The sequence below is a fragment of the Hyaena hyaena genome, unplaced genomic scaffold (assembly GCF_003009895.1).
Source record: "Hyaena hyaena isolate Hyena2069 unplaced genomic scaffold, ASM300989v1 scaffold_433, whole genome shotgun sequence".
Taxonomy (NCBI): domain Eukaryota; kingdom Metazoa; phylum Chordata; class Mammalia; order Carnivora; family Hyaenidae; genus Hyaena; species Hyaena hyaena.
In genome coordinates, this window is record NW_024081066.1 from 522,894 (window position 1) to 811,251 (window position 288,358).

A 288,358-nucleotide genomic window follows, 5' to 3' on the forward strand; every position below is an offset into this window, starting at 1 on the left:
AGGGCCAATTTCTTTCATCTTGCTTATTTTAAAGCATTTAATAAAAATTTAAAAAAATTTAATTAACATACAATTTTACAGTGTTATTTGACACTAGACATAGTTCTAAGATTTTTACAAATATTCATTCCTTCAGTCTTCACACCACCTCAGTGAGGAGGTACAGTTAGTCTCTCTTTTTACAAAGGAGGTAACAGAAGTGTAAAGAGCTTATGTAATTTCTCCAAGATGAGATATCTAGAAAATGGTGGAACCAAGGCTGTCTATATCTCTGTTTATTTATTTACCATATTTTCACCATGCTATTATATGTTTACTTATTTGTCATATCTCTACTATGCTGTCTATTTTATCTGTTTACTTATTTATGATCTCTCTCCCCCTACTAAAACACAAGCACCTTGAGAGGAGAAATTTTGTTTTCGTTAGTATTGTATCAACAGCACCTAGAACAGAGCCCCATACAGAGAAATATTTATGGAACAAGTAGAAACAGAGATACTTTATCATCAGAGAGTGTATGAGTAATAATCATGCTACTTAGGAGCATGAAAATTGTTCAGAGGTATCCACTGCTTCCATTGAGTTTTCCAAGCCTCCAAGACTTTGGGTTAGGAACCACTGAATTGCACAAATGCAAACTATTTTATTTGCTATGAATAGAGTTAGTATAATGTTCACCAGATTAGAACAAGTCTACTTTTTATCTAGCCCCAGCTCTGATACCTACTAGCTTTCTGACCTTGGGCCAGTTACCTAATCACCCTGTACTATCTACAAATTTGTAATTGAAGATAATGATAATAACTTACCTTACAAGCCATTGAGAAAAGCTGTGGGTTTATTCACCTAAAGAACTTAGCAAATAATGCCAAGTATCTGGAAAATAAAGAGCACTCAGTAATGGTACATACATGAGTATATACATGTGTGTGTATTAAATATGCCTGAAGGATCAGTGTTGTTTTCCTACATTATTTACTTCAGACCATACACAAAAATCAACTCAAGATTCATTATAGATCTAACAGTAATCTTAAAATGAAATATAGTCTTGAGGCACCTGGATGGCTCAGTCAGTCAAGCATCTGACTGACTCAGATGGCTCAGGTCATGATCTCGCAGTTTGTGGGTTTGAGGCGCTGCACGGACAGTGTCAGATTCTGTGTCTCCCTCTCTCTCTGCCTCTCTCCTAATCACATTCTGTCTCTGTCTCTCAAAAATAAACAAACATTCAAAATAATTTAAAAATATGTAGTTTCCAAATGTACTGTACAAAACTGTCTTCCTGTTATTAGAGCAGATTATTTATTATTTTACTTTATATTTTCATTTAAAGTGTTTTAAATTCAAGAATATTTAGGTCCCATTGAGAAAAGACTTGCTGAGGAGTGTCTTCAAAAATGAAGAGGGAGCCAACAGTTGAGAACAAATTTCAATGATGCCCCCAGAGGAGGAATGAGAATGAAAGTTGACAAAGGAAAGAAAACATTGTAGAGAATTTAGGAGGTAATTTGAAACAAGTCTGAGAACTGACTGAAGATAAGAAAGTGAGGCAGAGACAGGAATTCATTAAGAATGATTCCTAGGTCTTGAATGTATGGCTGGACAGTAATTATTAATTGCTAGAAATATTAAAAATAGATTATTGTTATGTGCTGGCCTGAATACAAAGAACTAGACACACAAATTCAATAATCCTACATGTTACTTGTAAACTGTTGAAACTGAGCTACAGGCTGAAGTCATGAGAATAGAATTCCTAAACCAGAAATACGGTATAGACTGGACTCCAGTAAACTAAAGGAATCGTACCATTATTGTAGAAAGACATTCCAATGCAGCTTGCAATGTGGGTCTTATCAATAATCAAGTTTCTTTACAGTATAAATAAAAAGAGAACACAAAAAGAGTAAAAATGATTCTTCTTGGAAGCAATCGTGTTTAATTAGCTCTTTATAAGTGGTGTTAATAATTGGCAGCATTCAAATTGCTGACAGCTTCTCTTTCTCACTTCTTTCTTTTACTCCCTTCCTTTTTTTCTCTTGCTTCTTTTAAAGGAAGATCAAAGCCTTTATAGCCTTTATAGCTGAGTGAATGCTAATGGTGCATACATTTATTTGAAAAGCTTTAAGCCCTTGAAAATCTGCACATAACGTTTTTTATTCCCAAATGTCTGTCTGTAAGTGTATTCGATACTATTAGAGGAATTATCTCTCCTTTTTTCCCCCCGTCCTTTTAAAAGGAAAACAAGTCTACTTTAACATCTTGGAAATGTTGATTAAAATTAGAGTTACATAACCTTTTTTGACCTCCACAAAATAGATACTTTGAACTACAGACTTGCCATAGAGTTAATGAGTCTCTTCCTCATGCATATGTACTTCCTTCCACATTGTACATGGGTGGGGAGGGGCCTGAGCCCACCACACAAGCTTGGGAAAATGATTAAACTCTCTTGTTGGTGTATATATAACTCTGACAGGTGGGAGGTGTTGCTGCTGCAGTTTGTGAAGAGAGAATGGAATATTTTCAGTTGAACAAAAACATTTTCCGGATTCTTACAAGAGCAAAAATGCCTTTCCACGTTTCTTGAAATAGTAAGAATTATTCATGGCAACTTTGCAAGACTGGCTCAGAGTTCCTTCAGAAAATGGAAGCTGATAAATACTAGTGCTCACAGGATGGTTTTAGAGGAATCGGTTTTCTGAAATATGTATAATGTTTAATTTTGGGTTTATGGATATGGATATACCTTATAATAGGATGCTTAGTTTTGTTAACTATCACACTTAGTCAAATTTCAAGGGATACTATGTGTATTTGGTTACTTTGTCTGAGTCACAAATATTCTTAAGTTACTAGTTGCTATTCCTTTTCCTTCAGTTAATGAAGGAGAGGGGAGGGGTGGAAAACATGGAGGATATAAAAAAAACTATAGCACTCTGTGACTTAGGGAAGCTGTATTAACGTTGCTGGTAACATTTCACATTTTTGGTAATCTCACAGAGTGAAGAGTGGCCGCACTGCATTAACTGGCACTTTACTAATTACAAAATGCACAAACAAAAGTTAGTATGGCTAACTTAAAATTCCAGTTATTCAAAACCTGGAAAAGCCTTAAAATACCTGGTCCCTCAGGTGCCTGGGTGGCTCAGTTGGTTAAGAGTCTAATTCTTGATTTCGGCTCAGGTCTTGATCTCAGGATTTATGAGTCGGGCCCTGCATGGAGCTCTACACTGACAGTGTGGAGCCTGTTTGGGATTCTCTTTCTCCCTCTCTCTCTGCCCCTCCTCCACTTAATACACAGGCATGCATTTGTTCTCTCTGTCTCTCTCAAAGTAAATAAATAAAACTTAAAAAAAAAAAAAAGTAACTGGTTATTGTCCTATCAAAGAATATACCGCACAACATACCAGTTTACACAACAGAGTATTAAAAAGGAAAAAAAAAATATTTCAACCAAGTCCTCACGGTATTAAACACCAACTTCTCCCAAAAGCTAATATGAGATTGAAGAACACTGGTTCAGGACAAGCAAAGGAAGGGGGTAAACTCCTTTATGACTCTTAACACCTTCACTTTTTAAGACTACAACAGAGATGAAATAGGGTTGGAACAATGAGAATTTGGAGGATCTCTTCAGAATAAAATTATTGTACATCTTTGACACTCCCTCCCTCAAACACACACAACACAAACACACACGCAAAGCTAGCAGAGACCAGGAGATTTTCCTCTGAAAGGAGCGCAGAATTTGGCCAGTTTTATAGTACTGAGTATGTTAGCAACAACAACAAAAGTATACTATGACTTGAGACCAGTAGGGGGATTAAAGTCACAAAAAGTACTTTATTACCTGAGAATACCCAGAAATATCTCTCAATTGTATTCAAAAACATTAATTCAGAAATTTAAGCAGGAGAATCTCGTCTTCAATTCTATTCTTGTTGAGCAATGTTTGTTATTTAATATATGAATATTTCTATGGGTCTCTATGGTAACAAAGAAATGTTTTGGCAGTGATTGGAGTGGTTCAGATGATTGAAAGGGTGATAAGAATTATTATTTTTAAAAATTCCAGGCCCCCTGCCAATATTTTAAAAACCTGTCCTTCTCCAAGCTTAGGATTGTATTTAACCGCACATTTTTAAAAAGGAAGAACTCATTCAGTGGAGAAGCCTACATTATAATGAGGACAATTCTAAAGCATTTTGCAATATGTTGGCAAAGAATTAAAGTGTTTATTCTTTGTTAAGGTTAAATTGGCAACTGATTAATAAACAGTATAAGAATTAATTCTCACTAAGTCCTTAAAATGTGTCAGAGCTCAGCTCTTTAGATGGATTTTTTCATACACTCACAACAAAAATGCCCAGTGGCTCCCCTTCCCATTATCACCTTCTTCACTTAATTCAGTAAAGTCGAGAGTAAAAGGTTAGGTGAATTCCTTAAGGTCATACAGAATTAGAATTTTATTTAATCTAACTGAAGACCCTATGTTTTTTATTATTTTGCTGTCACTCTCTCTCATGTTTCAATGTTCCAAACATAGCCTGGTTGGAGCATCCAGGAATTCTAATAAAATAAATGTGTGCTCGTTCTGTAAATCTGTGCACATGTGGTGTGTGTTTGGGTGGAGTGTGTGTATGTGTGTGCGTGTTTCCATAAACCTACAGTTTTCTACCCATCTGAATTAATCCTTCCTGTCAAGACCAGGTAGGATCACTTTTCTTCTTTATGAGTTTATCCAGAGCAAAAGTAGACATCTCAAAAACCTATCTCTTAAATGTGAAGCTTATTACTCCTGTATAAAAGGCTAATTATTACAGAGTACTGCATAGAATAAGGTCAAGTCACAGCCTGTGCTGTCTCAGAAAACTAGTTTTTTTGAGCTCCTTTCTTTTCTTGCCATTGTTACACAGTTCTTGTCCGTCCTTCTGGCCTTTAGCATCTGTCTGCTCAAGTGTGCTGCTGAATGGGTCTGATGTCTGTATGTGGCTGGCCTGGGCCAGGTGGGATATATATTTGGTTTGAGGCTCCATCCCTCACAGCAGGGGCACCTACTATTAGCAAATCTAATAATCTAATCTAAAGCATGAGTCTTCCGGTTCCTTCCACGTCTACCAGCATCCTGTGAAGCACCTGTAGACAAATTAGGAAAAGGTCATCCTTCCTCTGCTAAGCAAAACCCTACATCCTAATATAGCCAGAAGTAGGGAACACAGGTCAGATTCCATCACCGGCTGTGTCCCAGTGCAGTGAAGACCTCGCACGAATATATGCAGCAGCTACATACGCAGACTAAAGCAGCTAAAAAAATGAGAACCTCATGTCTCAGATGCTTTATATTTCTGGTTACCAACACAATCAACAGGAATACCTCATAGTTAGAAGAGCCCTGTGTGGAAAATATGAAACCCAGCTGGCTGATGGAAATATTTGGGGAAAAATAGAATTTGCTTCCTTCCATTCCTCCTGCCCATTTCTGGTAAGGGCATTCCATTTTCAGATCTTATATCCTTCCTCTAGCTTAAGGGTTCTCAACTCTAGCTCGATATCAGAATCACTGGGAGAACTTGGAAAACAACTGATCTTCAAGCTCAACCACAGAGCAGTTAGATCAGAAACTCGAAGGGTAGGACCTACACACGTATAGTTTTGTAAGTGCTTCAGGTGATTCCAATGAGCAAAGTTGAGAATCACTGATGATATAAATAAATAATTGAACTCTGAAGTAGTGTAAGGACAAAACCATACAATCTGCTCCTTTCCTTCAACCCATACCTCACTGTAATGAGTTTGTATGACTTACATTATTTAAAACATAAAAGGTTCACTGTATTATTTCAAAAAATTTAACTATGGAATTTAACTCAAGTCAATGATTATCTTCCTACAACGAGATTATGAAAATGGTTAAATCAAAGTTATTGCTAATTAATCAAACAATGTATTTTAGCTATTACAATTTTTTTCTAGAAAGTTCTAGCAGGGTAGCAGCAAATGAGCATTACCTGGGTAACAAGAGCAGCTTTTCACTACATTTAAGTTCCTGAAGAAATTATTAGCCCTAGAACAGCTTCTTTAAAAAATTTTTTTAATTATAATAATTACTAAAAAGAAAAAAGGAAGCTTGGTATCAAATTAATAAGTAGTTCCCTTTGAAAAATAACTTTTTAATAATTCATAAGTGATCCATCTGCAGAAGATATAATGGTACAAATAACAATGCCACCACTAGGCCTCAGTAGTATCACGGTATATCAGCAAACCACACTTAACAGAGCAAATATTTTTGGCTATAGAGAGGTAGGCTCTCCAAACACAAATTAATCTCCTTAATGGATTTTCCTTACCTTCATGAAAAATGCATTATGGGCTCTTAAGTCACACTCAACACATTGTTAGGGTTTTATATGATGTGGGGTTGGCACGAAGATGATTTTTCTTTCACACTGTGGGTAAAAAAAACAATGAGCTGGGTGGTTTGGAGCCAGACTATTTAATCACGAGGCAAAGCCTGGTTACTAAGAGAAGCTGTATTATTCTTAAGTTCCCTCTTTCTGTAAAACCTCCTCAAAGTTTGTTGAGAGGTTAAAAGAAATTGTATTAATGGGCTTAACATTTGTGAAATTTTAAAAGTGTCCCAAAACTTGTCCCAGTTGACCTCTTTATTAATTGTTCTAATTTTTTAAAAAAGCTGAATGAAGGAAAGTTATCCCAACACAACTGCTTCTGTTCATGCGCAGCCTTTCTTTGAAAATTTTCACTATTTCTGGGTACCATTTTCTATGCATGTGTTTACTGGCAAAGATGTAATATGTAGATGCACATTTATTCTGGACTGAATGTCCACAATTACCAGGTCACATGCAGTAAGTAACTAAGTTTATCCTGCCTCAGATACATCAGGTTGTGCAAGGAAACTTCACTGCCATCCTCCTTATAGAGTGTGAACTGGACCCATGGCCACAAAAGTTGGGTAAGAATATTGAGAGGTTAGACATGTGGCACTCAAGAAGCCTAAGGCCACATTTGAGTTTTATGGCACACTGCCTTGTCTTTAGTTTTTGTTTCAGTGTGTAAAACTGTTTCCAAACTACTGAGTTTTAGTTTCTTTTAAGAAGAGTTCAACAATCAGCCTTCACATGGTTCAGATTAGTCAACATAGATCAGAGCTGAACCCATGCCCTGGAAGTGAACATAACTTTTCCTGGGCGAAATCACCTGATGGGCAGAACCTTGAGGTGAGAGCATTGTTACAGCTGTGCAGAGCATGCCTCTTTGAAATGATGTTCAGGAGCAAAGGGAGCGTGCAGCTTGAGGTCTTTCAATAACCATTGCTACTGCCTGGCAGTACAGTTTCTAATGATCTGGATTTAAATATCATTGACGGCCATGTCAAGGATTCATAGGATCCATGAATTTTAAGCAGTGTGCTTTCCAAATGTTATCATACAAAGAAGTGACATTACCTAGATATTTGGGGCTGTCAACCTGTAATATGACTCTATTTCATCACAAAACTAGGTGAAGTAGAGTTAAGAAAGTTAAGAAGGTCTTTCCAAAAAAATTTTTTATGTTTATTCATTTTTGAGAGACACAGAGAGACAGAGTATGAGTGAGGGAAGGGGCAGAGAGAGAAGGAGACACAGAATCTGAAGCAAGCTCCAGGCTCTGAGCTGCCAGCACAGAGACCCAAGCAGGGCTCAAACCCACGGACCCTGAGTTCATGACCTGAGCTGAAGTCAGACACCGGAACCACGTGAGCCACCCAGGCGCCCCTAGAGGGCCTCTCAAAACTTTTATGAGCATCAACTAAGTAACAGAATGAGAACAATCGAGTTCCAATTAAAGAGGTAATTTCAATGACGGTGAACTGCGGGGACCAGGGCTCTGAGAGTCACTGTTTTAGTGTCATCATGCCGGAACTCATTTTTCCAGTTCACTGTGTGCAACCACCCACACATTTTCTTAGAGTTTATTGCTGAACTCTTGACTCAGGCAAAATCTAATGTGTGGTAGGGCCTTAATTTCCCAAATTTCACAGTTAATAACTTTTCCAGCTCAGAGGCTAAACGTCTCTGCTCCTTTTTACAGTGAACTAAGTTAGTAAAGTAAAGTATTTTATCTCACAAACACCTGCCTAGTTGTTACTGGTTTCATTTTTGAAATGAATATCTGAAAATACAGAAATGAAGTAAGGCTTTATTTTTATTCCTGCTCCGCTCCAATCCATTGTTCCCTAGAAGAGGTGACATAAATTAGGCCATGGAAATTTCTTGCTTGCAAAAAAAAGGAAAAATTCAAGAACTCCTCATGGTGTTAATAATAAATCCAAACTTTGTACCAAAGCCTAAACAATTTAGAAGAGCTGACCTCTGTGTCACAGTCAACTTCTGCTTGTGCCTCTGTTCACTCCTCAAGCTCAGATCATTGGCTGGATAATGCTCCCCGCAAATGTCATCCACATCCTAATCCCAGGGATTTGGGAGTATATCAGCTGACGCGTAAAAGGAAGTTTGAAAATGTGATAAAATTAAGGATCTTGAGATGGATGGTTATCCTGGATTATAATCACAGTTGCGCACAATATAATCACGTATTTCTAGAGAGGGAGACAAGAGATCAGAATTGGAGAGGGCTGTAAGGATGGAAGCAGATTTCAGCAAGGAGAGAAGATGATGTGATGCTGGCTTTGAAGGCAGAGGACGGGGCCTAAAGCCAAGGATTACGAGAGTCCTCTAAAAGCTGCGAAAGGCAAGGAAATGAGTTTTCCCTTAAACACTCTAGAAGGAATTCACGCCAGCTGACACCTTGATGCTAGCCCAGTGAAACTGATTTGGGATTTTTGACCTCCAAAAATGTGCGCCAATAAGCTAACGGTGTGTTAAGCCCCTATTCGTGTGGTAATTTGTTACAGCAGTAACAGGAAATGAATGCAGCCATGTTGCCTTCTTTCATTTGAAACAAACACAAAACCTCACTGACTCAGAGGTTTGCAGTTTCTCTAGATTCTAAAAAGTATCAAGGAGAGTTTCTATCTCTCTTTACCTTTGTCTCCTGAATAAACAAGGCACTGAAGAAATATTTGTTAACTAAATGAATGATTGGACGAGAATGTCAGAAGGTAAGTATACTGACTTGGAAATGTTTCTAAGTGTGTTTTTTTCTTGTTCCACACAGGACTGATTAGAAAAGTGTAGGCAAGGAACTACCGAGTACCCAGGGTATAGGAATAACTAGATGCCTTTCAAGCTTTTATTCACCCTTTGTTTCTGTACAGAATATTCTTTACTAAAGACAGAGAGGAAAGCAGAAGCAATGGGATATCAATCATCCATCTTCCTCCAAATGTGCTAATTCACTTCCTGATTACTACAAACACAAGCAACCCACCCATGCTACTAACCAGGATATCACCAACTGCTGAGTTCTCAGAGGATTAGAGTGGTCATTATTCTATCAGATATATCTTTGACAAGGGAAAATGTTACAAGGAGGAATTATTTCATGCCTCTCAGAAATGATGCAGATAGATCCCAATTGGTTTAATGACCAATTGACCAACTTGTGCCAAGGGTTTTCTCTTATACCTACTCTTACAATCTTATTATATTTGATAAATAACTTCATATTGTTCAATTAGTTCCATCCAAAACATATTGGCTTTTTACTATTTTTTCATACAAAATTCTTTGTAAAAAATTTGCTAGCATATGCTATCAATATTGGAAGGTGATGAATTTGAACTTGTGTCAGTTTACAAATGATATTTTAACATATCCAAGGAATATGAATATAAAGGAATGCATATGCTATTCCTTTCTATATATTAGGAAGAGGCAAACTTTTGGATCTTGAATACTTTTTTAAGTTTATCTTGAGAGAGAGAGAGAGAGAGAGTGGGGGGGGGGGGAGAAAGCATGGGAGGGGCAGAGAGAGAGAAGGGTGAGATCACGACCTTAGCCAAAATCAAGAGTTGAATGCTCTGACTAAGCCACCCAGGTTTCTCATATCTTGGAATATTTTTTTATTAAATACCTTGAAATACAACTTTCCTTTGCTATTGCTTTTAAACTATGATGTTAACACTCATTTATTTTTTAAAAGGTGAACTATATTTGTGCAAAGAAAGAATTTTAATATTTAAATATATTTTTGAAAAATGTATGACTGGTGAAGCCACATCGTTTTATTTGATGAGTAGTTCTTATGCCAGACTTAAAAGTGTAGAATTTTGGGGGCGTCTGTGTGGCTCAGTCGGTTGGGCATCCAACTCTTGGTTTTGGCTCAGATCATGATCTCACAGTTTGTGGGATGAAGTCCCGCATCAGACTCTGCACTGACAGTGCATGGAATTCTCTTTCTTTCCCTCTCTCTGTACCCCTCCTGATTTCTCTTTTTCTCTCTCTGTACCTCAAAACAAATAAATAAGCTTAAACAATTTTTTTAAGTGTAGAATTATTTTCTTTGGCAATTACATCTATTTTTGGAAAAAAATGCTTATATCAAATTAAATTTTTATGAAAAAATACTATTTGTTTTTATCTAGCTTGAAAACCTTTTATATTTATTAAAGTTATACTATATTATTTCCTACTAACAAACTAAAAGCTAGGACTCACTGTCATAAGATTATTATAAAACTCCAGAACCTCTTTTTGCTTGATCTAGTTTTACAAAATAATGTCCTTACAGAGATTCCCCATTTAAAAATAAGATGTTGTAGGAGCGCCTGGGTGGCTGAGTGGGTTAAGCACCCAACTTCTTCTCAGGTCATGATCGTGCGGTTCATGGGTTTCAGCTTCCTGTCAGGCTCTGTGCTGACAGCTCAGAGTCAGGAGCCTGCTTCAGATTCTGTGTCTCCCTCTCTCTCTGCCACCTCTCCCACTCATGCTCTCTGTCTCTCTCTCTCTCAAAAATAAAATAAAATATTAAAACATTAAAAATAAAAATAAGATACTGTAACCTTTTTAGATAAATTCTATTAAGATATTGTGGATATTTCATATTGATTTTTTGATGAGAAAATAACTATAATAGCAAAACACAAAAATAAACAACAAAAACCTCAAATCTAGACTTTTCTACCTATGGAGGGTAATGACAAAGGACAGTGAACTAGTGTTTTCTTTGAGTAGCTTTATGAGAGTCATAGGAGCACTGTTAAGAAAAACATACTCCTTCCCCCTAAAATTGTAATGGAAAAATTTTTGCCAAGCCTTCAAGATCACCAATGGTTATCCCTGGAATACAAAACACTTAATAGATTTTCAATTCTGTTCTAAGCTTTTTTCTTTGATGTTTATTTTTGAAAGAAGAGAGACAGAGAGACAGTGGGAGCAGGGAGGGGAGTTGGGGAGGGACACAATCCAAAGCAGGCTCCAGCTTCAGAGCTGTCAGCACAGGGCCTGAGGTGGGGCTCGGACTCATGAACTGTGAGATCAACACCTAAGCCAGAGTCAGATGAAGTCAGACACTCAATTGACTGAGCTACCCAGGTGCTCCCTAAATGTTTTTTCTATGCTCCATCACTGTTGAGAAAAATGTTAGGTTTCCTTCACCTTTATTTTCTTTTCCCTTAGAAATTATTGGAACTTTGTAAATTGTTCAGAAGAAGATTTTACATGTCTCTACAAGAAGTCCAGTTTAGTTGAAGATACTTGAATCCAAACCTGCAAACAATGTACTAAATGCACACAATGCATTTAAGAATCATCCAGTTAAGCTATACAACTTCAGCTGACTCAAATTCTCTCCATGCCTTGGAAATAAAATAGGAGATTCATTTGCCTCTAAATGAAGGACAAAGAAAGATCAGTTGGCACCGGTATTAACTTGTATCTTTTCTCCCAAGTTTTTAAAAAATGGGCAGAGACCAGTTAATCAAAATATTTTGAAGTCACTCTTTTTTTAATTTTTTTTTTTTTTTTTTTTTTGACAGAGAGAGAGGCAGCTCAAGCTGGGAGGGGGAGCAGAGAGCAAGACAGAGGATTGGATCGGAAGCAGGCTCTCAGTGCAGAGCTCTGTGCTGAGAGCAGAGACCCTAACTTAGGGCTCAAACTCATGGTGAGGTAAGATGGTGACCTGAACTGAAGTCAGACACATAACTGACTGAGCCACTCAGGCGCTGGGAAGTCACTCTTTTGGAGAAGTTTTGTTTTGGGGCTTTTTTGGTGCCTGAATGTCTCTGACCTTCTAAATAACAAAATTAATTAACAAACTTAAATTCTATTTGGCTGAAACCACAATTACCTACTATCAGACTTTCTGGAACATTACTGATTGTTCCACCCTTCAGTGAGAGTCACTGGGGAAATTTATATCTCAGGAAAAGAAAATTCTGTAATTTTGATTCTGTTATTGATTAGAAAACTGAGCAACATGAGAATTAGGAGAACACAGAAATGTCTACAGGGAACCGTAAGTCACTTGGTTTGTCTGAATTAACTGTTACCTTCAGACAAGCACTTTGTTTTGCTTCATCTTGAGTTTACTTACTAAATTTAGTAGTTTCAAGCATTATTACTGTATACAACATAGACAGCTAATTACCCTCTGTTGAATATTTTAATATGTTTCTCTGTAATACAGTTTTTAATGATAGAGAATAAATTAAACTTGTATTACAGGAAGAAGGAGAATCCACAAACTAGTACTTCTTAATTGTTACCAAAGGAAAAGTAACAACAACGCATGAATTCAGAGGGAGTATTAATAATTCAATCAACAGATGGCTAAGTGTACCTCTGAAAAACACAGACAAATTAATTCTCACTTGCTCTCATCTATTGGGAGACAGAGCAGAATTATGACTTTCTATCTTAAAATATTTATATAACTCTATGCCAAAATATTCTGGTGAAATAATCTGATACAAGCAATAAGAGACTATAATGGATTTTCTGCAATTTCTACAACAATTAATATCTTCATTGCAATTTGCTTCCAAGAACATTTCACACTATTAAACTTGAAGGTCTCAGTTATTCAAGTCTTTGTTTCATGAGCTTCTCTGTATCAGTCAGCTTTCAGTAGTCTATGCTATGGTAACAAATCACCCCGTATTTCAATGGATTATGACCAGAAAGGTTTATTTTTCACTCACATTAATGTCTGTTGCAGCCCTGCTTCACATGCTCAGCATTCCAGTACCCAGCTGGAAGGGGAAGCCTCTATCTCCTATGCGCCTCTTGTAAAACATTTGCCTAGAGGGATCACATATTACATATTTGCCTTTAATTGGCAAAGGGAATTTACATGGCAAAGCTTGATGTCAGTGAGATGAAAAATAAAATTTTCCTTCAGAGGTAGTCCCTGCAAGAAGACACAGCAAGAATGTTGTTGCTAATCCTATCAACCCCATAATTGTTTTTCTAAAATCAATTTATAAAACTCATTTGTAAATTTATAAAACAGTCCCCAAACCAAGTTCTTAAGACTTGCAGAAAGACTGTGAGAAGACATGACAAGAAAATGAGGAACTATTACGACTAATTATAAAATATGCTGTAACATGGGGCGCCTGGGTGGCTTAGTTGGTTAGGCATCCGACTTTCGCTTAGGTCATGATCTCGCGGTTCGTGGGTTCAAGCCCCGCGTTGGGCTCTGTGCTGACTGCCAGCTCGGAGCCTGGAGCCTGTTTCAGAGTCTGTATCTCCCTCTCTCTCTGACCCTCCCCTGCTCACGCTGTCTCTCTCTCTCTCTCTCCTAGAAATAAATAAAACATTAAAAAATTAAAAAAAAAATAAAATAAAATATGCTGTAACATATTTACTTATTTCTTAATCTGGCTAAAAGTCAGAACAGCCTGATATCACTCAAATATCTTTCATGAAAGGATAGATATTTTTATTAGATTATTCTTCTGCTTATAGTCTGATCTAAGACTCAGGTGGCTAGATCAAAATATTATAAAGAGAATCAATGCATATTCTATTCTGAAATTTTAATCAATAACATGAATAAATGCACTGATAAATGCATCAGTGCATTTATGTATCATGTATCAATGGGTTGGAAAGTTTTGGAAATGGGATCAATAATATGGCTGGCCATTATTGCACAAAAATAGATAGTGATAAGAAATTTGTACATTAAACCTATATTTTAATCCTGGGAGTGGGCTTCTTTAGAATTATTGGCAATAGTTTCAGGACAGCTCACAGTTTACTAAATACCAAAGCAATGTTAGAGCAGAAAGACAGTGCTCCAACTATGAAGTCATCCATAGAGCTTACCTATTCATCACCCAAAGCAATCAAGCCAAATTCTGGGGTTGGCAACTGATGGTTGCTTAAGTCAGAATATGACCCCAGAAGCTAACTCCCAATGCCGGAGAGAAATGTTTTCTGAATCTTTAAGCTCACAAGAAGAAGAATAAAATTTATTGGTGTTTTAGCTGATATCACATCATATACAGCAAAATCATTTCAACATCCTAGGAAGTCTTGTTCTCCATATTATATCCGATCTCCATCTGCTTTGTTTCTTGTTTGAGGATCCAAGACCTCAGTCATCTCTATACTCTAGTCAAAAGCAGAAAGAAAGGAAAATACAGTAACTACACCTTAGAACCACGTATTATGTAAACTGAAAGGTAGAATTCACTAAGAATTCCATGCTGACAGTGCAGAGACTGCTTGGGATTCTCTCTCTCTTCCTCTCTCTCTCCTCCTCCCTCTCTCCCAAATAAATGAACCTAAAACAATGACATTTCCACTATCACTCAAGTTGTCTGAATGACAATGTCTTCAATCCCCCCCCTCCACCAATGATTGAAAGATTTTATTAAATGGAATATAAGAAACTACATATGTAGAGTGTAATGCAAAATACAAATATGTTCCTTGATAGGAAGGAGTCTATATAATGTAATTCACAGAACTCCCAGAAACAAGAAGAAAATCTTGTAAACAATATTAGTCAGCTAATGCTATTTTAGTATTTGATCTCAGCAATCCTGTATAAAGCAGCTACTGAAGAGGAGGTCCTAACGTGGCTTCATACTGTAATTTAGTATTACTTAAGTGGGAACCAAGTCAAAATAAGTGCTTTTAAACAAAGTATAAAAAATGTTTAACTCTTATTAATTTTATTTGTGACTTGCCTGAAAATGCTCCTTATCTTTCTTCAGCACATTTCTATTCTTTAGAACTTGTTTGTAAAATCTGAAATATTGTAAGAGGGAAATCATTTTAGAAAATGAAAATGAACATTTCCAAGGCATTGTTATTTACCTAATTATTGTAAAGAACTTCAGGAAGACTTTCTGTCTTTCAGAGTGCCACTGCCTTGTTTTCATATTGTATTCTTATAGCAACATCTATTCAAAATCTGCATTCTTAAGTTTTAAAGGTAAAATTAAAAGCTAGATTTTAAATTGATGACCATGTTCATATAAAATACCTCAAGGGAAAGACAAAGCATTATAAATTTATGAGTGATTAGTTATTTTATAATTTTTACTGCTTAGAAAAGCCTTATAAACCATTTGGGACTTTGCATTTCAGAGAAGATTCATTTGCAAGTTTTTGTTTATTGTATGTAGGCATTATATTATTTCTTTTTTCCCCCAATTTTACTGAAATATAATGGATATATAGCATTGTATTAGCTTAAGTTGTACAACATAATGGTTTGGTGTATGTATATATTGTAAAATGATTACCACAATAAGTTTAGTTAACATCCATCACCTCACATATTTACAAATTTGTTTCCTTGAGTTGAGAACTTTTAAGATCTCTCTTAGCAACTTTCAAATATACACAGTATCTGTAACTCTAATTGCCATACTGTACATTATATCTCCAGGATCAATTTACCTTAGAATTGGAAGTTTGTAAATTTTGATCCCCTTCACTCATTTCTCCCACCCCATGGCCCCAGCCTCTGGCAAACACCACTCTCCTCTGTTTCTATGAGTTCATTTTTTTTCTTTCCATCCCACATGTAAATGAGATCATGCAATATTTGTCTTTCTCTGACTAATTTCACTAGATGCTTTTAAAGTATTCTATTATTTCACAATAATAATTGATGAGCAATAATCTTATATATGCACAGTTCCCTTTCACAAGAGCAATGATTCACCCAGAGACCGTATGATGATTTATAACTCTGATACTTGAGAAAGATACTAAATTGGCTGCTCTAGAAATCGTTGTGTCTCATTTATGCCTCGACTGCAACTTTCCTGACTGCAAACTGCAAGGAAAAAATCAACTCATTTCAATGTAAAAGAAATTTTTGATTTAGAAAGGTAAAACAATGTACCCACAATGGCTTTCTGAAGAGAATATACTTTGACAAGAAATATTTAAAAGTTTGAACTTGGGGCGCCTGGATGGCTGAGTCTGTTGAGGTCAGGCTCACCATTTTGGCTCAGGTCATGATCGCAGGGTCATGGGATCCACCCTCACTTTGGGCTCCATGCTGAGTGTGGAGCCTGCCTAAGATTCTCTTTCTCCGCCCCCCTCTATCCCTGTCCCCCACTGGCATGCTCTCTCTCTCTCTCTCTCTCTCTAAAATGAAATAAGTTAATAAATAAAAACTAAAACTTTGAATTCATTACCTCAAGTCTAATGAAGAGTACTGACAGTAACATATCATACTTACCCATTTTGCATTCTAGATTACAAACCCTTAAGATTGTCCATGTAGAACCCTGTCCTTCAAGGGTCTTAATGATATTAGAAAGGTCTTTCGAATTTGTTTGCCTCTTCTGTGGAGTAAAAACCTTACACTTTAATACAAAAATATTAAAGGATTAGTTTGATATCTTTTCTCCTCATTTGAGTAGAGACCAGATTAGATTCTACTAGTATAACAGTAGAAACACCAGCCTCAGGATTAAAATCATTATGGATGCTCACTAAAAGTTTGCAGAAAAATGATCTGCTACATCTCCATTATTGATGGACTTCTGATTATGTGTGGGCACTTTTTGTTCTAAGCACTTTATGTAAATGAATCCATTTACTACTCTTCATACCATAGTTGGGATTAATATCATCCTGATACACATAAAGGGATAGCAAAGAAGTAATAACAGAAGCACATTGGTTCAGGATCAGGATCTCAAGCAAAAAGATAGAACGGAAAAGATCCAGATGTGTAAGTCATGTTATAGGAAAACATGGCAAGGACACACCGTGTTAAGAACTGTGGGTAAAAGTTAAGGCTTAGGAGAGGACTTTGACTAACATCCAATTTATTGGCATATTTAGTAGTTAAGCTGACTTGTAACCCGAGTTTAAATTCTAGTTTTACTCTCCATCAGTTACATGACTTTGTACAACACCCTATCCCTCAATTTCTGCATGTGCAAATCAGGTAATAAAATTATGGTAGTTGTGAGACAAATGAAATCAACTAATTAAATTAAATAATGTACATTAAGTACCTTAGCACATTTTAATGAACTTCTCTATACATTGATCTATTTTAGCTTGTTGATGCCATATTTTCTTTCTTGCTTCTTTAATATCAGTTCCTAATTTTCAGTAATATTCACTACTGCCAAATGTGAATTCCAAACATCATTATTTTTAACATGACAATTCCTGGCTCAGTATAGTTTAATGCCAAAGATGATACACTGGCATTTCACCCTTTCTATATTTTACCATAATAAACTGGAAGAAAACATTTCAATTGGAGCTAGTAAGTCTATTTAGCACTCACTCCACCAATTATTAACTGTGACTTTGTCTCTTTGTCTTTATTTTCCTCTCAATAAAATGCAACAATCATTCTTAATCAACCTCACAGGTGTGATATAATGTTCAAATTACATAACTCGTTTGAAGAGTCTTTGAAAGCTGAAAAGGCTTATCCACATATTAGGGAGTAGGAGGAAAAGAGTGAGCTTTGAAATCCAGTTCAGATTCAGTTCAAGTCCTAGGTCTTCACCTTATCAACTTATGGCAGTTAGGGGTCATTTAACCATTTTGATCCACAGTATTTATAAGTAAAACTTGGGAGGGGGCTGCCAGGGTGGCTCAGTCGGTTAAGCGGCTGACTTCGGCTCAGGTCATGATCTCAGGGCTCATGAGTTTGAGCCCCACATCGGGCTCTGTGTATACAGCTCAGAGCCTGGAGCCTGCTTTGGATCCTGTGTCTCCCCATCTCTCTTCCCCTCCCCTGCTCATGCTCTGTCTCTCTGTCTCTCAAAAATAAATAATAAAAATTTTTTTAAAAATAAGTAAAATTTGGGAAGAATAAAAACTCACTTCAAAGGACTAAATCTGATTGCCAAATATATTTTCATTTTTAAGTTTGACAGAAGTGTATCTTATCTATAAATCAGGCTGTCCCTAGGACTGGGACGTTGTTTTGTGGCTCCCTGCTCCACAAATGCTCCACGCTCCGCTATGAACAGCACAAGCCAACACATAGTAAAAAACACAAGCAAACAAAACAAAATAAATAAAGGTAGAATAGTCACCACTATTCTCCATACTTTTTGTCAATACCTACCTTGATTTTAATAAGTTCCTAATGTTGAAGGAAGGAAATTCATTGGAGTATGAAAATCAAAATGAAAGGGAGATTCTTTTGTAGTCCATGACGATTTAATTTAGTAGCACAATTATGAAAAATGAAAATGTGTTTACCATGGCACAATTTCACTGCATTACAGTTGTGTAGAGAATGGATGACAGCAAGGTCTAGACAGCTGTCATGAGCCCTGATGAAACGGGTGGGTTGCCAGCAGTGAGGGCAAGCATCACACACTGGCTTTGCCACGGACTTTCGAGAAATAAAAAGAGCTGACAAGCCTGCCTGGTTTGAAGCAGGAAGGCATTAGTTCACCACTTTAAACAAAGGATCCGAAATGATGCTGAATATAAAAGGCAGGGTCACAAATGACGACAATAATGACAGTAATATGACAGATTGAAGAATAATGGCTTACAATTGCATAGTAGAGAAACATCGAAGGGTAAATTGTGTGAGAATGTTACTTATATAACTATCACATTGATGCATCTTCTGCCATTACTGGGAAGAGATTTATCTCAACTATTGAACAAACTAAATTGATATTAAATATAATTTCCTAGGTAGGCTTGAATTTCATGCATCTTGGACATTTTGCAATAGGAATCGAGTGTTGGATAATAAGTTCTCATTAAGGCTGTGAAGTTTGATAGTGCTGTCACTTATATAAATAAAGCCCTTAATAAATAAAAGTGTGTGGAAGAAACATGGTTTTGGTGAGAGTTCCCAGTGCTCATTCCTCAAAAAAGATATACATCAATAGCTCATTCATGAATTGCCTGCTTGTCACATTTCTTATAAGCTTAATACCATAAATCTGTTTTATCGAAAATTTTCACGTATTTTTCAAGAATAAAAAAAAGTTACTTTGAGCAACTAAAGTTAAAGTTGGGGTTAAATGTTCTGTTTTGTCAACATTTAACATAGCTTAGAGAGGGGGCACCTGGGGTGGCTCAGTCAGTTAAGCATCAGACTTTGGCTCAGGTCTCACAGTTTGTGAGTTCGAACCTTGCATCAGGCTCTGTGCTGACTGACAGCTTGGAGCCTGGAGCCTGCTTTGGTTTCTGTAACTCCCTCTATCTCTGCCCCTCCTTGTTCATACTCTGTCTCTCTCTCTCTCTCTGAGAAATAAATAATAAAAACATTAGAAGAATTATAAAATAGTTTAGAGAGGCAACCCATGAGCATCACCACAAGCCCTTAGGATATTGAATGCCACTTCTCTTCTTTCCTCTTTGGAGCCCCTCTCAGTGTCTTGCCACAATGCACGCACCCTGGCCTTTCCAGCTCCCAGACATGGTGAGGGCTTTATTCCTTTGTCTGCCTCTGTGAGAGGTGAGTCGCTGCTTCGGTGGTCACTCTAGAGAGGCATTTTTCAACTAACCCATCAGCGACTTCCTATTCACATCACAGCCTCTTGGAACTAAGAGAACATTCAACATGCTAACTGCTAAGTCATTCTCTTTAAATCCTTATTTCCAGAAAATTAGAATATTTCCTCAGGACTCAATGGTATCAAATTATCAAAAAAAATCAAGAAGACTCAATTTTGAAAAAGGTCACAGTTTGCTTCATTTAAGTATGTATAAATTTGTGTTTGTATGTGCTATTAGAGAGTTGTAGTCAAAAGATATTGTATTTAGATTGTTAGGTTTACTGCTTATATTTCCTTTTTAAACTAATCTTGTTCATAAACTGATCTTGTAACAATTTTAGTATTAAGGGAATTATTAAAGTGGTCATCTTAGGTTAATGGATGCTGAAATTAATATTTTCATATTTACCTTTGAATTTGCCTCAAAATTCTCAATTCTCTCAAAAGTTTTACTAGGTCATATTGGGAAAACCAACATTTTAAACACTGATTTTTTTTTCAATGTTTGATATTATAGGAAAAATGTTTTCCTACCTCAGGTGGCTCTGGGGCACCCCATTCATTATTCTGTGTGTTGTCTTTATTATGGTGTGTTATTAATAAAACTATTATAGCATTATACTTTGTTATTGGCCTTTGCTACTTATTAACAAAGTATAACTAAGATTGGTAGAGCCACAAAACGAAACTGAATTCTCTAATTAATACTTTTAAACTGCAGCAATCGGTTATTCTAAAATGCATTTATGGTAGAATTCAATATTTAAGATATATTTCATTTGCTTTGTAACATTAATGATAATAATAACATTTATACTCTGATGGTATTAAATGGTATTTTTTTATTATCTCATATGATAATTAAGTCTACAAAAAATGTTTGCTAGTTATTAAATGCGGTACCTTTTAAGGAATATATAACTTGCTTCAATGAAAACCTTGAACTATAATATGAAATATTGAATGCTCTAGAGAAAATTTACAGGACACATAGAGTTATTTTATGCAGTTTTGCCAGAATACTTAGGAAAAAAGTTATGGTTTAAAATGCAAAAATGTCAAGAAAAACATGAATCATTTGGTTACTCTTTTTCCTCACAGTTTTGACTATTTTCTTCCTACAGAACATAGCCATAAGTGGATCCTATGACAAACTGAATGGGGCCAGAAAAATTAAAATGGAAAATTAAAAGGCTGGAATTGGAAAGCAAGGGAACTTTGAGATAGCTCAACAACTTGTCAGAAGTAATTTACTCAGTAATTTTACCCAAATTATACTTTAGTCCTATTACCACAAACTGAGAAAAACATGCTGTGTGCAGATAAGCTCACATGCTTCTTACTGAGGATGACCCCAAATTTTGTGGAAAAGGTATAATTCAAAAAACAAATGAACTAGTTTCAAAATAAATAGTAGAAGAGAGAACAAACTTGATAATACTTCAGGGCAATAGCTTTCAAACACCAGAGATATTAACTAAGTCTAAACTAAATAGGCCATGTAGGGAACTACTGAGAAATACTGGTAACTTGTCTAAAATTTTCTTTAAAAGTCACTAAACCTATTATTTTGTTCTTTTTGAAGATGCAGTAGGTTGTCAAAGTTCAGGAAGCTATTGATGATATTGAATGTCCAGAAGGCTGTGTGTGGAACACACATTAGTACAGAAAGGAATTTCTTTGAAAATACTGAAATTATTCTCTGAAAGTAGATCTACACAGGTGTTTAAGTGATTTTGGAAAAGGGACAGTCTAGTCACCAAAAACAAGTTTCTCAAAGACAAAAATCACCTTGTTTATTTAGTTCTTCCCAGTGCTGGACACACAGTGCTGAGCAAATTATAAACTGCATGTGTCACCAAGACTCACTTACAGAATATTTTTCTAGGGAGGAGTTATGCTTTTAAGTCTATGTTCCACAAGTGTCTATTTATAAGTGCATTCAATGCAGAATGGCTAGGGATTGGGCCTTAATTTGGACAGAGGGCTGTCTATAAATGATAGATAATTGATTTTGCCACTTTAAAATCTGTTGAGCATTTCTTGGACTCATTCTGTTCTTGATTTGAAGCTGTATAAATTAAGAAGATTTCAAATGCAAATGTACTTTTTTTCTATGTTATAATACTGACAGCCCGAGCCATCCTCTATCAGAGAGCACTATTGTACACTCACTGTCCAAAAACATAAAAGAACAAAAAATTATGGTTTTGATTTGCCCTCGAGATCCAGGTGTCCCTGGATGGAGCATCTGCTACCATAAGCTTTTTGCATGGGTCAGAAGAAATGTTTTTAAGACATTAATGGTTTCTGGTTATATAGCAGATGACCGACAACCAAAGTTTCTTGATGACAGTTCTGCCAAATTAAAAGACGGCAGGCATGTTGTTTCTTGTTTGTTTTTGGTTTGGTTTTCCATATTCTATTTATCCAAATCTATTTCCCAAATTTATCAGTTTCTTATGAAGAGTCCATTTCATCATCTGACTTTCTGACTAGAATTACCCCAGTTTCAGGACACAATATCTTTATTTCCTTCAGACTCATATGTGTAGAAGAATTAAGTCTTGTGTAGGTTATGCTGCATTCATTGTCGTATTCATATTGTGTTTCTAAAGAGATTATTTCCCTATATGTATCACTTTAGTCTTCAAAATCTAGTATCAATAGCTCTTGTTTTTGGCAGCATTCTGGCCTAAGACCGTGTGAAAAAAGGAAGAGAAGGATGACCAAAGTGAGCAGACAACTCGAGCAAAATGGAATCTTATTTTGATTAACGTCTGCACCATACATGATATGGTTTCAATTTGAAATAAGGAACTCAGTGACATTGTCAAAGGACTTAGTACATTGCTGGTTATTTTATTTGTGCTAAAATGGTACACAGATTAAGATCCTACCTTTCTGCCAGAATACCATTATGACTGTACTTTATACATTGCAACCTCATTTAAGAGTTTGGTAAATTGATTCATAAACTAATAAAATTAGAAGCATGAACAAAATGAGCCACCTGGAAATTATCTACTTTTATGCAGTACATATCTACAAAAGGATCTGTAGATCCTTTTGTTTTAATTATATATCTCAGATATGGAGACTCACAAATGTTTTCAGTATATCTATCTTGAATATATCACACATTGCAAGAGGGCTTGAAGAGTCTGTCATTCCTCAACATATTCAATCATTATGGGCAAAGAGTCATTAGCTTACCTCTATGATGTTAGTTACACATTTGTCAGAATTGCCTACATGAATCCTGATGTAATTATGAGTTTGCATATGCATACTCATCAGTACATGAAAAGACTTCCTCCAAGAGTTTTTATGGTAAATGCCATAAGTATGTCATTAAATCTCAATCCTAGTGTACCACACTTCATTTGAATTTGAAAAAGTTTTATTTGTGCTGCAAAAATGAAGGTTAACTTTACTTATAACAACAACTCAGTAAGAGTCATTTGAACAAGCCTTAGTTACCTTGAAATCAGACATAGATTTATCATTGTGTCTTAGAGATATTTTATTTGCCATCACACCTCTCACCAATATAAATCTTGTTATATTTGAAAAATATTCTTGCAAATGATTTACTTCATATTAATAGGAGTGAATTTTTAAAATACAATTTTCTGTAGTTCTACTCAGTAGATATCTAATGTTTTGGATATGTTAAAGTCTCAGCAATAAGGAAACAGACTTCCTTTTTTTCATACATCTAAATATGCTTCCTGTGAATATGCCTACAGGTTTGGCTCGGTCATTGAGGATAGCATGACGATCAATGTTAGCATAGACGTTTATCTCAATTGTACATGTCTCTCCTTTTGTCTTCTGTATCTTAGACACCAGTGCAGAATGAAGACATATCCACTTTCTCAGGATCTACTTTGCATTTAGAGAAACTCCTGTTTTACAAGATAATACACATATATGAAGATTTGATTCAATGATAATTCTTTCTGGGCTTGTTCTGAATTATTTTTCTTACTTTTGAGTATTCATCCCTAAGATTTTTGTGATGTAGTCCTTGTTGATGTGTAGTCAAAGATCTGGCCCTTGACTCTGTGGCTGCTCCTCTAACATGGAATGTTCTCCTATTCTGGGCTTCCCCATGACACTCCCCCTATCTACAGCAGCAATATCCATTAGAGTCCATGGCTTACTCTTCTGCCTCATTCAACTTTCTGTTCAGATGTCATCTTTCCAGAAAGGTTTTCCTTGATCAACCAGTCTAAAATACCATACACATTCCCAAGTCAATATCCAGCCCTCCCCCTGCTTTAGTTGACTTGCTAACACTTGTTTGCACTAGATATCACACTACATAATCATTACTGCATTTATATATTGTCTCTCCTTTACTAGAATGTAAGTTCCATTGAGGAAGATGCTTCATCTGTTGTCTTCACTCTTTTATCCCATAATTTAGAAGAGTGCCTGGCATACAAGGGGCACTACTTGTGATTAAATAGATGTACCCAGCACACTGACTTTTTATATCTCAATTTATTTCTCTGTTGAGGGAGAATATTGTACTTCCTGGCCATTAAGCCAGAATATATTCATTTGCAATGATTATCATCAATACATAGATTATGTTAAGAATGAATTACTGGTATTTATTCATACACACCAAAATTTATTAGAACCTAATGCCTTTTCCCTTATTAATAATAAATGAAAATTTTAGGGGTGCCAGGGTGGCTCAGTCTGATACGCATCTGATTCTTTTTTTTAAATTTCTTTTTTAATGTTTAGTTATTTTTGAGAGAGACAGAGTGTGAGTGGGGGAGGGGCAGAGAGTGAGGAAGACACAGAATCTGAAGTAGGCTCCAGGCTATGAGTTTAACACAGAGTCCAATACAGGGCTGGAACCCATGGACCATGAGATCATGACCTGAGCAGACAAACGCTTAATGGACTGAGCTACCCAGGAGCTCCGAAAGCTTCTGACTCTTGATTCTGACTCAGTCATGATCTTACGGTTTGTGAGTTGGAGCCCTGCATCAGGCTCTGCTCTGACAGCTGTGGAGCCTGCTTAGGATTCTCTGTCTCCCTCTCTCTTTGCCCTTCTACACTCTCACTACCTCTCTTTCTCAAAATAAATAAATAAACTTAAATTCTTTTAATTAAAAAAATAAATGGAAATATTGAATTCATGTATAACACCGGCATATAATTCTGGGGCTGATAAACTGTTAAAACTACTGGCTTGGCTCGGTAGTAATAACCATATGTGTGATTAAGGATGTGACATTTCACACAAAGCATCTCTAAGGAGTATTTACTAAATTAATTATAACCTTTAATATTTTATTTCACACTGAAGCTCTAATAAATGCATGCTAAAATATATTTTATCTTTAGTCTTATTTTTCCTAGGAGAAGGTAAATTCAGTCATCTCGAAATGTTAGCCCATTTAAATTAAATCTATAACATAGAATAAAGTAAGGAAAAAGTGTATTTATTGCTGTATTATCGATTCAAAATTTTGAAGTCATTTTCACTTTTTACGGATTAATTTTACCATAATGTTGAATTCAGAAAAACTTTAAATAAGCATTTTCATGAAAATAGTGTTTTGTTCTTCGATGGAATGTTAAAATCGCATTGATGATATATTTTATGTTTCATTATAAACAAAATATTTAAAAGAGGCATAACCTTCAGTGGTTTAGGCCAGTAATATTTTTCATCAACCTTGATGTTGGTAAACATGATAGCGGCGTGTAAGAGAGAAGCTGTGTTCCAGGCCTTTTTGACCTTTAATTTCCTTAACGTGATTTTAATTGATCTGATAGACTATTGAAGGTATCAGGCAATTTAGAAATTTCCAGAAACAGCCTTGAAAACAATAGCAACAGCAAGAGCTAAGTGATCAGAGACATGGGCCGTAAACCTATGGGTCTTGTGGGGGCGTGGTCACCGCTTCTCCAGACAAGGTGCTGACCAAGGCGTTTCCAGTGTGCGTTTCAGCACTGAAAGAAAGTGCTGTTCTTCACAACACAGATGCAGGAAGAGCCCCAATAGAAAGACTGTATCCCAGGTCATCTAGTAAACCATTGCAAGGGCTGAATAAAATTCTGAGGTCATGATTTTATACGTGAACATGCAGCTCTCTACTCACCATTAATTTTGGAGAGTGGCACCTTGTCAATTTGCCCATAACCCCTCCCCACGTCCACCATAGTGGATGTTCTGTCACTACTCTATTTCAGTAAAGTTAAGTATGAAACTCTATTTCAAGTGAGACTTTCATTCCATTCATTTCTGATTTGTTTTGCTCCCAGTATTGTTCTTGCTTCAATGGAAAAGATTTCCAAGAGGAACCAAAGAATAGAAGTTTTCCTATAAAATCCTATCTTATTCCTAAACTGAGATTGATTAATCAAGGGGATAATTCTCTATCTCACAAAGAACTCTTAGAGAATTAGAATACAGGATCTTGGCATCAGGTACAGACCCTTAACCCTTAGCTACAATGATGGTTATCATTTTTGCTTTTAGCTCTGTTCTCAATTATAGCATGTATTTCCTTGAGGACATCTTAAGCTGCTTCAGAGTCTCTTGAAAAAATAGTATTCTGTTTTGAGTTATGCAAAGCAATCAGCATATTCCCATATTTGGCACATATTTGGTTCATAATACTAAAATTCACAGAAAAATACTAAAACATGTTGGCTCATCACAGGTGACAAAAAAAAAAAGAAGAAAAATTAGATTAGCGTGTTACACTCAGTCTCTAAACTACACTGTAGGAATGTTACGATTTCGATTAAACCCACATTTTATTTCCTATTCAAAAACAAAACAAAACAAAACCCTCATAATTGTTAAATGACAAAATAATTCTGGCATGTATCTCAGTCTGTTGGTATTAATGTATTATGGTATTAATATACTTACTAAATCATTTACATATTTCATGCACTAAAATCTTTTACATATTGTTAAAATGCTCAAAATGGCACAGCCAACATTAGAGGATAATATTCTGAACAAATATTCATGATGGGGCAGACATTTAATTGCAAAAAGTTCTGAGATTGTGGGGCACTTTGCAGAAATCCTATTATTTCAGATGCAACTCTTTATACACAAATGAATCTTGTTCTGGATTAGTCTCCTCTGAATAGTTTCAGTCTCAGTGACTATTTAAAACTAGAGGTTTGTCTTGGCCAGGATAGCATGTAAAAATGTGTTTAGAATTTATGCAGCAGAGTGATCAATAAATTAAAGACAGGTATGTGTAGCAGAGATATCAGTGTCATTTTTCCTACCCACCATCCGACTTAGAAAATTTGGGATTTGGTCCTTGGAGAAAATGAGAGCCAGACCTTTTTCCATAATTAGCTTTAATTCATTGCTGTTCCTATACCTCTAAGCCTGGTCTAAAGCTAGCCCTCAGGGAGCGGACTCTGCGGGGGACTTCCAAACATTTATTGCCTGAAGGCTTAAACTAGGTTCATAACAAACCTGATCCCCAAAGACCCAACCTCTTCTAGACTCATTAGGCTCTAGGGAACTTCAAGAACTCTGACAGGTAGGAATGTACTAAAGTGACCTTAAAATATCTGCTCTGGCAATTATCCATACTCGGGTTTTTGAAAAGAAAATGATGCTTCTCGTTCATAGTTCAACTTGCGATACCCCTGTTGACAAGTAGAGATTATTCAGGTTGGGTGTAAAAGAATATAGAAAGATGAAAATACACTTATGAATGCAAAGTATTTTAAATAAATATTTTAATTCTATTGTTGGCATTTACAAGTAGAAAGCATACAGTATGTTACAAATATCAAAATGTGAAAAATATGAACGTTACATAAGTAACAAATGTAAAAAAAGTATTTTCTTACCTTCCCTGAAAGTAAGAAAACTTTTCAGCATAGGAAAATATCAGTATCAAAAACACAGCTTGGGTGTAAAAAAAAGTTTTTACACGGTATTAAAAAATGATCTACAAAATGACAGAAAGAAAAAAGAGTTGAAATTTGACTTTATATAAATTATAAAAACTGGGTACTTGGGGTAAACATCAAATGGCTGCAAAGTAAGTCCAATCATAGGCTTTCTTTAGGTCAATTCTTTAAAATTTTAAAAGCATAGAACATTTTTCAATAAATAACTTCTAAAAGTGTCTCTGAGAAGCGCTGCTGAGAACATCATTCCGCGGTAGGCAGGGAGCAGTGTTCTAAGGATAATACGCAGTCATTTTGTTCCCAGTGGAAGCCTGATGAAAGTCAGAAGACCATTATTGTTCACAAAAACAAACAAAAAAAAAGATTCAGAAGTTTTAACACAATTTTGTAAGAAAATTCTAAAGTGCTGAACAAAATGACTTAATTTTAGTACCCACTGTCATGTAAAACCTACTCAAATATCAGACATTTCTGAGCAACATCACATATGCAATCTATAGTTCTGGAAAGTGTTAATACTTAGTCTTTCATTCAAGGAGAGGAAGGCTCTTTCTACACTTTACAAGGATTGGTTAAACCCCAAGGATCTTGCAATGCAAAACATAAGGATGATAACACAATGGAAACAATACACATACCCCACTGTGAAAGCACAAATTCATTTCTGCAATGGCAACAGTATTCATTTTAAAAATCACAAATCAAACATTGGTAAATAAGAAGAAATCTTTCCAAACGCTGCATGCCACGTGACTAGTTACAAAATACGATGCATGCAGAAAAAAGAAATTCAACCAAGCATATTTAAATTAAAGACTTATTTGGAGTCTGTTTCAGCAGCATTGTGGTTATTATTTTTTAAAGTTTCCCTCCAACACCAGTCCATACTGGCCTCTTTTGCAAATGGAACACACCTTAGTCGGCAACCTTACAACGGTTAGAGTGCTCCTTGTTTTTCTGTTTTTATACTGCCAGTACATAAAGTTCACACATACTGCTCTGCTTCCCCATCTTTGGGGACGGGCTTAGCTGTCCCATTCTTGCCTTCTTCGTTTGCTGCTGCTTTTTCTGGGAGAGACGCCAAATCTTTAAAAACATCTACATAATGGCCAAAGCCAGGGCCCCAGTTCAAAAGGTTGTCCCAGTTGAAATTCCCTGCTTGCTGCCCAAGTTTCAAGGGCAGTGTGTTGTCAGCAACCCCTGGTGCTGCTGCCTGTGTGCCCCCAGGTCCTCCCTCAGCCCTTCGGCCGTGGTATCTTCTAGGCTTCAATCTGGCTCCATAATTATCTTCATCGTCTGCATCAGATTCATTGACTTGAGATAATTTGGGCATCCTGGAAGTATATACCATTGGTTTTTCCCTGTCATACTCCATCTCTGAGCAAGTGAAAGACTCATGTGAGTCACTGTCAGAAGAAGATTCTGGAGCTGGAATGCCATCTGCTGGGTTCCTTGTTCTGGACAATGGCCTTCTGCAATCCTCTTCTGAAGACGACCTTCCATGATCTGCACTGCAGATACTTGGGTTTCTAGGGCGAGGGGTATTTAGCCTCTCCACCTCTTCAATTGAGAGTCCTACCGGAGGGGAAGATTCCAGAGGAATCTGCCCAATTGGCTGCTTTAAGCGACTCCCTGGTCTAGAACCATGAGAGGTCATGGCCTGAGGACTCTTACTTCTCCTTCCCAGCCTCGTGGCATAGTTGAAAATGCCAGGTTGGCAGGCATCACCATGCATTTCCAAGGTATTCCCATCTCTTATAGGAAGATGCAATTCCCTGGCGGGGCTGATCCTATAGAAAGTAGAGGACTTTGAGAAAGGGGCTGGGCTATGTCGAGACAGGGGGTTGGGCGTTGGGCAAGCTGAATGGCTCAGGGAGCTGGTTCTCAAACCCTGACTGTATGAAGGCTGGTAAGTCAAACTGCTTGCTCCTAAGGGCATGGGGGATTGCCTTGCAAAGCCTAGGGGACTGTGCCTCTGGATAGAAAATTTAGGTGTGTGGCTGCGGAACTGCTTGTAGTGTTGGATGATGTCTGCATCTGAAGGGGCGATGCTGCTGGCATTGTCGATGTCGTAATGCTCTATCTCTTGCTCTGGCGAAGCCAAAGGGGCACTGGGGATGGTTTCTGAGCTGTGAGGAATATCGGTCTCATCATAGATGAGGTAGGGGTTTTCCCGCTCAATGATATCTGGCTTAGGGTTCCCCTCAGGCTGCTTCCTCACAGTCATATCATCCCCATAGGGAGGGATATTGTCTGGGTCATCAAAAGCAACGTTCTCGCTTCCCTTCTTCTTCTTCTCCTTTGGTTTCTTCTCCTCTTTGGGGTCTTTGGTCTTCTTCCCCCTGCACTGGTTACACAGAATCAGACTCAGGACGAGGAGGGCCAGGACTGTTGCACAGCTGCCCACGATGGCAGGCACAGCCCACAGAGGCAGGGAGATCTCATCGGGACCCTGACTCAGAACACAGACATGCCCTCCTGGGCTTCCGGCTTTGCACACTCTCCCCTGAGGACAGAGGACACCAAGACAGGCCACCACCGTCTCACAGGTCCTCCCTGTGTGGGACTCCGGGCAGCTACATGTGAAGCCAGAGTGTAGGCCTGGCTCGCAGCTGCCCCCATTCTGGCATGGGTGGGAGGTACAGTCTCCAGGAGGAACACACTTGTAGGCGTACCACTGATTAATGCACAGTAAGTCGCCCCAGCAGGGGTTGCTGGCACAGATGTTCGGGCCACGACAGCCAATCTTCACTGAGGGGTCCGTCTTAGAGATGGAGGCCAAGCTATGCTTCCCACTGAAAGGAAGACTTTCTCCACCATACAGCATAGAGGCGATGCAGCCATCAAAACCTGTAGTGGGGAGAAGGAGCAGTAAGGCACTTTAGAGAAAATGCTCCATTTAAAACACCGCACCAGTGCACTCTGGTAAAAAGAAGCCTCACAATCACATCACAAGAGCTTAGAAACCACAGTCTCAGAGCCATCACCCAGTCCGAAGTCAATGACTCTGTGTGACTTACTATATAACTTACTTGTATAAGATGTATAAGATTTCCACGACAAAAGTATGAGGAGTATTGCTCAGATATTGCTGTTTCTGAACATTTTTAAATGACTCAGATGGACTAGATTTTCTTTCTTCTTCCTGTTTGTATTTAATTATCAATTTGTCTTATGTTTATAGTCTATGCATCAAGAATTGCATACAAAGAAATAAAATTTATTTTAAAAACCTTAGAACAAATAGAACAAAAATAGGCTAATAGCCCTTTTCTTAATTTTTTAAAATTTATTTTTTTTTTATTTTTAAAGAGAAAGAGAGATAGTACAAGTGGAGGAGGGGAGGGAGAGAGAGAGAGAGAGAGAGAGAGAGAGAGAGAGAATCCCAACAGGCTCTAGGTCCAATGCAGAGCCTGACACATAGCTCAATCCCATGACCCTGAGATCACGACCCGAGCCAAAATGAAGAGTCAGATGCTCAACCCACTGAGCTGCCCAGGTGCCCCCAGGCTAATCTTGTTATAATTGTTGTAACTTTTGTAACTAGTTGTAATCTTTATATGGTACATTCTCAGTGGAGGTGATATTGCTCCTAAGGAGTTGAACATAGGTTCCTGAAAAGCAAAGGGAAAATCTTAGGTATCAAAGTGGTTTCTGGTTCTCTAGAGGGCAGCTATAGAGTATAACTGTGGCATGAACGCTTCATGAGGTGGGACTGGCAGAGTCAGAAAAACATATCTTAAATGGCTCCTTAGAGGGTAGTAATTATTATTATTTTTTAAAGTTGAGAAACTCTTTGGTGAACTTGAGTGTGTTAATATTGTTAATGCCCCTGTCCCAGAGCCCAAGAATTGATTTTGACATGAAGAAAAGGGTAAGATCTACTTTGGCTTGTTTCTTAAAGCATCCACATGAATTATCATCTACATTCTAAAATAAGCTTAGTATATAAAGGCAACTTGTGACCTGAACTTTTACTTTTGTGCTGTAAGTCCATTCCCCTCCCCTACATTTTCAAATTTTCTTCATATTTGATGTATCCCTCCACCTTAGTGATATTTCCATCCGATACACTCTTTTTCCATGAGCTTCTGTAACATCTGCTTTTGTTTCTTCTCTCCAGATTGTCTTTCTATGACTTAGTCTCTTTCATGTTTCATTTTCCTCCAATCAACCACTGACTCCTAGAGTTTCTCAAGCTAAGGCTCCAGGTTTTCTATTTACTCTATGCCTTCATGTTAGGTTATAACATCGATGCCCAGTACATCAGTTACTTGCTTGACTCTGCTTAATATGTATTTCCAGCTGGTGTCTGCTCCTGATTATAGCCCATCTATACAAAAGTCTTTCTCAAAGGTGGTCCAAACCCCAAGTGTCCCAAACCACCATCCTGATATTTCCCATAGCAGGTGTCTCTCTACACGGCTCTGCAGTTTTCCCTTTCAGTGGCGCTGCCCTTCTTCTAGTTGACAGGTCAGAAACCTTCCTAAATTTCACCAGGATCATCAGCAGTTTGGTTTACTTTAATTCTTTTTTTAAAAAAATATTTTTATTTGTTTCTAGGAGAGAGAGAGACAGCGAGAGCAGGGGAGGGTCAGAGAGAGAGGGAGACACAGACTCTGAAATAGGCTCCAGGCACTGAGCTGGCAGTCAGCACAGAGCCGGACGCAGGGCTCGAACCCACCAACCACGAGATCATGACCTAAGCGAAAGTCGGACGCTTAACCGACTAAGCCACCCAGGCGCCCCTGGTTTACTTTAATTCTTAAAAATAAAATCTTCCCCATCCACTTCTCTCTAAACTCCTCTGCCACCACACTAGTCAACACTCACACAATACCTTGCCTGGATCACTGCAGTATCACCCCAACTAATTTATGCAAGTCCACTCCTGTCCTCCACTAATACATGTTGTAACCTGAAAGATCTTTAATATCACTACCTATCTAATCTTGACACCCCTAACATAAATTTTTTAGTGACTTCCCATTTTCCTGAGAGTAAACCCCAAAATACAATATGGTCTATGCAGGAGGTCCTGCTTCATTCTTTATTTCATCCACTACTTGTTGACATCAGTCTCCAATGTGCCAATAGGCCAGGTTCTGTGATCTTTATCTATTTTCTGTTAAGTTCCTATCAATGCAAATTAATCTTTCATACTCTCCCATCTTCATCTTCATAGTTCAGATTTAAGTATCAATAGTCAATTTCCCATGGAAGTTTCCTTTTCTCCTTTTTTTGGAAATCTCTTAGAATTCTATATTCCTCCTTCACGTTCTTTATCATATTCTAAAATAATGCATTTACTTGTATAATAGTTTGATCAATGCTGTCTTTCTTACTTGGCCATGTGTTATATGAGGAGAGTAGTTATTTAGCTTATTTAGTTATTTAGTTATTTAGCCCACCATTGTACTTCCAAAGCCAAGTACAGGGCTCAGTAATATCTGTCATGTCAATGGGCACATGAATGAATGGATAAATAAATGTTTGGTGGACAAGGGAAGCACCATGGGGTGGATTATGAACTTGGTAGAACAAATGTAAATGACGAAAGTAAAGTAAAGTAAGTGATGGCCAATAGTTTACTAGAGATTTCTTAAAGATAGTTATGAGAGACTTAGAATAGTCATAATGGATATTATCAGAAGTCCAACTACTTTTATAGGAATAATCTTTCTTTCCTTTGTTCAATGCAAGCATTTACCTGTGTGAGAATCTCGATGAGCTTGATTGGGTGGAATTCCTCCAAGAGACATAGTGAGTACATCGAGGCCACCGAAATCCTGGGTAGGATGGATGATGTCTCTGTTATATATTCTGTCGATGGACAGTACTGTGGCTGTTCCATTTTTTCCAATTAGAAAAGTATGCCAGTGGCCATCCGCAACATACACTTCGGGGATATTTCTCTCCACTTTCCCAGCAATTCCTGCATCTGATGTAAAATGCACTTTGCCATTTTTAATCTGTAAAACATATTAAAATAATGTGCAATTAAGCTATGATGTGCTTGAATAAAAATAGAATAAAAATGAAATAAAACCTAAAAATAATGATCAATTTAAAGCCAACAGGCTAGCTGAAGAGTCTGACTACATCCGAGTATACTTACCCAAACTGCCTCTACAAATTTAGGCAACATATACCTGCACATTAAATAGTGTTCAAGTTGTTATTATATTTACACCTAATTCTTCAAGATGCCTAAAATTATTTTCTGGAATACAATTGAGATAATATGGTGTGAAAGCCCATTTCAAGATAAGTAAAGTATACTCTTTTGAAAGTATTTATAATTTAATCACAGTGGCAAGTGGAAAGAATCAGTCAGTTTTGTAAATGGTCCACGGTGATAAAAAAAATGTTAAAACTACTTGAAAAAAAAAAGAAGCATCAATGCTTAGGCAAAAATGAAGCATCGTTGGAAAAGTAGACAAAAAGAAATGCTTTTATCTATCATCTATTACACACTGGAATTTTAGAGGAAAGCATGCCTATTGTTTCTATCATTTATTGAGATGAAAATTACGAGTGAATTCTTCATAATGAGGTGTTTGGGCAAGTCTTCACTTTGGCTGCCTTTTATAATTTATCTAAGGGATATTTGCTTTCTTTGACTTTGCCCAGTAGAACATTGGGTAACAGGATGCTCCTACTCCAATTTCCATCTACCAAGTTTCCAGTATTCTGAGAAGACACTTTAGAAAACGAAATAATTTATGAGGCAACGTGAACATTTGGTTCAGAGAGCATAATCCCATCACGCTGCCAGACGGAGCTGGTGCCTGGGCCAGGGGATGAAGTGGCACTGTGTATCAAATGACAGGAATGAATGGATGGATCAGTGATTTTTGTCACTCGGATCAAATGCTATTTCTACAGGCAACAAACACATCTGGTAGAACTAAAAATCAGTTCCCTTTTACTTTTTGGAAAATATGCCTAATGCATTTACATACGTTACTCATATTGTAAAGTTTTATTAAAAGAGTCTCTCTAGATGGTAATATATTTCAGTACCAAACTCAGATCAGAAAAGAAAAGAGACTTGTGGTTAAATGACAATAACATTTCATCAAGTGGACATCTCATGAAACACACATTGAAAACAGCAACCCGTCACTGGTGATACCCAGAGTCCCTTTGGAAAGGAGCCTTGAAAAAATCCTTCTCCTCACACTGTGTTTCCCTCCTACCTGATCAAACCATGGTATCCTTTTATTTGGCTAGACATGATGAGAGTCTTTAGAATACACCATGGAGTAGAATGAACAAGAACCAAAGTGCCCATTGTAACATTCTTGATGCTTTGCTTTGCCCCAATATAGTCTACTCAGTTCTTCTATCCTTCCTAGCTTTCAAAACATCATGCTCATTTTTATGCTCATTTTTTCTTGGTTTTATTTATCCACATATTTATTTGTTTATTTACTTACTTTTAATCTGGATCTCCAAATTCCTCACCAACCCTGTACAATACATCTAGCCCCACTTAAACACAAAAAGCTATACATCAAAACAATAGGATTTGGAACAGAAAGAGTCCACAATCTGACATTATTACAAAACTCCAAATATGGGAGATACATAATAAAACAAGGGAGATTTTGAAACACTTAAGTACACTGTCAACAAAGTTAGACACAAGTATGCTTCCTTCTATTTTTCTATCTAATATTCTCTCTGCCTATTTTTTTTTTTTTTGTTTCTCTGAACAGGCTCTATCTCTTCTACATATTCTCCTCTCTCTTCACATTGCTATTGCTACTCACTCTTGACACTCTCTTCCCAAACCATTGGAAATTTCATTTACCCAACTCTCTTTTCTGTGTTCACAAATATCATCTAGCTGCCTTGTGTGTGTGTGTGTGTGTGTATGTGTGTGTGTGAGAGAGAGAGAGAGAGAGAGAGAGAGAGAGAAAGAAGGAAAGAAGGAAAGAAGGAAAGAAGGAAAGAAAGAAAGAAAGAAAGAAAGAAAGAAAGAAAGAAAGAAAGAAAGAAAGAGCCAGAAAGTGAGCCAAAAGAAAGGAAAAAATCAGGGGCCTTAGTCACCGATAGGCTAAATGAAAAGTAAGAGCCCCTTCTGACTAGCTTCCTAGACTGTGCAAGTAGATCGTATTCCTGTCTTCCAAATAACTTGCCTGCTCACTTAGAACAGCCATTCTCTTCCTGTCTATTTTGTTCTCCTTATTCACTGGTTTTTTAATCTACTTACTTTACCTGCCAAGCTCCTTAATCTCTGAAAAGCTGTTTTTCAAAATATTCATACAAAAGAAATGTGCATTTTGGTCTGCATTAGTCATTATTTTTATTCATTAGCATTTACTTTTCCTTCAGGAAAAAAAAATCTCTTTCTAAGTGCTTGCTACCAACGTAAGAATATCTGGAGAAGTTTCATGCTGCTGTCTTGTTGGAAATGCAAGATTTTATGGCGACAAAAATGGATCCTGACATTCAGCTTCTTCCTTAAGGGAAGAAAAAAATATTCTGTCTCTGATTTCTTCAACCACATTGTATTTTGTATCTCTTGGCTTAAAGAGATAATGTACAGAAATATTTCATATGTCATTTAAATGGCATGAGGACTTGGAAGCAGCTTAACAGATAATGCACAGACCTCAATGTCAAAGCCTCTCAACGCATAAAAAAAAAAAAAAAAAAGCCTCTCAACGCATACATATAGACGTTGAAGCTTTACTTCTTTCTGTACTTCTATTTTCTTTGGTTCTGATACACTTTACAGTACAAATTATAAACACCAAATAAAATCATAATATAATGACATATGTGCTCTGTTTTGCATTAGCTTTATTAATTCTGAAATGGGCCCCTTGTTTCAATATGGTGCTAAACTTGTAGCCTGAAGATGTTCTTTTGTACTAGATTAGAGTGGGGTTTTTCAGCTCCACTATTGCACTATTGACATTTTGGACTAGATCATTATTTGTTTTGTGGTGCTGCATTGTGCAATGTAGGATGTTTAGTGACATACCTGACATCTACCTACTAGATGCTAGTAACACCCCCCTCCCCGTCGTGACAATAAAAAAATGCCTCGATACATTGTCCGATGTCTCCTGTGGGGGGCGGGGGTAAAAATCATCTGCAGTTGGGAATGACTGGAATAAGGACTGTGAGAATTTTAAAAAGACTTTTTGTACTACTTATTAAAGATATGTACATGCAACATAACAACCAGAGTTGACTTGGAGGGAGAGAAATTTTAAGAAAAAGAGGCTGAAGTGTAGAGTTGAATGTTTCTTTTGTTTTTAAATATTATATATAAATTAAACCTAGTAATTCTCTATGTATATTGTTTTCTTTTCTTCATGAACTAAGCTTTTATTAATTTTTTAAAAAGATTAACTTACAAGTGAAAATAATACAGGATGTCTGGGGGTTTTTTTCTTTAGAATTCACCAAAATTCATATAAAATTCTGAGTAGAATTATAATATCAAAATGATATTAATCAAAATCAGTCAAGATAACTAAACCAAAGACTGATGATTTAAAAGATGAAGTCTTATTTGTGGGAAAGAAAGAAAGCAAACTAATAATCTTAGAAATTAAGGAGCTAAAAGCTGAAGGAAAATGCATAGCCTAGGAAATTATTAACTTGTTTGCTAAACATTTATAGTTTAAAATACTATGTAAAAGTCTAACGATAAATCAATATGTTGTTCTTATAATACAGAATCTTTAAAATAATGTTTTTAGAAATTATTTGTAGAAGTCAAATAGAATTTAAGTTACAATAATTCCAAAGATACTTAACTTCACAGGGTTTACCTAGGTAGTTAAATGACTATGCTCCAGAATAAAGCCAGATAATTTAAAAATGTTTTTTCTTATTCTAGTCCCACCAATTAATATAAACAAATCAGTGTTTGGAATAATGTTTAGAGTATTTTTCTTATTTCAAAAACACATCATCTTTTTGTTTTACTTTGTTTAAATGTAGAGAAAGAAAAGCAATATAAATTTTTATTTGGCAAAATAGATTGCAACAAATTCTTTCTATGCTGACCTACCTAGCAGTGGTCTTTACTTTAAACCATGACAAAAGTGTTTAGAAAGCAAACCATTCAGATCTTTGTTACTCTGGCCAATGCCTGGGGAATAGTTAAGATAGATGATATTGGAATAGTGCCCAGCATTAGTCGGAACTCTAATGGGTTGTAAAGAAAAGAACAGAAATTATGGGTGAAGTGATTTAAACCATGACACAGCAGGCGGTCTAATCAAATGAAGTCACCATTAGCTTTTATCTTACCTTCACAGTAGTGTAATTGCTGCTTTCTTGGATATGGATTAAAATGCCATTCTCGCTTCTTGTTCTGAATTTTATTTCCAGACTGTTCACACCAAAAGGCTCCAACATGGCACCTCGTATGCTCTGTCTTAACAAATATTCCCGCTTCTCATTCTGACTCATGTGGTAATCCAAGCGCCCTTTGCCTTCTAATGATAATGCAGTGTCAGGAGTAATAGCTGAAAGCCAATGAAGAAAGGGAAAAATGAATGCATCTATTGGGCTTCTTACGAAGTTTTTATAAGTGAGAAAAATTATAAAAAAGGAAAACAAAATATCAGGTTTTTGGAATCAATGTTCCCCAATCCTTCTCTTGAAAAAAATTGTTTCCATTTGTGAATTACTGTAAGAGATAATTTCAAATATTTAAATCTAAACCAGAATCATTAATCATTTGGGGAATATTCATTAAAATATTTGATATATGATATATATCATGAATACTTATACACATACCACCTGTTAAAAATATGGAATTGAAAATGTGTTTATAATAAGTTTTACTTTATTTCCAAAATTCAAAAGTGAATACATGTTTTCATACTTAAATGATTTATAATCAAACATCTCTACCATGTTAGAAATTTGGACAAAAAAGTGAACAATCAAATATTTATAGTTGTACTAATTTTGTTATTAGCAGTCATCACATAATCATGTCAAATTTAATTTATCATTATGTGTAACTGTGATGTATAATTATAATTTATCATAGTCTGGTACAATGTTCACACTACTTACTGAACTTTAGAAGTTTGTTATAGTAACAGTTAATATAGCTAAAGAAAGGACATAAAGCAAATGATCTCAAAAGGGTTTCAGCCCTGAGCAGTATACTTTATAAAACTAAATTTTATAGTATGTGAATTATATGCCAATTTAAAAAAAAGAACCTCAGACATCTCTCCAATCGATGACTCATTTCATATTCCTGGCATAACTGGGTTCCTATTTATAAAATATTCATTACTTAAAACAAAAAACAAACAAACAAAAAAAACATTATCTGACATCATACTTTTTGTTTTGATTTTATCCTAAATAATTAAATACAATTATACCATCTACTTGTAATATCTTTTCGGCTGCAGTATATACTTAATGTGATCATGAATTTCAATTCCTTCTTATAATAAAATCAAAACTCCTTGACAAGTGGTCAAATAGCTGCAATGGTTTAATTTGTAACCAGATATTTGAAAATAAAGCAAATTTTATAGAAGAAACTCCGTTAGGGTTAGTTTGTGGGATGTGCAGCTTGAAATTAGAGAATGTCATGTTCTAGTCATGGCTTGAACACCTCTAATGTCTTATCAAAAATAGTATTAGGGTTTTCAAAAATAGTATTAGGGTTTAAAAAACAAATTTAAAAAGAGATTTAAAAAGTAAGACTCAAAACCAATTCCAGGGGTGCCTGGATGGCTCAGTCGGTTGGGCAGCCAACTTCGGCTCCGGGCATGATTTCACGGTTCGTGGGTTTGAGCCTCGTGTCGGGATCTGTGCTGACAGCTAGCGTAGAGCCTGGAGCCTGCTTCAGATTCTGTGTCTCCCTCTCTCTGACCCTCCCCTTCTCATGCTGTCTCTCTCTCTCAGAAATAAATAAAAAACATTGAAAAATAAAAAAACCCAATTCCAATAATTGTAAATTAAAATGCAAGTATCACCCTTAATTGTATAGATCATGCTGCTATTGTATAATGTTTTGAACTCAGTGTTCAGTCATTTGTTATTTATATTTTTCTACCACATACAAAATATTTACTGGAGAAATATTCCCTGAAGGCAAATAATATTAAGCTGAAACATGAATATAGCCCTTGGCCTTTAATTGTATAGAATTCCTATAAATTAGCTTCACTAAATTCGTGAATTCTTAAAATGGAAATAAACAACTGAGTAAATGATTCTGAAACAATATCACTCTTCCTCAGGTTAAAAAAACAAATAGAAAATGTCACTATATTTCACCAATTATTACCCATTTATTACTTTCAACATTTAGAATGAAAAAAAATTTGAATACAATTACATATCTAAGTGCATATATTTATACTTTTCAGGATTACTATAGTTTCCAGTGGAAGATAAAACAGCATGCATACATTTTTCACAGTATTTCCCAGTTAGTCCTTCTTTGCAATGACACTGCTGCCATGACCAGTAATCCGTACATGTGCCACCGTGTTGGCAGGGGCTGTGAGTACAAGCACCTTCTAGTCTAGGACATCTAAAATGAAATCATAATAAAGAGTCATAAGGCACAAAATAAAGTGTTGGGGAGTTTTGTTAAAATTTTATATAAGCTTTTATTAACTTGCTTAGTTTCACGCAGTCACTTCTTAGAACTCAGGTTGCAACTACATTTGGGGCTTCTAGTCAAACTGAGAGCTGTCCTGCCTCATTCAAAAAGGAGAAAATTAAACCAGATAACATCTTACACAATAAAGAAAAAGAGGTGAGAATTTCTTCTTGAAATTAATTCTTATTTGAGCAGGACATCTTTGGTTAATGTAATCTAAGGGCCCTATTTTTATTTGCTTATATGTCATCAACTGACGTCTTTTGAATGCCTGCCACATGTCAATTACATGCATACCACTCTAAGCAGGGGGGTAAAGTGTTGAAAACCCACATGTTCACAGAGTATTTATTTTTCCTTGTGGAGGAGGCAGTCAAAAAACAAAACAAAACAAAAATTAGGAAATGCATAATATGTTAGAACAAAGAAAGTTCTTTGGAAATTTAAGATAAACAAAGGGTATTGAGAGATTTTTTTTTTTTTTTTTAGGGTGGAGAGTATTGATGAATCTCTAGATTCATCAGTGAAGGAAGGAACAATTTTTGTAAAGACCTAGACAAATTGAGAGATTGAAGAATATTTGGTAGAAGATAACTCTGGGCAGAAGAAACAGCAAGTAAGAAAGTCATGAAGTTAAAGTATACCTAGTATGTTTGAGGAACACCAATGGGCCCAGTATGGTTGGAGCAGAGTGAACAAGAAAAAGAAGCATATGTAAATACAGTGAGAAAATGGAGAGAGAGGCTAAATCATGAAAGCCTTTTAAGTCAGGATTAGAAGGAACATGTCTTTAAATGTCATTCTGGTTGTCGGTAGACTGGATATGAGGTATGTCAGAAAAAGAAGAGTCAAAGGTAAGTCTAAAAGTTTTGGCTGAACAGTTTTGGCTGATAGAGTTATCATTATCTAAGACAAGGAAAACTGTGGAAGGAATAGATTTGGAAGGAATTGGGAAGAAAGGACAGGAGTTCAGTTTTAAAATTAAGTCTGAGATATTTGTTAGAAAGTCACATAGGGTATTGGGTGGGCAGTTGGATAGAAAGGTCTGAAGTGCAGAGGAAAGGCCAAGTTGAAGATAACCATTTAAGAGTCATCAGTTTTAGAGTTAGTACTTAAAACCAAAGGCTATAAAACATGATTTAAAGAATGAATATATACATATATAAAAGAGAAGAGGTCAAGCAGATGAGAAAAAGAATCAGAGTAGAAAACCAGGATTGTACAATATAGTGACAGACAAACAAATAAAGTAATTTTAGGGAGTGGAAGTCACAAACAGAATTCAAAGAAGATGAGAACTGACCATTGATTTTGGCAATACAAAGGTTATTGATCACTTTGACAAAGATAGAACAAATTTTCAAAGAGAGGATGGTAATTACAGAGGAAACTGGCATTAATAAAGATTTTACAAAAATAAAATGGGAGAAATAACAGCATGGATTTAAATGAGGAAAGATACACCAATGAGACAGCTGGACTATTGTTTTTAGAATGTTACAGGGGATTGAGTCTATTACATAAAAAGGGGTTGGTCTTTATAGAAATGGAAGCAGTTCATCCATAGTAATAGGATACAATGTAGACCATCGGATGCACACATGCATGGGCAAATGTAGAGGAACAAGCTTTTGGGAGTTTTCTTTTGATTGCTTCAATTTTCTGAGCAAGTTAGTAAGCAAATTCATTAGCTAGGAAAGACGGTACACGAATGATGTCTGAGGTCTGTGAAAAGGGGAGGCAGGAAAGTCATTGAGAAAAATGGGGAAATGATTAAACTAGAGAATAGAATATGTTGCCACACAAAAGCATGGCTGCATTAAAGATTAGTAATCACGAATTTGAAGAGACAATGAACTCCTCCAGAGCAAGATCTGCGGTGTCTACTTATTTGTAACTAACCACCGTCCAAGGTCCTAGTTCAAGATTTAGCTTTGTTATTCACCAACTCTTTGACGTTGAGCAAGTTTTTAAACCTCTGAGTAGTTCAGAAAATAATATTATCTATCTCATAAAATGGTTGTAAAGGTTAAAGTAGTAAATTAATTAATATAAATACATTCTGTGTTAACTGTAAAAATTAACTGTAGATAATTAAATAAATAATGAAATGAAATGAACATTTAAAATTCAAAACAATGTAAAACATTTGATACTTTCAGAACTGTGGGCACAATGATATCAGCTTTCAGTACTCAATTATCATAAATTTTGTTTTTTTTTTAATTTAAAATAGTAAGAAGTAAAATTCTCATACTGATCTAGGATGCCTTGTGCTGCCAAAGCTTGGCTGGGTTCCAGAGGCCTTCCATTGACTGCAAACTCCATTATACACCCAACAAAATCATGGCTTTCCACGTGTCCTCTCCTCTGAAGGATCGGATCTAGCGATCTGATACCTCCAGCTGTGACTCGATTTGGCTGAACGTCAAGAGTCCTACATGAGAAAGCAAAGATATTAGTTCCAACATGATAGATTTCAGTATAATGCTAGGTGTAAAAAGAATGAATAGAGCTTTCTAGCATGTGTTATAGTGTGTGAAATTGAATGGAAAATATTACTTATTTTTGCATATCCTCTTACAGATTTCTGCAGGATTATTAGGTTTTCAAGGTATGAAAAAAAATAAAAACTTATGGAAGTGACATTTTCAGTTAGCCAAATGGGATGTATAAAACAATGCTGAATTAGCAAGAAGAGGCATACCATCAGAATGAAGATAAAGTGCAGCAGAAATAGTGACAACTCTAATATTAATATTAGATTACACATTTCCTTCCCTACAAGATGATAATAATGCCAATATATTAGTTAATACCATAGAGGGCGTGTTGATATTTATTTTTCTCTGTTGCTATTTCTATTAAAATAGCTTAGGTTTTAGATGGCATAATTCTGTGTCTCATCCTGAGGTGCCACGGAAAATTATCTGTGGATAATCACGGTTGCTATACAACTTTCAAGGGAGGTAAAGAGTGGGATCTTTAGTGTAGCCTTCCAGGACCCAGGTCATAGGCAATAATTTCATAATCTACTCAAAGAGTATAGGCTATGGTGGTCTTTCCTTCCTCTATTTGTCCTTAGCTTTCCCATCTCATGTCACACCCTTTTTACAAATTTTATAACACTTAGCACAATAAAATTATTTGTAAATGAATAATTTCCTTTTTAAGGTCAAGTAATAAGATCAAACTAATAATTTTACTTACCAGTCATCTGACACCGCCACATTACTGACAGTGCAATACCCTGGTTCTTGGTTCTCAGAACAAGAGTCCACAGTTAAGGAAGCTGCCTATAAAGTAGGAGAAGGAAACATTCATCTTGGGCTCTGATGACCCAATTGTCCTTTTCAGCCAACACTTTCCAGTACTTGTTTCTACATGGACATGATTTTGAAGTTATGATAACATTTTGGCTTAGTATATTATGACATAATTTACCTATAATATCAAATTTGGGGGATATATTTCTTTTACATATCTCAAACATGTGTAAAAGTTATTATACATAAGAAATGGGAAGGTACTTTGAAAAATCTTTACCAGGCCCCTTGTTTATAAATGAAAAACTACAGGGCACCTGGGTGGCTCAGTTAGTTGACAGTCCAGCTCTTGATTCTGCTCAGGTCATGATCTCACAGTTTGTGAGTTCGAGCCCCATGTCGGGCTCCATGCTGATGGTGCAGAGTTGGCTTGGGGTTCTCTGTCATCTAGTTGATAATTTCAACTAGAGAATATAACATAGATATTTATGAATGCCTCAACTAAGAAAAAAACACCTTAGATAATGGCATAACATTTCGATCAATCTATTTACATTTTTCTGATTTTCTAAAAGATTCATGATACAGCACAAAGAAAGAAGGTTTGAGAAGAAGTTTTATTTGAATAACAGCCTGTGCAATTTAATCTTCAGAGTTAGATGTGACTTCTCTTACTGTTAAATTTTTCTACCAGTAATGCTGTAAATTGAGATGTTTCTATCCTGTCTATTCAGTGGTTCAAAGCTGAGAAGTTAATGATTCTGCCAGTTTCTAACAAAATCCCTTTGAACTGTAGAAAATGACAAATTCAAAATCCAGTAGGGGCCTTATTTTGGATATTTTCTAAATTATGAAGTTTTTTCCCTCTCTGACTGAAGTATTAATGACAAAGGTATTTTTTTTTCCACATTTGGTATTATTTAAAACTTGATGGCCACACGTTACAAATGAACTGGAAGAACTTTTTCTCTATCCTTTTTGGCATACACATAATACCTCTTTTTTTTTTTTTTTTCTCTCCCTCATGCTCCCAAGCCCTAAATTTCGATAGAATTAAATCTTAATCAAATTTAAAGGGGCCTTGGAACTCATCAAATAAAATCACCTATTCTACATCAAAGTCTGTTGACAACATCTTAGCAATATGGTGATCTCACATATGCTTGGTGAGTGAGGGTGAACTGCTTGCTACCTGCTATGCTTCATTGGGGTACTGGCATTATTAAGAAATCATTATGGCTTACATAAGCCCCAATTTACAATATCCATACCAGACCCCATATGCTTGTTCTAATTTTGTTTCAATAATTCCAGAGCAAATGGATAATCAGCAGTATTGGACTTTTCTAAATCTGTATTCTCCTAAAGGTCTTCCTCTGAGCATACTGGTTTGGTATTAGGCTGGTTTAAAAAAAGCTTAGGCAGGAATGTGCATACTAACTTATTACTAATCTAAAAAAGTATTATTTCCAAGATTTGCTTGTTATACCTCTATTAGAATTCATTGAAGTCAGTGTGGTTTTTTAGGCACTACTCATAATTAAAACTTTATTGAGATTAAAACATTAAAATTTTTTTTTTATGTTTTATTTATTTCTGAGAGAGAGAGACAACATGAGGAGGGGAGGGTCAGAGAGAGAGGGAGACACAGAATCTCAAACAGGCTCCAGGTTCTGAGCTAGCTGTCAGCACAGAGCCCAATGCGGGGCTCGAACCCACAAACTGTGAGATCATGACCTGAGCCACCCAGGCTCCCCGAGATTAAAACATTTTTTCTAACCTCAAAAGGGTATATGGAGCCAGGTTTTGGAAAACTCAAGATGACTAACATTCATCAAGAACCTATTTAATAACAAATATATAAAAATATATAAAATATATAAATTTTATAAAGAAAACTAAATACAAAATATATTAAAATATATCAAATTTTATATATAATTTATATTAATCTTTGCAATAATACCAAAATGTGGAGATATTCCCATTTATAGGACAAATTTTGATATTCTGCCCAACCTCTTTTCAAAACACAAAGCCATCTTGAATTATTATCAAATCCAGTCTTCAAATGAGTACTTTTCAAGTAGATTTTTAAAATAAATTATTTTTAGAATATCAATGCTCTAAATTACCGTTACTAAGGGCACATGGGTGGCTCAGTCAGTTTAGCTCCTGACTTCAGCTCAGGTCATGATCTTGGGTTTGTGTGTCTGAGCTCTGAATCAGGCTCTATGCTGACAGCTCAGAGGCTGGAGCCTGCTTCAGATTCTTTGCTTCAGATTCTATATCTCCCTCTCTGATCCTCTCCTGCTTATGCTGTCTTTCAAAAATAAATAAATACACATTAAAAAAGTAAATTACTGTTACTAAATTTTAATCTTGTTTTGATCTCATTTTCAGAACATTGGGGGCAATTTTTTAAGTAACCTTTTTATAAATTAAATATATTAGAAAAATTATAGTTACAGAATATTAATACCAAGTTCATAAGAAAATGGAGGACAATGTCTAAGACAATATATTATTTAAATGATTTATAAATTTTCACTAATACTTTTTTGTTTTCTCATTTATATTTTAATAAACTACAACTAATAACCTGTAGGACTCTGAATGTAACACAATGGATACGGAGATATCAGTGGATGAATACCTGAACATCTAACCTTGATGATGTGGATAAAATCATCTGGTCATATTTAGAAACCACTATTTTTTTTGTCTTTTATGAAAATGTTTCTGTATTTAAAAAATTGCTTACAATCTTCTTTCCTAAATTATATTAGAGTGAAGGAGAGAAAAGTCATTGTATCTGATGCCATTAAAACAACAAAAAATCCTCAAAACAAACAAAAAAAATATCAAAACAAAACAACAACAATAACAAAAAAGAAAACAAAATCTGGCTTCAAAGTACTCCTAAGAACAAATGGAGAATTTTGTCCTTTGATAATGACTGTTATTTATATTTGTCAGAAAAAAATCAATAATAATAAGATTCCTTCTGTCTTAAGCCTTCATGAAATTTGTAATTATAAAGGGCACAAAAGTTTTTCTTTTCAAACGGTGAATCACAGAAAACAATAGCAAAACCATGGTAAAAATATTTTCTATGTTCTTTCTACAAGTTGCTTATATGCAGTCCAACAATAATAAGTGGTCCCAAAATTTAATGTCAAATAATTTCCATTATCACACAAATATATGATTCATTTGATCAGTTTCAAAACTATATAACTCACTATATTTTTATAGTTTTCTAGATTGTCACAGAGAGATAAAACTATAATCATTTGGATCCCAACTTTCTTCATTTAAAAAATGATTTCAGAGCATTTATTTTGCTCTTTTGGCTAATTTTTAAATATATGTTTTTTAATGTTTATTCATTTTTGAGACACAGAGACAGAGCGTGAGGAGGGGAGGGGCAGAGAGAGAGAGAGATACAGAATCTGAAGCAGGCTCCAGGCTCTAAGCTGTCAGCACAGAGCCCAATGTGGGGCTTGAAACCATGAACCATGAGATCATGACCTAAGCCAAAGTCAGATGCTTAACCTACTGAGCCACCCAGGCACCCCATCTTTTGGCTAGTTTCTATTTTAAATGTTTATTTATTTTTGAGAGAGAGAGCCTAAGTACAGAAGGGGCAGAGAGAGTGGGAACAGAGGATCCAAAGCAGGTTCCCCACTAGACAGCAGTGAGCCCAATGTGGGGCTCCAACTTACAAACTACTAGATTATGACTTGTATGAAGTCAGATGCTTAACCTACTGAGTCACCCAAGTGCCCCTATTTTTTATCTTAATGCATGACTTAAGCCTTTAATTCTATTTCTTTGCAAGGTAGATTGTAAATTTTAAAGAGTAGTTATCACTTTAGAAGTATGATGATAAAATCCAAAAATATTTTAAAATAGTTTTTGTTAGCATTTACGTTTTTCAAAAACCCTTGATAGTTGTTGAAAGTTGGGGGGTCGGGAACCATGAAGAGATAGCTGGGAAGCAAATAAATGATTACATATATGTGACTTTCCATTCCAGATATACTGCTCTATATCAAATGGTTTCAAACACTTACAGGGAAAGTAAATCATGCATTTTTCTTTATAAATAAAAAAAAATTCTTGTTTAATGAACACAAGCACTAAATAAATGCATACCTCTTACTGTAACATAAGAGACATATAATTAAATGGAATATAATATGGAAATCTTGAATATTATTGAGTTTGTAATTCTGAGAATACTTTAGTCAAGCAAACAGAACTTCATTTGACTACTGTCTCATGTCACAGAACTCACAGACAACAGCATATTGAGGAGCTAAGTGTAGTAAGGATTTTTCATGACTGTTTTGGAATATGTGTTAGCACCATCTTTTATCAAAAATTATTTGTAGAAAAGTTTTTTTCATTTGTTTTTAAACTGTTTCTTCAGTTAGAACAAGGATACTTACAAAAGTAGCCATTTGTGAGTACAGTTCTGACATGTCCATAAACATATATGGGAAATGTAGAAAATGGAATATTTATGAACCAGGAGGTTTTCTTTACTTTGCCTCCTTTTATTGTTTTTGAGGCAAGTTGTTTTTTGTGACAGGTATAGTTGTCATGAGCAAAAGAAAGATATTACCTATTTGCTGCTGTAGTTCATACCAAAACTGGTTAAATTTGCACCTTAATTCATGATGTAACTTGAAAGCCTGAATGACTGGCCAACAAGAAAACAAGTTTTAAGGTAGAATGAGGTGTCTTACCATTCCTGCTCTCCGGGCAATCACAGTGTGAAAATGTCCATCTGACACTTTCTTCATGGTGGTGAGCTTATAGGTACCACTGCCTAAATTATAAGAGAATCTTAACCTCTCTTCAGCAATTTCAAGGGCCAAAAACTCAGCCCGGTCCCCTGTCTGGTTGTCATAGTTGTAAAGCAGTAAAGCATGACTTTTAATAGTTGCAAATTTGACATAAATATAGTTGTTATTGGGGTCCAAGCTGGGAAATTCCATGTATGACAGCTCCTCAAATCCATAACTGTTCAACTCACAGTGTTTTCCAAAGACACCTGTAGATGAAAAAATTGACAAATTGACACATCAAATTCCAGTGAAGTTGTAGTAAATGACTTTGGTTAACATATTTTTAAGTTGCAATAATGAGTCATGCTTTTAACAGTCTTGTTTTGTACTATTCTCCAAAGAATACTATCTAAGTTAAATTAAAAGAGAACAAATCAATAATCTTCAAAGCATACAGGAGGTGATAAACTACTGTACTTGCTCCTCTTTAGCCAACTCAAGATCGTACCTAAATATGTCCCATTTCCAAAAGTTAGAATTAGTAGAATGGAGTATGTCTGAAGCTATTTCTTTCCTGGAAAACTTTCAAAATTAGTTTATCAACTTTTTTAAAGACTTAATATGCTGTAATTTTTAGCCAAGATACTTCCTTTAGACTACATAATTCTTAAAAAAAGCAATTTTAATTCAATTGAGGATGGTAAATTTTGTTTTGACCTTAAAAAAATTAATTCCTATGCTCATGGTATTTTCAAGAGCCACAAGATTAGGGTATCACTATTTATAGGAAAGGAAATAATGCCTTAAGTTTTTATCTCTTCCTTGTTTTATAAGTTCTTTGGGTATGACTTACAACAGGCTACTTTAAAATAGCTTTCTGCTTTTTTCTGAAATCCAACATCCCCACTTGTTTGCACTAGTTCTTTTTCAATTTGAAAAATGAGGTTTTATTGATGCTATACTGCTACGCCAAAATTCTTTTCCCACAAATATTAGTAGACTGTAGCAAATGATTGGAAAATTAACCCACGCCAATACATCATGGTTCTTATTAACTTGCAAAGGTTCCATTCCTTAATTTTGGCTGTACATCTCTTGTAAATGCATTAAATTTAGAGTCGGGGAATTGTTCAGCTAGAAGAAACTAATGCCATCATTTTACAGAATATTTAAAACTTGCCTGAAGTCACAGAACCATGGGAGACAGAGTCAGAATTTGAAGCCAGATCTACTGATTGTCTAGTTGTTTTGACTACACCATATTTTATATCCAAATAATCTTTAAATTAAAATGGCCTAGAAGCTGCTATAAAAGCTTGTGTTGTTTATCTTTTTCTTCTCCATCAAGGCTGAGGTAATAATCATAAATGTGTAGGAAATATGAATATGAGTTATTTTTAAACATTAACTCAGGTTAAAGAAAAAGCAAACATATAATAAAAATTATGTATATTATATACATCATACTTCATACATTTGTTTACATGTCATTAATATATGATATGTATCATATGTTATTATATAATTTATACTTTATATATATGCATATCACATATATACACAAATTTTAAATTTTTTATATTAAATGTACTCTTACTATATTATAGATACCTAACTTATATATACAGGAAGAGTAACCAAAGTTTAAAGAAAAAGTAGAGATGGAGCATAGAAATGAAATAGATTATTGACTAAAAAATTGTACTCTGTGTTCTTCAGAACTCTTCTAATTAATTTTTAATAAAAATATGAACACGTGCTGAAAATTGAATATAAGTTTATGCAGAAAGAATATACATGCTGGACAGATGTCCTACATTTTTATTCAGATAGGTACTAGACACAAATCGATTCATGAAAATACTTGTTTATGGAATATTTTTCCTTGAGAAAGGTAGATTCTTGTTTTTAAACTAAAATAAATTTTAATGAAGATTTTAACACAGCTCTCCAAATGGAATGCCATTTTATAAATCTACATAAAGATCAAAAGAAATGATTAAAATTACTCTAATAAAAATATTTTGTGTGTGGATAGTTATTCATATATATGCATACATAGGAAGTAATAATTATACAGGCTTCCTTTATAAAATCTTACGCACTTTATGCTTTTCTAAAACACAATCTAAAAGAATAAAAATCTGAAAAAATTTTAAAAATCCAAACAAGAAATCTTCCCCTGATGAGAAAGTAAACAGTGCAATTCTTTTTCCCAATTTCAAAATTACAGTTAAGATGTTGTTTTATAGGATGCATGTGTAACTACCTCCAGCTATTTGTTTGAGGCATTCCATCCGTCATTTGTATTTGTATGGTTCACCCACATTCAATTTGAAAAGGAAAATACTTTATCCTTTTAATTCTATCTTTCTGGTCTTCAGTCGTGTATTATTGTTTCAAGGTTTTCGGTTTTCTTTTCTTTTATAAATCTTCTGTTGCCAACTGACAATGTCAAAGTTTAAATAATGTTTTTTGTTTTGTGCCACTGGAAGAAATAGTGGGAGAAATTTCTGCCAGCTATAGGTTATCTGTCTCTCATTTATGTTGCTTTCCCCGGGGAGGGGGGGATCTCAGGTAGGGTGAGGGCAAGGTCCATTTGGACCCCGAACACTTTTGCCCAATAGGCAATGATTGTTATATCTATATACTGCTACAGAGCAGCAACAATTTGTTTCTGTTTGGTATCAATTTTCTTAAATCTTCGTATTTGCAACTGAAATGCAAAGGACTCCCTAAAAATGTAAAAACCTCTCTTCAGACACTTGAAAATCATTTTTTCCACTTTCCATTCCAATCCCCTTATCTTTCATTCCAAACACAAGTTAAACCATGAAACCTGCTTGTGGGTATCTATAGAAAGCAGCACCCTTTAGGATTATAAGAGATTACTGAAAGAAGTTTTAGAAGATCTAAGCTTGTCGTTATTTTGACCTTAATCTACTTTTCACTGCTTCAGAGGCATTGTTGGTGAGAATCTCAAAGAATATTAAAAAGCAGGGATCCTGAAAATGTCACTGAACTGAAATTAAAATTGTATTCTAGTCACTATATCATCTTGGGGTAGTTATGTTTTGTTCTTATATTTTAAACATTAGAGAAAGCCCTCAATATCAGGGCCTCAGAACCATTGTTAAATGCATGGCTCACCCTTAGATATTTATATTCTGTTTTCTTTTATCATTCTATTGATGTTGTGCTTTGTGAAAATAAAACTAGATAGAGTCATGGAGTTATCTGGAAATGAATTAACACTACATTTTACTACTACTTGAAATCTCAGATTCTTTTCAAGTTCTATTCTCCACTATACATTGAGGTTCGCTTTTCAGATTCATATAGCACACTGATATGCTCAAGGAACAAGACTGCAAAAATATCTTTATCTTCTCTTGTTTATGGAGAGAGATTAGGGTCTCTAATTACCGTAGGACATCCGGGGATGAATACTATAATGTGGGGTAAAGTATCTTTTAAATAAATGGAATAATCACAAACCGCTGAAACAACCCAAGTTACAATAAAAGCTTGGTCCAACGCTGTTCTCATAGTCCTTGGCTGTCTCAGTGCTGGATAACATTTGAGTGAGATCTGAAAGGAATCTTTTAGTTCATTCCACTATGCTGAATAAATACGAATGTGTACAAAAAAAATTCTAACAACTTTCTTTCTCAAAAGGACATTAGTCTGAATTTTGATTAGTTATTAGGTAGTATCTACAAAAAGCCTATCATGAAAACTGCATGTCTAATGATTAAATCCTTCTATTAGAAATGGTTGAATTAATGTAAAAAAAAGGCAGCAAAACAAAACAAAGATCACTTTGACTAATTATCTTTTTAAATAGAGAGTAATGTCATATAGTGCTTAAAAGAATTTTTTCCTTTCATAGGTTTCAGGCTAAAAAGAAGTCATCCATAAATATTTGAAGGGAAATGTCCTAAGGAGACAACATCAAATTCAATTATCTTGAGTTGATTACTTTTCTTTTTTAAAAATTTTTATAGTTTTTATTTATTTTTGAGACAGAGAGAGAGACAGAGCATGAGCAGGGGAGGGGCAGGGAGAGAGGGAGACAGAATATGAAGCAGGCTCCAGGCTCTAAGCTGCCAGCACAGAACCCGATGCGGGGCTCGAACTCATGAACCATGAGATCATGACCTGAACCAAAGTTGGACACTTAATCAACTGAGCCAACCAGGCGCCCCTACTTTCCTAGTAATAATCAAAGCAATGTATTCAATGGCATTCCATAATTAAGTTTTTGTAAAATATGAAACCTTTGTGCTTTCATTTTGCTAAAACTTCCTGTGTAAAACAACTAATATTTTCTTAATCACATGGCCACAACAAAATAAAATTACTAAACTGTGTGCCAAAATAGATTGATATCTTATATCAATCACCAAGGTGTACTTACCAAACGGACAATGGCAATAGTATGACTCCACCCCACTTTGGCACGAACCTCCATTAAAGCAGGGGTTACATTCACAGTGATTGACTGAAGATTCACATAGTTTCCCTGAAAAGTACCAAACTCATTTAAACAAAACTTACAGAGAAACATATTAATACCATTACTGCATAACCATATGTAAAAATGTGTTCTGAGAGATCATATCATGGAGAAAAGAAATATAAGAACACTTTACTTGCCATGAGAAAATTGGAATACCTCAGAGTTCAAAATCTTATTTAGTTGTCCTAGTGTAAAGATGTGTATTAAAATAGTTAGGGAATAATTTACATAATCATCTTGGAAGAAACAACTGTGTTCAGGAAAATCACAAATGGTGAATATATTTAAATGTTTTCACTGAACTTATTTTCTCTTGTCAGTATTGCTTCTTTTCCAATTTTATAACAAGATTTGAAAGTTTTACAGTATAATTCTCACTGTAGAGATTTCCTTGACTCAAATTTTTTAAAGGTAAGAATCAATTTCATTTCGCTTATTTGTGAAACTAAAATATTTTCCCTCTCAGAAATATCCATGCACTTACATATATCTGTTGTAAAACAGAATAAGAAACCAGGACACACATCATATATTTTAAATACTTAAGATTTTATTTTTGACTACAAATTGTTGATACCTTATCTTTTTTCTAACACAGTAATACCCAACCAGCACATCATTCAGTGTACAAGGACTTCGCATAGATCTTGAATCAACTAATATTGACTATTACTGGCCATCCTCTAAGGTGGGAATATGTCAGTCAAAAAAAAGCAGATAAGTGTCAGAACACGGCGGTTTCATTTTAATGGGGGAGATGAATCCAAGCAATAGAACATTTTTACATTTCACAGATGAAGAAGAGGTTCTTGAAGCCTAATATTTTGCCTAAGAAATTGCAAAATTGTGGCACAGGCCAATGTAGGTCTTCTCCCATTTCTAGGTTTTGCAAAGCTGTGGTTGAATACTTTAACCACTGGTAGGCCAAATTGAGAGTTTATGGTCAGTCCTATCTGTTTTGGCTGGTGGTGGTGGTAAATTTTAAAATGTAAATGTAAATGTGTTCTAATGCCATGTTTCTATAATTTTAAAGTATTGTAATGATTTATTTGTTAGAATACTTTCCAGTTTTCCAATTCCCAGAAACAATGAGATGTTATAGAGATTTTGTTAACTTCCACTCATTGATAGGAGAGTTTAATTATTTAATTAAATAGAGCTTGTTTCCATAAAGTTACTTTCTGCTTCTTAGTATGATTGTACTAAAGCATGTAGGTTTTACATGCACAACTAGACTTAATGTTGAGCACAGATAATCTATTTTATCATGATTACTATGCTTAAAAAATACTCAAAGTTTTGTTTAATTTAGTTCTGTTTTTGTGGCTTAATTATGTAGCCACAATTGTTCCAGTTTAAAATTATAAGCGTGAGTCAGACCTCATGACATGGCTAACTAAACACATTTCTCTACATCATAGAGTCAAAAACAACATTTTTTCTTTATAAATAAAATTGGGAACCTCCTTACAAGGTAAAATAATAACACTTTTAGAATACCTTTCTACTCTATGGGGAAAGAATGAAAATAAACAAGTTTCCAATCTAGAGGCACAGAAATTAGGTTTTAAATATTGTAGCAATTAGTCACATTTGAAAAACAGACAGAAGAACTTTATTATAAACTTGTACAATATCATAAGAGAGATGCTATGTCATAGAACTCTCTCCTGTGGTGTTTTCCAATTGGATTCCTGACAGATCATTCTAGAGAAGTAGATTTGTTTCTTTAACAAAATATTAGTATTGCCCAATAGAGAATAAATAAGGCCTAGGAGCTCTACTTTTAATTATTTATTGACTATCAGGAAAGTCACATCCATCACTTGTATTTTTCTCCACTATAAGAACATACATAATTTTTACATGTGTTATTGGACTAAATAAGGTTTCATTTTCTTCTTTTCTCCTTTTGGAAATTTCATTTAGAAATATGTTAAAAGTAGCATGTATTGAGTACTGTTGTTCTTGAATAATGCAGGGTTCTTAAGGAAGCCAACCCACCTGTAGTTGAAAATCCACATATAACTTTTGACTTCCCCCAAAATAAGTTAACTACTAATAGCCTGCTGTTGACCAGAAGCCTTACCAATAACATAAAGAGTCAATTAACACATTTTTATATGTGTTATTATATACTGTATTCTTACAATAAAGTAAACTTGAGAAAATAAAATGTTATTAAGAAAATAAAAAGGAAAGAGAAAATACACTTATAATACTGTACTATACTTATCAAAAAATACACATATAAGTAGACCTGCACAGTTTAAAAGTGTATTGTTTACGGGTCATATGTACATGGAGTGATATACTTTACAGGCACGGTCACTACATCATTTGTATTGTGAAAACAAGTTAATGGGTTACAAAATTACAACTTTAGGGACACCTGGGTGGCTCAATCAGTTAAGCATCTGACTGGCTCAGGTCATGATCTCATAGTTTGTGAGTTCCAGCCCCATGTAGGGCTCTGTGCTGACAGCTCAGAGCCTGGAGCCTGCTTTAGATTCTGTGTCTCCGCCTCTCTCTCTCTGCCCCTCTCCCACTCATGCTCTCTCTCTGTCTCTCAAAAAATAAATAAACGTTAATTTTTTTAAAATTACAACTTTACTTTTTGATGACTGGAAATGGGGAGCAAAGAGTAACCAATTTAAGGAGCACTGTCATGAACAATTACTCAAATATTTGGACTTAAGTGCTCTCCCAAGAAAAATATATGTGTATAAAAGCCCAAGTCATTGATACTATAAATCTCAACTACATCTTCTTCAGAATCCTGTTAGGAAGGACTACCTTTTAAAGTTTTGGTGTAAACAACAACAAAAGAAAACCAGGTGGTTTTTGTTTTTTTTATAATTTATATAAATTAGTTGTCTTATTTACCCCTCACAAAATTAGAATTTAATATAGACATCTGAGTTTAATTTAAATATACACTATAGGCTCTTTCAGCCGAAAATTAAGAATGGAAAAATCCCAAATTAAGTAAGACTTACTTATGCATTAAAACATACAGCAACTATGCAAGTAGCAGAAGAAACTACAAACTAAGAAACTATTAGTTTGAGAATATATTTCTTTTAAAAGTTAAAATAAATTCTCAATGGAATCTGATTCTTTGAGTATATGACAATTTAAATAGACAGTTGTAAGAGAAAAATTCAATCTTTCATTTTAAATTTTAATTGAAACCAGATTTTATTTTCTTACTTTTCCCTAGTAGATAAATATAAAAAATGTGAACAGTGACTTTGATAAGGGTTAAATAAATGGATTTATTGTTGAGTTTGAGAAAAATAGTCTTTGGTGTTAGAGTGTGCAAATTATTTACCATTCAAAAATTTAGTTTGAGTACTCCATTTGATGAGGTGTTTTTTTGTTTTTGTTTTTGTTTTTACAATTAGTGAATTTCAAAGAAATTGCCATACTAGATTCAAGCACACAGGTTAAAAAACTCAATGTTGCAATTTAATTATTAAAAAGACATTTTTAATTACGGAAAGATGTCATAATTTTACATAGACCCAAAAGAAAGAACTGAGCTGCAAATTTCTTAGACTTGGAAAGTTCATGCTCTATTATCTAGTTAGAAGTCAGCAACAAATTCTGCAAACACCTATCCATTTCAATACTCATGTAAATGGAATAATGCTTGTCAGAGAATGCAGCAGTTTGAATTACTCTAACATACAAAATAATCTGATGTGTTGGAGCACCATATAAAGCTAAATCTTGGCCCATTAACTTAATTTATGATGCAAGTCAATTAATAATATTTGTCAGAGCCTTGAGGCTTTGAAGTATACTGATAGGGCTTGCACAAAGAAAAGCATCTGTATCTCTGGAACTCCAAAGGCTTTTTTCTATTAAGATATGTTAGTTGTGACAGCAGCTGTTTACAAGAATAAACTGATCTCATTGCTTTGACATCCATCAATTAATCGTGTTGATATAAAGTATTTATCATAGATAGAAGGACATATGCTTCAAGAAGGAAAAGCTCCCAGTACCTGGGGAATGGGAATGCTGAAGAAGAAAATGAATGCATAATTGGATGCCAGTGGATCCACAGACTTTCCAAGATTATAGTTTAAACTTACAAAATAGATTTAGCATATACCTTCACGTTTGGGCAAAGGTGTGATGAATTCATAAACTGAATCTGCTTTGATCACCTACGATCTTTTCAACGAGGATGTATATTCAAGTTTCATTCATTCCGATGGAACATTTCAATGTTGATTATGTGGAGCAGCACTGAATTCATTCTCATCTGCTAGTTTGGCCAGCAATGAGAATATGATGATTTCTGATGTCTGACAGTCCATGTAGGCTTCAATTTAATATCTTAGATATATGTAATATAATATATCACAATTCTTATTTTTGCATCTCTTGCATTTGCATGGAAAGAGAAAGGATGCTGTGAAACTATCAAAGTCCATTTTATACCTAAATTGATTATATTATTAATAAATATAATTCTATGATATATATGTTATTTATTCTGAATATTTGTGCTTATGAGCTTTTTAAATATTTTTGGAACAAGTAAGTTTTTTCACACTATCAAATGTTTCCTATTACTGTGAAAAGAACTATGAAGATAGCTCATCTAAATATTCTGATCAAATTATATTCTGTCTTTTTACAACAAAAGAGAGCAAAAATATGTTTAAGAGCTTCTAGAAAGAAAAACAAAAAGAAAGTATGTTTTAATTTTGTATTTTAAAACATGTACAAATACCATTTCAATGAGGCTATAGATGATGATGTATAATGACATTCATAATATCTATGACAAGCTTACAAATACATGTTTGTTTTCTGCAGAAATAAGAAGCATTTAAGCTTCTGGAAGCCTCTTATTAATGCTTTCATAAGTTGCAAATCATATTTTAAAGTAAAGTAAATAAAAACAGGAAATAAACCACTCTTCGATATCTCCCCGAAATTTTATTTCCTATCTATTCACTACATTTTGTTTATATTCTATGGTTTTCTGATCACATGATCATTGACAACATTCAGATATGACTGCTGTTATTTTGAAAGAATGACTCAGTTACAACTCCCATCTTCAAGAAAGCAAATGTTTGCCAAGTTTCTCAGTAAAATTACTATGCACAACCTGTTTATAACTTTATATGTCTGGAAAAAAATCCTATTTATAGTGTCAAATGTCATAAAAGTGATGAATGGACATATCTCATCCTGTGAAATATCAGGACTTACTTGAGAGCATAGGAAAACTTCTCCATATGGTCATACATGGCATGACTCCAAATACCACACCTAAAATGCATCCAGATGTGTGAAAGTGGATGGGAAAGGTTAAAGTGGCTATGAACTAATTCTGTTAGGAGACACCCAGATTTAAGAATAAGCTCCATCTACCTGCTGCATTTTATAACCATCCATTCCTATATGAAGGACTTAATGCAAGATTGTGCTACAAACAGTGAAGCCTAGAGCAGGAAGACAAAAGATAAGTGGTTTCTGACTATATTTGTGTTTTCTGATTAGTCTTCTATTAAATGCAAGAAGTTTCCATTTGTATAGGAAAAGCAATACTGTGTTTGTAGCTGCCAAGTTCCTCTGGAGGAGGAACTGAGGCACACTCTGAATTTCTGAGGCATGAATGTATAAAAAATATTTTCTTTTGATTTACTAAGGTATATTGACATTGATGTAATTTCCAGTATTATGAAACCTTGTTAAAATCTAGAAATTAATTGTTCGCATGTCCTATACTAAATTAAATTGATTCTTTTAAATAACCTGTATTATAGTGAATCAAAGCTCCACTTAATGATATAAAATTAAATTATAGAACAGTTTTTAACAATGAAACATGAAGTGATTGTAACTGAATGTGAAGTCTAACTATTTTTTTTCAATTTCCTTTTGGTTACTTTTCTAGCAATTAAGAAAAAGAGATCAGAAGTACAAGTTAAACAAACAAACTCATTCCCTTTAAATCACTCATTCATTAAAAAAATCCTTATTTCATATGAATTACGTGATCCTTTGATTATGAACTCGAAAATAAAATTTAATACATGTATATGACATACACATAAATCAGGAATATACTGGTGGCAATGTGGTAATCACTATATCACTTCATGTCTTCTTATTGTGGTTGTTCTGTGATTGTCATTTTTATACTTATACCCCTAGAGGATGTTCACACAAAATCCTTGTTCAGCTAATACTTAATCACTCCCTGGAGGATTCTTAGGATAAAGTCTCTTGGTTTGTGTTGGTGCATAAGCCACTCACTCTTTCAATCTTTAGCACAGTTTCTAACTTCATGTGAAATATACAGTGGGGTGTGTGTGTGCGTGCATGTGTGTGCATGTGTGTATATGTGTGTGTGTGTGTGTGTGTGTGTGATGGGGAAATATCTGATATTTTAAACATGAAGTTAAGAAAATCTCACAGCTTCAATCTGTAAAGGCACAGACTTTAAAAACCATTAAACAAATACAGTTAAAAGTTCAAAAAGATAGACAGAGTAAAAAAAATATATATAGGTGATTGGAAATAGTTCTGATGATGATATTGAATATATACAGGCTTTGCAGAAAGCTTTACTAAAGCATTAGTAGTTAATATTAACAAAACTAAAGCTAACTGCAATAAATATTTTTAAAACTTCATTCTATGAGGTACATATATGCTTAAGTATAAATCTTGTCTTACAGCTGATTAGCTCTTTAAGATGTTTTGTTATGTTAACTCCATCTTCCTGAGTCTGGTTAGCTGGTAAAGACCACCTGGAAAGAGTAACTCAGAATGATCTTCCAGGGACTACCTTTACCGAGAAGGGTAAACAGATAAAGACATTTGAACAATACATTCTTAATTTAATGAATGGAATAAGAATTTGTCACTACGTTCCCTGTAAAACAAAACAAAGAAATAAAACTATCAGACTTGAATGATCTGCTAGTTTTACTGGACGGACTGTGCACACAGAATTTAAAACAATGAATTACATGAATTCAAAAAATAAAAGATTCATATTAATCATTAAACTTTGTTTTTCTTAAACAAATTTTAATGTTGTATTTATTTCTGAGAGAGAGAGAGAGAGAGAGAGCCAGCATGAACAGGGGAGGGCCAGAGAGGGAGATACAGAATCTGAAGCAGGCTCCAGGCTCTGAGTTAGCAGTCAGCACAGAGCCCCACATGGGGCTCGAACCCACGAACCATGAGATCATGACCTGAGCCGAAGTCAGACACTTAACCAACTAAGCCACCCAGGCGCCCCTAAACTTTGTTTTTACATCATTCTTGATCAGTTGTATTATCTCCAAGTATGCAAATAAAGACTAAAATGAGTTATGAAGAGGGACAGTATGTAAAATTACCATAGTAATTTGAAACTATCTTTGTAACTTCAAATAATTTTCCTTATAGAAAGAAGTTATGATCTAATTGTTGGCAGCTCTGGCTCTAGGCTAACCTCAGTTTAGGCTAAGTTTTCTGCAACATAAAATAAGGGTAATAATAGTATCTTTCTATGCCAGATATTATCTTTTGACACTCAGCATCATTCTTATCTTTCTGAATTACGGGGGCTGGAAGTCACAAAACTCTCTTTTCTAGACTCCTGTCCAGCAGGGCTCTGGTTTAGATTCTACCAGTGGGTGAGTTGAATGATATTTGAAGAGTGAAGGCAAAGCAAGGACTGTTCTGGGACTCACTCTTTGCAACACTGCAAGTAGACAAGGTGATCAGAAGTGGTTTCCTACAATATCTGCAATGTTCTTATTGCTGAGGTTATTGGTGAATTTTCCCAACCTTTATTCTTATGCAGCTTAAAGATATTGAAAGTCATTTCCAAGTATTAAGTACCTTCCTGCCTAGAAGTCTGGAAGTAATTTCAGTTCTTGACTAATCTCATATACACTATCTCATATGCTTTTTGTGAGGATCCAGTAAAAAAAATGTACAAAAAGTTTTCAAAAGATATCATGGACATACTATAATACTCTATAGCAAATACAAACCAATGTGTGCTTAAGAACCACATATAAAAGAAAAATATAAAAATCACATATATATAAAAAAGTTGTGATGATGAGTCACATACATAAAAAAATAGAAAGGAGTCAAGTTTATAATCAAAACTCATTTAGACCACTGTCTGTGCCATGCCAGAGGCAAGTAATTTAATTTCTTTTAACCGGTCTAAAACCCAACAGCCCAATATTTTTTGCCCTTAGAATGTGAATAATAATAGTAATAATACAGTTTCATTGAATTTTGAGAAGAACTAAATAACTAAGTTAATTAGAATAGCTAACTAGAATAATATTCTAGCTAACTAGAATAACTAAGTTAACAATAATGTCTATGACGCGAAGACTTTAAGCAGTGCTTCTTTTAAAGTTTATTCATCTATATTGAGAGAGTAGGAGAGAGGACAAGCAGGGAAGGGGCAGAGAGAGGGAGAGACAGAATCCCGAGCAGGCTCTGTGCCATCAGCGGAGAGCCCGAAGCAGGGCTTGATCTCATGAATAAAAAGATCATGATCTGAGTCAAGATCAAGAGTGGGATATTTAACCAACTGAGCCACCCAGGTTCCCCTAAAGCAGTGATTTAGCCACTTGATAAATGTTATGCATATTTCAGAATGAAAAGAAAGGCATTCCTAAAAGTTTCAACTACTACATTTAGAAACATAGGCAATGTACATTTAAATGTAACAAACAAAGAAAGAGGACACTGGGAATTAATATTAAAGAATTAGTTCTATGCCCAAACATGAAGCAACATTTATGCTGAAACAAGCATATAGTGCTTTCGCTCACACCCATGGTACTTTCCCTGTTTCTTATCTACTATCAAATTCCTTCACACGTTTTTCATTTTAGGACTATGTATAAACTCATTTTAAATCTAAGTGTGAATGAGCGTATTATATTAAAATGGACAAAATATAATTGTTATTGTTGAATTTTCAGCAGAGGAAGCAGTTTTTTCGATTGGAGTAGGAAAGATTGAAGAAGACTTTCTAGAAATTCTGAACTGATAATTTAGATGGAGCCCTATTATTCATAATGCTAAGAATACAACTTGTGTCATTGAGTCTTCTATCTTTTTAGAAATTCTGTGCTACACCTTTATAACACCACTACTAATACAACTAATTTGCATTACTAGTTATTGAATGCTGGGCACTCTAGCAGGAGTTTTACAAGCATTATCTGTATTCATTACCACAAGCCTAAAAGATAAGTAAATATGATTATTCTCATTTTGCAGATGGAGAATTTGAAGATTAGCAAAGTTAAATGACTTTCCAAAAGCTATACTTAAATCAAATACTATATTCATGATTCTTTTCATTATACATTATTCTTACACCTTTTCTTCATTTATATTTCAAGGATATTATTTTGTTAGTAGGCAAAGCTTATGTGTTAAACTTTGACTAATTAAAACTTGCTTTAGGTCACCATCAAGCAATTCAATCCTTCAAATACAAAACCATTTTAGTATATACATGATGGGCACCTATTTGAAAATATAATATCTAAATGTATTTTCTTATAAAAACTTCTTCTAAAATATTATTTTGCAAAATATTTTCCAGATTAAAAAATATGTCCTGGTTTTACCTATTTTGCTGGTGCTTTAAGTTGTGTTTATAAACACTGTAAAGCAAAGCAATGTAATATATATGGACTACCAATATATAATGTGCAAATAACAGCAGAGAGTTTTTCTCTCCTCAAACTTATTAAAATCATAATATTTATGCACATTTGAAGGTGCACCAACCATTGGTTAGCTAGTAGACAGATGATAATTAGCAAGATGGCTAGATAATTAGAGATAAAACTGATATATATACATATAAGGGTATGTTATACATATATACATGTTTGTGCACCATATCCTGTTTAAATGCCAAAGGCCAGTGGAACACATTTGCTGCTGTATGTTTTATTAGGCTTCTAAAATGTCAAAGTAAATTGTGGTTCAGTTTTGTTCTGGCTTCTCAGAGAAGTCAGGTATTATGCCTTCTACCTGACTAGTAGAAATAACAAGGCATTTTAATTTCAGTCTTAAAACATTGCTCTTGCTGTCCTCAAAGTGGGAATCAAATTTCAGTAATAATGATGACAATGATTTTAAAAGATCATAAAAATGATGACAATAAAATAAAAGAATCAACAACAATAATTGTTAACAGTTATTTAGGACGTAAAATGTTCCAGGTCTTATGCCTTAAATGTGAGAACACTCTTACTGAAGACATTAGACTCTTTTTGTTCCTGTACAAGGCATCTGGCAGATTTACTGAGAGCTTAAACTCTGGAAGTAACTGTGTGGGCTCACTACCTGACTCTGTGACAAATCTAGGTCATCTTAGAACACTGACTTATCTTCTCTCTCCTTCAGCTTCATTATCTGTATAAACTGGAAAATATTTATCCCAGCCTCATAGGTCTCTTGTGAGAAGTAAATAAAATAAATACAGGTCAAGTACCTAGAACAGTGTCAGCCAACAGTAAGTGCTTCAAGCATTTGCTATGTTTATGGAAAATCATTTAAAAATGACAAAACACATTGCTTTCTATTATACTTGACATGACTAAAGTCTTAGTGAAAAAGCCAAACATTTTCATACCTGTGTATCCAGTTTTGCAAACACAGTTGAAGCTTCCTGGAACATTTTGGCAGACAGCACCGTTCTTGCAGGGACCAGGCAGGCACTCATTGATATCTCTCTCACAGGCCCTGCCAGTGAAGCCATCTGGGCAGCTGCAGGAAAATCCTCCCACTAAATTGTGACAAGTCCCACCATTGTGGCAAGGGGATGGAAGGCATTCATCTATATCTATTTCACACCAGGTACCAGAATAACCTGGCAGACACTTGCATAAGAAAGGCTGCAGAGGTTCATTTGCCACGATGATGACTGGAAGACTCTCATGGCTCTTTAATACAGAGCCCACCGCCAGTCTTCTTATACAGCTCCCTCCGTTCTGACATGGGCCGTGACTACATGAGTCATGATCTACGGATTCTACCTTTACTCCACTCTGCCGGAGAAGGATCTCTTTGATGCTTTCAAAGAAGGTGGCCACACCACTGGGATTCACATACTGGTTATTGTTTCGCTTCACAGCTGCTAAAAGAAACGTTCTATTGTTCTCCTCGTATGCCCCATAAAGTTGCACAGCAGTCCCTAAGCCTGTCAGTTGGGAACTGGCAATGCGTAGAAAATGAAGGTAGTGGTTAGTCAAGAAGTCCTTTACTGTTGGAATGCTGAGACGCAGTAGGATGCTGTTATCCACTGTAGCATTAGAAAATCCAGCAAAGAAAACTCGGATATTGCTTGTGACTGTGCTGTGAACTCCATCATTGCTAAGGACAGTGAGATCAAATGTGCCATCTGTTGACCTTGGCTGTGAATTTAGATCACAAGTACCCCTGGGAATACTGAACAGGCTTGTAACTCCTGAAGTAAGGGAGCAGTGGAAGGTGTCTAACACATCTGGATCCTGAGGCTTCACAGAGCCTAAAATCCCACCAGGAAACAAATTGCCATAATAATTAACAAATATCTCCACAGTCCGAGACTGTGAAGGATTGTCATTTTGGTCTATAACCGTGATATGCACGGTTCCTGTGGAAGACATCTGAGGAACACCTGAATCCCTAGTAATCACAGACAGGTAGAAGTCTGCAATCTGTTCTCTGTCAATCTCTCTGGTTGTGCTCAGAACTCCAGCAGTGTTCAGACTAAAATAATTGGTGGCAGGACCCGTGCTCAGCAAGTAATAGGTAAAGGGGCCTTGATTTGGAGGGAGATCAGGATCAGTGGACTGAAGGGTCATCACCAGAGTTCCTGGACGTTTGTTTTCCATAACTTCGCCTTCACTGATGGTCAACATAGGTCCATTATCATTTATATCTTCTAGGGTGACTAACAGGGAGGCACTTCCTGTAGCTGAAGGGGTCCCTGAATCAATAGCCAAAACTGTGAGATTATAGACAGGTAGGGTTTCTCTGTCTAATTCTGCTGTGACAGTGATCTGTCCCGTCTGTGGATTAATGGAAAAGGCACCATTTTCATTCCCTGATCCAATGAAGTAAGAAAACCTGCTCCAGCTAGGGACAGAGTCTGAGTCAAAGGCACTGACAAATGTCACATGAGTTCCGGTTGGGACCCCTTCACTAATCTGAACGCTGTAGATGTTTAAACTAAAAATGGGTGGGTCATTGGCATCAAGCACAGTGACATTTACAGTGACCTCATCTATATCAGCACCTCTAATGCTGCCAGAATTCTTGGCCAATACCTTCAAAGATACCCTCTCTTCTTTTTCCCTATCGAGAAGGCCAGAAACATAAATTTGTCCAGTCTTCTTATTGACCTGGAAACCCTTCTTTCTACTGTCGCCAAAAATCAAATAGTGTACCTCCCCATCGGTGCCCAAATCACGGTCACTGGCAAACACTTCTCCAACAATTGTACCTTTGGGAGCTGCTTCTGATATTTCAAAATAGTAAAGTTTGGAAACAAAGCGAGGCACATATTCATTTGTCCCTTTTAATTGTATATTAACAGTGGCAAAACTGCACCTTTCTTCATCAGGGACATTGAAGGCTTTCACAGTAAGATGGTAGCTCTGCTTGGTTTCAAAATCCAAGAAGCCTTGAGTGGTGATGACTCCTGTGTTAGGATCAATGACAAAGAGATCACTGTCAGATGTCTGGACGGTGTATGCGATCACAGCATTGGTTCCCGAGTCAGCATCTGTAGCATTTAGGTGGATGACTGTTGTTCCACTCGGGGCATTTTCCAGAACAGTAGGGAAATATTCATCAGGGAAGAATTCCGGAGAATTGTCATTCACATCAATAACATTTACAGTCACGCTGCAGTAACCAGTTCTTGCAACCCATCCTCCATCTGTTGCAGTAATAGTCATCTCATGTTTCTGGCATAGCTCATAGTCAAGAGCTTTGGCTAGTGTTAATACACCTGTGGAGGAATTGATTGCAAAAATGCCTTCTTCATTTCCTGAGGAAATACTGTACCTAATTAAACCATTCATCGCTGCATCTCTGTCTCTTGCAGAAACAGTTCTGACAATGGCCCCGATACTATGGCTTTCGGGGATGGTTGCGCTCATGTGACTTTGAGAGAATTCAGGTGTATGGTAGTTTTCTTCAGTGACAATTATTTGAACAGTTGCTTGGGATGAAAGTGGAGGGTTTCCTTTATCTCTTGCAGTGACAGTAATCAAGAAGTTTTGGTTTAAGTCAGATGTCAGGGAAGATGCTACTGAAATCCACCCTGTATTATTGTCCAACTTAAATTTTCCAAAATGATTTGCATTAGAAATCAGATACTCCACTTCAGAATTCAGCCCAAAATCTCTGTCATCTACCGCAGTAACTTTGATTAGCTTTGTACCAACTTTAACATTTTTGGTGACCGGAGTAAAATATTTACTTTTAAGAAATTGTGGTGCGTTGTCATTACTGTCCACTGTGTTGATGGTAACTGTTGTCTCACTGAGTAATGAAGGATTACCTCGATCTGAAGATGTCACTATAAAACTGTGTCTGTTGATGTTCACATTACTGATGCCACTGACATTTTGGTATTTTAAGACCTGTTTATTGAAAATCTCTCCTGTGGTGGCATTAATCCTAAAATACTCTGACTGAGATTTTATAAAATAAAATACTTGTCCATTTGACCCCTCATCAGGATCTGTTGCAGACACCTGGGTCACTTTGGAGCCAATTTCAGTAAGTTCAGGGCAGTCTAAATAATAAGAGGGTCTGCTAAATCTTGGAGCGTTGTCATTGACATCTGTCACAAATATTGTGACATCTGTACTTACAGTCCACCCAGAATCATGTGCGGAAACTCGGATTCTGTAACGGTCCGTATCTTCTCTATTTAAAGGTCTGATGATTACAATATCCCCTGTGCTGGGATTTATTGTAAATGGAAGACTTGTGTCGGTTATAGAATATCTACTGATTGCATTTACACCAATGTCTTCATCAGAAGTTGTGACACGTGTAACTGTGTATCCTAAAGGGGAGTTTTCAGGAACATAGGCACTAAATATTTGAGAGAACTTAGGGGCATTGTCATTTTCATCTAAAATGTTAATGATGACTTTTACTGAGGTACTCTGAGAAGGGGAGCCTTTGTCCGAGGACTTTATGGTGAGCACATACTGCGATATTTTTTCCCTGTCTAATGGCCGAATGCTTCTAATTTCACCAGTGGCGTGATTAATAGTGAAACTGTGTTCTTTGTTGCCATTAACAATTTCATAATCTAACTGTCCATTGGGTCCACTGTCCTTATCCATTGCTGAAACAGTTAGAATTTTCCGAGGGGAGAGGTTTTCCAATATTTCAGATACAAATGGATCTTCCTTAAAAACTGGGGAGTTATCATTGACATCTAATACTGTTAAGTCAAGTTTCTCATAAGAGGATAAAGGAGGGAAGCCTCCATCCCTGGCCTCTATCCATATAACATATTTTTGTATCTTTTCGAAATCTAGAGGTTGACTAATGGACAATTGCCCAGTTAACTGATCAATTTGGAATGTACCGCCAAGGTTCCCACTTGCAATATAATAGGACAAAGGTTCTCCTCTCAAGGAGGACCCGGTAATGGTGGTGACAAGAGTGCCGACTGGCTGGTTTTCAGGAAACATGAAAGTCTGCTCATTGGCTCTGACTTTAGGGAAATCTGCCTTGTTCACAAATCTAACAGTCACTGTGGTAGAATCTGTCTTTGGAAATGAGCCACCATCTTTTACATGCACAGAAAATGTCACTTCTGAAGCCCCATTTAGTGGTCCAGCTGCCATAATAGCTCCCCTCAGTGGGTCAATGTGAAATTTTTCAGAGTTTCTGCCCGAAAGAGAAAAATGCAACTCAGAATTGGGTCCGATATCAGCATCTGTGACTGTAACCGCAAAGACGAAGGAACCTATCAAAGAGGGAGAGTACGGTTATAATCACATGGAACTCAAAACATTTGATAGTAGATTAATGTATACAAAGTATTATACTGTTCCCTAGTATAACTTTATTTTCTCATGATTACTGAGAAGAACAGTAACCTCTATATTATCTTTGAAGTTCTCAAGTCAAATCTACTTAATGGTAGTCTTTAGGGGCTGACCTGCTATTTTCTACCTAAAACCCATATGGTCTACTGGATTTAATACTTTTCAGTATGCCTCTGAGAAAAGCATAGGGAAGAGCAATGGCTAATCATTCAGAATTATAGTTCCTAGGAGAAAAATTGTACATAAGACAACTTCCAACAAACATGATACTACATTAGTTCTGTTAAGAGCTATGTTTCTGCCCAATGAAAAAAGATAATTGCTCTATTATGTCTTAAAATATCTTTGAATTACCATACCTGTAATCATGTCGACAAAAATTTTAATTTATTTTTTTAGAATTACTGTGATTCTTTATATCCACCATATTTTAGCAAATTTCTTTTGTCTGTGATCTATTATCACATGGAGACAAAATATATATACATATAAATATATGAATACATATATTCATAAATCAATTAGAACTCTTATAAAAGAGTAGGAAATAAGAACTGAGGAAGAATGGAGTCAATTTGGACTCCAAAAGTTAGTGCTTGGGATGAATGCCAATGAAACAGATTGTAGCAGAAATTTGCAGGAAAACTGCCATAAGGACATGTTTCTGATGTACTCATTCAAAAAACCTTTTCCAAACCTACACTCATACCCTACAGTAAAGTTTGTGACAAAAGTGAAAAGTCTTTTATTAAGGCCAGTGATTCTGATTAATTATAATAATCTAATGAGGAAAAGATGCTTAAGTATTACATACTCCCTTTTTAGACGGGATGCTATATTGCCTCACCACACATTGGATGTAATTAGAATCACGCCTGCCAGCATCATTTCAGCTAAAAGGCTTTATCAGGGATATATGACTTTGATATTGACATTTCCTTTTGATAAAAGATTGGCACAGAAATTTATGCATTTTATGCTTTGAATTGGTATCAATTTGACATTCTCAAGAGAATATGAGATCAAACATCACTGAGAGAAGAAATCCTGGATCCATTTACTTTTTCTTCTAATTAAAAATATTTTAAAGAAAGGCAGATCAAATTACTTTGGGCCTATATTTGTATGTTTTCCTGTTTGGAAACACATCTCAAAGATTACAAAGATTACAAAACACATTACAAAGATTACAGACTATTTGTGCAGCTCTTCAGAGAGCTCACCATTTTTTACAAACAAGCAAATGAAACCAAAGTAAATTGAAATGAAGGAAGATAAATACATATAGTGTCATATGAAAGTGGTCACTAATGTCTTCCTAAGCTTACTAACAGAAAATCTTTATCCATTAAAACTGGAATAACATATTAATAATAATAATAATTCATTAGAATTATTCACTCAGTAAATATTTTTGAAAACCTACCTATGAAGGACTGAAATAAAATATTTATTTTCTACCCACAAATATAATTGAATGCTTTCTACCTCCCAGATGTCTCAGGATATAGCATATGGCAAAAAAAGAAAAAGAAAAAATAAAAAGAAGAAGCAGCAATGTTCCTCCTCTCAGGGAATTTACAAACAAATTACATCTCTGGGCAGAGCCTTTCTTGACTATGAAGTGACTGTTTTAGTCATTTGAAAATATTCAAATTATATTAAGAAACAGTACCACAAAAGATACAGCAATTACAAAATCTTAAACACAATTGGTCTAAGATAAAAACAATCCATTTATGAGGATTCAACATTCCTTCAATTTCATCAGTCAAAACGAGTTGAATTTTGAGGATTTACAAAGCTAAGCTATATCAGAAATAACTGTGTAAAAGTAACAGAAATATATTCATATAAAGCATCCAAAGCATAGATTGCATTTATCCATGAGACCTACAAGGTGCTTGACTACCTGGAGGAGTAGGAGACGGAATGTGTGTGACATATGGGTGATGTTGAAATCTTGGTGGGTTGTCATTGATGTCCGTCACAGAGACAAGCACACTGGTAGAGCTGGAAAGAGGCTCTGGGAACCCCGCATCACTGGAGACCACAACTAAAGTATAATTCTCCTTGGCTTCCCTGTCTAGCAATGCACTTGTGATGATTTGTCCTGTGGATGGGTTGATGGTGAACTGAGAGTTTCCACCGATGATTCTGTAACTAAAGAAAAAAGAGATGGGCATATTTTTTTCTGGTTTTCATATTGTAGCATCTATTCACTATAATTAAAAACTGAGACAGAAATGTAGAAAAAAATTATTAGACGTACAATCACACAACAATTAAAGAATATGGCTAGAAGATAAATATTTCAACTTGTATGTATCACATTGACAATCTCTGTTGTGAGGTGTCCAGTGAGCTCAAGCAGGTCCTCACAAGTTCTTCGGATTTTTTTGGATCATGCAAGCCCCCCAAATATACCCAGAAGACTATTGTGTTATAAATAAGTGACCCAAAAGCATAAATCAGGGTCTCACTCTAATATTGTGGTTAGTGGCTCAGATCACAAATGAACATCTGTTAAATGAATCTAAAAATTACTTTTCTGTTGTGTACCATAATAAACCAGAGAAGATCAGTTGAAGATCTTATTTTTTAAAGACAAAACACTGTATTTGACATCCACTGCCAACCAGAACAACTAAAGAACTGATTATTTATACAGAGACATTCCTGCTTACTGATTCTCTCATTTGTCATTCCTCATATGGCTATGCTCTTCTTTCTTTCTGTCAGGAGAGGTATGACATTTTCATGGATATTCTGATGCTAACCAGACTGGTTAATGGGCAGGAGTTTCCTCTGAGGATACCTTCTCTCTTCTTTATGAAGAGGAAAGTGATCTGTATATTCCTCAGAGATCAACTAGAAAAGAAGTAGCTAAGCTTGAAGGTTCAGAAACTGGCTATGATCCACTGTTTTTAAAGTTGGAGGGTGGCAAGGAAATCAATGTCTTTAAAAGTCTTTTTTAAACTAACAAAGAAATGCCCTTGTTAGAATTAACTGCATGTTTCTTAGTTCGGTTTGTGCCCACGAAAACATAGCAACAGCAAGTATCTAACAGTAGAAAAAGGCCTACATTGCAGTAAGTGGAGTGAGCATTCCTCCTGTTCAGCTCACAGTTTAAAACTAACAATCAGCATTTTTATCCTTTTTAGAGAAAAAATGAACTATTAGGGAGCTGATATTTTTAAAAAGTGGAAGTCCTATAAAAATGATAACAAAACAGAAAAAAAAAAGGTAGAGAGGGAGTTTGGTAGAGAGGGAGTTTGGCTGAGAAATGACTTCAGTATTTACAAAGTACTTGATATCACTCAGACTCTTAACTCTTTTTGGCATATTCATGCCAGGATCAGGAGTAAATGAGAATAGCCATTTCCTGGACCAGATGTGACTCTATATTTATAAAGTATAATTACTGCCTTATACAGTAGATATCTTTCTCTTTATCAAAATAAGAATATCACAGGTTTATAAATGAATTCTTAAAGTTATAAAATCAGGACTTATGAAATAATCAAATTATTTTACCTTTTCAATAAATTCTATAAGAACCTGAATTAGGAGAATAGTGTGATCTTATTCTGAGAAACCTTGTGTCTATTAGTAAATGTAGAAACTACCAAATAGGGAAAAAGAGTAATTCATGGCATCACAAACTTTTTTACAGCTTGATGACAGCAAAGATCAGGGATTGATTAAATATTACCTCAATTATTCACAAATAAAAGTAAAATTGAAATGATGAAAAATGCATGCAAATTTAGATTTGGATAATGTGAGTTCTGGTCCCAGTTCAATGAAATAGGCCATAGTGAAGTCTTATACTATTAATTCTTATTCTTTATGTTATGCCATTATACTTGCCATGGAGCGTATGATTATCTACTTAAAAGTAATTAATATCTTTACTATTTTCAAACATCAAAAAATTGTCACATAAGTATGTGAATTTTTTTAGACTTTACCTAATTTTGTAGTGTATCAAGTCTACTTAAAATTTTTCTTTTTTTTAATGCTTTTATTTCTGAGAGAGAGAGAGAGAGCATGAGCAGGGGAGGGTCAGAGAGAGAGGGAGACACAGAATCCGAAACAGGCTCCAGGCTCTGAGCTGGCTGTCAGCACAGAGCCTGATGCGGGGCTCGAACTCCCGAACCATGAGATTGTGACCTGAGCTGAAGTCGGACGCTCAACCGACTGAGCCACCCAGGCACCCCAAGTTGTCCTATTTGAATAGATGACACGTACTTGTAGGTAGAAATCACCATAACAGATGAAGAAGATGTCTCATTCGTGATGATAAAATCCAACTCTTCAGAAAGACGAAATGATCCTCACCTTCTACGCACCACAAAGTATAGCCTCAACTGTCAACATCTGGTGCATTCCAAGGAGGAGCGACAGCCCCTGTCACAGGGAGACTGTGACACGCTTTCCTCAGATGTGACAGAGGCAACCAGAAACATAAAATCAATCGTCAATTTATTCAGAATTCGACAAGTTGCAAATACTTTTCTTTAGTTTTAGATGAGACACAGTACACAGTTCTGTCTCAGAGACCTCCCAGTACATGATAAGATGTCATGTATTTTATTTTCAGGTTAAACATTATGTTTATATACTTCATCATGACCTAAAAACTGAGTTCGTGGTGGATATACATTGACTTCTTTACATCTGTCAACAAAGAATTTCAACAAGATCAAATAAACTGGTTTCTGCCACAATGAATGACACTCAGCCGTAACAGGTCAGAAATTGGAATTTATCATTGCTGTATAACAGGGGGCTGAGATTTCCCTGTTGGCTTTGTTCCGCTCTACACCCTACTGAAAGCATTTGTCCTCAGTTTTCTGAAGGCTGTCTACGGAGAGTGTCACGGATATGTTGTTAAAGTGATTCAGTATAGAAATAGCAAAAATCATAGTCAGAAATTAATGAAATAGAAAACAANCAGGCTCCAGGCTCTGAGCTGGCTGTCAGCACAGAGCCTGATGCGGGGCTCGAACTCATGAACCGCAAGATCATGACCTGAGCTAAAGTCGGATGCTTAACTGGCTGAGCCACCCAGGTGCCCCTATTTAAAAATTTTCAATGTTTATTCATTTTTGAGAGAGAGAGGGAGGGACAGAGAAGAGACGGAGACACAGAATCTGAACCAGGCTCCAGGCTTCAAGCTGTCAGCACAGAGCCCAACATGGAGCTCCAACCCATGAACTGTGAGATCATGACCTGAGCTGAAGTCAGAGGCTTAAACTACTGAGCCACCCACAGCCCCACAAAAGTCTGTTTTAAATATGAAGTATTCTGTAAATGTCTCATAATGTCTATAGTATCAGTTTTATGTGATATATACTTGTGAGTTAACATACACACATACAGATAGAAGGGACACAAGTGGCTCTACAAATGGATAGATGTTCAAGATAACATGCCTTTTCCTCTCTCACTTGAACCTTGGCTTGGTTGTCACCCCTTCATGAAGATCTTTCCTCCTCCTCTGGTCCGTAATTTCTTTTATGGATATGAACTTTATCAGATTGGGTTTTATGCTGTCTTTTAACACTTGACCATTTATGCTGGTGCTTAAAATCCTGTGGTATCTTAGTGTGTACTGAGCACCCTATAAGACATTTTATATATGCTCTCATTTAACTTCAAAACAATCCTGATGTTTTGGTTTTATTTTGGATTTTTTATAGATAAGGAATCCAAATGGAAGAGAGACTAATATAGTTGCACAACAAAGCATGCTATCTAAAACAGTTAAATCTAGACTCTGAATTTCGGTCTTTACCACTTCAACACACACTTGTTCTATAATACTACAGTGTAAAGATGGTAAAACTCAGCTGGAGGGGATGCTGTGAACACATGCTGCACCTGCTTGCTAAGACCAAAAGGGATTAGTGCTCAAGGTATGTGTCAGTGTAGAATTAGTTTCCATTGATTTGGTTCAATGCAAATCAACAAATACTTATTTGCTGATTCAAGAATAAGAAATTATTGTTTCAAATTATGGGCATAGACTGATAACACTGTTATTTAAAATCTAAATCAATCATTTTTGCAGTTGTAAAGTTAAAATATCACAATTTGATTTTTTGATCTTTTTTTTTTTGCCTCTTCCTGAGACCTACTAGGACCACAAAGCACCGTGCTATATATTGCATGAATACAATCATTTAGTAATTTATACTAAATTGTGTGCACGTTAAAACACAATTCACTTGGACATGCATTTTCACTTCACTTCTAACACTTAAATTCCTAAAATCCCTCCTTTCTATGCCTTTTCCCTCCATGTATAAAGTGTTGATCACATATATGTTTCTTTACTTGGTACCTTTGAGCATTAAATGTAATTTCATATGAAATGCACTTGGTATTTTAATTGGTGCATAATAAGAATTAAAAGTCTAGGATTACATACATAACAGAGTATATATACATATGTAATTATAATATAATAATCTATCATGTATAATCTATTATAATCCATCTACATATTTAGTCAAATGGATAGGGGGACTAATAAATAGAGACTTGGACAAGTAAGTGAAAATCCTGTCTTCAAGCTTCCATCCTGAATGGAAGAAAGATAGAAAAGTAAATACAAAACAAGGCAGGATATTCAAGTATTGTGTATGAAACAGTTCAGAAGCATTGCTCTGATATTTGAAAGACAAAGAGATCACCTTTGACTGGAATGATTAAAGGAAAGTTTTCCTTTAAGGAATGCTAAATTTACGCTGAGCTTTAAAGGAGCTACCCATCTTACAAAAGTGGTGAAAAGGGAGAAAGGTGGCCTAGGTCAGGAGTCAGCAAATATTTTCCTTAAAAGGCCAGTGTTAGTCAATGTGGCTCTGCAGCCCATAAGAGCTCTGTTGCAATACTCTGCTTGCTGTTGCAGGACAAAAGAGCCACAGACAATGCGTACGTGAATGGGCAGGGCTATATCCCAATAAGACTTTATTTACAAATGTAGGCGCTGGGCTGAATTTAGCCTCTAGACTGCAGTTTGCAGAACTTGGGTCTAGGATACAGAAGAACGTAAACAAAGCCATAATGCTTGAGAACACACAGACCCTCTCCCAGGAGCAGAAAGCGATCCAGTGAAGCTGACAGTTTGGCTATATGTTGAGCATTTGTGCAGAATAAGCTCGGGAAGATTTTGGGACCATTTATGGAGAGACTGGAATATGGAGCCTGGGCATTGTGCCACAGGCAAACTGGAAGTTGAAGGATTTTGAGGAAGGGAGTAGCATTGTTAAAGCCGAGCCACTGAACGCCCAAGCTGGTTCATATTACTGTCATTGCTCTTTCATTCACTGACTCAGGCTTTGCTTCATCCAGACTACTTCTATGATACTGAGAGATCAGCCATCATAAAATGTAAACTAGTCACGTTATTGCCCAGCTCAAGCACTTCAGTTGTTTCTCCCATTAGATAAGAAAGGAGTGTGATTTTTTCATATGACATACGAGGCCCATTCCTAACCAACACCGACCACACCGAACAGCTTTGCATTTCTGAGACTGTGCTTCTGCAGAGTCCTTTCCCTTTGTGTTATTGGCTTTGCCTAGAAGGTCTTTCATCTCATATTTGTTGATAAGCTACTTCTCAGTCTATCCAGAAATCAAGTACTTGAAGCTTCTACTGATTTTTTCGAACAGCATCGAATGTGCTGTTCTTTCCACCCATTCTGTGCTTAAACTATACTTGTCACAAAGTACTATAATTACAAGATTACAAAATCATCTCCTATACTGAACTGTTCTTGTGGTGGCTGGAGGTCCTAATTCCTTGGAACTTAAAGTGCCCAGGACATAGTGAGGGCTTCAAAATTATACAGTACAGGGTAGTATAGAGATTGGAGGGATTAGAAACCAGAGTCAGGGAAGAAAGTTAATTTTTATTATAATAGTCCAGGCATGATGTAATTGTGGATTGAACTAGAATCTTGGCAGGAAAAATGCACAGAAAAGAATGGGTGCCAGAGGCATTAGTAAAGAAGAAACATGAGAACTTGTCCACTGACTGAGGGGGAGAGGATGACCCTTGGCTATCCAACATCGATGAAAAAGGCAAGGCAACACCATTAAGAGAAAGCAGAATGCCAAGATGAAAAACAGGAAAAGTTAGGAGTTTCTGATATGTTGTGCTCCTGCTGCCAACAGATCGTCCAGGTAGAGATGTCTGCTACAGAGTTATAAACACAGGCAGGGATCTCAGCGATGGAGTCAGAATGGATACCACAGATTTAAAGTTGTCTACATAGTTTTGTGGGTGGCTGCAGCTGTGAAAATGAAATATTCTCTCTCTCTAGCTCTCACTCTGTCACTTTTCTTGCTCTCTCACTCTTTTGCTCTCATACACACACGAAAGAAAGAAAGAAAGAAAGAAAGAAAGAAAGAAAGAAAGAAAGAAAGAAAGAAAGAAAGAAAGAAAGAAAAGAGGAAAATGAAAGGAAAAAAGGCTGTGAAAATATTGTGGGGAATGTCTAAATTACTTTGTAGAAAGAGAAAGAGGAGATTAGAAGATAAATTAGAAAGTGTGGTCAGAGATGCAGAGTGAGAGATAAGTGATAACATTTACATAGACACTGAGAAGAAAAAAAATGCCAAAAAAAGGGTGACCTGTGGTGCAAATATTGCAAAAGGTAAAGGAATATAAAGACTCAAAAAAGTTAATGGACTTGGTAAATTTCAGTAGAATCTTTGGATAGATTATTTTTTCATAAATCAATGGAGGAGAAAAATCAATTGAAAGATATTTAGGAAAAAATGGCTGGAGAAAACTGTGAGGTAATGACCCACTCTCTCAAAAGTATGATATAAAAAAGTGAGTAAAAGCAGCAATTCTAAGAATATTGGAATCATTCATTCAATGCATTCATTGAGATGTCAGTCATGACTGTGTTGCAGATATTGTGAAAGGAAGACTATATTAGGAATAAAATAGGTATAATAAGAATAACAAGAAAAAGAGCATTAATTTAATGAGTTTTGGGTCCTGATAATTTTATTAGAGACATTTATGCATATTAACTGATTACACTACTTGGCACATAGGTGATCATAGTAGGTGATCAAAAATAACAATTCCTATCTCCACTTTTACTGATGAATATACTGAGCCTTAGAGACATGGACATTACTTTTCTAAATCATGGTAAGTAAATAAAGGAGCCAGCATTCAATATCAGATATTCTGAGAGTTTCCATAGAGATAAATACATGGTTCAGGGAAGAGGGATGATTTGAAAATTCAAGAGAGAAATGCAAAAACTGTTGAATTAAAGATGTGGAGGAAATTAAATGGGATGGCATTAAGAGCAAAAAGTAAGGGATTTGCCTTTGAATGTTGACCCTGTCAATACAATTTTGGAAGTTTTTCCACTGCTGTGACATAAAAGTTAGAAGTGAGTTTTAAATGGAGATTTGGTCCTGCTGGCAGAAAAATGGATACATTTCCTTAAAAGTGACTTCTGGATGGGTGTCTGTCTGGGAAGCAAATATGTAAACTAGACAAAGACCAGGAATTAATGCAGGCTAGTTTACTAGAGGGGAAAATATTAAAAGTACAATAAAGGATACAACCTAAAGTAAGTGCACCATCCATACAAATCTATAATTTTATCAAATGGGTAGAAAGAAAAACATAAATAAATATTGGTTTGGTGATTGCTGTGTATAAGACTATGGTAGACCATAGGGAAAATTAACAAATTATATGATACATAACAGGTTGTGCTATTAGACAGCCCATCAGTAGTTGGGTAAATGACTTACACTGAATACTTAAATAAGAATATAAAATTAATATAAAATAGCTCTGTTAACCAGGAGAATGGGTTTTTCCCAGATTCTATGCATAGCGAGGAGTGATTAACACCTAATATAAAAGTGTATTATATTCCATCAAAAATATATGAGGCTAGAGTAAATAAGGTTTAGGTTGGTATAACTACTTACTTTACCTATGAAAGTATTTTAATTTAAGTGGTAATAATTGTCTGTCCTAAGTTAATTTAAAAGTGAATTTAATTATTTTGACAAAATAAAAATAGATTCAATTTTTATATTATCTGACTATATGACAGTCGATATAGTCATTTAAAGATTCTTGCAGCTGCATTGTATAGATTTCAGTGAATGTAAAAGTATAAAGTTAATTCTTTGATATTAAAGGACAAAGAAAATTCAACCAGTCAACCAAACAACCAAGATATCATATTATCAAACCAAAACAATCATTTAATCATTTCAAAGCTACCAGTACAACTGTGTAAGACAATCGGGAAATATGGACAGGATTTTCTAGACCAACTTGACATTGATCACCATTGCCCACATACAAAAGATCACATTTAGCAGTGAAACTTTGACATACACTAGAAGAAAATAGCATACCATCATAGCATTTTATTCTAGCACCCATCTTGATTTTATAAGCATGCAGCTTCACAATTCTTTCAGCAATTGAAATGTCTCAGACAAGAATACTATTATGCTACTGATTGGTGATACTCTATATTTAATCTTTAGAGAAGGACTCCTTGGCATGGCAGATAAATATTTCCAGATTATAACACTACAATGGATAGGACATATCTTCCAAAATGGTCAGAAACTTACTGAGAACTAACAGATGGCAAGCAAAGGGAAACATGCTTTGCCTGGATATTGAGTATTTTTTGTTCTAACATAATTCTAAGTAGTTCACTTAAGTTCTTTATCCTCATAATAATTTCATAAAGTCATTTTTATTATTGTAGTGTACCTATTACATTGATAAGAAAACTGATGCCCAGAAATGTTCAATAAGCTGCCCCACAATTAATAGTAGAGTCAGGATTCGATTCTACACAGCTTCATTCTCAAGGTTGTGCTCATACCGCAAAGCTGAAGACTTAGTTCTTAGGGTGTAGATTCCATTATTCCTATGCTTTGGTGTAGGACAAGCAAAGGAGGTAGTATTTACTGGCCCTTTGAGGGTATACCAGGAAATAGTTAGGTTGTACCTGCCTCTTTCCAGGTGGTACTAAGCACAGTGACCCAATCAGGCAAATAACGATGACCTTGGGCAGAAGTTTTCTCCATCCTTAATGATTCGGCTGCATAAGCCTTTTAGAATTCAGTTCTTTGCCTGGAAGTAGGCCCCAGCTTCTGAAAGAAGTGCATGCATTGCCTTTCCTCTTACAGTGCATGTCAGTGTCTCCTTTCTTCTGGATTTCCTTCTGTATCTCTGGTCAGAACTGCTTAGCTCCCTAGGTGATTCTTCCTTCTAAACCTGCCTTTCAAGTGTTGGGAGTATTCCTGAAGACCCATTCCTGCCCCTATTTTATTTCTCTATCCTTTCTCCTAAAGTGTTCTTATTCAGTTCCTTGTTTCCACATGTGCTGTAAGCATTGATGACTCCCAAATCTGTATCTACAGCCCTGACACAAGCCTAAAGTTCACACTCGTAGTTTTAATGTCTCAACTGATGTCTCTATGTGAACGACTAATAGTCACTTTAAATTGTATTCAAGTAAGAACTCATGGTTTCCCCCATGCCTGTTTCTCCACCAGTCCTACCTATAATGGAGTCACCATCTGCCCAGGTGTGCAAGCCAAACCTTAGTAGATGGCCATTCTGATTTCTCTCTTTCTCTTAGTTCTACTTACAATCTCAAATGTTTTTCCAAATACATTCACTCAATTTTCATTTCTCTACCTTAGTATAAGGACACTCCATCTTTTGTTTGAATCAGTATATTAATTAGCACCCGAATGGTCTCACTGGTTCCACTTTCAATAGCTTCTTTCTACAGTCCTGCCTCCTCCAATCTAATCCAAACAGATCAGCTCATGTTTGACCCTGTTTGAAATACTCCAATAGTTTCTCACATAAATGAATTCAAGAGTTTCAATATCTAAAAATAAATAAATATCTCAATTTCTTACCATGACCTAGGAGGTTTGTATGGCTTTGGAAAGCCCTCAGTTTGGCCCCTGCCGCCCTCTCTAACCCTGTTCTCACTCCAGGCCACACTCACAAAACTCCCTAGTTAAACACACCATGCTTACTTTCATTGAAAAGCCCAGTTCTTCGGCCTAAAGGTCACTTCCATAAAGAAGCCACCTACAATAACCATACCTAAAAGTCCCTTGTAACACTCTTGTTATATAAGCCTATTTTATTTTCAAGGCTGCATTCACCACCTTAAGTGATCTTCTTTACTTCATATTAAATTGTTTATCTACCTCACAAAGCATGCAGGCTTGAAGCAAGAAGAAACTTTGTCTTGTTACCCATACTAACAACTCAATGCGTGTTTATTAAATGAAAAATATCTTGATGTCTTCTAAACAACTCAGTCATCTCTGCCAGCAGAAAGACACTAATTAATAGCAATTTCCCAAAGTGATTTTGTACATAGGAAATTAGTGACAAACAAAATAAATCACTAACCAACTCATCACAGGATCAACTTGCACAGTCCACCTTTCACTGTAACTCCTCTGAACACTCAAATTCTCTCTTCTTACTCCTTACTGTCACAGCCATCTGACTTACTCTAATTTACCTAATATAAGCCTACAGAGAGTAAGGATGTTGTGAGGGTAAAAATGTTTATGCATTTGTGACTCTTCTATGGAAAACTTGGCAATCTTCATTTCTTAAACTTTATTATGGGCCTAGAAGAAGGTGATACTAGATCCACCAAATGTTACAACTCAACCCTATTCACATCCTCTCTGAACAAGGTACCATATTATTTTATGAACTTTAAATGGATTTCAGTAGACTAAAAAACTTTTTAAACTTCGAAAACACAACTATTCTTATCGAGGCTAGTAGTTGTGTTAAAAATGGCCAAAATTCTTTGATATTCCTCTTCAAGAGGTGAGGTGCATTTCTCCTCCCAGTGAATCGAGGCAGATCATGGCTGCTTTGTATTATGGAAGTGATGCTATGCCACTTCTAAACCTTTTCCTTAAGAGCACTGGCAGCTTTCACCTGAGGTTCTTGGAGCCCAGAGCTAGCATGTAGCCCATTTTATCTACCTGCCAAAGAACCAGAGTGAGAATCCCTGAGACCACAAGATCAGCAACAGGGGCCAGCCAAGCCTAGCCTTCCAGCCATCTCTGCCAAAGCACCAGGCATTGAGTGAAGGCATTTTGAACGCTCCAGACTGCCCAGATACCAGGTAAATACCATTAAGTTATACCAGAGAATCACATGAAACAGAAGAATCTCCCTGTGAACCCAGCCCTATAAATGGAGTACATAAACTACAATTTCATGAGATAAATATATAAATAAAATTAAGTAATTAAAATTTTAGAATGACATGTGAAATTGTTGTTTAGATCCTCATTTTAGGCATAGTTATTCAACAGTAGATAGACACAATAGGGCTATGTGTTAATATCGCAGAATTTCTAGCAAAATTAAGCATATTCATTTAGTCCAAAGACTAATGTTTAATGAAAAATTCAAAACTTACACAAGAAAATGTACTGACCTGATAACTGCATTTGTTGAAGCATCAGCATCGGAGGCATTTACCAATAAAACATCCGTTCCAGTTGGTGCATCTTCAGGAATTGTTGTGAAATACATTTTACTGGCAAAAGTGGGGACATTGTCATTGACGTCATCTACTATGACATTGATTGTTCCAGTTCCAGTCAGGGCAGGGGATCCTAGAAGGAGAAGAAAATTAAGTTTTTTATTTTTTTATTTTTTAAATGTTTTTTTAAATCTGGGGGGGCGGTGGAAGTACAAGTGGGAGAGGAGCAGAAAGAGAGGGAGACACAGAATCTGAAGCAGGCTCCAGGCTCTGAGCTGTTAGCACAGTGCCTGATGTGGGGCTTGAACTCACAAACTGTGAGATCATGACCTGAGCCAAAGTCGGATGATCAACCGACTGAGCCACCCAGGTGCCCCGAGAAAATCAAGTTTTTATTATTTATAAATAACAAAGATCATAGCAAATTTAACAATAATCGGTTGTAGATAAGACTGCTGGAGAAAATTTAGAAAAATTCTCAAAGTGAAATTTTGAAACACTACAAGTGATTGAGTGATTTTTAATTTTGTTACAAGAAAAGTATTTTCATTTATGAACAGATATTTCAAAACTTTTCTGGTGATACTGCACAAAAAGACTATGTCAACCTCTTATTCTATTTGAAAAGTGCTGATTTGGTAATGTTGAACAAAACAATATCATTTAAACACCACAAAAGAGGCACTGCTGGTTTCTCTGACATTGCATTAAAATAGCTCTGACCAAATTTGGAGAATACCCATGGGCATTGAATAGCTGGCCAACTAACAAAGCAAGAAAACTAAATCCCTAGCTGTGACTATCAATGTTAATATCAAAGATTTGGGTTTCTAGGTCTTTAAATCCCCTTTTCTGAACTAATGTTTGTTTGTAAAGGAAAAAAAATAAGGCTTCAAGTTATGTCTCAAAACCACAATCTTCTACTTGCTGGAAGTAACATTATGTCGATGAGCTGACTTGGAATTATTTTTGTTACAATTATTTAATATTTAATATAAATGTGAAACAATTTGTTTTTATTTCCTTGTTCCAGCTCTGTAATTAGCCTAGAATGAAAAACCAATGTTGAATAAAACCTTGGCAAACACTGTGTGCACTACACAAAGTTAACAAACTCTTTGTGGTGAAGGTCAAAAGCCATATTTGGTTAGATTCTGTGGGTTGTCCCACAACTAAAAGTCAAATCAATTGCTTTTAGATGCATTTCAAAATCATTTTTCAAACTTTAATCTCTCTAAATAGAAACAATAGAGATCTGTTAAACTGTGGTTATCTAAAGTAAAATAAAGCCCTGAATACTCTCTTTTTCTGTTTAAGGTATTAAAACTTTTTCCATAAGATTATTTCTCCTTATATTAAGTTTAAATTCTACTTGTTTCTAGCACTCAACACTTTTTAATAAAAGCCATCTTTCATTCACATTCATTCCTCTCTAAAATGTCTATGGTGTGCCCTTTTATGCTTCACAGAATGGTGTTGAGATTCACAATCTTCCAATATTATTTTTTTCTAGTAATCTTGTGATTTGCTGATATTTCCTTTACTACTTTAAACCTTTTCTATGTTCTTAGACTGTAATTACTGATGTCCTATAACCAATCAGCTTTTATGCTCACATAGATAGTAACCAAAATCAACAGACTAGAAAATTATGGAACACAATGGGTTTGGTGATCTGTTAATATCTGTGCTCGATAAAAGAAGCTCAAATTCTACATTAGATGAAAATGTATATAACCAATTGAGCTAGGCGCTGTAATGAAGCATGATCGCTCCCAGAAACCCATGCAATTAAATTTAGGCTATGTGGTGATACTTATTGCCAAATATCTTTCTCAACTCAATAAGGTATTTTATATTAAACATTCCACTTATATAAATATATCTTTAAATTCATGACTGCCAAAGTCTTACCTTTTAGATGTTTGATTTTGTATTAAAGGAAAAAAATTAGTCTTCACTATTGCTTATATGTATAATTAACTATATACTTACTAAAATAGTATAATTGCTTTTTCACTAGTCACTTGATGGACATAATGGTAAAATGATGTCACAAATACTTCACACACAAAATAGATTTGGAAGTATTATAAACACTGGAGTCACACATCAAAATAAGACTTTAAAAATCTCACTCAACATATTAATAATGATCCTATCAAATGCATATAGTGTCCTTAAATATGCAAGTGCTGGTTTAAGAAGTTTACATAGACTATCTTGTGTAATCCTCATCTGTTAGAGTGCCTGATATCTCCAATTTATGTTTAAGTAAGCTGATGATTGGGTTACATTGTGCAAGTCCATTGACATAGTGACAGAGCTGGGATTTAATCCATGGGACTTGGATGTGAAGCTCTTGGCCACTGGCAAAAAAGCTGGATGGTGTTGCTAGCAGATGAATGAGTGCCACTCAGCGAGATGTGTCGGGACTCTGGACAAGCTGGGTCCAGAGAAGGACACAAGACACAAACTGGAGAGAAGCCCCCATCTGTGATGGACCCTAATTATTTGCCAGTTGAACTTTTGGGGGCATTTGGAGACAACACTCTTGTCAGAGATTTTGAATTTCTCATAAGGGTAATGTTAAGGCTAACTAAATACCTTCAAGGGTATTATTGATGATCAATGTTTGGACTAAATCTCTTCTGTGCGTTTAATTATATATAATTTGGTGAAATGGAAGTTAATTATCTGCATCATGTTAGTACCTCTTCCACTGGTTACATTTAAAAGCAAATGTAACTAGAGGATATCTGTGCTTTCATGTGGGCAAAGAGGATGTCATGGGAAGGACAGGATGCATGCCACGATGTACTGAGAGACGGAAAAGCTAAATCAAGGTCCTAGAAGCAAAGAATTGGCAGTGATGGAGGGCTCTTTTATATATCTTACTGACACTGAACTCTACTCACTATATCTCAGTATCCTTATCTGTAAAATGGGAATAACAAGCATAGAATGTACCCCAAAAAGGTACTGAGGGGAATGGAACAGCTTAGGATAGTGACTGGAACATAGTTAAAATGTGTTCTTTGTTCTCATACTTGCTTTAAAAACAAGAAAAATGAAAACTTTACATTAAGAAGGTCCATATTTTTAATATTAAAGGTTTCAATGTTACTGTTCTCAGGATTTTCATTCTCCAATAAAACTTTTGACTCAGCTCTATGATAATTTTATGCAGGAAAATACTTTGAGTCATCTTTTCCTCTTAATGATTCCTTTGCAGTGTAGCAAAATGAAGCATTTAACTCTCAAACCTTTCATAGCTTTGCAGAGGACATGCTGATTGGAAATTTAAAGATAGAAAATTTGGTACTTTATAGTGAGAGTTTAAAGAAGACTTAAATATTTCTGGTATGTACATTGCTCTCTAATCAACAATACTTAAACTTGTTAAGAAACAGCCCAATAACTACCAAGCAAAGGTTTTATCCTTGGTATTCTAAAGTGTCTGATGACACATATATGGAAAACCACATAAAATGATGACTAACTCATATGGTCAGGAACATGTGATTTCTTTCTTTGTCTCTAAACTACATAAATATTGTTGCTGATGTGTTTTCTGAATTAGTAAGCAAAAAGAGAAAAACGTTGTTTACACAGGAAAATATTCAGCAAGTTCAATCTCACTGTCTTCATACCAGAGAATATCTAATTTTCCAAAAGACTTTAAAAGCACACCAGTGACAATGGATGGTCCCAGCTTGAGAAGGAGCCCCATAGGTGATCCCATATCCACATGGAGGTTCTTCCCAAGCAAAGGATAATACCCCAGGGTCCCCTTTACTCCCTTTAGTAACTGCTGCAGCCCAGGTTACAAGCATTTAGGGTTCTTTTCCTATTTTCCTCAAGACTTGCCAGAGTGAACCACAATTTCTCCAATGGTCTCCCCTTGTTGTTACCTCAAAGGATGTGCATGCACGTCTTATCTACTTTTTCCGATCGTATACAGAAATCTTACAGACACATTGTTCTAAATTTCTAAGTCTTTTACTGAGATTTAATTAGCCCTATATTTGAATTCTGCTTCCCATATATTTTACTTTTATTCATGGGAATGGGACCTACCACCAAACACCCAGATCCCATCTATTCTTGTCCGCTAATAGCCTGAAGTCATTGCCTTCAGCAAGAAGGTGAAATCAAAGGAGAAAAACAGAATGCCCCTGATTTCAAAGGAATCCTGTTTCTACATCTCTTGTCTCAGATGAAAGACGCAAGTTCCCTAGTTGATGGTCCACATAAATTTTAGTGCTTTCTCTCACCTGCTATTTGAATGATGAAGCCATGTTTTCATTGTTGCTTTTCTGTGTTTGGTTGTCTTTAAACTCTACTTCTTGGGGCGCCTGGTGGCTCAGACAGTTAAGCGTCTGTTGTCAGCTCAGGTCACGATCTCACAGTTCATGGGTTCAAGCTGCGCATCAGGCTCTTTGCTGACAGATCAGAGCCTGACTCCTGCTTCAGGTTCTGTGTCTCCTAACTCTCTCTGCCCCTCCCCTGCTAACACTGTCTCTCTCTCTCTCTCTCCAAAATAAATAAACATTTAAAAAAATGTGTGAAGTGGTCTAGGGTCCTTATGTTCCCGTTTCCTAACATTTTTGCTATGTCTCTTGTGAAGTGCAGCACAATGTTTACTACTACTTTATCTTTAGTCCAGACATCTCTATTGGCTCTAGGTTGATCATGCAACTATCTGTTGTCTCCACTCGCAATTACCAAAAAGCCTCAACATTAGTATGTGAAAAACTGAAATACTAATTATTCTGTGTAAATGTAGCTCATTTTTAATATATAAATTGAAATATAAATGTATAAAGAAAAAGACAATCTGATATGCATGAACAAATATTTGGAAATGAGCTTTCAACTAAAAAAAAGGAATATAAATATATGTATACATACATATTTGTATATACATATTGTTGAACACTTACTTGAGATCATATATATATATATATATTTTATATACATATTACTCATTTAGTATACAGATTCCATGAAGTATGTATTGCTGTTTAAATATTTTTGATAAAGAATTTGAGACTCAAAAAATTTAAGCAATTTATATTCAGCCATAGCGGAAAGAGTCAATTTTGAACTCCATGCCATTCTTATTGCTGATGCTTTACTCTGTATTATTATTATTGTCAATGTACTCTGTCATATCCTGTATTAAGTTATAAGCTAATAGATAGCAGGAATAATTTTATTTAATTCATCTTTATGTAAACCTATAACGCATACCATTAGGCTTTGTCCTCATTCTGCAGTCTTTTCCTTTGATTCTTTATATGGAAATCTGGTCCAGCGACTGGCTAAAAGGTCAAAGAACTGAATACTTCTAGAAATATACATCTGGGAATACAGGCCTTAGCCTAAGGCTGGGGTCAGAGAACAAAACTGCAGACAAAGGTCAAAGTTTTGGAGGTAGTCTACTACTTATAAATAGAGGGTCCCAATTAATCCTGAATCCCAAGAGAAGATCAGGATACGAGGAACCAATGTTTAGTTTGAATGGATCTGCTAACGATGAATTATATAGGCAGTGGCATAATAGGGCAAGATTATTCAATTTCATCGTGGACTGATTTATGAAAAACAGACACAATCAGAAAGAAGAGGCAGGTTGTAATGACACAGACTCCTGGCCAATGACAGGGAGCTGATTGAAAGGGTTAAAGGTACAAATAAAATAAAAAGTCTAGGCCTCAGAAATTCATAATAGGAGAGCCTAGGAGGTGCAGTGGACATTTGAAATATACTTATAAGTTGGTAGATAAAAGGAACTTCAAATTTCATTTTGTAAAATTTTACATATTGTATACATTCATCCGTATTTATATGTATATATGTACATACATATAAATGTAAAAATAAACATGAGTAAATTGATAGAAACCTTCTGAAATTTTTAGAACAAATATAAAACAATGCATATGATTCTGAAAAGCATTGTTAAAAGGGTGTGAAAAATCACACACATAGAGAAAGAATGTTTACAGCTTAATCTTCTAATAATCCACTTTATTGTGGCAGCTTCATGCTTTGTCTGGGTAATATTTTATATTTTTGAATTTGGGAAATGATTAAGTGGGTATTGGCTTTTAATACTGGTGGCTTAATAAGCTCAAATATATCAACATAAAGTTCAAGGTAATTTAAAATGAGATTTTAAAAAGAAAAAAATTCAGGCAACCGCTCTATCAGAAAATAGATCTTTAGTATGTGTAATAAATGAGTCTAAATGAGTAATTAAAGTTCAAACTGCAGGCAGATTACATTTTTTTGTTAGCCCTTATAAATTAAACATACTATCATAAAACATAAAAAACTATTCTCCAGAAATAAAATTTTTGCTTAACTGAAATCTGTTGCTTTGCAACAAAGCCGATTTCATTCTTGACATCAAACATTTGGTGAATAGGTCCTCTGGGTATATGTTTGTCGTAGTAAAGTATTAGCTTCTTTTTTTTTTTCTTTCCCAAGAAGTAAACACATTTTTCTCACAGTAAGCCATCCACTGAAAATCTATTGAATTTCAGCCATTCTATATTAACATTGGAACTTGTCTGGTTAGATTTACATTTGAATTCAGCAAATGTATAAAGCAAATAAGTATGGAACATTTCAAATATGTCCAGAAGCTTTCTATTTTAAAAATAACATTTATAATGTAATTTATTACTGCTAATTAGTTTTACCAATATATTTATATAAATTAGGTATACATACACTTAGATAACACTTGAGTTTCAAATTATTGTTGTAGGAATTTTACCAAAAATACCATATTTCCTTGATAAATTCTTATACTAAATAGAAATGATAAGTTAAAAAAAGAAACTAATTGATGTGATGAAAATGACACTGGAAAGTATACAACCATGTGAATGTACTTAATTCTACTGAATTGTACACTTAAAAAGAATTAAAATGGTAATTATGCTGTATATGTATATTTTGCCACAATTTAAAATTTTTATAAAGTAATGTAAACAAAATAGTTTATCCCGCACAAAGAGCAGGTCTTGAGGAATTACTTTTTAGAGGACATTAAAAAACAAAATCCTCAATACATGTTGAAACTCTGAAACATTAAAGGCTACCTTCAGATGGTAAACACAATCTCTCTCCTGCCTATTTAGTGAAAATATCTAATTATATATTCATGAAATAATTATCAAAACACTCATCAAAATAATTATGTTTTAACAGGATAAAATGAAGGACTTTAGAAAAGGTAAGAAAAAAATTCTCACAGTGAGATGAAGTTAGTTTTTATGACACTTAATGTTTATCTTTTAAGTAATGTAAATATTTTCCTTAATATTACAAGTAGTTTATTTCCACTTTAAAGTTGGGTCCTTTGTCCATATTTATAGTCTGCATGAGTAAATAAAGTCTACAATGAGATTATTTTATTAAATTTTAATTCTATGCAACATAATGACAATTCTAGCTTTTATTTAACAGAATTTTAGAGGTTAAATCATCTGTTTTTGTATGTGTATCTAGTGAAAATACAAATGAAATTCTACATAGGAAGAATTTTTCCTACTAAAGAGTAGCTGATTTAAAAAAAGGTATTTATAAATAATTTGTAATAATATAACGTCAATGTCACAAACATACATGGTACAAAGTCTTACTAGAAACAAGAGGAAGTAAAACAATCATTAGTTGTCAGTCTTGGAAATAAAATTCTCATGTAGGACAAGCATTTTGTTCAAGTAACCAGATCTGGCCCAAGACGGACTCATTCATGCTAAGCCCCACATCAGCAAACTAGAGAAACAGGGGCCTAGGTCAACCAACCAGCACAAATTACCTTAGCTGACTCCAAATCTTCTTAATACCCCATACAAGGAAAGTAACCTTGCTTTGACCAATCAGCAAATGTCCATATAATGTCCTTGCTCTTCCCATTAAAGTACTAACCAGGCCAGGCCCTGCTTATCTTCCAAGATGAGACATGATCAGGTGTGTTCAGGGTAGTAAGGCTGTAGAGGGCTCATCTAGTCTGTACAACGTTCTTGCCTTGTACAATTCTGTGAAGGTTCTTTCTATCTATGAGACTGCATATTGTTTGATTCATGAATTGCTGAATAAAGGCCTATGAGATCAGTAAATCGTTGGTGGAAAAAAATTTCTTTCAACAACTCTGATGGAAATAACCAAGACTGCCTTAGACTCAAATATAGAAGCAAGTTAAATACATGATTTTTTTTTTTTTGTAATTGAAGATAATCTTGGCTCTGTCTGACTTATGGAATCACTGGTGCCTTATGGAAAGCTTTCAAGCAATTTTCATTATTAAAAATGTTCATCATAACAGGCAAGGCAATCTCTTCTTCAACATTTTCCCACAAATAATGCTGACAAAATGTCATCTTTCTGGAACATTTAAAAAAACAACCATCTTCAGATGTAAAATGTCATATTCCACATTTCTGACCTTTCTTTTGATTATAGAGCCATTTGTAATGCAATGACTGTCTCAACTAAACAATACGACAGATAACATTCATCCAAATGTCATCATATCTTCACCAAGAAAATAAAGCATGGTGATTAGCCCTTTTAGCTTTTAGAGTCAACTTTTGCAAAATCATCATGCTTCCCCTCCATTAAAAAGTAATGCTCTATCCCTACATACGAATGAAGTTTAGTCCTTCTTTCAGTCAGATGATAAATGTCTTTAATTAGAAATGCTAATAACTGAACTCTTCCCCTCAGACCTATTAGTTATGCTGACACATAGGTGCTTCATAACTAAACTTTTTGCCTTAATCCATATGCAGAATATCTCTATATCTCTTTTGTATATTAGACTAAGAACAGATAAAGAATATGATTAACTTCCCACCCCCAAATTAGATGCAAATATGCACACATAGTGCAGCTGATTCACTGTATGTGTATGTATGTGTATATCACACATATTGTATATTCTTAGAAAAATATCTGACACTTGTTTTATACTTTCTAAAACCTTTGGAGATACAATTCTTGATTTGAGGAGAATATCAATCCTTTGATTTCAAATTTATGAATATTCTTATTTTGCAAGCTGTTTTAATGGCTAAAAACCACTCGTTTTTAAGTGTTTTAAAAATAACATTTAATCCAAAGAGATGAAATTCTATAAATGTGGTCTATACAAAACATATCACAGTAGACAAGCTAATATGTAGAAGCAGTGAGTAATGGTTAAGAAATGTTCTCCCTGATCAGGTTTACCAGTTTGAAATCGCATTTTCACTGAGAAACAGCTTCATGGTAAGTCAAGTTGCTTATCTTCTCGAATGCTCAGTTTTTTTTTTTTTTTCTTTTAGTTCATAAAGTTGGAATAATAGTGTCTAATTTACAGGGCTGTTATGAGATTAATTGAGATGATATAGTATAAAATCTGGCACATACAGGCCCTCAGAATGCACAGAATGGAAAGTTTGTGACTTTCCATGTTCATGTGTATCTACCCCAATATCTTCCCTAAGATGTAAACTTTTATATCTATCTCTTTGACATCTCCAATGGATATCTCGTATCTAAAATATACTATATCCAAAAAATAGCTCTTGATAATTTATCCTAAAATTCTTCTATCTCCCTCTCTCCAAATTTCTAAGCCAAATATTCTAGGACTCCTGTTTGATTCATCTCTTTTCCCAACTTTCCATACCTCGTATTCAATCATCAAGCCCCACTAGCTCTACCTTCAAAATGGATAAGATATTTAGCTTGTTGCCACCTCTACATGGTCACCTTATGCCAATACTATTATCTCCTTCAGGGATTGCTGTCATGGTCTTGTAACCACCATATCTATTTCTGCTCTCATTCATCACCACTGCCACAAAGCCAGGTCTCTTTTCCACGAAACCAGATCTTTCCAAAGACTTTTGTCATTCCCTGCCCAAAGCCCTAACAAGGCTTCACATCTTTCTTAGAACAAAGTTAAAATTCTTTATCCTGCCCTAAAACATTTGTGTCATCTAGTTTCTGCTTACTTTATACTCCAAGACTTCTTTTCACCCTTGTCCCCAGCCTTGCAGCATTTCTTGCAGTTCTTTGGGTGTGGTCAACTTGATCCCTGTCTCAGGGATGTTTCAACTGCCAGCAACACTGTTTCCCTAGACCTTCACATTTCACTCTCCTGACTATACTATCAAAAATAGTAACTCTAGTTCCTCACTCTTGTGCCACTCAACCTGCTTTATTTAACTTCATAGCGTCTCATATCACTCCCGAGCTATGTATTATATTTTGTTTATTGCCTGTCCTTGAGGACAGAAACTTGTACTTTTTACCACTGTATCTCTAATACCTAGAAGAACTGGAAGAGACTGCTCCACAAATATTTTCTGACAAAACAATATCAAGATGGCTGTTGCACATTAATATAACCTATAGAAACAGAAGAGTCTCATTAACTGTAATCAGTATTCACTTATAAAGTCTATTAAATTAGCTTCATGGGGGCGTCTGGGTGGCTCAGTCAGTTAAGCGTTCAACTTTGATTCAGGTTATTATCTCACGGTTCGTGGGTTCAAGCCCCGTGGGTTCAAGCCCCATGTCAGGCTCTGTGCTGACAGTTCAGAGCCTGGATCCAGTTTTGGATTCTGTGGATTCTGTGTCTCTCTGTCTCTCTGCCCTTCTCCTATTTGTTCTCTCTCTCACAAAATTAAATAAATATAAAAAATTAGCTTCATGGTTTGATTTTAATAAATGCAAATGACAACTGGCAGGGATAATTGGTAATATTATCATCGTCTACCTGGAAATTCTAATGAACTTTTTTGTATCTTCTCCTACTTGGCAATTTAACATGAACAATGGCTAAATTTAAGCCTATTTTCTAAAGATCAATATTGAAATTACCGATTCTAGTTAATTTGCCTTCACTTAAAAATATTTTGAACATTATTCAATGTATTTGGAAAAAAATAACAGTAAAATGTCTTATTCATTAAGGTATAAGGAACAGCATACAAGAAGAAAAGCTTTCTTAAAATAGCACTTTTGGAAATTTGTGTTATTCAGAGAGTCAGCAGATCCTGATTCATAAATACAGTATACATGAACAAGAATTCGGTTGAAAGGCAGAAATCCTTGATATTGTTCTTGACTCTGTCACTCTCATTCTTCAAGTGCTGGCAAACTACTACTTATTCCAGGTCTCAACTTTCTTATCTCAGATATAAAGAAAATAGACTGGCTCATCTCCCTCCAAGAAGTCCTCTGGCTATAAAATTATCATTTTAAGTCAAATGTCTCTAATTTGGAAGTTTTTCCATTTATAGTTCTCTTTCAAAATCCTTCCTTATTACACACTGAAATATAAATAACACCCCCTATTGTCATATCAACTTGTTTTACTGTTTTTTTCACACACTAATTCAGTTCCCTGAAAGAGTGGTGGCAGATGACTCACAGATTATAAATTTTCTGGTCAAGGCAAAAAAAAATCTTTAATTAAATATATATATTTATACATTTATATATAACCTGGAAAAATTACTTGTATAAATGTATATCTATTGGAGTGGTTTATCTCAGCATCAAAATTTTCATGACAAAAGACAAAACAAGTGAATCTCTTCATATTGCATTTATATGAAAACTCAAAGGCCCTTGTTATTAAGCTGTGCGAAGTTAAATATCATACATGTGACATATTTTTGTAGCTAAAAGGGTGCCGGGTATTTGAGATATATAGAAGGCTCACACTTTGTTGCTTTGGGAAGAACTAAAGAATGCTTAAAGAATTGCCAAATGGTAACACTTCAAATGCATAGTTTCTTCTTATGAAGATTTTGAATTGGTGAATTAAATTAAGAAAAGGTAGGGGGCATAGCACAGAGTAGAGCAAGGCCTACCTAGAAACATCTAAAAGATAACAGAATTGAATAAAATCCAGAAGGTTCAGGGGAAAGTCATGAGAACATTGCTCAAACAGTACTTTAAGTATTTGAAACTGAATTAAAGCCATAAAATGCTTCAATGGGTCCTTACATATGACTGCAATTTATCACATCACACTAAACACTCCAGAGCCTTAAACACTTGTGCTGTTTTTCAAAGGAGAGGTCAATTTGAATGACCACAACCAATGTAGCAAAAACTTCTGGAATTTCAGCCATGAGTTTAAAAAGATTGGCACTTTTCCTTTTGGTAGGACCTTTGAAAAATCTGCAAGTGATAAACATACAACAATAAACTAAAAGCATGGTAAATAAATATGAAATAACAGTTCCATATTAAAATAACACGATGATGATGATTGATTATCATGACTTTTTACTCATTAAGTAAGTTTATCATTCAACAAATGCTTATAAGCACCTGTTATGCCACAGGTTCCATTCTGGGTGTTTCTTGCAATTCTTTTTTTTAAGTTTATTCATTTATTTTGAGAGAGACAGAGACAGCACAAGTGGAGGAGGAGCAGAGAGGGAGACAGAGAATCCCAAGCAGGCTCTGTGCAAACAGCTTGGGGCTCAAACTCATGAACTGTGAAATCATGACCTTAGCCAAAAACAAGAGTCAGATTTTTAACCTACTGAGCCACCCAAGCACCCCTCTGGCAATTCATTTTTGAACAAGACTTAGGAAATTTACATTCCATATACTCATGTATTACTTTAGGCATAGAATTTCAGATAATTAGTGTTAAGACAAAACCACAACAAGGCAAAGTGATAGAAAGTGACACTGGAGAAAGGGGATTACATTAGACTGGTGGTCAGGTAAGTCCTTTCTGAGAAGTTGACATCTCACCTAAATATAATGACAAAATGGCTAAAACATGAATGTGTCTGGCCTTAAAAAAAAAAAAAAAAAGCCATCTACAGGGTAGAATACTCCAGACAGAGAGAAGTACTGACTGGTGCACGGAAGCAAAGGCAGAAGGCTGGAATTTTTAAAGGCCAAATTAACTGGCTCACACGATTTGCAATAAAAGTGACGGCAATTAATCTACAGAAGCAAGCCACCTGATGGGTGACATTACTGATTTTTGTGTGGCAAATATTTTCACACCTGCTGATTTCAACCCATTGACATGATGACACTGAATGCAGAGCTGGAAGATGACAGTGGTTGAGTCTGCCCAGTCCAGGAGGGCAGGTGCCTGATAAAAGATGGCAGTGGGTGGAAAAGGGATCGGATTAGAGAGGTGGACAGAGGCCAGGTCATTAAATGCCATGTGTCAGTGGTGAGAAGTTCAGGCTTTATTGTCAGAAACCACTGAAGGGTTTGTAAGTAAGCGATGGGGCATAATGATCTAATTTATAGTTTCAAAGTTCATGAGCTTCTTGAAGAATGTACTTTCGGGAGAAAAGTTAGGCAGTTAGGGAGCTATTATGTTAACCCTGGCTTAGACCAAGGTGCTGGTAGTGGAAATGAAGAAAAGTGGATAAATTCAGGATATTTTTTGGTATCTTTTTAAGGCAGAGTCTACTAGTCAATGTAGTTGTTGAATGTGGGGATGCAGAGAAAGAGGAATGAGGAAGGATAACAGCAATTGGGATATTGTGGACAAACACCAATTTATGGAGAGTAGGAAGGCAGTTAGAGTCAAAAATTTATCTGGGCTTACTGAACTTGAGATGTCCAGCAAACAGATTGACTAATATTAATGCCTAAAAGTAAATCATTCTCATATTTATTTCTGCCAATAAGTTTTCATGTAGAAATTAGTATACTCATTTTATCAGTACAAACATGAGGATAACTTACCCAAAGTTATGTAGCTAGGAAATGACAGAGGTGAGATTTAAACTTCAGTTTAACTACAAAGCTATGTATTTACCTTAGGGTATACTTCCATTTTGAAAATTATTTTTCTAAATTAATTTTTTAAGTGATTGCTTTGGGCTTCCTGATAATTCACTGCAACTTACAACATTAAAGTCATATCATTTTATTTACTGAACATATAAGAAAATGGTAAGGAAGACTCTTATAAGGAAGGCTACTGGAAAGAGAATGCCAAACCGTGTGAAGGGCATTAACTGCTTTACAGGCAACTCCCCTCTTAAAAGGAACTACATAGTGATGGGTTCTCTGTAGTACCTGCATTAACTGTGCCAGGCTGAAGCTTTAGCCTCCTAGGAGTTTGTACTTGGTATGAATTATTTCTATTTCCAGAAAAAAAATAACAGTGAGCAATATAGAATGAAGGGGGTTATTTATATTTTTAATTATAGTTAAACAAAATATTATTCCTAGTTGAGTTATACTTTCAACCCATTAAATTATCATTTAATAACAAGCGTATAGGAAAAAAATGAGGTAGAATTATCATAATCTGTTCTGGTTTTGTTATTTAGTGATGTAACATTCAGCTCCACATACACATGATAGTGTGGTTGTAGCTCACTTTATGCAGTAGACAGGAGTAAGTAGTTAGAGAGTTTCCAGACGTGTTACTTTATAGCCATACAGTCAGTAAATAAAAACATAATGAGAGTGCAATACTAATATTTTCTCCCCAAAAATATTCAAAGAATTAAAGGTTTGTGGATAAAAAACAAAAACAGAACAAAACAAAAAACACAGCTGTTTCAATTATTGCCATATTGCCAAAGTTGACCTATATCTGGGCTGCCATCAGGTAAGAATTTTTAAAAAGCAAAGGAAAAATAATTTGTGAGCTGGAACAAAAAAGTCAAACTTTTTTTCTTGTTTAGACTACTTTGATATTTCCTAGTCCTTAGAACATGGCATATTTGAGAATAACCTGGCATCTGGGATCTAAAGGCTGTCATACTTTTCTGAGTTTTCTCATGTCACCTACCAATTTGACTTTTAAATCAAAGAAGTGAATCTGTATTTTAAATCCTGTGTCAGAAACTTCATTGTCGGAATACAAGATTAAACGGCAGACTCTGAAGCCTGATATCTCAAACTCATATTATCTCACAAAAGTGGTTTGTGATACCCCAAGTATGCAAACGAATGGAATATAAAATCATTGTCACATATGAGTTTTAATGACTTTAAAGTAATTTAGTCCAACTTCCCACACAATTTCTGATTGTTTTCTACATGATCCATTTTAAGTGATCTCTGTCTACCTAACTAAATACATTTCCTCCAGGAGCCCCAGACGCAGCAGTTTATATCAAGGCAACTCAAAAAGCATTTTCATGAAAATTTGTGATTTGGGACAAAGTTTAATAAATTCTCTAATTTTCAGGACTGCTAAAATATTGAATCTCAATCATGTCTCGCATCGTGCTCCCCAACACCATATTTAAGTCACTAAATGACAAAATTCCAAATACCTTAATTTTACCGATAATCTGAATTTCTGTAATTTATTAATGCTCCTATCTCAATATGGAGCAGAATCCAAACACACTTGGTCTTTCCATTTCTCACTTAATGGCAATAATCCTTCATAGAAATTAGAGTTATACTTCTATTATGTGTCCTGATATTAAGAATTCTAGATCCCTAATTCGCCTCAGGCTCAAGGCTAATGGCATCAGGAACTCACAGTTTGACTTGCTGGAATCAGGACTTGTTTCTTGCACAGTTTGCACATTTAGACCAATGTTTTATTGACTCTTCTCCTTGTGAAAGTTCCTCCTAACAGGCTCATTCACCCGTGTCTATCAGAGGAAAACACTTTTAGCTTTATCATTTCAAGGATTTTGTTTTCTCCCCCATATGAAGTATCCTTTTCATGTTGTCATTTTGATGGAGAAATAGCACTACAAGTAGTGGTTAAGTTTGGTGGTCAGCCCACAAAATCTTCTTTAACTATAATATGGCTGAACTATAGTTTTAAAAATCTGTGGTCTTCTTGAATGGTGAACATTTACTATATAATACATTCTTTGGAAGTTTGAAAAGAAATATCAGCTACAAATAAAAAAAATTCTAAAGTAGCAAAGTATAAAATGAAACTTAATGTGAACTTCAATTTTTAAAAAATGTTTTTGAAACCAATACATCTAAATATCCTTTAACAAGAATCCTTATGTAGTGAGGGACAGGGCAAATATCTCTAAGAATTTTAAAGTATTTAAAGTGTATGAACTTCAATTCTTATTAAAATCATTATATGTACTATGTGATAGGTATATTTAGCAACTTAACACAGGTTGTACCAATTAAACCTTATAATAAACTACTTTATAGTTATTATTATCCCCATTTTACCAAAGAAGATACTGACATTGAGAGAGATAACACACCTTGCCTGAATCACAAAGAAATTATGTCAGAACCAGGATTCATATTGAAACAGATGTAAAACAAAGGGTTTTTATCATTATATTATATAGATTATTACTGGGCTTGCTTTGCAAATAAAATAATTTTGTAAATCAATATTATTTTTTTCAAATTTGACTTTGCCTACACGCAAAAAATTCAGTATACTCTGAACTTGAAAGGAAGCTATGGTAAGATCTGAATCATACTCAGCCACATAGCTGTGTAATCCTGAGCAAATTATTTAATCACTCTGCGTTTGGGTTTATTGTAAGTAAAATCAAAATAACACGCAAGGTTTTGAGATGATAAAGAAAAGTAACGTGGAGAAATGGGTTAATGTCTGTAAAACCTGGTATACTGCGTGACACAGATGGCCATATATATATATATATGAACAATTTCCTTTCTCTTCACAATATCTCCCTTCCCTTGACTACATAGATCTACACAAATAATTTAAATTCTCAGACTTACATGGTTGAAAACAGGCACTCTCGTCTACATGGCAACATTCTTCTCTGCCATGATTTTTGACTTGGAATGTTCCAAAGTACAAATCCTCTGATGGATAACTTGTGGGCTGTGCCTGCCCTTCCCAGATCACCCTGTGCTGGACCCCTAAACCATGCAATCAAATCTTGCTTTCCCCTCGGGGATAACATCCATGTGACACACCCTCTGTGCGCGACTTTTATAGTGACTGGTTCTTTAGGCAACTAGATTTCTGATCCTGGTTTCTCCTCCTCCACTTCACTTTCACAAAGGCTATGTTCTCACACATGCCTAGCTTTGACTACACATTTCCAGTACTAACCGGAGAAGGAATCTAAGACTGGAGTGTTTTAGTAATAAAACCTTGGTTGTAAATATCTGACTATCAGTGTCTACTCAGTTTTATTCTCTCTTCTACCCAGGCGACTCTTGAAATACTGGATTGATATGAGCAATGTGGTAGTGACTGTATTTTTACATAGGAATGCTTACCCTTTGTACCTACTGACCATGAAGCACATTACTGACTACACACATAATAAAACGTTTTAGAGGAACTTGGTTTAAACTTTCCATGGTTACCACACCATATTCTGTTCATCATTCCTCAGGGTTTTATAGTTTGCATAAAATGTAACACGGTCATTCACACCTATTTTCAAAAATGCAGAGAGTATGGTTTTCTACATAGTCTCAGATAATGACAGTCCCAAAAGTAAATGCCAACAATATAAGAGCTTCCTGAATTAATAATCAGTGGCACTATCATCTGAATACTGACTATAAATCTATCATTAATTGTAATCTCAAAATCTTCTGCTCTTTTATGAGAAGTGGTGACATGAAACAATATATTGTATACTCCAAAATTGATCATATATCACAAAAATTATTAATGTTATATTCATCCAAAACATTTCATCAACAGTAAAACCAGCACATTTGTAAACTCAAAATTGTTCTTCTATATCAGTGTCCATACATCTACATAAATATATATCATATTCATGAAAATATAATTGTATTATATTTGTGTAATAAAATACACATATATTTGTATAATATAATACACAATTGTATGTGTGTGTATATACCTATATAGAGAGAGATAGATATAGATATAATTTTAATCATTTGAGGCTCCAATAAATGTGCCTTGGTGTGTGTATTAAATATACATATAACATATGTATTTTTTAAGGAGTGTGTGTGTATGCATGTATAATTTTGGTCCTTTGAGGTTCCAACAAATGTGCTTTGGCTTAAAAAACAATTTCAACAAGATTTTAGAAACTATGTCAACATCATTAATTTTTTAATACTTAAATAATAAGTTGTGTGACTATTTTTCTAAATGAATGTTACATAGGATGTTTCATGATTCATTAATACCTCTGGAATTCAAGGATCAATTTATTCATTCAATGGTTTATTCAACAAATATTTAAGCAATACATACTTTCTTAAAGACATAACATTTCTTTGACAAATTTTTAATTATTTCAATTTTGAATTAGAAGTTTCAGTATTTATAGAGCAATATATGCAAAACAAAATGGTGATAATTAGTAATATTATTTTTAACAGATTGTATTTTTTACTACCTGCTATACAACTTTACATAATTACCGCTTCCAGACACTAAATGTCAACATATATTGATTTCCATTATTTCTATGGTAGTCCATTACATTGCTAACTCAGTGAGGATGCTGGGTTCTTTTGATCTCTTTTTGGAGCTCTGTGGGGCCTCATCATATGCCTTTTATGGCTACTTACAAACTTGGAGGACTAATCAAGTAGAACTCTGGACCTACTCTATTATCACTATGACCAATTAGAACCATTGGATGTTTTAAAGCTTAGAATACTTGAAATGCCACATGGCCCAAGTGGTAAAGTATCAAGTTATCCTCAAAAGAGAAGGCTTAGTGGGCAGGGAAACATTTGGTCTTACAGGAATACAGCCCTGTTTGTACTGTACTCAAACCTTTAACACTTAGATATTTATACACGAATTTCACAAAGTGATAAATGTGCTATATATTATATAGATACAATTGGAGTGCCAAGAATTAATAAATTCTTCAATAAATGTTTAATTTCATGGTAGACAAATATACTTTATTTATTTATATTATATAGAAATTCTTCACAACCAGACAAGGCTTACCTGAATCTGTAGCTGTGATCATCAAGACAAAGTGCTCCTTTGTTTCGCGGTCCAAACTCTGTGTTACTTGAAGTTCTCCACTAGCTGAGAGAGTAAAAGCATTGTCTTCATTACCACCAAATAGAACATATGAGAGTTTGCTATTAGGACCTTGATCATCATCTCTTGCCACCACCTGAGGGAGAGAATAATACATGCCAGGAGCGTGAGTAAATCTAACACAATGTCCACCACAAGATACAATGTATCATTAAAATAGTGAGGTAAGAGAGCCTGGGTAGTCTGTTAAGAGTCTGAATCTTGACTGTGGCTCAGGTCATGATCTCACAGCAGTGGGAGTGAGCCCTTCATTGGGTTCCCCACTGACAACTTGAAGCCTGCTTGAGATTCTCCCTTTCCATCTCTTTGTCCCGTCCCTGTTCACACTCTCCCTTTCAAAATAAATAAATAAACTTAAATAACATGAGATAGAGTCATATGTACCAATATTAAAAGGTTCCCGAGACACATTTTAAAGTTTCAAGTAAAAAATACAAATGGTACAGAGTGGTGTGTATTATTTGTGTAAAACTATGTATAAAATAAACTTATAGTATTTTTGGAAGGCTTCACAAAAATTTTAAAAGCAGTTCCATCCAGGTAAAGAGAGAAGTGAGTACAATTTTTGTAACAAACTTTTCAAACTTTCTCACTATGTTTAGATATTACTGTTAGAGTGAAACAATTCAAAATACACAAATACATAAATGTGTGCAATGTGAGTATCCACAAAAGAACATAATTGTAATGTGATATTTTAATCTATGAGGAAATCAATAAGTTCCTGGGTATAATTTTCATGAACCTTTCCTTTTCAAGATTTCCTATATCTGCAGGTAAGCATTTAGGGAGACAATGAGGAAGTGGATGGGTGAAGCATGAACACTGTAGGAGATGGTTGTCTTTTGTATATTTATTTAAAATATTTTTATAATTTGTATTTATTTTTGAGACAGAAACAGGAAACAGGCAGGGGAGGGGCAGAGAGAGAAGGAGACACAGAACCCGACTGAGTAGGCTCTGAGGTGTCAGCACAGAGCCCTGTGTGGGGCTCGAACCCACAAACCGCAAAATCATGATGTAAGCTGAAGTCAGATGCTCAACAGACTGAGCCACTCAGGCATCCCAAGGGTTAACTTTTACATTAAATGTTTTATAGTGAACATAATATTTATTTGATTTAAATATACTGACCTGAAGAATTGTCCTGGGCAGTGTCCCTAAATTCTCAGGGACATTTACAGAATATGGAGATAGCTCAAACATGGGAACAAAATCATTAATATCCAGTAGAGCAATGCTGACAGTGGAGGTGTCAGTTCTGGGGTTACTGCCCCTGTCTGTTGCCTGAACAGTTAATGAGTAAGTAGGAGTTTTTTCTCTATCCAAAGGCTTAGCTACAGTAATGGCACCTGTGACAGAGTCGATGCGAAATTCCTGATTGGCATTACCATCAATGATGCCATAGCGAACCTGTCCATTTATACCTTCATCTCCATCTGCTGCATATACTTGTATTATATCTGTTCCAGTAAGTGTGTTCTCATTAATCTCCACTTTATACAAGGCCTGCATGAAAACAGGGTTGTTGTCATTGATATCAAGTACCATAACTACAACTTCTGTAGATGAAGAGAGAGCTGGTTGACCTTTGTCTGTAGCCACCACTGTTAGCGTGTAATTAGAGACCTCTTCTCTATCCAGTTCTCCAGTGAGCCTCACTTCACCATCAATGGTCCCAATACTGAACTTGTTTCCCAAAGGGTTCAGCAGGGTGTACTCAATATAGCTGTTTGGGCCACTGTCTGGGTCAGTTGCTTGAGCTTTGAAAACAATAGTATCAATAGGTGTGTTTTCTGGGATGTAGGTCAACTTAGGGGAAAGAAATGTTGGTGGGTTATCATTGACATCCAACAAAATAATGGAGACGTGAGCAGTGCTTGTGAATCTGGAGGCTGGAAGCTGAGGCAGGTCATGCACTTGAACAACCAGGTTGTAGAAGGACTGACTTTCCCGGTCCAAACTTTTAAGGACTTTCAGGACACCATGCTTGTCCACTGTAAACTGACCAAGGCTATCACCTGAAGCAATGCTATAAGCCAACTGGGAGTTGATGCCTGAAATGGAAGGGAAAACGTTAAATTTTCTGGAAAGTGTACTGATTACAGGCCAAGTTGTACCAAACACTCTGACATAAAACTTTGCATATTTGATGTATGATGCCCCAAACAGAACTTTTGGATGATTTAGCCACAGTTCATTTTTTTGTAAGTAATGCATACACATAATTCCTTGCCTGTTAACTTTTGATCTGAAAAGACGTTTACAATCTGGTGAACAAATGATCTATATAACGTCTGCTATTTATTACAACGTTGAAATGTTAAATTACAAAAATAGAAAGGAGAAAAATATTCAGAGAGCGGATATTTTTCTCTACATTTCCTTATTTCTATCACATGGTTTCTGAGGGCTGAACATTAACAGTGCCACAGTCTATGCTATTAGCCAAACATTTAGAACTTCAGTAATTTATTGAGGTTGACACCAATTTTCAGAGAAGGGTAATAAAATTTTCTGATGTATGGCATTAGTCGTGTTTTAAGTCTACTTTTACATTCCCTGTCAGAACCAATAAATACTTTTTAATTCTTATTAAGCATCTGGCTAATGGCCTTTGTGAAAATAATTCTCTCTCAGATTTTATTATGTACATTTAATGTGTTTTAAAAGTATTCTTTGACGGAAATGTTAGCAGTAAAGTTACACATTAAAGGCTGCAAAAGTAAATGTTCACTCTATATTATTGGGCTATACTTAGATACTATTTTATCTATTTTCCTTACAACATGTGTCACTTTTTAATTATAAAAAATAATATACAATTTCTTATTTCAGAAAATGATTGCAGGGAATATTCTAACAAAAATTATGTGGATTGGCCAATTGTTGTTACTAAATAATTTAAAAGTAAATAATAGAGAAGCAGTGAAAACAAAAATAGAAATCGGATCTCATACTCCAGAGTCATGTTTTCTTCACTTGCACATAATGCTGTGCACATTTTTATCTTATCGTAAAGATGTTGGGGGCACTGTAAGATATTAAAAGTATTGCTAAGAAACATATTGTGCATCTAAATAATTCATTGTTTTTAAAAAATTTTTAATGTTTTATTTATATCTGAAAGAGAAAGACAGCGTGAGCAGGGGAGGGTCGGAGAGAGAGGGAGATACAGAATTTGAAACAGGCTCCAGACTCTGAGCTGGCTGTCAGCACAGAGCCCAACATGGGGCTCGAACCCAAGAACTGAGAGATCATGACCTGAGCTGAAGTCAGACACCCAACCAACTGAGCCACCCAGGCGCCCCTAGATAATTCATTCTTAACAAAGATTTTATACTCTCGGATTTAATGCTAGGGAAAATCTGTTGAGTTACATTAATTGCTGACAAATAGCTCCTATATTTCTGAAGTTAATTTAAACTATTTAGGCATCAGGGGTGCCTGGCTGACTCAGTCACTAGAGCATGTGACTCTTAATCTCAGGGCTGTAAATTCAAGCCCCATGTTGGGTTAGAGATTACTTAAAAAAAAAAAAAAAAACTATTCACATGTCAAAAATGATATCTAGTCTGTGCCAAGAGTCTTCTAGAGTAATTTGATCACTCTTTTTTCTTTTTTTTTTTCTTGGAAAATACTCTTTCTTAGAAGTCTATGACTACTTGAGTTAGCTTTTACCTTTTTTTGAAACTTGTCATATGCCTTACAAAGACAAGTTTTAGTTGAGTAATAGGATTTTCTTTTCTACCAGTTAAGGATTGCCTGATCTTTTAAAAAATGCTAGAATTACTATTTCCTTGTGATTTTATGGCCTCTATCTAATGTCCTTTGTCTATATGTTGCTACAGAGAAGAGATATATATGAAGATAACTTTCAGACACTGACTTATTCATAAAAATCTCCAGGATAAAAAAGGATTGAATAGATCTTTGAAAAGGTAGAGTTGTGGCTTTTAATCTTTACAATTTGTTTATTTATTTTAAAAATAATTTTATATTTTATTTATTTCTGAGAGAGAGAGAGACAGAGAAAGAGAGACAGCATGAGCAGGGGAGGGTCAGACAGAGAGGGAGATACAGAATCCGCAACAGGATCTAGGCTCTGAGCTAGCTGTCAGCACAAAGCCCAATGCGGGGCTCTAACCCACTAACTGTGAGATCATGACCTGAGCTTAAGTCGGAGGCTTAACCGACTGAACCACCCAGGTACCCCATAATCTTTACAGTTTATTGAAAACTATTTAGAAATGAACAACCAGTGTAAAGTTAAGAATAACTAGGACTCTGAAGATCACGAAAAATATGAATAAATAAAGCTAATGGAGGCCAAAGGTCAATTTACCCGCAGGAGATAAAGAGAATTTTAAGATCTGGATTGAACAAGGTCAACAGCCTACTTCAACCTTTGACTTAAAATTCCACAGGAATGGAGGAAGAAAAAGTTCCATCAATTGATAGAAAAAAATTTCCGTCTATTTATAGACGGAGATTATATATATATATTAATATATAATTTCTTAATTCAGAAAATATATATATCCCTAGAAAGACATTTAATTTAAAAGATTTTATTATATATTTTTAATATATGTTGAAGTCCTTTTTTACATAGGAAATTTTCTGCACTTATATCTAAATCCATCAGTAAATATTGAGCTCCTATTCTTTAAGACACGAATTCAGACACAATTATTACTGAGGAAAAGTTATGAAAACATCTGGATAAAATAATACCAAGCAGATATATAAAATTTAGCTCTTTGAAAGCATATAAAATCTTTCATGCCCAAGATCAAAAGAAATTAGAAAAACTGACAAAATTACACATGGCTACAAAGTGATGGCCTAGCATTTCTACATAAATCAATTGGAATGCAAGCAATTAAATCAAAGATCTGAACACTCCGGTCCATCATATTTGCTACTTCCTTGAGGAAACAACTACATTTCAGAGGCGAAAAGAGAACATGATACCAAAACTTTACAGCCTCCTTGTAAACAGCAGACCAGCCTCTTTTTTTAAGGGAAAAACTATGGCAAGGTAGGTGGGTGGGGCAAGTAATAAGTATTAAACTTTACCAAGAATTACGGAAAAAGGAAAATTTGATTTTAATATTCAAGTTCTTAATGACAAATGTTGATATTAGAACATAACACTAAAAGGAACTCATAATAACAATCATCAGAAAATAAACATAAAAATACAACAATTTTTGCACAAAGTACTGCACCAGCATCTAAGACATAGGTCTCATCTCAGGAAGTTCGTGACCCTTACTGTTGCAACCACAGGCCACAAAAGCCACCTGTATTTACTTTACTGTAAAGAAAAGGACTTTTCATTTCTGACAGTTCTCAATGACTTTGGGCATGTGCTTGACAGCTAGAAAATAAATGTGGATAGAGAGAAACTCAAAATTCTCCCTAACGATTTGTAGTTTCTTAAAAAACCGAGAGCTCAGACCACTGTCTCTTTCTGTTCTTTGCATCAAATACTCAAATCACAAACAGTATATACATTATTTTAAAATTCTGTAATTTAACCATAAGCAATGGGACTTAGTTTAGTGGGATTTTATGGCCCACCGAGTCTTGAAACTTAAAACTGTTCATATTTCTAACCATTTATGTTCAATGTTCTGAAAGTGGTTTAGTCACATGATTCTTTCTGGCAGTTTTATTGTGTATGTGTGGTTGTACTGAGGTTAGTTTCTTTTTTTTTTTTTTTTTTTAATTTCAGTCTCAAGAATTATTTGGTTCCAGGAAATATAGCACATAACATAGGCATATAGTTCTTTTATAAAATGTGTATATTTATTCACAGTCCCTAAACATGATCTAATTATGTTACAATAAACTACCATTTGTCAACTTATCATACAGCTGTAATGCACAGAACTGTTTTAAACAGCATTCAGCTTTATGAAGCAGTTCCGACAAGGTCATCAAGTCACTGGAATATGAAGCTTCTTTCATTTGAATGCCTGCAATTGTACCAAGCATATACAGGTGGACTTATTCAGCAATAACAACCATTGCTCTATTCTCAAAACAGACTATGACTCCCAATATTTTTAAGAGATATGAATTTATTTCTAAAATAACATAATAACTATCAAAGCCAGTATATTTCCATTAAGTTCAGTTTATACTATTTTGCCTCAATATAATACTTTTTAAACTATACATAAGGAAGCCTTGAAATTAATACATATACTATGTGTCTTGTGTAAATAGTAAAATACTTGACCTATTTTTATTAAATGATTTCATAACCTAAAATTTGGGGTTAAACTCTGGTAGAATCTAGATATAGATAACAGAAAATATTAACTTTATTTTTATATAAAGTTTCCTCAGACGACAATATTCTCCTGTCAGGAATCTTTTGATCACATATTTAGATAAATTTGTTATTGGGGTGCCTGGGTGGCTTAGTCGGTTAAGCGTCCGACTTTCACTTGGGTCATGATCTCGCGGTTCGTGGGATCGAGCCCCGCGAAGGGCTCTGTGCTGACTGCCAGCTCAGAGCCTGGAGCCTGTTTCAGTCTGTGGCTCCCTCTCTCTCTGACCCTCCCCTGCTCATGCTGTCTCTCTCTCTCTCTCCTAGAAATAAATAAAACATTAAAAATTTTGTTATTTTTTATTTTATTTTATTTTATTTTATTTTATAGGTTTATTTATTTTGGGGAAAGAGAGAAAGAGAAAGAGAGAACAAGTGGAGAAGAGGCAAAGAGAGAGTTTATTTATTTATTTTGGGGAGAGAGAGAGAATCCCAAGAAAGCTCCACACTCAGCCCCACGCAGGCTTGACTCATGAACAGCAAGATCATAACCTGAGCCAAAGTCAGATGCTTAACTGAGTCACCCAGGTATCCCAGATTTGTTGTTTTTTTAAAAAATGTCTAAATTTCACTGCTTGTGAAATACTTTGAGAACTATTTAGTGTGACTGAGTTGGTAATTTTAAACAAACAAGGTTGCCCTGGTTCAGTCTTATCATTATCCTTGATTTTCAGAAAGAATAGCAACCGTGTCCTATATTTTAGGTCAAAGTACAGGAAATTACAATGATAAAAGTATTCAAAACTAAAACAATGGAAAAATGTAGCTTGAAACTTTTAGTCAACACAATTAAAGGAAAAGAAATGCATGAGAAATAAGTTGAAGTCAATGGTTAATATATCTCTGTGCATACATGTATATGGAATATTCCAACAGGCTTTTACAAAGAAGGTTTCTTATTTGCTATTGTTCAGTTCTCTATATTTGAAGATATGAGAATAAAAAAAGTTTAATCCAGAGAAACACACAGTCCTATGAAGCAACAGTCACTCTCTAGTGCATAATAAATAAATCACAAAGAAAATAGCAAAAAATTCTTCACTACAGAAAAGTCAGGACCAATCACAAGGACAAATAAGATATTCACATGCAGGGAGCAGGTAAACTAATGAAAGTTATAATAGAGAAATCAACTTCCAAACTTGGGATAAAGCTCAGTTGTATATAAATGCCTAATAAGAGCCAATCACAGAGGTGGGCTGATGTGAAATAGAGTGAGCAAAGTTCTTTTGCTGACTAGTTATTAATTATGTCACAAATGTCATTTATTAAGCAATAGTAGTAGTCCTAGAGTTACAGATACTTCTGTTTTAGATATATACCTGTGACCAATATTAACTGCACTTGAACATAAAAGGGGAAAACTTCAAAATGCACTTAATGAACTCTGAAGAAAGTATTTCCAATTTTGTGAATGGAAATGTATTTAAAACACTGTGTTTTTTGCCTGTCATATCTTCTCAGTGGCACTTCTAGACAATTCTGAAAGGAAACTAAGTATAGAGGAGAATGTTGAGATACAATGGTATTCCGAAATTACATTAATCATCCATGTCAGTAAGAACCAGGAAATTCTAAATTAAGATTGATATGCCTATGCCTTTAGGCATATCCTCAGGCTCAAGACCTATTTCCTCTTTAAAGTTCTGTGCCTTGTTTTCTCAAGCATAGGACAGCTAACTCATCCAATAAAAGGGGAAACAAGGAATTAACTTTCCAAACAGGTCAAAGACTGAAAATACACACAATGTTATCTCTAGCACTATATTATATAACACGTGCATATACAAAACAGGTTTTAGAAGAAAGGCCAGGAGAGTTCTATTTTAAAAAAAAGTTTGCCAAATGATTTTGCAATAAATAAAATCAGACACAAGTAAAGCCTAGAATTAAGGAAAAATCTCATCTTGATTATATAGTATAAGTTAAAGAGATCTGGAATCACCTTTTGAGTCAAAGTATGAAAGCTTGCTAAAATATTATTTGAAGTTTTCTATTGGAAATATACAATTAATTATGCATTCTTATGTATTTTTTTAAGATATTGGTTTTCCTTCTGCTTCCAAATTTTATCCTTTTTGTGTTAAAGTAATAAATGTAGACAAATATTTCTACTAATCTGACAGAAACCTAGTAAAAAGCTGCTTTACAACTTCAACATTATTAAGCTGCAATACTGTAAAAAAGGAAGGTGAAGATTTTTTAATGTTTATTTATTTTTGAGAGAGAGACAGTGTGAGCAGGGGAGGGTAAGAGAGAGAAGGAGACAGAATCTGAAGCAGGGTCCAGACTTCAAGCTGTCAGCACAGAGCCCAACCTGGGGTTCGAACTCATGAACTGCAAGATCACGATCTGAGCCGAAGCAGGACGCTTAACTCACAGAGCCACCCAAGTGCCCCAGAAGACAAAGTTTTTGAAATGATAACAATGGATGCTTTGTAACCGTTATAAGAATTTAACTGATAAAGTACTCAAATTTTTAATCCTCTATAATTAAATCATAAATCATCCCTCTTTGGACCTGTATTCAAAACAGCAATTTTGTGACAGCTGAACACAGTAAATAAATATAATATAAATGAGGACATTTTTAGTAAAATTATAAGTGTATAAAATAAGGTACATACCATCATCTGCGTCAGTAACATTAAACACAAGAACAGTAGATCCTAGAGGTAGATTCTCCATTAAAGATGTGCTATATGAATTTAAGCTGAAAATAGGTGGGTTATCATTTACATCTAGTACATTAAAATAAACTCTAATGGTAGTAAATTGTCCCCCACCATCTTCAGCTCGAACAGTGAGGATATAATATTGCTGTGCTTCATAATCTAATACTCGAGTCAAATTAAAGACTCCAGTAACTGGATTCAGGAAAAATATGCCATCTTCATCATCTTCATTCACAATATATGTAATTTCTCCATTCACACCAGAGTCATCATCTGTAGCTAAAATAGCTGCTACCAATGAACCTATCAAAAAATAAATTAATTAGACTAAAATCAATGAGATAAGGTATTACTACTACACTATATGCAGACACCAACAAATTTTATTTATACAGTAAAACATTTTAACTAGAGAATCACTATGAAAATACAGTAAACACAATATTCTGCAGATTTCTCCATTAACACTGATGCCAACCTTCCCAAATATTAATAAAATGTATAACATATTAAATTCTCAGGAAATTTTATGTTGCAGTGTAAATGTTCTGGAGAAATACTACTACTTCTGACATTATTTTTATGCTTGGCACTACCAATTCATGAACATATTGGTGACTGCAATGACTTCTACTGGGGCCCATTGATAGTATTAGGAAGTGAGGGGTCCCAAGCAATAATTCAGACGTATGCTCAGGGGACATCATTTGATAGCTCATGTGGTCATTGCTGGAATTAAGGCAGAAATAAACGTGATGATAATTTCATGAAAGATGTGCACAACTCCTGTTGGGGAGGAAAGGGGAAACTGCAGTGAGAAGCAGTCTATAAATATTTAATTTCCTTGTCAAGTGAGTTTCCGTAACATATGCCTTATTACGCAGAATCATTCCAAATGTAATTCAGAATAAAATTTCAATTTTAGATGAGAATTTCCAATAATGGAAATGAAGCATACACACACTGAAAATATGGATATTTAGTACTCAAACTCAACAATCACAACATAATATGTTCAAAGAGGCAAGGCGACAATTCAGTATTGAGATTCCACTAACACTTATTGAGTACATGTGATTTCCCAAGCCCCGTGTTAGCATACTATGATTTATTCTCTAAATTAACCTTTGCGATAATTCTAACAGGAATTATTATATCCCATTTTACAGAACTCAAAATTAAAGCTAAAAGAAATGAACTAACTTGCTCTGGGCCACACAGGTTTTAAATGTTAGAGCCAGTATTCACAGGTTTTCATGTGCTTTTCTTTGTGCGTTGTACACGTAGCACTATAACCATGTCAGACACTTTTATAGCATCCATTTACTTTAATTTTTGCAACCAAGTAAAATATGTAAAATTAAAGATGCAGTCCTGTCCTGAGAATGTGTTTCTGGAGTACATTAATTCAGAATGGATGCAGAAGTAGCAAAGAACAACATATTGTATGATCAGCATCTTAGAAGTCAGCATTTGAAAATAATATTACACATAAAATGTTTAAGTGGGCTGTAAAATATCACAGAGTAGAAGGTGGAAAAGTAATATCAAAACAGTCATTACCAGAAAATTAACTACTCATCAAAAATACTTTCAGAAACAGAAATATTTGTAATTAGTAACCAGATGAATTGTTAACCTCATTTACTCTCCAAAGTCTAGTAATTCTCGGGAACTATATCAAAGAATGTTAATTAAAAGACTAAAATATCTAGCACATACATTTTTATGCCTAGCAGTATACGATAAAAACTAGTTACTTAATTAAGAGCAGTCAATACGCAGCCCATAACTGTAGTCAAAAGTGACCTTGGCAAAATACACTTAAGGATGTGCCACCTACCTGGGGTTGTGTCTTCTGGGATGTCAAAAGAGTACACAGGCCTGGAGAACTTGGGTGTGTGATCATTCACATCACTGACAGTGATATTAATTCTCATATCTGAGGACTGAAGGCCATCATCTGCCCGAACCAGCAAGGAATATTTGGAACGGCGTTCCCTGTCCAACCGCTTGGTTGCTATCAGATCTCCAGATTCAGGGTCAATGTGGAAACTGTCATCAGCTCCACTAATGATAGTGTATGTGACCAGAGCATTCGCACCCTAAGAAAAAGACCCATATCTGAAAGTGTTAGAAGTAGAGCGGTAAGAGCATTATTCCTTATGTTGAATATATATTTGACAAAGTAAAGTTCCGGGCTTTCCTTTATAAGATATTAAAAGATTTCAAAAGATAACAAGCCAAAGTAGTGGATTACATAGTGTTTTGCCACCTACCCATTAAGAAGCTCAGAAAATCTCAGCCATCAGTATAAGATACATATTTTTTAACTCATAAAATTTACACATAGAAAAGAATCAAGTTGTTGCTACAGAAAATACAAATGAGACTACTACTACTAACCGCATTGCTAAAGGCTTGCTCTTTGCCAGGCACTGTGACAGCTCTGTGTATGCATTATCTCACTTCAATTCACAACTCCACGAGGTGCCATTTCACAAATGAAGACAGTGGATTCTGAGATGCTAGGTTACTTACATAGAGTCACACTGCATGAGTTAGCATGGATTTCAAGATCAACTCTATCTGACTCTGAGCTCATGATCATTCTGATTCAGCATGAGAAGGTAATTAAATGCAGCAAGTGCTAAATGATGGTGGCGTTAAATAAGCACTGTAAGAACTAAGAAGAGAGAGGGATTACTTTGAATTGATTTCTTTAGAAAAAATAATGCAGAATGTGTATGGACTGAATTGGGGTTTGTAGAATGGCTTTTTTTTTTTTTTTAAAGCAAAGACTAAGGGAACATTTGAGTTTAAGCGAAAGTGCAGAGGAAAGGAAAATGATGTGTTTGGCTTACTCATTGTTAAACAGTTTGTTAGAGGAAAGAGTTTAAATGAAGAATAGAAGAAGGTCAACCAAATTGTTAGGTTATGGGTATATTTTGGAGTATCTCAATTGCAACACAAATTGGTTTGAATTTTATGGCCAAGAAAACACTAGTCTTGCTTTAATTGGAAGCAATCTTTCAAGGCTCTTGATAATGTGGGAGGGAATAGAGTGGGAAGAGGCCAGAGAAAGGGAAAGAGTAAGGAGAGTTTGGGCTCAAAGACTGGGGCTTCATTTTCTCAAGGCGAAACCTTCTACAGTCTGTACTCTTTGCAGGTACCAAGTTCATGTTCTGTAAAATGAGAGCAGGTGATTTCTTGTGTTCTCTTAGATCTTTGAGCTGTGGCCTCCAAACTTGAACTATAAGCGAGAAATTTGGCAGAGGACTTGAAAAAGTTGAGAAAAGCAGAACATTCATGAAGTGGTCACTAAGTGCTAAACACGGCCCTAAGCACATCACTTGATGCGCACTAAATGAGGTTAAAGGGAAGGTTTCAAGAAAGAGTAGATATTAGAAAAGTCCAAAATAAAGAAATTTAGAAGAATTAAAATTAAGGAATTCATCTGGACTTGATGATGGGGAATACTAACCCCATAGTATTTTAAAATGTATTCTATATATATTATTTTAAAAGGTATTTGATAATGTAATATTTTAAAATATATATTAAATATAAACTTGACAAGACAATGTTGAAATTATAAGCAGTTTGATTTAGATATTTTAACTATATATTATAATAATTATAATATAATTTAATTATAATAATTAAAATACTACATTGAATATTATATACTGCACTGGTTGAGATCTCATGTTTTGGGGGTTGAATCTCTGCTCCACCACTGCCATATAGGGATATTGTGAACATTAAATGAGTTAATACATGTAAAACACCTAGAATGATCCTTCAGAAAGCATATGACACTGATAGCTGTTTTCACTGTTCCTGTTTTTATATAATGGATTAAGTTCATTTGATGACTGAGATACCTGTAAATGAGTACTTTAAATGAAAATACAACTGAGTTGCTATATACTGCAGGGAAAATATGTTTTCTCATTTCCTATAATACATAATTATTAAATTTTGATGCTGAATAGTTAGTGTCAGAATTGTTGACTTCAAAAATTATTTTTTGACTTAAATATACTTACATAAAATAAATATCCTTTTCACAACTATTAAACTCTGGAAATTTATTTATCAAAATATCCAGTCTAAGAACTCCCAAGAAAGATATTGGGAAGACCCGAAATTTAAAATGTGTAGACTAAATAAATGTCTGGCATGGTAGGAGATCATGGCACCCACAGTTTCCATACATCTTTTCCTCCACAGATTAGATGTGTTTTATCCTTCATGGTCAAACACCCAAGGGTATAATTTCTGTAAGTCAAAGGCAAAAACATTCTTTCAAAATATATGTTTAGTGGCATTTGCAGTATTTTTGTACTCCATTCTTGAACCCAATCTTAAAATTTAGTAAAGTGAATGCCTCAAAGCACCTTCTAATTTGGTAATGAAATAGCTGAGTTTAACACAATACCACATGTATCTTGTATATTCAGGTGTACATGGAGTATCTAACATATTTATTATAATTGTATGGATCAATAAAAACATTCAATAAGAATTTTAGACTTCTAAACTGACCACATTCTCTACTATTTATTCTGTATCACTAAGAGTTCCATTATTCTAGTAAAGCAATCCAGGTATGAAAACAGTTATATTCAATTCTGACCTATGACAATGGTAAGTATTTGGAAATTAGGGGAAAGAAAAGAAATAAAAACATATTTAAAGCTATTACACAAATGGTTTGAAACTTAGATATGTCCTGTCTACATAATGACTGTCACAATTAGTACTCCTAAAGTTATGACAATTCTTCTGAACAGAAGCAAACGCATCAAATTTTGTTGATACAACAATCTTTTTATACTCAAAATCAGCTGATGCAGTGAATTAATAGTTCTAGTGAATGTCTGAAAATGTCTGGCCAAGAGTAATGATTTAATTAGGTCTTTTGAAGAGTCAATTTATTTAATATCCAAAATATGCAGTATCAGCAATACCACAAAAACAAATATCGTATTTCAGTTGCAGTGCAGTGGAAATAATGCTGGTTAAAAACATTCTACTCTCATGAGAACCACAGCGACAAAAGCACGTGGAAGGAATTCTAAAAGTAAATAGATATAAATTGCAAATGCATTTCACAACCTTAAGGAGTATTTTCAAATACAAGTATGGTACTCTGAAACAAAGCTTGAGTATCCTGGCCCATTACAAGCATAATAATTCTGTTTATAAAAGGAAATGAGAGACTGACAAAGTCATGTGCTTCTGAAAGATGTGTATCTTGGGCCAACATATGTTTCAAATGATATTTAAATGAAGTTCAACATGTACATGTTGCTTCCTAAAACTGATTCCTTTACCCAGGCATTACTCTCCAGTGCCTTACTAGAGTTTCTCTAACATACAAATACCTAGAAGTTTGATTTAGTCTTTAAAGATTTGTGGATAAATAATAAAGAATGTATCGACACATAGTTTGTTAATATATGTGTATGTACATATATGTATATATATATTTCAAATTCAAGTAAGAGGTAAAAAGCTGAGAGTAAAGTAGAAAATAGAATGAAGGTTTATCTAAAAGCATTAGTATTAATTTATTGCAAGCCACTCAAAAAAAGAAACAGCCAAAGTTTCTGAATGCCAGGGAAAGGTGAGGGGTCCCTTCTGTCTGGTTTAGGGTCAAAGAAATGTTGATTCCTCATGTCATGAGTCGAAACAATCAGTAATCATTTAAAAGCTCCTAAAACTTTTAAGAAAAAAATATATTCAAAATGGAAAGCAACCTCATGAGCTTAATCTTAAAAAGCAGTTTTACAATAATGTCCCCCTTTCTTTTAAAGTTGTCGGTAAGCCTACTTCCTCTCTTCCATCTTCTTCTGCCTTTCCCTCCCCCATCAAGAGATCTGATTACAAAGTACTTGGTGACTTTATGCCTTCAGGCACACCACACTTTGCATGAATTGTCAATTGTCAGCGTCTCTACTTCCCCCTGAATTTCAAACAAATCTCCCTGGTCTATTTCTTCTGTACAGCCTTACACTTTCCTCTCCCTTTAACTGCACACCTGGTCTTACCCCAAATGCACTTTTACATATCTTAGATATCATCATCTTACATAGCAGTAGCTTTTAATACTAGGGTGTCTAAGTGATAACACCTGCATGGTTACTTACATTTTTTTTTTTACTTAAAAAATAAAGTCAACAGAAATAAAACAAAAGTGCATTAAAATAAATTTTGATATAAATACCTAGAGACATAAAGACCTTCCCAGCTTTCCTCAGATCTCATTATAAATATAAACATATCTCAAAAGATAAACTTGAAGGCAAGTATGTGCGCATGCACACAAATGCACAGAAAACCTAGATGGAGAAAAATAAACTAGCAGACGGCACTTTATTTGTAGTAAACCTTATCTGTCATAACTTGAAAAAAATAGAGAGGGCTATAAAATTATAACATCATGAACATAATAGTATTGTTGTCTCTTTCAAATAATCCGTTCTTAAGAGAACAGCAAATCCCATTAGAATATATGTTTATTATTAGCATGATAATTGCATTACTTTTTGAATAAACCACTTGATATAAAGGAAGTTTATGCCATTCCTATAGAAAGAATAACCAATAAGAATCATTACAGTTACAATTATTTAATGTGATTGTCTTAATCAATTGCATGGGTACTTCTGAAAATTTTTTTTATTAATGTTTATTAACTTTTGAGAGAGAGAGAGAGAGAGAGAGAGAAAGGGAGAGAGAGACAGAATCTGAAGCAGGCTCCAGGCTCTGAACTGTCAGCACAGAGCCTGATGCAGGGCTCAACCCTCAAACCATGAGATCATGGCCTGAGCTGAAGTCTGACACTTAACCTACTGAGATACCAGGTGCCTCATGGGTGCTTTTATTTTTTTAATGTTTTTCTTTTTCTTTATTATTTTGTTTGGTTCTTCACATATTTTTTTTTCTCTTTTGATTTTTATTTAAATTCCAGTTAGTTAACACACAGTGTAATATTAGTTTCAGGTGCACAATTCAGTAATTCAACACTTCCCTACATCACTCAGTGCTCATCACAATATGTACACTCCTTAATCCCCATCATCTACTTCACCCATCTTCCCACCTACCTCCCCTCTGGCAACCATCAGTTTGTTCTCTGTAGTTGAGTCTATTTCTTGGTTTTCCTTTCTCTTTTTTCCCCCCATGATCATTTTTTTCCCTTAATTCTACATATAATTGAAATCATATGGTATTTGTCTTTCTCTGACTGACTTATTTTGCTTAGCATAATACCCTCTAGCTCTACCCAGGTCATTCCAAATGGCAAGATTTCATTCTTTTTATGGCTGAGTAATATTTCATTGTGTATTATGTAAACACACACACATGCATGCGCGCGCACACACACACACACACACACACACCTTCTTTGTCCATTCAACAGTTGATGGACATTAGGGGTCTTTCCATAATTTGACTATTGCTGCTATAAACATTGGGGTGCATGTATCCCTTTGAATTAGTATTTTTGTATTCTTTAGGTAAATAGCTAGTAGTGCAATTGCTGGATCATAGGTTTACTACTTTTCTAAATAAGAGTGAATCAAATTATATATGATTTGAGCTATCCAAATATATATTATCAAGAGGTTTTAGAAAATAAAGTATTTACTAAATAATAGCTGATATATCATAGCTGTAAATAATATAGTCACATAACTTTTAAGGTAGCTAGAATTAGGGGGAAAAAAACTTAATTGTTAAAAAGGATATAGCAGGCCCAAAACAGAGTCCCTTGTGCTAAGCCCCATATTAACAAGCCAAGACTTAATACCTAACCTATTTGTAGTTTCAACTCCTTGAAAAATTTATCTCTTAACCAGTCAACATGGAATTACCTGGTAGGGATAGTGAGATAATCCACCCAATAGATCCTTTCTGTTCCCCTCAGGAGGGTGACCTTGCCTAAACAATACACTTTGATAATAATTTCCTGGCCTTCTCTTGGCCAATCAGCAGTAATGTCTTCTAATTATTGTTGGTATGTTAAAAATCACATGTTTGTCTTGTTTTGTGCAAATAAAGATCATTGTTAACAGGGATCTCAGAGGCCAAAAAGCTGAAAAAATAGGTGGGCATGGGTCAAACACTTAAAAGCTATTGTATATGCTTACCACCTAAATCAAAGACTCCTCTGTTAGAATAAGTTGGTCATGGAATGAGTTAGAATGACACTAGGCCACCTTCCAATCTCAAGCAAATTTCCATGTAATGAGGTACACTATAAAATGCCGCACAGTCACCAACCCAGAACCACATGCCTTTTAGGTATGAGTTTGGCTCTATACCCCAAAACTTAACTGAAAAAAGTAATTATAATAACATGGATGCCTAAACTCTAAAGAGTTTCTGCTACTTTCTGGCACACCTGGTTATTTTATGTCTAAGGTCTATGATCCTGGCAGAAATAACCATCTACAAAACAGCAAAGTTTTCTTAGGTTTGTTTTGTGTTCTGAGAACTTGGCTTGGTATCTTTCAGCCTGGGGCCCCCAAAATATGATGCAGCAGATAAGTGAGTCACACCCAATTAGCAGCTAGATATCCCTGGACAGAAAATGTTGGTTAAACCCCCTTTGCAGCTAGGGTCCCACCAAACTGCTGCCAGCCCTCAAAGTAATTATAACCTAGAATTACAGTGGCCATTATAAGGAATGTTCCAATTAGGTAAGATCATTTAAGAAGTGCATTTAAAAACCAGGACTCCCAAATCAAAGAAATAGAATGGAATACCTCTTTTAATTGGTATACAGAAAACCTCCAAAAGTCTTCAAAACTCCAAAAGAGCTTTATTACAAGATTTGTTGCAAAAGGTTAATGATAAATTCAAGATATAAAGATACCCAAAAACAAAACAAAACAAAGATAAATGCGGTTGATGTCTCACTGCTTCCTTCTATCCTCCTTTATTTAGTACTCATTCTAGTAATCCTCTGTCTGAATTCCCTTTATATGACCATAAGCAAAAAGTCTGCCAAGTTAATGACCTTAAAGACATCACATGTCTACTCTTGAAGGAGGGCTCTTTTTAATGGGGATCTCCCAAACTTGATGGAACTCTGAGGGATTTTCTGGTAAACTGTGGTTATTCTCTTCAACAGGCAAAGGAAAACCTAAATTAAAAATAATGAAAAACCTTGCCAAATTCTGGTAAAATGCTACAAATAGATCCTAGAAAAACTGGTGGAAGACAGCGAAGGATGAGAATTCTTGCCAGAGTCAGCTCTCCCAGACCTCTGACTGTAGTGCCCAGTAGAGGGAGGAAAAGAAAATATCGTATGCATCCTCTTTGGGGATGCCTCTTCATTCCCAGAGGTTATTCAATACTGCCAGAAATATTTACTATTTGTTCCAGCTAAAAACTACAAAGTAGCTCTGTGGTCAGAAATTGGCCAAATTGCAGAGTCTGAAAGAACTTTTTTTTTTTTTTAGATCTTCTCCCCTATGCTAAAATAAAACTATGAATCCAGAAGGAAAGAAAAATGTTCTAAAGCCCTTGTAAAAGAGTTTATGGGTAAATCAAACTATGATGTCATTTAAGTTGCAACCCAGTTCTTTAAGGAATTGAGAGCAACTCTCCTTATCTTACAAATCTTTGCAGAACTAAAAATGTAGTTGAAAGTTCACTTACTCTTTTTTTTACCAATACCAAAGAGTCCCCTATTTATCTTAAAAAGCTTATAACTCTCATTTTTTCATTGTGCTTTTGACATGTAAGTGTTGATGTATAAACTTTGGAGAGGCAATTCTTATCAGAAAATAAAAAGGGGGAGAAGGTCATTTAGATTTTGAGCTAATGGGAAATTTTAAATATAAAGAAGCTATAATGTCTCTATGTTTATTTCAATATATATGCATAATATCCATTAAAATTAATTTTAATAATATCATCTTTGCCTCCAGATGGTATTATTAAAATCAATTTGTGAACAAAGCTATATTTAATTGGCTTAAGCAAATATGTGCTTATATAAATTATATTTAATATTCATAAAAATTCTCAAAAATAAAATGAAAACTAACTCAAATGTTTTTCAAGTCCTTGTGATCTGAGAAAATATCCAATAATAAAGCTCATTCAAGTTTGTTGGTTTAATTAAAATACACATGTCCTTAGACTTTTCAACATTGAATATAATACAGTCATGCAACTTTTATTTTACCTGGATTTATTAATCAAATAAGTTCATGTTATCTGCCTCATAAAATTTTTCAGCAATAAAAATAACTTGTCATGATAAAATTTTTATTAATAACTTAAATGTAATTGTTAAGAATCAGTAAATAAAATAGATATAAGTAGTATAAAAAGTTTTAGGTAAACTTCTTAGTTTCCCCAAATATTTTTGGTAACCTGAAACCTCAAAGTTTTACTTGGTTAAATTAAATGATGAGTCAAGTTATATCCATTCAGTACCCAGATCATTTCCAACTAAGGCAAAATACTGAAACATTAGTTATTGAACATAAGCTTATCTACTTTTAGCTTCCTTTTACAGAGAAACTAAAGATAATTAGGTCTATTAGTAAACATGTTTTATGCTGTGTTGAGAAATTTTCTATGAGGAAGTACATGTTTCTAGAAATCATAAAAAGTATGGATCTGCCAATCCATAGAATGCTAATATAAAAGACAGTTCATAATTGCTTACTTCATAGTTTTCATTAGAAATCAAAGGCTTCTAAGGGTTATGAATTCCAATATACGTAACTAAAACTACTAAAAACAAGGGAAAGGAATTTTTTGTGTAATCAACATTGGTTAAGATTGGAATGAATTTAATTAAGCTAGTGAGTTCTAATATCAAAAGCAAGCTGGTGCAAAATTAGAATTTTGTTTCCTGGGGGCACCTCAGTGACTCAGTTGGTTAAGCATCAACTCTTGGTTTCAGCTCAGGTCACCATCTCACAGTTCCATGAGTGTGAGCTTTGTGTTGGGATTACTGACAGTCAGGGGACTGCTTGGGATTCTCTATCTCCCTCACTCACTTCCCCATCTCCCACTCATACTGTATCTGTCTCTCAAAATAAAAAATAAACTTAAAAAAGATAGAATTTTGGTTTTGGTCTGTTAAAAAGACAAAATTTTCTTGGTCCAGTTGTCTGTTCTTGATAAGTGATTATAAAAATAATTTTCCTTACCTGTTAAAGTAATATGCCTGAAAAAACAAGAATTCTGTGTTTTGTCAAAATAATTTCCTGTGTTGTTTTTATCAAGTTTTTGATTACTGAAATCTAAGACTCTCAATATTAAAAGAATTAAATTTTGTTCAGAACCATTAGGTCTTCTATATTTGCCTATGAAGTCCTCAATTGTCACTTTGGTTAAATAGATAACTGAATATTGTTTTATAGTGACACACAGTCTTAACTGTACAAGTATCTTAAAACCTTTTTGATATACTTTGACAAACTTCCCCAAATTCAAATTCTAAACCAAGTCTTTTGACCTTGAATTATTTGGGATTTTCAAGAGGATCCTTGAAACATATCAAAATATATGATCTCTCTCCTTATAAAAAGATATTAAAGTAACTAAGTTTGATACATTAAATTTTTGTCTAACAAGAAATAATACTAAGGAATTTTTATGCTGAATTTGTATAGATATATGTTATGTGTTCCAGAAATAATGTAAGATTCCTGGAAATATAATATATCTTGGCATGTTTTCAGTAATAATTCCAGTTATTATGTTAAAATTATATGTAACATTTTACACATAGAAATAAGCATATTTCCTTGTGAATTACATTGTATGACCTCTCTCCAAATTTTTAATCTTTTGTGATTTATAGACAGTTGTTTCATTCTGATGCTTTGGCAAAAGTGCTTCATTTTCAAGAAGATTTATGGAAAGTATTCTAAAATACAGGTTTCTGATAAATTTAAAATTAAAAAAACAGGGTAAGAATTTCCAGAGCCAATGGAAAAAACTGGATTCAATTAGAACAAGTATTAATTACATAGGACTAACTGAACTAAGGAGGATGATTATAATTCCTTATAACTTTTATTTAAAACATTGCTGGTTCTTTAATGTTTTGTTTTACCAGATATAAGAAAACTTTTGTCTTTTATTTCATTTTTTATTTTGTTTTTCTTTTTTACTATGGCCTATAGTAGACTGGTAAAGTATACCTTTGTAGACAAAGAAGAGACATTTGCTTTTTCTCTGTACCTGATCCCTCCAGAATACAGAAACTATTTTTCTGGCAATATATTTGTTTCATGGCAATATTGTTATTTGCTTGCATAAATTCAATGAGAATCCATTCTCCTTTAACACGACATATTTGGAAATCTTCATTATATTATCAAGGCCTTACTAGAATGTCTTATTTGAGAGAGATGTGTGTGGATTCAGATACAATCAGTTTTAGGGAACTAAGGTTGACTTTATGGAGTCAAGAAAGCCTCTTGGGAAACTGTCCTGGTAACTTGTTCCCAAGATTTCAGCAAAGCAATCTTTAAAAAGAGTTTATATGGTCAAAGTGCCTGAGTGGCTGCATTGGTTAAGCAACTGACTCTTGATTTCAGCTTAGGTCATGATCTCATGGTTTGTGAGTTTGAGCCCTGCACTGGACTCTGCATTGACCTGCTTGGGATTATCTCTCCCCATCTCTCTCTGCCCCTCCCCAACTTGTGTGTACTCTCTCTCTCTCTCAAAACAAATAAATAAACTTTAAAAACAAAAGAGCTTATATGGGCAATCACTATTTTAGTTACAGTTATGTAAATAATTATTAATAATGCACTTATGTAAATAATACAAACAAACTAGTTTTACTGCAATTATCTTTTAAAAATGGGAGTAACTGTAGTAAGAAAATTATGTTTGTAGTTTTGTAGATATTGGATTCTACACCTGTTAATTGTTTTTGAAGTTTTATTATATACATGTAAATATTAGATCCTTCATTCTAGCTTCCTCAAGTATCTGGCTACAGCTCACCAAAGTAACATTCCCAATTTTCTCTCATCCTTCTGATTTAGAATTGTTAAGAAGAAAGACTGCCCTTCAAACTCCTTGTAAAAGACTGTACCAGGTCCTTTTCACTACCCAGATGGCAGCCAAACTCCAGGGACTTGTGGATAAATATCTCACAATTAAGGAAAACTCCACATGATAACTGGTCTTGCACAAATGCTGGAGACCTCCAAAGTCATATTGACTAGAAGAGAAATAGCCAGCATCAAGGTAGATTGTTTCTTCCCAAAATCCCAGATCAAGACTTTACATGCCAACTAAACATTAAACTCTCTCTTTTTCTCTTTCTTTCCTTTAATCTGGCATTGGCCCAGAAAGATAATGCCATCATCAGTATCTCATATGCTGTTGCTAAGGGAGGGACACTTTGCCTCTTAAATGGCTGGATTTGTCATTAAAAACTCCTTTCTGTCTATTACTGTCCATCAATGGTGCCACCTTATCAAGAATGTTTTATGCCCCTATAGGATTTGTCTTTTTTCTGTGGTGGTTATCACTCTCCTTGGACTTATGAATGCCTAAGTAGCAGGTGCAAACCCAGGCAATGCCTCTTAGGTTATCCAACTGTGCCCCTGTCCACAAAGACACCTCACTGGCTGGCTCCCCTAGATTTATACTGTTGAGTTAGAAAGAAATTACCAGAAGGAATTAATGATTCAGAATTCACTTCTTTTTTCAGGGCCATATTTCCCTGGTTGGGAGTAAATGTAAATGAAGCTATGATTAGAAATCTTTCTATTAGAAACCTGACTCTTGAAAGCACTGTACAGTCTGCAAAGACAATAGTTGCTCAACAAAAGTCCTTAGACACTCTGAACAAAGTTGGTCCCTTGAATATTTTTTAGCTGAGCAATGAGGTGTCTGTGCTGTGGCTAACATCATCTGCTTCACCTGGATTAACACTTTTGGAGACATGGAAACTCAGTTACATAAAATCACTGAACAAGAAAACTTGCCTCTTAGAAAGGTGACTCCTTCAGCAGGGTCTTTCTTTTCCTTATTTCATTTTGATTGGTTTGGTTTGGGGGAACAAGCTATGAAGTATTTTCTAAACATTAGGAGTTATCTTGCATGTAATAATCACAGTAATCTCCCTGGCACATTGTATTCTCTGAACATTTTTAAATGCATTCTTGCTGCTGCTAGTAACCAAGCAAATGATCTCTCTAAGGCTGGCACATAAAAAAGGATCAGCCATGATCATCATCGAGAATGACCAACTTAAAAATTATAATCTGAAGTCATGGGCTTCACAGAGATTAAGCAAAAAGAAAAAAACAAGTGTCATGGCCTATGAATGCCACACAGAGAATTGACAAAATCTGTAAGAACAACTGAGTAGGATCTATGAGTGGTGCAGATGCCTTAAATTTTTATCATATTTTGCAGTTAACTGAGTGTCCAATCAAAAGAATGGAATTGGTAGAAAGGAGACAGCAGTTCCAAAATAGAGTTGCTTACGCTAAATCTCATGGCAATAAACCAAGATATAATATTTAATCTAATTGCAGTTTCAACTCCCCCAAAACATACCCTTTAACAAGTCCACAGGGAATTACCTGGTCCGCACTGGTGAGACAATAGGCGTAACAGACTCCTCTGTTCCCCTTAGGAAGGTGACCTTGCCCAAAACAATGCATTCATTGCTAAGAGTTTCCTTTTTCCACCCCTTACAGCCTTTAAAAAAACTTTTTTTTTTTTTTCTACAGCTTGGTGGAGCTCCTTTCTCTTGCTAAGTGATACGTTGCCGGATTCATGAATCATTGACTAAAACCAATTTAATTCTAATTTTACATGTTGAGTTTTATTTTTATTTTATAAAATTGTTTTTATTTTTATTGTTTATCTTATAAAATTGAGGAGAAGTTACTGTACTTAAAACACCAAATCTTTTTAAATAGAAAATGACAATTATCTAAATATCTATGCTTTATTTTGTTTACTTTTCCTTAGATTTTGGCAAAATTTATAAAAAAACTAAGTCATTACATTTCTGCATTAGCTGTTAAAATTAGTCTGTTTTTGATTTATTTACCTTTTAAAGTTAAAAAAAATAGGGGCGCCTGGGTGGCTTAGTCGGTTAAGCGTCCGACTTTTGCTTGGGTCATGATCTCGCGGTTTGTGGGTTCGAGCCCCGCATCGGGCTCTGTGCTGACTGCCAGCTCAGAGCCTGGAGCCTGTTTCAGTCTGTGACTCCCTCTCTCTCTGACCCTCCCCTGCTCACGCTCTCTCTCTCCTAGAAATAAATAAAAACATTAAAAAAAAATTTAAAAAAAAATAAAGTTAAAAAACTAAATTTATGAAGATCTTACTATTAGACCAAGAATCAAGTTTTCAGATACTTCTGAAGTTTAATTGAAGGCAAAAAAAAATTAAATCCTCTGGTTTGTGTTGGGCTTAGCTCAAGGTGAAAGGTGATACTGGTGTCTGAGAAGGTTATATCTCTTTCCACAACACCATAACATTAATCAATTTCTTTACTGAGGCACCTGGATGGCTTAAGTCAGTTAAAAGTCTGACTTCGGTTCAGGTCATGATCTCACGGTTCATGGGTTCGAGCCTCGCGTTGGGCTCTGTGATGACAGCTAGCTCAGAGCCTGGAGCCTGCTTTGGATTCTGTATCTCCCTCCATCTCTGGCCCTCCCCTGCTCATGCTGTATCTCTCTCTCTCAGAAAAAAAAAATTTTTAATTGATTTCTTTGCCTAGCAAGAAGGAGAAAGCAAGCAATGGGCTTTTTTCACAAGAAGAATATAAATTACAAATTATATAAGTTGTTATGCCATTTGGAGCATGGTAATTAAATAGCTAAACTTGAAATATAAATATAAAAGATAGTAATCTAAATTGTGCCCGCTAATTTTGTATTCACTACTAGATAGGAAAGTTCTGTCTATTAACAGATTTGAAAAATTATTGGTTTGCCTGGATAATTTCCTTTAAATGTATAAGGCTATTTTTAAATAATATATTTTGTTTTATAGATGTATGCAAATTAAATCAAACACTATAAGATGGTGTTTTTAAAATGTTTTAATTTCAAATAATATGCTTTTTGTCAAATACAAATATAAATTCAATCCTTAGCTGCTAGGATAGAAAATTAGAATGATAAAGGCATAAAAAATATGTCTATGTCTGTAGATTATTTGAACATTAAAATAATTTGACTAAGAAATCTAAAATGTAGCCAGCAATTCACTGAATAATGAATTACCGATCAAAGGAAAATTACCTCTTACTAGTCTCTATCTTAGCCTTCTTATATCACATTTCTATAACTAATATTCTTTGAAAAAGAATACACAATGCTTAACCTTAATTATGAGGTATTAAAAATGGTCAACAGGGGTGCCTGGGTAGCTTAAGGGTGCCTTGGCTAAGCATCGACTTCAGCTCCGATCATGATCTCACAGTTCGCGAGATCGAGTCCCATATTGGGCTCTGTGCTGACAGCTCTCTGCCCTTCCCCTGCTCACATTCTGTCTCTTTCTCTCTCAGAAATAAACAAACATTTAAAAAAAGTGATCCATATATAGTAGAAATTTGATAGGTCACTGGGATACTAGGTTTCAACACGAATTCAGGCTCTGAGTTACCTCATCAGCATCCATGGCTGTCAGTTGCATAATCTTAGAGCCATCTCCGATGTTCTCCTCCACCGTGAGATCCAGCATGTCTGTTGGAAATACTGGTGGGTTATCATTAATATCTTGAAGAGTTATTTCAACCTACAAGGAGAGAAAGAACCAACACATGAATGCCCCACATGTCTGCAAGGTGCTCCATAAAATGTATACTAAGAGCCCACTAGCCAGCTATGCCCTCCAAAAAGAATCAAAACTTTTATATATAACATCAAAACAACAGAAAATACCCTAGAGAAAGCTATGAAAGCCTTATGAAAAATATAAAATCCAAGTAAAACTCATTTGACTTGTTGGGAGTAACTGATTTCAAAGGATTGCTTCGGAGTTTAAATTAGAAGAGGCCCACTGATCAACTGTTGATTTAATCCCAATTTGTGCACCACTGAAGAACTGCCCGGACTTTGCACTGTCTGCCATTCAACCATTAAATGTCGCCTGACACGCAAATAAGGAGGTGTAGAATTTCTTCCTGAAATGTTTATACATTGGCAACGTCTTGGGGGAAACAAAGAAGTTCGCATTTTGTTTCAAGAAACCCTTAGCATCTTCCCCTTTAAAATCAATTCCCAACTTATGGGGGAAGAAAAATACACTCATCTTCTTTTCTTTCTATTTCCACTCCTATCAGCACTTCTTAATGCAACTAAAGCTAAACAGTCATCTTTTCCTGATGTAGTGTTTATATAGATTGCAAATATTAAGAGCTTTGTTTGAAAGATCCTAGTCAGAGTTATTTGTTTCTCTGTCTAGGAAAAAATGTTTAGAAGGAAAGATTTGTGAAGTCTAAATAATAACTTCAAGCCATATGTTTTCTCTTTTGAGCTAGGTGCTAAAAGCTGAAGATCTGATAAGAAAAGGGAAGACAGCTGCTAATAAAACTGCAAGTTTCCCCAGTTGGGTCACAAAATTAAGTCATGGAGAAAAATCCAGCCATGCATTTAGCTTGGATATAACCAAGACATTTTTCTCATGGGATGAAATGTCATCTTTTATAGTTCAGCTGTAAAAACTGCATCAGATCTGAGAGTGATATAGACAAATATGAAGAGAGAGAAGAGAGGAAAAGAATTTTGATTTTTTTCTTTTCTGGGAGGAAGTGGAGATGGGGTATAGGAAGAAGCAATCGGTGGGACTGTCATTATTCTCTGAAAAGGAATGAATGGGAAATATAGTAGAGCTAGATGAATAAATGGATGAGCAAATGATAAAAATAACCCCTCTCCCCAAAAAATAATATACAAATTAAGTACCAAAGAATTATTATACCTCTAGTTGCACCTTCTACTAGGAGAGTTTTGATCATAGCAAATGACTCAAATTAGTCTAGGGTATGAATGAAAGCAGCAGTCTCAGTAATTAGAAATGTGGCACTTCTAGTTTGGGCTCACATTATTCTCTGTGTCACTTCCTTTAACGTAAAGGTCCACAGTATTCTACATCTGCAGCCAATGTCCAACTTGCCTTGAATGGTTGTAAATAACCTGGGTTTTCAAATTAGAAAAACTGAAATTCAGATTCTGGCTCCCCGACTTATTAGCTGGGTTAACTTTAGTGCTTAATTTATCTTGGCTTCAGTCTCCTCATCTTAAAATTGAGATAATACTATGTGTCTCAGAGCATTTTATAAGGACCAGACTTTAATGAGGCCAGCAAATGCTTAGCTCAGAGGGAAGAGGTTAATAAAAATTTGATCTTGGGGCACCTGGGTGGCTCAGTTGGTTAAGCAACTGACTCATGATCTCAACTCAGGTCATGATCTCACAGTTCGTGAGTTTGAGCCACACATCAGGCTCTGCACTGGCAGCGTGGAGCCGCTTGGTATTTTCCTCCTCTCTCTGCCTCTCCCCTGCCAATGCAATGTGCTCTCTCTCTCTCTCTCAGAATAAATAAATAAAGCTTAGAAACAATTTTAAGAGTCATTCTTGATTTTCAAGCTGTGACCACAGACCTCAGAGTTCCTTAGAGCTAGGAAGAAATCTGGGGAAAATGATTTAATAAATCAGAATTTCAGGTCCTACAAATTCAAAACCTACAATACAATTTTCATCTCTGAAACATATTGAATATGTAAAAAGTTTTCATGTAAGAAGAGCTTTGAAATACATACATACACATATGTATTTCAAAAGCCTAAAAAATGTGGATTTAAGAATAAATGACCCAATGGTTATCCAAAAACATAATCATTACCGTTCTTTAGAAATTAATAATTATCTTCACATTATATGTGTGATTTTCACATATGTGTGCACAATTCTCAAAATACAGTAGAAAAACAAATGAAGAATAAGACATAACTAACCAAAATACCTCATAACTTAACTCTGACTTTTTAGCTTAATAGAATTTTTTTTCAATTCTAAATTGTCTTTCATCTGTAATTTTCTGACTTGGTCTAATTGGAAACCAACATGCCAACCTTGTGTATGCTTGTGTGTGTGTGTGTGTGTATGTTTGTGTGTGAAAGAAAGAGAGAAAAAAAGAGACAGTTTTTTAAGTGTATTTGTGAGAGAATGAGCATATATGAATGTGTGTTTATGTAAGTGTATATGAGCGTGTGTGTGTGTGTGTGTGTGTATGTAGGGAAGAACACTAAACTGAGAGTAAGGATAATCCATATTGGCACCAATTAAATATGACATCAAAGATGCATCATGAAACAGTACCACCCATTAGAAGCATACTGGGTATTCCAGAAAGGTACCTCACTCATTATAAATGGTGAGTGGATAAATTGAACAAGCCCCTTCTACATTTTAATAGTTATAACAAAATAACTAACATATGTGTAAGGCGTAGTTTTAGATTATATGAGTGTACACACCCACTCCCACACACACATTTTAAAAATTCTTCAAAAGAGCCTTATGAGGAAAATACTACTATCTTCCCATTAGAGAAATTAGTTAACAAAGGTAAAGAGGTTAAATAATTAACCACTGACACAGAACTAGTCTTAAGTTTTTTCTACTGCTATGCAAACACGTCTCTCTCATGTGTAGGTGTGTATGTTCAGTAACACAATGAATCATATTTGAAAAGTATTTCACAGCTATATACATACATTTTCATAAATGCGCATATTATTTCTATCTGGAATCTGAAGAACTTATATATGAACTAACTAGCCATATAATCTTGGGTCAGCCAACAAATCTCTCTCTGTCAAAATTTAAGAAAAAATAAAACACTGTACTACTGATCCCTAGATACAGTTCTAGAAGTCTCTGATCATGCATGCTATATGAAATTTTTGTCCAACTCCATCATTTCAAGTAGAGAAAGAGCTTTCCTATTTTACTAGAAAGAAAAAATTAAGTTCAATATTAAGGAGTTAAAAATTAAACATTTCTGAATGTATCCATAATAAACCAATTATAAAAACAGACCTAGAACATTTCATCATTGTATTCTGATATATGCAATGGTTATTTTTTGGATACCACATAGCACCCATTTAAAGTCAGGCTATCGTTTTTCCTAAAATCAGTGTCAGCTTGCCAACCAAAAAGGTAAGACCTTCATATTCCTTTTTTTTTTTAAATGTTATAAAATGTTTTATTTATTTCTGAGAGAGAGAGAGAGAGAGAGAGAGAGAGCATGAGCAGAAGAGGGTCAGAGAGAGAGAGACACAGAGTCTGAAGCAGGCTCCAGGCTCTGAGCTGGCTATCAGCACAGAGCCCCACGTGGGTCTCGAACCCACGAGCCGTGAGACCATGACCCGAGCCGAAGTCGGACACTTAACTGACTGAGCCACCCAGGTATCCCAAGACCTTCATATTCCTTTCTCAGGCTGGGGGGTGGAAATCTAAATATTTTTCTTAATTGAGAAATATTTCTCTTAATTGAGATATAATTAAACCTGTTTCCTATTTCACAATAACTTAGACATTCCTAAAAAGCTTTTGGCATGGATTTTCTAAATTCTCTCAATAGCCTGGGGTAATGAATTATGTAGATAAGGAGATATAAGCCTCTTAGCTGAGGTAGGTCTTTGCTGCAATCCCTTCACTTCTCCTGATCCCCAGTAGCACGTTTCTACCTACCAAATATTTCAGGACTATGGGCCCTGTTTTACTATGATTCCAGTGTTATCCATTCTATAGATTAGACTCTATCACATAACAGACATTTGTTACTCACTAAAAATATAGAAGAAAATAAGACAGATCACATCTCTTGCAGGGAAGAAGTGGAGTTTGATAATAGAAATATCTACAAAGAGAAACATTTGCAGTGATCCCCCAAAACACACTGTTGATCTCTTGATTCCCAACAGTTTATCCCCCCCACCGTGGACAGTTCCTTGAGCTGTCTGACCTCTTGCCCGTAGCAGTTACCTTCCTTCTGATGACTCCAGATCTTAACATGCGCTTCACTCACTCTTGGGTCTGCCACCAACCTAAGGGTCTACGCCTTCCTTTGAAGGGTCTACGCCTTGATTTGATAAGATTTGTTTTTAAATATTATTATACAAAACACACAAATCAATGAAACACACAAAACATGAAAAGTTTACAGAAGGTATTGGGAAATAAGATTTAAGACTTTATAATTTTTAAAGACTTCTTTCTGTGCAAACTAGATCACTTTAATAATAGATAGCAGCTATTGGAAAACTCAGATTTAAAAATATTGTTCCTAAGCTAAAAAAAACATGTTTATATCATTTTGTTTGGTTTTGTTTTGTTTTGAGAGGGAGAACATGGGTGTGGAGGGACAGAGAGAGAGGGTGAGAGAATCCCAAACAGGCTCCATGCTGTCACTGCAGAGCTCTAGGCAGGGTTCAGTCTCATGAACTGTGAGATCAGGACCCGTGCTGAAATCAAGAGTTGGTCACTTGGGGCGCCTATGAGGCTCAGTCAGTTAAGTGTCCAACTTTGGTTCAGGTCATCTTGCTGCTTGTGGGCCTGAGCCCCACATCGGGCTCTGTGCTGACAGCTCAGAGCCTGGAACCTGCTTCAGATTCTGTGTCTCCCTATCTGTCTATCCCTCCCCCACTCACGTTTTGCCCCTGTAATGTTTTACATTTATCCTCACATTTGTTTAAACCTAAAATAATAAAAGTAGTTTCATTAAATATTCATTTTGCAAAAATAAAATAAAATATAAAATAAAATAATAAAAAATAAAATAAAATAAAATAAAATAAAATAATAAAATAAAATAAAATAAAACCACATTTTGAACTCAGAAACTTCCCTTCATACATGACTATATTTAAAATAAAAACGAAACAAAACTTCTAACAGTTTCCATAACTTAAGTCCAGAGGCCTTGTTCAAGGTATCTATTCTGAAAGTTTGTGAAAATTTACCCTTAATGATTAAAGAAACATTACTCCCCAATGATAAGGCACTTGCATATTTTATGCTTGCCTATCAAATGCTGACCTTTGTGCTTAGATAGCTGGTGCTTTAGAAACATATGTGGTTTCACCTGCTACAATTACTAGGGCAGTTGGTAACTTTGTGGTTGACTTCCTCATAACAAAACATCAGCTGCAGCTAATGGTTGAACCATAGGTATTGTCTACGGACACCACCTCTGTCACCATTTAAAGACCTTTGGAACAATGACTTTCCTGGTGGAGACACATGATCCCTAAGACTGAAACCCTGGTAAATGGATGCTTATATTTAGAAACAAAAACATTACTGAGATTAAGGGGGCTAATGACCAATTAATTTAAAAATAGGCTGCCTTTTGGCAACTTAATAAAGTTAAAAGTTACATAAAAAATATGGCTTTAAGTATTGTCACCAAACTTCTTTAGGCTAAAGGAAGAGTCCTTGGTATTTAGCCTCCTGAATAGATACTTAAAAACAAGAAAATTTTACTGTGTAAATAACTGCTATGAAATGAGTATAATGTTTTCCCCTTAATTTTTTTCTGTAGTATACAGGCTATCATTTTATTCTACAGTGCATCAAGAATAATTATATCTTGGGGATTTATTTTTAATTTTTGAGTGGATAAATCAGCATATAACTACATAATCAATGAGTAATCATTAATTAGCAATATCAATTATCAAACCATTACATATATAACTACAAAACATGACATTTCACTGATTTGAATTGATATTATGAAGATAATATGTTACAATCACAGCTAAGGAATTGATTAAAGTAGCAAGGTCCATTAAGAACTGATTCCCCAGTTCATAAATCAATAATTTCATTGTGGTCACTATATCAACAATTAAAAAACACTTTCTTAAATTCATAATGTCTCTGCAAGCTAAACAAAGTGGTTATTAGTGAATCAGGATAAAACATATAAAACGTTTTTTTAATTCAAAACCTTCCTGCGGCAATTGGGTGGCTCTGTCCGTTAAGCTACCGACTTCAGCTCAGGTCATGATCTCATACTTTGTGAGTTCAAGCCCGGCATTGGGCCTGTGTTGACAGCTCAGAGCCTGGAGCCTGCTTCAGATTCTGTGTCTCCCTCTCTCTCTGCCCCCCTCTTTATCATACTTTCACTCTCACTCTTTCTCTCTCTCTCTCAAAAATAAATAAATATTAAAAATTAAAAAAAAAACAATTCAACCTACATTAAATGGTTCTTAATAAATAAGAATGAAAGACAATCTATTTTTTTTTCCTTTTGGGAAATTGTAGAGTTCATCGTTCACTAAAAGTTCAGAAATCCATTTATTTGCAAGTAGATGTATTAAAATTTTAGGTGGACTATTAAATATCATCAAGGCTATCTCCTTTATTTTATAGAGTATCAAAAGTAAGGCATTGACCTAGCAAGTCATTTATCTAGGCAAAGAAGTCATCAGGCTCCTAATTCTCGCCCAGTGATTTTTCCAGAGACGTGTGGAGAGAGCCAGAACCAGAACACAAACTGAGTATGCCTTAGACCAAAGCTTCTAATCTGTGCATGAAGACAGCAATCTTTCAAACAAAATATGCATTTGACAAATGTCAATAAGAAAACACCTTTGAAGAAATTAATATTTGATTGTCTACAAATACTATTTAATCCACATTTATTTTAATTTTTGAGTTTCTTCATATTCACAGTAAAGAAGAATATTCTGGGAAGGTTTGTTTTATCAATGCCACTGAAGACTATTAATCATTGAGAAGAAAGGTGGTGAGTATACGTTACAAGTGAAGAAACTAGCTAACTTCTCTATAGATATCAGCAAAAGTTACTGCCATTAAAATGTCTATAAATAGGGGCGCCTGGGTGGCTCAGTCGGTTAAGCACCCAATTTCGGCTCAGGTCATGATCTCACGGTTCGTGGGTTCGAGCCCCGTGTCAGGTTCTGTGAAGGCAGCTCAGAGCTGGAGCCTGTATCTGATTCCGTGTCTCTATCTCTCTCTGCCCCTCGTCCTCTCATGCTCTGTCTCTGTCTCAAAAATAAACTATAAAATATTCTAAAAAAATGTCTATAAATAATTTGTTTCTTTTTCTTAAAAGATGAAATCATAAATATTCATTTCCAGAAATGACTAAAATTTAAATGGTTAGTGAGATAGACATAAAGTACACAAAACTATAAAATAGTAAAAGATGTATCGAGGCAAATGGTACGTGGTTAGTTGTTTTTAGTGATGAAATATTTACATTATTGTCTTTTAATTTGTGTGGGACTGACACCCCAAAATTAAACTCCTGAAGCGACACCATTACCTAGACCACATAAACCCTGACAAATCATTGCACCGAAAATAATGCTTAGAATTAACATATATGACTTCCAAAGATATAATGATAATGCCATAAAGACTTCATTTCAATATACCTTTTAATTAACAGTTCTACCAAAAACTATTATTTTAATGATCATAGTTTATTGCTCTCATTTTTTAGATAAATGTGTGTATTACAGAAAATGGTCATTGAAAATCTCTTCATGTTACCAAAGATCATTTATATTGCTCAGATTAGTGCCTTTTAAACTGAGATTTTGGGAGCAAGAATTGTCTTGCTCATTTTTCCATTCTTAGACCTTATCCAGGCCTCGCAAAAATCCAAGCTGTTTTTACATTTTTATTAAAGTCATAAGTTCAGCATATTTAATAAAATAGGTATATTATAGTTATATTACTGGCATATAAAAGTGTATTGAACAAATTTGCCTTCTATCACAATGATTTTTGGAACCAATCAAACCCTATCGATTTCCTAGTTCTTTTAAAAATATTTTTTAATGTTTATTCATTTTTGAGAGACAGAGAGAGACAGAGCAGGAAGGGGCAGAAAGAGAGGGAGACACAGGATCTAAGCAGGCTCCAGACTCTGAGTTGTCAGCACTGAGCCCAACACAGGGCTTGAACACAAAAATTGTGAGATTATGACCTGAGCCAAAGTCAGATGCTTAACCACCTGAGTCACCCAGGTGTCCCTCGATTGATTTCCTAGTTCTTGTATGTCTGTCGTGCCATTATGTATACATTTTATGATATGAAATCTTTGGATGATAATTCAATAACTTCACATTCATAATGATAAGATTAAAAAAGCCTCAGACAGACATCTTATGTACATTTTGTTCAGAAAATCTCCCACTTGGGAGACTGGAATGCAAGATTTAATCAAACTCATCACTACTTCAGAAACAGCTACATAGAGCGCCACACAAGTCATAAGTAAATATGAAAGAGTAACTAAGCCCATTCAAATGTGCATTACCCTTAATAGGTCATTATAATGTCACTCAAATAACACTTTACTAAATGATGTCCTCGTTTCTATTATGTAGGTGCTACCTAAATTCACTGGGGAAAAAAGTCTAATCTTACACTCAAAACAATTTTTATTTCAACAGAAACACGATGCTAGACCTACCACTTAATTTTCTGTAGGCTCAAGTGAGGAGTTGAAGTTGAAAGCAAATTAACCAAGCTGAAATCCACACCACGAATAGTACAGCCATCACGCCTGGCCTGTCACTTCCTTTGACCCTGAAAAGGAAAACTCCACCTTTCCTGCCTGAGACGAGGCTGCGTGTGGAGTAGGAGTTTGCTCTCAGTGCAGTGAGAGGCTCGGTGCTGAGGGACAACTTGCTGTCACCGCATCAGGATGATGTGTGCAAAGGAACATTCTGGGACTTGATATTAAACATGGGAACTGAGCACAGCATTCATTAGAGGAAAAACGTCAGGATAAAAATATCAAAACCATGCTCAAGTCAATAATCAAATATATATTTTAGATGTTTGGCAATAGTTTCACATGTTATTTCTTCAGTTGAAGCCAAATACTACATGATTTATTTAATTCAATGGGATTGACACATTTTGCATACTGTACAGGCTTCCAATAACAAGGCTTTATTTAGTAAATTTATGACAAAGTCTATATATACTGAGATTATATAGCAGAAGTTCTAATTAAATTGTACAGCAAGTTTGACATTCTACATTTATTTTCTTGCTGAACTAACCACATAATTTCATTTGGTAGAACATATACTTTTTAATTTTTTTAAGTCTATTTATTTATTTGAGAGAGAGAGCACATGCACTTGCACACCCACATACCCACACACGTGTGCTTGCATGAGTGGGGAGAAGAACAGAGAGAGAGAGAATCCCAAACCGACTCTGCACTGTCAGCGCTAAGCCCAGCATGGGGCTTAAACTCACGAACCATGAGATCATGACCTGAGCTGAAATCAAGAGTCGAACAGATTAACCAACTGAGCCATCTAGTTGCCCCTATCTACACCTATTTAAAATTTCAAGTTGAGAGCAAAATTTAGTCATTAGGAAAGAGAAAACTCAACATGCATTTGTGACTATCACTTATGGGTTTAAACTGTAAGTACTTTCATTTCTTAACAACAATAAAAAGCTGTATTGCCATGAAAGGATGGTGCCAGGTTTGCATAGTTCCTTCAATTTGATTCTTCATTTCTTTCCCTATTTGGAGGTGACCACTGGGAATTCTGCCATCATGAGCCTGGGTGAATACGTTTCACTACAAGCAGAACACTTCATCATGTTGCAGAGCCAAACTCTATTATGGTTTGCGACTGACTCATATTCTAGTTATGAGTAGGCCCTAGGAAAGAACAGTTTACATTTAAAAGTCCAAAATGTCCAGAATGTAATGTTTGGACTATGTAGGTATGCAAGGTCTAATCCTATTCTGTGAACAGTGTTTTTAAGTAGTTATGTATCTATAATGTATAACCAACCAAATTCAAAATAGTCTGTGGGAGCTGCAATGATAGCATACTCTCTCATCTTGACGGTATTTCTGAACTTTTGAAACTGAAATCTTCAAGGAAAAGGGAACAATCAAAGTCTGGAGAAAAGACCTATGACTCCATGCCATCGAAGACTGGCAGGGGCCAGGTGTGACCTGTTAGGGAAACCTGCAGTGTCCCCACCTTGCACATACAAGTGAACCAGAAACTCTTGAGGACACAGGTCTGTTGCAGCCCCAAACTCCACTTAAGTTTCAGAAACTATCAGAAAGTAACTCTATGTATTTATATATAGTTTTTCTTTAGAATGACAAAAAATTGAAAAGCTATTGCATTTTACCAGAAGACAAGAACATGTTACCTAATATATACTAGTGTTTTACCAAATTGTTTTACAGAAAATATTTTAGTGAAAGAAACATGATGTAACGACAGTATTTGAGGAAATGTCACGTAATTTGGGAATTAAAGGACTCCTCTTTTTGTAATTGTAGGCCAGCAATTATTTTGTCATTTTGAACTTTATCCCTTACATTTAAATTATGTGTATATTTAGATACCTGTGTGTTTATTTCATACAAATTAGCACTGTTTCTATTCCAAGTATTCTGGAATATGAAGAAAGAAGGAAGCATGCTCATCTTAGATACTTTTTAGTTTACTTTTAAGAGCAAAGTAAAAATAAACATAATGAGTTTTAAAACAAAGCATATTTCTCATATAAGATACATGTATGTAACTGTGACCAATTATATTTCTCAAACAAAAGCAATTACATTAATCTCTCATCGCTAAAACTCTCTAGCAGTCAGCAGCATATGTTCCTAGGATTTCAATGCATTTCTAACTAGGAAAGAAATCTGTATGAGTAACAGGCAGGCTTGGAGGGTAGCCAGAAATGACAAGTATGGCTAGAAGTGTGGACAAGACATAGTTAACTCCATTCTTGAAACAAAATGCTTTCCATAACTCTCTAAATGTGTGGTGACATAATAGAAAGCTAGTTTTGTTGTGCTTTCAATATTGTTCAAATTAGAACCAAATAAGGATTTCTTTTAAGGCAGAGGCAATCATGTGTAACCACTTCAACTTTTCCTGAAATCAATACCGCATAATTTCAGAATTTTAACAGATTCTTAAGGACGCCCAAAAGTAAATGCAGAATAAAAGATCAAGTTAAAATATGTGTGGTTGCATATGAAACTTATGGAAATTTTTATACTATTCTTCAAAACAAACACCCTGCAAAAGCATCCTGTAGTACACTTTTCAATAGATGTGAATCTGAATGTGGTAGACATACATCAAAAGGGAAATGCCATATAAAACAAATAAAAACATTCCACTGCTGCTTTCTTAACTTTTGTTTGTTCCCAGTAGACATCAGATTTTATAAAATATATATGGCTTCTGTTCAGACTGCTGAAAAATAGAAAAGTAGTTTGATTTATATTAAAGATACAGCCATTGTAGATTGAATCAGTGACCCCGATTCTTCGCCCCTCTCTATTAGTGACTTCGCAGTTACTCTCACTAAAGGTGGGCTTCCCCTCTCTGTCTCTTGGTTTTGAAATCATCCATGATGACCAATTGTCTTGCTCAATGGGATATTTACCAAAATGACCCAAGTTCGGACTTGAAACATGCTTGCTCTCCTGTACTTCTGTCATGGTCACTAGAACAATATGTTCCTGCTAGTCCATGAGTGCCAGAAGGAAAACAACAGATATTGAATTGAGAAGTCTCAGCTAGGAGTCTCGAAGAGTCTGAAGCCAAGCTTCCCAGAGCCCAGCCTAGATCAGCCCAACTGTAGCCTGCCTGCAGGTGCATAAGAATGATAGTAGGCCTTTGAGATTTTGTGGCTCTCTTTTTTTTTTTTTAATTTTTTTTTTATGTTTTATTTATTTCTAGGAGAGAGAGAGACAGCGTGAGCAAGGGAGGGTCAGACAGAGAGAGGGAGTCACAGACTCTGAAACAGGCTCCAGGCTCTGAGCTGGCAGCACAGAGCCTGACGCGGGGCTCGAACCCACGAACGGCGAGATCATGACCTAAGCGAAAGTCGGACACTTAACCGACTAAGCCACCCAGGCACCCCGAGATTTTGTGGCTCTTATGTGGCATTATTGTGTCAACAGTTAACAAATACATAAGTCAAAACAACATATTTATTGGGGCATCTGGGTGGCTCAGTTAGTTATGGGTCCAACTCTTGATTTTGGCTTAGGTCATGATCGTGTGGTTTGTGAGATCTATCCCTGAGTCATGTCAGGCTCTGTGCTTGACAACAGAGCCTACTTGAGATTCTGTCTCCCTCTCTCTCTCTGCCCCTCCCCATCCTATACACGTGAGTGTTCTCTCTCTCTCAAAATAAATAAACTAACATTAAAAAACCCAATGCATTTATTAATTGAATATTTTATTTAATCTTCATGTTGTAAATGGATTGCTGTTTTATTTAAAAGGCAAAAAATAGATTATATATACTAATAACTGTGATATACCTTATACTGTAAGATAATTTTTATTGACATGAACCTATTAATAAATTTTCTTTTCCTATATAAATTCTCATTCTCATATCACATGCCATACCCCCATCTTTTAGAAGGCTAACTCAGGGGCACCTGGGTGGCTCAGTTGGTTAAGCAGCTGACTTCAGCTCAGGTCATGATCTCCCAGTTCACAGGTTTGAGCCCCATGTCAGGCTTTGTGTTCACAGCTCAGAGTCGAGCCTTTATTGGATTCTGTGACTCCCTCTCCATTGGCTCCTCCTCCACTCATTCTCTCTCTCTCTCTCTCTCTCTCTCTCTCACAAAAATAAATGAACATGAAAAAATATTTTAGAAGGGGGGCGCCTGGGTGGCTTAGTCGGTTAAGCGTCCGACTTTCGCTTAGGTCATGATCTCGCCGTTCGTGGGTTCGAGCCCCACGTCGAGCTCTGTGCTGACTGCCAGCTCAGAGCCTGGAGCCTGTTTCAGAGTATGTCACTCCCTCTCTCTCTCTGACCTTCCCCTGCTCATGCTGTCTCTCTCTCTCCTAGAAACAAATAAAACATTTAAAAAAATTAAAAAAAATATTTTAGAAGGGAAACTCAAGAAAAGATGTGACCTTCAAGTCTCTCCTCCCAACCAACCCAAATATTAAGAGAAGAAGGTAGGAATATCTGACCCAAGAGAGCAAATTATAACTGGGTTGAGTCAATCAGATCACCTTTCTTAAGAGTAGAAAATAATAAAAAAAATGGGAACACCATAAGAGAACAATAATAGTAGAATTATAATAAGAGAATGCAGCCCCCATTAATATATATACTCCATCTTTAGTGGCTTTCTAGTACCCACATGAGACTTGGCTACACTCTTTTTTTAAATGGAATTACTGCAATGTCAAAATAACCCCTCTGTGCCATTTCATCTTTGCACATTAGTATTCACCCTGGACGAAATTTCTATTACTTGACAAAAATGGCATAAAGTTTGGACTTACAGCCAATGTATTTTATTTTAGTGGCTTTTAAGTATACATGTTATACTTCCTTACATATGTTAAACAGCTATTTCAAACTGTAAGATTAAAATTACATTTTAGGGTTTTGGGTTTTTTACTTCAAAACTATAACAATTTTAATTTATTTGAAACAGTACTAGCTCATCAAAAAGCAGGATGAATATAGTTTTTGTTTGATAGGAAATATGACATATATTTTCTGAAGATCCTTAACTCATTGTCAAAATAAAAAAAGTTTACAGTGCACCATGCTTCAATTTTATTTAGAAATCCCTTTTCAACAAACTCAGAAGAAAGACTGCTTCTCTTCTGAGCTTCGATGGAGTGTTCAGTTTCCACCTTAGTATGTATCATATAGGAGGCAGTTAATATATGTTTAATCAATGACTTAAAATGTGCTCATTACCCTGACACTAAAACCAGATAAAAGACACCACTAAAAAAGAGAACTACAGGCCAATATCCCTCATGAACATAGATAGATGCAAAAATCCTCAACACAATCCAACGATACATTAAAAAATCACTCACCACAATCCAATAAAATTTATTCCTGGACTGTAAAGGTGGTTCAATATTTGCAAATCCATCAGTGTGATACTTCACATTAGTAAGAGAAGGATAAGAGCCATATGATCATTTCAATAGATGCAGAAAAAGCATTTGACAAAGTACAATATCCATCCATGATAAAAATCCTCCACAAAGTAGGTTTGGAGGAAACATAATACAGGCTAAATATATATAAACCACAGCTAACATCACCCTGAATGGGAAAAACAAAAACAAAACAAGAGCTTTTCCCCCAAGGTCAGAAACAAGACAAGGATGTGTACTCTATTCACTTTTATTCAACATAATACTGGAAGTCCTAGCCACAGCCCACAGGCAACAAAAAGAAATAGATGGGGTCCAAATCAGTGACGGAAAAGCAAAACTTTTACTATTTGCAGATGATACGATACTATATATATAGAAAACCTGAAAGACTCCACCCAAAAACTGCTAGAATTGATAAACAAATTCAGCCAAGTTATAGAATACAAAATCATGTACAGAAATCAATTACCTTTTTATACCCCAATAATGAAACAGTAGAAAAAGAAATTAGGAAAACAATCCCATTTACAAATGCACGCAAAATAATAAGGTACATCAGAATATACGTAACCGAAGAGTTAAAAGACCTGTACTTTAAAAACTATAAAACACTGATGAAAGAAACTGAGGATAACACAAAGAAATGGAAAGACAGTCCATATTCATGGACTGAATTGAAAGAACAAATATTGTTAAAATGTCTATACTACCCAAAGCAATCTACACATTTAATGCATTCCCTATCAAATTACCAACAGCTATTTACACAGAACTAGAACAAATGATCCTAAAATTGTATGAAATCACAAAAGACTCAAATAGCTCTTTCTTGAAAAAGAAAAGCCAAGCTGGAGGCATCACAATTCCGAATGGAATTTGGAATGGAACATATATTCCATTATACATATAATGGAATTGTGTGATACACACACAAATGAATAGAATATAGTTTTATAAGCAAAATTAAGAGCAGAGGACATGAACGGGGTTGAACCATCAACTATTATCATTTGATATTAACAATAATATCAAGTAGTTAAAGTTTAAGAATGATCTCCTTACAAATACTATCAAAATAATAACTAACTAGAAGGAAAATTTATTGTGTCAAGAAAAAATAAATTACAAATTGAATTAAAAAAATGTTTTAGTACAGAAGGCTATTTGTCTTCTATTTTTCATTCTCAAAGCCAAACTACCAAAGATTTTTAGCAAATAGCAGTATCAAAAAAATAAAAAAATATTTCACTTTCAAGAAAACTTTAAATTGCTACAGAAATATATTCTTCCAATAGATAGAAAAAGCAAGCAAAATACAAGAAAATGCCTGTTTACTTATGCAAGATATAAGACTCAAGGGTAATGAAAAAGATATGTCAATTATTAATACAAACTCACTACAACCATCTCCATGAAATATAGTTTGATTATTCTGTTAGTACACTCTCACTCCTCAATTTATGACAATACAACTCTTAATAGGATGGCATCAATAGATGTTTTGAGTTTATTTTTCAGACCAAAGTATATTCTCTGCACTGGAACAAAAAATATATATTTTGTGTAATCTCCTACCAGTAATTAGTTTTCTCTGCACTATTATGTAAAAAAAATAATCACTTTGTAGAAGATTAGCTGACCATACAGTTGTGAGTCCATTTCTGGGTTTTCTATCCTGTTCCATTGATCTATGTGTCTGTTACTGTCCCAGTACCATACTGTTGTGATGATTACAGGTTGGAATTCAAATAAAAACTTGAAACATTAAAAAAATAGAAGCAAATTGAATTTTTTAAACACCTGGTAAGTATGCAAAAATTAAACTATATCTGAGTAGGGGATTCATGGAAACTTGGTAGTACCGAACTGCAAGCATTTATCTGTGAAAATAAGGAAGACAAAAGAAACATTGCATTTCTCTTGTTTAGACTAATAGAATTCTCAGAGTCTACTTACGTTCATAAAAGTTACATGAATTCTAACCCCTTTCTATAGTGATTGCATTTGTATATTAGAACCTGCTATTATTTGTTCAGTAAATCAGAGACTAGATTTTTTAAGTTTGTTTATTTTGAGAGAAAGTGTGTGCAATCATTTTTAATACTCTGTGTATTATATCTGAAAAAGTGTTGTGCAAATTTTCACTAAAACTTCCCCTTCAACTACCAAAAACATTGGTACATTACATTGTATAGCTCCTTCTCTTCATAACTATTTTCTTTAAAAGCCCAACATAGACTATTGTGACAAAAATAACCTGAGTTTTGCATGCTAATATTGTCGCTTCATTATCTCAGTAGTGTTCAAAACAGCCGACGTTTATCTTTTTTAATTTATATCTTTTTATAACCATCTTCACCACCTAATTTCTCTAAGAATATATTCCATATAAACATGGGAGTTACAAGATAGAAATTTGGTTCTTTAAAATATAAGAAACAAGTTCAAAATTTGAAGAGAAAGATTAAATACATCTAAATTATTTACTAGAAAATATCAACATTTCTTTTAGAGCTCTACAATCTGTTACTTTGGTTTTCAAAAATTAGTTTAGCATATTAATATTTTTTATTCTCTCTAACATGTTTTCAATCATGTAAATAAAAGAATATTTGTTCTCTATTTTCAAAAACTGTATTCTTTGTCAGAACTAAGGCACAAGCAGTATGCTTCCAAATCACTGCAAATGCAAAGAAATTGTAACGAGCTTCTAACCACTTTTTATACTTCATTTAATCAAAGATTTCTGGTAACCAATTTGGTGGATACATTCCTTATTTACAAGAAGATGTCATTTTTTTTGTTGTTTTGTTTTGTTACACAATGAATTCTTAATACAGCCAATGAAGTTCAAATCAAGCTATTTTCACAAGCATTTTATAAGAGAGGATATAATTCCCAGTTACTCCATAGCCAATGAAACTATCCTTTAGAAAAACTTAATCTTTCCTGTTCAGTTTACTTCCTACATTTAAAGACTTCATGATAGCAATTGAGAAAGTAATTTAAGTTACATTACAATGGTGAATATTGAGCATGGAAATTTTCTCTTAATTTTTTGGATAACATTTTGAATATTGTTAAATTTAGAGTACATGCTCATATCTATTTGAGAAATTCCACTGTATATTTTGGTGAGTTGGAATGGCAATATATATTTATTTAGTCATACGAGAAAATAAGTTCACAAAACTGTAAACTAGAAGATATGTATAAGATTCCTAGAGGCAAGAATCGACAACATCACAAAATATTATTTTGTAAAAAATAATGGTCCAATTAATAATGGTCCAGTTGGGTACCTAATTTGAAATTGCTTATGATTTTCAAATTAATGTTATGGTTCACCAGTGATATGGAAAAAATGTTTCTGACCCAGTACCCAGCTCAGCAGATAATATTAAATTACAGCTCATTTTTATATTAAAAATGGCTGATATGTCAGGTATGATGTTACCTTTCTGAGCAACAACTGTAATTATATTTCATTAATTTATCCAGGAAAGATTTAGGTCCTATTATGTACTAAATGGTAGATGTACAACAATAAACAAAACCAACCATAATTTCTGACATTCTATCTCTTACTTCCTTTTTTATTTATCTATTTTTTAGTATTTATTTATTAATGAGAGAGAGAGAGAGAGTGAGCACGAGCAGGGGAGGAGCAGAGAGAGAAAGGGAGATACAGAATCTGAAGCAGGCTCCAGGGTCTGAGCTGTCAGCACAGAGCCCAACATGGGGCCCGAACTCAGAAACCATAAGATCATGACCTGAGACGAAGTCAGATACTCAACTGACTGAGCCACCCAGATGCCCCTCCTTTCCCTTTCTTTCTAATAACATTCTTAAAACTATCCTTGATATTGGGCTCTCAAAATTACATTTTTCTGCAAACGGTTTGGGTTTTATGAGACTATTCTTATATCTATTCCTCTATAAGTGAAATTCAATAGTGTGAGGAAGAGCTGGTATACTTCTTCTCTGACAACAGTTTATTCTCATGTTTATGAATTTTTGTTAAATTGTGTTTGATATAGGAGTGTCTTGTACCTAAGGTATCAACATGCTTTCCAACCCAGTGTATGCCTTCAATATTCTGTTAGTTTCTGCTTGTTAGAAGAACCAACAACATATAATTCACACTTACTTGCCTAATAGAGTAGTTGTATGAATAAATGAGCAAGGTTTTCTCTACTTTAAAACATCTAACTTCTTACTTTTTATTTGGTAAGATAATATTAAAATCAACTAAAATGTCCTAAGTTTGCTTTGGTTTGTGAAGGCTTGCCAACATTTTTTAGTCTGTTTATTCATGATTAGAATAATTTAATTTTTTGAAGTCCAGTGCTCTGGAAAAGCAAGTTATCTATAAAAATCCAAAATTTAAAAGTTTAATTGGGTTAATAACTTGTCATTTCAAATGTGCATGATTACTCAAAACTATGTAACAAAAGAATAAGTTACCACTCAACTATGTATTCATTACTAATCATAAATAATATATTTAAGAATTTCTAGAGGCTTCTATTTAAGTAAATCGGAGCAAAACCAAAATTAATTTGTTTTTGGGTTTAGTTTCAAAAATAATATTAGTAGTAAGGCAAGAAAACATAAGGATAGGAAAAAGCAACATAATCTGGAGTGGAAACAATGCATATGTAAATATGTGAAGACATAAACTTGGTAAAAACTTGGTAAATGGAAAGTTCTTACACAAATGAGAGGCAAATAAAATCTGCAAATTAAATCCATACCTCATATAATTGAAATTAGTACCAATAATGGATTATGACAGATGCTGTTTTGCTGAAAATAAGTTCTCTACTGCACTGTGATATTTGGTACAATTGCCTGTTCATTACCTGGGTCCTATCTAGTCTTGACATCATTATTTAAACACCTGTCACCTTTTCCAAGCCTCTGCTTCCTCATATATTTAATGGGGCTCCCAAATATGAAAGAAAATAAAATTTTGCGTGATGTCAGGCAAAATATAAGGTAACCTTAATAATATGTTTGTACAGATGACTATAAACCTAAGTAATTACTTAAGTGAAATGCTTTGACAATTATCACACATTAAAACTATTTTAATAAAAATTTTTGAGCAGTTAAAAGTAGTAGTGAAATACTTCCTTAAAATGCTTTTATGGACAGCATCAAAAGTCAAGAAAATCTTTTGAGCCAAGTTACAAAAGACAGCTACTGGATAATGAAAACTACTAAACCCAGAGCAGAGATCTAATAGAGATTACTCACTTTGAGTGTAGTGGTTTTTAACTAAGTTTATAAATTAGACTCATCAGATAGAGTTTTCAAAATACACATTTCAAGGCCTATACCTCAGGGAACCCCACCTTGGGGCACCTAAGTAGGTTGGCAAGGCCAGAGAGCAAGTACATAAAGAATAGTCATTCAGTGAAACAAACACATCACCAATGCTCATTGGAACTGCAGGTGAAACAAGATAGTAAATAAAATCTTCAGGGTTTTTTCTTTTTTTTTTGTCATCTCTGTATTAATAACTACCTCAACCAAGCTTATGCATGAGCAATAATTAGCTGCTTTGCTAAATGTGTTATGCCACTAAATTTTAAGACAAAAGATATTGCCAGGGAAAACACTTTTTGCTATACTTTCAATTTACAGTCACCAAGAAAGAACCTAAAATAATGATCAAACTTTCTTTTCATCGGTTTTATGAGTTGGTAAATCACTAAGGCTCACGGGAAAATTTCAGACATTGCCACTGACTGTTATCATGCTGTCTTTCTCAAGGAATAACCTATTTTTAAAAAATCCAAAATGTTAATCCATTTTGCTCTGAAGATGCCAAGATGTGTCTGTGAATTTAAGTCCTGCATAAGAGTACTCAAGATATATGTTGGACAAATGTCATCCTTGACACCTTATCTCATGCTAACAGGCCTACATTGTTTTTCTAGGTACTAATACTACAAACATGTTCTTTTAATCATTTGTTTGCATGATTCTGGGAATCTGTATCTTAATACGTGATCATTCCTTGTGTTTTTACAAGTGATTTCATCTGGGTTTAGCTAGGATTATCTGGCTCTTTCTGCTATACACATGTAGTCAAAGCGGTTTATTCAGCAAATATTGATAGAATGCCAGCACCGCACACTTTGTTGGGGTAGATGCTCTTGACAAGCAAGAGAAAATAAGGATCACTCTGGACAGTTCTGCGAATGTACTAACAACCACTCAACTGTACCCTTTAAAAGGGTGATTTTTATGGTATATGAATTATTATATCTTGCTAGAGCTCTTAAAAATAGGCAAGAGGCCTTTTGAAATCAGTAAATCTAAATAATAAGAACATGATTCTTATATCATATAAATTATCTGTACTGAAGCCAAGAAAACTCCTTATAGGTAGCACCAACTTTTTTGAGTTTTTCCAAAGACTCTTTTTGGTAATCTGTTATGGAATATTGTCAAGTTACAAAGTTACACTGATCTTTCACCAATTTAAAAACAGGAGCTTGTCACCAAACTCTTCGAATGCTACAAGAACTTCAAAGACAACCAAAAATGACAAAAGGTTTATATTTTTTTCATTAAACCCAGTTTCACTTTCACAAGTAGAATGCAAGAAAAACACATGGAGAAAACTGAAGCCATGACTACTCTCTATGACTCACAAACCATCAAGTGATAACACGAAAGGTGACAACAGAATTTTAGAATTGGCAAATCACCTCATCTGATTCCTATGAATAAAGAATCTGGGGCCAAAGAGTTAAAATGGTACCCCAATTTCAAAGTTAGTAGAGGTCTGTGACTAGAACAGAGGTTTTCCCCTAACATTTCACCCTATAACAAATATGCCATTTATTCTAATTTATTATAAGTGAAAATAGTCTAAAACTGAATGTCTACAGTCTCCATTATTTTCCAGCACAGTTATTATCTTCATCTAGATGCTGTTTGAAATTAGATGTTAAACAAAGGTTGTTTCTTGCTCTCAATTAATTTCTAAAGGAAGGAAGAGATGGGTACTATAGTCCTATTGGTGGGTTTAAATCCTGGCTTTCTCTCACTCACACTCAGTCTCTCAAAAATAAATAAGCAATTGTTATATGTAAACCAACTTGACAATAAACTATTTAAGGAAAAAAATGAATAAACATTAAAAAATTAAAAAATAAATAATCATTAAAAAATTTTATAAAGGGGTCGCATAGGTGGCTCAGTAGGTTAAGTGTCTGACTTTGACTCAGGTCATGATTTCACAGCTCATGAGTTTGAGCCCCTGGAGCCTGCTTCAGATTCTGTGTCTCTCTTTCTGTCCCCCATCTGCTTGGGCTCTCTCTTTCTTTCTCTCTCTCTCTCAATATTAACCATTTAAAAATTAATTAAAAAATAAATCCTGGTTTTGTCATTTTCACCTGCAAGACGTTAGAAAATTATTTAATCTGCATGTGTCCCTGTTTCCTTGATAATACTAAAAGTACCTTGCTCATAGAGTTGTTGTGGTGATTACATGAGATAAAAGTTGTAAAGTACATGGAATACTGCATGGCACACAGTGCTTATTAAAAGAGAGCTGATATTAGGACTAGTATTACTGAATTGTGTACTGCTGAAGTATTTTTGTAAGCAACAGAACGCAAATATTCTACACACGCACCTACAGATTCTAATTACATAAATAAAGCTTCATTTATGAGAAGGAAGACTTTTTAGGCACAGAGTATAAATGTCAAACTTTTTATTTTTAACCTATGACCCTTATTCTGATCTCTACACCTCTTTTTGGAAAAAAAAAAAAAAAACACCATATCTTCCTTAGAGCAATTAAGATAAAACCATGATGGGGCACCTTGATGGCTCAGTTGGTTAAGTATGATCTCACAGTTCGTGGGATGGAGCCCCTCATTAGGCTCCGCTGTATGGAGCCTGCTTGGGATTCTCTGTCTCCCTATGTCTGCCACTTCTCTGCTCATGCATGCTTTCTCTCAAAAATAAAAAAATAAATATTTAAAAAGATAAAATCAAGATAAAAAGTAAAGTAGGGGTGCCTGGGTGGTTTAGTCTGTTGGGCGGTGACTTCGGCTCAGGTCATGATCTCATGGTTCGTGGGTTCGAGTGCCGCTTCAGGCTCTGTGCTGACAGCTAGCTCAGAGCCTGGAGCCTGTTTCAGATTCTGTGTCTCTCTTTCTCTCTGACCGTCCCCTGCTCATGCTGTCTCTCTCTCTCAGAAATAAATAAAAAACATTAAAATTTTTTTAAAAAAGATAAAAAGGAAAGTATAGGGAAATACTCTTATGTTGATTTGCTTCATATATGTGAAACTACCTCCATGGCAATTCTGATTCAAACAGTTTATGAAGTTATTATCACTTCACTACACTAAATCTAAAAATAGATTTAAACCCAATCATCTTCAAGTGTCTACTCAAATTTAATAATATATTTCATACATATTTTTTAGGAAAAAGAAGTTCAATTATTCATATGAGATTATTAATGATGATCATTCTTGCTTTGTTCTTTTGTGTATTTTCTAAATTTGTTTCAATAAAAAGCTAACCTTTCATAAAAAAGGAAAAACCAGTATATATTCTTTTTTTAATTTTTTTAAGGTTTATTTATTTTTGAGAGAGAGAGAGAGACAGAGTATGTGTGAGTGGTGGAGGGGACAGAGAGAGGGGGAGACACAATCGGAAGCAAGCTTCAAGCTCTGAGCTGTGAGCACAGAGCCCGATGCAGGACTTGAACTCATGAACTACTAGACCATGACCTGAGCTGCAGTTGAACACTCAACTGGCTGAGCCACCCAGGCGCCCCTATATTATTTTTAAAAAGAAAGATGTTAGGTTTAGAATTTTTTAAAGAAATATTTTGACTACATAAAGAAATCCACAAGAACATGGATTCCTGTATTAAAAGTATGAGTTTTCCACCTGCTATAGTATATGACATTGATCATGACAACTTTTCTCACCTTCTTTTTCTATGTCTATTAACATGAATATGATAATGTTTTCTTTCTCACTGGACCACTGTAAGGATACAAGCATATATTAAAACACTTTGAAATCAATCTACTACTATTATGTAAATGAATGTGATTTGCATTATTATAAAAACTCCAAACTCAACCTAATAACACTGATAATCATGAATCATTGTGTCATATATGTAGTATGAGGACTGTTTGAGAAGCCTTGTCTCCCTTTTTAAAGTCAGCTCCTCCCTTTACTAGTTGCATAATCTAAGTATATCAAACTCATCTAACATCACCTGTCACATAATATCTGTCACACTGCCTCAGATAGTTCTATGGATGAAATAAAATGATTTCTATTGAATTATTCTTAAAAGTTGACTTATAAACCATCATCACACTGTATTTTGATATCAGTGTCATTACTATATCACTTTTGTTAAGCCATCGTTTTTTTCTTAATACAGTATTTATTTGTCTTCCCTCTGTCACATCCTGATCAATCACTCTCCCTAACCTACCTGGAGAGGTGTAGAAAAGGAAACATGGAGCAGATGAGATATGAGAGGTTGAGGTAGCTCCTTCACACGGTAAAGATCTGTTTACTGTCATTCCACTTCACTCTTCTTACATCCAACTAATATTTCATGAATGTCTATTAAGTGCCAGGCTCTGGTGGGCCAACAGTTGAATGGTTGTCATTTAAGATGCCTATTTCTCAGAGAGGCATTCCTTAAATGACCCTATCCAAATGGTATTCTCCATATACTGCCATCATTCTCCATTATATTACTATGTTTAGTTTTTTTAATGTTTATTTATTTTTGAGAGACAGAGTGAGACAGAGCATGAGGAGGGGTGTAGGGAGAGGAAGACACAGAACCCGAAGCAGCTCCAGGCTCCAAGCTGTCAACACAGAGCCTGACATGGGGCTCGAACTCACGTACCATGAGATCATGACCTGAGCCGAAGTCGGACATTGAATCGACTGAACCACCTAGGTGCCCCATTATGTTTATTTTTATTCATAAAAGATTTCAGTATCCAAAATTTTCCAGTTTATATCTGTGTCCAATTATCTTCCATCTCTCCCCAGAGAAATCTTCCCAAAAGATATGCATTATTCACCTTATTCAGTTCTACCTTCTCAGCCTCCCCCCCCCTTTTAAGGATCATACAATATAATGGGCACAATGGTAAAGGATATAAGCAGTTAAAGCGCCCATTGGACAAATGAATAGATAAATAAAATGTGGTATATGCATACAGTGCATTATTACTCAGCCTTAAAAAGAAAAGAAATTCTGGCACAGTTACACCACACATGAACCTTAAAAACATTATGTTAAGTGAAATAATCCAGTCACTAAAGACAAAAATTGTATGATTCTGTTTATATAAAACACCTAGAGTAATCAAATTCATAGAGACAGAAATCAGAATGGTGACGTCAGGAGCTAGCGGTTGGGGAAAATGGAGAGTTTGTACATGAATACAGAGCTTCAGTTTGGGAAGATGAACAGTTCTGGAAGTGAATGGTGGCAAAAGACCTACATACTTAAAAATGGTTACAGTGGTAAATTTTGTGTTATGTATAACTTATCAGAATTATTAAAAACCCAATGCTATGGGCACATCTGTACTATTTATATTAAACAATAGAATGGATTAATTACCACAAAGGATAGAGTGATAATAATCTCCCAAATTGTTGCAGGAAAGTTAAACATTTTTGTGCTTGGCCGTTTCTGACTATAGACAGTTGTTCCCACTCCCTTAAAAGCTGTGTTGATAAGATTTAAAACTTTAAGTTCAGATGAGAGTTCTGCTGATTTTACATTATTTACCTGAAACCATATCTGACTTCTGCCTTCCAACCATTGAATCTGCTTATCAGGTATCTATTTATTTTAATGGGAAAGCAAAAAGCTGATACAGATTTGTCTAACATAAGGAGACATACATATCATACATGAAAAATATAATTCAAGCTACAAAATATAACTCTCTTTCGGCATATTTATTCTCAAAGTCTCTAAGATTGTGTAGTGCCAAACACAATATATTGTTTTTGTCACCTCGCCAAAGTGAAACTTAGCCACCGAAGTCTGAAGGATGTACAACAACAAGGCACAAATTGATGAGACTTTAAATTCACTCAAGTAACATTTGGGGCCATGCAAGCGTGGAGAACATGATTACCTTAAAAAGTACACTTTCCAGAAATTCTCATAAGAATTCCTCAGCAGGCATTTGGCTAGAATCCAACTTTCTCTTTTTCTCAAAAAAAAAAAAAAAAAAAGGGGGGGTTGGATATTTTCCTATCTTGACATTTTAGAGAGGTCTAAGGCATTGCCAAGTGTCATGTGTGCACTGGTATTTTTTTAATCATACTCAAAAAACCTTAATTTGCATTTAGTTTTGAGTTTCAGAATCAGGAAAGTCTCCAATTCAATGGAAAGAGTTAACATTTTTTTTATCCAATACCACATATATATATCCTAACTAGAGAAATATCACAGACTTCCTGGCTTCCCGCCAAAGACTCTACCAGTCAGGCTTATTGGCTCAATTCCCATTTTACTCTAAAATGTCTTTTTAGTTTGCTTTTCTTTGTCTTTTTCATATTTTAACTGCATAAATTGTTTACTACTAAATGCTATGGAGCTTCCCTCCAAGCAATTCCTATAAAACACACAGCTATTTAATAATCACTAAGTCACACTGGAAAAACCAGCTTTCTCAATCATACACTTTATTTCCACAAACCCACACTTACTCTCTACAAATCTGGATTTGCACTTGAATCTGTACAAGTCCTTCTGCCACAGTGAAAGGCCATTTCAAGATTCTCTATATTCTTTGCCAAAGTTTCTGTCTATAAATACTTAACACTTCATACTGGCTTCAGAAAAATAATTTCCAAACTAGTAACAAATACTAAATTGACTATTTAGAAAGTCCTATAAAACCTAAAACAGAAGAGAAAAAGAACTGGACTGGCAGATTTAGAGAGTTCCACACCATCAGGTAGGAAATTGCCTTTTTCCCTTTTCTTCATAGCATCTACCTATGTGAGACAGGATAGGATTCATATACACACACACACACACACACACACACACACCCTTTGCCTTGAGTTAAAAATATGGTAGATTTTTGTATACACTAGTTTACCTGCTACTTAAGGAAAGGTGACTGTTGTGTATGTTTGAGTATAAATGATAAGGGTCACTCTTGAATTTCAACCATCTTTCATTGAACTCAATTCACATTGAAAAACTGAAAAACTTTTTATTAAAAAATATTCATTTATTTTGAGAGAAAGAGTGCATGTGCATGTGGAAGAGGGGAGAGAGAGAGAGGAGGAGAGAGAATCCCAAGCAGGCTCTATCAGTGCAGAGCCTGATGCAGAGCTCGAACTCACAAACCAAACTGTGAGATCATGACCTGAGCAGATGGCAAGAGTAGATGCCTAACCAACTGAGCCACCCAGGTGCTGCAGGAACAACTAAATAACTTCTTAACTTTCTATCATATGTGTTTCAAAACTAATTACAGTATTAATTTTGAAATTAGAGTATTAGTTCTTTTATACCCCAACCTGTTATTTAAGCTGTGAGTATGTATCGATTTGTGTGTGCATGTATTTTTATTTCAGCTTTATTGAGGTATAGTTAACATACAAACTTGTAAGATATGTTTAAAGTGTACATTGTGCAATTTGATATATGTGTACGTTGTGAAAAAAGAGTCTCCTCATCTAGTTACTTAATGCATCTATCACCTCACATATTTATTTCTCTCTCTCTCTTTTTTGGTGAAAAAATGAATGTTCTATTCTCTTAGTCAATTTCAGTTAGACAAGACCATGTTACCAACTATAGTCACCATGTTTCACATTAGATCTTCAGACCCTTATTCATCTTAGCTGAGAGTTTGTACTACTTCATCAACTTCTTCCTATTTCCCCCATTACCAGGGGTTACCCTGGCACCACATTTCTGCTTTCTGTTCCTATGTGTTTTTAAATATTATATATATTTAGTGGATATTTAATAGATTTATTTTAAATATCTACATGCATTTAATGCTATGTCATGCATTTCTCATATACCCCATTGTTCTCCACACATTAGTGAATGCTTAACACATGCAATCCCTTATTTTCCTGGATACAGATACATTCTCTAGAAACAGAACATCCAGACTCAAATCTGTTTTTGTTACAAATCGAATGATCTAGGGATAGATACACCATAACATTTCTGTTCCTCAATTTCCTTATTTGTTAGATCTGATCATATAAGTGTTTCTTAAATTTTTTATAAATATTATGATTTAATAGATATGAAATATTTGGGGAAATGTCTGCAAAATTCTTACTGTTAGCTATGCTAAAATTTATTCCAAATCAGTTTTACCTAAAAGAATTATTATTGCTAGATAAAGCTTTGTAGAGGGATGGGATAAAATACATTGATATCCTTTGATATCCATTATGTAAAAAACAAAGGGAAAAGTATTCTAGTATACACATATGCTGAGGTATTTATAATATCCTCTCCCTAGTTACTAGTTTTAATTCAATGCTCATTTTCCATTCCCTCTTTCCATATCCTATATATCTTAAATCCATCCATTCTTCTCTTTCTGCACAGTTAATTCCCTTGTTCAAATAATAGTCATAATTACTGTAAGAGTCTGTTAATCTCCTGGCATCCAGTCTTGCTGCCCTCTAATATGTAATAGTTCTTGTGAGAAATAACAAGAATCTAATTAGACTACTGGAAACAGAAATGGCCGTACGAACAAGAAAGAAAATAGAGACCCAAACTGTTAAGACTCGACAATTGATTTACCACATAAGGAACAAGAAAGAGGAACAAGGGGTCAAAGCATAAAGTTGAAGCTTTGAGCTTGCAGTGATGATGTTTAATATCAAAGGAGAGCCAATGCTCCTTTGGACGACACATCTGCTTCCATGGTTACTTTGAATACAGAACTCCAGATTTAAATGTTAACCTAGACATTGGAGTGTGGCACTCCAGATGCAAATATCCTCCGCATGCCTGATTTTCCACTGGATGTCTCGGAATAGCCTCACATTTAACAGATTACATTCATCACCTTCCTGTTATTGCCCATCCTTCAATGCTCCCTAACTCACCATCCAGTTAGCTGATAGGCAGAAACCTATTATCTTGCCAAGTTCATCATCTTCCACATGGACATACAATTCATAACTAAGAACCACTCAGTAGCACCTCATCAACACATCTCGAATCAATGCCTGTATCTCCAACTTCACTGGCATCTCCTAATATAGGACCCATTTTCTCTATGCTGAACTACCAAGTCTATAATGTCCCCAACCTCTAACTTAGTCTGGTTCCATTCAGCTAGAAGACTTTTTACAAAATGCAAATATGATCAAATCAAGAATGTGATGAAAACTCTTCAATGGCTTCTCCATTTGGCATGAGGAATACCAAACTTTTAACCTGACTTCTGAGGCTCTTCACACTTCTACCCAGACTCACTCTTCCTACTCAAATGCCACTTCTTTTTGTTCAGCACTCCAAGTGCCAGCTCGGTGGACTCCTTAGTTTTCAGTTTTTAAGAGCTGTATACTTTCCCACCTCAGGGCATTTAGGCAGTCTATTCTTTCTTCTTGGAACACTGCCTCCTGACCATTGAGCTTTGCTTAATTAATTTCAAGTGATCCTTCAAGGCGCAGTGTAAATATCAAATCTATAGTGACTCCTTCAGTGATCCACCAGTACATTCGTAAAGTTCCCAGTTTTCCTGTCATACACTCATCATAGTGTATTGAAATACCTTTTAAAGAATCATCTTTCTCAGTGGACAGAGTAAACTTGCTGAAGGTTGGGAGATGAATTTCCAGGCAGAAATTTCCAGCAAATAGCCAGTATGTGATGTTCTTGAAATAAAGCAGAAGAGGTAAACAGTGGTCACCATAAATGTGACAGTTGACACTATGGGATTGCTAAGGAGACAGGAGAGAGAGAGAGGATGAGAAGTCCAAGGAAAGATCTTTGAGAGAAACTCCATTTAATTTGTAGCAAGTGGCAGGTTAAGAAAGAAGAGGCTAGAGAGAGAAGGAGAAAGAGAATATAAAGGAAAACCTTCAGAGAAGTAACCAAAGAAGAAGCGAGTTTCAGTTTAACTACATAAAGTGATAGGATGATCCTAAAATTGAAGTGTAATTTTAGGATTCCACTCCCAGCACATAACTCTAAAACAAGAACAAAAGAAGTTATAGTTGAATATGAATATTACAAAAGTGCTTACATATGTGCTTCTATTTTATTCTCTTGAACTAGGAAATCGTGTGTGTGTGTGTGTGTGTGTGTGTGTGTGTGTTTCAACTGCCAGGGAACTTGATTTGATACTTTGTTTTATATGCTTTTAACTATAGGAGAAATTTCTAATGAGTTCTAAAAGGTTCGCAAACTTTATTTAAACCTTCCAATTAAGGCCAAGCTAGAAAAAAATTATCTTCCCTTTTGACTTAATCATAATACATGGGGCCACTCACACAGCCTTTGAATTGGATATATTTATTCTTTTTTCACTTGACAAAGTTCTCCGCTCAAAGAATATATAGTTGAATAAATTATATTCTATCGGTAGTAATTCTGCATATTTTACTAATAAAAGTCAAATAGTAAATCTGTTTATCCCCATAAAAGCTTCTAAACTAATGGTTTCCTGTAACAGATTACTCGGTTCCAAACTTTGAGAAACTTTATCCTTTTTATGCTTCTTATCAAAAAAGAGAAATCATTTCTCCTCTAAAAATCATACTACTAAACTTCATAAAATAGTCCTTATTCTTGTCACAATGGTATCTCTACTTATTATTTTAACTAATATTTTTCAATGTATACCGGATGTCAGTTTAAATTCTCAGAATATGCTGAAAAGAATACAATGCTTTCCCTCAAGGTGTTTACAGTCTCATGGCTTCTTGCAAGGAAATACACAGCCTGTATATCCCTATGGAATTGGGAAAAGGGAAACATGGTTATGTGCATGCACATACACACACACACACACACTATTAATAACTCTGGTAATGCAGGAGATAATGTCATGGAATACAAATGGAAATAAAACTATATGGTATTTTCAGCAGGTCATGAATCCAGAGTGATACAACAACCAAGCATCCAGTGAGAGAGGGGGATTTAATAGCAACTAGGTATCAGAAAACTGCAATTGTCCTTCAGTGAGAAAGTCTGATTCCAAATTTCACCCATGGTTAGTCAGGAATAGAATGTAAAACTTCAAATAAACTGGGCAACAAACAACCCAGGCAGTTGAAGTTTGATTTGAACCAATAATCGTTTACTCCCACTGTGTTTCATGGGCAACTAAAGCCCATAACCATAATTCTGGGACTTGCCCATGAGGAGAAATGAATGTAGCTCATAACTGATGAAGGACATAGAAGCATTGGCAGTAATTACAGGGGAGAAAATGATCACTTTTCTTGTTTCCTATACCATCTCCCCTACGTCAGTTCTCTCTTCTATGTCTCAAAACTAAGGTCAGATGTGACGTCTTGTCAGATCCTGTTCTACCAATGGAATGAGTAGCCTCTTTCCTATGTGGCTCATAATATCCCAATGTTTGCAAATATCACAAGTTTAAAATAAACTGTTTGGCTGCCTGCCCTCCCTATTTGGGCAAATTCATGTCTTCTTTTATCATCCAACACCCTCCCTGTTCAAGGTAGTGACTTTCAAATGAACATTTGTGAGCTCCCCTCTCAGCATTACCACCTGCACACCATCTTCGATTTAACACAAACACAGTGACTATATTTCCAGAACCTCTCACAGATATGTGGGTCCCTGCTCCATCACTATCAGAAATGCATCATCTTATGTTCACTGTGCCAAATGCCATCCCTTCATGATTCCTTCCAGACGGCCACAAGCGGATGGGTCACGTTCGTTCTATTCCCACTGCAACTTGTTAGATTTCTTTCCTTGTACATGTTAGACTGGACTGCTTCATATGTGCAACTGCTTTACATGCTTAGCTAATAATTGACCAAAATCCCAAAGAACAGAGACACTTTATTTTATATTTGAATTCGCTCCAACATCTATCACAGTACCTCTCTGAGAGAATTAAGATCCAATACATATTCATGGCAGCTAATTAAATTGAACTTTGCCCCAAAGGGAAAAATGCAATATTTAGCTATAAAATAACTAGCAATTTGACACAGAAGTTAACGAAGAGTACTTGAAACAGTACACGTTAGTGTACTCATGTCCATAAATATCTGTCCCAGAACTAAGTAAAACCATACTTTACATGTTTATAATTTTTACTTTAGTAAATTAAAACTTTAATGAAGTAAAGATGTCTATGCTTCCCATATTATGTCTGTAATCCATCCTCTTCCCTAAAGGTATGTTAAGTTTTATAAGAAAATTCAAGGGGACAGCTACAATTAAATGCATATATATTGAAGTTACGTGCAAATAGTATAGGTGTATTGCAATTATCCCTGATCTGGTCAGCTTCCTCTATCAGACTGTCAGCTCCTTGAGGACAGTACTTGTTTACTCGGGTCCTTGGACATAATAGGCTTGATTAAATAGTTCCTTAATTATTTAATTATGTAAGAAATAATGACTTAACAGTGGGGTTGTACCATGGGAGTAATAATAATAATAATAATAGCAGCTAATATGCAATCTAGCACCAGGTTCTCTGCTAAAAATTTTGCATTTATTACATAACTTTGTCTTTCCTACAAGCCTAAGGGGGAAATGTTGTTATCCATGAAGAAGAAATGGAAGCTTAATGAAATTAACTGACTTGCTAAGTTAACTCACAAAGCCAGTAAACTGTGACCACAGGCTATGAATCCAGACATTATGACTCCAGACCTCTTGACAATTTTGGAAAGAGGAAGGAGGGTATAATTCTCAGGGTGGCAGGAAGTTAATGCTATAAATGTGTGAGGGAGAAATGCTGTGGAGGAATAGCATTGCTCCTGAACGTCAGAGGGTTAACAGAGAATAAAGGATGAAATGAGTTAGAGTGAAGAAACTGAGGAAAAGTCAATGACTCAGGGGGAAAGAGGAGTTTAAGATACTTGAACTTGGGTTACTGTGTTCCAGGAACCATCTATCCAGGGAATGTGAGTTAGTGGAGTCCAGCAGCGATGCAGTAAGTAGTGTTTTTAGAGTAAGGTTAAGGAGTGTAAACTTTGGAAGTATTTCTATCCAGATATTGTATAAATAAAGGAAAGATAAACAGGCAAAAAACTAAACATATAAATAAAATAAAAAATAAAGCAAAACACATACACACAAAAACAGGCAAAGCATAAGGACATTCATACTAAATGCTGGTATTGTAGTATTGCTTCAGTGTTAATTTATATGCAAGTATGATTTTCTTCTGGTGGTTACTTTCCACTATTTCAGTTTTCTCTTGAAGCTCTATTTTCTTTTAGGTTATTATACCCATACCAAGAAGAAGGTGCCTCTTTTTGGTTTACAGGAAAATTAGACAGTAACAGAATTATAGATAATGGTCTTCTCAATAATTATGTTTTCAAGAATGATAAATATTAGACTACTAATCATCGGTTAATGTACTGAGTGGCAGTATGCAAGCCACCAAGAAATAAATATTTGGTTGAATATATCAGCAATGTATTATCTAAAACTATCCCATTTGGCAAAGCTGTAGAGCATAATGTATTTGAGGGATATATTTTCATATTCAGCATGTACAGTCAGTTTAGTATTCACACATAGTTAACTCACTAGGAAAACAGTAAGAGCCCCCAAATCAAAGATATTTAACAAATAACCTAATTCATTACATTAAGAAGATTTTTTTCATTTGGCCTCAATGACCTTGGGTGAATTGCCTCCACCTGTCAATGACACTTTTCTCATGGAGAGGATAGCAGTCCCTACCTCTGAGGACCCTTGGGGACATTAAATACACAACAATATGTGTCAACATCCTAGGGCAGAACCTGGTAAATGCTACGTAGCTATTTGTGAGGCTGCTTCTTTTATTTGTTGAACATTTAGCTACTAAGTCTGATCATAAATTTAATACACACAAATCAACAATGGTCATTATGACTCATGCACAGTTAACTACTTTCTAAATAAGCCATGGTAAAGTACTCAATCATGCTTCATCTAGCAAACAAGATTGTATAATCTATACCTAGAATGTGGATTCTAAAGAAAGTACAATGTAAATGGCTGTACTTTCCACTTCCAATTTCATTCTTTCTCCTAACAGATATAATTCTTGGCTTCTAAATAAATTACTCCATATCAAATCCTCACAAAAGACAGAAAATGTGGGCATAGATGGTAATAAAAATCATTTAATCTCACAACATAACAGATAATTTGTTCATAGTAATTCCCAATTATTTCAAAAGTAAAGACTTAAAATTAAACCTGATTCCCTTAAAGAAAAAAATGGCTAATATCCATCAACTGAAATTCCATTTAGTTTTTTTTCCTAACTATATACTCATAATAATAGTGCTCCCCCGAACCCAGCCCCTTGCTGGCTTACTTAAAAGAACTCCAGTTGGATGTATGTATTTAAAGATTAAATAACTACAAAAGAAACTAATAACAAAGGGCAAAAGGAAATAATCTCCCAGCTCTATGAATTAGTCAGCTATTCCTTTCATAACTGAAGGGGAAGGGATATATGGCCCAGTTCATTAATCTATAGGATTTGACAATGTTGAGAGGTTCTCAGAGGCTGTTCCCCACAATGAAAAAGAGTGTCTATGGCAAATGACAGCCCCCTAGGAGGAAGGTCTGAGCCCTTGATAAAAGCCCTTGATTCAAACATCCTTAGAACACATGCCAGCAGCATTCAACATTTTATGCTTTAGTTGTTACACTTAAATCTGAGCTGCAATGAGGAGAGAAAATATTTTGTTTCTTTTGCTGAAAGGAGTAAAATCCACAAGAATGACCAGTAAAATAAAATTTCCTGTGTCTTTGTGTGAAAACCTAGAATTACCAAATATAGATACAATACTAAATCTATTTTGTTCAGTTAACACTAGTGGGCATATTAGTAAAATAATTTCTATTAAAATTCTATTTGACTCATTTCTTTTGTTATTATTATTTAAATGTCTGAAATTGTCTGGGCTAAAATTGTCTGGATCTTGTTTTATAGGTCTTTTTTGCTCTAAAGAATCTGCATCAATTTAAGTGAGCAAGTAACCATGTTTATTACAAATGGAGAGATTACATACTGGCCTAAATTCATCATAAAAAACTGGAATCAAGAATCTCTTATCCAGATAATTATCCACTAGACATAAATTAAGCATTTTTCTCTATGATCACTTGTGACTCCTGAGAAGTTTTAATGCTTCTTTTTATTTACAGATGCTTAGAAACACAGACTTTTATACTTGAGCTCGCTGATGATCAATTATTCCATGTACTTGAATACTGCCTTTTATTGCATTTTATATAACACATATGGTATATTCACTTTTTATTTTATTCATTCATCATTACTGCCAGATGCTTTGTATGATAGCAGGCAACGGGAGATATTGGAGTAGGGTTGACTGTGAGATTATAAAGGAGAAGAAATACAAAGACATAGTGATAACCTCAGGGAATTTACTTTCCATTGTTTTAGATTCATGATTTAGTTCAACATAGAGCTACTGGAGGTTTAACGCAATGTCCCATCATCTATCTATTGGTGAATGGTTTTCATTTGTATGTGCATTGCATAAAACATTCTCCACCTCAACTATTCATCTGGTCTTTTGATTTGTATAATATAGATATACAATTATTTTTTAAAATAATTCTCTTATAGACATTTCCAAATATGTTAACATGGCTCATGAGTTAGAAAATGGCAAAAAGTTAGATCTACAATTTTAGGGTAGACTATTATTAGTATAATACTTTCTTGCATGTATAAAAGACTTCTTTTCATATTTCCTTAATCAAATAAAAAAAAACCTCCAGATTGCATACATAAACACCAATCTGTTACATATTAGTTGAAGTATCTGTATAAAATAAATATTGATTCAGACATGCAATAAATCCATAAACAGCACTTCTCCACATTTACTTTGAAGACAAATTACCCAGGGAGGTAAAGATGTCATTCCCTTTATCACAGATCCAATTTTAAGACATGTCAAGGAATAAAAATGTATGACTCCTCGGTGACTTTGCTTTGCTCGAGCTAAGGAATGCAAGCCAGGGTGTACTATTATTGTTAGACTACAAAGATAAGACCACCCTGAGTGGCTCGTGTGAACACTGTCACAGCTGCTTCTTTTCTCTTTGAAATCATTCAAAGTGATGCATGAAGACGAGGCTGCTTTTATCGGCCTCCCACTCGGGGTCTGTTTAGCCCACTGAGGAAAATACTTGTGATACACTGCTGACAGAAAACAAAACATGATCCAAACAGCAGGGCTGCTACTCACAGGATATTATTATGTCAATCAAGGGATGCAGCTGTGATAGAGAAAATCTTGAACACAAATATATTAGGGGGAGGGGAAGGAAGAGATTATTTGTGCTTCTATATGTCAGTGTTGGGCAAATTGGCAATGGCCCTGTAGCAAGATGATCTGTTGAAGGGAAGGGAAGGGAAGGGAAGGGAAGGGAAGGGAAGGGAAGGGAAGGGTAGGGAAGGGAAGGAAAGGGAAGAAACGGATTCTAAAAATCACTTTCATCATCATTACCAATATTATCATACGTTTTTTCTCTCTCCCACAGAGCACCACCCATCTCAAGTCACTTGGATCCATTGATCAGTGGAGAACATAACAAAAAGATTGAACCCCTATCTCCACATCACCAGAAACAAACGAGATAAAGACTTAAGACATTTTGCCTGTAATAACATACAAGGCATTGTTATAGATGCAATACAGAAACTACATTCTTTAATATTTATAAAACTCTCAACATAGGTATTTTTCCATTTCACAGATAAGAAAATCAAACTTCACAAAAGTAACTTGACAAGAGCATAAAACTGTAAAAAGAGCTGAGATTCAAGCCACATCTCTGGTCATTTTTCCATCATATCACTACAACACTAGGATCATTTTTTCTCATTCCATTTACCTAAACACATTTGGAATCAGATCTGGATTGTATTCTTTAATGGATGGATGAATAAAATAATTTATTTTTGTTATATTTTTATATTAATATACGTAAAGGCTATTGACTTACTGAATATCCTTTAAATATTCAGCTATAGCTAGTTAACTCTAATAGATATCTTAGAACCTATTTAATTTTACTGTAGAGAATTAAGTATGTTTTAGGCTTAAAGAAAATGAATACATGTATTAATAAATCATTTGCTTGGAAATACATGTTTTTCTAAAAAGGTCTTTAACTCTCTTGTCAGTACTGATATCCCATATGAAAGGCCACTAAACTAAATGGGCTAAAAATATAAATCATTAATAATATGCAAGAAATTTGTGAGAAAAATGAAGTATCAAAATTATTAATTAATAGGTAGAGACAATACTAAATTTCTTTATATGCTATCTGAATGAAAAATTATGTGGATCATGGGAAAGGCTACTAAGATATAAATTTTCAGTGGAAGCTAAACTATTATGATTTTCTCCAACATTCTTGAATCCAAAAAATTACAAAAGTCTCAGAAACAATTCTAAGAATACTGCTTTGAACAGCTCTTTTAGGATACCATGTTTGATCCAAAATTCTGATCAAGTCAAAAACTAAACTTTAGATTTATTTTCCCTCATACTCAATTGTTCCAATTTCTTTCACTGAAGTCTGCATGGCTAGTTCACTAGTCTTTCTACTAATCTTTCCTGTATTCTTTGATTTCTTTTCTGTTGGATATGAGGCTTGACATTGATATCCCAGCTAGAGCCTGTGACCCTCTCAACTGTGGCTTAAATTTTTTCTTCCTGAACTGTCTTCATGGGACCAAGAAGGGTAAATTTCATCACCGTTTAAATTGGCCTGAGATTCTTTGTTCTTACTTAACATACACTATCAATATATGGTAGTTAAGAAAAGGGAGGGGATATTTGTTCAACATTCCACCAGCAAAGACATAATCAAAAATTTATTGATAGACAGCCATAATAGAAAGAGTCTATGTGTTGAATTTTGAAAGTTGAGTCTATCTACATGTTACCCAAAAGTATCTTAGTTATGTTTTCCTGCATTTGGATCAGAAACTCTATGCAAAGGAAATAAAATATATGTTAAAGTTTAAAACTAGTAATGTTCATTAAGTTTTAAAAATCCCTTACAAATAAAACATTTCCATTAAATTTTAGCAACAGCTGATTTGAGACAATGTTAATTTATTTTTTCCCTGAATAGTCTATGAAGAAACAGGGTAAAAACCACCTTAGTGGTTTGTAGAATTTTTCCAAAATATTGTAAAATGCAATGTCATTTCTGATCTTTGTTTTGAAATACACATAATCTTCTATTTTTTGATGTAGCAAATTTTCAGCATTTACTTTTTACCTCATGAATTATGCTCACTTTGGAAATATGTGTTTAATAACAGCATAGATATCTATCTTTCCATGATGATTAAAATCTAGTTCAGTCAGCAGAAAGGATGGCTGATTATATTACATTTCTGAGACCTTTGGATCAATTCTATAATGATGACTTTGCAAATTCTCAGGTACCACAGCATTCAACCAAAGCATATTTTACTTAGTGTTCACTTGGAATTTTTCAGCCATTAAATACTTTACTTTAAGAGTAAAAATTTGTACCAAATATTCATTTAAAAGTAAAGTTGTGTGTAAGTAAGTCATATCACAAAACAACAGACCTGTTTTATAACACAATAACATCACAAAGACATTTTGCTTAGAGATATATATAATTTGACTTACAGTCCTTCCAAATCTATGTAACCAGAAGCTTTGTTAAAGCACTATTTTATTCTAAAGATAAATATTAATTTATATTTTTAAAGATAATGTCAAGTCTTAGAGCAATTTATACATTGACAAAGAATAATAAACGTATTATGAAAAGTGCTTACTTTAAAAAATATTTATCTCACTTTGGGCCAATTCCAACGGGTCAAAAGACAATTTTAAAGTAAAAAAAAAAAAAACAATGAAAACTTCAATTTACACCATATTCTTAAACAATATAAAAATGGACAAGTCAATAGTGGACAGATGTTGAGATGATGCCCAATAGGCAATGAATAGTTTCTTTGTTGGTGATGAAGTAATGTTTTGGTGAAACTTGTGTCAACTATCATCACTAAATGCTGGCTGGTTTTCATTTTCAAATTATGGTAAAACTGCTTGAATAAAGAAGTCATTCTAACTGAATGCCAAACTTCATATGGAGCTGAGCATTTCTTGAAAAATAAGATCTGGTTTGGCTCATTTAAAATCTTTATTAGTTATTATGAATGCACCTTTTGTATCTTTCTAAATTTTCAGAAGGATTTGAAAACATCTTCAAGTTAGAGTGGAGTCACATCTTAACATTACCATACAGAGAGGGATAATTTAAAAAAAATTTTTTTTTAATTTCTGTGAGAGAGAGAGCGAGAGACAGAGAAAGAGAGAGCGCGCATGAGCAGGGTAGGGTCAGAGAAAGAGGAAGACACAGAATCTGAAACAGGCCCCAGACTCTTAGCTAGCTGTCAGCACAGAGCCGGACACGGGGCTCAAACCTACTAACTGTGAGATCATGACCTGAGCCGAAGTCGGATGCTCAACAAACTGAGCCAACCAGGCGCCCCTGAGAGAGGAATAATTATTAATTAGAAACTATTCCATCAAGGTCACATTATGTTCAAAGTACTCTGCTGGGGACAGAGCAACATGGAAATGCATCATTTTTTTATCACCACTGCATCCAATAGAATTTAGTGTAGTCTTGCAGCCTGCAGAATAGATGTTAGCTTTTTGTCCCTCTAATGACAAGATTTCAGTGTTTTGGAGAAGCATAGGAAAGCCCTTGTTTCATTTCATCAAAGGACAACTTTTATGTGTTGAACTTGCATAGAAGAAGACTGGAAGAAGTGTCCCATGTGGACACTTTCTCTGTATGGTAATGTTAAGATATGACTCCACTCTAACTTGAAGATGTTTTCAAATCCTTCTGAAATTTTAGAAAGATACAAAAGGTGCATTCATAACAACTAATAAAGATTTTAAATGAGCCAAACAGGATCTTATTTTTCAAGAAATGCTCAGCTCAGTAACCCAGGTGGGGAAGCAGTCTGAAGAACCACACTTTGAAATCAAGAACCTCAAAGTTCCACTTTTAAAATATCCTTATGCTAGTGGCACCTGGGTGACTCAGTCTGTTAAGCATCTGACTTTGAGTCAGGTCATGATCTCGCAGTTTTATGAGTTCAAGCCTTGTGTTGTGTTCTGAGCTGACAGCTGGGAGCCTGGAGCCTACTTTGTGTGTCTCCCTCTCTCTCTGCCCCTGCCCCCACTTGTGTTCTCTCTCTCTCTCTCTCTCTCTTCCTCTCTCCCTCTCTTAAAAATAAATAAATAAGCATTAAAGAAAATATCCTTACTCTAGGGGTGCCTGGCTGGCACAGTACATTAAACGAACAACTCTTGATCTCTGCCTAGGTCAGAATCTCATGGTTAGTGAGTTCAAGTACCACATTGGGCTCTGTGCTGATGGTGGGGAGCCTGACTGGGATTCTATCTCTCCTTCTCTCTGACCCTCCTCAGAGTCTCTCAGAATAAATAAATAAATAAATAAATAAATAAATAAACATAAAATTAATAATCTTTACTCTAACATGTACAGTGTACTTGAAAATACTAATAAATTGGCTTAAGAAGTAGCAATTAATAAATAACTAAGAAGAATAGCCAAGCATAGGAAGGAGATACATTTCCCAAATCTGTTGGTAATGTACATGCTGGTACATTTTCAAACAAAATACTTAGTAACTACCTATTCTACTCAAACTTTTTATTTTTTATTTTTGGAAAAAACTGTTATATTAAAAGTAAATGCTAGGTGGAACAAACACATTTAAAATAGTTAAACTTGAAACTTCTCTGCTTGAAATAGTGAAAAGGGAGAGAAATACTGGTGACAAAGTTTCTCTTGGCCCTTAAGGCCTCTTCAACTTTAGTTTGAAATTCAGTGCCTTAGGTGATCAAAAATCTTCCAGAATATTTTAACTACCCTTCATGTAATCACTTAGAATTATACTGAATTTAAGCACCACACTTCAATATATGAATATTCACAATATCTATTTTATATGTTGTACAAATCATAAAAATCAAAATAATGATTTGCAACAACCTCAATTACTTTACAAAAATGTGTTTGTTAAAGAAAATAAGGGTTATGCTATAATAAAGCTAAAACTTTAATATATCTACTTATCTGTTGAAATTTCAGTATTAAATGGTTCAGTAGGGGGGTATCTATCTTTCTGAAGTGCTTTGAATTGCTTAACCATGTCCTGTGTCTCAAGCAAGGTATTCCTCATAAATAAATTCAGCCGGAGTTAGGAAGAGTCTAGAATTCTATAGGAAATGGGGGACTTCTGAAGAATTCATTTTTTTCAAAATGAAGACTATCTCATGGTAGGAAAAATTGTGAATACATAAACTTAGTCACAGGTCATGACCAGGAGGAGACTTGTAGAGATATTTCTAGTGTTCATTGACAAATTTTGATTTTTTAACAAAATGCTGCCCCCAACTCCTTATGCGTCTATGTCCTAACTTTGTATGTAGTTTAGTTCTATACAACAGGCCAATAAAGTTATTATCAAAAAGCTGTGGTATAGACAAAAACTCCTGCATCTACAAGGAAATTGAATTTATTCTGATAAAAAAAGAGAAATGTGATGATTCACAGTATTGCAGACAAGCTGATACCAATAATATCATCATACAAAAATAGTTTCTTAACAAGACAGCAGAGAAAAACAAAAGAAAAAGTATCACGTTATTCATGGTTTCTCAAAAATGTGAAACTCTGTTTTGCTCATTTATTTATGACTAACGCTGCTGGAATTAAAGTTGCAAAACTAAATGTAAAAAACAAAAAGCACACCAACCAAAATCAACATGAATATGAAATTTGGGAAATGCTTTTAAGTCATCAATGTATCAACAAAGGCTCTTGTGTTTTGTCTTTATACTTTAATTCCAAATTGGTAGCACCAAGCTTATGTTCTTAAACATTTTAATCCTAAAATTAGAAATTCATATGATTCATTGCCTTTGAATGTAAGCTCATTAAATAAAGATGAAGTAAAACAGAACTAAAAGAACAACAACAACAACAACAACAACAACAAAAATTTTATTCCAATCTGACCATTCAAGTACATCATATGACCATATGCAGGTCCACTAAAGTGCTGGCTCTGGTGGACTGTTGAGTGCTGCAAGGCCTGGAATCAGTAATCTTCTACTGAGAAACCTCAGTCACCATCCCCATGCCTCTAATCTGATAGCAAAAATAATAATTTAAGAGTCTTTTCATGATCAATTGCCAGAATGGGAAATAAGATGAACCACCATGGCTTCAAGCATCAGCCATTCTTCAAATTTAATAGACTGCATGATTGGGAAAAATGAATGGATACATCAGAAATCTTTCTGCCTAGTGTCTGTCCCTAGGAACATTAAATGGCTTACTGCAGTGCAGGAGGGGGGAGAACTTTCAAGGAAATCAGCAGGAGTTCTGTAAACTTGCTCTGTTTTCCTATGGATGACGGCCAGTACCCATTTCTCCAAACTTGCAAGAATCCAAGCCTTCCTGGAGGCCAGCCCTGGGGACAAAGGTGCTTCTCCAAAGCTGTTATAGATAGGGACATTTGGGCTGAATGAGAAACACAGTAAACAAAAGCAAAAACTACTAACTCTAAACACTGGCTATACAACACATACTTCCTTCCTAGTCTTTCACTCCTCACAAAGACCAAACTGGATTCTTTCTTTCTTTCATACAAGAAACCAAGTCACTGAAACTGGTTTTTAAAAATATAATCAGCATTAAGGAACAGGACTTTGAAAGATCATCTAAATAAAGTAGGATGAGATTTGACTTTTTACTTGGAGAATAGTGACAAAATTACAGCAAATATAGAGAAAGCCCCCTGGATGCATGGTTTTCTCAATTTCTTTGAATTTGCATGGACCAAGTAGAGAAAAAGTTTCAAATCTCTCTACTTGTTGGGGATAAAGAAAGAAAACACTGACTGTGACCAAAGATAAATACAACCAAGTTACTTCTGCATTCAACTGGCTGTAAAGTGCATGGATTGCTAGAATCAAAATTTACTGTTCCTTTGTGTTCCTTCAAGAAGCTGTTCTACCCAAGAGAAATCATAACATAAATTATTCAGTCATTATGTGAAATGTGCATTTTTATGAAGTACTAAGTAACCAAACTTTACTGGAGAGAAATTGACTAAATCCAAATTTAATGGAAAGTAGTGGATCCACACATGAAAACCTGACCACAGTTAAAAAATAAATTTAATATAATTAGAATTGTAAATTTGATATGCATGTCTGAAATTTCTCACTGAGGGTAGGGGCCTATGAAATCATTCTGAATTGTATTAAACCAGATTTTAATCAGTTTTTATTGTCCTTCACCTTGGTAAAAGTAATTCACTGTTTTTTGTTTCAAATAAGGCTTTGCACATCTTTATATAATTTGAAACTAGTTTGTGACATATGAATGTCAAGCAAAATAACAATATAATAAATAAGTTCATTGTTATATTCTAAAAATGCACTACTAGTATATTTAAAAGTTGAAAAGTAGGCATTACATTAAATCATGCCATGTTATCTGTTACATATATAAATCTACATGTGTTATTTGCCTGTGTAAGTGCTGGTAAATCTTTCTAGGTATGATCTTTAACCTGAAATGCAAAAACTTCAATGCATTAGATCTAATATTCCCTGTCAGACTATGGAAGCACAGGACCATTTGTGGAAGGGTGTGAAATGCGTTCACAAACCAATTTAAACCTCTTGTAAACTTTCAACACACTTCAACTTTTGTGATATTGGCATAATTCAATCCATAACGTATGTGTTAACATGGTATATACATATAATAGAACACATCGGATATTATATTATTTTCCTAAATACATCTCTTTCAAGCTACAAATGTTAGCCATTATCTTTAATATATGGGGAAATTCTGAAAATGTGCCAGTTTCAGCAATACTTTATATTTTATAAAATAATTCTATAAAATTATACTTTATAATTTATAAAATAATAAATTTCTACAAAACTGTCTTCTTCATTTTCTTCACTATACTTGGGAGTCCTAATTTTTTTCAGTTTTTATCATGCTCTTCTAAACATCTCTGAGAGTGCCTGGGTGGCTCAGTCCATTAAGCATCCGACTTTGGCTCAGGTCATGATCTCACGGTTAATAGGTTCAAGCCCCGAGTCGGGCTCTGTGCTGACAGCTAGCTCAGATTCTGTGTCTCCCTCCCTCTCTTACCCTCCCCTGCTCATGCTGTCTCTCTATCTCTCTCTCTCAAAAATAAATAAAACATTAAAAAAATTAAACCTCTCTGGATCATTTGTGTCCTCTTTTTACTATCATTCTCAACTGCAACAACAAAAACTATATACAATATTCCTAGCACATAGGTTGTTCCCTTTTTGGTTTATGTATTTATGCATGTACGTATGTAATTATTTATTTATTTATTATTTTTAAGTAGGCTCCACACCCAGCATGGAGCCCAACGCTGGGCTAGAACTCATGACCCAGAGATCAAGACCTGAGCGGAGATCAAGATTCTGAAGCTCAACTGACTGAGCCACTCAGGTGCCCCGATTTTAGTTTTTAATCTTCTTCCTGAATGTGGCTGGCATTTTGGAAAATAACTATAGTTTTCCAGGAATTGCCTACCTAGAATTCCCAGATTTCTTCCATATTCCTCAGCATCATAGAATATGTCTACAGTGTTCTCTCAGATGTGATAATTTTAATATAAGCTCTCCTCAGTTTTATAATAAATTTAGCACATTATCTTAGGGAACGAAATGCTTTGTTTCAATCATAAGTAAAATACAGCATTATCAACATCATATTTTGCTGAGATTATCCAGGTAGCTACAGTATATGGTTCCAGATTTTAATATTTGCTTGGATTACTTATATATGTTCTCCAGGATTATTACTTCATGTATTCATAGAGTTAAAAGGCCCCTCCAGTGTGCAATGCAGGTTAAGAATAGTTTTCACATTAATTAATATTTTCTCAATCTAACCCTTTGGTATTTATTCACTTCATCAAGAAATGATTATTGATTACACTTTAGCTGTCAGACATTTGATTCAATGCAGGAGATACAATGATGAGTAGTACAAATGAGAACAGAAAGGACCCCTCAGCTTTCCAAAATGTACACCCAGATATAGAGCTCTAGAGATTCTATTATAGATGTGAGCACTTTGATATTTTGCTGTGATGTTTTTTGGCATTTGAAGTTCTTTTTAGTGGACCATCTTATCCTATGAAAGGATATGCTCAAATTATGTGATAAACAATTATTTCCTTAAGCATATTCCTTATAATAAGGAAATTACTACATCAGATGTGCTGCTGTATTAACTAATTAGGATGCACAGTAACTAAATAAGATAGTTATTGACATAATTATAATTAGGATCGAAAAAACAGGGCCATAAATATTTAATAAGTTTCTCAATATCATAAAGCCAGTTCAGGGGTTAAGTGATATAAAATTTGAACCCTGAGCCCTCTGACTCCAAAATTTATTGTCTTTATAGATTTTTTAAATTGTTGTGTTGTAATCCTTCTCAACTGTAAAAGTCCCAAGTAGTAGATGCAAAGGTTATTATGTATTATGATTATTATGATAAAATTGCTAAGCTTAATAACTGGTATACCCAACTTAAAAGGTCTAAGTGAATTGGTTATATAGCCAAATCCAAAAGTCAATTAATTTTCTGTCATGCATCCCTCAGGTCTAATGAATGTAAAGTCTTAGGCCTTTTCAAATTGTTGGGAAAAATACATTAACATTTTAAGTAAGCTATATTAATTTTTAAAAATAAGTTTGATTTTCAGGGCACTTGGGTGGCTCAGTCAGTTAAGGGTCTGACTATCATTAGGCCTCAGATCATGAGGCCTCAGGTCATGATCTCAAGGTTTGTAAGATTGAGCCCCACGTGGGCTGTGCTGACAACACAGAGCCTGCTTGGGATTCTCTCTGCTCCTCACCCACTCATGTGCTCTCTCTCTTTCAAAATAAATAAATATTTTAAAATAAATAAATAAATGAGAATTCAATTATTATTTAAATCTGGCAAATAGTTGACTCAAACCCCAATGGAAATATAACAAAGTGAATATTCTTACAAATTCTAATTTATTAGTAGTTATTTATTATCTATTAATACTATATTTTATACATATCTTCAAATTATATATCAAATGTATATCCAAACCTACACATTAATTTTTCTTTTCCATAATGAATGTTCTTAGTTACATATTAGCAGTCATCTTTTTATATATCAACAAAATGAAAAGTTCCTGGTAATGGAGAGGTAGTTATGGATTCTGACTATTTTTCTGATGGAAGTATAATTAAAATTTACTTTTATTTCTAAAAATATATTTAAGTGTTACTCTACTGTATTTATTTATCTTTTTTCTTTTGTTTTTATTGTATAACTAGTACCATTAGTGGGCTGGTCTTTCTATCTATGAGTCTTTATCTTTACATATAAAGTAAGTCATACAATTGAAATATATATAGAGATAATATATATTATATGTATTATGAATGTATATGATATAAACTATGTATTACATGTATAATTGGTAATATATATTTATGACTCATGTCTGTTAATAAAGCTATAGGAACCAAAGTAAAGCATTTTTATCAGTTATTTTCATAAAATACCAATTCAAAGAAAGCCTTTGCTCTTTTATTGGCTTTCAAAAGACTGCTTCATTACAAATCATATTAATTTTCATCATTGTACAATATACTTTATTACTCATTAAAAATGCAAAAAAGCTTTACATTCACCGTTAGCCTCTAGTTTCTCTTTTACCTTGTCATAATTTATTGGTATTCTCACTTGTTAAACACAGCATTTATTAAGTTCCTAGTGAATGAATGGATATCATTGGTATTAGATTCTGCCTGTATAATAACGTTTCTGTTGAGTTTCCGTAAAAATGATTCATAGAAAATATCCATGTATTAAGTAATTAGATATAAAAGAAAAAAGTGCCTTGTAAAATTCACTAAGGCACTACTTAAGTGATGAGCTATATTTTCTATATAATTGAATACATAACACAAATATTTAAATTTATTAATTCAAGATTTAGAAATACAAAAAATATGTAATGCTATGAATTCATTTGGTTTGGAAAAATGAACCTCTTAGTATTAGTATGTTTACATATGTTTTGACTAGCACTGACCCTCTATCTCCGGCTCATGCTTTTTTTATGGCATTTCGAAATTAATTGCTCCCACCTTATTTCCTTTAAAAAGTGTATGTAAGTGCTTACACTCCTGAGAGACACTGAATTATAACTTCAACATTTCTCTTAGCACAGTCTAGACCTTATTTAGAGAAAGAGTAACACTTTCACGAAGCACTACAGAGAAAAGTCAGCTTCAAGACACAAGGACTACTGTTTCTATTCACAGCTTTGTTTTAAATCTTCCCTTGTTTTTTCTCAACAAACCATGGCACAATGCTACTGCATGTTCCCCTCCCAAACTGGGGCTGTCAATACCAGGTTGTTCGGCCCCTGAATATGCGAGCAGGCTAGAGTCGGTCTTCCCATGAAAATCAAGTCAATGACCTGCCTCCTTGGCTTCTTGTGAACTAAAAGACAACCATAATTTTTCATCCTCTCCATTCTCACGTGTTGTAAATGTTCACTCAAGTCCACAATCCAATACAAAATGCATTAATTCCTCCAAAGTGAGTTCACCATGAATGATTTAATTATAGCTAATTGGAATTACTTTTCCTTTACTTTTTTGAAAAAGAAAATAATTCAGGGACCTATCTCTAAGAAAATTTATATTCAATAGCTTTACATTGCCATTATCTAATCATGTGGAAGAACATGAAGTCTTGTCCTATTGGTTTATCAAAAAAATATGTATGTATATGTGCAGATAGAGAGATAGCCAGAAAAGTTTTATCCACAAATGTTTTCTTCTCAAAGACTCAAGTTTAGCCAAGTGACACCTTTTTTATTTCCCACCACTTACTGTACCCCAACTTGAAAAACAAGAAAGAAGGAACACTGCTGCTGTTTTTATTCTAATCCCTCACATTTTGCAGTCAGCATTGGAGTCAGATACACAAAATTACACAGTTTTCCAAGATTTGCATTTAAAAGATTGTACACAAGCTTCAATACAGGTTGCTTTTCCGTGACCATAGAAACATCAGAAAAGTTGGAAAATTCAGTCCACTGAACTTCAAATGACTTTATTAAAGTGTCACTAATCAGAGTTAAAAGACACAAAGTTTTAGTGTTTGTGCTAACAAAGTGAATAACTCTCAAAGTCTAATGACCTACCAAGAGCATTACTTAAAATTAAAAAAAAAAAAAAAAAGTCTAGTTGAAAGCAAATTAAATGAGAAAACTTTCATTGCCTTCTCCAAAAGATTGATTCTATGCAGATAAGGGCAGCTCAGCTTAGCTGTGATAATGAATATAGTGCTCTGGCTGGGTAGCGGGAAAATCTGCCGGTTAACATTTAAAGCACTATTTATCTATAGATATACTTAAAATACAAATGTTTTATATATATATACTACAAACTATAATATAATAAATACAAGATATATATGTAAACAACAACCCTCTGGAACTGAATGTACTCTAACTATAAGCCAACAAGAAATTCCAATATGCAAATGCAAATCAAAGTTCATTAATAATGCATGCCAGACAATATTTAGGAGAAAGAAAACTCATTAAGTGCTACTAAAAAATCTACACACTAGCTATAGGTTTGAGAGATAAGATTTTATTTTAATTATGCTTCTGCTACTAATAGGAAAGTGAAGGAAAAATAACACATAATTTATGGGTCATTTTTGTGATGTCAAAGGCAGTCTCTAAGATTAGCTATATTTAAATCTGTATAATAATAATGTGAACAAAAATGCCAGAGAAAAAATTAAAGGAAATTCATTTACTAAAAGGAAAATTAGTTTCTTTTGGGGAGAGCATGAGTGGGGGAAAGGGAAGGGGGTGCAGAGGATTCCAAGCAGGCTCTTTGCTGACAAGCTGACATCAGCTAGCCTGATGTGGGGCTCGAACTGATGAACTGAAAGATCATGACCTCAGCTGAGGTCAGATGGTCAACCAATTGAGCCACCCAGGTGCCCCCAAAATAATATATATTATTAGTACCCCTTTTCCCTTTCTTTTCCAATGGTTCTTAAGAGGTCTTTAGACATTTCTCTGATAGCAGAAGAAACCCAAAGTATACTGATATCACTTCAAACTCAGAATCTCCAAGTCAAAAACACAGAAAGGGCAGAGTTAGCACCTTCACTGCCTGATATTCTTCTTTTACAGGTTTTTTTTTTTTTTTTTTTTTTTTTTTTTTTTTTTTTTTTTTTTTTTTTTTTTTTTTTATTTTTTTTTTTTTTTTTTTTTTTTTTTTTTCACTGCTTCCTGCAATGTAAAACATACATAGCGTGATTGGGCAGGACAATGACCTGCTCCATTCACTGTTTCCTCCATGAGATACTGGACATTCCCCTTGTTCTCCAAGTTTACAAATTTTTGATCACCCAGAATGTGTAGATTCTAGGACTTTGATTAGAGAATGATGCTTGTTTCATTTAGCATTTCAAATATGAGTGAATCACAAACGTGCCTCTTAAAAGCAAAATCCTCTGAAAGCAACAGCTATGATAGCACCAAAAAAGCTAAACCTGGTTATTCATACAATTTGCTTCAATGAATTCATTTCTTCAAATTTTGTGGATCATTACCACATGCCAGGCACCAACATAGACACTGATAATGTGTTATTCAAAATCCACACTCAATGTCTCTTATATATGCCCCGGTAAAATTTACAACACTGCTCATCATCCACCAGGAATTTTCTTTTACTGAATTATAATTGATATACAGTGTTATGTCAGTTCCAGGTGTATAACATGGCACTTGTACAATTCTACATATTACCTAATGCTCACCATGAGAAGCATAGTCGCCATCTGTCACCAGACATTATTACAATATTACTACCTATATTCCCAATGCTGTGCTTTTCATCTTTGTGATTACCTTATAGCCAGAAGTTCATACCTCTTTATCCCTTCACCTATTTTACCCATATCCCCACCCCAGCAACAACCAGTTTATTCTCTGTATTTAAGATTCTATTTTTGTTTCTTTGTTTGTTTAGATTTCACACATACATGAATTCAAATGAAAAGATACACCATGCTAATGTATTTGAAGACTCAATATTGTTAAAATGTCCATATTATCCAAAGCAATATACAGATTCAATGCAATCCTTATCAAAATACCAATAACATTTTTCAAAGAACTAGAACAAATAATCACAAAATTTGTCGGGAACTATGAAAGACCTCGGATAACCAAAGCAATCTTGAAAAAGAACAAAACCGGAGAACAGTTTTTTTTGTTCAAACAACAAAACAGATTTTTTGTTCAAAAAAAGAACAAAAATCTCATATTTTAGGATATACTACAAAGCTGTAGTATAATTAAAATGCTCTGATACTGGCATAAAAATAGACATAGATCAATGGAACAAGAACAAGAGCCCAGATATAAACTCACTCATATATAGTCAGTTAATCTGTGACAGAAGAACCAAGAATATATAATGGGGAAAAGATAGTCTTTTCAGTAAATGGTGTTGGGAAAATTGGACAGTTACACGCAAAAGAATAAATACTTTCTTACACCATACCCAAAAATAAACTAAAAAAGAATAAAGACCCAGATGTGAGACTTGAGGAACTTTTTTTCATTGTGCTCACTGAGTTATGAGAGGTCCCTGAAACTTTAAAAATGTATGTAATTGCTTAATGTGTCAAGAAAATCTCTGTGTCCGGGGCGCCTGGGTGGCTCAGTCGGTTAAGCATCTGACTTCAGCTCAGGTCATGATCTCAGAGCTCGTGGGTTTGAGCCTTGCATCAGGCTCTGTGCTGAACGTTTGCTCAAAGCCTGGAGCCTGCTTCAGATTCTGTGTATCCTTCTCTCTCTGCCTCTCCTCCACTTGTACCCTTTCTCTCAAAAATAAATAAATGTAAAAAAAAATTTAAATAAAATCTCTCTGTCCTAATGCACATCTCCTGCTCACATCCTGCAGCTCCCATCAAAACCCAAATCTGTATCGGTTCACCTATTAAAATACAACATGGTCCTGTGACCAGCTCACTAGCTGTTCTTGATACTCATCTCACACAGTCCAGGGTTGAAGCTGCCTTTGGAAGATGCCTGGTGTTTTCTCCCTCCGTCTTATAAATATAAGCAATTCATGTGAGTCCAAGATCAAACTTCTCTTCAGGAAGCACTTTCAAATTAACATACCTAATAATGTGGTTAACTAATTGACTTTGTCTACTCTCACAAAGCTTTTGCTCCATTCCTTCATTTCTAGAGGGTGGCTTCTCAAATTTTCTATCAGAGAAGGGCCAATATTTATTTTTTTATTTAATTTCCTAAGCAGTGAAGTTCTTCACATACTAGACAGTCACTAGGCAAACTCAGATTTTTTTTTTAATATGTTCAAAGTCTGAGGTAAATAAAATCATTAAGAACTGCTATTCATACTATATCAAGAAATAGAATTAAAGTTTTGTCATTTTTAACCAAATGGAATTCTAAGTTAGATAAAGGTTCTTGGTTGATGTAGAGGGTCCATTAGTACAGCAAGTGCATGGTAACACATACTGGCGTAAAAGTGGGAGGAGTCTGGTGCTGAGGCTATGGATTCCAGCCCTGAAGCTGAAAAGCAACCAGCCCTGTGAACTCAAGCTGCTTCGTTCATCATTGTTTTTAAACCAATGAAGATATAGTGCAACATCCCTGGAATTAAACACTGACTTGTTTCTGAAAATGTCTATATTGACTGAAGGAGAGTAAGCTATCAGTATGCAGAAGAGTAAATGTAAAGAATTTAAAGATATACCTTGGCTTTTATAGGAAAATATAAAGCCCTTAATACAAGAACCACAGATATGTTTCAAAGTACTCATTGGATTTTATTTAAAACTGTAAAGTGAGGAGTACCTGGGTGGCTGTCCATTAAGCATCCAACTTCAGCTCAAGTCATGATCTCAAGGTTTGTGAGTTCCATTCTGCCCCCCCCCCCCCCCCCCCCCCCCCCCCCCGTCAGGCTCTGTGGTGACAGCTCAGAGCCTGGAGCCTACTTCTGGTTCTGTGTCTCCCTCTCTCTACCCCTTTCCCATTCATGCTCTGTCTCTCTCTCTCAAAAATAAGTAAACATTAAAATTTTAAAAAATCCTGCAAAATGATTGATTCCTTTAAAAGTTTAAATAGCCTCTACATGAAATTATGTTAAAATGCACCAGAACATTTACTATCTAGAAACTAGAGCACTCATACAATTAGTATTAGCCAGTGTAGCTCATTATAACCCATTCTAGAACAGTTTCAAAAGTATATAGCATTGATTTATTTATTTTAGATATTTATTCAAAAGAATTGTACATAGGTGAAACATTCTCTATTTAAAAACTCTGATTTAGGGGCGGCTAGGTGGCTCAGTCAATTGGTCATCCGACTTCAGCTCAGGTCATGATCTCACAGTTCGTGGGTTCGAGCTCCATGTCAGGCTCTGTGCTGACAGCCAGCTCAGAGCCTGGAGCCTGTCTTTGGATTTTTGTGTCTCCCTCTTTCTCTGACCCTCCCCTGCACACGCTGTCTCTCTCTCTCTCTCAAAAATAAATAAAACGTTAAAAAAAACTCTGATTTAATATAATCAAGAAATTAAAAGAACAGTGAAATGAATGAACAAAGTTTTACACACTGGAATTTTTCATTTCATTTTAACATTCCTAGCTATGGAGTAATATAACATATTCTGTCTTCAACCAATGTTTTTATTATAAAGAGTAAAATTATGTGCTTATGATGACATCTACAAAATATTTAAAAGCCATAATCACATTAAATTATGACAAATACACTATTTTAGGAATTTTTAATATTTAAGAGTATATTCATAGTAAATAAAAAATAAGAAAGAAAAATCTTTAAAACTTATCTTTCTAATTCAGAAGGCCAAATTAAAATAAAATACAATGGCAGACACATGATTGTTTGGTTTATACGAACTATGAAATAGAACTCAACAATATTTTTCAGATTAGTGGGTATATATGTATATGTATACATATATATGTTATGAACATAACAATACAGTTATTAAACTGTATGTGTGAAACAATTATGAAACAATTTAACTAACAAATCTTAGTCACTGACCTTGCTCTTTGTAGTAGCAGTCTAAATAAATTTCTTAAGAAAGGAAATATTTTGCAAGTATATTAAGATGATTTATAACATAGATTGAAATGTATTGCATGATACAGAAAGTAGAAATCCAAAAAAGATAATATGACCATTACTCAGTAATAATAATCTAATGGACACAGACTGAGCAGTCAGAAATATAAAAGAAGCCCTAAAAAGCAAAAACACAAAAATCTGATATTTTAATATGAAAACAAACTAGGAAAAACCTTTTGCACATTAAATAAAACGTCATATGCTAAAAAAATACTCTTTTAAATATATATAACATACTTCAAGCTTTCAATATTAAAAATTATATTTTTAGTTTGTTTTTAAAATTTGAAATCCCAAGCACACAATAAAATTAAAGTATATTATATAATAATTTAATAAATTGCCAAATATTATTTTGATTAGAAGTCTACACTTAGAATGCATTTACTTTAGGTAAGAAATAATAAAATGTAAAAGTATGTTTTAATTATTTACTTTAAAAATAATTTCCTTATTAATTTTTCAACTAAGTCAATCAATGTGTTCTTCAGGCAAACACACAGTGAAAAAGATAGAGATAACTCAATAATTCTCACTTAACCTTGTTTTAGAATGATAAATCAAGTAACTATAAAATTTCATATCACTACAATTATAAGTATTGGTAAACTTAATGAATCTATTTCATAGGATAAACTGCTTATTAATAATTTCAGACACCATAAGACAGGCTTATATACTCATAATTAGACATTTTATGTGCATTTTTTTATTCAGAAAAATAAATTTCTGTCAGTGAAACAGAGTTCTGACCTGTCAATAAAGAGCTAATTGATTAAATTTATTCATGTTCAGGTGAGTTTTCAGGGTTTTTACTGGTGGTCCTAAAATTTATATTCCTATTTTTGTTGGTATAACCCTTTGGTCCAACCATATATGTATATAAATATATAAAACCATTTAATTTACTTGATTATGAAGATTTGTGTGTGTCCTGGACAAGAAACAACAAAAATCTATTTCTCTGGGCACCACTCCACAGTAACATTTTATATTAAACTGTCCACTGAGTAAGGGATTCAAATTCTTATTTTCACTGTAAATAATAAATGTATAGCTTCAGTTATAGAATCTCAATAAAAATTAAAAATTATTAAAAATTAGAATACCAAAAGCTACTGTATCAACAGCAATTTCAATTTCATATTTTATGTTATAAAATTGCTGTTGATACAGTAGCTTTTGATAATACTTGAACTATAAGATTTAGAATTATTTAGGCTTAATAAAAATTTTACTCTCAAAAACATCTTTATATAAAGTATTTCATATTGGAAACATCTGCTTTATGCTTTCATTTTTCAACATTACCATGCTGAAAATTTAGAAGTTTATAGGTCATAAGTTATTATGATTTTACAGCACCATTTAATGTACACACATATGTAATTTTAAGATAATCATCTCTTTACTCCTTCATTCATTCATTCAACCACAGTTCAATAATGCCAGGATCATTTTTTACTTTGGAAAAAATTATGTTTTGTTATCATTTGATGAATTTTGAAACAAAATACTTTGGAATATTTTCTGTCACCTTTGTTCACAGAACATCAAAGATTTCATTTTGCTTAACTGTATGTATTCATTTTATAAAATGAAAGAGTGAAAGGACCTTTAGGAAATCATTAATCTTTTATATATGAGGGAAAGCCACACTTAGTCTCAATAAATCAATGTCTTTGGAAGACACAAAAGATTTCTGGTTTAATTTGAAATCCTTTATTTAAAATGCCAAATGTCTCTATATTATGCAAAAGTGTTCCAGATGGCTAGGCATGTATTTCAATTAAGCTAAATTGCAATTTTTTCAACTCTTCTCTTACTCGGTTACATATAGAATGTGACATGTATAGCTACTGATTGTATCTTGATTGCCGCAGGTAAAAATATTCTTATTTATAAATATAAATGTTTTTAGATAAGGATGAATATACATAAATTTACATACACAGTATGTAAGTAGGAACTTTAAAAAGATATTGAGGGAATGATGGATCTCACTTGAGTACATGATGGATCCTAATTTTTAAAACAGTTTTAATAATGATTAATGAATTTTCTCATGTGGACATTTCTATAGCTCCCATGATTTCACTTCTCAGAAAACTGCAGAAATAGGAAACACCTGAGACTCCACAATGATAGCAAATGTACAATATTGCAATATAATATGAAAACTAAGAGATCTTCCTCACATAAGTCAGTAAAGTCTGTAATACATCATTTACTATTAGATCTAATTAGTATAATTGCTTGTATAAAACCTAACCTAGTAAAGAATTATGGTGTCTTATAATGAGGTCTGTGGCCATTTGCATCAGAATCACTTGTGGGACTTGTATGAAATGACAGGTTCCAAGGACCTTTCTTGAATCTTCTGAAAAACAATCTGCATTTCAAATAAATATCCATATAAGGGATTCTGACATGGATTGTTTTGAAAACTAATCAAACTAAAAGATATCACCATGTGAAAATGAAGTATTTTAAAAAGTTTAAATTTTGCTTCAGTGAAATATTTCCAAATACAAAAAATGAAGGCTTTAAAAAAGTATGTTGAAGAAATACTCTTTTTATACATTCTCATATTTTGTATGAGTCCATGACATTAGTGGTATTTTAAAAAATATTTTCCACGTTATTTGCTTAAACTCCTGAATCTACATTTGGACAAGTTTTTTTAAATTTATGACTCATTTAAAAAAAAGACTTAAAGTGATAGCTTAAAAAGTTTATATGCAATTTTATATATATTATATATATATATACAATTTACAAATAATGTGCCATTACAATGAAAATATTAATGACTTTTTAAAAAAATTCCCAAACTGACAAATTTGTTAGCAACTTCATTTGAATGGTGCTATTGGCTGGGATGAGTTCAGCAGCTCATGCCTGGGTTCCAGTCCTTGCTTTTTGTCTTTCTAATTGTATGACTCAAAGTGAGCAAATCAGTACTTCCTAAGCCTGAGTTTTCTCATTGGTAAAATGGTAATAACAGCATCTATTTCATAGAAGTATTTTGAGATTTGAGCTACAAAGCATAGGTAGTCATCTGTTCTCAATAAAAGTTCATACTGTTTAGGGGGTAGTTGCTATTATTGCTTAATAATTATTATTTAATAATCACAATGTTATTGTTTAATAGCTATCAGAAGAGATTGAAATGATGTTGAAGACAGATGAATAAATGTAGTTTCTGGGCAAGATGTGCGAATATGTCATCAAATGTAGTCATGTGCCAAGGCATCTTAGGGCACAGATGGCTCTTCAGGGCAGAGATGATAGTAGCAGAGAATGGACCTGTGTCCGGGCTGCAGGGCAGGAGCACACATTGAACTGAGACGCAGCCATCCATCAGCTACAGGACAGTATCTCTGGAATGAGGCCAATAGCGGGCATATCTTAAATCAAACTCCACTTAGTGACATAGGGATTCACAGATGTTTGTTCAAAATATGGACCATGAAAATAATTTTACTTCAAAGAGTTTAAAATATGCAGACAACCTCTTAGAAAGTACAATAACGGAATGCTTAAGTAGGATAAATAATCTCAGTTGTGCAAAAACAGAGACTACAATTAACTGGTAACACTTTTTTCATCATAGCCACCTTTATGTTTTTGGATAATGGTTTAGGTGATCTTTGTCTTCCTATAATGCTGTTGTCTCTTGGAAGTATGTATCTGGAAAATGCAAATGTGCATCTCAGAGTGCTACGTCTGGCATATTGAATGCTGGAATGGAAGTTAAGAATGGGAGGGCAATACAAAGGCAAATATATTGTTTGCAATAAAAAATAGAACTAGGCCCTAACCAAAGAACAAACTTATGATTGCCAGGGGAAGTAGGGTAGGGGGGAGATGAGTAGATAGGCACTATAGGTGTCAGGGAGTAAGGGGGGCACTTGTTGTGATGAGCACCCGGTGTTGGATGGAAGTGCTGAATCACTATATTGTGTGCCTGAAACTAATATTATACTGTATGTTAATTAATTGGAATTTCAATAAGAACTTAAAAATCATAACAATGTCCTAACTTAGAAGTCCTGGGTTATTGCCTAAGTGGCAATGTGCAGAAACAAGATCTAGCAAGGTGAACATGTATATTTGGGCAAATGGCCAGGAAAAAAAGTAATATCTCTTCATTCTATGTCCATCTTTCATCTTAGAAGAAAACTAGAAATCCTAAGTAGGTTGAATTATCTGCTGGGAAAAGCAGCAAGAAAGCTCTCAAATTTGTTCTCAGGAATAAAAAGAAGAGGGATCATTTATGCAGTTCTCAATGTTAGCTCTTTGATATCTTGCCTGATTAAAGACAAAATTACCATCTATGTAAATGAAAAAGGTGACCTAATACTTCGGGGGAATATCTTGTGTACATTTATTCATTTTATCTCTCTAAGCAGCTCTGTGAAATAGGTATCAAAGCATCAGTGTCCTCTTTTGTGAATCTATGTCACAGAGTTGTTTTGAGAAGTTCCAAATATTGAGAAAATGAATTTAATACTTGATACTCCTATCATAACACAATGTATAAAATGCATAACGCTTATCTGCTTTTGTATTATATTAAAATTTTAAGAAGAATCCTGCAATTTACTTAAATCATAGGCAAACTTGAGATTTTGAAAACTATATCACTTCCATGCTCTAATTAATAATCTTTATTCCCTTTGTTATGTCTTTCAGTGCAGTAATCATTGTCACTTAAAAATTACTTTTCAACCTGATATAATGAAGAAAATTATCACAGAGGTAATTTTAATGTTCTTCCTTTAATAATTTTCCTAAAACTAGGAAATAGAATGTATAAATTTAGCTTTGTTTCCTGTCTGCATGGTATCATTAGAAATGTCATCACAATTCTCCTATAAACAGTAGCTATTTACATACCAGTAGCTGTTTACATTTTTTTAATCATTGCCTTCTGGACCACACAAGGAGCAACTGAACTGAAAGCAGCGTCAATAAAAGTAAACCAGTCTTAGGAAAATCTACACTATGTGTACTGGATATTTTTGTCACAACACTTAATAAGCGGTTAGAATTCCTTTCCGTTAACAGATGAAGTCGCTGTAGCTCAGAGAAGTTTAGCCTCTGCTTCAAGGTCACACAGCACGAAAGACTAAACCCAAGATTTGAACAAAATTATTCTGACTCCTAAATTTATGTTTATTTTTGTGTTTAACCATGCATGCACAACTGCACTCAATATTAAGAATAACAAAGAACTCCTTCAGAAAGTGAAGTACATGTTATTTATGAAAATAAATTTAGAAAAATTTAAGTTACTAAAATAAAATGTAAATCATAGTTTTACTTCTTCAAATGTTTGCCCCGTGATTATAACTTATACTGTTTACTAATATAATACATTTACTTAGGCCATTTCTTTCAAATAGTATTTGAGGTAGAAGGTAGAGACAAGCTAAGAAGTAAAATGTACACTGTGATTTATTTAATTTTAGATATGTGTAATAAACACTTTTCTCCCAGAAAATCTCCCAGAAATATGCTCGATAGCAATACTGCCACATCCTCCACTATGTAATATATGCCACACCTTTGGTTAAAAACAAAAATGGATTCTTTGAATGTATTTTTTCTTGGTTGCTGAGAAACAAAATATTCTTCATCTGAGTATAAACACACTGATACACAAAAAAGTGCTGCGAAGAAAATACAATAATAGACACCTCTATCAGCTCCAGCCATCTGTGTTCAGTTTGACCCAAATTTTTGGCAAGCTTATGTTGTCCCTCCCATCCCAAACCATCTTGTCCTATAAAGAAAATTTTTCCTCCTACTTCCTTCATTTTCCAGCAAGTCAGAGGTCAAGTGGTGTTCTAAATGTGTCAGGCTCTGGACTTTAAATACTAAGGATTCATTACTTACTTGTAATTAATTATCACCTCAATGGATACACAAATAACGTTCCCTATTTTATTATGCAAAGTAATAAAATACTAAGTTGACACTACAATATGTCCCAGCAGCTCTGCCCTATCTAGTCATACACATGAAATAGCATTTTAATCTTCTTAGTGAAGAATGTAAGGTAGCATCTTAAAAAAATAGCCTATGAATTAAGTTTTTGCAGCAATTAAAGGGTGTAGGCTATTGCTAAGGAAAAATGCTACAATATAGCAATACAGTCAATTCAAGTAACATTTAGTGACTCTGAATCTGTCTCTAAGATATTATCTGAGATACAGATTGCTAGATAGGTGCCAAGGGTTTTAAAGAAATGCCTTAAATTAACCAATTTTGCCTTTAAAAACACAAATCTCCTTATACATTAAGCTAAAATTGTCCTGAAAACCCCTGTAAGTCAGTTTTCCTTGTGATGTGCTGCTGCTATGTTAATGTGAAAACCCCAACAGGAATGTTCTTTGTTTGACTATAAAATATTAACCCACCACATGAAATAAAGCCAAACATAAGCACTTTACCAATGGGGAATCTCTTCCGACTCAGATATAAATAATTTGTCAGGATCACACTTTTACAATTTGCCATAATCCCAAAGTAAGAGACACTGCAATAAAGAGATGTTGAAAAGCTGTCATTGTACTAGTGAGGGTACCACTGACAAGGAAAATAAGATAGATCTCTTTTTGAGAATCTGTGAGACAAATTCCCCTTAGGTCCTGAGGCTTAGAAAAATCTATAAACATTTGTTTGTTTGCTTAAATCTATATATTTTTTTGTTAACACTTACACATGTATGTGTTTGTTTAGTCTTACAACACTATGACTTAATACTTGATCTCATTTCTTTGTTTGATTTGGCCTTTAGAGAGCGAAACATAAACTCAGTGGGTTACCTAAGTCATACATTTCTATACATTAATCATATATTCTAGGATTATTCTTTAGCGATCTGTAATTTTACTTCCTAGAGATTCATTAAATTGTTTCTCTTTTAGTGCAATCTGTTTCAGGTCCACTGTAGAATGAAATGAATGCATATACAAATGTAAACTCTAATTATTTTGACTAAAGAACAAAGAGTTATATACTATAGAACACTACACCAAGTGAGAAGGAAGGCCATTGTCTCTGGCATCATGCTTATTTTGAAAAGTTCCGTAAATAACAGAATAGTTTTCTTTTCAGGGAAATGCTTTAACTATGAATTGGATAACTCTCACTTAAGAAATTACCAGAACTTACATTTTTTTTTTAAATCAAAGTAGTTTGTTTTTTTTTTAAATGTTTTATTTATTTCTAGGAGAGAGAGAGAGACAGCGTGAGGAGGGGAGGGTCAGAGAGAGAGGGAGTCACAGACTGAAACAGGCTCCAGGCTCTGAGCTGGCAGTCAGCACAGAGCCCGACGCGGGGCTTGAACCCATGAACCGCGAGATCATGACCTAAGCGAAAGTAGGACGCTTAACCGACTAAGCCACCCAGGCGCCCCTAAATCAAAGTAGTTTTAAAGAAAGGTAGTTTTACCTTTGTTTGATGAAGACAATTGGATTTCACTTAAGAGAACTGTATTAGGTAGTTGACAAAAAATACTTTCAAAATAAGTTCATGTATAAACACACAATTTCATGGTAGTTGATATTTCACTACCATTACTGAAAACTGGAAAGATGAAAATTCTCCATCTAAATCAAAGACAAGGCTCCAAAATGATATGGACCAATGTTTCATAAGCAACTAAGCTTCCCAGCAAAGTTTCTGGATTAATAAATTACTTCACTTAAGGGAATAACTATTATTGAATTATGTCCAAAACAATAAAAGCGTGCATGGATAAATAGCACTAATTTAATCACAGCATGTTGACTAAAGGTCAGAAAAACCCAGATGTAGCCTAGATTTGTGACTGCATGAAAATCGTAAAATTCTCTGTGCCTTTCCCTTAAAATCAAGAGAGGAACACCTGGCTTACCTCCTTACAGACTTGTTAGAGAAATCAAAAGAAATGGATAGTGCTCCAAAAGACTTTAGAAATAGAAAGAAACATTCTTTAATGTTAATAGTTCTGTGCACATCTGTATTTTGTAATAAAAGAGGAGGAACTTACAAACTTTACTGAGTACTTCTTTCTTCCCCCTTGCATCAAGCTATGAAATGGGTCTTGTCATTCAAATTTTACAGATGAGGAATATGAGAGTAGCTGTGAGAACCTTTGAATTGAGATTCTTCCAAATCAAAAGCATACATTCTGCCAACTACGCCTCAGTCAGGATGAATTACTAAGCAATATATTCTCTGTTGTATTTTATTAATCAAATTTACTAATATTACTGATGTGAACTGTTGATCGAGGATGGTAAATTTGAAAAAAAGAATGACAATACCTAAATTTACTAATACTGAAAGTACTAATTAAGGAAAACAGTCTACGTATTCATCTTTCTGCTCAAGCGCAACATGATTTACGGTAAATTAAGATTTGCTCTCTAAAGCAAAATTTGACAAGTTCCAAGAAAATGAGTTGACACCGTAAAAGTGTAGCTACATTGTGATATAGATTGTAAAATGTTCTATTTCACCAAAATAACTATAAAATAAGAGTTAGTGATCTCACTGTGCTTTAACACTAATGATTCCAGGATATTGGGTCATAAGGGGTTTTTAGCCAGTCAGATTATACAGCCATTGTCATTGTATCCAGGAAAATCAATCTTTGCCAGTTAGCTAGCTTCACTAATTTCAGAAGAAACTCCATAACTTGGCTTGAGATATGAAAAATGACTTCCATACACCAGCATGCATCTCTGACTTGAGTTCCTGGCATTTAAGCAGCATATTCGCCATGTGTTCAACAGTAATTCCTCAGCTTATTAAAGATTTACTGAATGTCTGACTTGGGACAGCCCTATTGTAGGTGCTGGGAATACAACAGTAATAAACAGATGAAATTTGTTCCCCTTGTGGAACATATATTTTGGAAAGAAGACCTATCATAAACAAATTAAAGAAGTAACATATGTGTTATGTTGGGTGATGATAGAGTCTAAGGAGAAACAAAAGGAAGAAAACAGAAAAAGGAAGGCTGAAGGAAGGAGAACTTTGCAAGGTGACTTTGAGAAAAGACATCAGGGAAACGCAAAGCGAGCAGTCCAAGCAGAAGGCACAGCTGGCACAAAGACTGAGGCGGGAGCACCGGAGGCTGGAGCCTGGAGCCCTCACTGTGGCTGCTGAGCAAGCTCAGTACAGAGAGCCAGGAGAAAAACGTCAGCAAAGTAACCAACAAGAGCTGGTCACATAGGGCCTTATGAATTACTATAAGGATTTGACTTAACACTCTGAGTGAAATGGAAAGCCATGGGCTTTTGAGCAAATGAGTGAAATGATCTGACCTGCAACTTATTTTTTACTTTTTAACGTTTATTTATTTATTTTGAGAAAGAGAGAGGGAGAGAGAGAGACCATGAGTGGGAGAGGGGCAGAGAGAGGGAGATAGTACCAAGCGGGAATTTGATTTCATGAGTAGTGAGATCATGACCTAAACCAAAATCAAGTCAGATGCTTAATTGACTGAGCCATCCAGGCCCCTCTGATCTGCATTTAAAGGGTCATTCTAACTGCTAGACTCAATGAAAAGGTCAAGGCCAGAAGGAGGAAGCTCAGTGCCTTCATTCATTCATGTATCCATGTATTCATTCATTCATTCTACAAAAACTAATTATGTGCCTAGTATGTTCCAGTTCCAGGTAATTTTCTAGTCTCTTGAGGTACATCAGTAAACATAGCAGATAAATATACCTGTCCTTATGGAACTTCATTCTAGTGGGAAAAAGATAACACATAATCAAAATTACAGATCAGTAACATATCACACACATACTTATGCATGTAGATAGATGATAGATAGATAGATAGATAGATAGATAGATAGATAGATAATTGAAAGTAATGAGATTGATTGAGCTTCTCATTGGAATAGTGTAGATTAGAAAGGGAAGAATTTCAAGAACTGATTCCAGGGGCATTCCAACATTTAACATTTGGGAGATAAGAAAAAGTGGTAAGGGAAACTGGTAAATCCTATGGGGGAAGAATGAAAAGTGGAGAAGGCAGGATGTGAAGGTGGCTACAGTAATGTTAGTAAAGGAAGATTAATTCTCAGTTAGAATGTGAGATATAAGCAAAGGTTTGAAGAGACAAAATTATCCAAAAGTGAGGAAATTCTCCAAATAATTATCTAGAAGAAATAATGTTCTACGTAGAAGGAAAGGTCAGGAGCAAAGGCTCCAAGGCAGGTGTGTACCTAGAAAGTTCTGGGAATAGCAAGACACCAGCGTGCGTAAAGCAGGTAAGCAAGGGAAGAGAATAGTAGGAAAGAATTTTGGAAATTAACTGAAAAATGTGTTCAGTAACCTAAAAAGAGTATGACAATATCCTAGGCCAAGGTAGTAATGGTATAGAAGTGATGAGAAATTATCCACCTTCTGGACATATTTTTAAAAGAGCCAAGATTAGCTAAACAGATTGTATGTAGGGTGGTGAGGAGTCAAAGATGATTCCAAGTTTTTTTCACCTGAACAATTAGAAGATTGCAATTGCTATCATTTGAGAAGGAGATGGCTAAGAGTGAAATAGATTTTTATTGGGGAAGATACCAGAAGGTCAGCTTTGGAAATGTTAATTTAAAATATCTATTCAGCAACTAATAAAACATAACAAGTGGTTGGTTATATAAAAATGGGATTTAAGAGAAATATATAAGGTTGAAACAAAATTTTGGAGCCATCAATGTATATATGCATTTTAAAACCATAAGACTGATTGAGATCCTCAAGGAAATAAGTGTACATTGAAATAAGAAGAGTTTCAAGGGATATTACAACATTTAGAATTTAAGAACATGGAGATAAGCTGGTAAAGAAGGTTGAGAAGAAACTGGCCCAAGAAACAGGATTAAAAATCCACAGTACAATGATTTAGAAGTATATATACAATGAGCACTGAGAACTGACTATTGGATGTAGAAGCATGGCTATCATGGTGGCCTTGGTAAGAGCAATTTTCATTGGAGTGGCAGAAGTGAAGCCTGATGGGGCAAATTTAAGAGATAATAAGAAGAGAGAAAGCAGGTATAGGCAACTTTTTCAAATTTTGCTATAAAGGGAAGAAAATAAATGAGGCAGTAACTGGAAAAATGGGAATATATTCCTACCTCAAGTTTAAGAAATCAAAGTCAAGAACGTACAGATTATAAGTCCATTTATTCAAGCCTAACCAAAATAAAGGTAATAGGGAACTAAAGTAATGCTACCACGAGATGATTACCTAAATTTAAATTTACCCAGGGGCGCCTGGGTGGCTTAGTCGGTTAAGCGTCCGACTTTCGCTTAGGTCATGATCTCGCGGTTCGTGGGTTCAAGCCCCGCGTCGGGCTCTGTGCTGACTGCCAGCTCAGAGCCTGGAGCCTGTTTCAGTCTGTGTCTCCCTCTCTCTCTGACCCTCCCCTGCTCACGCTGTCTCTCTCTCTCTCCTAGAAATAAATTTTTAAAAATATTAAAATAAATAAAAAACCATGTTTAAAATAAATAAATAAATAAATAAATTTACCCTGTATTTCTTCAGCCACCAGTATGAAGCAATATCAAAATATAAAAACAACTTTTTACACAGTAAATATTGTATGGATGAGACTATAGAAAGTATCAACCACTCTTACAATACACAGTGTTCGTCAGTGGTGTGGAGTTAGGCTGCTGGGTTCAAATCCTGCTTTCACTGTCAACCAGCTCCATAAACTTAACCTCCCCTAGCCTCAGTATTGTCATTTGTCAAATGATGAGATGTTGTCATATGTATCTTCAAGAATATTGTGAAGGCAAGACAATGCCCAGTGCTTACCACTGTCTAACATAATGTAAGCTTGTTACCTATGTTAGAATCTATAAATGGCAAAACATTTCAGAGAAATATCAAATAATCTGAAACAAAGAATCAGTAATAACCCTGTCGGTTCCCAACTGCCAGTTGACAAACAGGGTTTGTAAATGTTCTTCAATTAGAGTTCTTTAATTGTTCCTTGAATTCTAATTTTTACTCACTCATTGTTTCTTAAATATGGGTATCTGTCTGGAAATTGTAAAAGGCTGTGTACCTATAGTCAGTTCTTGATTGCCACATATAAATTATCTGCCAAAAAGATCATATTTCTTCCGTATGACTTATTGTCCCATTTTGTCTCAGGATCTTAACACCAGGGAAAATCCAACAGTCTTGTGTAATGGCTGCCTACATACTCATATATATTATATATATAAGTAATATAGACTATATTGTTTGTGTGTATTTTATAAAGAATATTTGCCTAATAGAATGTTTTCATTTGTCTCCATTCCTTATACTCTCTCCTCCTTCTGTAATCTACTAAAATTGGACACTGGTGTCAGAGACTGTTTAAAGTCTGAAAGTATTAGAAGGTATTTGCCATATTTTATATTGAGGACACTTTAAAGGACTTTTAAATTCATCTTGGGCCAAGTCATTTGCCAGTTGTCCTTTTCCTATTTCTACTCACAAGCTTCTAATCCTGAATACTACCTACTTTCATGGTTATTATAAAAAGCTGAACCTTAGATTTATTAATTCTTGGAATAGAGGACCCACCTTGGGGCCTGTGGAATCCTTTATAGTCACTAATTCAACAGTCCGTCACAACTAATGAGGTTCCTTGGCAGTTTTTCATTGTAATGATGACAAAGTGCAAGCTGTAGACAATGCGATGAAAAATGGACTCCACACAATGCTAAGTATATAAATACTTTTCCAAAATATTCTTAGAGTAGTCGCCTCAAAATCTATTGGAACAAAAAGGAATTAAAATGATTTGGGTTTAATAAAAGCAAAAAAAGAAATAAATTAATCAGAAGATAAATTATGTCTATGGAAGTCTATCACCAAAAAGAGAGACCAAATCAAGCATCCTGAAGCCATTTACAAATATGGAGCATGAGCTTAGCTGGCCACCAGTAGTCCTGTTTGTAATACACATGTGTCCATGTGTTGAAAATTTAATCACAATATCTTGTTTAATAAACTTAAAAGCATATCAATAAGAAAAAAATAAAATCAGAAAACAATCACAGTTGTTTTTTTTTAAAGAACGCTCTGGAGATCAAAAGCAGAAAAAGCAATAAAATGTTTTCCTCCTTCTAATCCATCGACTCCAGCTTCATCACATTCCCTAGAAGAGTAAGATTTATCATCTGTTAAGCCCAAATTGGATTCTCCACCTTCATAAATTACAGCAACTACTTCCAAACTGTACAGTACTGTGGATGAGGAGAGGCACTACCGATACCTGTGCCCTTCATTTGTCTCCAAGTCGCCTCTCATATTCTGACCCTTCCTCCCAGCTCCAGAAGCACTTCTACATGTCCCGATTTGGGCTTGCTGCCACCACTAACTGCCCCATTAAAACATACAGCACCTGCCGATGGCTGTGATTAAAGCAGGCGAAAAGCATGTTTCCCTTAGTTCAGACAACATAGAATACTACTTTTCAAAAACTGTTTAACAATAAATAAGGACATGAAAACCAGATTATTAAAAACATATATCCACATGCTCATATCTACAAAGTAAAGGGCCCTTCTTTTAACTAAACCCACAGATTGCCCTGGCTTTACAGAATAGTAGATATGAGTATAAAGAATGGACTTATGCAAGTCCTGATGTGATTTTGCTTTCTATCTATCTGAATTAAAGCAAATTATTTAATTTTCCTGAGACTGTTTCCATAGCTGTGAATTGAGAATGATATTACCAGTGTTATGAGGCCCAAATAATAAAATATCAAAGCACGTAGCACGGGGGCGCCTGTGTGGCTTAGTCGGTTAAGCGTCCGACTTTCGCTTAGGTCATGATCTCGCGGTTCGTGGGTTCGAGCCCCGCGTCGGGCTCTGTGCTGACTGCCAGCTCAGAGCCTGGAGCCTGTTTCAGTCTGTGACTCCCTCTCTCTCTGACCCTCCCCTGCTCCGCTGTCTCTCTCTCTCTCTCTCCTATAAATAAATAAAANATAACAATACGCAATAAATGTTACTGTCACTATTATTATTATTATTATTACTTTAATATTATTATTTACCCAGTTGTGTTCCTTACATTTTCCCTTTGACGGATGATACACAAGATATATAAACATTTAATCTAAGGTTCACTAACTCTGATTCTAAACCCACTAGAAGACAACCATTTCTTTTTTTCTTAAGCTTATTTATTTACTTTGAGAAAGAGCGAAAGAAAGATCGTGAGCAAGGGAGGGGCAGAAATAGAAGGAGAGAGAGAGAATCACAGGCAGGCTCCTCACTATCAGCATGAAGCCTGACATGGGGCTGGATCTCACAAACAGTGAGATCATGACCTGAACCAAAATCAAGAGTCAGACACTTAACTGACTGAACCACCCAGGTGCCCTAAAATAATCATTTCTAAACTTGGTCTTCAGCCCATCATTTCTCTTAGAAACCTAGATGGTGTTCATTGTGAAAAAAAATTAATTTATCCAATAATAGATACATTAATTTCATTAATTAAAAAATTAAATAAAGTATCCAATTGCTGAAACTCATTTCTAATCGTTAATGTCATAGTCCATTCACCTGATATCCTAAACATATTCTTAATAGACTATTTCCAGTGGCCTTTGTTAAACGGAAATGTAAAAATCTCATTACTTAGACCAATGGTTCTTTCTCCCTTGGTGCAACATGGAGCTTGAGGAATACCAGAAACCCAGGAAAGAGGCCTGGGAAATCACAACTGTCTTCATAATAATGCAAAACAGTGCCTGCCTTTTTCTCTGTATTGACATGTATACTAGAGGTGCAAAAGCAATGATGGGTAAAACCGCTCGTGCCTTATCACAAATTAAAGCAGTAGCTCTAAAGTATTCTAGCAGCTATTGTATTCTTCACTGCGAGGCACTGACAGTAAACATGCAATGCCAGTTTCACCCATACATGAAAGAAACATTTTTGAAGAAGTAGCAAAATTATTAAATGTATTAAATCCAGGCCACCGAAACTCCATGTGTTTTCAACATTTTGTGTGACAAATAGTAGAGTGTACACAAGGAAACATGAATCTGTACCTAAGTGCTGGAGTTGTCTCAAAGAAAAGCACGCATGGGATGAACTGCAAGCTAGCTACCTGATCTATTTATGGAATACAATTTTTGCTTGAAAGAACAAGTGACAGGGAAACTATACATTTTTAGACCTGGATACGTGGCAGACATTTGTTCATTAGTGGATGAACAAAGGGAACCTGACACCTCAAGGAAAACAATAATATAAGTTGGCGATAGTAAAATTTGAGCTTTCAAGTAAAAACTCAACTTTTGAAAAACTTGTAAGCGTTGGCAGGAAGTTGAAACTCCATATATATTTAAATATATTTTTGATAAGATTCTTACCATTTATACCAATAGTTTCCAAATGATCAATTCCTGATGTTTCTAGGTCATGCATAGCTATGAAAGAGCCACTAAAAACGCATGGTGGGAAAAGGTATTTTTATGTAACCAAGTATGAAAAGTTCACTAAGAGGGTTCCAGAGTCCACGCTGCAAGCAAGTTTTAAGAAACTGCCACTTGTGGAGTTCTGGTGTAGTATCAAAAGAAAATTGACAATCATCTGAAAATAACAACATATGTCCCCCTTATCCAACTCCATAGATCTGAGTGAGGATGAATTCTTTTCACATACTCTCATCAGAACAATCTAATGCAATAGAATGAATGAGAAGATTTGAGAATCCAGCTGTGTTCTCTTGAGCCAGATATTAAAAGAATTTGTGAAAATATAAAATAATGTCTCTTTTTTCATTATCTTTTTAAGTTTGGAAAATATTTTTAATAAAATAAAAATATGAGTTTAACCTGATTTTTAAACAAACTAATAAATATTAATTTTTTTTTTCCTCAGGCTTAATGTTCAAAATGACAAATATCAACAGATAAGACACACCTAAACAAAAGCCCTATAAAGTCCTTGACAATTTCTAAGAGAATAAAGGGGTCCTGAGACCAAAAAAATTGAGAACTCTGAGCTGGACACATATACAGTATGCTCTTCCATTTAAACCTTAAGTTCCATGTGAGACCACCCACTAAGGTTCCCTTTCCTCTTTGAGTTTTCTAACAATTCTCAATTCACTTGTAGAACAGGGATGCTTGATGTGTCCTTATGTTCTCAGTTCAATTCATGATCAAAATCAAGTTTACTAATTTCCTCCATTTCCCCAGTTTCTTTCTGTCAGGTTATTTCTGAAGCATAAGAAACCATGTTCTGGTCTTAACTCTTCTTGATCTCATTTAACAAACATGTACTGAGCACCTACTATACCTCAGGTATATACTAGACTCTGAGATAACAAAGATCAATGAAACAAAACCTCTGACTTTGCTGAGGACCAACCAAGTCCCTAAGTTGCGTGTTTCCATACAATATGTATTGAAAAAGAAATGTTTATTAAAGTACTACATCCCTATTTTTTGGTGATATTAGAAAAACAGTACAAATTTTGTATTAGTTGCTCTAACATAATCAAGACTTTTCTAAGAATACTAAGACCCAAAAGTATAATAAACCTTGATCTGCGACTCAGAAGCCATTCTTGAAAGATTCCTATTCATACCAAAGTTTTAGATATCGAAAGTAGGGTAAGTGAAGGTATACAACCGGAAAGATCTCTGGAATGAACAATATCGGAGCCAAAGTCCCTAACCTCTCTCCACAATTGTCAGAGTTTAAAAAAGAATGCAGATTAAATCATTTCTCTTTTACCCACTGACCCTCTGCTTGCCAGTGGAATGTGATCAGCCATGACTCTAGCCAGAAACCTGAGTAAGTAACCCAGACTCCTATCAGTGCACATGAATTTTTTTTAATGTGTTCAAGCAAAGTTTGCACTTGAAAACAAACAACTGAAAAATCATCTCTGATAACCAGAGGTAACTTATAACTTATTTTTGCACAATCATAGGAAATTAATTGACCAGAAGGAAAAAAGAACTTTATTGTATATACTTGAATGATACAACCAATAATAATATGAAATTCTAGCTTCCAACTATTGCTTTCAATATTCTTTGGAGAAACACATTTGCTTTTAATTATAGGAGTGGTTGGAGCTTTGGAAACTCAAATTTGGTTTACAATTTCAGCACTTTAGTTCACAGAAAATACACTGACAATTTTTTTTCTTCTAAAAAATCACCATAATGAGTTATCCTCAGATTTTTTAAATAAATAGGGTGCAGTAAATATGAATATATTTTTATATTGGTGTTATTTGATATTTAAAAAGCAACAGACATACTATTCCCTATTACTAGCAAAATGACTAATAATTATTACTTTTTAATTCTCATGCCTATTGCAGAGACAACACTATTTAATAAACTTAACCTAACCCAATCTTTGCATATTTAATGAGCAAATAACAAGACAAAATAAATCTAATGGTACCAGTGAGCATTTATTTTCATTCTCCATGTTGTTCTATTAAACTGTAATGCACTGAAGCAAACAACAACAACTAGTAACATAATTTGTTTTATAGTTTGATAAGTTAAAGTCTAAAATGACTTAATTGCCCATCTTGAATAAATATTTCAGTTTTCAAACCACTTAAATCTCTTTACCTAATAAGTAATATCAGAGAAGGAAGGTAGAAATAGAGGGTCAGTTAATGTGAGGGATGACCTGAAATCAATATAAAATTACATGTAAATCATGGCCTAAGTTGAACCAAATAGCTCACCATATAAGACACATGTTAAGATCTTTAAAAAGCTAATTAGGTAAAAGAGGACATTTGGGTTAGAAGTCCCTTCAGGGCTACGCATATAAGATAAAACTGAATTGCACTTAGAATTATATCTCTAAGAATTATATCTCTATTAAGAATTATATCTCTAATTATATTTCCAATATCCTCTAGGCCATGAACGCTGCTCTATGTGCAGAATAGATACAGCTAGCTATTTAAAAAAAAAGTCACAAGGGATTAAAAAGATAATAATAAAAGAACATCTTAAATGAAGAAAACCCTTCACCTTCTCCCTCCCCCCCCAAAAAAAGAAAGCAAGGAAACAAATACGTAAGCCTCAATTTCACTAGTATGTTGTGTCTGGGTTACTGCCAAGTATCACAAACCACACTTGATATTTTGTGTTTTTGGCTGCGTGACATTAGAATGTCTTCGAGGGGAGTGGAGAAAGAGAAGAAACGTAGAAAACAGCAAACAAGAGCTTTCCAGAGGACAGTTGTGTGATTTCTAGTTGCTTATCAAAACAACTTTGGAAGTAGTTTAGATTAAAATACATAGAGGTAGTAGCCTAAAACACACTCCAGGAAGGCCAAGCTTAGAATTGCTTTGGCATATGCCAGAAACCCTAACTTCTTACCCATCAGCAGACAGAACCGCATGTGTCTATACCATAGCGCTGAACACAGATTTGTATCAAGAAGCACCTTCTAATCTCTGATAAGTCACAGCACATTACACGCTTTCATTCAAGAGGGAAGAGAAAGGATTACCCTAAGTCAGAAGATAGTGCCTCCACTGTAAAAGCAGATGAAATCAGGAATCTCCCCAAACTTGGCTCAGCACATGAAAATTAGTCACTGTCTATAAAGAAGCTGCCAAGACTGCTGAGGATGTGAAAGTTAATACTGTCCTGATGTAAACTGCCCGTCTGTACTGTGTTTGCATTACCACCCCTCCCAAAACCTATGCTTACAATGCTGATTTCTATCAGACTTCTTCATTTTGGAATAGAAATTTAATCCTGAGATTGCTCATTCTCTATTAGATTTCCTCACTGAGAGGTGTCTCATTAGTGCACTGATTTAACTGAGATGAATGGATTTTTTTTCACTTCTGAATGGCTAGATTTCTCCCTAGCCTTATACATATGATTGCTATGAGGTAAAGTATGAAATAAAAACTGTTCACTCTTTGGTTTTGACCAGGATTAAAGCTAAATTTCATGTGATTCTTGTTAGTTTTTGTGACAGAACATTTTATATGCTCCTGCCAGTAATATTAGTGAAGGTACATTACATGAAGGTAATATTAATGACAGAACATTTTATATGCTCCTGCCAGCAATCAACAATGAAGGTAAATAATTATAGAAAGTAAACAGAAAGAGAACGATCTTTCTAAAAAGCACATCAACAAATAGTTCATAAATGACTACAAAATCATTACCTCTGCTCTCTGAGTTCTGGGAAAAGCAGTTGACTTTTCTATGGCATAAACATCCACCAGGTAAAGGCATGCTCCTTGCTCCCGGTCCAGAATGGCTGCAGTCTGAATTATGCCAGTTTGTCGTCCAATAGTAAAAAGACGTCCAACAGTTTTTTCTTCACAACGAACTGAAACAATATAATACTCCACTGGGGCCTCAGATCCTCTAGGGCTAGCTGCTTCTATTGATATTACATTGGTACCAATAGGTTCACCTTCCTTCAGAATAGTTATATATTTAGGTTGAGTAAAAACAGGTCCATCAAGGCCCTGAAGAATGATGGTCAATTCAGTGGTTGATTTCCTCCTTTCAGGGCCAAGGTCTGTTGCTGAAACTATGAGATTATAGATCAGCTGTGAAGGCACCAGGGCTGAAGCCACTCTCAAGTCTCCACTATAACGATCCACGATGAAGGTGTCTGTGTCCCCATTGATGATCTCATATTCCACTTCTCCATTAGCTCCTTCATCTGGGTCCGCAGCCATTATTGTTGTCAGGACAGAACCAATCACAGCGGAAGGGTCTGCAGCAAGGGCATTTTGTGATATAAACATTGGGACGTTGTCATTGAGATCTGTGACCAAAATGGTGACGTTTTTCAAAGCATACCGTCTAGTTTCTATAGGCACAGCTTGATCATTGGCTTTCACAGTTAACTCAAAGAGATTAGCAAATTCCCGATCTATTTCAGCATTAGTATATATAGTGCCTTTGACTTCATCTATGCCGAAGTGGTTGCCCCTGGGCATCTGTTGAATGATTGTATAGGACAGTTGCCCATTAATGTCGGCATCAGGGTCATGTGCAGTCACTGAAATGACAGACGTTCCAATGGGAATGTTCTCAACAATAGACTTGAAAATATCCCCGGGAGGAAAGCTGGGAGGATTGTCATTAAAGTCCCTCACATGTATAACCACTGACATGGTAGATGAACGAGGAGGCCTTCCTTGGTCTTTTGCTGTTATATTTAATTTGTACAAAGACTGTGTTTCAAAGTCCAATTTTTTGGCAAGAAAAATACTCCCAGTGTTTGGGCTAATGCTGAAAGTTCCATGGTTGTTAGTTCCAGTAATACTATAATGTAAATCAGCATTGTCACCTGAATCTGAATCGGTTGCAGTAACAGAGGACACAAGTTCACCAATTCTCATGTTTTCCAAAACATCAACAAGTAGTGTTGATTTAGGGAAAGAAGGGGTATTGTCATTTTCATCTAAAACATCAATATTTAAGGTACAGGTTGAATTGAGGGAGATTGCACCTGAATCCACTGCTTGAATTACAAGGGAATAGGCAGGTGTTGCTTCGTAGTCTAATTTGCCAATTAGTGTCACCTGACCAGAGGTACTGTCTATAGCAAATTGTCTTTCTTCATTCCCTTTCATTACAGAGTAATGAATGAGTCCATTATTACCTTCATCAACATCTGAGGCAGATACTCTTAAAACTTGTGTCAGGTTGGCTGCTGACTCTGATATTGTAGCTTGGTAAAAGTCTTTTAAAAATTTGGGAGCGTTATCATTTATATCCTTCATGTAAACATGTACTGTAGCCTGATCCTTGAGAGGCTGAGGGAGCCCCTGATCTGTTGCAATGACTGTAAAGCTAAACACTGCAGTCCCTCTCTGCCTCATGAGAGACTCCCTGTCAAACTGACGAGTATTGGTAATTTCCCCACTAATAGCATGCAACTCAAAATCTGGCTGCACCATTTCAAAAGAATACCTTACTTCTCCATTTGGCCCAAAGTCTTTATCTATAGCATTTACTTTGCCCACAAATGACCCGGCTCTCTGTTCCTCTTCAAAATAAAATGTGTAATTGGTACTGTTAAAAAGAGGTCTGTTATCATTTACATCTTCTAAAATTACAGTAACATTCACAGTAGCACTAAGGGGTTCCACTGCTCTGTCAGAAGCAACAACCAGTAAAACATATCTGTCTTGAAGTTCACGGTCCAGTTCACTCTTTATATACAATTGACCATCTGGGAATATGCCAAAAGCATCCCCCGTATTTCCTTCAGCAATGCTGTATGCAATTTCACCATTTGCTCCTGAATCCTTATCAAAAGCTTGCACTTTAAAAAATCGAGAATTCACAGGTTCTGACTCAGAAAGGGTGACCTCATAAGAGAGTTGGTCAAACACGGGTGGGTTGTCATTTACATCATGCACGTAAACTGTTAAGATGAAGCTAGAAGACAGCTGTGGAACACCCATATCAGATGCCAAGATCTCTATTTGGTAGGAACCAGCATGGACATCCAGGGGCCCCAGCAGACTAATATTACCATTCTTTTCATTGATAGTAAACAGGTTCTTGGGGTTTTGCTTCAGGCTATAGAGTACCATGCCATTGACACCTTCATCAGGGTCCACAGCTTTGGCTTGGAAAATGCTGTGACCTGCCTGCCAATTCTCCACCACGTTTACACTCTCTACTGCCTGGAGGAAATGGGGAGAGTTGTCATTCAAATCCTTAACTGTTATATTAACCATGGTGTCTCCAGTCACTGTGCCCCCACTGGCCACTACTTTCAGCTGATAAAAGGATTGCTCTTCTCTGTCAATCACACTTGCTGTGGTAAGCTGCCCAGTGACCTGGTTGATAGCAAACATACCTTTTTGATCCCCAGTAGTAATGAGATAACTGATGTTGGAATTGAGATCCATGGTAGATGCAGACACACTACCCACATGATATCCCAGAGCCACATTCTCAAAGACCACGAAGCTGTAGGCAGCCTGGCTGAATACAGGTGGGTTGTCTTGAGTGTCCAATACAGTGATAGTTACTATTGCCTGGTTGGGAGACTGCAAATTGCCACCATCAGTAGCCACTATTTGCAACTGGTAAGCTGTTTTTTCTTCTCTGTCTAGGGCCATTCTTGTAGATATAACCCCACTCTGAGCATTAACTTGAAACCGAGACCTGTCCCCAGCTGATATACTATATTTGATAGTTCCATTGAGACCCAAGTCTGGGTCAGTGGCAGACACTGTAGTGATGTAACTTCCTCCAGGCTCATTCTCCTGAATATGAGCAAAGTACTGGACTGGGTAAAACACGGGGCTGTTGTCATTCATATCCAGGAGACTCACATTTATGCGAGCCATTGATGACTGGGGAGGGGAGCCCAGATCCGTGGCCAGGACCAATAGGGAGTAGGAAGCCTGCTCCTCTCTGTCCAAGGAAGTGATAGTGCTCAACCTCCCAGACACGGGATCCAGGCGGAAGGATCTCTGGTCAGTCTCAGCCTCTTGCAGGGAGAAGCGCACTGTCCCATTGTCACCCAGGTCCCCATCGGTTGCCTTGAGCACCAGTAGCTCTGTCCCTGTTGGGGCATTCTCAACCACAGAAACATCATACCCTTCTGGCTGGCTAAATACTGGCTTTTCATCATTCACATCCAGGAGAGTCACTACAAGCTGGGCATAGGAAAACTTGGGGTGAACCCCCTGGTCCCGAGCACTGATATTCAGCACAATCTGGGAAGCAAGTTCACGGTCCAAGCCCCCAGCAACCCCAGTGGTCACCAGGCCGCTATGCTCACTGATATGGAACCAACCTAGTCCGTTGCCAGAGACGATGCTGTAACGCAGATTAGCATTGAGACCAGAGTCTCCATCAGTGGCAGATACTCCACTCACATAGCTTCCCGGGGGCGCCTCCTCGCTCAGGTTCACTCGGTACACTTGCTGCGCAAAGACAGGAGGGTGGTCATTGATGTCATTTACGAAAATCACCAAGCTTGCCACAGAAGAACGCGCCTGGACCGCTGCGCCAGGGGGCGCCCCGTAGTTATCTGAGACAGAAACTGTTAGGTTGTAAGAAGGGATGCGCTCTCGGTCTAGGGCGCTGGCCACTTTGATGAGGCTCAGGTTGGGCACTTTGCTGCTCTGTACCTCAAAGTGGCGCTGCTCGTTGCCCCCTAGAATCTGCACAGAAATATTCCCGTTGGCCGCGGGCGAGTCTGCGTCCGTCACGGTGAGCAGAGCCACCACAGTGCCCACCTGAGCGTTCTCATCTACCGAGGCGTAGCGCGAGGTGGCAGGGAAGTAGCGGAATTTCACCACGGGGTCGTTGTCGTTGACATCCAGCAGCTGAATGAGCGCCTCGGCACGCCCGGTGAGGGAAGGCACGCCTCGGTCCATAGCTTGCACGGTAAGCGAGTACTGGCGCCTGGCCTCGAAGTCCAGGGGCTCCCGCACCGTGATAAGCCCCGTTTCGGGGTCCATTTGGAAGGGAGTTCCCTCGTCCTGCAGCCGGTAGCGGATGTCCGCATTGGTGCCCTCGTCCGCGTCCGCCGCCGCCACCTGGAGGACGCTGGAGCCCACGGCCGCGTCCTCAGGCACCCCCGCCTGGTAGTGGGAACTGCCAAACACTGGGGGGTTGTCGTTTATGTCTTGCACAGTCACGTTTACCTGGAGGTAGCCCCGCCGCTTCGGCTCGCCCTTGTCCTCCACTTCCACCAAGAGCTGGTACTGCGGGGTGGCCTCGCGGTCCAGCCCGCCCTTGGACACCAGATGCAGAAACGCACCCTCGCCGCTCGGGTTCAGGGTGATGTCCAGGCGGAAGCGCCCCGCCTCGTTGCCGCGGATGATGCGGTAAGAGCGATGGTCCACGCCGTTGGAGCCGATGTCCGAGTCGGTGGCCGTATCCAAGATGACTTGGCGCCCGCTGCTGCTGTCCTCCTTGAACGTGACCACGATGGAGGGGTCGGGGAAGACCGGCGCGTTGTCGTTGAGGTCCCGCACCAGCACGCGCACCTCGGTGGGGTAGGTGGGTGAGCTGGAGAGGACCACCAGATTGATCACGTCGCTGGGCAAGCTCTCGCGGTCGATGGTGGCGGTGGTGTAGAGGGCCCCGGTGCTACTGTTTATGGCAAACAGGGCGTGGCTTTCGCTGAGCCGGTAGGTGAAACCCGGGCGCGTCTGGATGGTGCCCACCAGCGTGCCAGGAGGTTGCTCCTCCAGCACCTGGAACACCTGGCGCTGCTCGGCCCCGCTGACCCGGGCCGGCCCGGGGAGCTGGGACAGTAGCCAAAGGAGCCTGAGGAGCTGAAAGACCGAGCGAGTGGGCAGCCGCAGCCACGGGCGCCCAGGAGCCCCGACTGCTGCCAAGTCCATGGTCCTGGCTCCCTGGAACGGTGTGATAAGGAAAAGGAAGAAATGAAGCTAAAAGAATACTAGCGGGGATTAAGTAGCCCCAGCAAGCGCTGCAGTCAATGGCTCTGAGTGTTCTGCTATTTCAAAGACCCTCCAGCCCAGCAGAAGCAAACCGCGTCGGAGAGAGGCTCCAGGTAGCCATGTGGACTTGCAGGACGGGCGAGACGCCCGGACCAAGAGCGGCGAAGCATTCCGCGGGGCGCTCCAGGGCGCTGATGAATTCCCAGAAAAAGTTTCCCAAACGTCCTACATGGTCCCCCGCCTTTCACTTTGTTTTTGAATCCAGACAGTCTGAGCGCTTTCGCCCGGCTACGGATGTGGATCGGGAGGGGCTGCCTCTATTCAAGGTATATGAGGAATCATGGCAAACAATTGTCTTCAGAAACTTTAGAACTTACCCAGGGCGCAGAAACTGAAGAGGGAAGAACAAACGTCGGTAGCGGTAGCGATGGGTGGAAAGAACAATTGCGCACGGGGGAGGGGGCGGTGGGGCACCGGGAGATTATCGAATTCCTTGCCCCAAAGCTGGAGACGAGGGGTTTCCGGGAGTCCCCACTCCTCAATAGCAAGGCTGCAAGGCCCCTCCGACAGGGCTGCGCCGGTGGCCGCTTCGGCCCCCGCGCCTGCGTCTGCGCGCCGGCAGCGGAGACTGCGTTCCGAGCGCTGGCGTTGGAGCGCGGGCTCCGGTCCCCGGGAGCGCTCAGCTCCGTCCCTTCGCCTCCAGCCGCCGCCGCCGCCGCCCCTGCTGCGGCTTCGAGCCTATGGTCGCGCGCAGGCAACATCCAGGGCTCCCCAGCATTTTTTTTTTTTTTTTTTTTTTACCTCCGCCGAGGTGCCTGCCGACTCATTATTTGTACATCCAAATCGAGCGTAGGTCCGTCCCCCTTTCTTCTGGGCCTCGCAGGGGTCGGGCAGGAACAGCGCGCGGCCCCCGGGTCCCCTCCCCTCACCATGCCAGGGGGATCGGTTCTCCGGCGGCCCCGGTCAGAAGCCCACGCTAGCGCGCCTCGCCCCTGCCCCCGTTATCTTTGCTTTTATTGTCCCGTGTCAGTTTCACTTTGTAATCCACGAGCCTTTTTGTTTGGGGCGGGGGTGGGGGTGGTGGTGGCCGGTCCCTCTTTCTCCTTCACCGCTGGCGGTGGAGGCGGGGAAGTCGGCGCCGGGCGGTGGAGGCGCCCGCGGCCGCTCCGGACCCGCGCCTGTCAGCGCTCAGCGTCTCGCCTGCCCGGCTTGGAGGTGGAACCGCTGTGGAGCTGGAGCTCAGCGAGCCGCTCGCCACCTCCGGCTGGTCCCTCCACGCTCTCCCCGCCTCTTCCCCGCTGCGCGCACACACACGCACACACACACACGCGCACACACACGCACGCACGCAGCGACCGTCGCTGAAACACAAACAGAGGGGGAGGGCCGACCGCGAGCTGGAGCGGCGCTCCGAAACTTTGCTTGGCGCTCATTGATCCCGCACTTCAGCTCACCGCGACGCCCCCGGGCTCGCGGTGCTGTCACCTACGGCCCCTCCCTCCCCCCAGCCCCATTGGGCCGGAGCGCCGGCAGCCCCGCCCGGCACTCCTACCGCGGGCGCTCTCCGGCTCTGGGGCCTCCGACTGGCTTCTCAGGATGCTAATCACTCCAGCCTCCCGGAGGACTGTAGGCGGTCGGGTGTGGGAGCCCGGCGAGTCGGAGGCGCTGAGAAGGGGGAATTTTTTTTTTTCCTTTCTTTTTGGTTAAATCTTGGCCGGCGTCAGAGCAATAACAGCAAAAAGCTGCCGCGGGATAGATGGGGGTGGGGCCAGCTTTGCAGATAAATAACTTTAGCGGCGGGGTCCGAGGGAAGACCGTTAGGTTGTTATGCTAGTAATAACTCAGGGGTAAGGGGGTCGAGAGAAATAAAAGAAAGGCGGGGGGTGAGGGTCTGTTAGAGCGGGGAGGAAGGATTAAGCAAAGCCTGTCTGGGAATGCACAGTGCAGATTTGCTTTAACCATTTCCTGCCTCCTCTCTGTCGATGGGAGGGAGAGAGCTGCTGTACAATGTGACCCCACAGAAGCCAAACCAAGACGTCCCCGTTTTTCCTCTGTCTACAGAGCGAGCTCCCTGAAGTCCAGGGCGAGCCAAACCCTAACCTTGCACCCGCTGGCCCCCTCCCCTCCTTTCCAGGTGACGAGGGGGCACCAAGGCCTTCGTACCAATCGCACTTTGGACTTCCTATAGGAAAAGCCAAGGGAACTCAGTGTTTGTTTTGTTTCCCTTCCCAAATGGATCCCAGGTGCCAGTAGCTAAACCTTACAGTTTCAACAATAACAATGATAGCCCTTTGGAAAGATGGAGATCTTTTCCTGTTGCAAAGTTTGGAATTTTGATCTTTGTTGGAGTATTTTCCCCTTGACATTTTGTAACCAAAGGAATCCTGATGAACTTTTGTTTCCTTCCGTTTTTTTTTTTTCTTTTTGTCTGGGAAAAGGATACATATGAAAAAATAGAAATAAAGAGAATGAAATCAAACTTTTCAGAATGTCCACGTGCCACATACACTGCACTCCGATTGATTCCTCTGCTATCTATTGTAGCTAATTTTTGTGGCAGCATGCCTTGCTTCATTAAAAAAGCAAAGTGACTGCTCACCAGGTGAGTATTCTTTCTCCTTTGAGGGAAACCATAGAGAAAATACGAATTTAAGCCAAGGAATGTAAATGTAGGGCATATGTCATATGTTTCTGCCACAGTGACCCCACCAAATTTAAAACTTTTCTGAGCCCTGACAGGATTCAGCTATGAGTAAATACTGCCCTCTGCTGTTCTGTCAGCCTGACGTCTTTAGTTGCCTGCTTTCTTGCTTAAAATTAAATGCAGAGACTAGAAAGATCTGGTTACAAGGCTAATTCCTCCTTTTTGCCTAGGGATAGTGGCAAAGAAAAAAAGATTTTTAGGAATCTCCTAATGCCTTTCCTTATTTAAGGTAAAAAAAAAAAAAAACCAAAGTTAAGAGTAATAGAGCAGACAGAAAATTCAAGCCTTCTGATGTAGACAGAAGAAAACTATAAGACTCATATATGGAAATCTGAATAGTAACAATGCTTTCACAAATTCCTTTGTTTAGGTTAGAACATTAACTTTTGCATATTCCATTACTGTATATAATGAATTATACAGCATATATAATGAGTGAATTGGAAGCAAAGTTAAATTTCAACCTTTCTTTATTTTTAGGACTTAAAAACTTGTAAAACATTGGAAGGTTTCATTTTATTTTTTAATTTTATTTATTTATTTTGAGACAGAGAGAGAAAGAGAGAGAGAGAGCTCACGAGAGAGCGCGTGCAGGCACTTAAGGGGCAGAAAAAGAGAGGGAGTGAGAGAATTTCAAGAAGGCTTTGTGCTGTCAGCATAGAGCCAGGTGCTGGGCTCCATCGCACAAACGATGAGATTGTGACCTGAGCTGAAACCAAGAGTCAAGAGTCAGATGCTTAACCAACTGAGCAACCCACGTACCCTTGAAAGCTTTTATTTTGAAAGCAAGACATTTTTAAGCATTTTCTCAAACTCCTATCTCTGCCAACAAGTTACAATCTTAATAACATTATTTTGGTGTAATTTAGCCAACAAAGATTTGTAAATTAAGTGAAGTGGAACTAAAACTTGTTTATCCTTTTTTAAATTTAAGTATATTTACATACAGTGTTATATTAGTTTCAGGTGTACAATATAATGGATCAGCAGTTCTGTACATTCCTCAGTGTTCGTCATGATAAGTGTACTCTTAATCCCCTTCACCTATTTCACCCATCCTTAACCCACCTGCCTCCTGGTAACCATCAGTTTGTTCTCTATAGGTAAGAGCCTATTTCATTGTCACTTTTTTTCTTTGAGAAATCAAAACATTTGACAAACCATGACTATGATGTACGATTTTAAAATAATATGATGGGGGTTTGTTTCTTTGTTGTTGTTTTTGCTAGTGTACAATTCAGTAACTCAGGTAACAAAAGAAACATTTAGATATTTGTTGTAAGAGATCAGTTACTTTTATTTGTTTCCTTGTTTGTTTTGAAAATCTGTGGAGTAATCTTCATATTTAAAATCTATAGTATTAAAGTTGCATCATTTATAAATGGATTTAATTTGGGAGAACTGGTGAAAATCATTCACTTTGTGGAATGGTGTGTTCATTTTGTGTAATATATTGTTCTTAGTTTTAAAAAATGAGCTATGGTAAAATTAAATAATACACAAAATGTGTATATATTCGATACATAAAATAACTTTTTGAGCAATTTTGAAAGAGGAGTATCAAAAATGATTCATACGGGGCGCCTGGGTGGCTTAGTCGGTTAAGCGTCCGACTTTCGCTTGGGTCATGATCTCGCGGTTCGTGGGTTCGAGCCCCGCGTCGGGCTCTGTGCTGACTGCCAGCTCAGAGCCTGGAGCCTGTTTCAGTCTGTGACTCCCTCTCTCTCTGACCCTCCCCTGCTCATGCTGTCTCTCTCTGTCTCCTAGAAATAAATAAAACATTAAAATAAATAAATAAATAAATAAATTTAAAAAAAAAATGATTCATACTATGGTAGGGTTATTTGAATAGTGGAAGATTTCCATGATAATTACTTTAAAGTAACACATTCATTTATAGATAAAACCTATGCATAAAATTACAATCCATGTAAACAAAATTTAAGATATGAAATACAGAAAGGTTTTACAGAAAGACAAGGGATGAAGGCTTTATTATATTTTATTTTTTTTTCTCTTGGGTTTCAAAAATTGTGATAATACAATGCATGATAAAATGTAAAGATTTCCCCCCCCCACAAAAGTTAAGTTAAAGAAAATAAAGACATATAGAGATTGTAGGCCTAAAAATCAGCTTAGTTTATCTCTGCTTTTCCACCAAGCGTTTAATTATTTTAAGACAAAAATTACTTAATGAAACCTTTCAAGAAATATGAAAATAGATGCCTCTAAGAGAGAAGATATTTATCTATATTTTTTACTGTTTCTTTATTTTTGAGAGACAGAATGAGCAGGAGGGGACAGAGAGAGGGGGACAAAGGATCTGAGGCAGGCTTCATGCTAAGAGCAGAAAACCCTATGTAGGGCGTGAACTCAAAAACTATGAGATCATGACCTGAGCCTAAGTCAGACACTTAACCAACTGAACCACTCTGGTAAATACTCGTTAATTTTAATAGACTGTAAGGGAAATTCTATTTTTATGTCCAGGCATGAAAAAAAAAAAAAACACTGGAGAATACAGCTCATTTGAGCTTTAGACTGTGCATTAAAATAAATAGCGTAAGGGGTACCTGGGTGGTTCAGTCAGTTGAACATCTGACTCCAGCTCAGGTCATAATCTCATGGTTCACAACTTTGAGCCCACATTGGGTTCTGTGCTGACAGCTCAGAGCCTGGACCCTGCTTCAGATTCTGTGTCTCCCTCTCTGCCCCTTTCCTACTCTTATTTTTTTTCTCTCTCTCCCCCTCTCTCTCTCAAAAAATGATAAACATTAAAAAATAGCTTTTGTAACAATTTGTTACTCTGATATGCACACATTTGCCATCATTCATTAATTGTCTGAAGTTATTTGTTTTTTCATGTTTTAGACGCCAGTTAAAGAAGCCTAGGTTAATCATACCCTGTCCAGAAATGGATTTTCCTTCCTACTCATTTTCTTCCCTCTTCTTCCCTTTCTCCCTCACTCATCTCTCCCCATTTTTCTCTTTCCCTCTCTTCCTTCTGCGCCTCCCCTTTCTTCTCTTTTCTCTTCCCTTCTAATTCCCTCCCTTCTCTTCCTGTTTCTCCTCTAGATTTTCTGTTTTCCCTCCCTCTCCCTTCCTATCCCTTTTGCTTCCCTCCCTTTACTCTTCGTCTATACTTGGCTCACTTTATTTTACTCCATTCTACCTTACTCTCCTCTCCGTATCATTTTTCACTACCATCACAGGACTCTCAGAAGCAAATTCTTTTTTTTTTCTTAATGTTTTATTTATTTCTGAGAGAGAGAGAGAAAGGCAGCAAGAGCAGGGGAGGGTAGAGAGGGAGACACAGAATCAGAAGCAGGCTCCAGGCTCTGGGCTCGCTGTCAACACAGAGCCCGACGCGGGGCTCGAACCCACGAACTATGTGATCATGACCTGAGCCGAAGTCAGACGCTTAGCCGACTGAGCCACCCAGGCGCCCTTCTCAGAAGCAAATTCTAATGAGTGGGATGTGTATCTTTTTGTTTCCATATTTTTGTGAAATATGTATTATATAGTTGTCCTGTATTTTTAACTAAGGTAAATGATTTATCTTGTATATGTGTCTCATCCTATTTCTTATCTTTTTTTTTTCTCTTTACCAAGTCTTTTAAAAGACTTATACGTGTTGCTATGTGTACATCTAGATTAACGTTTCTGACTTTTGCCTTTTACTGTAAGGAATGTATCCATTATTCTTAACCCATATTTACTTACACAGTTGCAGACACCCAGTTTGCTTCTAACTCCCTGGCATCACAAGTTAGTCTGCAGTGAACACCCTTATAAATGTCCCCATATGGAAATTAATATCTTTGGGAGGCATAATGTCAGAGGAAGAGAGGTCTCAATTCCATACATGAAATGAATAGCTGATTGCTTGCTAAACAAGAGACCTGTGTTTATAGGATCCAGTATTTCTTTTTTTTTTTTTAATTTTTTTAAATGTTTTATTTATTTCTGAGAAAAAGACAGGCAGCGTGAGCAGGGGAGGGTCAGAGAGAGAGGGAGACACAGAATCGGAAGCAGGCTCCAGTCTCTGAGCTAGCTGTCAGCACAGAGCCCGACGCGGGGCTCGAACCCATGAACTGTGAGATCATGACCTAAGCCGAAGTTGGACACTTAACCGACTGAGCCACCCAGGTGCCCCTGGATACAGTATTTCTGAGCAAATCTTAGGTTGGGGGAAGCATGGTAGTCAGAGATGGCAAACTTTCAGAGATGTGAGGAGTTTGAGACTGGCTAAATTTTATCTGTGGAATTGAATTTACTAGACTATAGTTTTTGCAGATAGGCTGAATTTCAGATATGTGGTTACTGTCGTGAATTTAACATTGATCTAGGATGGATTTAACACTGGTTCTTATAGACCGGTTTTTGATACACTGATACAAGTGGAGAGCATTTTTGTTCTTACGTATGTTATTTCTCACTCTTATTTCTTTGTTTGGCTCTGTTGCTTTCCAACTTTTTGTGCTAAATATTTAATTCAGTATTTTAGATTTTTTATTTCCTAATAAAAATATTTAAAGCTATAAGTTTCCCTCAAAGTATTAGATTAGCCTTACTCCACACAAAAAGTTTAATTATAACATATTATGTATAGTGATTTCATGATCTTTCACCTTTAAATATTGAGTAATTTATTCTATGGCTTTCTCTGTAGCACAAGATTATTTATTAATATATAAGTATACATAACAATATGTGAAAACTAATCAAGAGCTCTCTCCTTCAGCAAACACTGCTCCTTTTTGTCACCTTCCTCTACACATAATCTATATCCCTTTCTTACTGTTTAGTCGCTGTGTCATATTCAAAGTCAATAATCTGTGATAGAAGGAAATCTTTAGTCTCTTTCCTCTCATCTTTTCAATCTACTCCAAAGCAATCTCCTGAATGTTTCATATCAGGGTGGCAATTGAACACCACTTCTTTCTCCCTTATTAACTTTACTCATCTGCCTTCCAGAACACCATTCTGCCTCATGACCACTAGTTTTCAGTCACAGATGTTTTACTATTTAGCACCCCAGAGTTGAAGAAACAAACTGTTCCCTTCTCTTTCCTCAGTTCTTAGCTCCTTACTAATTTCATCCTGTCTCAATACTTCAAATAAACTCATAACACTTAGAAAAGAATGTGAGTTCTATGGTTCTTGGGTGGAGGGTTCTATCCACAACCATTAAGTTGTTTCTTAATTATGTTATTTAAATCTTATTTGTCATTACAGATTTTCTTTTGGCTTTATGTATTGGTACTAAAACTGGCATACTAAATCTGCTTTATGAATGCTGATTTAAATCTCTTTATGTTTACATAGGTATTCTTATTTTGCATTTCAAGACATTATATATATATGTATAACTTATAGATATGTTATTATGTTATATATTATATTATACATTATATAAATTTTGTGTAATTTTAATACATTTTTCATGAATTAAATGTTTTCTAATTAAGATGTGACCCTCTTTATTCCAAATAATATACTTTCCTTTAAAGTCTAGTTTTGTCTAATATATGCACAGGTAACCAATATTCTTTGGTATTATTATGGCAAATTATTTTATATTTTTTCACTTCCTATTCTCTGTACTGTAATGTTTTAAAAGTATCTTTACACAGCATTATTTTTGAAAATGTGTTTTCACATTTGAAAATTGTTTTTTAATCAATACTTTACTTATTGTATCTTAACTGGAGCTTTTTGACTATTTACACTTAATGCAATTGCTCTCATATTTATATCTCCTATCTAATTTTGTGTTTTGCTATCTTTTTCTCTAGTTTTATGGTTTTGTTTATTTCTGTGTTTCTTACCTGCTTTTAATATGTTAGATATTTATTTCACTTTCTCCTACTACTTTAGATGAAATATGCTCTGCTTTGGCCATTTTAGTTTTACCTCTAGAAATTACAAAATAATTTTTCTCAATGTTCATATTTTAATACCTTACGCAAAAAGGGGCTTCTTGAACAATACATTTGATATACATTCATTTACTTTCCAACTTACATCTTAATATGGCGTTGCTTTTAAGTTCTTCATTTTATTTTCAATTTGCACGTATTTTTGTTTTTTAAGAAGTCAATAATGTATTTCACACTTTTCTTTTGCTTTTCAATCTGTCTTCTAACACAAGCATTCTATCTTGAATGACTTGCATTCTGCTTGAAATATATATATTTTTGAATTTCCTTTACAATAGCAGCTGCTGGTGGAAATACTTTGTAGTGTCCCTTTTCCTGAAATTTTTTTTCTTTAAGAATAAATTCAAAATTCAAAATTATTTTTGAATCACCTAGACATAGATTTTTGTAATATGTCATTCTTCTGCAAATATAAAAAAAAAATCTAATACTACATATTGATAGTTCATTTCACATGAATTTTTTTCTCAAAATCATTAATATTCATATTTAACAGCATAATTTAATTACACAGAAGTTTGATTTTCATTTTGCTGTCAATCTAGTTTTAATTTATTTTTATCTTGTGCTTAAGAGATACTTTACACTGACTACTATTAAAATACCTCTTTCTTTTTGATATTTTGCAGTTTTATTTTGGTATATGTACAGATGTAAAGGTGATTTGTAGTTCTGCTTGGAAACTGAAGTCTTCATGATATAAATTATTCTTTCATTATTTCTGGGAAATGTTCAGCCTTTATGTTTGCAGATATTACTCTGGGTTTCCTTCCTCTTGCTTTTCCTCCTTTAATTCTACTTAGGTATATATTACTAATTCTCATGATATCTTCTATGTCTTATAATATCCTTTTAATATTTTTTCTTTCATTTTCTCTATGTTTAATTCTGGAAATTTTTTTTTGATTTGTCTTCCAGTTCATTGATTCTCTTTTCAGCTGTGTCTAAACTACTTCTAAACTCATCCATTTATTTTTCAGTAGAATTATTAAATTCTTATACCTTTATATCCTATTGTTTTTTGTAATTAACTATATCCAACAGATATTTTCAAGCTTATTTTCTATTTCTTTAAACACATTAAGCATAATTTTGATATTATTTTAAATGTATGTCTGACAATTCCAGTATCAGAAATATGTAATCATCTGTTTCTGCCTTCCATTGTTATAACTAGCTTTTGCTCATAGTAAATTGTTTCTTTGTTTGACTAGTGAAGTTTAAATCTTAACTGTTAATTTTAATTAGGGAATTATTTGTGATGTTCCTTGAGGTTTCAGATGGGTGTTCTTCTGTGAAGATCTTATTATGCTTCAGTTAGATACATGTGGGTTACATAGTCTGCAACCACTAATGTTTTCACTGAAGCTAAAGTAAAAAGAATAAAACATTAAAAACAATAACAAGCAATAGTATTTTATAAATCACTAACTAATGCTGCCAAGTAAACCACAAAGAATGCTTTTTCGTAGCCAGGTTTTTATTTAAAGACTTCTTTTAAAGTAATTCAGATTGTTGTTATGTGTTATTCTTTTCTATGTATAAAAAGGAAACTATAAGCCAGATAAATTGGTCAAAGCACACTTAAGATTTTTTTTACATTGAAAATCCAGCTCAAAATGGTATAGTATTTATTGGAAAAGTGCTCCATCACCCTATCTTTGGTTTTTTTTTCCCCCTCCTAATCATAGTGCATATTTGATGTTCATGTACAGTCAATGATAATTAAGTCACAATTGCTGCAGGGCTTTTAGCAAATATACTATATATCCTGACTGCTACATGTTAAAATGGGAACCCCCTCTTCAAAGAAAAAGTGAATCTTGGAACACAGAAACATGGCCAATTGAGCTTTGTTTTGCTGGTTTGTTGGTTTGTTGGTTTGGTTGGTTGGTTAGTTTGTTGATTTTTGTCCTACACTACCTCACTAATGTGATTTTGAGAGCTGCCTTGTGGCTTCAGCATCTTAAGGTTGGGTTCCCCTTTCTCCATTGCTAGTCTAATCAGTGCCAAGGCAACTTTATTTTCAATGTTTTGGAGAAGGCAGGGTGACTAGTTATATACACAGTTATCTTAACTGAGAACTTGTGATTTGGGGCCTACAGCTTTAATAGAAGAGGTTATCTAGTAGACTCTACACTCTCAGAGAAGTCTGGGCTTTTTCTTAGTTTTCAGACCTTACCAAGTCATAAAAGTCAAAGTTTGTATTTATAAATCTTTGCAAATGTCCTCAGGACAAGGGCTACTTTAATTTTGAAGTTAGCTCTGTGGGTTCTCATCTTTTCCTAAACTGTATATGGTAATTCCTAACTATCCTATAATGTCAGTGTTTTGATCTTTTAAGAAAATATTTTAGTACTTAATGATTTTAGTAGTTTTTAGTGGTAAATTATAGTCCAGCATACTACTAGGATAAAAAATACCCTCCTTTTATTTCTTGAAATATTTTTCTCTTTCCAGCTTTTTTCCTCCTTTGGAAAGTCTTATTTCTTGGTACTTATCTGTAAGCAGTTCTCTTTAGCTTTTCTTGCTGTCTTCTGGAAAAATTCCTCAATCTGATGTTCCAACTCACTAATTCACTGTTAAAATATATCCACTGAATCTACCACTGATTAACCTTTGGTTTTCTTTGTATCAACTCATACTTTTTCATATCTAATATGTCAACTTCATTTTAAATGAATTTTTATTCCTGTCTTGTATTGACAGTATCTATCCATTAATCAATTTTCTATCCTTAACATACTTATTTTAGATTCTTGTTCCATCTGGGGCGCCTGGGTGGCTTAGTCGGTTAAGCGTCCGACTGTCGCTTAGGTCAAGATCTCGCAGTTCGTGGGTTCGGGCCCCGCGTCGGGCTCTGTGCTGACTGCCAGCTCAGAGCCTGGAGCCTGTTTCAGTCTGTGACTCCCTCTCTCTCTGACCCTCCCCTGCTCACGCTGTCTCTCTCTCTCTCCTAGAAATAAATAAAACGTTAAAAAAAAAAAAAAAGATTCTTGTTCCATCTGTCAAAATTCTCTCCTTATTTGACCCATTGTCCAGTTTGACTTTCTCTGAGATACTACTTTTCTTATGTGTTTCAATATTTTGGATTGTGAGCTCTTGCTCTGGTGGGTGTTGGCTGTGCTGGAATGTGTAATGTGTGCTGAGAAGGCTCAAGAGCCAGGCCTCAGTCTGTGGGTTTAGAGCAGGGGTTGGCCCAAAGTTTTCCATAAAAGGCAAGATAGTAAATATATCAGGTTTTGAGGTCCAGACAGTTTCTGTCACACCACTTATTAACCTGGCCCTTACAATGTAAAAGCAGCTATAGATAATATAGAAGTTATTGGGCCTGGCTGTGTTCTAATAAAACTTTATTTACAAAAACAAGAGGCAGGCCAATTTGGCCTGCAGGCTCTCATTTGCTGACCACTGTTGTAGAGCATGGAAGATTAGAATTGCACTGAAAACTCTACTAGATGACCATTGTTGATTGTTCCCATTTGTAATCTTTTTTTTACATGGGTATGTGTGTGCATATATATATAAAGTCAATATCTTAAATATGATTCAAAGTTTCTACATCTGTTTTATATTAACTGCACTTTTTTTCTTTTTACCTTCTGACCTTTTGTAGTCTTGCATTTTCAACTGTGAGGTGTAGTGTGATCAGGAAGAGACAATCTCCCTAAACTGTAATCCACAGCACTGTGGATTTTTAGAGAGTAGGATGGGGTATTCAGTGCTGAAAGACAGTGGTCAGTCGGTACTTATTTCATGAAGACCTTGATATCTAGGCTGTGGCTGCTAATTTCTATAGAGAAGTAGGCAGTAATTGCCTCAGGGCAACACAGGGTAAAGACAAAAGTTATTTTTTTCCTAAACATTTATCCTCTCTAGTCTTTTATAAAAATGTTTTGGCCTGTATTATTTGGTACTTGGGTTTCTTTTTCCACTATGTGTGTATGTTGTTATCTTACACACAGGCACGTGCACACACACACACACACACACACATATAATATATATGTTCGCTCATCTTTTTTGCTCATTTTTTAAAAATTCTGGCCAGTGTTCAATTTCCAAAGATTATGTGGAACCACCATGTATGTAAATAAATCTGAAACTACATGATGGAAACTAAAATCATATTTTTTAACATCACACTTATGGGAGAAACAAAATGAAGGGTTAGCTTTAAAATCCTTCATAATATAGTACATGGGAGTTTGTGAGCAAACCCTCTGGAATGGAAATTGCTTATACTAAATGTGAGACTAGATTTCTCAATATTGTGGCATTTGCCACAAACTAGTAATTACATACCATAATTTGGAGAAACTGCTCAGTCCAACAACTGCTTGTGACAATTTACCCTTTTGCTGAAATATATAATATGTTAATTGTTGGTCATATTTTATCTTTACAGGTATAAGCACCAATTTCTCTCAAACTAAAAGATATTAATATGGGTAATAAGCAAAAATTGCATCAAAACTAAAATGAATCTGATATTTAATTTCATGCTAGAATATAATGAGAATAAAGAGAATGGATGTCTTTAACTTTATGTAATTTATATATTTGTCATTTCAAAGAAGTGTTAAGTAGAATGATATGATAATCACTCTAGCTTTACTAGATTTTTAATATACGAAACATTTTGAAAATAGTTAACAATTTGAACTGTAACTTCCATCATCAACAGGTAAATGGAGAACTAGGAGACTCCCTCCAAAAGAGCTGATTTTTAAAAATTTTTAATGTTTTTATTTATTGTTTTTGAGAGAGAGAGAGAGAGAGAGAGCACAAGTGAGGGAGGGACAGAGAAAGAGGGAGACACAGAATCCTAAGCAGGCACCAGGCTCTGAGCTGTCAGCACATTGCCCTATGTGGCCCAAACCCACAAACCACAAGATCATGACCTGAGACAAAGCCTCACGCTCAACCGATTGAGCCACCCAGGCACCCCAGAAGACCTGATTCTAAGAACATAAGTAACCTTGAACCAAAACTAACGTATCATATTTTTTATTTTAAATTTATTTGAGGAGTGCTTGGGTGCCTCTGTCGTTAAGCATGGGATTCTTGATATCAGCTCAGGTTATGATCTCGTGGTTCATGTGATCAACATCCGGATAGGGCACCGTGCTAACAGTGTGGAGCCTGTTTGGGATTCTTTCTCTCCCTCTTTCTGCCCCTCCCGCACTTGCCCTCAAATGGGCCTCTAAAAATAAATAAATAAATTTAAAACATTATTTGATATAATGAATTATTGATTACTGTAAGACTACTTTATTTTGTATTATTGCTTAATGACCTTTCCCTTGCCATTATAAAATGTTATATACAGATTATTTCATTGGATGAATGACGTTTTGCCATATGAATAGGCCAAAAATTATTAATTGTTCCTTTAATGTTGACATTCAGAATTCTTTAGGTTATTTTGCTATTAAAATTTATGCTTTGATAATTGTCATTCATTCGTCCAGAAAAATTTATTGAAAAATAACTGTATGTCAAGTACTTTAAGAGCTATAGAGGCTATAGAGGTGAGTAAACCAGATACAACTTCTACAATGTTTAGTCAAAGAAATTTTAAAAGAATCTGAAACCTATCGCCAAGTTGCTTTCCAAAAATGATGTACCAGTTTATAATCAAAACTGAGGGATATCAGAATTCTCCTTCCAGCAAACCAAGAAACAAATATATTTGAATACAGCACATCTTAAATTCCAACCCATTTAAGGGGTAAAAAGATGTGTTTTCCTTTAACATGTATTTTGTTAAATTTTAAATATTATCTATTTGCTTCCCTTTTTAATGAAATTATCCATGTTTGTTGCCTTAACCAACAAATTAAGAATGTTTTTGGTTGTTACTGCTATTGCTTTTCAATCACTTTGTTTTTCTTTATAAACACCTACCTTTCTTTTAAATTTGTAATTCTTTCCTTTAGGCAGAGATTGAGTACTCATAAAACTTTAATTCTAGTTTCCTCTTTCTGCTCGTCCTTCCACTTCTGTGCTTAATTACGTTGTATCGATTGGCATAATACCAAAAAGTCAGGGAAAATAAATAATTTTGTTTTTCTGAATCTAGCATGATGCCTAGAATTCATATAGTATCTAACATCTGTTAAATTCCATCCCATGTAAGATGCCTAAAATTTAAAATAAAACTTTCGGAATGACTTATTTTGCTCAGCATAATACTCCATCCGCATTGCTGCAAATGACACGATTTCATTCTTTCTCATTGCCAAGTAATAGACTCTTAATTATAGAGAACAATCAATGGTTACCAGTGCGGAGGTGGGTGAGGGGTGAGGGGATTAAATAGGTATTGGGATTAAGCAGTGCACTTGTGGTGATGAGCACTAGGTGTTGTATGGAAGTGTTGAATCACTATATTGTACACTTGAAACTGATATTACATTATATGTTAAATAATTGGAATTTAAATAAAAACTTGAAAAAATGAAAAAAATACAAAAGCAATAATAAATTGTTCTAATGTTACAGTCTAAAACATCATATTCTAAAATATGATAAAGGGTGGTCTTCACAAATAAATCCAGAGATCTCAGAAGAGAATATTGAACAGTATGACATGTAAGAAAACACAAAAACTCAAAACATTATGGTGGATGTAGTAGCTTGACATTCACCTTCCATTCAAACTGCCCAGCCTACCTTTAGTATGCTTTTCAAGAGGCCTCTTTTCAGACACTGTCTTATCCATGGCTCTTCATGCAATGTTCCTCTATCTGAAAGCATACACATGGAATTTGTTAGGTAAACGTACACAATGAACATCTTCATTTTTCTTTAGTTCTTTCTTTGTCAGCCAGCACAACCACAAATGCATATCCTCACTGGTGTGCCGGTGTCTAATTTGTGTGCATTGAGAAGCAACTGTTATATCATCTATAGCTGCCACTAATTCCTAACCCTTGGGTCACACATACTTTGGTGTTGTGGTGGAATTAATTGTTCCACAGGGCCAGCTACTTATCTGCCTCGCTGATACGTGTGGCAGAAGTCCCAGTGCCCATGGTGGGACATTTATGTTTCTATCCCATCACAATAATTCTGAAGGCAACTCATTCTTTAAATATCTTTACTAAAACAGCTAGACTGATTAACAGTTTCTGCAACTGGGACTTGACTGGTACAATCACAGGTGATGAAGAGTATTCCATTTTCATTTCTCTTCAAGTTAAAAGAAAAACTCTATGGTATCAGAATGTTTACTTCCTATTTAATATCACATATCTTCATTGTGAATGAAGAGTGGTCTAAGTGAATAGTTGTAACTAACGACAAGCATAACTAATTCATCAAAATTTGATTAACATGATACTGTTTGAACACAACAAAAATTCTCTTTAGGATGGAGATTCAAATCTCATGAATCAGAAGTAGTGAACATAATACACATTGGAATAAAGAAAAAAAACTCAGAACTTGGCATAAACTAGGAGACAAAGGAAAAATAACGCAGTAATACTTAAGCATTTTGTTATTTTATGGTACTCAAAGCCCTATTAAAAGAAAGAGTGCATTATCTGTACTATTTAGTTGGAATATTCCAGATGTCTCTAGTCTTTATAAACATATCACAACATCTTAATTCTTTGTTTATTTGAATTGCTCCTTAGTCATGTCTCTTTTTCATTCCATTCTTAATCACTGAGTCTGTGATTAAAAATGGCAAACATGTGTTTTGAGAAGTAACTAAGCTATGATTTTGATTGTGGGTAGTAATTTTGGAGTGGCAGAACATATTAACCCCTTCCTTTCCCCTCCACTCATGAACTCATAACAAGACATAAGGAAACAATAAATACGAAATAAGCAAAGCATGGAAAATAAACTACTTCTCAGTTCTAATACATACATATGGTTATACTAAGGAAATGTTTCTGAAAAAACATACAAAAAATGACAGTTTAATATTTATAAAACAGTGTTAAACCAAAATATAAGCAACCATAAATAAGATATTACTATAGTTAAGACTCTTAACTTTTGTTCTTAAATAAAGGTGAATTTTAAGAATCTCACAATCATTGGGCCTAATCCTGACTCTGCTTCCTACTGTCTACGGGGTTAAGTGTAAGTCATTTCAACATTCCACGACTGACTTCTTTGTTTGTAAAATGACAGAAGTTAGCTCACGTGGTAACTGTAAGTAGATTACCATCTGCCAGAGTATGAGATATACTTCAATTTAATTAGAAAAGCTGCTAGATAAAAGTTAAATACTCTTAAACATTCCTATGAGGGAAAACTTGAAAATACAATTCCAGTTTTTACAGAAGGTAAACAGTTTCACTCATTTAAAAGCAGCACCACATATTTTCATAAGTAGAATTTCAAAATTTATAGTACATTTCCATAAAAATTGGAGCAAAACAAGAAAAAATAATAGAAAATAAATACATTGAAATATTTACAGGTAAATAAATTCAAATACCATAATACGGATGTGTGAAAGGAAATATTAATAGCATTTATTTTTAAATAAATTTGAATAAATCCCAATGGGATAAATTCAGATAAGACAACATATTAATAAATTTAGTTCAGGAGCACCTGGGTGGCTCCGTCAGCTAACTGGCCAACTTCAGCTCATGTCATGAGCTCGCAGTTCGTGGTTGCCAGCCCCACACTGGGCTCTGTGCTGACAGCTCAGAGCCTGGAGCCTGTTTTGGATTCTGTGGGTCCCTCTCTCTCTGCCCCTTCCCTGCTCACACTCTGTGTGTGTCTTTCTCAAAAATAAATAAACATTAAAAAGAATTAAAAAAAATTATTTTAAAGGATATTATAAACCAAATAAAGTTGAACAAAAGCCTATATATGTAGTCATAGCAAAGCATCAGCAAGTATTCAGAAAAACTAAAAGTTTTATTGTCTCCAAATAAAAAAATACATCTGAAGAAATTCTAATGTTAATACTTTTAGTAAAAACAAATATATCACTGAATGTTAGTATATTGCAAGTAACTAAAATACTACTCTACAGTTTTATCACCAGGTTCTCTTGGTAATCTCTATATTAAGTGTGAATAATACTTTATAAAACTGTTTTGTTGCCTTTTTAGTCTGGAGATAGATAGCAATAAGTTTGTATCAAAAATGTTAAAGGGATGGTCCAAACTCTTTCTGATCTGCAGTATGTCTGTGGCATGTTGGTTTTTTCTTTTTTTAAAGGATTTTCCTAAAAGAACATTATGATTTGAAATAAGTGTCTTTGTTTTGATAACTTGTGCTTCACCTTTTCCTCTTGGTGGATGCATTATTACCTTATTGTAGACTAAGGCATGCAAATGGTAAATCTGCCTCTTTGGTTTTCATCCCTTTTTGAGGATTACTTATATAATTTCATAACTCAAAACATTAAGTTGATGCTATTAAGAAGGCTAAATGAGAGGCATCTGGGTGGCTTAGTTAGGTAAGCATGCAACTTTGGCTCAGGTCGTGATCTTGTAGTTGATGGGTTCAAATCCTTCATTGGGGTCTGTGCTAATAGCTCAGAGCCTGGAATCAGCTTTGTATTCTGTGTCTCCCTTTCTGCCTCTCTCCCATTTGCACTCTGTCTGCCTCTCTGTCTCCAAAATGAATAAATGTTTAAAATTTTTTTAAAAATAAAAAGGACATAAAACTCAGTGTATTATTGATCTACTGCTGTTTAATAATAGTGCTAAAAACTTAGTGGCTTAAAACAGAACACATTTTTTGCCTCACAGGTTCTCTGGGTCAGGAGTCTGGGCACAGCTTAGCTTAGGGTCTCACAAAGCTACAATCAAAGTGTTAGCCAAGTGGTGAGCTCATTTGAGGCTCGACTGTGAGAACACCAACTACTAACTTACGGTATCGTTGGTAGAATTCAGTCCCTTCTAGTTTGTCAGACTGTGGGCCAGAGGCCATGTTCAGCTTCTTGCTGCATGTCCTCCCCATGGCAGCTCACAACATGGCAACTTGCTTCAAATACAGCAAGAGAGAGAATCTTCTAGTAAAATGGGTTAGAGTATTTTGTAATACATACATGTAATCTAGTAAATGCATCATGTCACCTTTGTCATATTCTATTAATTAAAAACAATTCAAAAGTCCCACCCACACTAGAGGGAAAGGTGTCAGGCAAAAGAAAACACCAAGGGTCATGAATAATGGAGGCCACCCTAGAGTCTCCCAACAACATTTCATAAGAACAAAAATTACAAAGCAGTAGCTGTATTTCATTGTTTAAATCATTAACATCTTTTTGCTACTTTCACAGTGATAAATATTTTTTTCTAATTAAACAATTGAGAAGAAAATCTCTATTGTAAATTTTTTAAATACTAAAGCATTAGAAGGAGATAATATCTTGAGTTTGCATGGCACTTTAGAGTTAAGAGTACAGTGATATTTGTAAATATTATTATCTCAGGCTACAAATCAGAGAGTAGAAGTAATACTGTAACACAGTCTTTAGGCTCCATGTAAAGACATAATTACAACATCCTGCTGTTTATTTGTTGATGGATTCGATGCGTCCTCCCCCCAACTTTGTTCATTTTTAAAAAAAAATTTTTTTAACTAAAAGAAATTCATATCAAATGGAATGACAGTACAAAGTGGGTGGGAATCAAGCCTGCCCTGCAGCCAAATAAGCTGTTAGGCCAGGAGAGTCCATTGCTGAGATCGCTGTATTCAAGTCATCAAGATGAGGTGTACCATAGGTCAGATGGAAAAATGGATACTAAGGATGAATGAAATTGGTGACACAGATCATTTAATTTCTTTGTTTGAAATACATGTTTTGAATCATTTTCTGGAGCTTGTCTACAAGTTCTGTGTGCAAATGATCTGGCAGTCAAGAGAATATTGTAACAGAGGACGTAAAAACCAGCACTCCACACACAGCTCCAAAAATAGAGCTGCCTTCCAGTCTCAAAATTGTTTGCCTCGTAGCTAAGACTGCATCTTTCACTCCAGCAGTAAACAAATGTCACACATACTTCTTACAGACACTTCTATCTGGAATACTTTCTTCTTGCAGAGAAGTTACCTGGCATCTATGTATAGCCGTTTTATAGCTCTTCCTTAATGTGATTTGGAATAACATTCATATGGACTTTATCAAAATGGCATATTTCAGTTTACATGTAGCTCTGATAATTACCCGTTTGGGAGTTTGATGTTTCTGTCTTACACCAACAATTGGTGGATCCAAACTCTGGTCAACTAGGTATGTAGAGAACATTTGCAAAACTGCAGATGGAACCATAAACATAGTTGTTAAGTATTTATCCACAAAGGGTTGGAACAGCACAGCTCCTAAACCTAGAGGCTACAGTACTGTATGAAAAGATATTCAGCTTTTTAAAAGTAAAATGGTTTACAACAGTCAGATGTGCACTGCTTGTTTGTTTGATAAACTTAAATTAGAAGTTATGCAGTTAGCTATTCCCCATGGAAATCTTCTATATGTGATGAACTCATAGAGAAGATGCTGTCTCATAAAAAGAAGCCTGATGAACACCACAATAAATTCACTCACGTTACAGAATTCCAGTTTAAACTCCAATGTATAAAGGGCTTGTAAGTTGTCAGTCCTGTGACTACAACACGAAAAGGGAGAACAGATTGAAAATTGATGACTTTTTATGGATACATCAGAGACTAAGATTACAAGAAGACTTGTTGTCCTGATACCTGGAGAGACTGGCACTTCCAGAGTACCATCTGAGATCTGGTTACCTGGAACAAAACCTGCTGAAGCCATAAACTGATAAGGAGACTTAAATAGTAATTTTGAAGAATGGCTGGAGGTTGAGTGGGGACCAGTGCCAGAGTAAGAAGCTCCAGGAGGCTGCAGTCTTAGATGACCTCCATAGTTTTACAGGTTTTACTTCCAGAAGCTTCACCAGGTTCTTACATGGAACATATAAGTTCTCTGACCTTGTGACTTTGGCTGCAAGAGGGAAGGAGAAATCACTGTGAAATCTTCCTAACAAAGCTCTATTTTTCAAGAGGAAAAGATTTTACCCAAAGTCTTATTCCAGATAGAGGAAGGGAATTTTTCCTATTCCAGCAAACACTTGCCTTTCTATCTAACTTAAGGTGGGGAGGGAGGGATGCTAGGCAACTATAGAAACACCGTCAAGGTCTAATCCCAGAGTTACACGCTCATGAAAAGATCAGGATTTAATCCTAAAATGACAAGATTCTGTCTCACATCTTATCATCACACAGAGTGGATTCCAATACAATGACAGCAGAATATAGTCGAAAGAGCTGGAAGATGCAGAGGTAACCTGAGGTGGGAGTACTTAAGAAAGCCCAAAGTGAGGAAGGGGTTTTCCTAATAATAACATCAGAGGAATTTAAAGCCACTGGCACCTACAGCCACATTAATCACTGTCCAGCTTCTACTCAGATTAGCATACATGCTTACACTAAAGACCTATTTACTTCAGTTCCTATTCCCCAATACAGGACGACCCACATTCAACACAAAACTACAAGGCATGCCAAAAGTCAAGAAAAAAATATGAAGAGATAAAGCAAACATCAGTACCAGACTCAGATATGACACAAATTTTGGAATTATTGGAAAGAGAATATAAGGTAACTATGAATTACACGCTAAGTGCTCCAATTGAAATATTATATCCATATTAAAGAAGAGATAACTAAGGTAAGCAGATAGGTGGGAATTCTAAGAAAGTTCAAAAGGAAATGTTAGAAATGAAAAAATTCTGTAATGCAAATGAAGTATACCTTCAAAGCTCTCATCAGTGTGGATACAAGTTGAGAAGAAATCAGTGAACTTAAAGATAGGCCAATAGAAACCTCCCAAACTTAAATGCAAAGATAAAAAGAAAAAAAAGAAAAGAAACTCCAAGAACTTGGGACTTTTCAAAAATTAATATATGTATTAATGTATTATGAATACCAGAAGAGGAAAGACAATATAGAGTAGAAGAAACAATTTGAAGTAATAATGGACAAAGCATCTTCAAAATTAATAGCAGACAACAGACTACAGACCCAAGAATATCAGAGAACAGCAGAGGATAAGTACAAAACAAACAAAGAAAGAAACTAAAACCATGCTTAAACATATTTTAACACTACAGGAAACTAGAGAAAAAGAATCAAATCTTTAAAGAAGCCAGAAGGAAGAGAGGAGAAACATCTCACCCTATTGAGGCAAAAAAAGAATTACTATGGATTCCCCATCAGAAATCATACAAACAAGAGGAGGAGAGTGGAATACTTAAATTATAGAAAGAAAGAAGGAAAGAAAGAAAAAAAGAGAGAGAGCGAGAAAGAAGTAAAGAAAGAGAGAAGGAGGGAGGGAGGGAGGGAGGGAGGGAGGAAGGAAGGAAGGAAGGAAGGAAGGAAGGAAGGAAGGAAGGAAGGAAGGAAGGAAGGAAGGAAGGAAGGAAGAAAGAAAGAAAGAAGGATAGATATAGAATTCTATACCTAGTAAAATTATCCTTCAGAAAGATGTCCTTCAAAAGAATATAAAGACTTTCCATCTCTCTGTCTCTCTTATGTATATACACCACACACACACACACACACACACACACACACACGAGAACTGAAGGAAATATTAGAAGAAGTTTTTTAAGGAGAAAGAAAATAATGTAAATCAGAAACTCAGATCTACGTAAAGAAATAAAAAGCTTGGAGAAGGAACAAGTGAATGAAAATAAATATTTTATTTTTCTTATATAATAGATCTAAAATATAACTGTTTATAGTAATAATAGTAACAATTTATTTGGTGATTATAGCATATAGATAATGAAATAAGTGACAGAAATGTCCCAAGCAAAGGAGGGAGGAATTTTGAACACTCTTTATAGGAAAACCATATTATGCATAGAATGGTATAGTATTACTTGGAAGTACTTATATTAATTTAAAATATATATTTCAAACTCTAATGAAACTTAAAAACGTTTTAAAGTCATATAATTGATATGCTAAGAAAGAAGAGAAAACTCAAATAATATAACAGACTCAATAAAATCCAGGGAAAGCATAAAAAAGAGGGGGAAAGTAAACAAAGAACAAATATAAGGAATATTAAAGAGTTATATACATGGTAGATATTACTCCAACTATATCAATAATCACTTTAAGTGATAATGGTCTAAATGTACCAATTAAGAGACATAGATTGTTGGAGTGAATAAAAAGATATGCTGTGTACAGGAAACCCATTCTAAATATAAAAACTCAGAAAGATTAAAGTTAGATAGAGAAAAGTATACACTATGTTAAGATTGATTATAAGAAAATCAGAATACCTACATTACTTCCAGAAAGGGAAACCTCGGAACAAGGAATATTATCAAGGATGATGAGAACTACCCAAGAAGGTATCACAGTCTCAGACATGTGTGTACTTAGCAACAAAGCATCAAATGCTGTGAACCAACAACTGATATAACTGAAGGGAACAACAAACAAATACTGTGGTTGGAGTCTTTACCACTCCTCTTTCAGTGACTGGTAGATCCCAGAAGCATAAAAACATTAATGATATAGTTTGCCTGGACAGCATTAGCAGTCAATGTCATCCAATTGATATTTACAGATTCCTGTATCCAATGACAGTTGAAAAACCTTCTCAAGCTCACATGACATTTGCTAAAGTATACCATACTCTTGGTCATAAAGCATGTCTTGACAAAATTAAAAGAATAGAAGTCATACAAATTATGTTCTCAGCAGTGAAATTAAATGAGAATTCGGAAACCAAAAAGTTGCTAGAAAACCATCAAATATTTGGAATTAAACAACACACTTTGAAATAAAACATCAGTCAAAGACAGAAGTGTCTCAAGAAAAATTTAAAATATTTTGGTATGAGGGTGTTTGGGTGGCTGAATTGGTTAAACATCTAAGTTGGCACACGCCATGATTATACACTTCATGAGCTCCAGCCTCACTTCGGGTGAGCCTGCTTTTCTCTCTCTCTCTCTCTCTCTCTCTCTCTCCCTCTCCCTCTCTCTCTCTGCTTCTCAAGGGATTCTTTCTCTCTTTCTCTCTGCCCCTTGTTCACTTGTACCCTGTCTAAATAATTAAATATAGAAATACAATATTTTGATATGAATGTTAATGAAAATATAATATCAAAATTTGTGGAATTCAATACAATCAGTGCTTAGAGGAAAATCTATACTGTATTATATAACAAATAACATAACATTAAATTCATGTACTAGAAAAGAATACAAAAAATCAATAACCTAAATTTCCACTTTAAGAAACTAGGGAAAGAATAGCAATTTAAGACTAAAAGAGATGGAAAAAAATAATAAAATTTGATACAGACGTTGGTAAACCTGAAAAGAAAAAGACAATAGAGAATATCAGCATAACCAAAACCTGGTTCTCTGAAAAAATTATCTCTGAAATTGATAAATATTCAGGCAGGCTAACAGAGACAAAAGGGGAGGACACAAATTGCCAACATCAGAAATTAAATGGGAGTTATCACTACTGGTTCTGTGAAATGCCAAAAATATAATGAAAGAATACCAAATAACTTTATGTCCATGAATTTATTAGTTAGATACAATGGACCAACTCATTGAAAGATACAAATTACCAGAATTCATACAGAGAAATAACCCAAATTGGCCTATATCTGTTAAAGAAATGGAATCAATAATTAATAACCTTTCAAAAAAGAAACCCCCACAGCCCTATGTTTTTACTGGTGAATCTATCAAACATTTAAGGAAGAAATGATACTATTCTATAAAGTGTCTTCCAAAAATAAAAGCAGATGGAACACTTGCTAGCACATCCTAGGAGGAGAGCATTACCCTAACAGCTATGCAGTAGAGTTAACTCAGCAAGCCACGGTTGCTCAAACCCTGCATCTTCCAGAGAAAGGCTTGTCTCCAGGAGGATTGGTTGTTGCTCAGCTACTGGCAGAGAACCTCTGCGAGCTTTAATATCCTAAATGATAATAGTGATTTTGTATTCTTGAAGTCTTGGATCACACTGTATCAGTCTGATCAAACAATTTATGCTAACAATATGATTTATGGTGAGAGCCTGTTTTTGTATGCCTGAAGTCATGGGTCATGCTGTATCAGGTTGACCTCTGGGGAGGAGAGGACCGAGTAGCTAAGGTCACTTATGCAGATGCTTCATGCCTGCTTGACTTATCTCCCAATAAAATCCTTGTACATCAAAGATCAGGTGAGCTTCCCCAGTTGACAAAATTTCACACATTTTGTCATACACCATTCCTGGGAAAATTGAATATTGACCTCATTGGGAAGGGACACATGAAAACTTGTACTTGGTTTCTCCTCGACTTCAGTTATGCACATTTTTCCTTTCCAGATTTTAGTCTTTATTTTTCATTTTTATTTTTTTATGGAAGTTTGGAAGTCCAAGTTGAAGATTCTGGACTATTCAGTTCCTAATGACAGTTACCTACTACGTCCACACATGGCCTATTTTTGGTGCCTGTATACACACACACACACACACACACACACACACACACACAGGTAGACAGAGTGCACTCTTACTATTAAAGCACCAATTCTGTTGGATGAGACTCTATCTTTATGACCCCATTTAAACTTAATTACTTTCTAAAATCTCATTGGGGATTACAGCTTCAACATAGGAATTTGGAGGAGGGACACAATTCAGTTCATAACATTCTGTCCCTGGCCTTCTAAAATTCGTCTTTATCACATTAAAGTATATTCATTTCATTTCAGCAGCCCGGAAAGTCTTAACTCATTCCAGTATCAACAATAGAGACTAAACTCCGAAGTATGATATCGCCTAGCCTAAATATCATCTAAATCAGACATGGCTGAGACTTGAGGTATAATTTATCCTGAAGCAAAATTCCTCTCCAGCTGTGAACCTGTGAAAGTAAACAAGTTCTATTTTTTTAAAAATATAATAATAGGACAGGCACAGGATAGACATTCCCATTCAAAAAAGAGAAAAATGGGGCTTCTTGGTGGCTCAGCCTGTTAAGCATCTGACTCTTGGTTTCAGCTCAGGTCATATTCTCATGATTCAAGACTTACATTGGACTCTGCACTGACAGACAGTACAGAGCATGCTTGGGATTTTCTTTCTCTCTCTCTCTTTCTTTCACCTCTCCTCTCTCTGAAAATAAATAAACATTTTTAAAAATGGAATAAATATGAATTAAAGGAGTGACTGGTACCAAGCAACTCTAACACCTAGCAAGACAAATTTCATTACATATTAAGGATTGAAAATAATCCTCTTCGATTTGATGCTCTCCAAGGCCCACTGGGATGGCAGTATTACCCTCTTGGCCTTAAGAGAAGGTTCTGCCCCTGCAGCTCTGCCAGGCTGTCCTGTCCCCAAGGATCTAGGCAATTCCATCTCCACATTTCTTCTAGGCAGTCGCACCCTTAAGCCTCTGTAGAGTGGTCCATTACCAAGGTGTCAGGTGGAGGCCATCTGGATTTTTGAAACTTTTTGTTCCTGATGATCTTTCTTGATGATTCTGATTCTTTCAGGGTCATTTTCCTTCCTCTTAAAGAATAGAGAGCACTTTTTCAACCAAATGATCCTATCATACCATCCTATTAAATCTAAGAAGTCTACAAGGCTTCCTTCATTTTGTCACATCTCCATCTCCTTCAGTTCAAACTGGCAGTACTTCTGTGGTATAATCCTATTCCTTACAGAGTGATAGTTCAGCCATACTCTTGGTGTTCTTTTCGACACCTGCTTTCTCTCTCTCTCTCTCTCTTTTTTTTTTTTTGCAATATAAGTAGACTAGGAAGTTTCCAAATCTTCAAGTTCTGTTTCTTTTTTCCCTTCTATTTTCTTTTTTAGTTTCCCTCTTTCTTCTTCCATTTTACTATAAGGAGTCATGAGGAACCAAGTCGCTCCTTCAACACTTGGACTTGCCCTAAGCTAAAAATCCAATTTCATTGCTCCCAAATTCTACCTTTTACAAAATGCTAGGACAACAACACAAATAAGCAAAGTTCTTTCTCACTTAACAAGAAGTAACACCTTATAATGGCCTTTCAGATCCATATTTTCACCAACATTCTATTTTGGTTATAAAAGAAGAAGAATATGTAAGCATTCTCTCCAGCCCTCCTCTTTTCTCTCCGAGCCCTTACTGGAATCTTTCAATGTCTATATTTGTAGCATGTACCTCAAAACTCTTCTGGCGTTCATTCATTTTCCTGTACCAGAGCCACCTCCTCCATATATTAGGTTTTTGGTACAGCAGCACCCCACTTCCTGGTACTAAAATCTACCTTAATCTGCTTAGGCTACCAAAACAAAACATAGACTGGGTGGCTTAAGCAACAGAAATTTTTTTTTCTCTTAGTTCTGGAGGCTTGGAATTCCAAGGTCTGGGTGTGGGCTGATTTGATACCTGATGAGAGTTCTTTTTCTTTTTCTTTTCTAATTTTTTAATTTATTTTTGAAAGAGACAGAGCACAAGCAGAGGAGGGGCAGAGAGAGAGGGAGGCAGAGAACCTGAAGCAGGCTCCAGGCTCCAAGCTGTGAGATATCAGCACAGAGCCCCACCAGGAGCACGAACACATGAACTGTGAAATCATGACCTGAGCCAAAGTCTGCCACTAAACCAACTGAGCCACTCAAGCTCCCCCAAGGTTCTTTTTCTATCTTGCAAATGGCTGTCTTGATGTCTTTGCATGTCCATTCCTTGATGCATGCACATAGAGAGACAGCTCTCTCTTTCTTCCTCTACACATAAAAGCAACAATCCTAGGGAATTAGAACCCATCTTAGTCTGTTAAGAGTGCTATAACAAAAATACCATAGATTGGATGGCTTCTAAACAGAAATGTATTTCTCACAGTCTGAAGGTTGGGAAGCTCAAGATGTGTGTGTTCACATGGCAGAAGGTGGAAAGGAGCTCCCCGGGGCCTCTTTTATGATCTTATTGATGAGGACTCCATCTTCATGCTCTAATCATCTCCCAAAACCCCTACTTCCAAACCCCCCACCTTGAGGATTAGGTTTCTGCATATAAATTTTGGCGGGGACACAAGTTTTCAGCTTATAGTATGACCTAACATGTAGGACCTCATTTAACCTAATTGCCCTCTAAAAGCCTTATCTCCAAATATAATCACATTGGACATTAGGGCTTCAACATATGAGTTTTAGGAGAACCCCATTAAGCCCATTACAGGTAGTTAGAAAGGGCTGGGGTTGATTATGTCCCCACTTCCAGTTCAGTTAGGCTATGAAAAAAACACAGTGGTTAGGCTCTGGTAAAATAGTTTATCTTGAGGGCAGGACTTGTTAAGAAGAACCAAATGCTCTGGTGTATTTAAAAAATGGTTATCTTTCCACTCTTCCAGCCAAAATGGCAAAGAGAGTTTTCTCCATTATTCACTGGGAGAACCCGGTCAAGCCCTGGAGGTAAAATTCATAAGTGGATGGGGAACTCCCTAGGATTGGGAATCCCTGGAGTTTTTAACTCTCAGACTTGTCCACACTAAGCCTTCAGCAATTCCTCAGTTAGTTTCGGTATTTTTATCCTGGCACTGGCTCCCAGGGAAATTTCTGCCCCTTAGCGTCTGCTCAGGTAAGTTCTGATTCTCTGTATCTGCAAACCTTTCTGTCTCTCCAATTTTGAGGGCAGCAATTTGCTCTGTAGCCTCACATCTCTGATGGATTTAAGAGAAGTTGTTGACTTTTCAGTTTGTTCAGCTTTTTGTTTGTTGTTAACATAAAGTGGCAAATTCCATGCTCCTTACATGCTTAGATTAACTCAAGAGTCTTAAGTTATTGACTATGATAGAGACTAGACCACTTGTCTTTTGGGATTTTTCTGATGTGTTTGTCGTCATGTTGGTGGTGTTAGCTGTTTATCTATTTTACTTACACTGGAAATAGGTTAAAGGTTTCATTATTTCCAGATTGTTTCATCATGTTGCATCACAGTAGGGAGCACATAATATCTGTTATTTCTCAGTATTAGTCATGCTAAATTTGATTACTTAGTTAAGGTGTTGACCACCAGATTCCTCCTTATAAAGGTTAATTATAAAAACAGGCTAATTGTTCTTTAGAATTAGTATGTAATCTTTGAAGTAATATTTTGGAAATATTTCAACATCCATAGATGATCCTTGTCTTAATTGATTATTTCACTGAGTGCTGATAAAATTGATTTTTAAAAAATCTATTGCTCCCTTCACATTTATTATTGAGAATACTTCTAGAAGAAAAGCTTTCCTTCACCAACTTGAGATGTACTGCAACTTCTTCAAAAGGCAGAAAAAGTGCTAGTCCTTAATCATTAATTAATAATTTTTATATTAAGGTATTGTAATAGTCCCTTTAAGTGGTAGGAAAAAAATGTCTCTTCCCTCCTCGCCTCTTCTCTTCTTTCCTCACCTCTCCCACTTTCTCCTATGTCTACAAGTATCAGTATAAACATATGCATTTAATTAGTAGAATATTTTATAATCAAGCACACTTACTATTTTCTCTATTCTTAAAATATCCCAAATTTGGTCAGTGGGAGCCCATTAAACTGGTTTCTTTGTCCTTTTGACATTCTTCCTTTTGTGCTTCCTTAGTTTCTGGCACATAATGTCAGGACTCACCTTACACTTTTCTTGCTGATACCCCAAATCAGCCTTTTACCCATGGACCTCTGGATCCCTTTAATGTGATATTATATTTAGAAATCAAGGTCTTCGTGTAATATGCTCATTGCTTCTGAGTGTTACTGTCTCCAGGCTCTTCACATGGTCAGAATCAAGATCTATAATCTAAAAAATAAAATGAATGATTTTTTTTCCTCAAACACAAAAAACTCTGTAAGCAAAAACAGGAAACCATATATATAGTCAAATTTTAAATAAAATTTATAGTAAATTTAAGTTAATATTAAAAAGTTCAATTTTGGACATTATCTTCAGTCTTACAGTGATTTAAATTCTGCTATTACTCTCCATAAAATGAGTAAATGCTAGAATTATTGTGTTCAATTTTAGGTTGCAGTATACATTTTTCATAATTATTAACTGAAATTTTAAGACATACACAAAAATATAGATAATACTACCTGACAGCTTGAAAAATCATCAACATTTTGCTATTCTTAATGAAACTATCTCTCTTCAAAATTTTTTGAAGTTTTATCATGTAGAAGTGTCAAATATGTCATTTCACTCACAAGATTCAATACATAAACATCTCTCCTCTTTTTTCCCCAGCCTTTCTTTACTTATTTTTGAGATAAAGAGAGGGCATTCACGTGTGAGTTGTGGAGGGGCAGAGAGAGAGAGAGAGAAAATTCTAAGCAAGCTCCACATTGATAGTGTGGCTCAATCTCATGCCCCTGGGATCATGACCTGAGCTGAAATCAAGAGTAGGATGCTTAACCAGCTGGGCCACCTGGGCACCCCAACATCTCTAACTCTTAATGGCTTTTGATTTTACAGACCCAGGGTGTTATTACCACACCCAACAAAAGTATGAAATTTCTTTAATATCTTCAGATACCTAATACCCAAAAATGACCTACTACTATTTCTGCACTTACTTTATGCTAGTATATTGATCACTTTACTTAGATCATGCTACTTAATCCTTACTTAAGATTTATGGAATATTGATATTTTCTTCATTTTATTGATGAGACTACCAAGAGAGGAATCAGAGAAACTAAGTAGACTTTATAAACCTAATATGGCTCATAGGTTTGTTTGCTTCTAAAATCCAGACTGTGGATTGCTACTTATCTCCAGACTGTGAAGTCCTTGAGGACAAGAGCCACCTAGCAATACTGAGTAGATATTCAATAAATATTATTATGATGAAGATTCACTGGTATAAATAGGGACAAAATCATTCTTCATATTATTGCTAAATGCCTCTGAAAATAAATAGAGATAAAAGGAATAGTAGAGTTTTTGTTGTTCAGTTCTGTGCTCTCCACGGCATTATACATGGACCATCTTTACCAGAATTACCTGGAATTCTTTGTTAAAATACATATTTCTGTACCTGATGGAAACAGAATTCAGAAGTTAGAAGTTCAAATCTTCCTTTATCAAGTGCACATAAAAGATTTAACTTTCTAATTCTTTCTGGCTTAATGTTCTTTTCTCATATGCTCGTATAACTCAGTCTTTCTTACCATTTAAGCAAAAGGATAAGCATTTGAAATAGTACATTATCTTTTCTTTGTATCCTTTTCTTTGTTCCTAACCTATTCAATAATTGAAGTAATTTTACAATAAAAATAAATCATATATAGTTATATCTTATAGAAATAGAATTTTCGATTATGTGATTCTATGAAATGTGAGGAACCATTGCAGTTCATGGATTAGATGATTTTCAGGATAAGAAAAGGCAACTTCATTTTAGAAAAGTTGTTTTGGGATCCAAAATATAAATCTTAGCAATTAGTAACAATCCTTAATTAAGGTAGATCTCTGTAGATTTCTGTTACATTCAATTATTGAAATTACTTTACACAGTGAAAATAATTTCTCACTTTAATAGGAAATTCACAAAATAAGCCTAGTGTATGTATTTATTGATACCATGTTCATATGGCATATAGGTGTTATTTTATTGGTTTTGTTGTGGTTTGACATAATGTGAAAAATTGATACTAATTCTTTTTAAAAATATTTATTATTTTCTGGGAGAGCACAGGTAGGGAGGGGCAGAGAGGAAGACAGCAGATCTATCTGAAGCAGGCTCTGTGCTGACAGGCTAACAGGTGCAAGCCTGATGTGGGGCTTGAACTCAGAACCGCAAGATCTCCACATGAGCCTAAGTCAGAAGCTCAACCTACAGAGCCACCCAGGTGCCCCAATACTAATTCTTAATAAGATGATAATATTTGTGGTCTCACTATTAATACTATACCATTATAAAAGTAGTACTTCTATTAATTTTATGTCAACCTAGTATAAAAGTAAAGCTTAGATATTTTGGTTATTTGACAAATATATATTAATATACTAAAAAATCCCTAGAAACAATGACATGGGGGGAAATAAAACGTTTGGGCCTGATATATCTAGTTCCATTGTGAGACAGAAGTGGGTTAAAATCCAGTTCTGCCATGTAGTAGTCATGTGATGCTACAGATAACAGTCTGTTGACACGAGAGAGTAAGCTGGAATCTAAAGATCCCTCTCTAGGGACTGTGCCAGTACTTGATGAGGGAGGCAGGAAACACTACTTGCAAACCATCAACAAGTCATATGTATCTACCTCAACGGCTGAATGGCAAGGAATAAACCATGCTTTGTATAGAAATAATGTTATCACAGTCAGGCTCTCTGCAGTTATTAAATTAGGTTAACAATGATAGAAACTCACAGTGTATATTGCACAGCCTGCTGTCTTCCCTTCCAGGCCTAAACACGTAAAGAAAAATAACTTCTAAAAGTGTTGTTTTTCAAAGTAGCCACATGGTGGCAGACTTTAACCAAAAAGGGATAGTTTCTAAAAAGCCATTTGCAATACCATCCTTTTTTCCTGTAGACGATTTGTAAAAACCAAAAGTTTATAAAATTACACCCAGAACAGGCACTGTATCTTAACTCATCCTTATAGTTTCGAACCGTGAAAAGAGAATTTCAAGTATTGAGATTCTGTTTTGGTATCAGATGGGGTGTGGAAAGGGGCTCTTTCTCATGTCCGAGGGGTTGTTCTGTAGGGTAGAGATGTTCATTTCCTTTCAATGGATAGGTTTTCTTCTCAAAAACCTCTTTTTTTTTTTTTTTTTTTTACCAGGTAGAGATAGGTTCTGCCTAATAGAAAAAAACAATTGTATTAGAAGAGTTTAAGAACAGGAATATTAGAATCAAAATCACAAACATATTAGAAACCTTATTCTGGCTTCACTCCTTTCATTTTTCAGTGACCTCCACAAGTTTCTTAATGTTCTTTGTCTCAATTTTCTTATCTGTAAGTGGGAATAATAAAGACAATTGCCTCAAAGATTTGTTGTGAGAGCTGACTGTGCATGTAGAGTACTATAAGAGGACTTGCATAAAGCAAACGCACAATGCATGCTGTTAATAACATTCATATTAGTTATCATTTACAAAAGGAAGAAAAAGAATGAAGGACTGTTAAGCATATCACCCATATCTGAAAATTAGGAAAATGTCACAGAGTAAATATGATTTGCAGAACTGTGGAATAGCTCAGCGTCTGGAAACCTTACATCAGCATTCCCATTTCCTTCCCATCTATTGTTCTGCTCTTCTGTTCCTGGTTCATGGACACTCCATCCAGCAGCGACTCCCCCCATGGACACTGAGACAGGTATGCACACACACACCAGCTTAAAAAAAAAGTGAGGCAGTGTATTGGTCAGAATTTAAAAACAAAGGCAGTTGTCGCATAGAGATACTGCATCATGGGTCTAAGATACAAATTAAACAAGGTTGAAAAAAATGCCATTAGAATAAATCCTCTTTTCTCAACTTCTGCTCAATTCTCAGCGTGAATGAAAGATGTAGACGCATATGTAAATATGGAACAAAGAATTTTCTATTTTTCTTAGAATTCACTCTACCTGGTAAAAGAAGATAGTTGTTGAGCCCAGAAGTTATGGAAAGAAAAACCACAAAAAGAATCGCCATTAAGGAACAGAGAGAATGCTGACTGAAATTATGTGTTTTTTCAGTTTTTCTTATATTACCTGAGAAGGACATGAACAAAGCTCCAATAATTTAAATGAGGATGGCCTTTAGCTTCTCATAGAGAGAGTTAAATATAAGGATACTGTTCATTTCTTCTTCTTTCATTCATTTCCTCATCCATCTAGTCATACATAGAGATGTTTATGAGTCCCTATCATGACTTAGAAGCTAGTGGGTGTTCTGAGGGTACGTCTGTGTTCATAGTTTGAGCAAGGGTGAGCGTGATGATTCAGTGATGGGAAAGCTACTGGAAAAGATGGGAGAACCGAAAACCTGGATAGGATAGAAGTTAACTAAGCATGGTGTATATGTTAAATACAAAACAATGATTCAAAATATAGAAATTCCTATAATGGAAACAATTTCATAAAATAATAATAAGAAGCTTTTATAGTGGAAAACTTACAAACTGATTATGTGGCACAAGTGAACTGGGCTGCATTTATAAGGACCATAGCATTCTCTACGGTTCCAACATTTAATAAATGATCACAAAATACTAGAAAAAAAATTCTCCCAAGTATAAAATATTTACCTTCTTTCCCTTCATGTGTTTTAGTAAAAACTCACTGTTGTCTATTTTTTTAAATTGTCTTCTTTTTATTAAATTCTTCTTCAAGTGCTCAACTCATGTATGACTATATATCATAATAATATTACAGTAGTCTGCCACTAGTCTAGATTTTACCTTTTCCTGCAACAAAGTTATTTTCCCAACTGTTGATTCTTCCTTTCATATGTATAGGACAACCCACTGTCTCTCCCATTACACATCACCGCTCCCACCAAACTATACACCATGCTCATTGTCTTACATGGAAATTATTGCAATATATTACATATGTCAATGTATACTCATTGTCTGATATGGGAATTACTACAACAGATTAAGTTTCAAAGTGGAATTTTACTGTCAGGATTTTATTAATTTTAATCTTATCTACAATCTTTTTGAAGATGTATATTATTTGTGTTTTATATGTATGGTATTAAAAGTACTAGAAAAGCAACTAAAACATAAATAAATCAACAAACCAGCATATTAGTTGTCAATGAAAGTTCTGGTCTTTGAAGAGAGATAGCAGAAAACAACTTTGTTTTTTTCCATGTCTACTCACCCCATGGACCCCATCTGCAGTTTACTCTGTCCAGTCATTTGGATAAAATCTTGGTGAGTTGCTGTGGTTTGGGTATTTTTAAAACCATTCTGCTTTGGTATAAAATCCTCAGACTATCTAAATTTAAAGCATTTCTTGTTGCCCTACTTTGGGACTGCCTCAAACGTGCACACTGGCAGTATGGTAAGAGGAAAATGGTTGACAATTTCTCTTTCCTTCATGCTACTCTGTGCTCCTCGATCTCTAGGTTTGGAGAATAGAGAGGAGTAGCAGTGCAGGACAGAAAAAAAGTCCTCTTTTTTTGAAAAAGACTTTGTGAGTGGCAGAATTGTAATCAGAGGTGACAGATGTCCAGAGCTACCTCCTTCTAGGGCTCCTTGGAGACTCCGTGCTGTGGCCCTTCAGCTGAGGTTCCCTGTGGGTGCTGCCTTTTCGGCTGCTCACTTACAACCTTGCACCCCATTATCACACTTAATGCCCATGCCCTCTCTGCTCAGGTCATCTCCTGCCTGTCAGGAAAACTTTCTGAATGCATCCTATTCAAGCATGCCTGCTTTCATCCAGATGTCCACAAATGACTCATGGCAATCACACCTCTGGCTGGCTGTCACTGAAAGTACAATTCAGTCCCAGAGGGACCTCTCCTGAAATGCTCACTCCGGAAATAACCCTTTAATTTCAGATTTTCTACATCTGTCTCTCTCTTACTCATTCCAGAGCACATACATCAAGGTCTCCCTCTGGCTTAGCCAAAGGTGAAAAGGCATTCCACCCTTCACTTCACAGTGAAAGGGATTGTGTACTAGGAAATGCATGGCAAATGACCTTTAAAAAATACAACTTTGGGGGTGCCTGGATGGCTCATTTGGTTGAGTGTCTGACTCTTGATTTTGAACCTGGTAATACCAGGTTCATGGGATCGAGCCCCATGTCGGGCTCCATGCACTTAAGATTCTCTCTCTTTCTCCCTCTGGCCCTCTCCCTTGCTCATGCTCTCTCTCTCTCTCTCTCTAAAAAAAAGAAAAGAAAAAATAATTTTAAGAAATTCAACTTCAAATCTACTTTTAGTCTTGTCTTCTGTAGGCTGGGTGTGGGTGACAAGCTGATGCTGACAAAAATAAATTCACAATGTTCTGAGTAGGTGGTCTATTATCTCACTTCAGAATATGAAGATTTTGAGGGTTTATTATATTGACCTCAGTATTTGGAACTTTTGCACAACCATAATACAATGGAAATTTCATATTTAAATCTTGTGCTGTCCATATTTGGATTTTATTAAACTGAAGAGATGTGCAATAAATTTTTTAAGCAGCATTTAGTAGTTAACATATGAACTTGAAAGTTTAGGTTTGAACACAGGGTGAGATTATTATTAGCTGTGTGGACTTGGGCAAGTTTCTTAACTTCAGAGCCTCATTTTCCTCATCTTTAAGAGGGAATAATTTTTAAAAACATTATTGTATTGAATTAAATGAGATCATGCATAAGAATGCTTAACAGTTTCTATCATATTAAGCTCATTTAATAAATGGTAGCTTTCAAGGAGTGCCTGAGTGGCTTTGCCAGTTAGGCGTCTGACTTCAGCTCAGGTCATGATCTCATGGTTTGTGAGTTCAAGCTCTGTATCAGGCTATATGCTGACAGCTCAGAGCCTGGAGCCTGCTTCGGATCCTGTGTCTCCCCTTCTCTCTAACCCTTCCCTGCTCACTCGCTCTCTCTCGCTCTCTCTCTCTCTCATCTCTCTCTCAAAAATAAAATAAGTAAGTAAATAAGTGAATAAATAAGCAAATGGTAGCTTTTAAGACATCTCCATTTCATTGTTCTTCTGCAACCATGCTTCACTCCTCAAATTGCTCTTGTACACTACTATCAAATTAATGCTCTAAATATCCCACATCCATCACATGCCTAGTTAACTTACAGATTGCAATGCTTCTTTTACTGGAATCAACTGTAAATGTTTTAACCTGACAGTCAGTCCCATATGACCTCTTCACCAAACCCTCTGTGGAGTCGTATCTTTATCCCAAACTTTCTCTCTACCTTACTGTCTGTTTATAATGTTCCATGTGCATTCTTTACTTTCCTACTTTGTTTATAGTGTTTTCCCTACCAGAACATTCTCTCTTTTTTAAATTTATTGAAAGTTTACCTGTCCCAAGCCCTACAAGTTTTCCCTGACCTTTTAAGCCTGTTGTATTCTTAGACTTATTTCTTAAATTTCCTTTTACTTTCTCTTAACTGACACACCATCCAAGCTGAGTTGCTCTTTCTTGCAGAGGGTGATGACATCTAGGGGCTTAGGATACTGGGAACTGAGCAGGCTTTCACGGACCCCATTATGAAAGCCGGAAATGTTAGGTGTTGGCTCCCCATGGAGTAAACCTTGACTGGTGGGATAAATGTGATAAATTCCATTCCCTCTCTCTCTCCTGTGGACCCCACTGAGAGTAATCCCCCCTCAGTCATTGCGTAAACATGGCTGCCAGTGCCCTGCTGTATCTCAGAGATTATCTTTAAGAAGTACCCACTACTGTCATATCTCTTATCACACATATAGCATTTCATCTTTCTGAGCCTTGTTTACTTTTCTTCCCTTACTTTTCCATCATCCTAGTCTGACTTTATATTTCCCAAATAAAGGGTTAATATTTAGTCTAAAAATCAGGTCTATTCTCTAAAGGATCTAGTCCAAGACAACTGTGAGAAGTCCCTTTCCTGATGCCTAAAATTATACATCAACAATATACATTGAGCACGTAATAGCAATTTTCTCGTCTGTGATTTCATATGTATTGTTATTTACCTTTTGTTCAATGCTACCATCAACCAGCCAGATTATGTCTTCTTCATGAGGAGTTCATACTCTTTTATTTTCCTTCAGCACATTGTCAGGTAACTTTATGCCCCCCCAAAGAAGTCTGATATCTATTTTTATAAAAAACATATTATTAATAGATGTTATTTATAGCCATTCAGTTATACCAATTACACTAGTATTTTCTATTAGAAATAGAAATTTTTATACTAAATTCACTGCACTGAAAAGGATTTATTTCTATGTATTTATAGACCCAAAATATTTACAGATTTTTAAGGTTAAAATATTTTTAAAGACAAAGGCAAACCATATTTATTTAAACCACACTTTGTAGTTCTCTAATTCTTACTTAACTGAGGACCTCCAAATGAACCAAGAAACATTTTAAAAGCAACATTTAGCAGGTAGTGATAGTAAACAGGATTAGACTATAGAGGATTTGTTTGTAATAAAATGGAAAGTGAGGCTCTTCACAAGACAAATAAAGACAACAAGCCAAGGAAGAAAATTGCTCAATTAAAAAGCACTTTTAAAGTTTCTCTGGCCTTGTTTTTACACTGCCTTAGGCCAAATTTGTTAATTCTGGAATGTTGCAGAAGGAAAAAAAATGAGTAGTGTAAGAATTTTGGAATGTTTAAACCTAGTAAACCTGCATTATTATGTTGGGTTGATGGTATTTTGGCATAGTTTGAAGATTAGTCTCTAGAAATGTCAATTCTCTTAAACTGGAATAGTTGAGCATTAGCATTGAGAAGAGCTCTGGCAATAACCCATTCCAGTCCAACACATGAAGGACCTCAGGCAGAAGGTAAAATGATGCACCCAAACCATACAGCTAGGAAGTAGAAGAACCCATTTTAGAATTCATGCATCCTGAGGGTTGGTACAGTGTCCTGTAAAGTAAATCGTTATTTTTCCATTGATTAATTAAAATAAAGTAACTTGAAGTGCTCTATTATGACAATATTATGTCATTATATAACTAGGGCTGTCATTAAAAAGCATGTAATCTAACCTTGGAGTTGGGGATATAAAATTATAGAAATGAGACCTGGAAAACTTAAACAAAGATCCTGATCAAAGTTGTTTTAAAGAAATAAGAAGATTAAAGTGATACCTGGGTGGCTTAGTTGGTTAAACATCAGACTTTGGCTCAGGTCACGATCTGTGGTTCGTGGGTTTGAGCCCCACGTCAAACTGTGCTGACAGCTCAGGTCTGGAGCCTGCTTTATAATCTGTCTCTCTCTCTCTCTGTTTTCCCCCTGCTCAAACTCTGTCTTTCTCTCTCTTAAAAATAAATAAACATTAAAAAAAAAAGAAATAAGAGGATCTTTGGATAACTGCATTGTACTAGTGAAAATTTATTTTTAAATCTAATATTATAAAATGTAATTTGTGAGGTAAGACCATCACAATACAGAATACATATGGATATTAACTTATAATTCAGTATCAAGCAATGGATTTAGTGAACACATTGTACATATCAGTGTCTTATAAACTCAATCAGTACTTATTTAATAAATATTGACTATGTTTAAATTACTAAGCTATATACAACATAGATGAATTTGTGGAAAAAAAATAGGAAAAAGTATGGAGAGAATCGATTGATTCCACATATAAGACTCCTGTCAGTATTCTAAAAGGCTATATCATAGGCTTAGAACAAATTCTGATTTCTTGGAATGAGAAAAGAGGAAATGAGAATAAAGGAACAAATAGGGAACAATTTGTAGAGTCCCTTTACTATTTGAAGCTAAAATAAAGATACTTCTGTTGATGGCTTCTTAATAGTCCCATCAATTAATAAAAAGAGCAGTTTTAGGTTGACAGCAAAATTGAGAGAAAAGTGCAGAGATCTCATATACCCTCCACCTCCGTACAAGCACAACATCCCTCATTATCAACATTCCACATCACATTGGTATATTTGTTACAACTGATGAACATACATTGATAAATCATAATAACTCAAAGTCCATAGTTTCCATTAAGGTTTACTACTGGTTTTTAATACTTTGTGAGTTTGGGCAAAAATATACTGACATGTACCTATCATTGTAGTGTCATACACAATAGTTTGGTCATCTGTGCTCTGTAGATTCATCTCTCCCTCCCTCATAACTAACCCCTGGCAACCATAGGTCTTTTTACTGCCTCCATAGTTTTGTCTTTTCCATAATGTCATATAGTTAGAATCATACATTATGTAGCTTTTCCAGATTGGCTTCTTTCACTTAGTAATATGTTTTTAAGATTCTTCATGTTTTTTCATGGCTTGATAACTCATTTCTTTTAAATGCTGAATAATATCCTTTGTCTGGATGTACCACAGTTTATTTATCTACTCACCTACTGAGGAACATCTTGGTTGCTTCTAAGTTTTGGCAATTATGAGTAAAACTGCTATCAACAGCTGTGAAAAGAATTTGGGGTGGACATAAGTTTTCCAATTGTTTAGGTAAATTGCACCAAGAAGTGCGATTGCTGGATCACATAGTAAAAATATGTTAAGCTTTGTAAGAAACTGCCAAACTGTCTACTAAATGGATGTATCATTTTGCATTCCCAACAGCAATGATTGAATGTTCCTGTTATTCTTTATCTTTGCCAGCATTTAGTATTATAAGTATTCTGGATTTTATCCATTCTAATAGGTATGTAATGGTATCTTATTGTTGCTTATTTGCAATTTCCTAGAGAGAAAAGATGATGAGCATCTTTTCATATGCCTACTTGTCATATGTATATCTTCTTTGGTAAAGGGTCTATTCAGGTCTTTGGCCCATTTTTTAATTGGGTTATTAATTTTCTTATTATCAGATTTAAGATTTTATGTATATTTGATAACAGTCATTTAGCAAACATGTCTTTCTCAAATACTTTTTTCCCAATCTGTGGCTTGTCTTATCACTCTGTTGACATTGTCTTTCACAGAACAGAAGCTTTTCATTTTAACAAGGTATAGCTTATCAATTATTTCTTTCATTGACCATAACTTTGGTGTTGTATCTAGAAAGTAATTACCATACTCAAGATCTTTAGGGTTTTCTCCTACATTATCTGCAAGAGTTTTATAATTTAGCATTTACAGTTAGGTTTACAATCCATTTTGAGTTAGTTTTTGTAAAGACTATAAGATCTGTGTCTAGATTCATTTTTTTTCCTATGTGAATATCTAGTTTTGTCTGCACTATTTTTTGAAAAGACTATCTTTGTTCCATTGTATTGCTTTATTCTGTTGTCAAACATCAGCTGATTATATTTGGTGGGTGTATTTCTAGATTCTTTATTCTGTTCCACTGTCTATTTATTTATTGTTAATACCATCCTCTCTTGATTACTATAACTTTTTAGTAAATCATCTAGTTGGGGAGTGTTAGTCCTTCAACTTTTCTTCTTTCAACAATGAGTTGGATGTTCTGTGTCTTTGTCTTCTCTATGTAAACTTTAGAATAGGTACTGCATCTTCTTACTCATTCACATGGAATCATTTCTCCCTTTATTTGGTTCTTCTTTGATATCTGTCATCAGGGTTTTGTAGTTTTCCTCAAAGTTCTTGTACACATTTTGTTAGTTTAATATCAAGGTATTTCCTATTTGTGGGGCTATTGTAAGTAGTAATATGTTTCAAATTCCAGTGTTCATTAATGTTATATAGGAAGCCACTGACTTTTGTATATTAATCGTGTATCTTGCAACCTTGGTATAATTACTTATTAGTTCTAGGATTTTTTGTTGTTGTTGATTCTTTTGGATTTCTTAGATGATTATGTCATCTGTGAACAAAGGTAATTTTATTTCTTCCTTCCCAGTCAGTATGCCATTTGTTTTTATTTCTTGTTCTATTGAATTGGCTAGAACTTCGATTATGATATTGAAAAGCAGTGGTGAGAAGGAAAAATTATTATCTTTTTCCTTGTTTCAAGCAGGAAAGCTTCAAGTTTGTCACCAGTATGTATGATATTAGTTGTACATATTTTTTTGTAAATTCTTTTTATCATGTTAAAGAAGTCTTCTATTCTTAGTTCTCTGAGAGTTGTTATCATGAACAAGTGTTGGTTTTTATTAAATGATTTTTCTTCATCTATTAATATAATCATTTGATATTTCTTCTTTACTTATATACAGGATTACATTAATTGGTTTCATATAATCATATATTCATTATTGCTCTTTAAGTTTCTATATTGTTGAAATATCTGCTAATTGTTGTATACAATTTTGTACATAGTTTTCTACGTAGCACACATCTGCCACATGCAGGAGTCATTCTTTTATACAATATTTGTTAAGCATCTAGATGGTTTCAATCACTGTTCTCATTGTTAGGCCTATAGCAATAAAGAAAACAGAATAAGTGTAGGTAGATATCAATATACTGTATTGTTTCTCCTCCACTAAAATATGCATATATATCTAATTTTTATTTTATATGTAACCACATAGCATATATAGTATATTATATCTTGATAAATATTAGGGAGAAAAAATAAAGCAGCAAGTGTAGAGGTTACAATTAGTTCAGTTTTTGGTTACTCTCTTGGAATATTAAACAGAAGAATCAAGGAAAGCCTTAATAAAAGTGGAATTTGAATAAAAACTTGAAGCAATTGAGAGAGTTCCTTGTGTGAATATCTAGCAGACAATCAGATACCAGATCTGTGAATACCTGGTGGAAGTTCAAAGGTCCTGAAGCAATAATATGTCTGGCATATTCAAGGAACAAGAAAGCCAATGTGGCTGGAAAAAAAGAGAGACAGAGAACTAACAGAGTGGTAGGGGGTGAATCACGTAAGGACTTTGAATTTCATCTTCATTTTAATCTTTTGCATTGATTTTCCTCAAACAAAATTAAATATTGTATTACATTTCTTGAGATAAACAGAACCAAAGTATGTATATATATATATATATATATATATATATATGTATGCACATATGTATATAATGCACTATATATATATATATATATATATATATATTAAAAGGAATTGGCTTAGGCAGTTATGGAGACTGGCAACTCCAAAGATTTTCTATCAGCAACTTGGAGAACCGAGAGACTGATATATCAGTTTGAGTGCAAAGGCAGGAAAAGACAATGTCCCATCACTAAAGCAGTCAGGCAAAAGTAATTCTCTTTTACTCAATCTTTGGTTCTATATTGGATGAGGTCTACCAAAGTTAGAGAGGGCATTCTACTTTATTCAGTCTACTGATTCATATGTTACCCTCATTCATAAATACCCTCAAAGACACACCCAGAACAATGGTTGACCTAAAGCTTGGGCACCCTATGGCCCAGTCAAGTCGACACACAAAATTAATCATCATGAATGTTATTCCTTATGAATATTTCTATAACTAAATTATTATTTAGAAGAAATAAATATGTACTGATTTTGCCACCTCATAAGTAACTTCTGGATAAAGGCATTCTATTTTTCATGTATATTATTCACAATTATATTTCAATTATCTTGAAACATTTACCTGGATTCTAAAATTCATGACTCTTCCTATACCATTTTAAAAATTTAAGTAATTCTACCTTTAAGTAGTCCACATGTCAGTCAGCATTTTTTTTCTTCCCTAACCTTCTCAATCACTCTCTAAAGGGAACCTTTAAATGTTCATTATGGGGAAACTAGGTGACATTCTTCAGAGCTTTATAAGCAATACCTAAGAAATCAGAGGTTTGAAACATGCTGTTGAAATGATATGGTGTCCATGTGCTCACTCTTTGAATACTGTGACTTAAGGCGCATTATGTTACTTCAAAAAAAACCCACTTCTTAGGGACACCTGGGTGGCTCAGTTGGTTGAGTGTCCAACTTTCATGAACTCACTGATTGTCGGTTTGAACCCTGCATTGGGATCTCTGCTTTCAACACAGAAACCACTTCAGATTCTCTGTCTCCTTCTCTCTGCCCCTTCCCTGCTCTTGTGTATTCTCTCTCACTCTCTCTTAAAAATAAGTAAACATTTTAAAAAAATTAAAAATAACCCACTTCTTAAAGTCTCGAACATAGTTAATTATGTTGACTTTTCAAACAGATGCAATTATATTCAACAGTTATAACCACTTATTTGTTTTTAAAAACTCTGGTCTAAAAATTGTATTTGTATTTTAAAAATGTAATGAATTTAATTAGAATAATCTTGCTGTACTTATTTGCTTTATTTTACTTGTATTGTTTTTTCTTCTTTAATGAAAACATCTAAAACATTTTAGCTCAGGCATTTGTATTTCTGTTTTACTTTTTTATTTTTTTAAAGTGTTTATTTATTTTTGAGAGAAAGAGAGACAGAATACGAGCAGGGGAGGAGCAGAGTTAGAGGGAGACCCAGAATCCAAAGCAGGCTTCAGGCTCTGAGCTGTCAGCACAGAGCCCGATGCAGGGCTCAAACTTAAAAACTGCAAGATCATGACCTGAGCTGAAGTTGGACGCTTAGCTGACTGAGCCACCCAGGCGTCCCTATTTCTGTTTTAAAATTAACTTTATCATCTCTGAAGTTATTGCATTATCCTCCCAAGTGTTGCTAGACCCAGCTTGCATTGAGTTCCAAGAGCACTTATATCCCCACAATCAATGGTGTCATGTTGGGATAGCTTGAAATCAACAATGATGAGAGTATTTATACTATATATTGACAAATGCAACATACCAGGCTTTACTTTCCTTCTATCCTCCTCACTCCACATTCTACAAGCTGGTTGTTGAACATTACTATGTATTAGTCTTATTGATGGATATTTTTCAAATAAATATACTAAGGACAATTTATTACACTTAAAAGATTCAATGTCTTTTTAATGAAGCCTAAAACAATTAACACATTTATAGTGTTATGTAGTCATAATGGAAATCTTTGCCATTTTTTTAGGTCCTAAGCTTTTTTGTCACCTTTTAAATATTCAGAGTAGAAATGTACTAAATTAAATAAATGTAAGAAATGTAAATAATTTCAAATAATTTTATTAAATGTTAAATTATCCATGCAAATGCTTATTTCAATATCTGCCATATATTAAGTGCTTAATATATGTTTTTGCTAACAGCAGCACAATTAGAAATCATTATATTTGTAATAAAAGAATATTTTGCAACTGCCTCTGCCCCCATGAACTCCACTCCCATATATTGTAGCTGATCAAAGAAAATTTATGGAGTTGCATATAAAGACATTGATTTGTATGTATAATTTGTACGTATGTATAAAACAATGTCAGATAGAATGCACACTAGAATAGCATAAACTTCTAGTCATCTCTCATTTTAAACATATGTAAACATATATCTCATGCATACAGATATATATGTACTTGTTTTTAATGGGATTATTTCATGCTTTTAAATTTCTTATTATGTTTTATTATTTTTTTAATGTTTTATTTATTTTTGAGAGAAAAAGAGAGAGAGATAGAGAGCAGGAACAGGGAAGGGTAGAAAGAGTGGGGGACCGAGAATCCAAAACAGGCTCTGTGCTAACAGCAGTGAGCCCGATATGGGGCTCAGACTTACTAATTATGAGATCATGGCCTGAGCAGACGTCAGCCATTCAACTGACTGAGCCACCCAGGAACCCCTTAAAATGTTTTTAAAACCTAATATAACGCGGAATATTTCCAGTGTAGTGCATTGATGTAACTTAGCAGATATTTATAGTCCCATACTCCCTTACTTCAAACCCTTGGGACTAGATGTGTTTTGAAATAAAGTTTGTTTGTGTTTTAATTTTGGAAAGGTAATACGACTCACATACTGTCTGCTATTATAACACTTCCAGTTATTCCTTGGATGGCACCCCATAATCAAACAAATTAATGTTTCTGTAGGGACCTGAATGCATTGTCACACTAAATAGGATAAATAAAGATAATGAATAACTTCATGTCTAGTCAGGTTAGGTTTTATCTCCAGAAAGTTCATGTTAGATTTACAGAAGAGATTATGGATCTTTATATTTCTCTGGCTTTTCAAAAGACTGTTAATAAGTGATATATGTTTAAAAATGCATTGAGAATTAATGGTCAGGATGAAGCACAGAGGGAGGCAGTTCAAAAGGCCAGAGGGTTCTCTGGAAGCCCTGTGTTCTCAGAAGTGGCATGATGCCCCAGGCAAGTAAAGATCTGCAGAAGGATGGTTTCTCCCAATATCTTTTCTTACCTTAATAAAATACAAACCAGGCACAGAGCCATAATCAGCTTCTTGATCAAATCCTGACATGTATATTCCACAGGCGTGTGTTCTGTACATCTGGGAAGGGGGTGGTGTGCAGAGAGCTTTACTCATGAGCTGAGAGCTTACTGAGCTATCTAAAGAAAACCAGCGTGGGAAAATTCTCTTGAGCCAAGATAGGGAAGAAGCAGGAGGAAGAACCGGTTAATGAATACGCTGCAGTGTTCCCACATGCAGCAATAGGCACAGTCATATCTGCAGCTCACACACTTTCAGGAATATTATGAAATAGGAAAATGTTTCATCCTTGGATTGATTTTGACCTCTTTGAATGAATTCAGAGAAATGATTATGATTCATGTGGATTAGTCATGAAATAGAGCAATATTTCTTTGTAATCTCATGCTGCATATGATAAAATATATTCTCTTTGAAAAACCAAATCCATCTACTTCTGTCCATATTATCATTGGATACTACATGGGCAAATGGACACCAAAGGCATCATGTTCTGGTCTGGAGGACTCTGCCATTGTTTTTGATTTCCAGTGAAAATAGTTGTAAGTAAAAGAAAAAAATGAAAGCATGTTCACAGTCATACATTTATCTGTTTATTACATTATATTATAGTGTAATTTTAAATGTTTCATATTCATTGTTCACTCTCACTTGACTAGTCTATTTAGTGTTCTGCATGGTTTTATGTTTATTACAATATTTTTAAGCTATAGTACAAAAACATCAAAGTGAATTAAATAAGGGGCCATCAGTTAAACGCCACATGATCAAATAGAGATAATGATTTAAAACCAGAAAACTTTATTTCTGATTCTGCCATATTTGACTCTTATAAACTTTCAAAAGCTGCTTAACTTCTTTGAAATGATCCTGCCCTTATAAAAGAAATATATTTATTGTTGGATATTGTGTGTGAGTGTGTTGTACAATGACTGTGAAAATATTTTTATAAAAATTTAGAGCACTATTGTTTTGTGTTCATGTGTTACCAAATATTGCTTGAGTCTGTTAAAGACTAGGCATTGCTAGCTCTTGGAATATATAAGATGTAAAACATGTATTTTAAAAAGACAGAGAGTTAAGGAAAGTGGGGATACGAAGTACCTATGGGATATTCCACACATATGTATGTATGTCGCACACATATTGTACTTCACAGTCTGTAGCAATATGTGTGTGGAACAGGGAGAATAATTTAGTGTAAAGAAATAAATGTGGGATTATGTGGGATTATTAGCTCAATACCAGAGTGGGTAAAAATGCTCACAGAGGTAAACCATTGATAAAGCAAAAGGGAACATCAAAAGTTTAAGTGTACTTGAAAGAAGACTAGTCTCCAATGAAACTGAAGTGAAAAAAAGTATGAGGGAAAAGAGAAAAATAGACAATATGTGTTATTATTTATTTTACATTTAACAGACAATATCATCGAAGGAATGGTAATCCAGGAAATAAAAATAAATGAAGTGAAGTAACAATTAGATGTGGAAATGATTAGATGAAAGCTCTTTGTAACATAATTACAAATGACCTTTTGTGCTTTATACCATCTGAGTCACCTCTTTGAAATTGTCTGCTGGGTATCAGGGTTATTTATGAAATTTTGTGAATATTAATCCTAGTATAGCAGATTCAGCATGGGAAATATCAGTATAGAAATTAAGGTAGTCTAGAGATCACTTGGAACACTCATGAAATTGATCTGCAGATTGGTAGAAGGATCTCCACAGTTGGAAGGAGACAGAATGACAGGAGTGAAGCTTATTTCAACAAACAGATCAAAGCACACCTATTTAAAGGTCTAAATATTCCCCACTGCAAGCAAGGAAGAGCTCTGCTGATGACTGGCCAGTGAGAAAGAGCAGCCAAAATGCAACAGTAGAGTACACACAGCAGATACTAGAAACACTTCCTTAAATGCCAGGTTGTGGACAGTGTATGACCCTTTTTTAATATACCATTACTCTCAGGTGCAGGAAACATAACAAGACTTCAAAATATGCAAAAGATTGAAACTTAGACAAAATGGCAAAACAAAGGAGTTCTCCCCAAAAGAAGGATCAAGAAGAAATTACAGCCAGGGACATGCTCAAAATAAATACAAGCAATATATCTGAACAAGAGTTTATAACAACAGTCAAAAGATTACTAGCTGGGCTTGGAAAAAACATAGAAGACACCAAAGAAACCCTTGCTACAGAGATAGAAGACCCAAAAACTATAAAAATATTTTTTAAATGATATAAGATGCAAAACCCACTAAATACAGTTACAATCAAGATAGAAAAAGCACAGTAGAGAATAGGCGATAAGGAAGATAAAAATTATGGCAAACAATGAAGCTGAAAGGAAGAAGGAAAGAAAACTATTAGTTCACAAGGGGAGATTTCAGGAATTCAATGATTCCATAAAGCAAAACCATCCATATTATAGCAGTCCCAGAGAAAGAAGAGCAGGAAAAAGAGGAAGAAGTTTTATTCATACAAATTTTAGCTGGGAGCTTCACTAATCTTCCTTACTCTGGCATTCAAGTCCATGAAGCACAGAGAACTACCCTGAAAACCAACAAAAACAGGTTAACACCATGATATTAACATAGAGAAACTTAAACTTGCAATATAAAGATAAAGAAAGAATTCTTAAAGCAGCTAGGGACAAAAGGTCATTAACTTACAGGGTAGACACATAAGGTTAGCAGCAGACCTGTTCACAAAAAAAGTGGCAGCCCAGAAGAGAGTGTCAGGAAATATTCAACATGCTGAATGGGAAAAATATGTAGCCAAGAATTCATTATCCAGCAAGGCTGTCATTCAGAATAGAAAGAGAGAGAAAACTTTCCCAGACAAACAAAAAGAAATTCATGACCACTAAACCATCCTTGCAAGAAGTTTTAAGGCGGACTGTTTGGGTGGAGAAAAAACAAAAAAGGACCAAAGCAACAAAGACTGGAAAGACCAGAGAACATAACCAAAAACACCAACTCTAAAAGTAACACAATGGTACTAATTTCATGTTTCAATAATCACTCTGAATGTAAGTGAACAAAATGCTTTAATCAAAAGTCATAGGGTAATCCAAATGGATGAACAAACAAGACCTAGAGACAGATGCAGATTGCAGATGCAGATGCAGATTGACAGTGAGGGGATGGAGAACTATCTATCATACTAGTAAACATCAATAGAAAGCCATAGTAGCCATACTTATATCAGACAAACTATATTTTAAAGCAAAAACTAACAAGATATGAAGAAGAGCATTTTATCATAATTAAAGGGTCTATCCACTAAGAAGATCTAACAATTATAAATAGTTAAGCCCCCAACTTGAAATAAACAAATATATAATAACAAACTAATAACAACTAATAACAAACATAAAGAAACTCATTGATAATAATAAAACAATAGTGAGAATCTTTTTTTTTTAATATTTTTATTTATTTCTAGGAGAGAGAGAGAGAGACAGTGTGAGTAGGGGAGGGTCAGAGAGAGAAGGAGTCACAGACTCTGAAACAGGCTCCAGGCTCTGAGCTGGCAGTCAGCACACAGCCCGACGCGGGGCTCGAACCCACGAACCGCGAGATCATGACCTAAGCGAAAGTCGGACGCTTAACCGACTAAACCACCCAGGCGCCCCAAAACAATAGTGAGAATCTTGAACCCCACTTATAGCAATGGACAGATCATCGAAGCAGAAAACCAACAAGGAAACAATGGTTTTGAATGACACACTGGACCACAGATATATTCAGAACATTTCATCCTAAACAGCAGAATAAACATTCTTCTCAAGTTCATATGGAACATTTTCCAAAATAGATCACATACTGCTCACAAATATGATATCAATCCTCAACATATACAGAAAGATTGAGATCATGCTATACATATTTTCGGATCAGAATGCTATCAAACTTGAAGCCAACCACAAGAAAAAAATGGGAAATTCCTTAAATACATTGAGGTTAATAAATATCCTACTAAAGACTGAACGAGTTAACCAGAAAATTAAAGAATAAAAAAATACATGAAAGCAAATGAAAGTGAAAACACGATAGTCCAGGTACACCTGGGTGGCTCAGTCAGTGAAGCATCTGACTTTGGCTCAGGTCATGATCTCACAATCATAAGTTCGAGCCCCACATCTCTGCTGTCCGCAGAGAGCCTGCTTTGGATCCTCTATACCCCACTTTCTCTCCTCCCTGCTCAGACTATCTCACTCTTTTTTTCTCTCTCAAAAATAAATCCCCCCACAAAAAAAAAAAAAAAGTTGAGAAAAAAGAAAAGAAAACATGGTAGTCCAAGCCTTTTGGAATGCAGCAAAAACAGTCCTAGGAGGAAAGTATATTGGAATTCAGGTCTATCTCAAGAAACAAGAAAGATCCCAAATACACAATCTAACTTCACACCTAAAAAAGCTAGAAAAGGAACAGCAAATAAAGCCAAAAGAAGAAGAGAAATAATAAAAACTAGTGAAGAAACAAAATCCAACAGAACAGGTCAACAAAACTAATAGCTGGTTCTTTGAAAGACTAAACAAAATTGACAACCCCTAGCCAGACTGATCAAAATTAAAAGTGAGAGGACCCAAATAAATAAAATCACAAATGAAAGAGGAAGAGAGAACAATCAACATCACAGAAATACAAACAGTTATAAAATAATACTATGAAAAATTATATGCCAACAAACTGGGAAATCTGGAAGAAATGGACAAATTTCTAGAGAGTCAAAAACTACCAAAACTGAAATAGGAATAGAAAGTGTGAACAGGTCCATAACCAGCAAATAAACTGAATCAGTGATCAAAAATCTTCCACATGACTTCCCAGTGGAATTTTATCAGATGTTTGAAGAAGAGTTAATACCTATATTTCTCAAATTTTTCCAAAAAGTAGAAATGGAAAAAAAAACTTCCAAACTCATTCTACAAGGCCAGCATTATCTTAATCCAAAATCAGACAAAGACCCTGCTAAAAAGGAGAACTACAGGTCACTATCTCTGATGAAAATGGATGCAAAAATTCTCAACAAAATACTAGCAAATCGAATTCAGCAACACACTAAAGGATTATCCACCATAATCAAATGAAATTTATTCCTGGGCTGCAGGGCTGGTTAAATATTCCCAAATCAATCAACATGATACATCATTTTAATAAAAGAAAGAGTAAGAATCATATGATCTTGTCAATAGACACAGAAAAAGTATTTGACAAAATACAGTATCCATCCTTGATTAAAATCCTCAACAAAGTAAGGATAGATAGAATATACCTCAACATCAGAAATTAAGGTGGTCTATGTAGTTATTAAAGTTGGTCTAAATAATTTTCTGGTGAAACCAGGAGAAATAGAAACATATTAACACATATATTTAAAAAAAATGTGAACTACATTATTTCTGAAAGCAATTTAGAATTGAAGAAGTGAATATTCTATCATCCAATAATTTCACTTCTAGAAATCTAGTTTATAAAATCATAAGTCCCAGTCTTTAATTGCATAGGTAGAAGTATTTATTATAATATTCTTTATTCAGAACTACAAACCATTAACTAAAACCCTTGGGGCCAGATATGTTTAAGAATTCTGGTATTTTGATATTCTTAAAACAATAATATTAAGCACATCTCATATATTATTAATACCTCTAGGGGGCTTGGGGCAGCACCACATAAACATATTCATATTTCTACAGCAAAATGTATGAATATTCAAATTAAGTAGGTTAAATACAGATTATACATAACCTCATACTGCTTCAGGTCATATTTTCCATTTGAATTAGAAAAAATACATACTTTTGAAATTACAGATAAGATATTAGAGACCTGTAATTAAATTATTCTTTTATAAAAGGAATAACCAGAATGTCCACAGAAAATGTTATGCTTCCATTTAAGATATTAGGTTAGCTTTATAAGTGTTGACCTGGAAGAAAGACTGTGATAAGTTGGGAAATGGGAAGAAACACATTCAGATTAGTGTGGATGGTGTAATCAATTTCTATAAAAAATATACTTCTCTGTTTTTACTTGTACTTTGTTATAAACATGAGGAAAAGTATTGAAGTATATTTGCACAGAAAATGACTATGCAGTATAATTTTTAAACAAAACAATAAACTAGAAAAGTTAAAAAACAAAGCAGGAGTGTATCATAAAATGACTTCACATATCTATAGTTTGCAGCCAAACATATAAATACTGTTGCTTTAAATTGTCTGGTGAGGCAAATAAATAAACAAATAGTAAATAAGTAAATAAATAAATAAAATCTGGTGAGGCAAGCAAATCACCAATGTCTGATTAACATTTAGGTGCAAAAATGTATTAGCTCAATTAATTAACATTGAAAAGAAAGCAATTAACATTTACATGAAATATGCATCTATTTTTCCTGACAAGATCAGTCCTCTTCACTAATTAGGGAAATAATATTTAGCTCAAGGAAATTGTAGCCTATAAAGAATCAATTCTCCTTCTCAAAAATAATTAAAATCATCGTGTATAGTAGTGTATTAAAATTATCAAATATTAATGATATATATACTATATGATAGCATAGAGTGGGATAAATTTAACTAAATTATTTAGTAAAGGATCCTAATTTTGTTAAGTGACTAATGAATTTTAAAACTTAGTAATTTTGAGGGGTGCCTGGGTGGCTCAGTTAAGCATCCAACTCTTGGTTTTGGCTCTGGTCATGATCTCACAGTTCATGGGTTTAAGCCCTGCCTTGGGCTCTGCACTGACATTGTGGAGTCTGCTTGGGATTCTCTCTCTCCCTCTCTCTCTCTCTGCTCCTACCCCCCTCACCCTGTTTCTGTCTCTCTCAAAATATATAAATAAGCTTAAAAAATTAGGAATTTTGAGAGGCGCCTGGGTGGCTCAGTCAGTTAAACATCGCACTCATGATTTTGGCTCATGTCATAATTTCATATTTTGTGAGACTGAGTCTTGCATTGGGCTCTGTGCTGAGTGTGTAGTTTATTTGGGATTCTCTTTATCCCTCTCCCTCTGCCCTCCCCTGCTTTCTCTTTTTTTTTCTTTCTCCCTCAAGATAAATAAACTTAAAAAATTAGTAATTTTGCTAAATGCCTTGTTTTTGTGTTATGAATTTAATTTTATAGCATTTATGAGCATGTAAACTTCTAGAAATTATAAAATTTTTTTGGAAGTTCAATTTTATGCAATTGGGTGAAGTTGACTATACTTTAATAAGTATTACAGAATAGGAGCTCCAGTCTCTTTTTTGTTCAGGAGTGCATCCATTGTACATATCCCTATTCAGCCTAGCATGGCTGGTGTTCACCTTATTTGCATGGATAGGATCTATTAGGTAATTCACTGGTGACTTAACAATTGGTAAGAGTCTGTGACTTACTCATCTTAAATATTTTGAGTATTCCTTCACCAAGGATTTTGAAAAATAATATCCTTTCCAAGGAGCTGTTATTAGAATTAAGTAAAGTGAATTATATAAAGTTGAGATTGTGTAGTAGTTTTCATATTCATCTTTCTGATTATACCATTGTCCTAAAGTAAGATCTTCTCAAAGATGATACAGAGTAATTCTGTTAAAAGAGAAGTGAAATAATGACTTTCTTTGCTCAAAACCTTCCAGTGGCTTCTTATCTCACTCTGTAAAAAGGAAAGTGTTCTCAGTACCCCGACATGACCTGGCTCTCACCTAATTCACTGCCTAATTTCCTCATGCTCCCACTGCTCTAACCACACTGGTTTTCTTGCTGTTTCAAGATGGTCTATGACCCACTCTTGACTCAGAGTGTTCACACTAAGTATTTCTTACAACTGGAACTTCCTTTTCCTATGAATGTACATGCTCCAATCTTTCACATCTTTCAAGCCTTTACTAAGTTGTTACCTTCTCGGTGAAGACTTCTGTGGTATTTGATTTTAAATTTCAAATTACACCCATTGCACACTTTCTCTCCCACCCTTGTTAATTTTTTACCAAACCACTAGTTTAAAACACTATGTAGTTTATAATTGTATTTTGTTTATTGTCTGACTTTATCAACTAGTATTTATGCTCTATGAGACCAGGATTTTTGGTCTACTTTGTTCACTGTTGTAGCTCCAGCACATAGAAGAATATGTAGCACTTTAGAATGCACACAATACACATTTATTAAACAAGAAAAATGCAGACAGGAGTAAAAGTTGACTTTAAAATTTTGTTGACTGAGCAACGTATAGGAATGAGTTGATTTTAAATGAAATGGGATAGGCTAAAAAAGGAGTACATCTTGAAGGTGAAAGGCATCAACAGCAACTTTTTGATGTTATAATTGAGACATCCATCCAAGTGAAAATACTGACTAAGCACTTGGATACATGAGCCTGGAGTTCAGGGCACCATTACACTTAGAAGATAGAGTTGGCCGTCATCGCATTAGAAAAGAGGATGAGATTGCCAAGGAGTTGAATGTAAATAGAAGATCTTCTGAGGATTCGGATAATTTCACCAAAACCAAGGTTATCGGTGGAAATGAGAAATAGGCTGTAAATTAGAAATGTTTGCTTTAGGGGAGCAGAAAAGTGAGTGGATTAGGACACTTAATTTGATTACCATATTATTAGGTATGGCAATCATACCTGAGTTAGTAATCATAAATTTGAAGTGGGACAGGTCAGCATGTTTGTGTTTTTCCTTTATCTCATATACCATAGGTATAGGTGTGTAATAAATTGAGCATGAATTTGGGGGTATATCTAAGATAGTGGTTGTAATGCCTGATCATGAGCCTTAAACTGGGGAAAGGCATACATAAGAACATGAAAAGGAAGAGAAATGGGGAAAGATGGCCCTATCAAAGCCACAGGGGAGCTAACAAATTATTGGAATCAGGAGGCTGTGGAAAATGAGCTAAAGTTTGGGTTGAAGTTTAGGATACTTGAAATTGTGGCTATGGAAAGGTTGTAGCTACTAAAAAATGACATGGTCTAGGTCATAACTAAGGGAGTATATGCCTGAGATGGGAGAGCAAGATCATTAGTGGACAAAAGAAAGTAACTCAGAGATCAAGCATTGAGGGATTACCACCCTCCACCAAGGATTATGACCGTAGATTGTAGAAGGAAACAAAATAATAAATTTCTAAGGAAAGAAGTAGAATGGACCAGGAGTTGCTAGATGGCTGGGAAGAGAAGGGACATTGTATTCACTGTTGTACGAATCCTATATCATAAAATTCTCAGGTGATTGTTCTCAAGGAAGGATAAAAGAGAAGGGTCTGGAAGCATCAGTGAGAACCAAGAAGGATACCTTTGACACCATACCAGTGGAAAGGTATGCATGGGATTAAAATAACCCTTACATGCAAAGACTTCAGTGGAAATATATACTCAAGGAAAAGCCTGGTCTCAATTAGATCAAGAAGAGGAAAGGCATATCTGGAGAAAGGTTTGAGATGATTTTTCAGGTAACCGACATTGGCTAAACCAGAAGGTATCGAGGGAGGATTGGGGGTTTGAAGAGGCTTCAGGAATAAGTCCAGAAATGTGATTTAAGAGCCTCATAAGTAGTAAGACATACAATTTATTATCAAAACTTAAAAGAGGCCCCAATAATAATTACACCAAGATAAAAGCCTACGCTGGGACTGTCCCAGGCAAATTCTATTAAGTGGTCATCCTACCAATCAGCCTTGCAAATTATGAGGTTAATTGTAACAATAATAGGAGAAAGAAGTGAATAAAGTGAATAAAGATGTTGGTCTTGATGGTCCTGAGACAGATTGTCCTTAGGCAGAGAGCTGTAATTGTAATGGCAATAGGGATAGGAAAAGGGCAAAGTTTTCTCTGCAGGAATATATAGAATTTTTTACCAACACCAGAATCCTTTTTATAACACTGTGGCTATTAACACTGGAACTGTATTATTTCAAGCTAAGGTGGATGTAAAACTTTTGCCACACTGTACTCAATGGATTCAGTTTTCTTTTTTCATTGTTTAACAGTTTCATCCCCGTTATTTGTTACAATGTTATCTTTACCTGGAGTTTTCTCTATTCAACTACATGGTGGTATGCAAATACTGTTTTCCTATTCAGGCTGAAATACCATGGCCTTCATCAATCTGCCCTTGACTCTTCCATCTGGGCATTAGCTCTCCCTCCTCTAAATTCTCCCAGTATTTTATCAAGACTTCTATTTCAGTATCCATTAGTTTTTGCTTTTTATGGTACTAAATTACTTATATATCATACTTTTTCTTTTAGATGAAAAGTTCCTTGGGGACAGAGTTTGTATACGCAAACTTCCATTATCCTACACTATGTGTTCTACATAAGATAGGCTTTCAATAAGTGTAGAGATAAATAATGGAATTCATGAATTTTGAAGAGAATCCACAACAGTTTTTATATCTGTTAAATACTGGAAAATAAGAAGAGATGTTCAGAAATCAAGCTAGCATACAACAAAGAATAAAATATTAGAAATCAAGAGAGACCCACAAACAGTAAGATATTATGTAAATAACTATAATTACAACTCTACAAACTTGATGTTTGTTGTGAAATATACAAATGCTATTCTGCATTATATTTCCTTAGAGTTTAAGACAGCATGATTTTAAAAACCATAAAAATTAATAAAACTTTATTTCTTTTAATCAAGCTATGTGTGCATATTGATTTCCTTTATTCTGTAAATAAACTAAATGCAACTTGCATGTTAGCATATCATGTGTAAATTACAGACTTGCAGAAGCTTAAGACATAAAATATTCCTTCTTGTTTTCTCATATTGATGTGCAAAATAACAGATTGTTAATTTTTCAGTAGGTAAAAATTTACATGCAGATATGATTTTTAAAAATCATTGTTATCCATTTTTCTTAGGGATTAAACAAAGTGCTTCCTGGAGATTAGAGCAAAAGGTTATAGCAATTCTTGAGACAATTGTTTATGGATAATGACTAAATGGTTGCTTGTTCAGGCTTCTAGACAGCACATGTCTTAAGAAAACACTGTCAAATCAGACCATGTTTCGATATTATGAATGTGTGCATACAGATGAGTATTTTTGCCTACTCTAAATTCTTTTAGGTTAGTTATTTAGGTATTTAAAAGATTATGGGGCGCCTGGGTGGCTTAGTCGGTTAAGCGACCGACTTTCTCTTAGGTCATGATCTTGCCGTTCGTGGGTTCGAGCCCCGCGTCAGAGCCTGGAGCCTGTTTCAGAGTCTGTGATTCCCTCTCTCTTGACCATCCCCTGCTCATGCTGTCTCTCTCTCTCTCTCCTAGAAATAAATAAAACATTAAAAAAATTTAAAAAAATAAAAAATAAAAGATTAATACCTGATAAAATTGTAAAGTAGCTGTAGTATTCTCGAGAGTATCTTTCAGGAAGGTTACTTTGCTACCACACTAGACTTGCTCAGTTAAAAGAAGAAATACATAGGCCTTAACTTTTTTGAGAATATTGTTTTCATAATATTTTTATTCCAGACATAGCTCAAATGAATCAGCGGACATTTCCTACAAAATTTTAAACAAATTTTTATATACAATTTTAAAAAATGCGACAGATCAAGCATCTCAAAATAAAGTGAAGATTATTAGGTATTAATTAGTAGAAGCTAATCATAGGTATTTATGTTACACATCAACCTTATTCAATTATTCATTTGTTCATTTATAAACAAGTCATGCCAAAACATTTCATTTTCTTTGTCTTTGGCATTGTTTGTCCAGAACCATTCCAATAATTGAGAAATTTTAGTTTTGGCTATGAAATCTCAGATGTTGAGACATTTTCCCTTTAATATCCTCCATATAATTATATTTTATATTAATAAAAAGAAGGCTTATATCAGAAAATATGTAAGAAATGTTATGGGTAATTTAAGAATAAAAATGTATGATTGATAGAAATTAGGAAAGTTGTAACTGATCAAATCAGAGACTGAGTGTTGAACACAAAGGTAAAAGGTGAGTGTAAGTTCCCTCTGATTTAGAAAATCCCCTGGGCTATTGTTCAAATTCAGTGTCTGGACTTCTTTGTCTTTGAGAAGTTATGGTTCTGAAACTCAGAATTAGATACTATAAGTAAATGAGAATAATAAGGTAAGGAATCTGCACCCAATTCTGATGTGTGGAGAGGGGGTTCCCATACCACCAAGCAATCCTCCGGTCACCAGCTGGCTGTCCTACAATTTAATTCAATTCTGACACTATCTACCTGAATGTAGTTTCAGGTCCCACACTTTAAGGGCTCAGTCCCACAAGTCTGCTTCCCACACCCCCTCCCCTGCCACACATATTTCAGATACCAATGTCAAGTCCAGTTTGTTGTTGTGTACTTCTGACCATCAGGCTGTAACTCAGAGGTTCTCACAAACCCCTCCATTGTTTTACTTAATTTGCTAGAGTGGCTCACACAACTCAGAGAAATATTTTACTTACTACATCACTGGTTTAACATAAAAAGATATATCTAAGAAATAGCCAGCTGGAAGAAACACATATAGCAAGGTATGGGGAAAGGTTTCCAGGCCCTCTCTAAGTACACTCCTCTCACCAAATTTCCACATGTTCACTAACCTGAAAGCTCTTAAAACTTCATTCTTTTGGGTGGGTTTGAATGGATGCTTCATTATGAAGGTATGATTGACTAGATCATTGGCCATTGGCCATGGATACAACTCGAGCCCTGTTACCCAACCCCACAGTCAGGGTTGTGACTGAAAGTTCTAACCGTCTAATCACAGGTTGGTTCTCCACGCAATCAGCTTCCTCTCCTAAGGGGCAGCCCAAACTCAGTTAATTAACATAACAAAAGACAGCTTTCTGTTCTCATCATAGAAGATGAATGATTTTAAGAGCTCTGTTCTAGGAACAGATTTTTTAAACGTTTTTTTGTTTTTAATTTACTTCTAAGAGAGAGAGAGAAACAGTGTGAGCAGGGGAGGGTCAGAGAGAGAGGGAGACACAGAATCTGAAACAGGCTCCAGGCTCTCAGGTGGCTGTCAGCACAGAGCTGATGCGGGGCTCGAACCCACAAACCGTGAGATCAGGACCTGAGCCAAAGTCGGACATTTAACCAACTGAGCCACCCAGGTGCCCTTCTAGGAACAGATTTTTAAAGAATTTGCTAAATAATTTTGTCAATCTTGATTCTTTTCTTTGTTATTCCTGGCTCTTAGGTATCTTTACATTTGCTTTCATATTTGGCCCTATCTATTTTGCCTTGGTGACTTGTACACATACTACATATTGTATTGCTCAAACATATGGAAAAATGGTTGACCTAATAACTTCATGTTGACTTGTCTTTGAGGAAACAGGATAAATTGTTGCTAAGAGACATAAAAGCATCCTCTTTTAAGGTTAAATTTCTATTTGTCTTGTTTAGTCCTTCCTTTAACTCCTTTGGGACTATAAATCTCAGAAAAAGTTATGTATTAAATTTTCTTTGAGAACAAAATTACCCCAGCTGAGTTAAAGCTTATGAGGTCAGATTTCTATTTATATCTATCAGGCATTCTTCTACCTTATTGAAACTGCCGCTGTCAGAAAAGTGTAAATGCTATTCTTAAATGAATAAAATTCCCAGCTCAGTGGAAGACTTGGTTTGGTCCGGATTAGTAGGCTATTGAAGTTTAGCTCACAACAGGGCTCTTGCAGTAGTAAAATTAACCTAGCTTCACCTGGCTCTGTTCACCATTCTTTAATATTCAGTATTCAGGTACCAGTCCTTTGGGGATTCTCCCCTAACTTCTCCTCCATGTCCGAGTTAGGGTCCAGTTTACAGTATTCTTCCTAAGCTCCAAGAGTATAATGTACTTAATCAGTTATTCTCAAAGTATTTTCCTAAGAACAGCAAAATAACATTACACTAGAACCTGTTAGTAATATAAAAAAGATCATGCAACCCCCCACCCCCCATTCTTAAATCAGAGATTCTGAGGTTGGTGCTTAGCAGTGTGTATGTTCAAGCATTCTAGGTGATTGAAATCCACTGAATTTCATTTTTCATTTAATCTTTTATTTACCCATTTAACTCCTGTCATAGTATGGGACCTTAGAATGTGTCCAATAAATGTTTGTTATATTAATTATCAAAATGAAATTCAGTCTATATAATAAACCTCTTAGGTTTGGCTAGAAAGTAAATTCAGTCAATTTCACTTTGCTGTTTTAAAAGATGAAGAATGACAAAAAATGGAAGAGTTACTTTTTGAAAAAACTGTGAGTGGAAAACTTTGGAACAGGTAAAAGGAAAATATAAAATATTAGTGAGCCTAATTTACTGCTTAGTCTAATTGTTTTCTGCCTAAGAAATTGTACATATATGTTCCCTTTAATCTTTTTTCATAATTTCATAATCTTCTTATTCATAATCATAGCTAATGTTTACATAGGCTGATTTTTTTTTTTGAGAGAGAGATAGAGACAGTGTGATCAGGGGAGAGTCAGAGAGAGAGGGAGACACAGAATCCGAAGCAGGCTCCAGGCTCTGAGCTAGCTGTCAGCACAGAGCCCAGCGCGGGGCTCAAACCGTGAGATCATGACCTGAGCCGAAGTCAGACAGACGCTCAACCGACTGAGACACCCAGGCGCCCCTACGTAGGCTGATTCTTAATGAACTCCTTTAATCCTCATTATTTCTACGCTAGTTTTACAGATGAAAAATATGAGGCAATTGAGATAAAATAACAAAAAATTACCACCTGGTAGAGCAACGACTCAAAATCAGGCAGTCTGGGTTCAGAGTCTTATCTCCCAACTAGTACTAATCGCTTCATTTTTATTGTTTTTTTTTTTTTAAGCTACATGATGGTTATTATGTCTCCAGAAATCCTTTCTATTCCATAAAAATTTCTCAGACAAATCAAAGATTACAGTATCCTTCAACTTTTCACAGAGTTCCTGTCCACTAACTTTCTCATCAAATGATTTTTGGGAGCAAAGGCAAGTTCTTGCTGCTGTAGTGTAGATGTTCATTGATGCTGATAACTGCTCTTCAGAATTGCTGTCAGATTTTATATTCTTCAAAAGAAAGCACCACATTTGCCTAAATTCATTTGTCTAGTAATTCATATTACTTTTTATGGTAACATTCTGTGATGGCCATTTGTATATTATTCATAGAAAATTGTTTCAGCTTTTCATTATTGCATTGGGGGCTTTGATTTCTTTAAGTTGTAAAAAGTCCAATTTCCTTCTTAGATAAGAATTAATTTCACTCTACAAAAAGCAAATTAGACTCTTTTTAAAATTTAATTCTGAAGATTAAACAGATTCCCATCTTTCTTCATTTTTTTTGAGAAATTAAGTCCATAAAATAATTGGATTAAATGTTTGAAAGTCAGAATTCACACATCTGACAGCTAAGAATAAGAACTTTCAGTTGCTAACTCAGTATAGGAATGAGGGAAGAAAATAGAAGGAAGGTTTAAAGACAAAAACATTCATAAAAGTTAAAACATGAAATAACTTATTCATGAGAATTTTAATTAATATTGGACACAACCACAAATAGAAATGTATGAGACAGAAAGTGAAGAATTAACCAACAAAATAGAAGAATTAGTTTTTGAAACAACAATGAATAGAAATTAAATTCAGGAATAGATAGGGGTGCCTGGTGGCTTAGTCAGTTAAGCGTCCCACTTTGGCTCAAGTCATGATCTCACAGTTCATGGGTTTGAGTCCCGCATAGGACTCTGTGCTGACAGCTAGCTCAGAGCCTGGAGCCTGCTTCAGATTCTGTATTTCCCTCTCTCTCTGACCCTCCCCTGCTCACACTGTCTCTCTCTCTCAGAGATATATTAAAAAGTAAATAAATAAATTTAGGAATAATTAAAAATTAAATTTATAACATTGATTTATTGTTTAGTCTAATTATTGTTTTGGTCTAGTCATTGACTAGATATATATCAAATATTTATCCCCTTCTATAAGGTTTTTTAAATTTTTCCCTTTAGAAACCCTCCAGCTGAAGAAGTAGATTTTAACTTCTCGCTATTTTATAGGATAATTCTTCAAAAACTTGGAGCTATTTTTTCACAGTCACAAAACAATTTATAGCTATCATGAAATAATTGTACCCATGTGAGGATGTGTATACATATGATATATGTCAGTACTTATACAGTATACAGTATGAAGACATTTGATTCTTATTTATATTCATGCATGATACATGTGTATGTAAACACCTATGATAAAATCTTGATAAATCTCTTTTCTAAAGTCTAATTAATCTAAAATTGATTCTCAAATCTACTTAAATATTTAATTTAGTTAATTTACTTAATGGATCTCCATGACATTGTTTTCTTGTTTGTTTTGTTTTGTTTTTTTCCTGAACAACTATAACAGATTGGAGTTTAGGTGAGTTTCCAAATCCTAGTGTGATACTAATAATTACAAGCAAGCTTTAATTCATTGCTTATCAACTGTGTGTGAGGAAAAAAATAGTATTCTTGTGATTATGTACAATTTGCCTATGAATCTACAGTGCCTTATAAGCAGTAAAAGTGCAGATGCCAGTTTCTGTTTCAGTTAGAAAGTCTGTAAGCTGCTTTCTCAGTGTGGACACAGGCATTTTTGGAGGGAGAGAACTTTCTGTGAAAGACTGTATTAATCCTTCATTAATTAGGTGCAACATTTCAGTAAATCATTTACATTTATTTTCCTTTGAATGGGTTAGATTTCCATCCTGTTATTTTAGTGTCTGCATCACTAGAGGCCACTGTTGTCTTTTAGATACATTTCATAACTCAAAATCTTTAAATAGTATGTCTGAATAATTCCCAAAACTATCAGCTTTAGAAATAGAAGGGAATGTGTATTATCTTTTGTGCAGTCAGCCTACTTGAAATATTAAGAAAAATATTTTATGTACCTTTAAAGCAAAATGTGAAATTTCATTTAAAAATTGAGTCACTTCATTTATATATAAATGTACACATTGTATATAAATATAGATGTTACTTCTTATATGGCATGTATTTACCCCACATCCTGCATTTCTCAATAATTATAGAAGCATCAGAAACCTACTTTCAGTGAAATATATTTGTAAAATGATTGATTCTAAAAGACACTAATAGAAATCAAAGATAAAGTAGAATGGTTAAAGTTATTGAGTGCCAAACATTATTCTAATAGTATTATACTCATTGTGCCGGTTAATTCTTATAACAATCTTGTGAGTTATCTACCAATGGTATTCTCAAAGTGTAATTGAGGAAACTAGGGAGCAGAGAATTTAAATAAGTGGCCCAAGATTGTATGCCAAGAAGAGTATGTTATGAGGATTACCAAACCGAAAAGTAGATATGAAATATAGATGTATGTGTGTGTGTGAATGTATATGACGTTTTATCTATAAAATTACATATTATATCTGTACACCCACCCACCCACCCCCACACACACACACACACACTTATAATTTTGATAGTGATGACATTATTTAGAGCCATGCCCTGTCTGAGATTTTACTCTACATGCCAGAAAATTAACCTATTATTGTTTTATGTATGCTGACAGAAAACGCAAAATGCCTAAGTCAGAGACAAAGGACTTGATTGCTCACAGCTAAAACAGTAGACAAAGGTTCATATTTATGCCTGTTCCCCTATGCTTTCCAGATCTCGAAGGTGCCTGCACATATAGAGGATTACATTACAGCAGAGAGGCACTTGACTTGGGGATTTACCAGTTTTATAGCAAGAACAAGCCTGCTCTCTATTCAGAGAGAGATGCTACCTCATCTCTCAGAGTTGCTCACTTCAGCCACAACCTTGAGAAACTGCTCAGGTAAAGAGCTATTAGAGTTTTGAATTCTTAGAATATTCAACAAGAACATGCAGAGACCTATGGCTGATTTCCTCTCCAAACAGCCACCATCATATCTCCTCTTATCTCGTCTCATCTTATCTAATCTTATCTTGTCTTATCTTATCTAATGCTTTCTTTTGTTGTGTGGCTCACTCCTTGATTTTCAAAGGACAGAGGAATGGGTGATATATGTAGCGTTATACTAGCAAGACAAAGACCAGTCTATTGCCCTCAGTTGCATTTTTGCCTTTTTCTTGTAGTTTGTATTCATTTCTCTGGGGAGTTCCAGCTTATTCTCCCCCACCCCCTATTCTGCCTGTTACGTTCTCATTTGTTTAATAAACACACATTCAATGCTTATTTTGTATAGACAATATTTCTGTGTTAAAACATGTTCATAACCTGAAAACACATTGTATTTAATGTAATTACTTAAGGCTGTGGTAGTCTTTTCAAAAGTCTGATATATGAGAAGGTAATTATATTATTTTTAACATTATATCAAGTACCATGTATTAAAGACAAGCTGAATTGGGGGCACCTGGGTGGCTCAGTTGGTTAGGCAACCGACTTCAGCTCAGGTCATGATCTCACAGTTCTTGGGTTCGAGCCCTGCGTCGGGCTCTGTGCTGACAGCTAGCTCAGAGCCTGGAGCCTGTTTTAGATTCTGTATCTCCCTCTCTCTCTGAACCTCCCCTGCTTGCCCTGTCTCTCTCTCTCCTTCTCAGAAATAAATAAAACATTAAAAATTTTTTAAAAAAGAGACAAACTGCATTTACCAACTCTTTCCTTCATTGTATGGATATCAACAGCTAAAATTTTTATTTTGTAAAATATCTACAGTTCTTGTAACTATCCATTTGTTGAAATTGAGTAACATTTTCTCAAAACAACTTTATTCTCAATACTTTAAAAAGTGATTTTCAATGTAAAATAACTTGAGATCATTATAATAATTTTGTAAAAGAATGTTTTGTATATTACCATTTATCTTAAATTCTGCTTTAATATTTATAACATCATTCTTTACAGAAAATCACAGAATAAAAAAACTGACCTCACAAAGAGATTTCTAAGTGTCCTATAAATATAAGTCATAGAATATAATTAAAAAATAAATTTTCGATTGTTGCAACTTAATATTGGAATTGATAACATACATATGATATCTAAATCCATACTAATTTATCATCCTTTCTAGTGAGATTATATGCTACAATCTAATTCCAAATTTCAAATATTAACATATAGTGGTAAAGAGAATATTTTATTTATTATGAAAATTTTATCAATACACATTTGTCCATGAAAGAGTTTGTACTTTAAATAAAAACTTCAATATTCTACTTCATGAATTATTGAAAATGAACTTTCAAACTTAATTTTTTGAGAAACTATAGAATTCCATAATTGGCAGAAACCTTGAAAATTTGCTATTTCAATTGTTCCATCATTCAGAGAGAAGATGTGCCTGCAAATATACTAATGAGGTAGCCATCCACCCTTTGCATGAACATGGTCTCTAAAAAGACACCCAAATTTATTTTTCATATAATACAAGTATACTGATACTTGCTCATTTGAAATGTCTTTAAATATTTTTTAAAGTTTATTCATTTACTTTAAAAGGGAAAGAAAGAGAGAGCACAGGGGAGTGGCATAGGGAGGGGGCAAGAGAATATCCCAGTCAGGCTCTGCACTGTCAACACAGAGACCCATGTGGGACTGGATCCCATAAGCCATGAGATGATAACATGAGTCAAAATCAAGAGATAAACACTTAACTGACTGAGCCACCAAGATGCCCCACTCATTTGAAATTAATGTTTATTTATTCTTGAAAGAGAGACAAAGCATGAGTGGGGGCAGAGAGAGAGATAGGGAGACACAGAATCCAGGGCAGGTTCCAGGCTCTGAGCTGTCAGGACAGAGCCCTATGTGGGGCTCCAACTCACGAACAGCAAGATCATGACCTGAGTTGAAGTTGGACGCTTATCCGCTTAACCGACTGAGCCTCCCAGGCACCTCATTTGACATCTTTTAATTAGAATAACATCATGCTATAGAAAAAAGAATATGTCTTTTAGAATTAGACAAGTTATAACATTAGCTCTGTCATTCACTAACCAAAAATATTCTTATTTATTCTTTCTGAATCTCAATTCTCTCAATTTTTCTCATTCTTAAAATGTCAGAATGCAGTTGTGTGACAAATGAAATTGTCTTCATCACATGAAACAACACTGGTTAAGAACCTAGAAGGCAGCCCAGAAATCAGTCAATAATAGTTACTCTTTTTTTTTTTTGCTATCTCCCTTATATCAATTGTTATGTCTTTATAGCCCCGTATAATTAAATAGCATTTTTACACACTATCTTATGCACAGAGAGCACATAGATCCTTAAGTAATAAAATAATAACAATACTCTAAATGATGAAAGAAATGAATATAACCGTATTAAGTTATTTTAAAATATTTGTGAAAAGTTAATTTCTTTTTATGAGTAAACAAAATTCAAAAATATTTCACCAGGTATTTCTTTCTTTGAAAGAACAGAGGGTCAACTGTAGATCTATTGTTTTTCAGGCATGGATCTTTCACCTGTTATTTAATGATGCTGAAACTATCATTATTTTTATCCTATGAAGTTTTCTATCAATTGCATAAATTTATTTCTCTAGAAATCCAATAAGAAATAAGATTAAATAATGTTAGACATTTACATTCATTTGAAAACAAAGGGGGGATTCATTTTTCCCTGTATACTTTTTATCAAAACATACTACTTTAAAATTTAATTGGAAGTTGTTGGAACACCTGGGAGGTTTTATCAGTGCTGTGCAAATAGCTAATTACTAGGAGAAGGAAGAAGAATTTACTTTACACTATAGACTTCCTGGGAATGTGAGGAGATTTTGAGTGTATTTCATAAAAGGGCTGTTTCCTGAAAATCGTATCTTACAACTAGAATCTATAGGGTCCCATTAACATGAGCAAATGTACTCAACGAAAAATCTTGGAATATATCTTCAAGTATTTTTTATCTTTATGGGTAAGACACCTTAACGCCATTGTGAGTTTAATTTTTTTTTAAGTATTTATTCATTATACACTGCCAGCGTGGAGCCCAATATGGGGCACAAACTCACAAACACTGAGGTCATGACCTGAGTCAAAACTAAGAGTTGGGCACTTAACTGAGACACCCAAGCACCCCACCATGGTGAGTTTTAAGAGAAATGAATTCTTCTAAGGTGTTCTACTGATATTCTAACTTTATTGAGTATTTCTCTAGCATACTTAATACAGATATACCCCACTTTTCAAAAATTAAATCACTTTGCTTATATGAAGAACCTGTTTAGTACCTGTCTTTGCTAACCAAAAGAAATACAGAGGATTTTTACTTTTATAAACAAATGGTAAAAAAGTGAAAATAAGCACTCAGCATTTGTTTTGCAGTGACTCTTATAGAGGTAACACACACCCAGAGCTTCGAGAGTGGCACCACCAAGCTCCTTCCCCAGGAAGTCACTCAGCATTTCAGCTTGAAGCCTCCATAGCTTTGCCCTGTGTTTGTGAACATCTGTGCTTTATCTTAAATTATTTGTGCATCAATTAGCAAGATGTATCTTAAGGTATCAAAAAGCCTGAGAGGTAATTTGTTGGCTTTGGGAACACTCAAAATTTCTTCCATGTAACTTAATGGCAATTCCTTCTTTGCTTTAAGCCATTTGGATAACAATAAACTTCATAGCAATGCTCTACTTATGGATATCATGGAGAAACCTGTACAATGATTATAATAAGTAGGAGTTATCATGTCAGTAATGATTTGTGTCTGTACCTGAATGGGAGTATAATGAAACTGGTGAAGATACATCATAGATTTATGTAGGATTGATGACATGGTGGTGTATTTGGGAGAAAATTACTAACAACAAATTAATGCAGCAATAATTGCATTGAATAAAGGCTCTTGTACAAACTAGTAAGACTTTTTGATTAAGGAAGCCTGTCAATTCTTTTTGCTTTCACACCTGCAGATTGTATTCTAAACAGCTGACTAAAACAGCCAGTTACTGTTATTCAATTACTGATATGAACATATAGACTGGATGTCAGCAAACTTTTCCTGTAAGGACCAGAAAGCAACTATTTTTAGCTTCATGGGACAAAAGGTTTCTGTCCCATGTAGTCAGCTCTGCCACTGTAGCAATTAAACTGTCAGAGACAATATGAGCATGGTTGTTTTGATAATTTAGGTTTTACCAAAAAACAGTTAACAAGTTGTACTTGGAATGCCAGCTGTAGTTTGTAAACCAATCACAACATTTTAGCTTATGAATTAGGCCAATCACAAAGTTTTAGCTTATGAATTAGACCAATCACAACAATTTAGCTTAAGGTTACCAACTAAAGTGTCATAAGGAAAGAGACCTTATCTGCCCTACTTACCCTCAGAGTTTTGCATAGCACCCGGAAGACAGGAGGAGTTAATAAAATTAGTTTAATTGAAAAGTAAATGTGTATACTATAAAATAATAACAATAACTATAAAATAATTTCTAATAATTCACCAAGTGGTTACTTTATACTAAACTTGATTTGTATCAATTAGCTATGCTTTAGAAACATACTAATACATTTTAGTGAATTTTACTATAGTTCTCAGAAGGATACAGGTCCTAACTCTTGTGCCCGAATCGCGAGTCCCCACAGACCTTCAAGGAGCTGACACTGATGCAAGTACATAAGGGTCTTTATTACAAGCTCAAGCAGGGGCTCACCCATCTACCTGCGCAGCCGCAGCAAGGCGAAGCCCAGAACAATAGCAAGCAGGGTTTTTATGAGGTAAGAAACGGGGGTGTTACAGTGCACACGTTGTATGTATTGCATCATCACATAAGCAGCAATCATAATTGTACAACACCCATAGTAACAGTTTTGACCATTCAGGGTCTGTGAGGCATCCGTTACTTTTGGCGGGACCCAATAATGACCTTTGAGAATCCTTTGAAAATGATCAATTATGAGGTGAGCTCAAAGGGCCTACGTGGGGTTTAGGCAAGCAGTGAGTGATTGGCTAGTTTGTACATAGTAACTACCTGCAGTTCCCAGCCCTGACTCAGACCACAGGAATGTTACACATTTCTTTTGATTGGCTGATCCGAGGGTGGTCCTGAGGGTGGCTCAGCTGAAGCTTTTCCTGGAACTGGGCTACGTGCAGCCCGAGGTTGCTCTTAATGGAGGACTTAATTTCAGGCTCTTCATTAACATTTGACATGATTTCTAGGTTATTATAGCAGTATATACCTTAGACCATCCTGTCTATCTTAATAAATATTTTTAAGAAATCTCTAAGATAGAAAACGACAACAGTCCTAAATTATGTGTTACCCACCAAAGGTCTTTGATGGACACGAGCATTCTCCTCAGTGTAATTATACTCCAACCAGTCTTAAAAGTTAACTTCCTTAAAGCTTATGTACTCTGTTCTTGCTGGCCTAAGCCCCTTGGTCTTTAGCCGAATTAACCCACTTGCCTTGAGATTTGCAGACCACTAGCTTTGAGGAATGAAGGACCAGACTTTCACATAAGATAAGTCCTGACTACATTGGAAAACAGCTGCTGCTGCTGCCAGCAACTCTGTTCGGGGTCATGTTGACATTCCATTAGCCGGCTGGGTACCAGCTTCTCTTGCACAGAAGCCTTCTGCCCCTTGCCTCTACTTCTCCCTTTAAAATCCTCTGACTTCATCGGGAAGGGAAGATGGTCTTTGGGACATTAGTCCACCACCCTCCCAGGTCACTGGCTTCCTGAATAAAGCAGCCTTCCTTTCCCACCATTGTTTGTCTCTCAAGTACTCATTTCTGAGCTTCTAACAGCAGAACCTGAGGTCAAAACTGGTTCTCTGTCCAATAACATCAGTACATAAACCATGGGGAATGCTCATGTACATTCCACTTGTCTATTGTCTTAAAACACAATATATGTAACAAGGGCAGTCCAAAATGTTAAATTGAAAAATGTGACCATATATGCAGATGATCAGAGTCAAATAGTCACATCATTTCAAAGGAAGATGGGAAGGGGAGCCTGGGTGTCTCAGTCAGTTAAGCGTCAGATTTCAGCTCAGGTCATGATCTCAAGTTTGTGGGTTCAAGCCCCACATCGGGCTCAATGCTGGCAACTAGCTCAGAGCCTGGAGCCCACTTCGGACTCTGTGTCTCCCTCTTTCTTTGGCCCTCCCCTGCTCATTCTGTCTCTCTCTTTCTCAGAAATTAAAAAAAAAAAAAAAACATTAAAAAAAAAACACAAAGGGAGATGGGAACATAGATGACAGTTACACAGGGAAGACATAGCAATATAGGGTGATAGGAGTCCAAGATTATAACTGTTGGAAATAAATCACAAGGAAATAAAAGTAAAAACTATATGAATAATTTCACAATTAGGATCAAGAATAAGTTGAGTTGCTGAACAAATCAAATGCATTTGTGAGGTATAGTATTTATTTAATAGAGTAAGAAAGTACTAGATAACTGAAAGTGTAATAAATTATGGGACCATCTGTTCCTTATAGTATTGGATACACATGTAAATAAAATAGCAATTCTCTTACTGAAATTCTTAAGTCAAAGAGAGATAGAAATTTTAACATGAATATTTAATAAAAAATATGAAAAATAATAGAAGAGCAACTAACTGAATAAAGACGGCAAAATTTCTAGAGAGATGAAAAGCTACTAACTTAATGAAACCATGAAAATTTTGTGTACATATTTAGATTTAGTCTATTGATACCTAATACATTGTTTGTACACAGAACATGAGCTGTGGTTTGAGAAATATAACAGCAAATATATCAACTAGGATTGCTTAATCTGCAAATAACAGAAATAAAAACTGTAGTGTCTTAACAATTAATAAATTTAGCTTTCATAGAAGTCTGAATTGGAGTTATCTCAGGTCTGGGCAGCTGCTAGTGGAGTCACTGAGCTACAGAGTCTACTTAACTTTCTGCTAATGGGTGAAAATGCCTGTTTAATCTCTAATCATTGATTCCATATCCCAGACTGAAAGTAAAATGCAAATGGTGACATTTACTAGCTGGACCTGTCACTTTAACATGAAAAATTATGTGCTTTCGAGAAAATCTATCCAGCAGACTTCAACTTAGACTTTATTGGTCAGAGCTAGATCATACAGCTATGCTTCAGAGCAAGAAAGCTTAAGGAATTAATAATTTTTAAGAGGACACATTACAACTCCAAATACAGCCATGTCTCTTGTGAATAAAGAAAAAAGAGGGAATGAGAATGGATATTGAAGAGAAAACTGGCAAGGAAAAGGCAAAACAAGATAGATCTATATCTCTACAACTATATCCTTCTATATAATCTATCCTTATGTAAAATCCAGCAAGTGTAGGACCAAATCTTGTTTATTTTTGATTTCTATAACACATAACAATGCTATCTACATCAACAAGCTTGTTGACTTAATGATATCCAACATCTTGTATTTGACTTAATGATATCCAACATCTTGTATTTGAGAAAATCTTTGAGAGACCATCATTTGCTCTTCTTCATTTTTCATATGAGTCATGTAAGATTATGTAAGGAAACAGATTTTTTTTTTGCAACACACAGCAACTTAGGCTTCTGATAATCTTCTTCTCCAAATCCAACCATGTACTCTTTAAAAAAAAAAAAAAATTACTCTGCCTTTAAAGCATGGGGCTCCCAGAAGAGCAAACTTTGGGAGTCTAGATTAGGTGAGGTTTGTGAACAATTCTTATTCTGAATATTCTTACTGTACTTGTATCTAGTAGGTAGACAGCTGAAAAAAGTCTGTATAATTAGAAAATCCTCACTTAGTTAAAATGGAAAATTTGCTTGGCAGAGGTGAAAGTGCACAGGTACCAGCTACTATTGGCATATACTTAGCACCATGCCTAACTAGAATGGGGCATGTGTAGTGAAAGCACAAGGAAAGCATGTACGTAATGTCCAGGCATGTGTGGAAATGGTAATGATAGTGCATGGAAACCTCTATGTAACAAAAGAAGGACAGAAATGGAGCAGCAGATCTCCTTCCTAAGAGCACAAGGCACATAATGAACAAAAGCAAAACCATATGTATGCAGAGATCTTTTCAGCAATGCTTTCATTTAAATTCATGATTGTTTTAAAATTTTAAAACGTGATGTTTTCACTTCAATTGATTATTCTAAGCATGTTTAATCTATTTGATAGCAATACATCTTTTGTACAGCAAACATATCACATATACAGGTGGAGAGAGGAGCAATCCCCAACACTGACCTAATGCTTAAAGAATTATTAAGAATTCCTACTGTCCTACAAGAGTGCAGTAGATACTTTCTTCTTCCTTTTTCTTTTTTGTCATTATAACTTTCCACCTTTTTATGCAACCAAGATGATATTTCCCATATGATTGTTCATTTTTCAAGTTTTGCTAATATTCAGAGTGATATTTAAAGAGATGCAACTAGGGGTACCTGGGTGGCTCAGTCAGTTGAGTGTCCACTTCAGCTTAGGTCATGATCTCATGGTTCATGGGTTCAAGCCCCGTGTCCGGTTTTCACTGAGTGCAGAGTCTGTTCCTTTCCTGCTCACACTCTCTCAAAAATAAATAAACACTAAAAAAAAAAAAAATTAAAGGGATGCAACTAAAATTATGATTGAAAAAAACTACTTTAAAAATGCTCTTGCATTGTATCCAGGTTCCTTTTATACATGGCTTTCTAATTTATCCCAGATGCATTTATGAAAACCATGTTTATTATACAGGCTTCATGTTGTGATGCACAGTTTTGATTTTATTTATGTTGTGAACAGGAATTTTGATTGAGTTTCTCAGCAACCAAACATGTATTAGTTTCAATCTTGTAATTCCTCTATCAGTTGTCTCCTTTAGTATAGTCATTCTGAAGAGAAAAAAAATATAGCTACCATACTTATTCCATGACTAGGAATTCCTAGATGCTATCGAACAGTATCAGCAGACAGGAGTCTGGCTTGGTTTGCTGAAACCTTAGAGCCCACCTGGGTCATGGCTACTTTTGTAGCACTTAAACTTGAATCCTCTCCAGCACTACAATGCATGACCTGGCAATAATCTGGAATCAGTCACTTTTGTTTTTGTGTGTGTGTGGTGAAATTATTTCTCAACCAGGTTGATGCCTAGCAGCTGTGAATATCAAATTTTGCTTGAGCTTCTGAAAACAAAAGAAATAATTGTAGCGCGTGCTTCTAGAGCCATAGCCTCAGTCAGTAGGCGTTCCTATCATATAGTTATGGATACTTTTCGGTCAAATTGATAAGGTCTGTTTGCTGAATTATCAACAGCTAACATTCTACTCTAAAAGGATAGACGTTGCAATCTGCCACTACCCATTTGGTGATGAGTGTGTGTGAAACACTGAGCTATATAAAAAAGTAGAATGAACAAAGCAGTTCGTATCAATCTTAAAGACAGTGCTTGTTAAATTACAAATATTGGAAAATTGCTTAAATCAAACTAATTAAAGAAAAATGTTTAGTAGCTGCCTTCCATGATCCTAAAAACTCTGTATTACTATGCCAAACAACAAAAAAAGAAACAACACAAACTCAAGAATGGACCTTCACGAGGGGTTTTGCCCTGCGTTCCGGGTGCCTCCCTGAAGCTCATCAGAGAAGCACTAAATAGGGTGCTGGAGTGTGTGAGCACAATACCTTGGGCTCTAATGCCCTGCTACTTCACAAGGCCAGACCAGCAGCTTTGTGAGTGTGGACAATGGTGCATTATTTGTTCAAGACGGTGACATGTGACACTCAGAGATGGAGCCAGGGGAAGGGCAGAGGCTGCTTGTTCAGCTATCCCATCTGAAACCCCTCTTCTCTCTACCCGGCGGCAAGGCACAAAGCTGACTCCATTCGGAGATGGAAAATAGATCCCTGAGCTTTCAGTAAAAGTAGCTGGAAGGGAAATGTTTCACAAAGTGTGTAAATACTCTGCCAAAGCAACACTGGATTTGGTTTGGCTTGGTTTGGTTTTAGTATTCATTTAACAACCACCTTATGAGATTCTATAAATTTTCCTAAATGATATCTGATCCATAAATAAGTGAAGGTTTTCCTGCATTTGTATATGTTAGTTTCACAAAATGGGCTACATAATAAAATATTCTTGTTTGGGAAAATTCACATATAAACATAATAAAATGTCCATGGAAACATTGTAAAACCCAAGATTATGGTCTAACTTCATTTTAATTCCTAAAAGTTTTGCTTTTTTAAGTAAAAACTAGAATCCTATTTTTTCAAAGATCAGTGCTATTCCTTCTGAAAACAATACAAAAATATTTTTTCATTATGCATAATATGCATTAGCATTTTTTAGTAGAACACTGAATTATTTTGATAAGTAGGCTGCTTAAGCATGAAAAGATGCTGAATTGAATTTGAACAATGTGAGGGAGGAAGAAAGGATGTGAATCTAAAGCAGGCACCACCTGAATGTTATGTCCTTGAACAAAGGAAGAAATAGGAATTTTTATAATCATTCAACCCAAACCAAAAAAATACAAAATGTTCACACACAGCAGCAACAACAACAACAAAACAAAAGCCATCAGGGCAGCATCTTCCTTAACTTTTTGCAGTTATTTTCATTATGTCTCTCTAAAATTTCCTGCTAATTGATACAGCTGACATTGAACTATACATGTTGTAGGGCCTTGTAATAAAAGACAGGAAACTCTGCTTTTAATCATCCTCAACTGATTAACTATCACTTCAAATACATGACTAAATCTTTCAGATTTTCACAACCAAAAGATAGTTTATCTTTTTAGGTATTTTTTAACTGTAAGGTCATTACTTTTATGCTAATTACCCATAATTTTATGAAACATACTCCAAGTAGGTAATTTTTTATCGTACAGACTAAATATGTAAAATGTCAGTACTTTGCTTTCACAATATAGTGATTCCTACATGTATATAATTGTTGCAAAATGAACTCACTTCTAATTTAAATTAAAAATGCTGTATAAATCAATCCTTTGAAAACATGAATAATGTTTCTTAAGGTGCTCTTTAATCACTACTTCTAACTTTTATTCATGTACATGTAGAGTTTTGTGCATGAGATTAACTAAAAACAAGTTATTCTGGCATATGCCTTCAGGTAGGATGGGGCACTTCAACTGAATCCTTATAGTTTGGACTCAATTACAAAAAAAATGTTTAAAAATTGTTAACTGGTTGGCGTAGGTTGCCAAGTACTGCCAGTTGGGCATTTTAGAAACAGATATATAGCACCATGTACATCACTTCTTGGGCCACCCTATCCTTTAGTCTGTTACCATCTTTCCCTGGTTTAACCTCTGACAAATTGATCTGCCTCATGTAAGTGCGACAGGACAAAACCTTTGTATCATTCTCCACTGTATGCTAATCTCGAGAACTAGAAGGACATCTCTGGAAGGATGCAATAGTTGCTCCATAAATGATCTGGGGATCATGGCTTTGTAATCCAGACAGTGCTTTCAGAACTCAAGTGAGCTACGTAACTTCTCTATGGCTCATAAGTGCTAAGTGGAGATAATAACTCCTGAAGATTTATATCAGCTAATATTTTGTTAATATTTACTCTGTGCCAGGCTCAGTCCTAATATCTAAGGAGAAAACAGCAAAAAGCACAGAAGAGAATCCATTGAAGTGGAAAAGACAAGTTACCGAAAAGAAATTACTGTGTTATCAAGGTAGCATGGAACCATGTTAAATCATTGTAAATGGTCACTTGCTACTATCGTTAACATTCTTATTCCAAGATTTGGAGGTTTATTAAGAGTCATAGGGTCTTATCAGATTGAACATTGCTAGAGTTAGGCTGTGAGTCAAAGAAATGCGGGAGAAAGGTGACATCAAAATGCCAACAGATGTGTCAAGGAGAAAATCATCTAGAGAGGGGATTGAAGACAAATACATTTAGTCTTTAAAGTCCAGATGTGGGGGAAGGAAGAGCTTCTAGCTTGAGCTACAGCAAGCTAGGATGAAATCAGTTGGGAGGGTAGAAAGGGCTGCTGAGAGATACTATGGGAGGGCCTGAGCATATTTAGAAGGCATAACTAGGCCTTAAGGACCCCGAGAAGGAATAGATAGGAAATGTCCAGGGACTTAGCTTATTTAAAAAAGAACTTTTTTAATGTTTATTTTTTGAGACAGAGAGAGACAGACAGAGAGATGGAGATGAATGGGGGAGGCACAGAGCGAGAGGGAGACACAGAACCTGAAGCTGGCTCCCAGCTGTGAGCTGTCAGCATAGGGCCCGATGTGGGGCTCGAACTCATGAATCTCAAGAGCATGACCTGAACTGAAGTCAGAGCTTAATCATCTAAGCCACAGAGGTGCCCCAGGACTTAGTTTACTTTTGACATCACTCATAAGCAATGATTTTCCATACAAAGACAATATGGTATGTGTTTTAAAAAACACAGGTTTGGGACTTGGAAGATGTAGGTTACAGTTTATTTAGTTTCTGATCTTTCATGAAGCATGTAGCTTATTTAGATCTTAAGTCCCTTATTTTAAAATGAAGTGTTATAATGTTTTATGGAAACCTATCTCTTATTCTATAAGTTGTCCCCTTAACTCATAATGACCTTATACTGTTCATTTTGAAAATAAATGCTTTCACATAATTTAAAATACATTTTGAATAAAATCTTACATTTATGAAATCACAAAATACAATTAACTTTTGTAGCTGCCACATTTTTGTATATGGCAACAAAAGTACTCCTGATAAATTATATCTGCTTATTTAGTGGAAAAAGGAGTTGAGAAAGACACATCTGGTTAGTAAATTTATTTTTTGGATTTTAGAGTGTACAGGGTTTTTTGGGGGTTTTTTGGTCATAAGAGTGTTAACATACAACATGCTTAATTTTTAAAGTTTACTTATTTATTTTGTGACAGAATGAGAGGGAGAGGGGCAGAGAGAGAGGGAGAGAATCTTAGGTTCTGCACCGTCAGCAAGGAGTCCAAAGCAGGGCTTGATCTCACCAACAGTGAGATCCTGAACTGTGACACTTAACCAACTGAATCACCCAGGCACCAGAGGGATGTTTAATTTTTAAGGTAAAATTATTTTCAGCGCGCCTGGGTGGCTCAGTCGGTTAAGCGTCCGACTTCGGCTCTGGTCAAGATCTCACTGTTCGAGCCCCGTGTCGGGCTCTGTGCTGACTGCCAGCTCACAGCCTGGAGCCTGTTTCAGATTCTGTGTCTCCCTCTCTTTCTGACCCTCCCCTGCTCACGCTGTCTCTCACTGTCTCAGAAATAAATAAAACATTAAAAATTTTAAAAAATATTTTTATTCACCTCAGCAAAAGCTAAGTGAATGATGTAACATCAGACACTGACTTTCACACAGCACAGATGTCAGTCCTAATCACATTACAGCTCAGGTTATGTATCCTGCTTTCTTCCATTCTATATCAGTGCCTGCTGTTTCATGGATATGTTAGAAACCAAACCTTAAAGCTCTCAGATATTCCATATCTTGATTTTGATTTTCTCTTATTTTATATTCATGATAATTTTATAGAGTTTACAACGACTCAGAGGAAGAGCATTATTTCCTTCAAAAGTATGATTTTCAATTTGGTCTAAATGGAATCATTTGTCAAATAGTAACTCTTTAATTAAAATCTCTTTTTGTCCCATTCTGTAAGCAATAACAATAACAGAAAACCCAAACAAGAAAGCAATATACTTCTACATGAAGTTAAACCCTCTTCCTTGGTAGTTGGTGATGGGCAGAGAATTTTCGTGTCAGGAGAGTAATTTGAAACTTCTAGGTCCAGCTCTTGATTTTCAAAGCCTAGTTTTCATGCGGCTGCCACCACCCTCGTGCTTCCCTCCAGTACAATCAGAGACGTAAATGACACATGACTAATAAGGAGTAGGGTTAACTAAGAAAAAGAGGAACACAGAACACAACATACAATTACATCATTAGCTTAACTATAAAGCTTTATAATCTTAAACTTAGTCTCATTTAAAAAATTTTTTTAAATGTTTATTTATTTTTGAGAGACAGGAAAGAGCAGGGGAGGGGCAGAGAGCAGGAGACAAAGAGTCAAAGCAGGCTGCAGGCTCTAAGCTGTCAGCACAGAGCCCAGTGTAGGGCTTGAACTCAAGGAACTACAAGATTGTGACCTGAGCCACACAGGCACCCCATAAACTGTGTTTCTTCTATAGGATGATATTCTGCTTAGCTCCTACAGGTGCTCGTTACCCTAGAATAGTAAAAAATCTTAGCAGACATTTAGAACCTAGCCATTTCCTCAAAATCTAGAGACAAGAAAAAGAGTCTTAGGAAGAGAAATAGGTTTCCTTCCCCATGTGAATAAGACCTGAATTGTACATTTCAATTTCCTGTCGTAGCATTTGACAACAGTTGCTTGACATTAAGAATAACCCTCTTCAAGTAGACCTTATCCTATAGTCATGGGATGGAGCTCTGCTCCATTTGAAATGTCAAAACAATTTACAATGAATGTAATATCCATTCAGGAGAGAAATAGGGTGGAGGGTAGTTGTTTTCATATTCCTAATAAGATTTAATTCTTGAAAAAGCAATATTGCAAAGTTTAGGCCAGTGGAAGTAATTGTGAAAGCTGGAGCTGGTATTCAAAACTATTTTAAGAAATGGAACTATAAGGAATGCTTAGCTACACTTATCATTTTATAGCACTTTAATTTTATTTCCACTTGAATGATCCTTTGGAAGAAAACCTCTAATGTCTTCTTGTTTTAATTATGTGTTCTTTGTTTAAGAGAATACCGTTTAACTTATCCTGCTAAACCACTAAAATAATACCTTAGCCTTCAACTTTCTGATGATGATGGTAATATTCTATTTTTGCCAAGAGTAGTTTTCCTGTGTTATGTGTTTATATCTCATTTTAATCTTACAGTTTCTACTCATTCAAAACTATTCAATATTAATTAGATTGTTTAGTTCCTTTACATTCAATGTAATAATGTAATAATTCATGTCTTTCACCTTGGAATTTGTTTTCACTTTGTTCTTTGTTTCTTTATTTCACCTGTCTTGACTTGTTATGGATTAATTAGTATTCTATTCTATTTTTCCCTTGAATTAGCCTTTTAATAATGTATTCTTATATTATTCTTTTAGTGGTTTATCTATGCTACAACATATTTTCCTGATCTATTATAATCTACCTTATGCAAATATTCTGACTACTCTCAGTAAAATGTAAGACACTTCACATGATTTAATTTCATGCATTGTCTGTTGTCCTTTTTGATGTTATTGCTATTCCTTTTATTGTTGCATAAGTTATAATTTCACAGGGCATTGTGCTACTGTATTTTTTATTGAAGGATAAAATATGTAAAGGTGCATGAAATGCTCTTTTTAGGTTTTCACCTTGATTTTATACACACCAACGCACATGTACATGTACACGCATATGCACTCATGCAGACACACCCACACACACACACAACGGTGCTATTGTGTACATCAGTAGTTCACTCTTTGTAATTGCTGTATACTGTTCCATTATATAGATATGCTTCAATTTTTTCCATCCTTCTGTTGGTGAGCTTTCAGTCTATTATAAATAATTGACCACTTTTATATACATATTTTTTGTGAACATATTTCCTCATTTTTTCATTGATATATACTCAAAGTAAAATAACTAACTCATAAGATGCATGTACTTTAGCTCTAAGAGAAAAATGGCTAACTTTTCAGTAGTATATACATTATTTTTATGCTCATAGCGGCAATGGGATAGTTTTAGTTCCACATTCTTGCTGGAACATGGTATTAACGCAGCTCTGGTGAACGTGTAAGGGTATTTCATTTTATTTCCACTTTGCATTTCAATATTAGTTTTCTACTGTTACTCTAATAAATTACAACACAATTAGTAGATCAAAAAATGAACCCCACACTCTGTGCTAACAGCATGGGACCTGCTTGAGATTCTCTCTGCCTTTCTCTCTGCCCCTCCCCCACTCATGCTCTCTTTCGGGCTCTATAAGTAAGTAAGTAAATAAGTAAATAAATAAATAAATGCTTATAGGACACTCCCCCCTCCCCCCCAAATGTATTATCTTGCAGTTCTGTAGACTTAGCAGTCTCATATGTTCTTTCTGGATTTAAGTGAAGTTGTCTGCTCCATTCCTTTCCTGAGTATGTATTCAGGGGACAATCTTTGTTTGCCTTTTCCAGATTGTAGAGGACATCTATATTCTTGACTCACAGCCACCTTCCTTCCTCTTGGAAATGAGTCATTTTATGACTCTGACCATATTGTACTCCTCCATTCACCATGGCCATCTTTAACTTTAGTGTTTCATTTCTGGTTTATTTACTTTTAATCTAAATGACTTCTCTTAATATAATAATTCTTCTGCTGTGATCTTTTGGTGATAGATTGCTCAAGAATTTTAAGGCTAATATTCCATTTCTTAGGCTTGCATGCTATTCGTCAAAAATCAATTATCACTTATTATTGATTCCTTGAGGCTAACATTTCTCTTCTCTCTATTACATTTTTCCCCATTTCATTTGGCTTTAGCAATGTGACTATAACATACCTAGCATTGATTTCTTTGCAATTATTTTATTTGAGGTTTGCAGAACTTCTGGATTCATGGATTGACAAATACCTTCCATCAATTTTGAAAAATTGTCTCCATATATTTCTTTAGATGTTATTTCTGTCTTATTTTCTTTATTTTCTTCTACTGGAACTCCAATTAAATATGTTAAACCATTTGAAGAAATCCCACATCATACCTCTTAGGCTTGGTTCTTTCTAGCCTTTTCTCTGCTTCAGTTGAAATATATTCTTATTATCTTTCAATAGGTTTACTAATTCTATCTTCTGTTTTGTTTAGCCTCCACTGAGTTCTTTGTTTTATTTTTATTTATTTTTTTAATGTTTTATTTATTTCTGAGAGAGAGAGAGAGAGAGACAGCGTGAGCAGGGGAGGGTCAGAGAGAGAGGGAGATACAGAATCTGAAACAGGCTCCAGGTTCTGAGCTGGCAGTCAGCACAGAGCCCAACGCGGGGCTCGAACCCACGAACCATGAGATCATGACCTGAGCCGAAGTCGGACACTTAACCGACTGAGCCACCCAGGTGCCCCATAGCCTCCACTGAGTTCTTAATTTTAGGTTCTGTATTCTTCAGTTCTAGGATGTCCATTTGCTTTTGTTTTTTTAATAAATATTTCAATTACTTGTTGAAATTCTCAATATTTCCATCTATTTTGTATACTTTTCTTCTTAGTCGTCATTATTTTAGAAACATTTGACTGCTAAATCCAATATCTGGATTACTCCTGGAATCCCTGAGTGTTCTTTCCACAAATGTTTGTTAAGAATACGAGGACTATATAGCTTCAGATGACATTGCAATTTATTTCCTAAAATAGTTCTTTTTGCTGTCAAGCCTCTGTCTCTATCTTTCTTGTATATGAAAAAGATAGGCTACAGATGATAAAAAGTGCACCGAATTAAATGAATAAACTCACAATTACAATGTACAAAATCCACAGCTCTGTCAATGTTAGAGTCATTTTGCTTTTTAAAACTTCTGGGGCGCCTAGGTGGCTTAGTCGGTTAAATGTCTAACTTCATTCAGCTCAGGTCATGATATTGAAGTTCATGAGCCCCGAGCCCCATGTGAGCCTCTGTGCTGACAGCTCAGAGCCTGGAGCCTGCTTCAGATTCTGTGTCTCCCTCTCTTTCTGCCCTTCCCCTACTCACACTCTGTCTCTCTCTCTCAAAAATAAATAAACATTAAACAAAACATTAAAACTTCTGAAGAAAATACTGACCAAAGAAATTTCAAAACTCTAATCATGAGGAGATTTATAAATATGAGTTGAGATACTCATTTTTTAGGTTCTACTGGGATAATAAAATAGTAGGCACTTAGGAAGGATCTTATAACAAAAGCCATTCCATATCTGGGAACACTACTAATGAGTTAGCTTGTTAACTACAAAAATGTAATTAACATTTGTGTAGAAGATCATAAATCCAGACCTCCCGTACTTCTCAGCTCTTATCCTTCCCATTTATAAGGATGCAATAATCATGTAAGTTTCTGTTTGTCTTTTTCTTTTTCATTAATCACTTTTTAAATACTGAATATTTTTAAATATTGTTCCTGTGTACAAATTTGTTTTCTTACTCAGGTTACTGATCTTTACCATGTCTCAGCTTTCCTATTTGTGAACTGAAAAAAAAAAAAAACAATCAAATTATAAAATTTTAGGTCTTTGGGTTGGAAAATATGTTATTTCTAATGATGTGTCAAAATGGGATATTTGATACCACTCAGGCTTAAATCTAAAATCACCCACAGCGTACTCTACTTGATAACTTTGAATATGATACTATTTTTGATTATTAGTTGGTACCCAGAGGTTAGTGGTCTGGAGTCATATGGGTAAATTTCATTTTTATGGTGGTGGATCATATTCCAAGTGAGTGTAGCTTTTCATTGCTCTGAGAATTTCTACATTCTTGAACACACACCTAAAACCAAAACTAAATCCCAGGATGCTTTTAGTTTTTGAATATATTTCAAATGCTGTATTTCTCACTTTTAAGTCAATGCAACACCCTCTAAATATATTCTTTTTACTTCCATGTTATATTTCCTAACAACAAAGTGCTTGCCACCCTGCTGTCGCATTTCTTCTTAAATAACTTATGACTTCACTCAGACTTAAGGCCATTAACTGTACAAGTGTTCTTGTAATAAGGTACTGTTTGTACTATATTGGAATGAGCTATAAGGAAAGATCATAAATCTCTCCTCTCCCCTTAAATTTGGCAACAGTTTGGCTCTTTGGAGAAAGTTTGACTTTGATGCTTCATGTTAGCTAGGTCACCTGAGAATGATAAATCTCTATGATTGTCATGTGAAAAGGGATAATGTGTTTGAACTTATACAAATCTACAGTTTTTCTTTATATATAGTAATGTGAATTTTGTCTTTACACCTTTGGCTCTTCACTCCACTACCCACCCATTGTTTCCTGAGAGAAAGTCTTTTCTTATCAGCCTATGTTCCAAGATTTTGGTGACAGAAAGTAGAAAATGTACGCAGAAGAAGATAAGATCAAAGAAAGTTGAAAAGACTATAGTAGTATTATTTGTTGGAATATTTCCCAGGCCATCTTTATTACAGGAAATGGAAGTAGAAATCAAGATTAAGAGAAAGTAAAGTTTTATTCCTTCAAAACAAAGGATAGAGAAAGTAAATGAAACCAAACAACTACCAAAAAATCAACAAAAATCCAGAAATTAACTTTATCTCTTAAAGTAAAAAAAGAGCCAAGACAGAGAGAATCTGCAAGTGAGCGGCCTAAGCAAAAATTTTGAGGATGTGAGAAAGTTCAGGTGTGTGAGAGAGTGCTGATGGAGAGAAATGGGATTATAAGAACTTTCATTTTGGGTTATGAACTGGATACCCTTTAATATTTTTAGATAAATACACTTCAAGATTTTTAATTAAGTATTGTGGGTAACTTGATTGTGTTTTTAATTGGACCACTAAAATGAGCCTAAACCAACAGGAGTCCACTGGAGTCCTCTATGACTTGAACACGTCATCACTGCTTTGCCTGTTGCCAAATTCAGTGGTTTATTTCTCTTTCCGTCCTCGTATTTCTTGATCTCCTGACAGAATTTGGCAGGATTCACCCCTCCCTCCTGGAACACTGTTCTCTCTCACTTCCTATCACATCATTTTCTCCTAGTTTTTTTTTTTTTTTCCTCTCTCTCTCAACTATAGCCGCTCTTTGAGCACTTCCCTCTCTCCAGTGATCCTTCAAGATCAGTTCCAGGTCCCTTCTCTGCTTCTCCTCCATATTTCTTCTCCTAATTCTGTGGTTTTAGAGACCATCTGTAGTTTGAGGGTTCCCAAGTTTATATCTGTAGTCCAGAATCAGATAATTATACGCTTGAAAATTTCCTTGGATATCAGATAGAGTCTCGATACTAAAATTCAAAAGCAAAATTTCTGCTCTTGCCCTTGAAGCCTCACCTACTGTATTTTAGCAAATGGCACTGGCATCCAATCAGTTCAAAACTCTATATTCCTGAGAGTTGTTCTTCTTTCTTATTTTTACTTGGATCCCCATACACTACTCATCAAGTTTTGTCAACAGTTCCTACAAAGTATATCTCACATCTGCACCCTTCTTTCTGTCTTTCCTATCATACCCCAGGTTACTTCTTCATGTCTCTACATTGTTCCTCTATCACTTTCATTCAACTCCGTTCCAAACAATTATGGAATAATATATTTTTTTTTAAAATAAAGCACAAATTGGATCATATGACATTCTAGTAAAATTTCTCAGTAGCTTCTTTTTTAAGTTTATTTATTTAGGGACTCCTGGGTGGCTCAGTGAGTTAAGCGCCCAACGTCAGCTCGGGTCATGATCTCACAATTCATGGGTTTGAGCCCCGCGTCAGGCTCTGCTGACAGCTCAGAGCCTGGAGCCTGCTTCAGATTCTGTCTCCCTTTTTCTCTGCTCCTCCTGAACTCATGTTCTGTCTCTCTCTCAAAAATCAACATTAAAAAAAATTAAAAGAAAACAAAATGAAAGTCTTTTATTTAGTTGAGAGAGAGAGACAGAGAGAGAGAGAGAGACAGAGAGAGAGAGAGAATATGAGGAAGGGTCAGAGAGAAAGGGAGAGAGGGAGAATCCCAAGTCGGCTCATCCGTGTTAGCACAGAGCCTGATGTGAGGCTCAACTCAGGAACTGTGAGATCATGACCTGAGCAGAGACTGAGTTAGACGCTTAATCGACTGAACCCCCAAGTGACCCCTCAATGGCTTCTTGTTTTCATTTAGAGAAAAATCTGAATTTCTAAATATTGGCATATGGGACCCTAAATTGTCATGCTCGTCTTAACTTGTTCAGTCTCATATCATTTTCCCTCTTTCCACATTCCACCTACCTGGACATTGTTTACTTCTTAAAATGTGCTATTTCTCTTGTTAGAGCATTTAAAAAATATAGGTTGTGCTCTCATAAGAGCTTCCATTTTGATTAACTATTGCTAAAGAACTGTCAAATAACTGGACAAAAATGAAATCTCACCTTTGATCTTCCTTGATCAATCTTAGTAAAAATGACTTCCTTCTATTA

General features: G+C 35.3%; 1 protein-coding gene across 2 annotated transcripts; it reads right to left on the minus strand.

The window, feature by feature from the left end:
• Positions 1-27,693: 27,693 nt before the first annotated feature.
• Positions 27,694-203,723, minus strand: FAT4 (FAT atypical cadherin 4). Of its 2 annotated transcripts, none has more exons than XM_039252970.1 (17): positions 198,549-203,723; positions 126,346-126,477; positions 111,551-111,812; positions 109,660-110,010; positions 101,821-102,743; positions 100,588-100,762; positions 81,633-81,813; positions 70,022-70,266; positions 63,678-68,027; positions 52,922-53,026; positions 48,460-48,767; positions 43,647-43,732; positions 42,694-42,873; positions 40,240-40,364; positions 38,099-38,316; positions 33,528-33,789; positions 27,694-30,667 (listed from the first exon to the last, which is right to left on the minus strand). In XM_039252970.1, the coding sequence occupies exons 1-17, from the start codon at positions 203,721-203,723 to the stop codon at positions 28,803-28,805; spliced, it is 14,943 nt and encodes a 4,980-aa protein (XP_039108901.1). In that variant the 3' UTR covers positions 27,694-28,802. The 2 variants fall into 2 exon arrangements, with proteins under 2 accessions (XP_039108901.1, XP_039108900.1); XM_039252969.1 differs by having other exon boundaries at positions 70,022-70,272.
• Positions 203,724-288,358: the final 84,635 nt, after the last annotated feature.

Bases quoted from the DNA above. Each gene is read 5' to 3' on its own strand.
- FAT4 (XM_039252969.1), bottom strand. From the start codon at position 203,723: ATGGACTTGGCAGCAGTCGGGGCTCCTGGGCGCCCGTGGCTGCGGCTG. The intron at 126,478-198,548 runs GTAATGATTTTG...CTCTCCTTGTAG, and splicing joins CCAGAACTCAGAGAGCAGAG to GTTGAAATAACTCTTCAAGA. The intron at 42,874-43,646 runs GTAAGTAAAATT...TTTCTCATGTAG, and splicing joins GTGGCGGTGTCAGATGACTG to GACTCTTGACGTTCAGCCAA.